Source organism: Microchirus variegatus (genome assembly GCF_963457635.1).
Source record: "Microchirus variegatus genome assembly, chromosome: 3".
In the NCBI taxonomy this organism is placed as follows: Eukaryota; Metazoa; Chordata; class Actinopteri; order Pleuronectiformes; family Soleidae; genus Microchirus; species Microchirus variegatus.
The window spans coordinates 1,886,592-2,147,700 of record NC_139804.1 but is presented as its reverse complement, the minus strand read 5'-3'; the positions used below and the strand labels follow the sequence as shown (position 1 = coordinate 2,147,700).

At 38.5% G+C, this 261,109-nt stretch overlaps 6 protein-coding genes across 6 annotated transcripts; 5 read left to right on the top strand and 1 right to left on the bottom strand.

Annotated features, from left to right (window-relative positions):
* Positions 1-33,964: 33,964 nt before the first annotated feature.
* ncam1b (neural cell adhesion molecule 1b) lies at positions 33,965-154,103 on the top strand (the record flags this gene model as incomplete). The annotated part of the gene is made up of 22 exons (XM_083886394.1): positions 33,965-34,019; positions 95,537-95,611; positions 98,029-98,238; positions 99,530-99,673; positions 102,250-102,387; positions 102,716-102,833; positions 106,530-106,690; positions 110,421-110,563; positions 114,747-114,770; positions 125,243-125,272; positions 133,655-133,805; positions 135,419-135,606; positions 137,466-137,562; positions 138,760-138,930; positions 139,082-139,210; positions 140,871-140,903; positions 143,640-143,764; positions 144,776-144,959; positions 148,034-148,232; positions 149,532-149,648; positions 151,181-152,173; positions 153,992-154,103. 22 exons carry the CDS (start codon positions 33,965-33,967, stop codon positions 154,101-154,103), a joined length of 3,597 nt encoding a protein of 1,198 aa, XP_083742520.1.
* A 6,876-nt stretch (positions 154,104-160,979) lies between these two features.
* On the top strand, positions 160,980-202,022 carry zbtb16b (zinc finger and BTB domain containing 16b). Its single transcript, XM_083886633.1, has 7 exons — positions 160,980-161,090; positions 165,041-166,257; positions 169,797-169,894; positions 176,957-177,043; positions 190,479-190,649; positions 193,889-194,056; positions 198,016-202,022. Exons 2-7 carry the CDS (start codon positions 165,140-165,142, stop codon positions 198,243-198,245), a joined length of 1,872 nt encoding a protein of 623 aa, XP_083742759.1. The 5' UTR covers positions 160,980-161,090; positions 165,041-165,139; the 3' UTR covers positions 198,246-202,022.
* Positions 202,023-208,716: 6,694 nt separating this feature from the next.
* tmprss5 (transmembrane serine protease 5) lies at positions 208,717-220,185 on the top strand (the record flags this gene model as incomplete). Its single annotated transcript, XM_083886393.1, has 14 exons — positions 208,717-208,983; positions 209,713-209,867; positions 210,243-210,306; positions 211,964-212,114; positions 212,197-212,277; positions 213,268-213,381; positions 214,434-214,578; positions 216,044-216,157; positions 216,248-216,291; positions 217,713-217,875; positions 217,988-218,172; positions 219,042-219,140; positions 219,763-219,905; positions 220,006-220,185. 14 exons carry the CDS (start codon positions 208,717-208,719, stop codon positions 220,183-220,185), a joined length of 1,905 nt encoding a protein of 634 aa, XP_083742519.1.
* A 1,794-nt stretch (positions 220,186-221,979) lies between these two features.
* On the top strand, positions 221,980-227,047 carry pih1d2 (PIH1 domain containing 2; the record flags this gene model as incomplete). Its single annotated transcript, XM_083886392.1, has 6 exons — positions 221,980-222,162; positions 224,491-224,614; positions 225,383-225,637; positions 226,367-226,425; positions 226,615-226,734; positions 226,913-227,047. 6 exons carry the CDS (start codon positions 221,980-221,982, stop codon positions 227,045-227,047), a joined length of 876 nt encoding a protein of 291 aa, XP_083742518.1.
* Positions 227,048-227,622: 575 nt separating this feature from the next.
* On the bottom strand, positions 227,623-246,605 carry dixdc1a (DIX domain containing 1a). The gene is made up of 15 exons (XM_083886374.1): positions 246,552-246,605; positions 240,174-240,337; positions 239,906-240,084; positions 238,371-238,460; positions 237,160-237,213; positions 237,020-237,070; positions 235,756-235,860; positions 235,579-235,632; positions 235,411-235,503; positions 233,561-233,632; positions 232,432-232,575; positions 232,252-232,318; positions 231,988-232,096; positions 230,806-230,914; positions 227,623-229,373 (listed from the first exon to the last, which is right to left on the bottom strand). Exons 1-15 carry the CDS (start codon positions 246,572-246,574, stop codon positions 229,290-229,292), a joined length of 1,398 nt encoding a protein of 465 aa, XP_083742500.1. The 5' UTR covers positions 246,575-246,605; the 3' UTR covers positions 227,623-229,289.
* A 4,214-nt stretch (positions 246,606-250,819) lies between these two features.
* nkapd1 (NKAP domain containing 1) lies at positions 250,820-254,596 on the top strand (the record flags this gene model as incomplete). The annotated part of the gene is made up of 5 exons (XM_083886148.1): positions 250,820-250,888; positions 252,041-252,114; positions 252,272-252,403; positions 252,503-252,556; positions 253,768-254,596. The coding sequence occupies 5 exons, from the start codon at positions 250,820-250,822 to the stop codon at positions 254,246-254,248; spliced, it is 810 nt and encodes a 269-aa protein (XP_083742274.1). The 3' UTR covers positions 254,249-254,596.
* Positions 254,597-261,109: the final 6,513 nt, after the last annotated feature.

Below are 261,109 nucleotides of genomic sequence, written 5' to 3'. Positions count from 1 at the left end.
GCGCCCCCTTCTCCTCTAATGGAGTATTACACCTTTGTAAGTGTGTGCTGTGGAAGTTTCCTTCTCCATCCAACAGTCAAATCAAAATTCACCGTTTAAATATCTTCAAAAATACAGATTATTAACACTGACCTTGTAGTCCAGATGGAGACCAAAACCTGGTCCTAATGAGACTGGAGCTCATTTCTGGGGAAAAAATAAATACATAAAGGTTAGAGTGGAAGATAGGTTTAGGTTAGAGTTATGATTTGTTCAAGATAGGTAACATTAGACAATGTTAGTTAAAGATATTAGTTAAAGTTAAGATTCATTAGCGAAACAACAACATAAGATTAGTTAGAGATAAACAAACACAAGATTTATTGAAGATAATATTAATTTAATTAGCGGTAAACTACCGTAATTATGAGAAGGATGGAGATTAGTTTGTTAAAGATAATAGTTGAAGTTGAAAATAATTAGAGATAAACGAAGATAAGATAAGTTAAGATAATATTAATCATCACAAGGTTAGTTAAATATAAGATAAAGTATGTTTGGTTGGAGATAAGATAGAATATGATGAGTTTATTTTGGTTAAAAATAAGATGACAAGTATAGTTAACTGTAAGATAAGTTAATATAAGATAAGCTAGCGGTAAGCTAACATAATTGGTTAAAGATAAGCTAGCATGAGATTATTTTAAGATATGTGAACATAACATTAGTTAAGTTTGGTTAAAAATAAGACAACATAAGTATAGTAAACTGTAAGTTAATATAAGTTTAGCTAACATAAATTGGTTAAAGATAAGCTAGCATGAGATTATTTTAAGATATGTGAACATAACATTAGTTAAGTTTGGTTAAAAATAAGATAACATAAGTATAGTTAACTGTAAGTTAATATAAGATTAGCTAGAGGTCAGCTAACATAATTGGTTAAAGATAAGATAGTATAAGATTACTTTAAGACATGTGAACATAACATTAGTTAAGTTTGGTTAAAAATAAGAAAACATAAGTATAGTTAACTGTAAGTAATATACAATTAGTTAGAGATAAGCTAACATTAATATAAGCTTACATGTGATTAGTTCAAGAAAAGATAGCATGAGATTAGTTAGACACAAATAGAATATCATTTGTTAAAAAAAAAAAATATCCAACAAAATTATTCAAAGATAACTGAACATAACTTGAGTTAAGTCTGGTTAAAAATAAGATAACTTAAGTATAGTTAACTGTAAGTTAAGATAATATAACATTAGTAAGAGATAAGATAACATAAATTGGTTAAAGCTAAAATAGCATGAGATTATTTTAAGATAGTAAACTGTAAGATAAATTAATATAAGATTAGTTAGAGATAAGCTAACATAATTGGTTAAAGATAAGATAGCATAAGATTATTTTAAGATATGTGAACATAACATTAGTTTACCTTGGTTAAAAATGAGAAAACATAAGTATAGTTAACTGTAAGTTAATATACGATTAGTTAGAGATAAGCTAACATAAATACAAGCTAACATGTGATTAGTCCAAGAAAAGATAGCATGAGATTAGTTACACCCAAGATAGCATATAATTTGTTTAAAAATAAGCCAACAAATAAAAATAAGATGAGATAATTAGTTAACTGTAAGATAAGAGAAGATACGAGTAGTTAAAGATAGGCTAGCATAAGTTAGTTAAAGTTAAGCTAACACGATCAGTTAAAGATAAGCTAACATTGTGAGTTCAAACGTTAAAACTCACCTCTTTCTTCTCCTCGTGAAGCTCAGAGTTAATGTGAGAGTTTATTTATCTCCTACAAACGTGAAGAAGAAGTTAAAACCATCAAAGTTAAACAGAGATTCAGTTAAAAACGTCAAAATGTCTCACTCACACACACACAGTCAAAGTGTTTGTTCCTCAAACCTCTGACTTTTAATTTGAATGACTTTATGAGAAACTTGACATTAAAGTGGTCCAAACAGCCTGAATTAACAGCCCAGAGCTCAGCAAAGCACTCACATGTTCATTAATATACATTATATAACAACAAACAACAACAATATTCAGCATATTCGTTCATTTTCACGCTAATTTCAAATCGTTCAGCGTCTCTACTCCGCTCGGAGTGAGTCATCTTACCAAACAAAACGCAACAGACGATCTCTGGCAGCTGAGCTTCTTCCGTCAGTTGTCGTTTTTTAAAAAAAACAGTGAACTCATCTCACATCTGTCTCAGAGAAGATCTATGATCTGCTCTCTGTCGCACTTATACAATCCTTTGTTTTGCCGTGCGAGTGAAACATCTTAACAAACAAATACGATCTGTGGGGGAGTCACCTGTTAGCTGGAGCAACAATCAGTGCTAATGGAGGTCAGAGAATCACCTGTGTTTACCTGTATGTTCACCTGCGGACGGAAGGTAAAGAGGACTCACCTGTTACTGATGATGATGATGATGATGATGATGATGATGATGATGATGATGATGATGGTGACTCGCGCAGCGCCGGCTTTCATTGACAACAATTTAGATGCTGGAATCTTGGCTTTTAGAGAGTGCACGTGCCAGGGAGCGGGACCCGGAAGTGGGGTTTATTTTGGAAATGTATTTATTTTGAAATGAATTAATTATTCATATAATACTTCTTATAATTAAAAATTAAAAAAAAAAAAAAAAAAAAAATAGACACATTGATAATTGGCTAGCTTAGATATAAAGATACATAGCTATTTTGCTAGCTTAGTTAGAAATATACATGTCTATTTGGCTATAGCTTAGGTAGAAAGATACATATCTATTTGGCTAGCTATTTGGCTATAGCTTAAGTAGAAAGTTACAGAGCTATTTGGATCTAGCTTAGATAGAAAGATACATAGCTATTTGGCTATAATTTAGATAGAAAGATACATAGCTATTGGGTAATAGCTTAGATAGAAAGAGTCACAGATATTTGGCTAGCTTAGATAGAAAGATAAATAGCTATTTTGCTAGCTTATATAGAAAGATACTTAGCTATTTGGATATAACTTAGATGGAAAGATACATAGCTATTTGGCTAGCTTAGATAGAAAGATACATAGCTATTTGGCTAGCTTAGATAGACAGATACACAGCTATTTGGTTATAACTTAGATAGAAGTATTTATAGCTATTTTGCTAGCTTAGATAGAAAGATACATTGCTATTTGGATATAGCTTAGATAGAAAGATACATAGCTATTTGGCTATAACTTAGATAGAAAGATACATAGTTATTTAGCTAGCTTGGTCCTGATGAGACAGAACTTAATTTCTGAGTAACTTGTTAAGTTTAATGCTAAGATTTGAATTGTTGTTATGGTTAAATTTAGTTTGTCCAAATGAATGGAGGTGAACACAAACATTTTGTACGGTCCTTGCAAATTTAAAACTAGGTTTTTATAAAGTTTGGGTTATACTGCATTTACTTGGCTGAGATCAGGAAACACAGTATGTCTAAGAGTGTCCACAGTAAGAATGTTGTCGTCCGATTCCCCTCTCACCTCAAACCTGGTGCATTTGGTAAATTTGGGAATATCTGAGCGGGATCGCGGCAGCGTTACCGAGGAGGAGCGCCGCATGACCACGCTGAATCTCATTTCCCTTTTATGTTGCTTTTTTTTCTCCCTCCATTGTGTCAAAGCAGCACAAAGGCTGCTAATTGCACAATCTATTCTCCGAGACTGCGTGTCAGTCCTCATTCCACGGATGAGCAGATCGCATTTAGAACTTCACTCTAATGCCGCAGCCGTCGCCGTCACTACAGATTGAATTCCACACATCACATTTATTTCAGATGTTATTATCTGTGGCAGCTCACCAGTTCTGCCTGCCACTCACACACACACACACAGGTTAGTGCCGCTATGCTTTTAAGGACTCGGCATTGACTCGCGTTCATATCGGAGCGTAATCTCTCACCAGTTAATGATTGACGCTGACCTCAATTCAGATCTTAGTCCTGATCTTAAGCAGTTCCTCCGAAATCAGGTTCTGCCTCATTAGGACCAGGTTTTGGTCTCCGTGAGGTCCTGACAAGGTCAGTGTTTATGCCAGAAAGAGGTCCTAAAGAGGTAACAAATACAAGAACAGCAGAGGTCGCTATCTTCAGGCTAAACCTGGTGGAAATGTGCTCAAATAGTTATATTTACACCTGTTTTTATTCAGATTTTTAGCTTTTTGTTGTTGTTGTTTTACATGTGTAACCATGTGTGCCATTTAGATTTGATCTGATGGTGAGTTTCATGTGCCCTTGCAGTACCTCACATTCCCCACTAGGGCTACACAATTGCAAACAGTAATATATATCGCAAAGACTGCATAAAGTGCAACAAACGTACTGTAGGGGTGGGTCAGAATATTGATTTGGTGATGTATCGTCGTCCTTCCTCGTACAATAGGATAATTGATACTCCAGGGTAAAATATTGATCATTTAATAAATAAATAAAGGTGTTTTATCGTATCTTCACTTAAATATCCCGATATTATTGTATCACTACCTTAATACCATGGTATCGCACTGTGACTTAAATATCTTGGTAATATCGTATCATGACGGAAATATCGTGATATTGCACTGTGACTTAAATATCTTGACAATATCGTATTGTGACTTAAATATCACGATAATATTGTATTGTCACTTAAATATTGTGATAATATTGTATCTGCTCTTAAATATCACAATAATATTGTATTGCCACTTAAATAGCTTGATAATATCGTGTTGTGACTGAAATATCGTGATATCGCACTGTGACTTAAATATCTTGATAATATCGTATAGTGAATCAATATCGTGATATCGCACTCTGAGTTAAATATTTTTGATATATCATATTGTGACTGAAATATCGTGATATTGCACTGTGACTTAATTATCTTGATAATGTCGTATCGTGACTGAAATATCGTGATATCGTATCGTGACTTAAATATCTCGATGATATCATATCATGACTGAAATATCGTGATATTGCACTGACTTAAATATCTTGATAATATTGTATCTTCACTTAAATATCACAATAATACTGTATTGCCACTTAAATATGATAATATCCTATTGTGACCTTAATATCATGATATTGGTGTGACTTAAATAGCTTGATAATATCGTAACATGACTTAAATATCGTGATAATATTGTATTGCCACTTAAATATTGTGATAATATTGTATCATGACATTAATATCGTGATATCGCACCGTGACTTAAATATCTTGATAATATCATATTGTGACTGAAATATCGTGATATTGCACTGATTTAAATATCTTGATAATATTGTTTCTTCACTTAAATATCACAATAATACTGTATTGCCACTTAAATATCATGATAATATCCTATCATGACCTTAATATCATGATATCGCACTGCGACTTAAATATCTTGATAATATTGTATCGTGACTGAAATATCGTGATAATATCATATTGAGACTTAAATATATTATATTGATAATATTGTATATATCGCACCATCAGTCATCGTGATAATATTGTATCATGACCTAAATATCGACTTAAATATCTTGATAATATTGTATCATGACCTTAATATCGTGATATCGCACTGTGACTTAAATATCTTGATAATATCGTATCGTGACTGAAATATCGTGATAATATCATATTGAGACTTAAATATATTATATTGATAATATTGTATGGTGACCTTAATATCGTGATATTGCACTGTGACTTAAATATCTTGATAATATCGTATCGTGACTGAAATATCGAGATAATATCATATTGAGACTTAAATATATTATATTGATAATATTGTATGGTGACCTTAATATCGTGATATCGCACTGTGACTTAAATATCGTGATAATATCGTATCGTGAAATGTCGTATTGTGGTGTCTCTGGTGATTCCCACCCCGGTGAACAGGAATTAATATTTGTGAAACATTAGTAAAATAAAATTTAAAAAAATAATAGTTTGCGGGTCTCTCTCTCTCTCTCTCTCTCTCTCTCTCTCTCTCTCTCTCTCTCTCTCTCTTTCTCTCTTTCTCTTTCTCTTTCTCTTTCTCTTTCTCTTTCTCTCTCACTCTCTCTCTCTCTCTCTCTCTCTCTTTCAGCTCAATGAATAATGGATGGGAATAGATCTGATGACTGAACTGCTTCATCTGGGTCTTCTGTAGTAATGGCCTGCCATACTGTGTGTGTGAGTGTGAGTGTGTGTGTGTGTGTGTGTGTGTGTGTGTGTGCGCGTGTGTGTGTGCGTGTCTCATCTGCACGTTACATGAGGAACCGTCTCGGTCTCACTGCCACTTGCAAACAGTCGAGCGTGCACTAAAAAGAATTGACGACACTTTAGTGTCTTACGCTGTATTTTTGCAGCGGATTGTTTTGTCGAATCGTTGAAAAGTAAACGACCGTAAATTTGCAACAGTTTACTGTAACTTTACTGTTATACCGTATACGGCCAACGAGTGAATTTAGCAGTATTTACCCCCAGATAGTTGCTGTATTTTACCGTCACGCAATCTAAACGACGCCATTTTGGCAGGAAAACGGCTCTGTTTACATCCGTATACGTAAATAACCAGTAGCATGTACTACTTGGAGAACATTTTACTGGATCAATAAAGATCCTGAGGCCGGCAGAGGTGGATCACTGCTATAAAACGCACTCAAGTGTAGAAGGTGCAATGATGCTAACGTCACCAAATGTTGACGTTGGCATCCAGATCCACAGCTCCCCCGTCGGCAGTTAAGGGGAAAAGGCCACAGTTTTACATTTCTTACGGATGTTTAAGCGTGTTGGACTAAAACTTAAGTCTTACTGTATCATATTTGACAAGGCTATGGACACAATCTTTATCATTTTAGCTAAGTTGCATTGGAGTTTATAACAATAGCTAAAGTTAGCGCGCAGATTCACAGCTTCCCGGCGACAGTTAAGGACAAAAGGCTACAGTTTTACACTTCTTACGGATGTTTTATGCGCGAGAATAACAATTAAAGTCTTACTGTATTTATTTGACAAAGCTACAGACACAATCTTTATCATTTACGCAAGTTAAGTAGAGTTAACGCTAAAGTTAGCATCCAGATTTGCTGCTTCCCGGTTACGGGGAAAAGGCCTTAGTTTGACTAAAACTTAAGTCTTACTGTATCTTATTTGACAAAGCTATGGACGCAATCTTTATCATTTTAGTTTAGAGTTAACGCTAAAGTTAGCATCCAGATTTGTAGCTTCCCGCTCTGCAGTTAAAGGAGACTTAACAGATTTTAGTCCAATTCACTTTCCAAACAATAACTCACACTTTTACTTCAGTAAGAAGTGTAAAAACGTTCAATCTTGTATGTTAAGTTTCACTTTAACTGCCGACCGTGAAGCTGGAAGCTAAACCTGGATGCTAACCTCAGCGTCCAGACTCCAACACTAATTTACTTAAATATTTAAAGTGTATTTTAAACATTCTTTTATTTTGATGTGTCATGTATTACAATATGTATCCAGTCTGTGAGGTTCCGTGATATATTCCTCGATCTTTGTGAATTTAAAGTGAATTTATAAATTTATAAAGCTAGTTTATTTACTGTTACTACAATATACTACTGAGATTTAGCAGAAAATACTGTTACTGTAAATCTGCAGAAAATGTCATATTACAGTGATTTAGCAGTATTTTCTTGAAAAATTCTGCATTTCACTATAACTAAACAGTAATAATATTGTATATTTCTTTGATTTCAGCAGTATTTTTCTTTTAGTAAACATAATATTTTACTGCAGATTTGCAGATATGATACGTATAATTATGTGAGTTAGCAACAAATACTATATTTGTTGGAGATTTGCAGATATGCCGTGTATATTACTGCGATTTGGCACATATTCCATTCTGTATTTTACTTAAGCCGTAAAAAATATTGTGCAATCCTATTTATTTCTGTGCTTTTTGCAGAATTTGTCTTTTATAAATTCCGTATTTTACTTTAACGTAACAGTAATTCTGTCATATGTATATATTTGTGTGATTTAGCAGTGTTTACCTGTATAAATATTTCTCGTCATAGCCACTTAGCTAACTATGGATAACTATGTGTTTTATTGTGAAATTTGACAGTTTCATTCTGTAGAATTCCTGGAAATAACTTAATTTTTCACAAGTATAAGCTGTGGTCACACACTGAGGAAAGTCGGTGCCATTTAAGACGGCAGCCGTCAGCATTTTCTATTTAAATTAGTGCGCAGAACAAGTAATGAAAAGATTTTTTTTTTCTCCCTTTCCCAGTTAATGGCTGATTAGAAATGCAATGGTTTTAAATTAAGATTTCTTCTCCCGCCCCCTTCATGGTATGAAATCAATCAAATTAAGGGAAATTGAATTATTTGAGATGGTAATCTATTTACGGCGGCGACGCGTTGGCCATGAGAATGTTTTCCTCTTGTTGTGAAAGAAAGAATAATTGAATCAGAGCCTTAAGTGACCCTCGCAACGGATGAGCAACAACCCGACGGCTGATTGGAAGAGAAAAAAAAATGTAGATTCTTTCATCCTTAGAAGACACGAGTGGACGAGTAAGAACCGTTCGCTTTTATTCACGTCGCATGTGAACGCACATGTATGTGATCGGGTCTGAAGCTCCTGTAAACACGATTTACATACACGGCAGAGAAGAAATCCGGTGGAACCGCAGAGCAAATTATTCCAGGAAATTATATTCCAAATATATCAGCACAGGTCATCAATTCTCTGTGCCCTGCAGCCACGAAACAGGTGTCAACTCGACTGCTTTTACTGTCTCTTCTTCTTCTTCTGTTTCTTTGTTCCACCTGCTATGTGACCACCATTTTGTTACTTATTACTGTGATTGAGTTGTATTTTCCTCTTATAAATATTATATTTCAGTGTAAATCCACATAGGTACCATATATTAATGTGATTAAGCAGCATTTTCCTTTATAAATTACTGTATTTCAGTATGACTTTACAGGAAATAGTAACATATTACTGTGATTTCATCTTAAAAATACTATATTTTTTACTCTACATCCATATATATCTGTGATTTAGCAGTAATTTCATCTTATAAATGCAAATATATTCAACGGATCCTTGTTCAGGGCGATGTCGACTATTATGATGGTAAATTTCAAGTCATTCCGAGATACTTTTTGTTTTTTTGAAAAAAGTCAGTTCACTGTCAAAGTGCATCAGGGCAAATGGATCATTTCCTGAATTTCAAAAATTCGTTAAAATTATTTCTTAAGAGATATGCAAATATTTTCAACAGATCCTTGTTCAGGGCGATGTCGACTATTGTGATGGCAAATTTCAAGTAATTCCGAGATACTTTTTGTTTTCGAAAAGAAAGTCAGCTCACTGTCAAAGTGCATCAGGGCAAATGGATCATTTCCTGAATTTCAAAAAATCATTAAAATTAGTACTTAAGAAGTTTGCAAATATTTTAAATGGATCCTTGTTCAAGGAGATGCCGACTATTGTGATGGTAAATTTCAAGTCATTCTGAGATACTTTTTGTTTTTTTGAAGAAAGATTTCCATCAATCTCCATTATTCTTTTTCTCTTCTCATAAATACAGAATTGTTAAACACATGTTATAACAGGTTTTATCACGCGGCACAAGTGCAGCTCATTCCTTCACAAACACCAGGAGCCGAGCAGACGACTGTAATAAATCAGGAGTCACGTTGAACCTCAGGGAGACTTAATGGTAATAAATTTGTTGCCGTGTGGTTTGGCCGGACGAGCTCGACTCTCTTCATGAGTCTGGGAGAGAAATATCGTTTCCGTCCTCTCGTTTATTTTGGTCTGAACTCTGAAACACTAGCAGACTTCAGCTCTAAGTGTTTTTCACACACTTCAAAACCCCTTCTTTTGGAGCGTGTTGACCTACTTTTTTATCTTCACGACATAATATTCACTCACTGGTCACTTTATTAGGTACAGAGACAGGACAACTAGTAAATGACCGTGTTGTGTTTATGTTTTGGGTATTAGGACGCATCCCTCTACATTGTTTGGTTTTAACAAGCGGTGAATGGTTTTGTACGGTGGCCCGGGAGTGATAAACACTGCCACATCGAGACAACACGACGACATTTAGAAAACACAGCATCACAAACAATAAAAATTAAAATTACCAAAACGCTAAAACATGAAGAAGAAAACACGACGACATTAAGAAGAAAACGCCAGAACATTACGCAGAAAAACTACAACATTAAGAAAACACGAAACATTAAATTACCAAAATGCTAAATCTTAAGAAAACACTTCCATATTAAGAAAACACAACATTAAAAAAACGTTGAAACATTGAGAAGAAAACACGACAACATTAAGATAACGCTAAACCTTAAATTAATGATTTTCAAAAACTTTGAAAAAAAGTTTGCAAATGACTTAATTTAAAAAGAAAAATTATAATTTATTTAAAAATGTATAATTATGTATATCTTCATTTTTATGAACACATTTTGTGCCCAAGGGACATTAACGTAACGTTTTTGAAGGTGCGTCTAAAGATCAAGAACAAGTGTTTTTACACTTTCCTAATTTTGTTGTGTGTTTTTTTTTTTTATGTTGTAGTGTTTGTCTCTCCAGGGCCACCGTAGTTTTGTGTGAAAATCCACTGAAATGAAAAAGTGCTTCATAAATAAAACTGATATGATAAAAGCTAATCGGGAACAGATATGAACAAAACAAAAAATGTTTGAAACAAATGAATAATTCTGAGATTAAAATAATTTTCCTTTTGATCCAGTTTATTTCACATTTGCTGCAGTTTTATATTGACATAGTGTTAGTCTGTAAACTGTTATTTTGTGTGTAAATGTGTATTGTTGTGATAAAACAACACAATAACATGATGTTACTGTCTCTGTTTTGCAGACAATAACAAAAAATAACTTTATTTTTATTAAAAAAAATACAATTTCCTGAGTGGAATGTGACAGCTTTAATGGCTGAATGAATGAATGAGTGAAGTTGCGCTCAGCGCACACAAAAGCGCACTCATCTGCACAATAAATTAACAGCATTCCATTTTCAGTCATTCCTCCTCTGAGGCCACGACTATTATTATTATTCACTTTTTAAAAATCTGCTCCTCGGCGCAGACGTCACAGCCCATTGAGCAACAGTCTGAGCGTTACAGATTACTTTTCCTCCCCTGTGTTTAAAAAAGTTCCCTTATTTAATAAATGGAAAGTGCAGAATGAGAGTCTTTATGAAAACAGACAGGATTTTATCAGGTGTGAAAAGACTGTGTTTTAGCCACACTTCGTTTTTATTTTCTCGCTGCCGTTTAAACAAATCTTCACTGAAATGAGTGAAATTATTGTCAAATGTTTGCAGCCACAAATTCACAAAAACATGTTGTTTTGCAAATAAAACCAAACTCTACCTAAAGTCTTGGAGTAATTGCTAAGAAGCTATAATTGCTAAGACGCTTGCTGTTTACCACCAAGACATTAGTTACTATAGTTGTCAATTATCTAGCCAGTCTTTGTGAACAAGCTAAGAAGCTATGTGCTAATTGCTGAGAAGCCATAGTTGCTAAGATGCTGGCTGTTTGCCGCCAAGATGTTAGCTACTATAGTTGTCAAGAAGCTAGCTGATAGCTGTGTACAAGCTAAAAAGGTAGTTGCTAATTACTCAGAACTATAGTTGCTAAGATGTTAGCTGTTAGATGCCAAGACATTAGCTACTATAGTTGTCAAGAAGTTAGCCGTTAGCTGTGAACGAGCTAAGAAGGTAGCTGCTAATTGCTAAGATGCTGGCTGGTTGACGCCAAAGCCGTTAGCTACTATAGTTGTCAAGAAGCTAGCCGGTAGCTGTGAACAAGCTAAGCAGGTAGCTGCTAATTGCTCAGAAGCTATAGTTGCTAAGATGCTGGCTGTTTGCCGCCAAGACATTAGTTACTATATTTGTCAAGAAGCTAGCCGGTAGCTGTGAAAAATCTAAGAAGGTAGTTGCTTATTGCTAATAAGCTATAGTTGCTAAGATGCTAGCTGTTTGCCACCTAAGCCGTTAGCTACTGTAGTTGTCAAGAAGCTAGTCGGTGGCTGTGAACGAGCTAAGAAGGTAGCTGCTAATTGCTAAGCTATAGTTGCTAAGATGCTGGCTGTTTGCCGCCAATATGTTAGCTACTATAGTTGTCAAGAAGATAGCCAGTAGCTGTGGAAAATATAACAAAGTGGTTGCTTATTGCTAATTAGCTATAGTTGCTAAGATGCTAGCTGTTTGCCACCAAAGCCGTTAGCTACTATATTTGTCAAGAAGCTAGTCGGTAGCTGTGAACGAGCTAAGAAGGTAGCTGCTTATTGCTAAGCTATAGTTGCTAAGATGCTAGCTGTTTGCCGCCAAGATGTTAGCTACTATAGTTGTCAAGGAGCTAGCCGGTAGCTGTGAAAAAGCTTAGAAGGTAGTTGCTAATTGCTCAAAAGCTATAGTTGCTAAGATGCTGGCTGTTTGCCACCAAGACATTAGTTACTATAGTTGTGAAGAAGCTAGCCCGTAGCTGTGAACGAGCTAAGAAGATAGCTGCTAATTGCTGCTAAAGAAGCGAGGTGTGAATTGTTAGTGAGAAAGACTGAGGAAGTAACAGCTTCATCAAACCCGTCATTACATTAAACGACGGCCATTCATCCGCTCACAGTGGAGCAGAGACGTGTAATTAAAAGAAAATGACACCCTTCGTAGATACAATTATGTAGCTCTGTGCTAATGTGATGTTCTGTAAGTCGCTAACGCTCTTCTGAATATGTGCCCGCATTTATAACCGTGCTCTCATTGTGTTTGAAATTCTCTAAATCAATTAATTTGACTTGATAAAAAAAAACAAAAAGGTGCATAAAGAAGAACGGGCTGAATCATCTGCTTCACATGCAGCAACAGCTTTAGCCAAAGCCTGAGGGCAACTCTGGAAACACTGGCTTCACTGCTGTTTCACACACTTTAAACACAGAGACTAACAATGACAGAGTGTGGAGAGGACACACACACACGCACACACACACTCACACACACTCCAGCAGAGTGCTGATCCTGCAATAAAGCTCCACACAGGCCAACTACCACTTCACATAAAGTCATAGTGCTGTACTGTTGTCTCTCCACAGCCTCAGTGGCCTGATGTGTCGTCGCGCCTGTCGAAACTCTGCAAAGACAGAAATAAAGCAGTCGATCCCAAAACTGAGAACTGAACTCACTCGTACCAGGACATGAGTTTGGACTTAAAGGGACACTGTGTAGTATTTATGGGTTTATATAACCCAAAATCCACTTTTTTATACGTATTATGTGCTCCTGCATTGTCTAGTCGCTGTATAATAGTTTTTGTTTCATTTTCGTAGTGTTTCAAAAAGCAGTTCTTTGTTGTAAATTTCAGCCTCTCCTCTAGATGGCACTATAAACTACTTACTTCACCTTTAAAGGCGCCATATGTAAGAATGTGGCCAAAAACGGTGACTACATTCAACTTCAAAACACCGAGGTCTTTTAGGGTTTGGTTTTCCGATGTTTGCTCGGCAGCTGAGACTCTACCGACTGCAATGATTGGTAGACGGCGGTAGGTGGCGCCACATGACGCCAAAACATGATTTCAAAACTTAAACATGATTTGCAGTCTGCAAAAAAACATTTTACGCAAATATTTTGTCTGTACTGTTGTTGTTGGTGAGTTCAGTTTGTTATATGAACATTATTCCTGAGTCTATTACATAATGCACCTTTAACTGTGCCACAAAAACCTGTAGGAAACAACACCGTGTGATTATATCTAGTCATTTTCTTTGCGCAGAAATAATATCATAACATTATATCCGCTAATTCAATCAATTCTACATTCAAATCACACACATACGTGTTGCTAGGAACCGCACAGGAAATCATCCTACCAGTAAAATGTCTGCATTCTGCTGCAAAAACATGTTGTTTTCCAAATAAAACCAAACTACCTTGGAGTAATTGCTAAGAAGCTATAGTTGCTAAGAGGCTGGCTGTTTGCCGCCAAAAGCTGTTAGCTACAGTAGATGTCAGGAAGCTAGCTTAGCAGCTAGTTACTAAGATACTATTATTATTATTATTATTATTATCATGAACATATTTTAAGACTCGAGGACACGAGTATAAAGGCAAAATTTATGATGCAATTTATCTGAAATCACCTGCATGAACCTGCTCTGCAGAATATTAACACCGTTGTTAAACTGATTTAAAGAGATTACACAAATAGTTATTTGATTTCACTACATAGTAAAATCTATTTTCTTAAGCAGTGCTTCCCAAAGTCTGGGTCAGGGACCCACAGATGCGTCACAGTAGACTTTTTGGGGTCCCCCCAGTATGTTTTCAGAATTTCCCCAACCTTTATTTAAAGATATATGGGTATGCATTTGAAATAACATGCATTGGGTCCCAATATAGAAGGTTTGGGAACACTGTTGTGAAATGTTTAACTTAATCTATGCTAATTTTACAAAAATTACAAAAACATCCCTACAAAGTGGGTTAGGGTTAGGTCTCATCAATATGTCTGTTCAATTTTAATAATAGTTAATAAAAACTGTTTTATCACAATTTATATAAAGTATAGCTATAATAATTATGAGAGGCATTGGATTATTATGTAAAATTTAACTTAAAATAGTGCAAATACATACACAACATGTTAATCCAGCTAGCAAACTGAACTAGCAGGAAATATGACAAGGTAAAAGATGAAGAAGATGAAGTGGAATATAGTTTCAACTTCAATTTCTTTGGATTAAGTTCACCTGAACACGAGTCCATCCATAAACCCTTTGATAAACGTCATGTTCAGAGAAGTAACTTCACGTATTTCTAATAATTTCTAATAATTTCTCAAAAAAACGTCCTTGAAGTAAAATAAAGCCCTGAGCAAACATAAGGAGAGGTCGTCTCATCTGCACTGACATGTCCAGCCCCGCTGGCCTCAGCACCTTTTCTACAGCACCTCCTCTCCCATTAACGGCCTCCGGATTCTGCCTCACTCATCCCCGACCTGACCTTTGGTTTCATGTCTCCCAGCTGGATGCCCACCGGCAGCCTTTAAAAAGCAAGATAAAGTGATGGCTGCTGCTGCTGCTGCTGCTGCTGCTGCTGGACATGGACTGACTTCTGCTGCGTCAGCTGTGTCTTCTCCTTTTTGTCATTGCGTGATGGAGCCTTGTACAGTTTTAGCTTCCTGCCATTCAAATGGATCACGATGGCACAAATGAAACCCAGCAAAAGAAGAAGACGACGAGATCACCTCCTCGTATTAAGACAGCGGTTCAGCCGTGTGTCCATTAGGAATAGTACCAAAAGTTCCATTCTTTGGCACCCTTTTAAAGCGATACGGTCAGGATATCCTTGACAGAAAGACGTCACATTGTCACATCGACTTACACCTCGTGAAACCTCTTATGAACTTGTTTTGGAAAGTTCTTTACATCAGAATTATTGCTGCACAACGCGTCAAAGCATCGTGACTTCATCGCAGCGTCCGAGTACTGATGAATATGAAAATTTCTTTATTTAAAACATGACGGACGACAACGCAGGACAACGCAGGACCTGCTCATTAAAGCGGACCTAGACCGGAAGTTCCAATTAACGCTGTTTTTTAGTGTGTATCTGCGTCATTACCTTGTATATGAAGCCCTGAAGGTTCTAAACAAACAGTTCAGTCACTGCTGAGAACGATGTGTTTTATTGTAATCTCGGGCTCAGCGAGATCTCTGAAAAAACCCGGTCTGGTTACGTAAACACCGGTTCTCCTGAACAGCAGATCCTCCTGCTCCGGGCACTAGCCCGGGCACATCTGGTTGCGTACATTGAACCGCAGAAGAAGAATAACGTCCGTTGTGGAGGTGTTTCACGAGCGACACTGTCTTCAGACTCTGGGTCTGACTCTGGGTCAAAGGTCGTCAAAGGGACTGCGGCGGGAAGTCGTGAAGAAGCTATTTTTAAACACTGTTAAAACAATGTTTTGATAATGAGTAGCACACAAACAAGACTTATTTTAACCATAAAAGGACCAGAAAATGTGCTGTGAGTAAGTGATTTAGTCCGTTTTTCCAGAAAGAATTTTTCTTTCATTATCTGGCAGTTATTTACAATTTACTGCATGCTAAAATAGTGCATTAACAATTTCAAATGAAGAAAAAAACACTGTGGTTGTACACGACACATATTTGTTATGCACGAAAATATATTTATAATAACTTTCGTGTGGGTTAGGGTTTTGTCTTAATGTCCAAAAACAGGCCACAAAATGTAAACAACAGTGTTTTTTCCTCTCCTCTCTGGTGACAAAGACGCTGATTCGACGGCATCCTGCAACACCGCGAGTGAAATTACCGTAATAACCACACTTTTCCTTTGATGTGCAACTTCTCAGCTTTCAGAAACCGTTGGAATTTTTCCGATAGCACAAATCGTTGCGTAATTACAGTGATGCAAATGTGACTGTTTTTTTTACAATTTGAACACTTAAAAAACAACAAAGCAGTGTTTGTGCAGTCATTGTCGACACCAGGTCCACAACAACAACAACAGTGTGGTGTTCCACAAGGTTCCGCTCTGGGACCGATACGTTTTCTTACATTTAACCTGTTCCTGACCGGCCAACTTCCCACTGTATGCTGACGATAATGTGACTTTTCTGGGGTGGAAAATTAATCCTCAACTATTCTGATAATGGTTGTAAAAGTTATGGTTAGTTTTTTTATCGCGTTTTGTTTTTTTTTACAAAAAACGGGAGTGGCGATAATTGTGCAAAAGTCACAAAAAGTAACAAAAAATCACATATTTTTAAACATTTTGAGTAAGATTTTGCTCAGGTGTGTTTTATATAGTTCTAGTATATAAAAATATATATTTATAAATTAATCAGATTGCCTATAGATTATGCTGAAAAAAGGATATAAGACTATATTGCACTTTCTTATCAACACAGAAGTACTGACGTTTGATATCCAGCCCTGGATTTGACCAAAATAAAACTTGTTATTATTATTATTATTATTATTATTATTAATAATAATAATAATAATAATAATAATGTTTTTGAAAAGTTTTTTCCTTCTGTTTTGCTTTTTATTTGCCTATTTTCCCTCTGCTCTATATTTTCCAGTCTGTTGTGCAGTAACTAATATTATTATTATTATTACTGTGATTATAGACTTTATTATTTTTCGTTCTAAATTAAAATAAAATGTCACAGCGCCTCCTGGGGCAGAACTCGCCTGATAAACCTCACTTAGTCAAAGATAGTGTGACTGTGGCTGTTGCTGCAGTCGCTCGTCGAGGCTCCGATCCACGATATTTTAAAAACCCTGATGGCTGAAATTTGTCTGGGGAAAGAAATTGTTTCCTCCTTTTCAGAGTCGTAACTCAGCGTGTGCACAGAGATACGCTCTCCCAGTCGTCTGACTTATTTCTCAAGGTGAATAAAGACCCAGTTATGCACTGAGACGTCAGACGGCAGGAAAAACATATGACTCTCGCAGGAATATCTGAAGAAATACCTGGAAAAATATCATGTTTTTTCTATTTTAGAGTCATGGAAAAGATCAGAATCAGGGAGAAAATTACACGACTCCATCAAGAAATGAGCTATGAAATGAGCTATGGCTTATTTTCATAATCTGTCAATTATTTTAAGTCGTTGTTTAGTCCCTAAAATGTTTCCCAAACCTGGAAATAAAGATGTTCTCAAATGTTTCTTCTGTCCAAATCTAAAATGATTAAGTTTTAATGCTGTTTTGTTATAAAGGAGCAAAAACAAAACAAAAATATTCACATTTAAGAAGCTGAAACTAGTTTTAAGAATGATCCAAAGAGCAAGAAAAGCTCATTTAAATGTAGAAAAATAAGCGGGAATTTCAAAAACGACAACGAATTTCGACAATGTTTTTATCGGGTTTAACACAAATAGTGAGCCATTCTATAAATCCAGCCACAGACTCACTGCCAAATAATTAGCTGCTGGCTGTAAACACAACCAAGAATTCTGACTGCAAAATAATGAGCTGCTCTAAACACCCACCAAGAGACTGCTTGCAAAATAATGAACTATTCACTACATCCGCCAAAAGACTGACTGCCGTATAATGAGCTGTTGTCTATATCCACCAACAGACTGTCTGCAAAATATTGAGCTATTCTCTACATCCACTTACAGGCTGACTGCCAAATAGTGAGCTATTCTCTACATCCACCAACAGGCTGACTGCCAAATAATGAGCTATTCTTTTTAACTTTTACTGGCGCATCAGAAATGTTGAGTTTTGGCTCTGGCAACGATGGTTTTATCGGGCTTAACAAAAATAGTGAGCCATTCTATAAACCCTGCAACCCTCACTGCCAAATAATGAGCTGCTGGCTTTAAACACAATCAAAAATTCTGACTGCCAAATAATGAGTTGCTCTAAACACCCACCAAGAGACAGCTTGCAGAATAATGAGCTGTTATCTCTATCCACCAACAGCCTGCCTGCAAAATAATGAACTATTCTCTACATCCACCAAGAGACTGACTGCCATATAATGAGCTGTTGTCTATATCCACCAACAGACTGCCTGCAAAATATTGATCTATTCTCTACATCCACCAACAGGCTGACTGCCAAATAATGAGCTATTCTCTACATTCACCAACAGGCTTACTGCCAAATAATGAGCTATTCTCTACATTCACCACCAGGCTCACTGCCAAATAATGAGCTATTCTCTTTTACTTTACTTTACTACTAAAAACGTGTTGTTTTTCAGCTTCATAAAAGATTAAGATAAAACTTACCACAGTTTGAGAACACATTGTGTTATACAAATATAGCTACACACACACACACACACACACACACACACACACACACACACACACACACACTCCACCTTTAATGGAGGATTGATTAAAATCTTATCAGTGTAAAACATTTCCTTCATTATCATAAAACAAAAACACTTCAAGACGCTCAACAGGAAGTGACTTTAGCTACGTGGAGTTAATGAAAATCCAATCGTTATTTTGGATCAAATAAAAAAACATTGTTTTGTAATAAATGTGATAATGTTTTCAATATCCTGAGGAAACTGCAGCAATTAATTATGAGCAGAAGTCGACTGACGCTCGTCCTGTAATCCTTTAACTTTAACTTCACCCAAGGAGACGCAGACGTGTCCGAAATGTCACACTGCGACATTTGTCTCTTTAATTCAACGCTAAATCGATTTTTTTACATTTAATTATGATGATGATTCTGCCCACAGGTGTGTTTGTCAGAGGGAGACGCTCTAAACCTACAAAATATAACACTTTTTTAATATATAAGGAATTATTCTCATTGCAAATGGTGGCTCGTGGGCTAAAACTGGTCCGCCAGCATCAGAATCTGGGCCCAACAGATGATTTCGTACAGTATTCAGAACTATAAAGATATAAACTAAAGTACCAGCTGATTATCTGCTGCCCCTGACACTGAATACCTGTTGATTACAGGCAGAGAATCAACAATAGACCATCAAAATAAAGCCGTACGCTGTCTTTGGCTCAGTAATTGAATTAAACAATAAGCGACACGTGTCAAGAATGAGTCGACGTGGATTCATTTTCATAATTTTCCGCCCGTCAAAGGTCTTTGTACGGAGGGGTCATTTAAATCTTTACAATTAAATAAAAACTTGCAATTTAATGACATAACGAGGGCAATCAATCCTGAGGACTGTCAGCGGAGACGTCCCCACGTCTTTAATTGTGGGAAAGAGTGTGAAGTGAAAGTTAATGGGCCAGGTGGACACACACACACACACACACACACACACACACACATTCTTGTACTTGCTGCATACTGAGGACTGGGTTGCTGACAAAGTGAGGACCAGCATTTCCACTTTATAACTCAACACAATTACAAATATCTTCTTCATGAATGACATCTATATAGAACTACTGGTTGCAGTACCATAAAATGCCTGCAGGTGGAGCCCCAGAGCAAAAAGGGCTGGAAAACTTTTCTGATTTTTTTTAAACGTTTGGTCCAAAATTTTACAAAAACATCATGCTTATACTGTCGACCAAAATTAAAAAAAAAAAAATTTGACCCAAAATTTTTGGTCCAAAATTTGACCCAAATTTTTTGGTCCAAAATTTGACCCAAATTTTTTGGTCCAAAATTTGACCCAAAATTTGTGGTCCAAAATTTGACAAAAACGTCATACTATACTATGTCGTCCAAAATTTGAAAAAAAATTTGACCCAAAATTGTTGGTCCAAAATTTGACAAAAAATTTGACCAACAATTTTTGGTCCAAAATTTGACAAAAACGTCATACTATATGCTGTTGTCCAAAATTTGATTTTTTTTTTTGACAAATTGAGTATAGCATGTTATAGCAACTTAAGGAACTGATTTCAATGAAAACAAAGTGAGGACCGGCCAAAATGTCCTCACTCCGTAAAAATGACCTCACTTTGTTGGTTAAAAACCCTCACTGGTTCTCAGTATGCCGCAAGTACAAGAACACACACACACACACACACAGAGCGGCCATTAGACAGTGTAATTAATTAGCGCTCAGCGTTTACGTACCCGCTCTCTCCTCTGTCAGGAAACAGGCAAAACAGCGACACGAGGACATTTCAGCTCGGCTAATTGGAAACTCTGAGTCTTTGAGACGCTGCTGCTGTTGTGATACGTTTAACAACACAGACGCTAATTCTGTTTCTGTCCAAAAAACACAGCCGTGACGTCACGCCAGACTCCTGTGATTGGGCGTACAATCGAAGAATTGTTGTTTTCCTGCATAACTTGTGTTCATGAAAGAGTTTTAGAGGGCAAACAAAACTCCAAGGGCAAATTCTGTGTTTTAAGCCAATAAATGATGTATTTCTTTAACTCTCCGGGACAACCACATTCCCCTCTTTGTGCGTTTATTTCGTTTGTATTCATATCTGTTTTTCTAACTTTCATTTGTTAATGTGAACCGAAGCCTCGAGGTCAGACAGGAGGATCTCTGTGGATTATGTTATTTGCAGATGACACTGTAATCTGTCAGGGGAGAGTTGGCGACAGGTGGAGGTATAATCCAGCATGAGATAGACTGCCAAATAATGAGCTGTTCAGAAACAAACTCACTGCCAAATCATAAGCCATTCTATAGATCCATCATAAGACTTACTGCCAAATAATGAGCTGTTATCTATATCCACCAACAGACTGCCTGCCAAATAATGAGCTATTCACAAACAAACTCACTGCCAAATCATAAGTCATTCTATAGATCCATCATCAGACTCACTGCCAAATAACGAGCTGTTATCTATATCCACCAACAGACTGCCTGCAAAATAATGAGCTATTCTTGACATCCACCAATAAGCTCACTGCCAAATAATGAGCTGTTATATACATCCACCAAGAGACTGCCTGCAAAATAATGAGCTGTTATATAAATACAGCAACAGATTGACTGACAAATAATGAGCTATTCTCTACATCCACCAAGAGACTGCCTGCAAAATAATGATCCATTATCTATATCCACCAACAGGCTGACTGCCAAATAATGAGCTGTTATATACATCCACCCGGAGACTACCTGCAAAATTCTCTACATAAAACAACAGGTTGACTGCCTAATAATGAGCTATTCTCTACTACTACTACTCTCTCTCTATTCGGTAGCAGTGATATGCTGCCCCCACCTGTCAGGAAGGCCACATTACATGTAAACCTGTTATTTCATGTCTATAAATAAATAAATAAAATAATACAAGTCTATTCATCAGTTAAGAATTTAGAGTATTTTCTGTTAATTTCTGTTCATGCATTTGTTTTTGTTTCATGTTTTTTATTATTTCTATTGTGTTTTTTATTCTTTCATTATTTAATTACTGTGTTCTTATTTTAAATGTTGTGTTTTTATCTGTATTTATACATATATATTTAACTTTTATATTGTAAGACACTACATTTGATTTGTGCTTTATTAGTATAATTGTTATCCAGATGTGACACAACCTTAAATCAGGCCCCTTTTTTCCCCTGCAATGATGTGTTTACATCTCTAGGTGGCAGCAACTTTTCAGTTTATGTCAAATACCAAATCTCTGAGGTTGGATTTGTTTTATTTCCTCACACAGTTTCATATATGTGTGTCTTCACTGTTGTATAGAATTATAACATACATTTAAAAGAATACACTTCATTATAATCAGTTTTATGTTTTTGGTTTTTTTTTTCATTTGGGACAAATTGCAGTTGGGAAAAAAATGAACATGACTGATGTTTAGTACGTAGTAAATGTTGCCAGAGAGACATTTATATATTCATTTACTTGAAGTAGATTTTGTAATTATAAGATAAGTACAATGTGGTACTTTAAGTAAAATTTGGAACTATACACATTTGGAATTATAAGCAAAATTTGGAATTATAAGTACATTTTGGAATTATGAGTAGATTTTGGAACTATAAGTAAAATTTGGAACTATAAGTAGATTTTGGAACTATAAATAGATTTTGGAATTATAAGCAAAATTTGGAATTGTAAGCAGAATTTGGAATTATAAGTAGAATTTGAAACTATAAGTAGAATTTGGAACTATAAGATAAGTTGATTTTGGAACTATAAGTAGAATTTGGAAGTATAACTAGATGGTACTATAAGTAAAATTTGGAATTATAAGTAGATTTTGGTACTATAAGTAGAATTTAGAACTGTAATTAAAAGAGCAGGTTCTATCACTGATGGAGAAGAAAAGAAAAACGAGTCATTTGTCCTTACAAATGTCCTTCAGGACAAAACTAAAGTCTTCTCTTATCTGGTAAATCTCTTTGACTCGAGTTGTTGTTTGGTGTTGAAACAGAGTCAAAGTCGCTGTCAGTGCACTGTCAACACAACTGAGCCGTCTTTGTGTCTTTGTGTCTTTGTGTCTTTGTGTCTGGACGACGAACGCGTCAGTGGCGACGACAGCCGTTTGCCCGCGCGCTGTAAACCGTTCACGTCCGACTGAATGACATCTCTATGACGCTGGAAAAGCCTCCGACTCTGTGACGATTGCTCGCGTCTGACTCTGTGACTCTGTGTGTGTGTTTCTGTGCAGATTCATATCTTGCTGTGGTCCACAGAGGACGTCTGTGTTGCCTCTGAGGACAACGAGTGCACTGTCTGACCACAGCGTCTACCAGCTCAGGCTGATCCGCCGCCTCTTAGTCCAGGGATTATTCCGGGCGGTCGTGACTCTCTCTGGGCTCTACAGGTGATGATTGATTGACAGAGCTGTGCTCCCGCAGCCCTCTCAAAGCTTTTCCCTCTGACGTTCATCTTCTCCGCAAACCGACTTACACACCAGTCGATTTGCTTTCACATATTCACATACTCCTCTGTTTGTGCCTCGCGGCCTGTGGAGACGACTTTAAAGGCCCCACGGTGTTTATTGGCAAAAAACCTGCATAAGTATGTTTGTGTAAGTGTATAATTGCTTTACGAGTGTGTTGTTTTTGCTCGAGTGAGCACGGTCGGAGAACCGGGTGCCTTGCTCAGGGGCCCCTCGACCCATCGATCCTGCCGTCTGTGTTGCTTCGCTTTTTGTTGGTGGCCAGATTTCGTGTGGAGCAGGTGTCCGAAACAAAACCCAACGCTGTCAATCAAAAACTGGCTCCGCCTTTTCACACAGTTCCTCCAATCGTCATCATGCATCCACCCACTGCTCTTTTGACTCCCAGAGAAGCTGAGCTTCCGTGGAAGCGACGTTTTTGCCTCATTTGTCCAATCAGTGCCGCGCTTCAAGTGGTTTTAATGCGGCGGCTGCTACGGGAATATGATTCTGAACGAACTTGTGACTCATTCTGATCACATTTGGAATTATAAGTTGATTTTGGAACTATAAGTAGAATTTGGAACTTTAAGTAGATTTTGGAATTATAAGTAGATTTTGGAACTATAAGTAGATTTTGGAACTATAAGTAGAATTTGGAACTATAAGTATATTTTGTAACTATAAGTATATTTTGGAACTATAAGTAGAATTTGGAATTATAAGTAGAATTTGGAACTATAAGTATATTTTGGAACTATAAGTAGAATTTGGAACTATAAGTAAATATTGGAACTATAAGTACATTTTGGAACTATAAGTAAATATTGGAACTATAAGTACATTTTGGAACTATAAGTAGAATTTGGAACTATAAGATAAGTGTTGTTTTTGCGCAGTGAGCACGATTGGAGAATTGGGTGCCTTGCTCAGGGGCCCCTCGACCCATCCATCCTGCCATCTGTGTTGCTACGCTTTTTGTTAAGTGCCAAATTTTGTGTAGCGCAGTTGTTCGGAACAGTTAGGTCCAGTACGGTACGTATTTTTTTGCGTTACCCAACCGTTCCTTTTTTGGGCGCCCTTCCCTCGGGGTACCAGAGTAACATGGTACGGTACGGGTGGAGCTAGACCCACGACAGTCAGTCAGGTGATCGGGCGACAGAAAGTCGATTATCTTCGTTGTTGTCGCACCGGTACGATGTCACGCTACGTATCTCGCTGGCTAAACTCAAATGACCTGAGAGCCACTGAGTATCTGAACTGGTCAACAGGGGGCAGTCAAGTGCATTTTTAGAGGCGGATGATATGAGCTTAAAATTATGATGTCATGATTTCGCAGTTGCGATATTTGTGATGACATTTCAAAATAAAAGTGTTTTGTTGGAATGGAGACCTCCACACAGGCAATGACCACGACTGCCTGGTATTGCTAACAATGGCTAGCTCGGGATATGCTTGCGTCCATGGTTTTTCCCCGATCTTCTCTCTAGAACGTGGTGAACTCTCAGTGCTGACATCTCACTTGCGAGGTAAATAGAACGGCATGGAATATAAATGATTTAGTTTTATAGTTGTAGAAATTTTTTTGCTGCATTCCATTTAAATTGGAACTCGGAAGTCGGAGCTAGTAGTGACTTCACCACGTTCCAGAGTCGTAAGTCGGTAAAAAACATGGCCACTAATGTCTCAAAAATCCACACAGGACTGAGGCAGAAAATGATCCACTGTCGTGTTTGTTTCTGCGATGCTGTCAATCAAAAACTGGCTCCGCCTTTATCACACGGTTCCTCCAATCGTCATCATCATGCATCCGCCCACTGCTCCATTGACTCCCAGAGAAGCTGATCTTCCGTGGAAGCGACGTCTTTTGCCTCATTTGTCCGATCAGCGTCGATCTTCGAGCTGGTTTTAACGCGGCGGCTGCTGCGGGAATACGAAAACCACGTAAGACGATCCGTCGTCCGTGATAAAATAGCCGGTTCTGAACGAACTAGTGACTCGTTCTTGTGCATGTTTACTGTTGACATTTTAGAGGAGGCGGAGCTTCACTCGCTGTCTTAGAGCGATCCATACTGGCTGCATTCCATTTAATATTGGAACTCGGAAGTCGTTTAATTGGTTCTCACACACAAACAGAACATGTGTTCCGTCTCCACGTATTAAAGGAAAACAAATGCGACGCGACTCGGGTCAAAGACAGAAAAACTGAGCAGCGTCTGCTTTGATTAAAATCCACTATTCTGTCTGACACGTTGCTTCCTTCCAGGGCTGCTGATCCGTGCAGCTTTGTTTGATTTCCTTTAGCCTGATCGAGGCGCTCATCGATTATGTAACACACACACACACACATACGCACACACACACACACACTGAGACAGAGCACACAACCACTTGTCTTTAGCTTCTTCCCTGTGTCTCATTGGTCACATCTGCTGACTCCTCCCTCCACAGATGACCTCCACTCTCCTCCTCTGACCCAGAAACTAATGTTCATACTCATGTTCTGCACATTCTGATGGTGATGATGATGATGATGATGATGATGGTGATGGTGGTGTTTCTCCTACAGTGGCTGAGAGGAGGAGGAGGAGGAGGAGGAGGGAGATGCTATTTTAAAACCTTCTAGTGGAGGATGTTCACGTGTGTGTGTGTGTGTGTCCTCTCCAGACACACACACACACACACACACACACACACACACACACACACACACACACACACACACACACACACACACACACACACACACACACACACACACACAGTGTTCATATAAAAGATGTAGTACATGTAATAATGTCTGCAGGTGTTTATGTTTGTTTTTGTGTCGTGATTCTAATAAAGAGCGAAAAGAGAAGGTAGAACAGACAGAAGATAGAAACACTAACGCATGTACTATTACTACTAGTACTACTACTGCTGCTGCTATTGCTATTGCTAATACTACAATTAATACCATAGAACCAGTCCTGCTCAAATGTGAACTACTACTACCATTCCAGCTCATACTACTACTAGTAGGACTACTATACTACCACTACTTGCTAATACAACTACTACTGTTACTCATACTACAACTGCTACTAGTATTATGACAAACACTACTGCATCTACTATGATGCTATACTTGCTACTACTACGACTATTCCTGCACATCCTACAACTACTATCACTACTAACTACTGCTACTATTCCTGCTAATAGTACAGTTGTAGTACATCAATTACTACTACTACTACTATTATTCTTGCTAATAGTACATTACTACTGCAATTAGTACTACCAAGCCTGTTCATACAGCAACTACTACTACAAGCACTATACTACTACTTCCACTACCACACTACTACAGAAACAACAACTACTGCTGCATCTACTGTCATGCTATGCATACTAATACTACTACTACTACTAGTTTAATGTTGTCAACTACGTTTATACTACTACAACTATTCCTGCTAATACTATAGCTACCTATATAGCTATAGCTACAACTACTACAACTACTACTTCATCTACATTATACGTATACAACTACTGTTCCTGCTAACAAAGCTATATAGCTATAGCTACAACTACTAATTCACTGACATTATACTTATACAACTACTGTTCCTGCTAATAGCATAGCTATATAGCTATAGCTACAACTACTACTTCATCTACATTATACTTATACAAATACTGTTCATGCTAATAGCATGCTAATAGTATAGTATATATATAGCTATAGCTATAGTTATATAGCTAAAACTACTACTACTAATTCAACTACATATACAACTACTATTCTTGCTAATAGTACGAGTGCTAACTACTACTACAGAAACTACTATTCCTGTTGATACATTTACTACTACTACTATCATTCGTGTGTCAACCACTATACTACCACTACTTCTACTATCATTCTTGCTAATACTGCAACTACTACGACCACCATTCCTGCTCATAGTACAGATAGAATACAACTATCTACAGTACCACTACTATGCCTATATCCATGCTCATACTATAACTATTACTTCAACTACCATTATACTTCTACAACTACTATTCTCGCTAATAGTACAACTATTACTACTATTCCTGTTCATACAACTACTACGACTACTACTTCAATTACCACTACTACTGCTACTGCTACTATTACTCCTATTAATACTACAGCAACAGTAACTAATACTACTGTGACTACTTCATTTCTGAACGTGCTAAAGCTGAATGAATTGTGTAAAGGAGTTTCAAAGAGTATTTGAGATGAAATAACGTGTATTTTCCACAGAGAATAATGTAATAACTCACAGTATTTTTTTAATGATGATAATTGGAGCAGCAACAAGACACAGTTAAAAAGACATCATCATTACTGTGTCGGACAAGATTCTTCTCAGGATATGATTTTTGTCAGTTTTCCTCAGACTAATGACGTCTTTTTTTTACTATCATTAATTAACACAAAGACGTTTGGTCGACTGTGTGATCTCATAAACAACTCATTAGTTTCCTCGTCAAAATCCTCATTTTTATCTTTTTAAAAATAAAAGCCCCTTTGGTGATTTCTTGGAAACTGAACCATTAACAGTGAAGATAAAATAAAAACAGTTAAATCAAGATACATTAGCTTTTAATTTTAAATGAATAAAACACTACTGAATATTCTGAGGGGGGGGGGGGGGGGGGGGCGATGTGTATGAGTCATCTGCTGAGTCATACTTTGTATAATACTGAGGCACAAACATTGTCTATGTTCTCACAGAGTCCACTTTATACGTGACTGTTTGCATCTGTAACACTTTATAATGAGTCTGCATTAATGAACAGTGAGTAAACGCTGTAATTAAAGTGTTTATTAACCGTTAATGCGTGTTTTATTAAGCATCTAATCATGTTATTAAGGTTAACTAAGGTGTTAATTCACAGTTAATTCAATAACGTAGCTGTTAATGAGCATCACTTCACTGTAATAAAGCATTTATTAGCCATTATTAACCTTTTATTAATGCTTAATTACAGTGAAGTAATGCTTATTTATGAAGTAGTTAAAGGTTCACACTGAGCATTAATAAAGGTAATGCCTAATTATATTTAAGTAAGTACTTTAATTAAGCATTTAATCATGTTATTCAGGTTAAACAAGGTATTAATGCATACATTATACTTATTTATACTGTTTGTGATCATTACTTAACTGTAATGAAGCATTTATTTACCAGTATTAACCTTTATGAATGCTCTTTATGAACATGAATAAAAGGTGATAAAAGTTAATAAATGTTTTATTATTGTTATTGAGTGCAGTAAATGTTCAATGTTACAAAGAAACATTTAATAAGTGTTTACAGTAGCCTTGAATACTACATGAATGAATAACTTCAATACCCTGAATAACATTAATAAATATGAATTAACTACTACTTCATCGACATTATACGTATACAACTACTGTTCCTGCTAATAGCATAGCTATATAGCTATAGCTACAACTACAACTTCTACTACATTAAACTTATACAACTACTGTTCCTGCTAATAGTTTATATATATATAGCTATAGCTATAGCTATAGTTATATAGCTAAAACTACTAGTAAACTACATATACAACTACTACTTCATCTACATTATATGTAAACAACTACTGTTCCTGCTAACATAGCTATATAGCTATAGCTACAAGTACTACTTCAACTACATTATACTTATCCAACTACTGTTCCTGCTAATAGCATAGCTATATAGCTATAGCTACAACTACTACTTCAACTACATTATACTTATACAACTACTATTCCTGCTAATAGCATAGCTATATAGCTATAGCTACAACTACAACTTCTACTACATTAAACTTATACAACTACTGTTCCTGCTAATAGTTTATATATATATAGCTATAGCTATAGCTATAGTTATATAGCTAAAACTACTAGTAAACTACATATACAACTACTACTTCATCTACATTATATGTAAACAACTACTGTTCCTGCTAACATAGCTATATAGCTATAGCTACAAGTACTACTTCAACTACATTATACTTATCCAACTACTGTTCCTGCTAATAGCATAGCTATATAGCTATAGCTACAACTACTACTTCAACTACATTATACTTATACAACTACTATTCCTGCTAATAGCATAGCTATATAGCTATAGCTACAACTACTACTTCGACTACATTATACTTATACAACTACTGTTCCTGCTAATAGTATGCTAATAGTTTATATATATAGCTATAGCTATAGTTATATAGCTAAAACTACTATTCTTGCTAATAGTACACCTACTACTACAGCTACTACTACTATTCCTGTTGATACAACATTCCCTAGTACTACTACTACTACTACTACTGCTACTATCATTCCTAACAATACAAGTACGTGTGTCAACCACTATACTACCACTACTTCTTCTATCATTCTTGCTAATACTACAACTGCTACGACGACCATTCCTGCTCATAGTACAGATATAGTACTACAGTACCACTACTATGCCTAGTATCCATGCTCATACTATAACTATTACTTCTTATTCTTTTACTATTATTGCTAATAGTACAACTACTACAATACTACATGAATGAATAACCCTGAATAACATTAATAAATATGAATTAACTGATTAGAAAATGCTTATAATAGCATTAATTAACATGATGTTCACGTTTCCAGGTATTTACCGTGTGTTTTTTTGTACCTCGTTGCAGGATTTGACCACGTCAGGTTCTCAGATTGATTTGGGTTCATTAAATATTGGCCCGTTTCACGTCTGCGCGCCGGGTCTCGCAGCACAAACGAGAGCAAACTGCTCCCTTTATGCTGCACAAATGCACTGATTCCTTCTCCCCGCTGTGCCAGCAAACATCACCTCCTCTTACAGCTCTCTTTTCTCAGGTAACAATCGTTTTAAAGCTGGTTAAGAGCGTTGCATAAGGCTCTCTCTGTGTGTGTGTGTGTGGTGGAGTGAGAGGAGTCAGGAGAATTTAAGCAGCAGCACTGAAGCTTTACACGATGTACTGCATGTACAGATGTAGAGACACCCTGAAGTGTCATGTAGAAAACACTGGGCTGTTTTTGTGCATAGAGTCACGTTGTTAAAGCTGCAGTGCTTCATTTTTAAATATGAACAAATGTCCGTTTGAAGGTCAATATCAGTACATTGTTCTTATAATGGACCTATATTATTATAAACCATTGTTTTATTGTTCAACGACAAATGATCGTCTACACTAAGAACAATAATAAAAAGTTATTATTACAATATACATTTGTGAGAACAACATACTTATACTGTAAAGACAGTATATATATATATATATACATATATACAACAATAAACTATCAAGTTATAACGTGAAACGTTTATATCGTATAACGCGAGACATATATTCCAAAGTTATCGTTATATATAGCGCAAAGCTATACTGTTCTTACGATAAATTCATGTTATAACTCGAAATGTATTTTGTTCTCACGATAAACTTATCACATATAACGTGAAGCGCATATTATTCTCACAATGACTTATTATAACGCGAAATGTATTTTGTTCTAATGATAAACTTATCGTTGGAAATAATGCGAAATGTATGTTGTTCTAACAATAAGTTTATCCCGTTATAACGCCAAACACATATTGATACATTTATCATGTTATAACTTGAAATGTATATCGTTCTAACGCTAAATTTCTATCGTTATATCGCAAAACAATTACGCGGAACCTGTATTGTTTTAACGATAAACTTATCACGTTATAATGCAAAACACATATTGTTCTAACGATAAACTATCATAACGCAAAATGTATTTTGTTTTGACGATAAATTTATAAAGTTATATTGCATAATGGTTACGCGGAACCTATATTGTTTTAACGATAAACTTATCACGTTATAACGCAAAACGCATATTGTTCTAACGACAAATGTATTGCGTTATAATGCACAAAACTGTAAAATGCTAAATTTTGTTCTAACGATAAACTATCATAACGCAAAATGTATTTTGTTTTGACGATAAATTTATAAAGTTATATTGCATAATGGTTACGCGGAACCTATATTGTTTTAACGATAAACTTATCACGTTATAACGCAAAACGCATATTGTTCTAACGACAAATGTATTGCGTTATAATGCACAAAACTGTAAAATGCAAAATTTTGTTTTAACGATAAACTTATCACGTTATAACGCGAAACGCATATTATTCTCACGATGACTTATTATAACGCGAAATGTATTTTGCTCTAACGATAAACTTATCGTTGGAAATAATGCGAAATGTATGTTGTTCTAACAATAAATTTATCACGTTATAACACAAAACATATATTGATACATGTATCATGTTATAACTTACGCATATTATTCTCACGATAAATTAATAACGTTATATCTAAATTTATCGTAAGATAACACAAAACTATTACGTGGAACCTGTATCGCTTTAACGATAAACTTATCACGTTATAACGTGAAACATGGATTGTTCTAACGATGAATTTATTGTTAGCTATAACGCAAAACTATTACTTGGAACCTATATTGTGCTAACAATAAACTTATCGTTAGCTATAGCGCAAAAAACTCACATTGTAGCGCAAAACGATTACGCAAAACCTATATTATATATACTCCCGATAAACGTATTGCGTTATAATGTGAAACGTATGAACTGTGGCAACAATATGTTTCTGTGCTTCCAGATTAAATTAAATAAAAAAAATATATATTTTTTTTTTATGCAAAACACACATTGATATAACGATAAACTACCACAACGCGAAACGTATTTTGTTTTAACGATAAACTTATCACATATAACGCAAAACACATATTGTTCTAACACTAAATTTATCTTAAGATATCACATAAATCTATTACGAGGAACCTATATGGTTTTCACGATAAACTTATCACGTTATCATGCAAAACGTATGTTGTACTAACGATAAACTTATCGCTAGCTATAGCGCAAAAAAACCCGCGCAGAACACACATAAACTACCATAACGCGAAACGTATTTGTTTTAACGACAAACTTATCTCATATAACGCGAAACATATATTGTTTATATATATTGTGTAACGATAAATGTATTGTTAGATATAACGCAATATGATTACGCAAAACACATATTGTTCTAACACTAAATTTATCTTAAGATATCACATAAAACTATTACGAGGAACCTATTTGGTTTTCACGATAAACTTATCACGTTATAATGCAAAACGTTTATGCAAAATCTATATTATATAGACTCACGATCAACGTATTAAATCGAAAAAAAAAATGATTAAAAATCAACCGATTAATCGCCGGGAAGTGATTTGTGCTTCAGTTGACCTTCAGTGTTCTATGAATGGATGAATATATGACGACGTGATCGCGCGTTTTCACGTGTTTCACTGTGTGGAACCAAATTAGCCACGGATCACAAAACACAAAACTATTACGTGGAACCTATATTGTTTTAACAATAAACTTATCACGTTATAACGCGAAACACATATTGTTCTAACACCAAATTTATCGTAAGATATAACGTAAAACTATTACGCAGAACCTATATTGTTAACGATAAACTTATCACGTTTTAACGCGAAACGCATATTGTTTTTTACGATACATTTATCATTAGATATAACGCGAAAGGATTACGAGGAACCTATACTGTTTTCACGATTAAATTATAACGTTATAACGCAAAACGCATATTGTTCTAACACTAAATTTATCGTAGGATATAACGCAAAACTATTACGTGGAACCTATATAGTTTTAACGATAAACTTGTCACATATAACGCGAAACATATATTGTTCTAACGATACGTTTATCATTAGATATAACGCAAAAGGATTACGAGGAACCAATATTGTTTTCACGATAAACTTATCACGTTATCATGCAAAACGTATATTGTTCTAACGATAAACTTATCGTTAGCTTTAGCGCAAAAAAATGTGCACAGAACCTATATTGTAACCTAACCTATATCAATAAACTCACATTATAGCAAAACGATTACGCAAAATCTATATTATATATACTCACGATAAACGTATTAAATCGAAAAAAAACCGATTAAAAATCAACCGATTAATTCGCCGGAAAGTGATTTGTGCTTCAGTTGACCTTCAGTGTTCTATGAATGGATGAATATATGACGACGTGATCCGTGTGTTTTCACGTGTTTCACTGTGTGGAACCAAGTTAGCCACGGATCAATCGTTTTTCTACGTGCATTTATTATCGACGGACGGATTCCTTTTCACGTCAACACCGGTTTCCTGTCGCGCGCCGCCGCACTACTTCGCGGGAGGTCCCGTGTTCCGGTCCCCGCGCGGAGTGATCGTCGCCGTGTGCGCAGGCTCCGCTTGTCAGTCAGACTTTGAACGCGGCTCTGGCGCTCATCATCTCCCCCCATCACCGCCGCCGTAACACCGCCACCACCCGGAGCAGCGTTCACACACGAAACATGACGGTTTGGTGAAGGAGGAGGAGGAGGATAAACGAACAGGAGGAGGAGAAGGAGAAGGAGGAGAAGAAGAAGAAGACGAGGGAGAAGGAGATTAAGCTTCGCCGTTTAGCGCTCACGTTACTCGGGGAGTTACGATGCTCCGGTCAACGGATATTTTCCTCGCCGCCTCGCTTCTCGTCGCCTGTGCAGGTAAGAAAAGCTCACGTTTTTTAACGCTGTGACGGAACCGGTGCGACCGTTAAAATGGTCCTATTTGTAAAAAATGTCCCTCTGTTCATCGCGGGTACGAGTTCTCGGTGCGTTTGTTTTAACGGCGGTGAGGACCGCAGGCTTCACCCCGGTCCTCCCTCTGCCTCCGCCCGCAGGTGCAGCTGCTGCTGCTCATAGCTGTGTGTTTGTGTGCGTGTGTGCGTGTGTGTGTGTGTGTGAAATTAAATTCATATCAAAGTGACTCATTTCCACTCACACTCTTTGCGTGACCACCGTCGTGTGCTGACTTGGCAAAATTGAGTGTTTTTGTTTAAATAAATCATGATGTGTAGATGAAGCTGTGTGTGTGTGTGTGTGTGTGTGTGTGTGTGTGTGTGTGTGTGTGTGTGTGTGTGTGTGTGTGTGTGTGTGTGTGTGTGTGTGTCGTTTTCACTCCATGGGACAACATGTTTGTTGTTGATGGGAGAGTCTATTTTTCCTCTGGACCATTCTATACAACAACTAGTTAACCCTAACTTTAACCTTAACCTTAAGCTAACCACAGTTCAAATATTACCAGTTTCACTCAAAAAAATGAGGGTTCTGCCTCATTTCTAGTCTCCGTGAGGACTCCTGGTCCTGACAAGGTCAGCGTTTATGCCAGAGAAGGTCCCACAAACACACATACATGTATTTGGTAGTGCTGTGCAAAAGATTAACGCACGTCAACGTAACGTTAACGCACGTTAATGCACGACACGTTTCTGTGACGACTGACCGGAAAATAGACGCGCGCGACGCCGGAGTCCGGGCACCGTTTACCAGTTAGCTCCGTTAGCTCCTTTAAGCGCGGTTATGGTTAGCTTACAGTCGAACTGGAGCGGTCTGTTTATTCAAGGAAAAGAGCGACGCTACGAATAACTAGCGTACCTGTGTGTGCGCCTCTGTTTCTCAAAGTTTAGCGTCACGTTAGAGACGAATTTTTCACAAATCGGGAGTTGCGTAAAACATGACGTCGGGGCGCGTCTCTTCCCCGGTCAGTCGTAGTGGAAACGCGCTGTGCGCTAACGTTGACGCGTTTGCCGTTTGACAGCGCCAGTATTTGTACAGCTATCCTAGTGAGGACGCTCGTAGACGTAACGCATGATTCTGTCGTCCTAATCTGAGGTCGTTTTCACGCCGAACCGTCCGCTAGTCTCGGTTACGATTGGGGGAACTATAACGCGTTCCCCTCCTCGCCTGAGGGCGGCGCTGCATACAGGAATTACTGAAGACAAACGACGACGGAGAAGAAGAAGCCATTTCTGCCGGCTATCGTGCTACGCGCGGCGCGTACGTTTTGGTTGTGTTTACCCACAATGCCCTGCGTTGTAGTCCACCTCGGGCATTTATGTTAACATGAAGCGTTTTTAGACGGACCAAACCAACCGGAGTTTCCGAACAATAACGATAACTTTCACTTTCCATGTCTGGCATTTATTTAACCATTATTCTCAGGATTCACGTTACCGAGAAGCTAACGTCACAAACGCTGGTGAATCTCGTCTGTGATTGGACGCTCGTTCTCCCCCTCCAGGGGGCCCAAGCTGCTGCGCTACTGTACGTTATTCATCCCGACATTTAAATGTTAATATTTTATTTTAAATCCTACACCACGCTTCATGTTATTCACCTCATATCTGACAACAACACTGTTTATTATGTGATGTCTTCATAGGGCCCTTGAGGCTCTGTTATCCACCCCTGATGTCTCGATGCTGAATTTGTTTTTCTTTTTGAGAAAATCAGATGTGGTATCGGGACACAGGGGGGCCCCTTTTCTTGTCTGTGCCCGGGGCCCCACTGGCTCATAATACGATATCACAAACGCGAGTATCTACTGATATCATTGTGATACAGTCGTTTTACACCTAAACTGCTAAGGTGTTAACGACACGTTTGTGTCATTTCAAGCTAATTCAAAGACGCCGTTCTCCAACTGTGGAACAGATGTTCTTCTCACATGAAGAAGGAATAAGCCGCTCAAAACATGACTCAGCATTTATATTTCATTACATAATGTATGGGCTTATTTGATTGTATCCGATTTAAAATCTTTGTCTTTCGACATCCGATCCAGTGATTTAACCAGTGACTCATACCAGCCTTTATGTTGATATTAGCATATTCTCCTGCGCATTATTTAATATTAATCTTGCGATTAGTCACATGACGTTGAACTATTGCCATGTCGTTTGGTTGAAGCTAGCTGCTAAGCTAACAGTTGATTCCGCAGATTTGTTTGTTACGTTACCATCTATTGCGTAAAACCCAAAATAATTCAGACACTTCATATACTAGGACAATTCTGTCTCCATTTTCACAGCAAAACATCAAAATATACCCGATTATATTTTTCTGACTTTCAAAACAGAACTAAGAGCACCCTCTGCTGGACTGTGCGGTAATTACTTAAGATGCTCCGTGCCGGTTCCGGTTGCAGAACTTATTTTTGAAGCGGTCTTACTATATCAACTGGTGTTGCTAACAGTGGCTAACCCAAGAAGTTTCTGACTTCTCAACCTGAACGTGGTGATCTTGTGATGTCCATCCCTGTTTTCCGACTTAAGAGTTCCGATGTAAGTGGAACGCAGTATTACTTAACGTTGGCGGAAGCTCGATTGTTTACCTTTCCAGGAGAAAATGATCGACACTAGCGTCCGTCCCCACCCTCCTCTCCACTTTCCAGCCGCTTTTTTTGAGGCATTTTTGAGAGCGATACTGAGGCTTTTTAGGTTTATTTACTAAGGATGAATTTTGAACTTTTTCTATATAAGTGTTTAATAACACTCTCACGATAGCTGTTTTCCGAGTATATCTTAATACATGATTTCGCGAAAATGCTAATATCGTATTGTCACTTAAATATCGTTATAATATTGTATTGTGGTGTGTGGCGAGTCCTATGCCTCCTGCCATGTCATTTGGTTGAAGCTAACTACTTAGCTAACTGTTGAGTCACAGTATTGCTTAGCTTTTGCGGAAGCTTGATTGTTTACCTTAACAAGAGAAAATGGTCGACACTAGCGTCTGTCCCCAACCTCCTCTCCACATTCCCTCGGCTTTTATTGAGACATTTTTGAGAGTGTTACTGAGGCTTTTTAGGTTTGTTTACTAAGGATAGGGGGGGGAAAAATCGATACAGTGAAATATCGCGACATTTGAGACACAAAGTTTAATTTTTCAGCATATGAAACTGATGTTACACGTAAACATTTTGTATATTAATATCACTCTCAAGATAGCAGTTTTGTGAGTATATCTTAATATATTATCTCCCAAAAATGCTAATATCGTATTGCGGTGTCTCTGGCGATTCCTATGCCTATTGCAAACGTTCTGCATCTTTAATCCACGGCTTTCGCTCACTGTTTTTGACTCATTCTTTGCAAAAACCTGTGTGCTGACATGCTACGTGCTACATGCTAAACATATGCTTTCCTCAGTGCAGCCAGGAATCCAGTTTAACATGTTTCCTTCATCTCTGATGACACATCATGGTGATTTTATGACTTAATGCAATACATTACGTATATATTTACATAATGTACCTTTAATGGAATTTAGGCTATACGCTCACACACACACACACACACACACACACACACACACACACACACACACACACACACACACACACACACACACACACACACACACACACACACATAGACACATAGACACACAAACAGCCCGTGAGGTTAGGTACATATATTACCTTATTATTATTGTCTGCACATTTTCTGAAGACGTAAGTAAACAAAACAAATTTCCTGCGTAATAATATTGTGAATTTAATTAATTTTGATCAGGATAATTGTGAAACTTTCATATTGTTTCTTGCCTGTAGCGCAAAATAGAGAATAAATACAATTAGGGCTGCAATGATTAATTGCAAAAAACTGGTTAATAATAGATTACTTTATCAATTGTCGACAAGTACTCACTTTTCCGCTTCTCAAATGTTAATATTTTCCGTTTTCTTTGCTCCATATAACAAAGAAATCATTAAAAGTGAATTAATTTGGTTTGTGCACAACATTTTTTGAACATTTTCCGGACCAAACGGCTAATTGATTAATGGAGAAAATAATAAAAAGTGATATTTTACAAACGTGGGTAAAGGTTTTTCAGGGACAGTTGTTGTTTTTTGGGGTGGTTTTTCTTTTTTTCCCTCCGTCTGCCACACTGATGCATCGCAAGCACAACTTCTACCCTGAATCATCCGTTACATAATCTGATGCCACGATAGAGGCTTTGAAGCGAGATCATCCAAGTTGGCAAAATGTGTCGTTATGTAAGTCTAATTTAGGGAGTTATTAAAAGAAAATTGCTTCTTTTTTTTTTTTTTTTTTCTTTTTTTAAATAAGCCATACACTCGCTGTTGGGCACCGATGTATCTTGTGCGTCTGATGAAATACAACAATTTAATAACAATAACAGATGAAGCACAAAATTGCTGCATGTGAATTTACATTTATTTAACACTGTTCGTTTGAGAAATAAATACAGACACTGTATATTAAAACGTCAAAAGGCTTTGAAAGGCTGCGACAGCGTATCGGCGCGTTAATCTCAGAATGCCAGATGTGGCCCGATTACTCAGTGTATCACTACTTTGCACGGCCGTTCACTGATTGAAGGCAGTAATTTGACATGTCAGGCGCTCGTGGCTGGAGTCGCTCGCTGCCTCTGCTTCACTCGGGCTTTTTTAATCCAGTATCTACTGCGCCGGCTCCTCCTCGGGCAAACGCGGCGAGAGCGGGGGCATTGTGATGGTAATGTAATTTAATTTTTCCCGAGTTAAATGGAGGATTTAAAAAAGAAATTTTTTTGCGTGGAAATGTAAATATGACGCCTTCATTTAGTGTGGCGCTGGTGCAACGTTTGCCTCACTGTTGCAATACATCAAATGGTAATGTAAGAGCTGCCTGTGAACAACCGGAAGCCGGTAAATAATATAAAATAATGTGAATAAGTAGCTACGTGCTGGAACCTCTTTGAGTGGGAATCGTTTTCCCGTCTTTGCGTGGTGAGCTTGCTGTTGAAATTTATCGGAAATTAAGTCTAGAGTTTGCAGCCGTATTTCTTAAAAACAAAACAAAATGGCTGACCAATTCCAACAAGAAAAGAAAGATTTTATTGTTTCATTTTAGTTTTATTTTAGTGCTGTGCAATAGGTTAACGCACGACACGTTTCCATGATGACTGACCGGAAAAAGACGCGCATGACGTCATGTTTACGTGCCGCGACACCAGAGTCCAGGCCCCGTTTACCAGTTAGCGCCGTTATTTCAAAGTCCCATTTATGGTAAACTTGAATTTACCAATTGAAAACTACTACAACTTCGGCTAAAATGCAAGTTAGCTTCCCGTTATTGTCGTTAAGGGGGAAACTTGGACTTTTTAAGGTAACGTTGGGGATTAAAACATAAATAAAAACACTGTTTACATTGTCCTTCAGTTGTTGATTTAGTTAGTCCTCTGGGATTCAACGTGGCTTAAAATGGAAAAGCTAAATTCAAGAATAATTCTAAATACTTCTGCAGACACCGATTTTCGCATTTTTCTCTGCATCGTTGGGTGACCGCACACAGGAAATTGTCGGACTGGATTATTGAAAACCAGGAAGAGATGGATCAGATTTGATGGGTCACAGTGCGATGTATTACTGTCCCGTGAAACGGCTACTGGTTGAAGTCGGTTAGTTCTCTCTGCTTTGGTTTGGATGACGTCCGTGCTCGTAATGTCTATTTAATCTCTGATTCGGACATATCAACACTAGAGGTAGACGGATTAATTGGCCCAGCCAAACTATTGTGATGCTATAAAGTTGTAGAATCTTAATCAGATTAGGTAAAATAAAGGAAATTGGTCAAAAGTATTGGCCAAATTAATAGCATTCTGCTCTGATTTCTAAATAAAAAATTGGTATTGGCCAAAGAATTGGTCATATTGGTGCTTGAAATCCTTGAAAATGCTTTACTTGTCACAAAAGATGTCGATCTAAATTGTCTTCATTGTCCGAACTAAATTAAAAATAGGAGCTGTAGAGGGCGCCAGCATAAGTCTAGGAACTAGCAGCTTATTCAGTGTGCTGTTTTAGCCATTAGTCATATATCGTGGGACCTTGGTGTGTTGACATCCAGTAATACGATATTGTGTCGATAATATCGTAAATCCCTAACGCTAACAATCAAATTATTTTGCTCAGGCTTGCTCTTGTATGGAGGATGTTCTGTTTAGCTTAGCATACTGCTAGGCCAATCAAGGATGGATCTAAAGAGCGGTTCTTTAGTTTTTTTGTTGAACTCAAACTGGTTTTTAAGGGTTTCAAAGTTTCGGACATATATGTGAATAGGAAGTGACAGCCCTGCTGTGTTACATCATCACTCAGACCAAGTGGGAATGACGACGTTAGCTTCACGCTGCGCCGCTCGCTAAGAAACAACAAAGCGTTTGTGATGGAGGACTGTCAAAGCTCTGGAACGTTTTCTCTTCTTCAACGTCTGACTCAAACCCCTCTCTCTGCTAAAAGCACATTTTTCTGAGTCTCTTCCCCCTTGAATCAAAAATCCAGCCCTAAAATAAAAGTGTCACTTTTTCTAGTCGGCTGCACGACTGCAGCCAAACACTTTTCACGATTATATAACTCGGTTGAGTGCAGAAGACCTTTCCAGTTTGTCCCTGGCCTAACGAGACTTATAATATCCCGGCTCAGCGTGGTCATATACCTTTCAGAGAGGCCGTATATTGTTCAAGCTCCAGACAGTATTTACGGTGCTGTGTGTTGATGCTGGTGAATTGACTTCTTATTTGTTTATTTGTTTTCCTCTTGTGATTCTGTTTAATACTTGGTGTGTAAAACAGAACTGAAAAGTCTGACTATTTCCTGCAAACTGCTTTATTTCGCAACTGGCAGCACAAACTCAAAAAAGGTTGTGTCGTACAAATACTATATTAGGATGACATTTTTAAACCGTTTCACTGTAGATGCCACTGTGTTAGAGTAAATGTACTTGGAACACAGCATGACTGAAGTATTTTTTTCTCTTGCCTTAAAAAATATTGCATTTTAAAGCAAATATCACCTTTAAAATATGCAGTGGGAGCTTAAAAACACATGGAGGTCATGTAACATCATGTGGACATGAGCTGTGCAAAGTCTGATGCTGTTGAAATGAAGCAGAGTTAAATTACAGAGGTTTTAGTAAAGAGATGTCTAGGCGTTCTCTCTGTTGGCACAGTTTCGCTTCTGCTGGTTTGATCCGTTGGTGTTTTAACTGTGTTACGTGAACATAAGAACGGTTTATATGAGCTTTTAGCTGAGTTTCTGACCTTTCTGTGGGTATGCAGCATGTATGTGTTTTTTTAAGTTAGATATGGTTTTATGACGCTTTTGTCGCTGCGTCTGACGTTGCCCCTGGTACCGGGGGCAACGTTTATTTTACCGACCTCTGACTGTGAATAACTCGTAATCTCTATTTAATCCCCAATTTTGACACTTCTCCAGTAGAGGTAGACGGATTAATTGGCCCAACCAAGCACTTTTTGTTGCAGATATGGGCGGAAATAAAAGAAATTGGCCAAAATAAGAGCACACAATTCTGCACTGATTTCTAACGACTGGCGTCGACCATCGTGCACTAAGTTTTTATTTATGTGGGTGCTCGGAATCTTTTGAAAATGCTTCACTTTTAATATTGTGTTTTCAAGTGCTTGAATATTTGGATAAAGTGCTTAAAGATGCTTGAAATGCTGACCAGAAACAGGTCCTCACACAATTATTAAACAGGATGTTTGGTTGTTTAACGCTGTTAACCGCCATTAACGTGCCCAGCACTATTTAATTTACCATGGAAAAGCATTAAAAATAACCTCAAATGTCCTCGCAGATGGTTCGATGGCTTTTAATAACACTTACAGAGGAAAACCACCCCCTCCCCCCAAAAAAATGCATGGATTCCAATATGACCGTGTTCATTATTGGATTTCTGAGTGGACACACACATACAGTATCAGTCACTTAAACCCAGTCTTTGTAGATCAGATCACAGCACTGAACGTTGACAGTGACTTGGAAGTTAAAATAAAATCCAGGCGTAGACGTTGACGGGCTTGTTGTTGACCCACTAACCAACGCTCAGGGCGAGACTCGGGTTTAAGGAGGAGGAGGAGGAGGAGGAACATCACTGAAGGCTGACATGATGTTATTTTTCTTTTTGTCTTATCAAATAACAAAATCTGCCCCAAAGACAGAAAAGTATTCTTCTTACAGTAAAATCATTGGAGCGTAAAAGATCATGGGAAATAGGGCTGTCACTTTTTCCCCTAAAATCAAGTTTGAACGGTTTTGTCGTCCGCTCCCCAATGCATCTCAAACGCTACAGTTTTCATGACTTTATTATCAATTCTTATGATTATTCCTGTATTAACAGCGCTGATAGCATCACAGGATACAGTAGTCAGTCGGGTGTGGGTGGAATAAACGCTCAGGAACAGGAAATGACGATGTTTTCAAACGTCTTGAATGATTTCTTTGTTCCGTGGAGCAAAGGAACTGGAAAATATTCACATTTAAGAAGCTGAAAAACCAGAGAAACTCATTTTCAATATTGGAAAAACCACAATAGTTGATGATCGATTTAGTAATCAATTATTAACATCCCAATTTTGAATAAAAACTGGTTGTTTAAGGACACAATAACCCCGAAAATGGTTAAATGATGTTGTTCGACGATGTTTTTATACGTCGCACTTATTTCTAAAGCTGAAACAATTAATCGATTAATAAATGTGAATTAATTGTTAAAAAAACAACTCTAAAACCGATTAATCATTGATCAAAATAGTTGCCGATTAATTTAGTTATCGATTAATCGTTACAATTCTCAAATTTAGTCCGATTTTCGTCACTTATCAACATTTTTCCAATTAATAGAATGTTAATTTAATATTAAATGCTAATTAGTTTGATTTTGATCTTTTAAACAAGCGCTCGGATCTTTTAGCCTCTTATATGTGAACGTTTTAGAGCTGAAATCGATTATTAATCGAATACTAAATTAATCGTCAACTATTTTGATAATCGATTAATCTGTTCGAAGCTTTTTTTCCACGATTAAAACAAGATTTCTCATTGTTTTAGCTTCTTAAATGTGAATATTTTTCTTTGCTCCACATAACAAAGAAATCATTATAAACTGAACTTTATGGAACATTTTATGGACCATATGATCAATCTAGAAAATAATCGCCCGATTAATCGATTACGAAAATAATTAGTTAGTTGTAGCTTGAGTAAAAAACACCCAAACGGATTACTCGATGATCAAAATAGTTGACGATTAATATAGAAATCGATTAACGTCCAATTTGGAATAAAAACTAAAGTTGTTTAAGGACACAATATATCTGAAAATTGGTAGTTAAAGTTAAGGTTGGTATTGGCCAAAGAAAACCCCATATTCAGGGTGTATGTGGGTGCTTGAAATCCTTGAAAATGATTGATTTGTCGCAACAGACGTCGATTTAAATTATCCTCATTGTCCGAAATAAAAAAAAAAATAGTAACTGCAGAGGGCGCTAGCATCAAAGTCAAGGAAGTAGCAGCTTATTCAGTCTGCTGTTTTAGTCATTCTTCAAATATCCTGGGAACTTGGGTGCGTTTGCCGATATCCAGTAGTGCGACGTCGTGGCGATAATATCGTACATCCCTAACGCTAACGATCAAAATTGTCTTGCTCGGGCTCGCTCTTGTACAGGGGGATGTTCTGTTTAGCTTAGCATACTGCTAGGCCAATCCAGGAAGGATCTGGAGAGCGGTGCTATCAATGCTAAAATGTCATCACCGCAGACAGTCTGTTGCACTTTTAGGCTGTATTTCTTTAGTTTTGCTTTGTTTTGCACTCAAACTTTGTTGTTTAAGGACACAATATCCCTGAAAATGGTTCAGGATAATGATGTTGTTTGTTAGAAAAACCTCAACCACAAGTCATGAAATGTTACCCGTGAAATAATGAGGTAAAGGTGCGTAAATGTCACACATGTAAAGATGTAAAGGTTGTTATTAGACTATTTTTGGGCAGAAAAGGCAGCTGAGCTGTGCTTTCACTGACTGTGAGTTGATCAGACAGATCCAGGTCTGAGAGGGAGTTGCGAGTTTGACGCTTCGTGAGCATCGTGACATCACACGCGCTCATGACCCCGTGAAAGTAAACATACTGTACTTTCCTCAGGGTTTTAACTCATGGACGAGACTCAGACTCTTTCTTCTTTAACGCTCATTAGTCTGTGTGCTGTTCACTCCCGTGAGATTTGACTCATTACTTTATATAAAGTTATTAATATTAATCAGATTATTTAAAACTGGGTTAAAAAAACAGGTTAAACACAAACACCCTAAAGGGAAATTGTTATTTAACTACAAAAGATCATCACAGGGATGTAAAAAATGTACTGTTGTGAATTAGTAATTTTGACATTTGGATTTTCATGGAATAAAATAAAATAAGTAAATAAAAATGAAAACCTAAGATATAAAAAAGAAAATTAATATTTTTTTTGGGATCAAAAAAATAGTCGATTAATCAAGAACATACTCATTAGTTTCAGCCTGAATTAAAAGTCATCATCCATGATGTAGATGTGTGTCCTTTAAAGTAGAGACGCTCAGTCCATCACTGATGTGTGAGCCGTCATCATCATCATCATCATCATCATCCATCAAACAGACCATCATCATCATAAAAGCAGCACAACAACAACAACAACAGAAACAGAGGGAGGCTCTGCTGTGAACACTGGATCCCTGTGGACCAGGACGTCCACACCAGAAAACCTGGAGGCAATGCATGATGGGAAACGGAGAAACAGCCCATAATATTCACACCTTTCACTTTCATCTGTGAGGAGAAGGTGAGGACATTTTTCAGAAAGTGAGGACATTTTTTAGAAAGTGAGGACATATTTTAGAAAGTGAGGACATTTTTTAGCAAGTGAGGACATTTTAAGAAGGTGAGGACATTTTCAGAAAGTGAGGACATTTTCAGAAAGTGAGGACATTTTTCAGAAGGTGAGAACATTTTCAGAAGGTGAGGACGTTTTCAGAAAGTGAGGACATTTCCAGAAAGTGAGGACATTTCCAGAAAGGGACAACTTTCAGAAGGCGAGGACATTTTCAGAAAGTGATGACATTTTTCAGAAGGTGAGGACATTTTTCAGAAAGTGAGGACATTTTCAGAAAGTGAGGACATTTTTTAGAAAGTGAGGACATTCTTCAGAAGGCGAGGATGTTTTCAGAAGGTGAGGACATTTTCAGAAAGTGAGGACATTTGCAAAAAGTGAGGACATTTTCAGAAGGTGAGGACATTTTCAGAAGCTGAGGACATTTTCAGAAAGGGACAACCTTCAGAAGGCGAGGACAGTTTCAAAAAGCGAGGACATTTTCAGAAAGGGATAACTTTCAGGAGGCGAGGACGTTTTCAAAAAGTGAGGACATTTTCAGAAAGGGACAACTTTCAGAAAATAAAGATTTTTTTTTAAAGTGGGGACTTACAGAAAGCGAGGCCATTTTCAAAAAGCGAGGACATTTTCAGAAAGCGAAGACATTTTCAAAAAGCGAGGACCTTTTTTAAAAAGCGAAGACATTTCCAAAAGTCAGGACATTTTCAGAAGGGTAGGACATTTCCACAAAGTGACACGCTGATTGCATGTTTTATTAAGAGGAAACAGGAAGTGTCACAGTCATGTGTTGTCAAACAGCCAGTGTTTATATTGAATTAAAAGGTTTTGTCCTGAGCTTCGAGCTGCTCCATTTCCAGCTCCAGCTCCAGCTCCGTGAATCTGACGATGACGACGATGACGACGTCGTCGCTGCTGCTGAAAACAACTTTTGTGCCGTTTGAATGCGGCTGTTTTCTTTCTCACACTAATTTCCCTCTAACCAGTTACCTTCAGCTGTGCCGATGCTCGGCTGAACTTGGCAAAAACGCAGCACCGTCTCTCACTCGGCTGATCACCGACAAAAGACGCATTTCCTCTCCGTGTCGTATTTGGCAGCGAGAGACAAACTGGAAAAGGCTGAAACTCTGGTGACCCTGACGTGGTAATCATCATCGTCACAGCTCTGTGCTGTGTTAGGAGACATGTATTTACACACAAATACACAGAATCACTTCATTCTGATGATTTTTCACCACTTTTGGGACTTTAAGCGATTTAGATTTTAAGCTCACGATTGTGCCGTTAAGTCTAAGATCATTGGTTTTATGTCATAACAACTCCAGCAATCTGTTGTTAAGTTGACTAAATCTGACCTCTGACCTCCAATAACATGATCACACCGTTGTAGTAACAAATGTTACCTGCTTGGCATTCCGTAGATAGTTCTGTAGGCAACTTTGAGAGGTTGAGGACAGGTTTTTTTTAGGAAGTGGGGACATTTTCAGAAAGTGAGGACCGTTCGAAAAAGTGAAGACATTTTCAGAAGGTGAGGACCTTTCGGAAAAAGTGAGGAGATTTTCAGAAGGTGAGGACATTTCCAGAAAGTGAGGACATTTTCAGAAAGTGGGGACCTTTCGAAAAATTGAGGACATTTCGAAATTTTCAAAAAAGTGAGGACATTTCCAGAAAGTGAGGACATTTTCAGAAGTCGAGGACATTTCCAGAAAGTGAGGACCTTTCAAAAAATGAGGACATTTCCAGAAAGTGAGGACCTTTCCAAAAAGTGAGGACATTTTCATAAAGGGACAACTTTCAGAAAGTGAGGACATTTTCAGAAAGAGGACATTTCCCAAAGGTGAGGAATTTTTTTAGGAAGTGAGGACATTTTCAGAAAGGGACAACTTTCAGAGGGTGAGGACATTTTCAGAAAGTGGATAAAAGAGGACATTTCCAAAAAGTGAGGACCTTTACAGAAAGTTAGGACATTTTCAGAAAGTGAGGACCTTTACAGAAAGTTAGGACATTTTCAGAAAGCAAGGAGCTTTCCAAAAAGTGAGGACATTTTCTGTCATGTCTATAGCTCTAGTTAGCGCTTTAGCACGGGTCTATTTTTAAGGAACTCAGGGAAACTATTTTGGAAAATATTTCCAAACCGGTGATTTCAAAGAAGTGGGAGGGGCTTCAAGTTTGCTCGGTGTGTCGCCCCAATTCAGCGGTTGCCATGGTTACTATTAGTCGGCAGCAGCTTCATGTTAGCGGGAGGAGCCAACGTGTCACATGTGCTACAACCACAACACTGTTTTTTTTCCCCTACACTGGGGGTGTGGTCAAGGGTCGAGATTGTGACGTTGTTTTGATCAATATTCAATTAACATTTATTTATGAAGTCTGGCTTCAGTCGTTTGTTGCCAATGCCAATTTTTATGAATTGGGGCAGTTTATTAGCCGATTTTAAATGGAATTTAATGTAAAAACTAAATATTAAATACATGAAACAGGCCATCAGAACAACAAGTTGATTTATGAGAGCAAATATATGTAATAATTTTAACACGTTGCACTGTTGCTGCACCTCAATACATCTCGGGTGTCACCGTTTTCACAACTTTATCAACAATGTGTACAATTATTTCCTTATTAACCGTGCTGATAGCATTACAGGCCAATTAATAAATAATGATCCTGTGGCAATAATCAAAAACTGGCAAATACAGGCCTGACTAATTGCCCAAAAATGATTAATTCTAGCAGCAGCAGCAGCAGCAGCAGCAGCAGCACTACAGATGAGTCCTCTGCTCTACAGAGTCTGTGTCATTTAAAGAAATGTGCTCTTGGCGAGGAATCTACCGTCTTTTATGTAGCGTGAAGCGAAGTGAAGCGGCGTGTGTGCTTGTCTTCTCGTGCATCCATGCACATCTCGGTGCATGCATTATTGAAAACGCTATACGATGCATTTCCATTGCACGTAGCAGCAGGATATAAATAAAAAGACAAAAAAATGAAACAGCACACGGTGGCTTTGCGACGCCTCAGGCTTTGTCTCCCCGTGCAGTGACCGCGGCCTACGTCACCCTCTCGGACATTATACTCCCTCTGTGGCCTCGTCAGGGCCGCCGTACCTCTCTATCACACAAGATCGCCGCATGAATTAATAATGGGAAACAATTCTGTCTGTAAGAAAGTGAAGTGCTGCTCATTTAGGAATGAAATCTGAAAAAAAATCTGCTCCCGTTCCCACAGTATGCAATTAGAGTAAAGTATTTCAGCAAGATTTTAAACAAATGAGTTATTTCACATATGAAAAGTTGTGTTAGAGCTAATGCTCGGCAGAGTGTTTTTATATATATATATATATGTATAATCTCCCACTCATAATTCTATCAATTCTACTCAAAGGCTCTTTATTCATGGAGAATGTACCCACTCATGCAGAGATGATGTGTAGTAATTGCATTTTCCTACACGTATTAGTGTGCGGCTACAGGGAATCATGTAGGTGTCCCATTATTCTCTCCAGCTGATCGTATTTTATCGGGATCTTTAGACGACTCGAAGGGAGGAGAGAGAATTTAGAGAGTCTGATATCACTGGGGATGGGGATTGGGGGGTTGGGGATGGGGGTGGAATTAACCTCATTCAAGCAGAGTAATCTCAAATTATGTAATAGACATGTCCAAAGATAGGAAGAAACGGCAAATAACCAGGGCTGGTGAGCTCCAGAGGTTTCATGATACAATATTATCCCGAAACTTATGCCATGGTAAGATATTAAATATATTGATATATTGCAATTTAATACCCTCTTTTATTTTAGACTCTGTTTTCCGAAATTGAAACCCTGTTCGCTCCAAATAAGCTTATATTTATGATTTAATGTTTAATTAGGGCCTGAGCACCCAATTGGACCTTATTGAAACTGAAGTGTTTATTATTACGCTTCTTCTTCAATTGCTTATTTTTAGGGTCAAAACAGCCTCCAAATAACCTCACCAAACTCTCCAAATACATAAGTTCTCAAAAACATGGCTGTGGCTAATTGGTTCAGTTTTGGCCTCTACAACGATTGTAAAAAATCAGCCCCTGATCTATGTTTTATGTACATGTCTGTAATTTGGCACACTTATGTAACTGGCCAAGAACTACAAAAAAGTCTCTTGGAGCCATAACCTAAACTCAACAGGAAGTCAACCATTTTTGATTGATGGTGTACATTTTGCCAATTTAGCCATCTGATATATATATATATATATATATATATATATATATATATATATATATATATATATATATATAATATAGGTGTATTACTTTAATGAGCTTCTCCTAGAGATTTAACTCGATCACGTTCAAATTTGGTGTGTGCTATGTAAAGGCCTTTGAGATGAAAAGTTGTGAAAAACGTGAGTTTTCGTCACACGGTGCGGCCGTAGTGAGGTGGTGAATTTTCATGATTTGTCAGGAAACCTGAAATTGATGCAACTCGGCTGCACTTGAGTCAACGTTCACCAAACTTTTTTTAATTTGTGGACATAGTCTGGCCCTGTAGAGATGTAAATGATAATATTAAGTTATGGTTAAAGCGCCACCTAGCGGTGACCTAGTGGTAATCTGAACCACCTCAAATTAGCTTGATGAAGCTAAATTTCAATGCCAATTTCAAACAACCGTTTTTAAGATTAGACATTATGATAATCAGTAGTATGTGGTTATTTTATCTTCTTGTGATTCTGAAGTGAAATAAATCATACTGGCAGGTTGTATTTTATATAACAACAACAATTTAATCATGAATCTGTAAAGATTGTTTCCACTGAGAAATGGACGAGCAACGTTGCAGGTGCACGGTGGTAGCATCCTTGACTGACATCTGTTGTTGTATGCTAACTGCCCTGTGGAATATCTGTGATGCTAGTGCCCAGGTAACAGCTGGCATCGTGACCAATGTTTTCTATCTCCACGTATTTTCTCCCTTCTTTTCCCCACTTCCCTTTAAAAAGTAGCTGCTAAATGCTTCGGGCCACAGTTCTCTTTCCATACAGTCACGACAAACAAACACACACACACACACACACAGGAGGGAGTAACCCACACAGTGGGATTCACACATCTTTCACAAACACACAACCGGCCCAATCAATCACGTGTAGCCATAGAAACCTGGACCGTTTCTAAGGGAGTGCTTTGAAGTTTAATTTTGAAGATGTTTAATGCGAGAGCGCTGAACTGCCGACATTAACCGGCATTAACGGCGTATTATAGATCTGAGGCGAGCACTTGTAGCTGGAGGATCTGAGGGGTTTTGTAGTCCATCTGTGAGTCAGAGGTCACTTGAAAACCACGGTTAACTCCGCAGTGGCTGGGATGGCGGAGGCGGCGGAGATTTGTGTTCTGTTCCGCTGAAGGCTGTTTGAATAACAGTGACCTTGGACTGATACACCGCCACCGCCATATCTGGAATGTTTTCCAGTTGTCCTATAATTGTCCTCACGACGCCGCCATCGTGTTTTTTTGGTACGTAAGTCACGTATGAGTTGCCTTAAATGTCACCGACGCTCCTGTATACAACCTCATAATACGAGAGGAGACGTTTTAACAATATTCTTCCATTAGGGGTGAACATTTCTCGCACAAATGCTCGATTTTGGACTCCCGTTCAAAAGTTTGGGGTACCCTATACAATTTTTGTTGTTTTCCATTAAAAGTCAGACTTATTCATCAAAAAATGAATAGAAAATATAGTCAAGACATCGACAAGATTTAAAATATTCAAAAGCGTCATTTTGCCCTTCCGTCAAAGAACCAGCAAAACTGTTTTCATCATTGCACAAGGGTTTTCAAGGGTTTTCTAATCATCCAATAGCCTTCTAACACCATTAGCAAACACAACGTACCATTAGAACACTGGAAATGGGCTTCTACACACCTATGTACATATTCCATTCAAAAGCTAGCTAGCTAGAATAGTCGTTTACCACATTAACAATGTATAGAGTGTTTTTATGATTCATTTAATGTTAGATTCATTGAAATAAAAGCGCTTTTCCTTCAAAAATAAGGACATTTCTAAGTGAGCCCAAACTTTTGAACGGTAGTGTAAATGCGTAAATATTATAGAAGTTACCAGTCCTTCGAGAGCTATGTTATAAAGACTTTTCCACTTTCTTGAAAAAGCTATGGCCCGTTTTTCTGCCTTTTCTGTAGCCTTTGGTGTGCACTTTAATCATATTCCTTATAACCTGTCATTGCTTGCTTTCACACTCGCAGTGGACTTTCACTGCATGGTATTTGTCGCCTTTACTTTTCAGACCAAGGTTGATGTGTAGTACTTGTGTAGTATAAAAAGTGGCATCCATCAACTAAAAACCAAACGGACAGTGTGTGCTGTGGACACATAGGCTCAATACATCCTCCAGAAAAATTCACCAAACTTTCAAATGCACCAGGCCCTGTAAAAATACACATATTGGTCAAAGACGTATGTTTACATATATACATTTTATAATAGGGTAAGACCTACAAAAAAGTCTCCTGGAGCCATAACCTAAACTCAACAGGAAGTCAACCATTTTGTATTGATGGTGTACATTTTAGTAATTTATAACTGTATTCATTTAATCAACTACTCCTAGAGATTTGACACGATCACCTTCAGATTTGGTGTGTGCCACGTTAAGACCTTTGAGATGGAAAGTTGTGAAAAGCGTGAGTTTTCGTTACACGGTGCGGTAGTAGTGAGGTGGCGAATTTTCATGATTCGCCATGAAACCCAAATTGCTAGATTTTGGATATTTCCATACTGTGGTATATTAAATATTATGGAATCTACCTGTTCTTTGTCATGAAGACTTTCTTGTTTTCTGCCTTTTCTGAAGCCTTTATTGTACAGTTTAATCATATTGCTTGCTTTTATACTGGCAGTGGACTTTCACTGTGTGGTATTTGTCGCCTTTACTTTTCAGACCAAGGTTGATTTTTTTCTTTTTTTTGTGTGTGTGTGTTGTTAGATGTGTCGTACTTGTGGTGTAAAAAGTGAGATACATCAAATAAAAATCCAACAAAGACCCAAACAAGGACAGTCTGTGCTGTGAACACAGGATCCCTGTGGACATGTAGGCTCAAAACATCTTCCAACAAAATCTCACCAAACTTTCCAAATGCATCAGGCCCTGTGAAAATGCACATATTCTAGTGGTCAAAGACACAGCTGTGGCAAATGGACATGTTTGAAATTTAGCATACAACAGGCTAAGACCTAAAAAAAAGTCTCTTGGAGTCGTGACCTAAACTCAACAGGAAGTCAACCATTTTGGATTGATGGTGTACATTTTAGCCATTTATATGTGTATTATTTTCATGAAATACTTCAGATTTGGTGTGTGGCATGTAAAGACCTTTGAGGTGAAAAGTTGTGAAAAGCGTGAGTTTTCGTTACACGGTGCGGCCGTGGTGAGGTGGTGAATTTACATGATTTGCCAGGAAACCCAAATTCTGTGGCAAATAGGCTCAGTTTTGCTCTCTGCAACAATTGCAAAAATTCATCCCCTGAGCTATGTTTTATGTGCATGTCTGAAATTTGGCATACTTATGTAACAGGCTAAGACCTACAAAAAAGTCTCTTGGAGTCGTGACCTAAACTCACCAGGAAGTCAACCATATTGTATTGATGGTGTACATTTTAGCCTTTTATGTGTATTATTTTCATGAAATACTTCAGATTTTGTGTGTGCCATGTAAAGACCTTTGAGATGAAAAGTTGTGAAAAGCGCGAGTTTTCGTTACACGGTGCAGCCGTAGTGAGGTGGCGAATTTTCATGATTCACCATCAAACCCAAATTCTGTGGAAAATAGGCTCAGTTTTGCTCTCTGCTACAATTGCAAAAATTCAGCCCCTGAGCTATGTTTTATGTACATTTCTGAAATTTGGCGTACTTATGTAACACGCTAAGACTTACAAAAAAGTATCTTGGAGTTGTGACCTAAACTGAACAGGAAGTCAACCATTTTGGATTGATGGTGTACATTTTACATTACATTTTGCCATTTTGTTTAGCCATTTATATGTGTATTATTTTCATGAACTACTTCAGATTTGGTATGTGCCATGTAAAGACCTTTGAGATGAAAAGTTGTGAAAAGTGTGAGTTTTCGTTACACGGTGCGGCCGTAGTGAGGTGATGAATTTACATGATTCGCCAGGAAACCCAAATTCTGTGGAAAATAGGCTCAGTTTTGCTCTCTGCAACAATTGTAAAAATTCAGCCCCTGAGCTATGTTTTATGTACATGTCTGAAATTTGGCATACTTATGTAACAGGCTAAGACTTACAAAAAAGTCTCTTGGATCCATGACCTAAACTGAACAGGAAGTCCACCATTTTGGATTGATGGTTTACATTTTAGCCATTAATAGATGTATTACTTTAATGAATTTGTCCAAGAGATTTGACACGACCTTCAGATTTGCTGTGTGCCATGTGAAGACCTTTGAGATGAACAGTTGTGAAAAGTGTGAGTTTTCGTTACACAGTGTGGCTGTAGTGAGGTGGTGAATTTTAATAATTCGCCAGGAAACCCAAATGCTAGTTTTTGAACATTGCCATGTTGTGATAAGGTAAATTGAATATTATGGAAGCTACTGGTTCTTTGTCATTTGAGGACTTTCTTGTTTTCTGTATCCTTTGGTGTGCAATTTAATCATATTCCTTAGAAACTGTCATTGCTTGCTTTCACACTGGCAGTGGACTTTCACTGTGTGGTATTTATCGCCTTTACTTTTCAGACCAAGGTTGATTTCATTTTTGTGTGCGTGTGTGTTGTTGGATGTGTCCTACTTGTGTGGTATAAAAAGTGACATCCATCAAATAAAAAGCCAACAAAGACCCAAACACGGACACGGTGTGTGCTGTGAACACAGGTTCCCCGTGGACGTGTAGCTCTGGACTAACAAACCTGACGCCAATGCTTTGGTTTCCCTCTGTGGAACAGAATGAACCCGTGATAATCACAGCGTTCAGGTGACCGCTGGTGTACGTGTCACACTGATTGTATGTTCTCATGCCTCAAAAACATGAAATGATGTTTTGGAGACCACCTTTTGTTTATCTGTCAGCTCCAAAATGTCTCTAAAGTGTGACTGGTTTTCTTTCACGCTCTAATTTTCACCGTCCGGTTACCTCTGCTGAACCTTTAGCTATCGTAAAAAGGGACAAAGAAAAGCCTTCTCGGTGGTTTTCACGGACGAATGTTGTCTTGTTTTTCAGGGATTGAACTCGCTAAATGTTGCATCTTTGCAAGAGGAATGTTTTTCTTGCTGTATAGAAGTAATTTTTTTGAATGCAGGAGTAACTTCACTGCTGCTGCTCCACACCATCACATGCTGGGTTCTGCACCTTTCTTTGATAACAGTCTTTCATCTTTTTTTCATCTTTGGCTCATAGAGTTTCCCCCCAAAAAAACAAGCCGAACCATGGACTTTTTCACCCACAATATCGTGATATTATCGGTATCGTGAGGCTCCCTGTGGTTCCCAGTCCTAGTTTCCTCTGCCTCTTTCTTTGTCAGAGTTTTTCTGACATGTAATGATGATGATTTTCCAAAAAAAATACTCCTGAGTCCATGTGGCTATGTTCTTCACGGTAGCATGACGGTTTCTCATAACGAGGGCTCAATGGCTTTTATTTACCAACATTTTCAATGATTCCTTCCATATTTTAATGATACTATGTACTTTAGAAGGTGAAAGACCGAGATACGTTCCAATCTTGTGCTGAGAAGCATCGTCTCGGAGCTCTGATTCAGTTTGGCACAAAATGGTGGACTGTGGACCCATCCTTACTCGTAGAGACTAATCCTTTTCTCGATACCTTCACCTTTACCAGTTAACCCTCTAATCGCAGAACAGTGTTAACTTGTGTGACCTTTTCAGTTTTGCAAACTTACTACAAGCAAACTTAATTCTACAAAATGTTATTAGGTTTGTAATAGAAAAGGTTAACAGACGGTTCCCCCCTGAGAAAGGCCACATCAGTGTAGTCTTAGTGCTGGTCCTAAGCTCGGTTAATGGGAGGGTTGAGACGTACACTACCGTTCAAAAGTCTGGGGTCACTTTGAAATGTCCTTATTTTTTAAGTAAAAGAGCTTTTTTCAATGAATCAAACATTAAATACATCAGAAATACACGCTATACTACGGTGGCCCTGAGGTGCAAAACACAAACGCAAATCACAATAGACAAACGCAAGGGCCGCCGTTTAGTCCCATGTTGAGCCCACAGTCCTCACTGCAGGTTTGAATCCTGCATCGGGCCGAAAACGCAAAAACATTAACTCACAGCGCAAACACAAAAGCATAAAATGGAAATTCAAAAGCAGAATACATACCTCTTCCAAGTTAATGTTTTCTGCTTTTGTATTTCCTTTTTTGATTTACATTTCCGTTTTCTGCTTTTGTGTTTGAGTTGTGAATGAATGTTTTTGTGTTTTCTGCATTTGTGTTTGCGCTTCCGTTGCGAGATAATGTTTCGGTGTTTTTTTGCTCGATGCGGGATCCGAACCTGCAGTGAGGACTGTAGCCTCAACGTGGGACGGCAGCTCTGCAAAGTGGTTTTGTGATTTGTGTTTTGATTTTGCGTTTGTGTTTTTTGATTTGCATTTGTGTTTTGCCCCTCTGGGCCGCCGTACTCCACATTGATAATGTGGTAAACGACTATTCTAGCTGCAAACGTCTGGTTTTTAATGGAATATTAAAGGTGTATAGAGGCCCATTTCCAGTGTTCTAATGGTACGTTGTGTTTGATAATGGCGATAAAAGGCTATTGGATGATTAGAAAACCCTTGAGAACCAAAAAATGATTATTTTGAATAAAAGTCATTATTTCTAATCTTGTTTTGCAGCTTTGCAACTCTCTTAATGAATAAAAGTCTGACTTTTAATGGAAACCACAAACAAAGTGCATAGGTGAGCCCAAACTTTTGAACGGCCGTGTCGGCCTGTGTTGTTTTCCACCTTGCACAGTTGTGGTGTCATCGCAGTGTAAACACTTTTGTTGACAGACGTGTAAACACTGGATAAAGCTCTCCAAATGGCTCCACTTGTACTTCCTGTGGTTCCCGCTGCGTCTCCAACACCACACCACACAAACACAAAGGCAGGTTTCCATGACTTCTGAGGACATTACGCACGACTTCCTGGAGACTTTTGTTTGAGTTAGGCCAATGTGGCAACATGTCTTCACTTTTAAATGTAAGAAAATGATCATTATGGGGACTTAAAGTCTGTGGAAACGACGGATTTATGTCCCCACAACATGGCTGAACACCCGGAACACACAAACACACACTCTCTCTCACTGTGTCTGTGTGTGTGTCTGTGTGTGTGAAGGCATAAATATCAAGGCCTTTGTAGGAAGTCATTCCCGCTGCGTGTCCATCGAGCTCCGTTTGATTCTCGGTGGAAAAAGTCAAGCGCAGTCGGTGTTTGTGTTGGACGAGGACGGCGTTTGACTCGTCACCTTTTACTCTTTGGGCCGCGTTTGATACTCGCTGACAAAGCCAAGCTGTCAAAGTCTGAACGCTTTGCAGGTCGGGTTCGTCGTCTGGTGCTTTCAAGCTGTGACTTCTGTGTGTGTGTGTGTGTGTGTGAAACTCTGTGTGATATCACGACTTATTAGAACGTCTTAGTTTTGACTGACTCATCGCTCAGTCTGTCACGCTGCAGGCTCGTCGCCCACCCCCTGGTTCCACTTCACCTCCCGGTGTCTTTCTCAAAATCTGGTTTCAGTAACTGACAAAGATGTCCGTCAACTGTAAGTGAAAGTAGAAGAAGAAGACCGTGAAGAAGGAATAGTCTTTGAGGTGTAATGTGAAAATGTAAAAATATGAAAGACACCGTCACTGCCAACACAAAACTAAACTCACCTCACGCTAGGTGTGGGCGCTCTTGTCTAATGGAAGTGACACAGTGAGATAACGAATGATCCCATTTCAGTGATGCACATCAGACCCTGACGGGGAAAAGTATTGCCTTGGAAATGAAAATAAAGTGAGGAAAATCCCATCGAAGTCAACACATACATTCACATTAACAAATCATTTCTATTCTTGACAGTATTAGCTGATCGATTTTCTGTCGATTACCGGCCGTAAAATGTTGAAAAAACGATGATGTTCTCAAATGTCCACAAACCACAGTTCATCAGTTTGTTATTTAGAGCAAAGAAACCTGAACATATTCACATTTAAAAGCTCGGAAATGGATCTGGTTTCAATCATTAAACAATTAATTATTAGCGATTATGTTTTGAGGAAAGCAGTAAATGTAAACACTCACTAACTTTAAGTACCTGTTATAAAGGTTGTTTAGATTTAAACTCTTCCGTATTGATCAGTAGAAATTAGTTCCTTAATAGAATCTGATAAGATTCAACCATCTTAATAAACATCACATAAAGAGAAACCTGTTTTCTGTAAGTTTTGAACTGTATTTTTTTAAAAACCGTCTCAGACCAACGTTAGCATCGCTAGACATTTGTGTTGTCTATAAAAAATAGGTTTAGCATCATCCGTGTTGATAATAAAATAGCGTAGTTATACCAATTTTGACTATTTAGGTCATTTATTGAGTTCATTTATTCTGTTTTAACACTAGTGTTATTTATCGCTATCAGTTATTGGCCCAAGCACTCCAGATTTATCGGAATCTCTTATTTGAAGCGATTTCGTTATTTAATACACGAGCAAGAAAGTAACATCACATAAAGAGAAACCTGTATTCTGTAACCACAATCTGAGTGATTATATTAAAAAATATTTGAAAAACAGTCTCAGACCAACGTTAGCATTGCTAGACGCTTGTTATCTGTGAAAAATAGGTTAAGCATTATCCGCGTTTATAATAAACTAGCGTAGTTAACGCAATTTTAACTATTTAGGTCATTTATTGAGTTAATTTCTTCTGTTTTAACACTAGGGTTATTTATCGGTATCAGATATTGGCCTAACATTCCCGATTTATCATTTGAAGCCATTTAGTGATTTAATAGACGAGCAAGAAAGTAAACTATACATGTACATTTTACATAAACCCACTCCTCTTCAGACACTTTTGTCATTTTTATTTTATTATAGAAGCTATTACGGAAATGCTAAATACCTTGAGTGCAGGCCTTTTAACTTTTTAACAGCAAAAAACTTCCCCAAAAACATTGATTTTGACGCAGCAGAATAGAGAATTGATGGTAAAACCCCACCTTTAATAGAATGTCCAGACTTTAAACAAATGAAACGGACGCTCTTTATGGTTTTAGAATTGTAGCTAATGATAGCCGTAATGCTTCTATAATATTTGTCCACTTAAAATCTCAATGAAACCGAAAGAACATAAACGTGACAAAAGTTTAAAAATGTGAGTCTAAAACACAGAAGTCCGTGAAGTGAATACACAATGGCTGGAGCTCTACCGTGCTTGTTTGTGTGTTTGCCACCATCATCATCATCGTCGTCTTCGTGTTCATCCTGGGAGAATCTCCTCTCAGCGTGACTCACTGACTTCCACCGCTCCCTGAAAGACGTCTCGCTGTCTTTGCAGACAGAAGCCGGATGTGTCACGAAAACCCCCCGTTGTGCATCTTTCTTTTGCGCGGATGCCACAGAGTGCAAAAAGGCAGATGACGGCGTCCTCTGAAGCAATTTAACCACTTCACGTCTCCACTTACGGAGTGTTGGACGTCACGTGACTCAGATCGTCGCCAAAAAAAACCAGAAGAGGATCGATGCTATATTTAATCTGTCAGAGTTCACCGCGCACTTTAAATCCACACAGATCGAGCGATAAATTGCAAAACTTGACAGCCTGAATATATCTGGTCTTTATCGTGCCCCCGGCGTCTTTGTAAACAGGTGTAGAGGACATTATTCCAGTTTCCTGACATCTTTAACTTTCTCTGATTAACTTCCCTTCATCTTTGCTCCAGAGAGTCACTGAAAGTTTAAGAGCCCGGAGGGAAACAAACGGAGGCGATCAATGAACTCTGGAGTTGAACGGGCTGAAGATGAAGTTGTTGTCACTGAAAGGGTAAAGGCGCGTTTTCCACCCATGGTACAATATGCTACAGAGCTGCAGCTAACGATTATTGTTAAAAAAAAATGTTGATCAGTGTTTGTCAAACCTGGAAATGACGATGCTCTTGAATGTCTTTGTTTTGTCCACAAACCAAAATGATTCAGTTTTAATGATTTATTTGTTTATGTGAAGCAAAGAATCGAAGAATATATTCACATTTAAGGAGCTGAAACAATCAGAAATCTGGTTTTAAAGGTGCATTATGTAATAAATCTAAATCAACTGGCCATAAAATCCTCCTAATATGTCACAGAGACTCAGGAATAATGTTCATATAACAAACTGAACTCACCAACAACAACAGCACAGACAAAATATTTGCATTAAAAAATATATTTTGCAGACTGCAAATCATGTTTATGTTTTGAAATCATGTTTTGGCGTCACGTGGCGCCACCTACCGCCGTCTACCAATCGTTGCAGTCAGTAGAGTCTCAGCTGCCGAGCAACCACGGGGTTGCCAGTTACGTCAGAAAACAAAACACTAAAAGACCACGGTATTTGAAATTTGAGTGTAGTAACCGTTTTTGGCCACATTCTTACATATGGCGCCTTTAATCATGAAAAACGCTTCAAACCAATCGATTATCAAAATAGATGTCAGTTATCATTGTTTCAGCTCTAGTTTGCTACATATTTATCTGTGTTTCCATTAGGAATAGTACTAAAAATAACTAGCCCCAAATGTTCCATTCTTTGGCACCCAAAGAAAACACCAAAAACATCACTCCCTTGGGATTGGTCTAAATATTCCACGGCAAGTCCAGGCTAACGCCCGCAATCTGTTCTCCTACAAAGCTTGAAAACAGTTGCTGTTGTTGTCTGTTGTGTTGCGTTCAATGTCGTTGTCCGTTGTCGCCGCACTGCTACAACGTTGCACTACAGAGCCATCGAAAAGCATGCCCGACCGATGGCGTTACCGTTCCAAACTGAACCGCACCGTGACGGAAACAAGAGCCCTTGGTAAATCTGGTCTGAGTCCATGATTTACCAAGCGATAACCACGTTGAATCTTTATTGCTAGTGTTCCAATTGCTCCGTCTTAATAACTTCATGGCGGTGATTCACCTCCACCGTCTCTCTCTGGATCTGAGGGGATCTGGTCGTATGTTCTCCCTTTGACCGCCATCTTTATTTTTATGACGCTAACAGCTAAGCCGTCTGACATATTACTTGATTTATGTGTTTTTAGTGTGTTTCTCAGTCCTGGTGCTTGGTATCCACTGCCCTTCATAGATATTTCCACGCCTGATTCAGATAAATGGGTAGTTAGCAGGCTTTTGCAGGTCTTGTTGACGAGGTGACTGTTTGATCTAAAACATGGAGGACCAAGATTGAGTGAGAAACAGAGGCCAGGATTACAGACAGGGAAGCTGTTTGAAACCAAACCAAGCACAGTGACTGTTCTCTAAAGATAATTACCCCCAATGATTATGTTAATAACTTAAATATGAACAACTGTTAACTCATAATGGGGGAAGCAGCAATTTGAATCAGCTCAGGCTCCAACAGCACGAAAGCCTTTCGCGGTGTGTTGACGCGATAATGTCCTCGACGTTTAAATGTCCAGGGGGTAAGAATTGGCGACATCTACTGGTGAGATTGGAGATGGAAAACATACCTTTTTCAAGCGAACGAGGGAATTACGGTGGCCAGAAAGTGAGGATGATATTTGGATGTTTGGAGTGCTTTGCGTGATAATCATTAACCTGATATATACGCACTTTTTCCTGTATCCAACTGCCGAGGTCTCTTCTGTAGTGAAGATAGCAGATATATATAGATATAAAACACATTTTAAAGCCGATACCGATATCGTGTCCATAATATCGTGCCTCTCTACCAGAAAGGATATCATTCTTTTTAGTTTACAGACTAAACTTCTGCTTCAAAATACATATTATGTACATGTTCAGGCTCCTGTAGAAACATGGAATTCACAAAATTAGAGGCGAGGCCTTTGCTTTGGGCTTAAAAATTCATATTTTTTTAATTTGAAATGACAAATTGTTAAATGGCAGAGGCTACAATTAAATTTTTCTATAATAATAAAATATTATAACGGTCATTCTGTTTGAATGTTCATGGGTGTTGTTTTGACAGGTGTCTTGTGGTCACGCTGAATAACGTTTAAAAAGAGAATATTGGACTGAACCATGACTCATTAAATTAAATTAAATCGTCAAATCAAATTGCAATGTGCACTATGAAGCAGTAATTGGATTTTTGCCTTTTAAAAAGAATCCGTCAGCCGTAGTTAGCTTCTACCTAAAGTACATTTAGGATTGACCAATCGAGGTTTTTGTTTTTAATTGGCGGTTTTTAATTAAAATAACAATAATGCACTCGTACACATGCGCTTGTGTGTAGTATTTTTTAATTTTTGCCAATAAATCCACGTAAATGTGACACATGCGGGCTCTTTAAGAGAATACAGCACTAGCATACGTGTGTGCTGTTATCAAGCACTCAGCATCTCCTGTATCCTCGATGGCCGACGCGTAACGACTCCCGGTGGACGAGGCTCCTTCACAACAGGCAGCGCTCGTGGGGGGAAGGGTACAGTTCTGTGAATGTGATCGCTTCAGTGGCTGCCACGACGACACACACACACTCTCTCTCTCTCTCACACACACGCACACACACACATCAGGGCGGTGTGAATGAAAGACAGGACGTTCGACATCAGCTGTGCCAGCGATCGTCTTCATCTTATTACTACATTTGTTCAATTCAATAGATTTATTTAAATGTATATATTTGCACTAGTGCAGGTGATCCCCCATCTTCGATTTGGTACCTTCCCAAAGCCACCCTCCGGCCCCTCGGAGGACACTGGATGTGGCCCCCCCTGGTGGCTGGGGTCAATTAAGAGCAAGGGTGTCAAACCTAAATAACCTGGGGGCATCTATGAGCGTCTATTCTGGACCAAAGTGAAGGGGAAAAAAACACAGTTGAGTAGCAGGTTGGCAATATTTCATCATAATATCACAATAAGGGACATTTCTGGTGATATTTCACAGAATTTCAAAGTAAAAGCGCTTGTTTTCACAATATAATGGATTTGATATGTATATATAAAAAAAAAAAAGCGAAATAAATATACGTGTGTATATATATGTATATATGTATATGTGTATATATGTATATGTATATATATATATATACATACATATATATGTATATGCAAATATATGTATGATGCAAAATAAAATTAAAAACAGCAAAATAGACGTGTATATATATATATGCATATGTATGTGTATGTGTATATATGTATGTGTATATATATATATATATATATATATACATACAAACATGCATATGCAAATATATGTATGAAACAAAATAAATATACATTTGTATATATGTATGTATGTATGTATGTATATATGTATGTATCTATGTTTATAGATACATACATATGTATGATGCAAAATGAAATTTAAACAGCAAAATACATATATATGTGTGTGTATTTATTTGTATATGTATGTATATACATACATATACATATTTATTTTGCTGTTTTTAATTTTATTTTGCATCATACATTTTAAATTCATTTTACTGTGAAAACAAGCACTTTTACTTTGAAACTCTGTCAAATATCACCGTGAATGTCCCTTATTGTGATATTATGATGAAATATATAAACACATTATATATACTCTCTGGCAGCTGTATACACACACACACACACACACACAGTGTTGTGAACCATGTTTTCATTGTAACGCAGTATAAAGTACTCGGCCTCATGTAATCGATCGTCGTCCACCACTGTGACACCTCTGAGTGTTTAGTGTTTCCAGTTAACAGCGAGCAGTGTGTGTGTGTGGGGTGCCTTGCTCAGGGGTTCCTCAACCCTTTGACCTGGCGTCAACCCTCCGCTAACGACTTGTTATCCTGTTTGAGCGCTAAATGGAACCTGAAACAGACCCAGCGAGAGTTTGCTCACAGCGGTGAAGAACTCAAATATTGTGCCGAGGTCGCTTTAAAAGAACCAGTGGGAGTTTTTCACCGGCAGCGTTAATGAAGTCACACGACTGCAATCAGTGGAACGACTCTCGCACCGTTTTCAACGAGAAAAGCACACTGTGATTAAAAAAATGACTTTTTGATAGAAAAAAGCTTTTTTCGTTTGAAAACCATGTTGTGATGTAGACGACACGCAGAACAAACGCAGCGTTTATATCGCAATATAAATCAAATAGATATTTCTGTGAGGCTTATAAATAATAATAATGACGTGTTTATTTTGAGTCTCTGTCCTGATACGGGAGATATATGTGGATATAAAGCTGCAGAAAAGTCGTGTCTGCACTCGGGTGTGACACTGTAAATACACTGTAAAGTTAAATATAATCTACTATATTACATGATCTTAAAATACACTTATTATTACCTTTTCATTACAGATAATACCTGCTTTATTGCATATTTATGTGTGTTGGAAACAATGACTTTGACTGTAAATATGGTCAAATTCTGCTATAAAGCAAATACTTAGGCTTAAAATTGAAAAACGTGTTATTAATTAACTTTATTTAATGGAATTGCCTCAATTCCATATTGTATACATGTATTAAATATCATAACGATGATGATTATCAATGCCTTTAAAACACAGGTACTTTGACGTTAGCCAAAATCTAAGACCATATCTCTTCTCATGTCATCATATGCTAGATAAAATATTGGGTCACACATATAAGTAGCATACTAGCCCTTTATTGGTAAATATTAAGCACGTATTAACACCTTATGTAGGAAAAAAATCTTAATTCATGTCATAATAAAGGTAGAATAAGGTGTTAATATGTTCTTAATGATTACTAATAAAGGGCTAGTATGCTACTTATGTTATAAATTAAATTGACTTTACTTGTTTTTTTTTGAAAAGCTCTCTCTCACACACACACTCACCCAAGAGTTCAACGTCCCACAATCCACTGCATGCTCGGACAAAATGAAATTTTGTGATGAATGACAGAACTTTGGGCACAACACTTCCTCTGGGACCTTTGGGCAGAACAAAATGGACTGAGCTCATCACCTGGTTAATAACTGTTCCCTCAGTGAGGCATCGGTGGTGATGGTGGTGGTGGTGGCGGCGGCAGCATCGCATTATTGCTCTTCTTCTCCTTCTTGTGATGAAGAAAAGGAGGAAGGAGCTCGCGAAGGCTATCTTTCACCTTTAGTCAGCGCAATGATCCAAAACAATACAACACGGAGCAAACAGTGGAGTGGATTCAGAGCCGTTCTCTACGGTGGCCCTGAGGTGCAAAACACAAATGCAAATCACAAAACACAAATGCAAAACCAAAAACACAAACGCAAATCACAAAACACAAATGCAAAACCAAAAACACAAACGCAAATCACAAAACACAAATGCAAAACCAAAAACGCAAAAAAACACAAATGCAAATCACAAAACACAAACGCAAAGCACAAAATCAAAACACAAATGCAAATCAAAAAACACAAATGCAAACCACAAAACACGAAAACGTCAACTCACAACGGAAAGGCTAATCAAAAAACACAAAAGCAGGTAACACAAATGCAAATCAAAAAGCAGAAAACACCAACTCGGAAAACTATGTATTGTGATTTCCGTGTGTTTTCACAATCTAAGAAACACACATATGATGCAAAATAAATAAAAAACAGAAAAATAAATCTAAAATTAACTCAAAGAAAATCTGTGGATTCAGTGAAAGAACAATTGAAAAAATGCTTTCTTTCTACAAAGAAAGGAGCTAATGGTGCTAAAGAAGCTAACGCAGCTGAGGGGGTAAACTGGTAAACGGTGCCTGGACTCTGTTGCCACGGCACGAAAAACTTTGTTACTTTAGAGGCTTGGAAACGCATAGTGCGCTACTTCCAGTAACTTGAATGTTACTAAAACTAAAAAGATAAAAGAAAAGGACCATGGGGTTCAAACTCAGGGTTAGCATTAAGTAGCATTCATAGCTAAATGGTTGGAAAGTGAATATGCAATTGTCGATGAAGGAAACAAGATTGCCGTATTATTACCTCTGGGCTTTTGTTCCCAGCATGCATTGCAGAGTAATAGCGAATGCTGATTTAAATCGATAAACGTGGACGTCGTGGATGAAGACGCTCTCGCAATCTTAAGCTGCGTCAGCAACATTCTGTCCTTGAGTTTGATGTCGACCAAAGTGTGGGAAACCTTTAGGTCTCAATCCCGTCTCAACCCCTGCACGTCTCCGTCTCACGGAGGTCGAGGTACAGGAAGTAGGATTTTCTCATGTTCGTGTGCACTCTACTGTGCATATCCCATAATACTGTTCCACCAGTATTCCCAGGCGTTGGTAGGGAGTTTCCTGACTCCTCGCCTTTAATAATGTATCGTCCACATGAGCTTTGTAACGGCTGACCGCAGCGTTTCTTCACCTTCTTCTTTTCTGTTGAATCTGCAGATTTAAAAAAAAAAAAAAAAGCCCGTTGTCGTGTCTGCGACGTTAAAGCCGTCGCAGGAGTCCGATCATGTGTCGTGTTCTTGTTCGAGTCGATTTTAATCACAGAAGCTTGTAAGTGTGTTCCAGAGGAAAAGATTGGACCTGATTTTATCACGGTGAATACACCGAGGGAGAACGCCGACGTTTAGATTGATTAAGGCTGCAATTTATCAATTATTGTGTGGTTCCTTCTTCATTAACGTGGATTAACAGGTATATTTGTTAGCTGCCGTCATTCTGTCTGCTGCTGTGATTGATGATCATCATCATCACCGGCTGATTTTAAAACATTCTGACGCTGTAATTTTGTATTTTCTTGGAGGGTTTTATATTCTCTTTTCAAAGAAATCATTGAAACTGAATAATTTTTGGTTTGTGGATAAAAACAAGATGTTCGCGAACGACAGTTTTCCAGCATTTTCCGACAATTTAAGGACCCAAATTTACTAATCGAGAAAGTATTTGACAGATTAAGAAATTATGAAAACAGTCTTTTGCTGCAACCTTCAGCAAAGGACAAAAGACCGTTAAATAAGGGATAAGCTGATACAATTCTCAGTATCGGTATTAGTATGAAATTTTTATTTATTTAAATCAGATCGCCAGTTTTCTAGATATCGCAAAACGGTCTAGGAGTTACGGTAATGAGAAGTACGCATGCCAAGGATTAAATGTCTAAAATAACAAAATTGGACTAATATTGGTATTGGTAGATACTGGAGTTTGTGATATTGGGTGATTTTAAACATTCTGACACTGTATTTTTGTTTTTTCTTGGATATTTAGACGTATTTTTATATTCTCTTTTCAAAGAAATTATTGAATCTGAAGCGTTTTTGGTTTGTGGACAAAAACAAGACATTCGCGAACGACATATTTCAGCATTTTCCGACAATTTTAAGGACCCAAATTTACTAATCGAGAAAGTATTTGACAGATTAAGAAATGATGAAAACAGTCTTTTGCTGCAACCTTCAGCAAATGACAAAAGACCATTAAATAAGGGATGAGCTGATACAATTCTCAGTATCGGTATTGGTATGAAATTTTTATTTATTCAGATCAGATCGCCAGTTTTCTAGATATCGCAAATGGTCTAGGAGTTACGGTAATGAGAAGTACGCATGCCAAGGATTAAATGTCTAAAATAACAAAATTGGACTAATATCGCTATTGGTAGATACTGGAGTTTGTGATATTGGGTGATTTTAAACATTTTGACGCTGTATTTTGTTTTTTTCTTTGATATTTAGACGTATTTTTGTATTCTCTTTTCAAAAAAATCATTGAAACTGAATAATTTTTGGTTTGTGGAAAAAAACAAGGCGTTCGCGAACGACAGCTTTCAGCATTTTCAGAAAATTTAAACACCCAAACTTACTAATTGAGAAAGTATTTGACAGATTACAGGATTATGAAAACAATCCTTGGTTGCAACCTTCAGCAAGGATATAAGACCATTAAATAAGGGATGAGCTGATATGATTCTCAGTATCTGTATCCTTATTGGTGCGAAATTGGTCAGAATCACTTGATCGGCGATATCGGACAGATAAACATGTAAAATTTCATGCAATGTTTCACGATACACAGACTTTAAAAATGTCAAGAAAGATCAGTAAAAAGCATTTTAGCTGAGTCATGTTGTGGGCTGCTAAGTTCTCCTATAATGTAGAAGAATATTGGAGAATTGTGTCTTTGAAATAGCGTGAAATAAATCGGCAAAAATGTGTTGTCAACAGCATAATTTAACTCTCTTATCATGATAATCAGGATATATTCAGATTTTATGGCTGTAGAATTGTCAAAAAAAACATTCAATGAGTGAGTTCTTCTGAGGATAACAGTTATATTCAGTTATTATTGCTAACGGCGCTAAAGGAGCTAACGCCGCTAATGGAGCTAACTGGTATATGGTGCCTGGACTCTATGGTAAATCTGCGTTACTTTAGAGACTTATTATAACAATCGGGAATCACGTAAACATGGCGTCAAATGCGTCTTTTTCCGGTCGGTCGTCACGAAAACACGGCATGCGTTAATGCGCGTTGACGCCGTTAATGCTAACGCGCACAGCACTAGTTATAACCAAATCAGGACATAATCTCAGAGCTCGGGTTCTTCACAGTGTGTTTTCCTGCTCATTTTCATTTGTTTTTTTTTATTCAGAGCTAAAAAAAAAAGAGACTTGTGACGTTTTTTTTTTTAAAGATGGATGTGCGGTGGACTCGTGGAGCTGCTGCAGCTTCATGCCTCAGGTCCTGGAAATATTTATTCAATGATGTTTTCCCACAGCGCTGTCGTCTCTGAGAGAATGAGCTTGTGAAATAGCCGGAGGAAATGCACAAAAACCTGCGTCTCTAAACAACATGCAAGCTCGGGTCGCTCTGTTAATGTTTCTGTCATCAGTTTACAAATATGCACAAATATGTAACCCCCCCCACATACACACACACACACTCTGAGAAGCATTCACATGGTTTCAGTGGCTGCGTCTTTGTTTTGATTGGGTTAAAATTAGGGATTGGCCTTCGAAGGAATTCACATTTGAATATTCTATGGGATTATTTGTGGAACATTCTAAACCAAACGATGATTTATTTGTTATTTGGAGCAAAGAAAACAGTAAAATCAAAAAAACAAACAGATAAATCAATTATCGAAACAGTTAACCATTAACAGCCTCATTATAATAATAATATGTATAATAATAAACTATATTAATAGCAGAGCTCGGACTACTGGGGTTATTTGTCTGTTATGGTAACGAGATGCATTCACAGAACCTGGTAAATGTCATCGCTTCTGCCTGATCTTCACGGTGTTGGTCTTAGAGGAACTGCTTTAAGATGCATTCAAGGAACATCTTAAATGCGAAAACACATGAAGTCCACTGACTAAATATACATATATATATATATATATGTATATATACATATGTATGTATGTATATATATATATATATGTATATATATATATATATATATATGTATATATACATATGTATGTATATATATATATGTATATATATACATATATATATATATGTATATATATATGTATATATATACATATATATATATATGTATATATATATATGTATGTATGTATGTATATATATGTATATATATATATGTATGTATATGTATATATATACGTATGTATATATATACGTATGTATATATATGTATATATATATATATAATTCTAAATATATATATATATATATATATAATTCTAAATAATTAAATAATGAAACCGTAAAAAAAATGTTAATTAGGAAATTGTTGTTCCATAAATTTTAATACGTTATATAAAAATGATTGAACCAAGCATTTCATGAATCACTTGACTAATGAGTGAGTCATAAAAAATAATGGTGTCACATTTGTGTGTGTGTGTGGAAAAGTGCGTCACAAAATATTCATTTGAACACAATTTGGTAAAAACGTGACGGCTCCTCATCACGCCTTGTTCTATATATTCAAATTCCACCTCCTAAATGTCACCTTTGAAATGAGATTTTCCGCTGAATACTTAAAGCAATAAAAATGGAAGTTGGAACGTTTCGCGGCGACAGACGCTGTAAACAGAGGAGGAAACGTTGGCTTTTATTCACGTTTTAAGACGCTTTTTGTTGGCAAAATACATGAAGAAATATGAACTTTTGAAAAATTGAAAAGGGAGAAAAAGGAATTTAAGAAACAAGCAGAATGGAATATTGCACAAATAAATGCTCTAAACACCGGAGAGAGCCCTTTAATCCATGTTTAGTCCACTTCACGTGCAGATAACCTGAATTATTATGAGCAGCCATGAATTCTCTGCACTACATCACTAACGCAGGTTTTTAGTGTAGATTAATGACGCTGTAGTCGTCTGCTGACGTCCTCTGGAGACTCTGAGCTCTGAGAAATAGAGTAGTGGACTCTCTGGAGGCTGAGCTCTGTCCCAGAGTCTATTTTTACAGGCTGGCCCGTGATTGGCCGACAAGGTGTGGCTGCCTACGTATGAGAGTGTGTGTGTGTGTGTGTGTGTGTGTGTGTGTGTGTAAGCTCATGTTGTGTCATTAGGTGTCTCTGCACCATCTGTCGCCCTCAGTGAACACTGTGTTGTGTTGTTGTGTTGTTGTGTTGTGAAGACAGACCACGCCCAGTCACTCTGTCTCACAGAATGCACAAACACAACCTTGGGCTTTTCCTTGATAGAGAACTGACGGCTCTATCAGTAACACCACAGGGGAAACACTGTCTCATACACTTCCTCCTCCTCACCTTCCTCCCCCACTTACTCCTCCTCTTGCTACTCCACTTCCTCGTCTTCCTCCACTTTCTCCTCCACATCCCCCTATAGTTTATCCTCCACTTTCTTACCACCTTTCTCCTCCACTTTCTCTTGCCCTTCCTCCTCTTTCTCCTCCGCTTCCTCCTCCTATCTTCTTCACTTCCTCCTCTTCCCTCCTCCACTTCCTCTTCCACTTTCTCCTTCACTTCCTCCTCACATCCTCCTCCACTCCCTCCACTTCCTCCTCCTCTTCCTCCTCCACTTTTGTCCTTCACTTCCTCCACTTTTGTCCTCCTCCACTTCCTCCTCCTCTTCTTCCTCCACTTTCTTCTCCTCTTTCTCCTCCGCTTTCTCCTCCACTTCCTCCTCCTCTTCTTCCTCCACTTTCTTCTCCTCTTTCTCCTCCGCTTTCTCCTCCACTTCCTCCTCCACTTTTGTCCTTCACTTCCTCCACTTCCTCCTCCTCTTCTTCCTCCACTTTCTCCTCCGCTTCCTCCTCCCCTTTCTCCTCCTCTTCCTCCTCCACTTTTGTCCTTCACTTCCTCCACTTTTGTCTTCCTCCACTTCCTCCTCCTCTTCTTCCTCCACTTTCTTCTCCTCTTTCTCCTCCTCTTCTTCCTCCACTTTCTTCTCCTCTTTCTCCTCCGCTTTCTCCTCCACTTCCTCCTCCACTTTTGTCCTTCACTTCCTCCACTTCCTCCTCCTCTTCTTCCTCCACTTTCTCCTCTGCTTCCTCCTCCCCTTTCTCCTCCTCTTCCTCCTCCACTTTTGTCCTTCACTTCCTCCACTTTTGTCTTCCTCCACTTCCTCCTCCTCTTCTTCCTCCACTTTCTTCTCCTCTTTCTCCTCCTCTTCTTCCTCCACTTTCTTCTCCTCTTTCTCCTCCGCTTTCTCCTCCACTTCCTCCTCCACTTTTGTCCTTCACTTCCTCCACTTCCTCCTCCTCTTCTTCCTCCACTTTCTCCTCCGCTTCCTCCTCCCCTTTCTCCTCCTCTTCCTCCTCCACTTTTGTCCTTCACTTCCTCCACTTTTGTCCTCCTCCACTTCCTCCTCCTCTTCTTCCTCCACTTTCTTCTCCTCTTTCTCCTCCTCTTTTTCCTCCACTTTCTTCTCCTCTTTCTCCTCCGCTTCCTCCTCCTCTTCCTCCTCCACTTTTGTCCTTCACTTCCTCCGCTTCCTCCTCCCCTTTCTCCTCCACTTCCTCCTCCACTTTTGTCCTTCACTTCCTCCTCACGTCCTCCTCCACTTCCTCTTCCTCGTCTTCCTCCACTTTCTCCTCCGCTTCCTCCTCCTCTTCCTCCTCCACTCCCTCGCCTTTCTCCTCCACTTCCTTTTTCTTTCTCCTCCACTCCCTCCTCTTCTTCCTCCACTCCCTCCTCCACTTTTGTCCTTCACTTCCTCCTCATGTCCTCCTCCACTTCCTCCTCCTCTACTTTCTCCTCCTCTTCCTTCTCCACTTCCTCCTCTTTCTCCTCCTAGTAGTAGTAATGGCACAATATCCGATATTATCACACAAGTGAATCGTGGCAAATTTCTCGATCGATAACTTGTTCAATCTGACCTGAAATGACAGAAAATGTTGATAAATGTCGATAGGTGTTTGTAGAAATTTGGAAATGACGATAATGATGTTCTACCCAGACAAATAGAGCCATATAGCGATAAAGTTCAATCTATTTATTAGATTTTTCATCTAATTAAATGTGAATATTTTCTGCTTTCTTTGCTCCAAATAACAAAGAAAACATTAAAACTGAATCATTTTGGGAGGTTTTGGAAACACCGATCTGAGTTTTCTGACCTTTTTTTGGACCAAACAACTAAACGATAAACAAATAAAATAATGGACATGTCCTTCAGTTTCCTCTGTGTGCAGAGTCTGAAGAGGTATTTTGCAGAAACTAACACCTGACGATCGGTAAACACGTCCAGATTTCCTGAGCAGATGTACGAGCAGGTTGTTCATGAGTCATCGGACGTCTCGGGCAGATACAGTTTGTTGTCTCACGACGTCTGAAAAGTGCTAAATGATTGAACGTCGTCGGTCTGGAGGCTGAAAGCGAGCATCGACTCAAAGAACCACAGAGGATTTTTTTTTACCTTTTAATGGTCAGTGACAGTGAAGAGATTTACCTTCGCTGGCTTCAGTGTAACCTTTAACCACACTGCACACACTGATGTTTGAAACAGGGTTAGAGAAGCTCACTCTGCTTTGTGTCTCCGAGTTGCACCGGTTAATCTGATTAACTGGGCTTATTTTTCATGATCTGCATTCACTGATTATTGTTCAGTGAATCAGAAATGTACTTGAAAGTGCAATAACATTGTATTTAATATTTAATCTTAGATTTGATTTTGAGGACACAAATTGCAGATTAAAGTGCAGAATATAAAAAAATGGCACGTTTTGCCCGATGTTAACATTTGCAGAAGCAAGTAGTTATTTTCTTGTTTTTAACTTCTACACGCAGTTCCTGCCTATGTCAACATTGACAAAAAGTTATAATCTTACCAACTATGTTCTTCTCTAATCCTGTCTGGATTAGTCAAACAAAAAATCAGATTATGAACAGGAAAGTGACTAGAATTCAATGATTTCGACTGATTCATCGGATTAACTGCACCAATTTCTGACCTTGGCTAAAAATACAGTTTAACGACTTAAAATGTAAATTAATCTCTCATGAATTTTTTTAATGTTAATCCAAAAGATTATTTCACAAAATAAACCAAACCTCTGTTGTTACGACATACGCATTCTGAACCAAAACCACGTTAGCTAACGGTGGCGGTGCGTAAAAAAACGATTAGCCCCTCCCCCTTTCTGTTAGATTTACTGATTTCTTATCCCCTTCTAATTGGCCTTTCTGTGGTAAAATGACATTACTGTACTTATGTAAAACTAATCCCACATCACCTGGGGATTAGTTCACCTGGAAGATGGTAATGTCCTCGCGCCACCGTCGGATCTGGGGCTGCAACGATTACTCGAATATTCATTTAATTCTGCGCAAGATAGGAAGTAAGCGCAGGGATCGTTGTTCCACACGGAACACAGAGAGTGAAACAGTCCGTAAAAGGCCGAAAATGTGCCAAGTGTGGGACCATTTCACGCCTAAAGGCGCCATATGTAAGAATGTGGCCAAAAACGGTTACTACACTCAAATTCAAAATACTTTTAGGACTTTTAGGTTTCGTTTTCTCCGCCATTGTAGCTCAGACGTAACTGGCAACCCGTGGTTGCTCGGTCAGCTGAGACTCTACTGACTGCAATGATTGGTAGACGGCGGTAGGTGGCGCCACATCACGCCAAAACATGATTTGCGGTCTGTAAAAGATTTTATTTAATGCTAATATTTTGTCTGTACTGTTGTTGTTGGTGAGTTCAGTTTGTTATATGAACATTATTCCTGAGTCTCTGTGACATATTAGGAGGATTTTATGGCCAGTTGCTTTAGATTTATTACATAATGCACCTTTAAACGAGAAGCTAATAAGGTGCAGTGGAACCACTTTAAACAAGACTTCTGGCACACGCTAATGTTGCTAACATTGACGTTAGCTGATTTAATGTAGCTTACTAGGGCTGCAGCTATCGAATCTTTTTGTAATCGAGTATTCTACAGATTATTCCTCGATTAATTGAGTAATCAAAAAAATTCAAATAATAATTTTGCGTATATAGGAGGATTTTATGGCCAGTTGATTTAGATTTATTACATAATGCACCTTTAAACGAGAAGCTAACATTGTTTGCAGTGGAACCACTTTAAACAAGACTTCTGGCACACGCTAACGTTGCTTACATTGACGTTAGCTGATTTAATGTTGCTTACTAGGGCTGCAGCTATGGAATCTTTTTGTAATCGAGTATTCTACAGATTATTCCTGGATTAGTTGAGTACAAAATAAATTAATAATAATAATTTTGCAGTTTGCGTCCTCGATTATTCAAAAAATAATTGGTTGCATACTTGATTACAAAAAATTTCATTTTCATTGTTCCCGCACGAGTTAATCTGAAGCCTCGTCTGATGTGCCGCGTCCACGGCTGAGCTCACAGAGAGAGTACGGTGGTCAGCAGGGACATAATCTGTGGACAGGAGAAGAGCAGCTGATGCTTCATCATCATCATCATCATCATCATCATGAGTTTGGCTGTTGTGCTGCGTGACCCTTGTTTGTTTTCTGACTGACACGTTCTCTGTGGCGTGAGTGATTCTTGGCCGGTTGCTAGCGAGTTTGCACATTAGCGCGGGATTGACGTCCAACTGTTCGTCTGCAGCCAACTGTTCCCGGGCCACTGAGTCAGGGAAAATAACACTTCCTCCTCCTCCTTCTTCTTCATCAGAAGATGCTCTTTTTGTTAACACAGTTATCTCCGTCAGCTCTGTAACCTTGACGCTCTCGTAGCACTTTCTTGTTTTCATTACAGTTTACTAATCCAATTACTCTGTGTGTGTGTGTGTGTGTGTTCTGCCCTAATCTATGATATGCGTCTGCATCGTCTCCGTCCGTTCATAGATGACTTCCACACACACACACCGTCATCCTACACAACATAATGAGTGCTCAAGTGCTGCTCTGCCCCTGGCTCTGTCTGAAATGGTGCATTCCCTCCCATTGATCGTCTTCCTGCTGGAGTCACAGTCGGGGATTAACCGGGGCTGCTCGTCCCAGCTTGTCTGTCCTCTGAATGGACGCACAGAGAGCGCTGTGTGCCGGTGCCAGGCTTGGCGGTTCTGTGTAGTCCCAGGCAGCTTGTCGCTGAGTGGTCATTGTGGCTCGTCCTTCCCTTCCCCTCCCCTCAACGTCCCTCGTCTCCCTCATTCGCCTCTTTGTTCTTACACTAATAATTACAGATGCATGAAATTCTGCCCAGTTTTCACAGCACTGCTGTTTATTATATTCTGCTCCGCCACAGTGTCTCTCTCTGTCTCTACCAGAGAAAAGATCACTAATTAATTATCAGCAAATAAACAGTCAATATTTATGTTGCGCTTATTCTGACTTAGCTTCAGACCGGATGTCTCAAACTCGCACGTTGTCTTTTTCATACCTTTCGTTTAGACGGCTACGGCGTTTTTTGGGAGCTTTAAAAACGCCCCTTTAAAACGAGAAGCTAACAAGGTGCAGTGGAACCACCGTAAACAAGACTTCTGGCACATGCTAACGTCGCTAACATTGATGTTACCCGATTTAATGTAGTTTACTAGGGCTGCAGCTATCGAATCGTTTTGTAATTGACTATTCTAGAGATTCGGATTTAAAGGCACCATATGTAAGAATGTGGCCAAAAACAGTTACTACATTCAAATTCAAAACACCGAGGTCTTTTAGGTTAAGTTTTCTGACGTAACTGGCAACCCGTGGTTGCTCGGCAGCTGAGACTCTACTGACTGCAATGATTGGTAGACGGTGGTAGGTGGCGCCACATGACGCCAAAACATGATTTCAAAACATAAACACGATTTGCAGTCTGCAAAAGATTTTTTTTAAATGAAAATTGAGTCTCTGTGACATATTAGGAGGATTTTATGGCCAGTTGATTTAGATTTATTACATAATGCACCTGTAAAGAAATAAAAAAATTAAATAAATAAAATAATTAAAATTTTGCATTGTGTGTCCTCGATTAATCAAAAAATAATTGGTCGAATACTCGATTACAAAAATATTCGATAGCTGAAGCAAAGCCTCTTTGGGGATGTCGATATTTTAGCAAATGTAAACATTCCAGCTATTTCAAACGCTTTTATTTTGGAAAAACTAGTTTTTGGGGCTTTAAAAATGCAAAAAAATTGAACCCACCCTCCAGAGTGGAAATCTTAAAAATGCTCTCTATGAGTCTCTAAAGTAACGCTAAACTTTAAAAACAGAGGCACGCTGGTTATTTGTAGCGATGCTCTTTTCCTTTAATAAACAGACCGCTCCAGTTCCACTGTAGGCGTGCCAACGGTGCTAAAGGTGCTAAAGCAGCTAACTGGTAAACGGTGCCGCGGCATGTAAACATGACGTCTTTTTGTCGTCAGTCGTCTTGGAAACGCATCGTGCATTATCGTGCCCTAACGTTGACGCCGTTAACCACCGTTAACCACCAGCACTGATGAATGTATGTCAAATATTGTCACAAATGTTGTTATTGCGATATTGCAACGTCATATAAAACGAATACTTTCCGCCACTGCTACTTTCTTTTGGCGGATAATAGCACCGAAGCACAAACAGAGAAGAACCGCAGTAAGTGATTAATCAAGAATGTGAGCGACGGTGGTGATTCATTGTGTTTTCAGAGATGTTCACTCACTGTTCATGGACACACACACACACACACACACACACACTGAATAATTCTCCGTTTCGCTGATTTATGCGAGTCCTTTTTTCAGACATGAGGACAGACTGGTCTCTGTCTCCGTCCTCACTCACGCTCACTTTATTGTTTGATGTTTTGAGGACCCGTGGAAACTCTGGCCCATGACGAAGCAAACATCTTTATGTTTGTATATCACACAGTTTCCAGTGAAGTCTCATCAATTACCATGTTTCCAATGGAAAGTTTTTAGAGATTTTCTGGAAATTTTCCGCCCCTTTCCGACCCAATAATACAATAAAGGATGAAAAAAGCCCCCCCCCCACCCCAAAAAAAAGAATTACCCTTGAGATTATTTGACCTACATTTTGTAGCCTTAGCTTACAGTGGCATAATTGTTATTTTTCAGCGTTACCCACCTATTTCCTTGTTGTCTTTTCGCTCCCGAACTTGTTGTCTTTTCGCTCCCAAACTATTTTTTTTCGCTCTCAATCTTGTTGTCGTTACACTCCCAAACTTGTTGTCTTTTCGCTCCCAAACTTTTTGTTTTTTACACTCCCAAACTTGTTGTCTTTTCACTCCCAAACTTGTTTTTTTCGCTCTCAATCTTGTCTTTTTGCTCCCAAGCTTGTTGACTTTACACTGCCAAACTTGTTGTTTCCATTCCCAAATTTGTTGTCTTTTCGCTCCCAAACTTGTTCTTTTTGCTCCCAAATTTGTTGTCTTTTCGCTCCCAAATTTGTTGACTTTACGCACCCAAATTTGTTGTTTTTCGCTCCCAAATTTGTTGCTTTTGTGCTCTCAATCTTGTTGTCTTTTCGCTCCCAAATTTGTTGACTTTGCGCACCCAAATTTGTTGTTTTTCGCTCCCAAATTTGTTGCTTTTGTGCTCTCAATCTTGTTGTCTTTTCGCTCCCAAACTTGTTCTTTTCGCTCCCAAATTTGTTGTCTTTTTGCTCCCAAGCTTGTTGACTTTACACTGCCAAACTTGTTGTTTCCATTCCCAAATTTGTTGTCTTTTCGCTCCCAAACTTGTTCTTTTTGCTCCCAAATTTGTTGTCTTTTCGCTTCCAAACTTGTTGTCTTTTTGCTCCCAAATTTGTTGTCTTTTCGCTCCCAAATTTGTTGTCTTTACGCACCCAAATTTGTTGTTTTTGCTCCCAAATTTGTTGTTTTTACGCTCCCAAACTTGTTGTCTTTCGGTCCTATATTTGTTCTCTTTTTGCTCCCAATCTTGTTGTCTTTTAGCTCCCAAACTTGTTCTCTTCGCTCCCAAATTTGTTGTCTTTTTGCTCCCAAGCTTGTTGACTTTACACTGCCAAACTTGTTATTTAAACTCCCAAACTTGTTGTCTCTACGCTCCCAAATTTGTTGTCTTTTCGCTCCCAAACTTGTTGACTTTACACTCCCAATTACCATGTTTCCAATGGAAAGTTTTTAGAAGTTTACTTTTCCGCCCCTTTGCGACCCTAGATTCCACTTGTGGTCTTTTGTCCAATAAAGGACGAAATAAGCCCCAAAAAATTACCTATAATATTATTTGACCTACATTTTGTAGCCCTAGCTTCCTTTTGTGGCATAATTATTATTTTTCAGAGTTACCCACTTATTTCCTTTCCCGGATTATTCCGCGTTTGTGTCCACGTTAATTGCGTGAATCATTTAATGTCCAACAATTAAATCTCCGTCCTGTTATCTTTTGCTGCACAAGCCTGTGTTTTAGTCGTCTGCATCTTTCTTCTTCTTCTTCTTTGGCCTCGTTTTCCCGCCGACTAAATAGCGACTCATTATAGGGTCACGCAGCAGGGCATGATGGGCCGCAGACGCTCGTCTCTCCGCCCTCCCTTGGCTTTTTTTGTCGCAGCCGAGGCAGATGCTGAAGTGCACTTGCGTTAAATTGCCTGAACGAGGGTGAATTTGGTCGCGCTGAAGTGGAGTGCAGCGACGCTCATTGAGACGCAGCTTATCTTCCACTAATAGAGTAAGAGTGATGCTGCTCACACACACACACACACACACACACACACACATTTCTACCTCCATTTTGTGTTGTGATGTTATTTAAGGAATAATTTACAGTCGAACCCAAAACGTCTGCGAACACAACGCCGACTCGGTGTTCGCCCTCGGGGAGAAGAACCACAATTAAAGTCTCTGAATGTGACAAATCTCCCAAGATAAGATGACAGTTATTCTACACAGAGCGACTGTGTTTCCTCCTGAACTCGACACAGTTGCCGTGCGTAGCCGCCGCCGACGTTCTTTGTGCTGTCATTTCTTTTAATTGCTGATTTCAGCAGTTAAACAGCCGCTGATTAATTTGTAAGTTGTCGCTGAAGTGTGAGAAATATTGGGCCTGACGGAAAATAGAATAGTAATCATTAGTTTGATGATGGAGTTTAAGATAAAAGAAACACATTTGTTCTACTCGGCTTCTTAAAGTGGAACGATGCAGGATTTTTTCCCTAATTTAACAGCTTCAGCGTCATTGTCATGGTTAAGTGTCTTGTTTTGGGAAGATAGGGGCGCTGTCTCCACTGCCCCCTACTGTCTGTTAGTGGAAAACCAGCCTTGAAAGATCAGAGCCATGAGGACGTCTCACATTGTTTCACAAAACTACACAATCACACACACGCTACCGTCTATAAGATTGAGGAAGTGATAGACTTGATAAACTTGTTCTTTATGCTCCCAAATTTGTTGTCTTTTCGCTCCCAAACTTTTTGTCTTTTCGCTCCCAAACTTGTGGTCTTTTCGCTCCCAAACTTGTGGTCTTTTTCGCTCCCAAACTTGTTGTCTTTTCGCTCCCAAACTTGTTGTCTTTTCGCTCCCAAACTTGTGGTCTTTTCGCTCCCAAACTTGTTGTCTTTTCGCTCCCAAACTTGTCTTTTCGCTCCCAAACTTGTCTTTTCGCTCCCAAACTTGTTATTTATGCTCCCAAACTTGTTGTCTTTACGCTCCCAAACTTGTTGTCTTTTCGCTCCCAAACTTGTGGTCTTTTCGCTCCCAAACTTGTCTTTTCGCTCCCAAACTTGTTATTTATGCTCCCAAACTTGTTGTCTTTACGCTCCCAAACTTGTTGTCTTTATGCTCCCAAAGTTGTTATTTATGCTCCCAAACTTGTTGTCTTTACGCTCCCAAACTTGTTGTCTTTTCGCTCCCAAACTTGTTGTCTTTATGCTCCCAAACTTGTTGTCTTTACGCTCCCAAACTTGTTATTTATGCTCCCAAACTTGTTGTCTTTATGCTCCCAAACTTGTTGTCTTTTCGCTCCCAAACTTTTTGTCTTTACGCTGGCAAACTTGTCTTTTCGCTCGCAAACTTGTCTTTTCGCTCCCAAACTTGTCTTTTCGCTCCCAAACTCGTCTTTTCGCACCAAAACTTGTCTTTACGCTCCCAAACTTGTCGTCTTTACGCTCCCAAACTTGTCTTTTCGCTTCCAAACCTGTCTTTTTGCTTCCGAACTTGTTGTCTTTACGCTCGCAAAATTGTCTTTTCGCTCGCAAACTTGTTGTCTTTTTGCTCTCCCAAAGTTGTTCTTTACGCTCCCAAAGTTGTTCTTTACGCTCCCAAAGTTGTTCTTTACGCTCCCAAAGTTGTTCTTTACGCTCCCAAACTTGTTGTCTTTACGCTCTCAAACTTGTTTGTAATTATCTCAAAGAGAATCTGACAAACCTTAGATATTTACAGTTATTGCGGTGAGTTTTCACAACAGTGAAAATAAAGAGGTAGACAATGAGTGGATGAATGTTTACGGTGGTGTTGTAAAAAATATCTACTCCGTATGAACTGCAGTGGGAGCTCCGTCGAGACACACGGAGGCGAAAAAACGCGAGCAGACTTTCGAAGTTCCTCTTTAAACTGGAGAATGTGACGTCTGCCGTGTTTTTACTGTTACACGTTGACCTTTCGGATCGAGTCAGATTGAATTATGAAGTCGAGTGAAAAGTCACCCTCAGCTTCCCGACAGTAACAGACCAAAGAGAATTTGAAGATACACAGATATTCCGGTTATTCTTATGTAAGATAAAACAAAAACAAGGGCAACTATTATTATTATCTTCAAGTCACTGAATTATTTATTATTCGGCCAGTTGCTGCAAGTTCCACAAGGGGCAATGGTGGTTGAGTGGTGGAGCGAGTCGTCTGTCAACTGGAAGGTCAAAGGTTCAATTCCCAGCCCCATTAGTCTACACATGTTCTGGGCAAAACACTTAACCTCAGGTTGTCCCTGACAGCTGTGCCGATGGCAGCGGGTGAGTGGGTTTAAACAACGTGTGACAGGAAATACAGACTGTTAGCCGTTTATATTTTTGTTCTGCAGTGTTGATATAACGTAGATTAGAGACAGATCATTAGTGTTCGATAATCGTTAAAATAATTTCTCTTGTCGGAGGTAAAAAAGAGAACCGACTCGATATACGGGGCCAAAAAAAGCCTAAAAAAATCAATATCGGCCAAAGAAAAACTCACGTACTAATCCTGCTCTCATTGATCGAGATGAATATTAATCACAACCTCTTGTTCTGTGAGCGCTAAGCTCTTGGCAGGTGACCACGACCACCTGGTCCCAGCAGGAAAACCACCTTCAGCAGCCGAGGAAACATCTATATTTAGCACGTTTAAAGGTGGCAAAAGATGAAGACGACAGATTTATTCGTCGACTGATGAACGGTGAAACAAGTGAGGCGGAAACGCTGCGTGTTACGCGTGACTCCGGGCGTAGCCGGGGTTTCTGAGGTTGTTTCTGAATTTCCGAGCTAGAAATACAACCTCAACTGGGAAAATCCGACTTTCCGACTACAAATAGAACACGTGATAATGACTTTAGGCTTGAATTTGCTCATTAAACCTAGGATTGTATTGATATTTTAAACAAGTAATTAAATACTGGACTATTTTTAAAATCTTAACTTCTAGCTCGCCAACATACAGTCCTTTTTTTCCCTTATATGCCACAAGGGGGAGCCACATCTTTCCTTGTGACCTTTCATTATTTTTCACAAAAACGCGATGTTTCCGGCCTGTTTAAGTTCAATAATACTTGTTTTTTCACTCATCGCAATAATATCGTGAATTACCGCGAACAAATTTGCTAAATTAGTCGTCAACTCTTTTATGATTTTGATGATATTTTAAACGAGTAACTGGACTACTTTGAAAATCTTAACTTCAAGCTCGCCAACAAACAGTCCGTTTTTTTCCCCTTATATGCCACAAGAGGGAGCCAGATCTGTCCTTGTGACTTTTTATGCTCATTATTTTTCACATAAACGTCATGTTTCCGGCCTGTTTAGGTTCAATAATACTTGTTTTTTCACTCAGCGGAATAATATCGTGAATTTACGCGAACAATTTTGCTAAATTAATCGTCAAGTCTTCTGAAAATCCAACATTTTTTTCCAAGAATTAAACAAGTTTCTCAAATTTTTCATCTTCTTAAATCTGAATATTTTCTGGTTGAAACTAAATTAATAATCAAGCAAAAAGAATCAACAGATTAAACAAGGATTAAAAATATATTGTTAGTTGTAGCCTGATACACAAGGACTGGATATATTTAAATATTTATCACAATTATCTATTGAATTTTAGTTTTTTCCCTGTAAAATAAACGTTAAAAAGGTGCAAAGACACAAGACGTGTGGAGTTATTTCAGGCGTTTGTTTCTGCCGAGTGAATTCCAAAACATCCGGATAATAAGAGACGACAACTTTTTGAAAAATAAAAAACCTCATCAATGTTAACGGTCTGTCCTCTAAGGCTGCACCCTGAGAGCCAATCACAGAGCAGCATGAGACACACAGAGAGGGGAGGGGGGGGGGGAGAGGGAGCAGTGATGTCAGAATGTGGGGAGATGGGAAACAGGTTTCCATGGCAACTAGTCGAAGTGAGTCTAACTGTGGATGAGAGACATGAGCGGCAAGCAAATACTCACTTGTTCCTTAAAACTAATAAGAAGTGAATAGTCTCTCTCTCTCTGTGTGTGTGTGTGTGTGTGTCTCTGTGGGTGTGTAATGTCACTTTTAAACACTCTCTTTGAATGGCTGCGTTTGTTCTGAGTTAAACAGTGAAGAAAAACCACTGTGAAAGAATGAGTGAGTATTAAAAACGCTAAATGGTCTTGGCTGTGAGCTGCAGAATCGCGACGAGAGCTTTAACCAATACGACCTCCTATAATCTGATATCCTATGTCCCTTTAATCTGTCCAGTTTCTCCATTCTCATTATTTACCTTGTGTTCTTTACACTCCCAAACTTGTTCTTTACACTCCTAAACTTGTTCTTTACACTTCCAAACTTGTCTTTATGCTCCCAAACTTGTTGTCTTTACGTTCCCAAACTTGTTGTCTTTATGCTCCCAAACTTGTTGTCTTTACGTTCCCAAATTTGTTGTCTTTATGCTCCCAAACTTGTTGTCTCTACGCTCCTAACTTGCTGTCTTTATGCTCCCAAACTTGTTGTCTTTATGCTCCCAAACTTGCTGTCTTTACGCTCCCAAACTTGCTGTCTTTACGCTCCCAAACTTGCTGTCTTTACGCTCCCAAACTTGCTGTCTTTACGCTCCCAAACTTGCTGTCTTTACGCTCCCAAACTTGTTGTCTTTACGCTCCCAAATGTGTTGTATTTACGCTCCCAAACCTCCTATAATCTGATATCCTACCTCCCTTTAATCTGTCTAGTTTCTCCATTCATTATTCACGTCACCGGTGTTGGTTTTATTTTGAAACTTTGTCCTTCTGTTACAGTTAGCAACAACCTGTCTATAGTTTTTTTCACGGATCAATCAGATTTTTCCGACATGTGTTGGCGATCGTCTACAAATGTTCCCATTAAATTTTGGTAATAATCTGATCACTGATGACATCACTATCATGATCACGTTCAAATAATCCCTATTTTTTATCAATGGGTAAAGCTAAACAATACTTTTTTTTACACATCTCTGTCAAAACTTATCGGATTTGAACAGAATTTGGTTTGTGTAGGAAGGATCAGACACTCTACCACCAGATTAAGTTTCATCCTGATCTAATCCAGATTATGGACTTTGGCGGCAGTTCAAATAGCATGGTTTATTCCCATTGAACAAGTTCACGTGTGTATCTCAAAGGTTATAACGTTTTTTTGTTTTTTTAACTCCAAGTGATAAAATATAACTGTTTAATGACATAAAAAAGTAAATTATAAACTAAATATTGACATGAAATGGGTCACGAAAACATAAAAATAAATGTACTTTTCGATGAAGAAAATAAAGTTTTTGAAGTTTCTGATAACAAAAATGTGTCATTTTTAATATTTGTGAATTCATTAATAATAATTGGCCAATACTGAAAATTAGACTTAATATTGAGTAATTTCTCCATATATATTTTTAGTAATAGTTTAATTTTTATCGTTATTGTGAGGTGATACATTCCACATCAGCACAGGCACTTTTATTTTGAAATTCTGTGGAATATCTATCATGATGGAATTTTGTGATATAATATTAAGCTCATATTATCACCCTCACACAGACTCAATAGTTGTTTTGTTAGTTTTTGAGTTTGAGTACCTGTGGAATCTTTGTTTTATTCTTATTAAAGAACATTATAATGTGATATATTGTGATATAGAACCAAATATTCACTTTACTGAAGCAACAAAACCACCGAGGAAATATTAACGTTTAAGCAGCAGAACAAGCTGAAATGAGACAAATAGTTTTTATTTAAAAACAACAACAGCACAAATCTTCCTCCCAAATCATTCGTCTAATTTACATTTCACATTCAGTGGTTTAGCAGAAGCTTTCATCCAGCGGGGAATCTCATAAAGTGTCGCCTCGGATCACGTAGAGCAGTCAAAGTGCTCGCTAAGTGGTAGTTAAGCGTGTTTGGGTGTTAGCGAAGGAACGAGCTCCGCGGACACGGATGCAGAGTCTTTAAGAGACACTCGGAGATGAAGACGGACGACTCTGAGCTAAAACCACGTCTCTATAATCCACTGTAATCAACCAGTGTCTGAGGACGCCTGTGTGTGTGCGTGTGTGTGTCTGACATCGTGTTTATATATGAAAATGACACTTTAAGAACTCTGCTCTTTAAAGACTGCACTGGTTATTGGACAATATTTGTTAATATCGCTCATAGTGATGATAAACCACCGACACAAAGTTAAAACAGTGAAGAATTTCGATTATTGTGATTATCGTCAACGGAGAAGAACGTTAATGTTTGACTTTTCACCAACATACAGTCCTTGTAACTTTTTTTTTAGTACTGGGCACGTTAACTGCGTCAACATTAACGCATGCCGTGACCTCATGTTTACGTGTCTCGGTACAAGAGTCCAGGCACCGTTTACCAGTTAGCTCCGTTAGCTCCTTTAGCGCCATTAGCGCGCCTACAGTGGAACTGGAGCGCTCTGTTTATTAAACGAAAAGAGCAGCGATACTTTAGAGACGCATTTTAACATTGACCCCGATAAGCGACGTTAATGCGTTAAAGTGCCCAGCACTACTTTTTTGGATATTTGCCACTAGGGGGAGCTTCATCTTTTATCGTGACTTATTATAATCTTATTTAATTATACATTTTTCACCAAAAAATGTGTCTATCTGCAATGTTTCTGGTCTGTTTTTGTTGTTTTTCAGTCATCGCGATAATATCGTTAATCGCAAATATTTTGGTTAAGGAGAATTGTGGCGGGAAAAATGTTCGTATAATCTCAAGTCTACTGCACACATGTTTTTTTCAATAAATTCAATACATATACATATATATATATGTATATATTATAAAGTTACTGAAATCTATAGCTTAGTAATTCATAAAAATTGTAAATAAAAGCGGCCTGAAACTGGATCCTTGAGGAACTCCTTTACTAACTCGCAGCTTGTGTTCGACTATTAATAAATCCACTGACATTCAAACATGTTTAGATCATTTAAACATAAATAAAAATGAAACATGAGTCATATCATGTCTTAAGACTCAGTTTTGGGAATTTTCAGCTTCTTAGATGTGAGTATTTTTGTTTTGATCAACATTTTCTGCTTTGTTGGAAACGAGAAAAGAGTGCATTTGTAGATGTTTTTAGGGCTTTTACTCTGAAATAAGAACAGGAGGTGTTGTTTATAACCATATAGACATCAAAACTGTGACGAAAGATGGTTTTTCTCTGTCCATTTTTCAGTCAAACTCATTCGATGTGTCCTCACTCTGTGGTGTGACTGCTGTTACTAATTATGAATTATGAAAAGAGATAGATGTTCTGCTCCTGTGATAGAGACAGTTTCCTCACTGTGCTCTGGAAACTTCAAACCTTCACTCTTAGAAATGAAAGCGCTAAGTTGAACCATATTAAGTTCTTCGGCTTGTCCTCGTACACTCTTAGAAATAAGGGTTCCAAAAGAGTTCTTCTACAAGGGCTGAGGTTCTACCTGGAACCATTTGTTCGCACCATTTTGATTCAGAGAACCCTTTTTACCTTTTTGATAAAGGTTCCACCAGGAACCCTTTGGGATGCTGTCATGTTTACGTGCCGCGACACCGCAGTCCATGCACCGTTTACCAGTTAGCTCCGTTAGCGCCGTTAGCTCCTTTGAGCGCCGTTAGCGTTAGCCTACAGTGGAACTGGAGCGGTCTGTTTATTAAAGGAAAAGAGCAGCGCTACAAATAACCAGCGTACCTGTGTTACTGCGTATGTGTGCGTATCTGTTTTTAAAGGTTAGCGTTACTTTAGAGACTCATTTTAACAATCGTGTGTCACGTAAACATGACGTCACGCGCGTCTTTTCCCCGTCAGTCGTCATGGAAACGCGTTAACGTTGACGTTGTTAAACACCGTTGACAATATATATTTATATGTATATGTGTATATATGTATATACATATATGTATGTGTATGTATGTATATATGTATATATATATATATGTATATGTGTATCTGTGTATATGTGTATCTGTGTATATATATATGTGTATGTGTATATATATATGTGTGTGTATATATATATATGTATATATGTGTGTGTATATATATACAATGTATGTATATGTGTGTATATATATGTATGTATGTATATGTATGTATGTATGTATATGTATGTATATATATGTATGTATATGTGTGTGTATATATATATATATGTATGTATATGTGTATGTATATATATATATATATATATATGTATGTATATATATGTATGTATATATATATATATGTATGTATGTATATGTGTGTGTATATATATATATGTTTGTATGTATATGTATGTATATATATATATGTATGTATGTATATGTGTGTGTATATATATATATGTTTGTATATGTATGTATGTATATATATATATATATATATATATATATACAATACAGTGACAGTGAGATGATTTTCATGATAAAATCACAGACAGTATCTGGTGATAAACAGTGCGTCGTCTCCTCGTCTATAGATTATTTTACTACGAGTCGTAACACAGCGTAACTGAGGCTGAGTGTTTTTACTCCTGCAGACATTTGACCTCGAAATAATCCTCTGTGGTTGGAAACAACACACACCACGAGTCTCAGCCTGTGTGTGTGTGTGTGTGTGTCAGAGTGTGTGTGTGTGTGTTCAAAGGAAGTATTTCTCTATTTCATCTCCTCAGTCTCTTTATAAAAGTGTGAAATTGAATGCTCTTAATGCTCTGCTTTAAAAGTCTGGTTTTTCTCTCGTTATCATAATTATCACAAAGTCCTCTGTGTGTCGTCATAATCCAGTCATTTGGAGATTATTCTCTTCGCTTAATCCATTTCCTTTGGTCCATACGCTGTTGGTCACACAGATTTAAGGACGTCTTTGATTTTTCAGCATGTTAAATGTAAATATTTTCCGGTTTCTTTGCCTCATATAACAAAAAAATCCCAACTAGAGTGAATCATTGGAGGGTCTATGTAAAAATGTCACATTTATCCTCATTAAAGTGATTTAAATTCACAATATTACTGCGATTGTTTCATAAGTGGGCGGAGCCTCCTGTCTGAATACCTGTGAATGAGTTTGTGTTTGTGAGATTTCAGAAAACACAGATGGTTTTTGGGCAAAAAGATCATAACAACTGCTATAATTTGATAATTTAAAAAGCAAACACACACACACTGATTTATTCAAACAAACTGATTCACTTTCATGAAGATCTGTTGCTTCAAACTATCATGAAATCACATTTAGGTCTGAAATTAAGGATTATTTTTTATAATTGATGAGTTATTTAGTCCATAAAATGTCAGAAAATGTCCCAAAAACCTGTAAATGATGACCTGTTTTTGTCAAAAAATGATTCAGTTTAATGATTGCTTTGTTTTTATGCAGCGAAGAAACCAGGAAATATTCACATTTAAGAAGCTGCAAAATCACAGAAACTTGATTTTAATTCACAAACAGTAGTGAATTCATCTATAATCTGTAATAATTCATGTACGAATTGATTGTTGCATCTCTAAAATCATTTTTATGAACTTGTCTTGGCGTTGATTCTCGGCTCCAGCTTGTCGTGAAGCTTTTATTGTGAAGGACAGATCACATTTGATTTAGTTTATGTTGAATCACAGACTCTTAGGCTGAGATTTAACTCTGACTGTCAGTTTGACAGAGTTCACGCCTGTGTGTGTGTGTGTGTGTGTGTGTGTGTGTGTGTGTGTGTGTGTGTGTGTGTGTGTGTGTGTGTGTGTGTGTGTGTGTGTGTGTGTGTGTGTGTGTGTGTGTGTGTGTGTGTGTGTGTGTGTGTGTGTGTGTGTGTGTGTGTGTGTGTGTGTGTGTGTGTGTGTGTGTGCGTGTGTGTGTGCGCGTGCGCGTGCGCGTGCGTGTGTGTGTTATGCCGGCAGAATAGATAATGAGCGTAATCCCACACAGCAAGTGAAGCGAGTCACGGCTCGGGTTAAAGCTTTACTACAACATCCAGAGACTCAGCAGCAGCAGCCGGAGGTGTCGTTCTCAGATAACCACAGAGGCTTCAGCGGTGAGGCCACGGCCTGCACACACACACACACACACACACACACACACACACACACACACACACACACACACACACACTGTCCTTACTCACATTTTTTATCAGTTATTTCTGGACGTCGCCGTGTGTAAGTCGGTGTTTTCCTCTGGGGGAAAACATGAAGTCATGAAGAGATACGGTCCAGGTTTGAGGCGACGTGACATTGTTTAAAGCTGCTGCTGAAGAAGAAGAAGCTGCTGAAGCTGCTGCTGCTGAATTTCGCAAATAATCGATTACAATGTCAAATTGTGTTGGAATACGTGGGTTTGATATACATCCAAAGGACCGCTGAGCTTTGAACAATAACGTCACAAAATAAGTGACGATTTATGCAAGCAGCTAGCTAACTAGCTAGCGAGCGGCTACCTGCCGAGCGCCCCGAGAGAGCGCACCCGCCGCGCAGAGCTGCACGACAGGCAAACGCTCTCGAAGCACCCGGCAAACGGCCCCTAGCTAGCGTGATATAGCGTTTACAAGGACGGAGAAAAACCGGCGTTGACGGAGAAAAACAAACTGCTGTTCCGCCTGCATTTTTCCTCCGGTAGAATTGTCAACATGTGACGTAGGTTAGCACGTTCGTTACGTTCACTGCGCTAATTTGCATGTAGTGGTGTCTCCCAATACCACTTCCTTCAACGAGGGGAATTTACGGTTGAGGGAACTCAAAACCAAGCGGAAATTCTAAGAGGGAGGTATTGGGACGGAGCCTTAAATTGTCGTAAAATAAACAGAATTGCGACTCATAGAGTGTTTTTGTGTGAATTAACTGCGATATCTGTGTCGTTGAGTCATGATGAATTATTGACAGTCCAGTCTGTCTCTCGTCGTCATCGTCAGCCTGAGTCCAAACGTCGTGACTTTGCCCAGAGCTGCAGTAAAATGAACAAAACCAGAGTCAGAGTTTTTTCCGCGTTGCGTTCACATGTCGTCGTGCAGTCGCTGCTGCTGTTTTCTCTGTTTTTTTCCCTCCCATTGTTTAGTGGTGAAATCTTCTTCGCCCGGAGTTTATTTCAGCCTGAACACATGGCGCGTTTGACAAAAATCAGGCCTTTCATTCTTTATGCATTTGCTCGGCAGATGGTGTGGACGGACGGCGCCGAGCCGCGTCCAAGAATGGAAACGTATTGAAAGCAGAGATTTATAAAATTCAGATATGTCTTTGTTGACTCGTGAAGCTGCTGAGACGTTTTCCTCGTCCAAGTCCAGTCTCTGGTAGAAATGAACGTTCTCTCGTTCCATCTGCTCTGTCCCCAAATCTGATGAATTCAGCCGTCATCCGTTCATCACTGTGTTCAAATCGTTGAGTCATCGATGCAGACGGTGTTCATTTACTTTTAGTTCTTGTCTTGTGACAAAAATACCAATTTTAGTATTAAAAAAACAGTTTAATATGGAATGTCAAGTTTAACTGCAGTTTAACTAGGTCACTCTCATATGAACTTGTGTTGTTTATTTCTCTGTGTTGAGAAACTTCAACCACTTTATTGTATTTAGGCTGATTAGCTCCTGATAATTTAGTCAGATTATCTTACTTCTGCTAGTCTTTACATGGCTCTACTTTAAAATAAGGTGTACACTTGGTTTATAGTGAGATTAAGAGTTTATTAGCAGTTCAGAATATTAACTACAGTTTAATTTATGTGTTTTCATACATGCCATGCCAATACATACATACATGCTCAAAAGTCACTGTAACACACTCCGGATATTAGCTGCTATAAAGAAAACCAATTACAGACAAAATTAAAGCCGCATGCAGCATTGTGCCAACAGGTGGCGCTATGCCCTTTACTCAGTTTTCATGTGCTGATGTTATCTGGTCGCGTCTCTTGTCTCACATGTGAAGTTTTGAGCAAATCGGTCAACGTACGGCAAAGTTACAGGTCACTTCCTGTTTAGTGGTGAACGGTCAAAGGTCGTTGGTTGCTCTGGCCACGCCCCTTTTGATTCTGCGAGACCTTTTGATAACTTTAAATTTTTGACACATCTAGTACAAGTTGAAGCATTCTTTATGTTGCTACTATTAAGTTTGTTTTTTTGCGAAACGTGCAAATCGCCAAGACGGACGCCAAATTCAAAATGGCTGACTTCCTGTTGAGTTGAGGTCATGGTCGCAATAGTCTTTTTTGTTTGTCTTCGACTGTGGCATGTTTCCACCAAGTTTCGTAGAATTTGGGGCAACTTAGTTTCAGGTTTGTCCTACCGTAATTGAGCCATTTTGCACCACTTTTACATATATTTTTTAACCAGTTATTTTGTCTCGTGTGAAGTTTTGAGCAGATTGGTCAATGTACGGCAAAGTAACAGGTCACTTCCTGTTTTGTGGAGAACGGTCAAAAGCGGTTGGTTGCTCTGGCCACGCCCCTTTTGAATCCGCGCGACCTTCTGGTTACTTTTCATTTTTGACGCGCCGAGTACAAATTGAAACATTCTTTATGTTGCAATGATTACGTTTGTTCTTTTGCAAGTCGTGCACACTGGATGGACGCCAAATTAAAAATGGCTGACTTCCTGTTGAGTTGAGGTCATAGTCGCAATGGATTTTTTGTTTGTCTTTGGCTGTGGCATTTTTCCACCAAGTTTCTTAGAATTTGGCGTGACTTAGTTTCAGGTTTGTCTTACCGTATTTCACCTTTGGGGGCGCTACTGAGCCATTTTGCACCGCTTTTACATATTTCCCTTATTTTATAATCTTTTTCACCAGTTGTGATTTGCGTGCCAATTGTCGTCCATTTTCACCAACGTCCTCACACTCGGTCGCTAAGGTCTAACCAATAGCTCCCATGTGTCGAGCTAAATGCTAACATGAAGTAAATGTTGGAGAAATAAAATAACTGAAAAAAGTCTTGATTTTACAGAATTTCTTGAAAATGGTTTTAAAAAAACGTTTACCTAATAACCACAAAGTCTCAGAGGTCATTTAATCTCCAGATTATAATTCCTAACCTGATGTGTTGTCTTCATTCAGCCCAGTGAACGTGTCCTTACAGATGTAAGTCACCATGGCAGCTGCTGCCTCCTCCCGTCTTAATGATTCTTTGCCATATGGTTCACGCAGAGTGAAAACCCCTCTCGCATCATCCGAGCCCAGGCTTTTGTTTTTTTTTCCGGCGCTTGACTTGATTTTCATGGCCCTCGGCTCAGTAGATCGTCTCAGTGCCGTTGATAAGGATTCTTCAGTTGGTGATAAAAGATGACGCCAGTCGCTGGGACCAGTCTGTGGAATAATTGAGCGTAATTGTCTGCTCGTTATTCGACTTTTCCACAAACAAACCGCGTCCGTGTGACGTGAGTCGTCACTTTTACAGCTCTGTGTTTGTCTTGGCCGATCACCGTCTGTGTCTGATGTGGAACGATTGTGTTCTGTAACGCTGGATTATCAGGATCGTCAGGATTTTATCGATATCAGTGCCATTCATTGATACTCAATACTTTTCTGTAGACTTGATTTTGAATGTGGAAGTAACTAAGGGTACAACTTCCTTTTTGTGGCAGCTTCAGATTTTACGACTTTAATCTAAAAAGATTACGACTTTATTCTCATCAGATTACGACTTTATTCTTGAAAGACTGCGGCTTTATTGTTATAGTGTTAGGACTTTATTCCCGAAAGATTAAGACTTTATTCTCAAAATATTGCGACTTTTTTCTTGAATGATTAAGACTTTATTTTCATAATATTATGACTTCATTCTCGAAAGATTACAACTTTATTCTTGAATGATTACGACTTAATTCTCATAAGATTACGACTTTATTCTTAAAATATTACGACTTTATTCTCGAAAGATTACGACTTTATTGTCAAATGATTACGACTTTATTCTCGAAAGATTACGACTTCATTCTCATAAGTTTACGACTTTATTCTCACAATATTACGACTTTATTCGCATAAGATTACGACTTTATTCTTGAAAGATTACAACTTTATTCTCATAAGATTATGACTTTATTCTTGAAAGATTACAACTTTATTCTCATAAGATTATGACTTTATTCTCAAAATATTAAGACTTTATTCCCAAAAGATTACAACTTAATTCTCGAACGATTACGACGTTATTCTTGAAAGATTACGACTTTGTTCTCATAATTTTTTACGACTTTATTCTCATATTACGACTTTATTTCTAAAGAGTATGACTTTATTCTCATGAGATTACGACTTCATTCTCAAAGTATTAGGAATTTATTCTTATACAACATCGACTTTACCAAAAGATTACGACTTTATTCCCGAAAGATTGTGACTTTATTCTCAAAATATTGCAACGTTATTTACGACTTTATTGTCATAATATGATTTACTGTCTTAACATGAACATAATATTCAGGAGTATATTATGTTCAGTATTTTAATTGTATTCATTTTTGTAACAGACTGCTGTTATTTCAGCATCATCATCATCATCATGTACGTGGTGCATATTATTATTATTATTATAATGAAACGCATGAATAAGTTCCTCAGATAAACTGGGATTGTGTGCAGATTCTCCATGTTTTCCATGACTCTGCAAACTCCGAGTTCACAGTAAATCCTGCTCCGGTCGTCGTTCACGTCTGACTCCGCACTTTCTTTTTTTTTCTCTCCGTCTCCAAGTGCTGTGAAGAAAAGCCGGTCTTTACTGCGGCTTTTGTTGTTTCACCTTCATCAGGTGCGGCGTTAGTTATGCTAACGAGAGAACGACGTTAGCGCTGAACCTTTTTCATCTTCTGGGCTCTTTGTTGTCTTTTTTGCCACTTCTTCTTTCTTTCTTTCCTTTCGTCTCTTTGAAGTTCCTCCTGCTTTGTGAAGCAGTGAATGTGATAATGGGCCGAACAAATGAACTCCACTTCGCTTAAAAACAATCCTCGTCGCGTCTCTGCTGCAAATGAGTTGTGCGCTTTCGCCTAAGTGGAAACAAACCTTCCTCATTTCCTCGGCACAATTAGAACAGAATTGTTATCCGCGGAATTAACATAAGATTAACATAATACTGTGATAGGATTAGGGCTAGTTCTGACACGGGGAAGTGGCGCTAAATTACTAAAGAGAAGTTTATAATGTACTTCCTTTATATTCTTCTGATTAAATCTTTTCACTACCAGGAAGTTACGTCTCGTTATTACTATTATTAGAGCTGCAGCTAGCGCTTATTTAGGTCATCGAAAAATCAACCAATTAGTTTCCAATCAGACGCAAACTGTTTATTCAGAGTAAACACTTGCAACTTTATTGACACGAACATCGACTGCTGTCATTTACTGAACGGCTAACATGACATGATTTAAGTCACGATACGATATTATCACGATATGTTAGTCGCGATACGATATTATCGCGATATTTAAGTCACAATACCATATTATCACGATATGTTTGTCTCGATACTATATTATCACAACATTTAAGTAACCATATAATCACATTACCATATAATCGCTATACCATATTATCACGATACGTTATAATCACAATATTTGTTATAAAATATTATCGCTATATTTAAGTCTCATTACGATATTATCACAATATTCACATAAGTCACAATACCATATATCACGATATTTATGTTGTGATACGATATTATCATGATATGTTAGTCGCAATATCATATTATCACGATACGATGTATCACAATATTTATGTTGAGATACGATATTATCATGATATGTTAGTTGTAATATGATATTAGCATTATATTTAGGTGGTGATACAATATTATCACTGTATTTAAGACACTATACCATATTATCACGATATGTCAGTCGTGATATGATATTATGATGTTTAAGTCACAATACGATATTATCACGATACGATATAATCACGATATTTATGTCATACAATATTATCACTATTTTTAAGTCGCATTGCAATATTATCGCGATATTTGTCACATATTATCACTATAGTTCAGTCGTGATACGATATTGTCACGATATTTAAGTCACAATACGATATCACCATACTATATATCACAATATTTATGTTGAGATACGATTTTATCATGATATGTTAGTCGTAATATGATATTATCTTTATATTTAGGTGGTGATACGATATTATCACTATTTAAGTCGGAATACCATATTATCACAATATGTTAGTCACAATACGATATTATCACGATACGATACATCGCGATATTTATTTTGAGATACGATATCACAATATTTACGTGACAATACGATATTGTCACTATACAATATATCATGATATTTATGTTGAGATACGATATTATCACGATGTGTTAGTCGCACTACGATATTATCACGACATTTAAGTCACAATACGATATAATCACGATATTTAAGTCACAATACTATGTCATCACGATATTTAAATCACGACACAATATTTGCACAGTTTTTAAGTTACAGATATTTAAGTCGGGTTACAATATTATTATCACAATATTTAAGTTACAATGGGATATTGTCACAATATTGCAAAACCATATGTTGCGATAAACAGCTCTAGTAGGAGTAAGCGCCATCTAGTGGACTAAAATCATATGTCCACAGTTGTAGGGTTCAGACGTTCTGTGTCTCTATGAGAATGAATCGACCACAGTGAAGGAAAACTCTCTCGTCAAAGTACGGAATATCAATAAAAGGAGTTTGAGGAAGGTTTTTCAAATGTGACGAGAACAAAATCAATCATTGGCTCTTTTTTTTTCTCCACTTCATGAGCTGATGCTGCTGCTGATATTAGAGAAAACATGCTGCATGTTCTCACACACACACACACACTCACACACTTCTTCATTTTCATTCAGTCTCACGTATTCGTCGTCCACAGGAGCTCATTGACTTCCTCTCAGGGAGATTCTGCAGGAAACACTGAAGCGTTGTTTTTATTCAACCGTCGAGTGCAAACTTTACCCCTTTTGTTCTGTTGATTAAGTGCACGTCGTCACGGTGAGATGCTCTAAATTTAGACCACACGATTTCTCAAACTCTTTAAATATAGACTCACTTTTTCTTTTTTTAAAGATGGAAAACTACCGTGACCCAAATGACGCTTTAAATCACGACTCATTTAGAGCCTTATCTGTAACCTCACATCATTTTTAAATGAGTAAATTAATGATTTCTAGGATATTTTTGATAAAATACTGTTTATAACTTCATTGATGACCTTAAAAAAAAACAAAAAAAACTGCAGTTTTAGTTATCGCCTGCAGGTGGCTTCCTTTGTTTTCGTACCTGTTTTAAACTTCACAGTACGTCATAATTCTGAAGCAGTTTTTAATCGTATGTATGCATCACTGTGTCTAAATGTTGTATTCTGTTGTTGTTTTTCTGTCGCAGTTTCACTGGAAGTGCAGATTACGCCAAGTTATGGTGAGATTAGCATCGGAGAGTCCAAGTTCTTCATGTGTGATGGTAAGTTATATGACAATGTTCTGATGGTTGTGTTGTGTTGTGTTGTGTTGTGTTGTCTTAACCCTGGTTTAAAATATTTACACATCATTTAAAGTCGCATAAATACTGAATATGAAGAATTTCAGAATGTGGATTGAAATGATTTCTTAATTTTTTACTCTATGTAGTTCAGGTCTATTTTACGACTCCAAATTCTACTTAAAGTTCAAAAAAATATGCTTATATTTCCAAATTCTACTTATATTACCAAATTCTACTTAAAAATCCAAAATATACTTTTATTTCCAAATTCTACTTATATTACCAAATTCTACTTATAGTTCCAAAATATACTTATATTTCCAAATTCTACTTATATTACCAAAATCTACTTATAGTTCCGAAATATACTTAATGTTCCAAATTCTACTTATATTTCCAAATTCTACTTAAAGTTCCAAAAAATCTACTTATATTTTCAAATTCTACTCAAAGTTCGAAAATATACTTATAGTTCAGAAATATACTTAACCTTCCAAATTCTACTTAAAGTTCCAAAAAATATGCTTATATTTCCAAATTCTACTTCAATATCCAAATTCTGCTTATAGTCCCAAAATCTACTTATTTCCAAAATCTACTTAAAGTTCCAAGTTCTACTTATAGTTCCAAATTCTACTTGTATTTTAAATTTCTACTTATAGTTCCAAAATCTACTTAATGTTCCAAATTCTACTTAGATTTCCAAATTCTACTTAAAGTTCTCTTTAATTTCCCCTTAACTCCATCTCCCACAGGAACGTAAGAAATCGCTTCTCAGATCTCATTGAATTTGTCAGATTTGACTGAAATTTGGTTTCCACGGGCAACAAAAGTCCACGTTTACATTGTCCAAAAATAAAAACCTTAACTTAATATATCCACCGTTATAATACCAGTCAGTCTGAGGTGTCTAAAGTGCAGCAGACTTTTTAAAGGTAACGTGAGACAACGACGCGTGATTAATTACAAACACTAAGTGCAAACCTTTTGAACCTGGCAGAGCAGCGCTAACACAGACCTGTGTCCTGAAAGCATCTGCTGCTGCTGATGATGCTACTGCTGCTGATGCTGATGCTACTGCTGCGAGCACTTATACACGATCCATCATTAAAAAATAGCTCAATAGTCTCACAGATAACTGGCACTCAAAAGGCTAAGGCAGAGTTATTTATAGAGCATGTTTCAAAGGTAGATGAGGCTCAAACGCAAACACACACATGCTCGACACGGTAAGCGACAAACGCACAACAATGGCGATTTCATAGAAATACAGGGATTATAATGTCACAAAAACATAGAAATGTGGAATTAAGTTTGTGCTTTTTAAGAATTAAACAACAAAAATAAAAAAATATACAAAATAAATCATTCAAAAATAGTGTTTTCTTTGTTTTGCAATGATAATCCATATGACAAAAAATAAAACTAAGCAAAGCTGCTCTAAAAACTAATTAAAACTAACTCATTTTAAAACATAAAGTCCTATTATTATAACCTTGGTGTGGAGTTGCCGTCCACTTGAAGTTCCAATTATGTGCAGTGAAAGTAGCTTTATCTTGTTTAATTGTGAGTTTGAGGGGTTTTTCATTATCGGCCGGCTGCTTCTTAAAGATCTAAGAAATCCTAGAGGGCTTTTCTACTTCACAGATTTCTCCTGGTCTGAGATGATTTAATGAGCAGCACTTTGACTTCACATTCAGATGAAGGAAAAAGATAAACCCTCATGTAAAATATACATCACTTCAAAAAGAGGGTGTTTTAGATGTAGATTAAAAATGAACCCAAATGTGTAGATCGACCAATTAGGGCTGCGACAAACAAACAAACCTGAGATCCAGACACTTGTTGTCACTAAGCTACAATATCATTAAGAACATGTTGACGTCTTTATCTCACTGTTAGACTGACTTTCCCAGACTCACTCTCCCATACCAAACCCCATAGAGAAAATCAGTGATTTTAGCTCACAGGGTGCAAAGTGCATAATGGATCAATAATGGTGCAAATGGATCATTTTCAATTTTTATTTATTTTCAATAATTAATTAATTATTCCTTAAGAGGTTTGCAAATATTTTCAACAGATCCTTGTTCAGGGCGATGCAGACTATTATGATGGTAAAATTCAATTCATTCCGAGATACTTTTTGTTTTCGAGAAGAAAGTCAGATCACTGTCAAAGTGCATCAGGGCAAATGGATCATTTCCTGAATTTCAAAAATTCATTAAAATTATTCCATAATAGGTTTACAAATATTTTCAATAGATCCTTGTTCAGGGCGATGACGACTATTATGATGGTAAATTTCAAGAAATTTGGAGATACTTTTTGTTTGTGTGTGTGTGTGTGTGTGTTCCTCTACATATCATTCACTGCTCTCCACCCTCTGCTCTCAGTCGTAGGCGTCGCCAAGCACATCGACTGGTTCGGGCCGAGCGGCGACAGGATAGAACCGAGCGGCGCCGACATCACCGTCGCCCGCAGCGACGAGTCGTCGTCCACGCTCACGCTGTACAAAGCCCGGACGGAGAACGCCGGCACGTACAAATGCGTCGCCACCAACGGAGACCGGCAAGCCGAGTCGACCGTCAAAGTGAAAATCTTCCGTAAGTTTTTTTTTTTTTTTTCCTCTTCTTCTTCTTCACACACTCGGCTGACATTAATGAGAGTTACATGCACACACAGATACACAGAGATAGAGAAAAAAAATCTTGTTTATTGAACTCGTATCCTATTTTATTGACTGCTCAAGGGCAACACATTACTCTTTTTCTTTTCAAGTGAGGATGGATTTTTCATCAGTTCAATAAACGGTCGGAGGACCATTAGAGGGGTGCTTAATGATCCTGTCTGTTGTGCACTTCTTGTGAGTAATGGCTTTTATTTTCCATGAATGCCAAACATCGCAAAATGCCCATCAGGAAGAAGAAGAAGAAAAAAAAAATTCCTGCTTGATTTTTAGTCTCCAAACACAACTTTTGTGTTATTTCAGCATTTAGACAAGAATGTTATTAGAGCTGGTCCCACATGTGTGGACAATAATACATATTTAAACACACACACACACACAGCGGTTGTTCGGTCCATAAAATGTTCTCAAATGTCTCGTTTTTGTCCACAAACCAAAACGTGTTAGTTTGAATGATTTCTTTGTTATGTGGAGCAAATAAATCGGTAAATATTCACATTTAAGAAGCTGCAAAACTTGTTTTGGTTACTTAAAAAAACGTCTTTGCAGCCCTTTACAAATACATCAAGAACATGTTGACGTCTTTATTTCACCGTTAGACAGACTTTTGTGACAGGAAACGCTCCCACACCAAACCCCATAGAGAAAATCAGTGATTTTAACATCACAGCACACAGGAGTTGTTGATCCACCTCCATCCAACCCTGCCTCCATCAGTAAGTTCAGATGTGTTATTTAGTAAATTCGGCATTTGAAATGATTCGTTCAGATTTACTTCAGTGACACAAAGTGACCACACGAGGCAGCAGTAGACCAGCAGCTCCTGTGTCCCTGTGAGCTAAAATCGCTGTTTTTCTCTATGGGGTTTGGTGCAGGGAGACAAACTTCAGTCCTCAGCTACAAAAGGCAGAAAAAGATTAGAAATATTTTCTTGGTATTGTTCAGGGTTGCAAAGATTAATCTATTATTAATCAATAACTAAATTAATCACATCACTTGGAGTGTTTCTTTTAAATAATTAAAACAAAGTCTGCTTTCTTTGCTCCACAAAACAAAGAAAAGGTTTAAACGGAATCATTTTGGTTTGTAGATAAAAACCAAACCGAGACATTTGAGAACATTTTTGGACATTTTCTGGACCAAACGAGTTTATACAGTTTGAATGGGTGAAACAAAAAGAGTGTTTTTTTTGTCTTGTTTTCTAACAGAGAAAATCACCTTCACAAACGTACCTTCACCTCAAGAGTTCACCGAAGGAGACAACGCCAACATCGTGTGTGACGTGGTCAGTTCACCTCCTCCCACCGTCATCTGGAAATATAAACGGGCAAAGATTCAGCTGGACAAAGACGGTGAGATTTTCACTTTCATCTCCTCTCGTCGGTTTGGTTTAGCTCGTAAAAACACAGAAGCAGCAGCAGCAGCATCTCGTGTTGTCCTGATACCAAAAATGTTCAATACTTTTCAATATTAAGGCTTGACATTATCACTAAGAAATGGTAAACTACTAACTAGCATAGTTTTCAAATAATGAGTGAACTAGCTTGTTTGCAGCTAGTATTTTACATAACAAATGTAGACTACAAGCTAGCTTGCAGCTAGTAATGTGCTAAAAAATGTAAACTACTAGCTAGCATAGTTTTTTTTAAATGAGTGAACTACTAGCTTGCATGCAGCTAGTATTTTACATAAAAAATGTAGACCGCAAGCTAGCTTGCAGCTAGTAATTTGCTAAATAAAATTGTAAACTACTAGCTAGTATAGTTTTCTATAGTACTAGCTTCCTTGCAGCTAGTAATTTGCTTTAAAAAATTGGATACTACTAGCTAGCATGGTGTTCTAAAAATTAGTGAAATACTAGCTTGCTTGCAGCTAGTAATGTGCCAAAAAATGTAAACTACTAGCTAGCATAGTTTTTTTAAATGAGTGAACTACTAGCTTGCTTGCAGCTAGTATTTTATATAAAAAATGTAGACTACAAGCTAACTTGCAGCTAGTAATTTGCTAAATAAAATTGTAAACTACTAGCTAGCATAGTTTTCTAAAAATGAGTGAACTACTAGCTTGCTTGCCGCCAGTATTTTACATAAAAAATGTAGACCACAAGCTAGCCTGCAGCTAGTAATTTTCCAAAAATAATTGTAAAATACTAGCTAGTGTAGATAAGCTAGTATAGCTTATCTACATCTGTATAGCTGTGTGTTTTATACTAACCCTGCATTACTTTCACTAACTCTCATGAGCTTTAGTTTAGAATATTCGACCAATAATACCATTGAATATTCAAATAGAATATTTTCCAGAAATGTCCAGCCTTAATATTTCAGCATATTTCCCCACGAAAGTAGAAAAGAGAGTGAAAAAACAACCACAGACACAGAATAATAACCAGCGTTAGATTTTTTCTCCCACTCTCGTTGCTTCTTTTTCTGTTTTTTTATCTCCAGAGCTGATTCTGTGCTGGTGTAAAGAAAATTAATTTGATTTTGGATTTAAAAATATACAGTTGAGTCACTGTTGTTCACCCCTGATGCTTGGGATAAAAAAATAATAAAATATGTGACATGTGAGGCATTGTTAGTGTTCCTCACTGGAAAATGAAAAACACCAGGACATTTATGGATTGTAATAACATTTTTATTTACAACATGATTACATTTATTCAGTCTGTTTCACACTGAGTGGATTATTGTGGGATTCTCGTCATATTTCTTTATTCTTCTGTGGCTGATGAAAGTCAGACATTTTGATAAACAGTATGAAAGATAAGTTTTATTTTATTTAAAAAGTTATCTTAAAAACATATCTGCTAATCATTAAGACCCGCAGATGAGGAACTGACGTATTTATTTACTTACTGTCAGCTTGCAGTTAGTAGTTTACTGATGATGAGTTGTTGTTAGCTAATAACCACTTGCACTTCCTTGCTTGCAGCTAATATTTTACAATAAGATGTAATCTATAAGCTAACATAGTTTACTAAAAATTAGTGAACTACGAGCTCGCGTGCAGCTAGTAGTTTACAAAAAATTGTTAACCACTAGCTAACATAGTTTACTAAACAAAATGTACTAGCTAATGTAGTTTACTAAAAAAGGGTACATTACTAGCTAGCGTAGTTTGCTAAAAATGTTTTAAATTACTAGTGAACATGGTTTACTAAAGAATTTTAAACCACGAGCTAACATAGTTGACTAATAATTTGCAAACTACTAGCTTACATACTAAGTATGTAAGCTAGTAAATAAATATGAACTAGGAGCTAGCATACAGCTAGTAGTTTACAAAAATGGTAAACCACTAGCTAACATAGTTTATTAAAACAAACATTAAACCACTAGCTAACATAGTTTACTAAAACAAAATGTAAACTACTAGCTTATGTAGTTTACTAAACATTTGTACATTACTAGCTAGTGTAGTTTGCTAAAAATGTGTAATTTACTAGCTAACATGGTTTACTAAAAATTGTAAATCACTAGCTAACATAATTTACTAAAACAAAAATTAAACCACTAGCTTACATAGTTTACTAAAACAAAAATTAAACCACTAGCGAACATAGTTTACTAAAACAAAATTTAAACCACTAGCTGACATAGTTTATTAAAAAAGGGTAAACTAATAGCTAACATAGTTTTCCAAAACTGTTTAAATTACTAGCTAACATGGTTTACTAAAAAAATGTAAACCACTAGCTAGCATAGTTTACTAAAAAAGGTAAATAGCTGTCACAGTTTTCCAAAAGTGTTTAAATTACTAGCTAGCATAGTTTACAAAAAATGTCTCAACTACCAGCTAGTTTTGCATGTGGTCGGGAACACAAGAGGTGGTGACCCCTGACCCCTGGTGGCGTTACAGTAACATCTGTTTACTGTTAGCAGTGAAGCGATGGACTCCTGAAATCCTCCGTCTTCTTCCCCGACAGTTCGCTTTAAGATCCTGAGCAACAACCACCTTCAGATCCACGGCATAAAGAAGACGGACGAGGGCTCGTACACCTGCGAGGGTCGCCTCATGCCCCGCGGCGAGATCGACCTGCGGATCATCAAGGTCGTAGTGAACGGTGAGCAGACCCCGCACACACTCACACACTTCCTGTTTTTGTGACACGTGTCCCAAAACGTTCAAACGAAAAGCCTCTGAACATCTACGTGGAGACGGTTGCCCGGAGCAACCGTGCATCAAAGACGTTAGCTCGCCTGCTAATGACGCCTTGTTTCCTGCAACTTCTGAGCTCTGTGCCTAAAATAAGTGTTTCTGAATTTGTCGCTGCCTGTTTCTGCTTCCCCTGCTGCTGCTGCTGCTGCTGCTGCTGCTCTCTGAGTGTGTTTATGTGACTGCAGATAAATATGTTCTGTATCTGCTGCTTTTTCTTTATCTCCATGTCTCAGTGCTCCCCACCATCAGGGTGTGGCAGTCGGAGGTAAATGCCACAGCGGACATCGGGCAGCCGGCCATGCTGACCTGTGCCGCCGATGGTTATCCTGAACCCATGGTGACGTGGACGAGGTAAAAACCCAAAAGCACTTATCACGAGCCGCCACATTTTCCCTGGTATTTTTTATTTTTTTTATTATTATTATATAAAAAAAAAAAAAGATAAATTGTGTTAATCTGTATTAGGCCCAGGACACAGTGTGACTGCAGTACCTGGGTGTAATTTGATTCTGGCTTCCAGGTCAGAACAGCCACACACAGCTGTTCCTCACTGCTCTGACACTTTCAATAACCTGGTTTTGCTTTTGCAGAATTTCAACAGAATATGTAAAAGAGAAAAAAAAAAGAAAAAGTGCATTAATGTGTTTTTCTATCTGCGGCTGTTGAGTGAATACTTGAGTCAGGAAAAAAGAAACCTCTTACATGACTGGAATTCTCTTCTGATTCACTGCAGCAAGAAAAGATTCAACACCTGACTCTAATATTCTGACTGAAGAATTTGAATTATCTACAATATAATAGGCAGGAAATTCATTAACAATGTTAATATCTTTATCGCAACTTCCTGTCTACACTTTTTAACGGATTAATCTGAATTTTCTAAAAATGTGCAAACTAAAAATTGTAAACTACTGGCTAGCGTAGGTTACTAAAGTTTGTAATCTACTAGCTTGTTTGCATCTAGTAGATTATTAAAAATGTGCAAACTATTGGCTAGCTTGCAGCTAGTAGTTTACTAAAAATTGTAAACGACTAGCTAGCATAGTTTAATAAATATTAGTAGCTAGTAGATTCACATAAAATTAGGAAACTGCCAGCTTTCTTACTGCTAGTAGATTTGCTAAAAATTAGTAAACTACTAGCTAGCTTGCTGCTAGTGGATTTACTAAAAAAATATAAATTACTAGCTAGCATAGGTTACTAAAGTTTGTAATCTACTAGGTAGCTTGCATCTAGTAGATTACAAAAAAATTGTGAACTACTAGAGTAGTTTACTAAAAATGTGCAAACTACTAGCTAGCTTGCATCTAGTAGTTACTCGCTAGCATAGTTTACTAAAGATTTACTAAAGAAGTACTAGATTCCTGGCAGCTAGTTTTTTGCTAAAACAATTTAATGTTTAAAAGAAAAAAGGGTCACTAACTACCATAGTTGACTAAACAATAGTAAACTACTAGCTAGCGTGCTGCTACTAGTAGATTTCCAAAAAAGCTAGTATGTATGTTTATTGTTTCTGTGACTGAAATTCTCTTATGATTCAACGCCTAACTCTAACATTCTTTACTGGAAAATATGAATGTATTTAATATATTATATAATATTTAATATTATCCGGTGGCGGGAATATATCAATATCTTTATCGCAACTTCCTGTCTAGAGTTTTTAACAGATCAATCTCCTTACGAAGCTCATCAGAAGTAAACGGTGAAACTCTGACGGATTGTGTCCGATGGACGTCCGTTATCTCGTCCGGCCGACGCGAAAATCACGTTACAAATTGGCATCGTTTCTGGTGCGAACGCAGTGTGAGGATTCTGGGTCGGTGGCCCTGATCCTGAAAGGCTGGTTTTCCACTAACGGACTAAGAAATCCTGCCCAGTTAGACAAGTTTTCAGCAGAAGTGGTCCTTAAATACAGCCATTGACCCATCATTTGTTTTGTCGCGTCACTTTGCCGACAGCAGCCATGGCTGAGCGGTGATCGGCGGCAGGTTTGAAAAATGTCTCATTGAAGCCAATTAATCGGCTAATATTGACCTCCGAGTCGCAGTTTAACACAAACTGTGTCGTTTACGAGGGACGTTCTGCTCGCTGGTTTATTCAGTGCAACAGGACACTTCCACTCCTCAATAAAAGGTGAGTATAAAAGAGGGAAACCTGAGCAGCCACATTATCCTGCACGTCTGAATACAGCCATTGATGGACTCCTGCTTTGTTCTGCTGTTCCTGTTCGTCTCCTTTTCCAAGACACTGAGAGGCTTTGTTGACGCTTTAGTGGGTCACAAAGTGCAGCGAGGACACGAGCATCTGTTGCTCATGGACTTTGTTTGTTTGTTTTGTTTTTTTAAAGCAGGATTGCATGAATTTGTGAAAAACATAGAAATTAAAAAATGAGTTCACACAATGATGATTGAATGTATCAGGTTTTCTCAGTATAACAGTGTTTACATGAGTCATAGTAGTTTGTGTATTAATCGTTCAATTATTTAGTGGTTTGGTTCATAAACTGTCTGTAATTGTGGAAAAATGTGTTCAGTGTTTTCACAAACCTAAAATATGACGATGTTCTCAAATGTCTCGTTTGGTCCCAAAAGTAAAATGATTCAGTTTTTAAGGATTTCTTTGTTTTATGTTAGTAGTAGTTTATTGGTGTTGGTAGTTGTTTTATTAGTAGTAGTGTTTGTAGTAATTGTAGTTGTAGTTTTTGCAGCTGTTTCAGTTGTAGTTTTTGTAGTAATCATTCGATCATTTACTGGTTTGTTGGTAAAATGTCCATCAGTTTTTTCCCAAACCTAAAATATGACGATGTTCTCAAATGTCTCGTTGTTTTGTCCCAAAAGTAAAATGATTCAGTTTTTAACGATTTCTTTGTTTTTATGGAGCAAAGAAATTTGAAATGATTCACATTTAAGAAGCTGACAAAATCACAACATTGGCTTTAATTATCATCAAGAAACACTCACAGTGATTTTATGATCATCAAAGTCGTTTTTATGTCTAGACGAAACAGAATCATCAGCGACATCCAGATAAAAAAAGTGAGACAAAAACAAACAGGTCAGAGTTTGACTGACGACGACTTGGTTTGGTATCGGTCACGTTGTTGTCCGTGACTTCATAGCTCCTCCTCAATGTGGGCGGAGTCATCATAGCACGGCAGTTTCATACTCAACTAGAGCTGCAACTGCCGATTCTTATCGTAATCGATTAATCTGTCGATTATTTTCTCGAATAATTGTTTGGTCCATAAAATGTCAGAAAACGTTAAAAAAAACGTTGATCAGTGTTTGTCGAACCTGGAAACGACGATGTTCTCGAATGTCTCGTTTTGTCCATGAACCAAAACGATTCAGTTTGAATTATTTCTTTGTTTATGTGGAGCAAAGAAACAAAGAAAATATAAGCGCTAACGCACGTTAACGCATGATGCGTTTCCATGACGACTGACTGGAAAAAGATACGCTTGACGTCATGGTTACGTGCCCAACACCGGAGTTAGCTCCTTTAGCGCCGTTTATTAAAGGAAAAGAGCAGCAGCGCTAACAAATAACTAGCGTACCTGTGTACTGCGTATGTGTGCCTCTGTTTTTAAAGGTTAGCGTTACTTTAGCGAGACTAATTTTAACAATCGGGGAGTCACGTAAACATGACGTCAGGCGCGTCTTTTTCCCGGTCAGTCGTCGTGGAAACACTGAATGCGCTAACGTTGATGCCGCTAACTGCCGCTAACGCGCCCAGCACTAGAAAATATCAACATTTCAGCTCTATACGCAACACAAACACACCAAAATCTAACATGATAGCGTGTCTCATGTCACCATATATTGTTGTTGTTGTCATAACGGTGAAAAACTGCTTAAAAACCTCATTTTCTGCAAACATTTCCATCTCTTTCTTCCTTTTCCTTTTCATTACTGCGTCACTTGATCTTTGTCACATTGTCATTCATCTGTAAACCACTGCGTCTCCTCTCAGGCCCCGAGGGTCACGTCTAACTAACGCTACGAATGTGTGTGTGTGTGGTTGTGATGTTCGTTCCTTCCACAGGAGTCTGGCGTCGCTGGAGGCCGGAGACAAGTACAGCTTTAATGAAGACGGCTCTGAAATGACAATCATGGACGTGACCAAGCTGGACGAAGGAGACTACACCTGCATCGCTAAGAACAAAGCTGGAGAGAGCGAGCAGGAGCTCAGTCTGAGGGTGTTTGGTGAGGAGGACGACACACACACACACACACACACACACACACACACACACACACACACACACACACACACACACACGCGAGTCACGACTGTGCTAAGACAACAGTGAAGCTCAGTTGAATCCAGTGTTAGTGCATCTGTACTGTAAGAAACATCATTTTATAAATGAACAAGCGTCTTCTGCTAAATTAAAAACTACTAAAGAAGTCAGAAAAGAATCAAACACGACATTAAACAACTAAATCTAATCTTTCCGTTTGAGTAAATATCTATAATTCGACGTCTTCATCAAGAAATAATAATGTGCTTCGCTGTTTTTCCTGTTGTTTTTTTCTGTAAAACAGTACATTTGAAAATTCGTGGTTAACAACAATAATAACGCTGTGCTTCTGCAAGATGATTGGAGGAGCTGTGTGAAAGGCGGAGCCTCACTCACAGCTGCTCGTTATTTGTGTAGTTTGTCATTTTCATTAGTAAATTAACACTGTTTTAGTGGTAGTTTTTCTAGTAGTAGTTGTAGTTTTTGGAGTAGTTTATCTAGTAGTTGTTTTATTGGTAGTTCAGTAGTTTTAGTAGTAGTTTTGGTCGTTATTTCTGTAGTAGTTGTTTTGTAGTAGTTTAGTAGTTGTAGCAGTTGTTTCAGTGGTAGTTGTTTTAGTAGTTGGTAATATTGGTAGTTCAGTAATTGTGGTTTGTAGTTTTTGTAGTAATTGTTTTAGTAGTAGTTCAGTAGTTTCAGCAGTAGTTGTTCAGTAGTTGTTAATACTGGTAGTTTGGTTGTTTTAGTGGCAGTTTATTGGTTTTGTCAGTAGTTTTAGTAGTAGTTGTTTCAGTAGTTGTTGATACTGGTAGTTCAGTAGTTTTGGTAGTTGTTTTAGTAATAGTTCAGTAGTTTAGTGGTTTTGGTAGTTTCAGTGGTAGTTGTAGTATTTTTTAAGTAGTTGTTTTAGTGGTAGTTCACTAGATTTGGTAGTTGTTTTGGTAGTAATTCAGTAGTTTTGGTAGTTGTTTTAGTAGTAGGTCAGTAGTTTTAGTAGTAGTTTAGTAGTTTTTTTTATTAGTTGTTTCAGTAGTTAATACTGGTAGTTCAGTAGTTTTAGTAATAGTTTAGTGGTTTTGATAGTAGTTTTAGTAGTAGTTGTTTCAGTAGTTGTTAATACTGGTAGTTTAGTGGTTTTGGTCGTAGCTTAGTCGTTTTGATAGTAGTTGTTAATACTGGTAGTTAAGTGGTTTATGTTGTAGTTTTAGTAGTAGTTTCTGGGAGTCGATGGAGCAGTGGGCGGGGCGTGGACACTGGGATTCTGCATGATGATGATTGGAGGAACTGTGTGAAAGGGCGGAGCCTGTTTTTGATTGACTGCGTTGTAGAAACAAATCCTGTGTGGATTTTGCGATGAAGTCTGAAGACAAACAGCTGCTCGTTGTCTGTTATTTACGAACTGATATAGAACATTTTTATTTGTACACAAACACTGTCAATAAAAACACTACTATAGCACTTTTACATAATTATCACGTTTCCTTACGAATGTAAGAATGTCTGTATAAATAACTAGTGACTGAAATGAGATTCATCTGTTTCAAAGACCAGCACTGACACACACACACACACACATATATATAGTGTACATGTATACATGCATGACGTGAAGTGTTGATATTAATATTAAAAGAAGGCGTGTTGTCGTGTGTGTGGGAGAGCGTATGTAGGTGGAGGAAAAACAATAGTACAGTTATTTTGGTGGTTTTTCATTATGGCGATACAAGAGGAGGTGTTGTTTCAGTGTGGGCTGTGAATGTTTTATGTAAGGATGGTGTTATAGAATGTACAGAGTGAACTCCTGTGAAGTCTTTGAATTCTCTGTGAGGGTCTGAGCACAAACACAGCATCTGTCTGTCTGTGTGGACGTAGATGGACGGACAGATGTCCTTCTTTCTCTCTACATTATACAGTTCCAGCATGACTCCATTCTACTCGCTTTTTTTTAGTGACTGAGCTGATACTAAACTGTGTCGTCACTGAAGAATCTGACACAATAATCAAAGCCAACAATGTCCAACTGTAGATCAGTTGAAAAATGACTTAAAATCCTTTTATAGTTCCAAATTCTACTTATAGTTCCCTTAAAGTTCCAAATTCTACTTATAGTTCCCTTATAGTTCCAAATTCTACTTTTAGTTCCCTTATAGTTCCAAATTCTACTTAAAGTTTCAATTCTACTTATAGTTCCCTTATAGTTCCAAATTCTACTTATATTTCCCTTAAAGTTCCAATTCTACTTATAGTTCCCTTAAAGTTCCAAATTCTACTTATAGTTCCCTTAAAGTTCCAAGTTCTACTTATAGCTCCCTTAAAGTTCCAAATTCTACTTAAAGTTCCTTTAAGTTCCAAATTCTACTTATAGTTCCCTTAAAGTTCCAAATTCTACTTATATATATACTTAAAGTTCCAAATTCTACTTATAGTTCCCTTAAAGTTCCAAATTCTACTTAAAGTTCCTTTAAGTTCCAAATTCTACTTGTAGTTCCCAAATATACGTATAGTTCCCTTAAAGTTCCAAATTCTACTTATATTTCCCTTAAAGTTCCAAATTCTACTTAAAGTTCCTTTAAGTTCCAAATTCTACTTATAGTTCCAAAATCTACTTATAGTTCCCTTAAAGTTCCAAATTCTACTTATATATATACTTAAAGTTCCAAGTTCTACTTATAGTTCCCTTAAAGTTCCAAATTCTACTTAAAGTTCCTATAAGTTCCAAATTCTACGTATAGTTCCCTTAAAGTTCCAAATTCTACTTATAGCTCCCTTAAAGTTCCAATTCTACTTATAGTTCCCAAATATACTTATAGTTCCAAATTCTACTTATAGTTCCAAATTCTACTTAAAGCTCCCTTATAGTTCCAAATTCTACTTATAGTTCCCTTAAATTTCCAAATTCTACTTAAAGTTCCTTTAAATTCCAAATTCTACTTGTAGTTCCAAAATCTACTTATAGCATCCTTAAAGTTCCAAAATCTACTTATAGTTCCCTCAAAGTTCCAAATTCTACTTATAGTTCCCTTAAAGTTCCAAATTCTACTTATAGCTCCCTTAAAGTTCCAATTCTACTTATAGTTCCCATATATACTTATAGTTCCAAATTCTACTTATAGCATCCTTAAAGTTCCAAAATCTACTTATAGTTCCCATAAATTTCCAAATTCTTCTTATAGTTCCTCAATCTACTTATAGTTCCCTTTTAGTTCTAAATCCCAGTGGAGGAGCGTTGAGTAGAACTCAAAGTGTATCATAGATCAGTTCTGTATCATCTGTGTGTCCAGACTTTTCCAGTGAAGCAAACATTCTGTAAACTGTCTCCTCTCGTTGGACGAATCGCGTAAAAACGATTGATCGATCGTCGTCTTCTTCTTCAGGGAGAGTTCTTCACACCACAGTTTGCTGCTGTGCTCTCAGGCTCACTACAGTTTAACGCTCACCCAACACTTAGCCTCAAAAATGTGAAAGAAAAAGTGGAAGAAAACTGGACTCCTTTTTTTAAAAGGTTCAGTCAAATAAATTATTACATGGATTTTGCTGCTGGGAAGCGAAAGAAGCTTAAACACAGTTTTAGTGTGAGGGGAAAAAATCCTCATCCTCTCTGTGAACTCATCACACATCCACACAGTGTTCTTATTGTGTGTGTGTGTGTGTGTGTGTGTGTGTGTGTGTGTGTGTGTGTGTGTGTGTCGCAGTCAAACCCAGGATCACATACATGATGAACCTGAGCATCTCAGAGAAGGACGAGCAGGTGACTCTGACATGTGAGGCTTCAGGTGATCCAACGCCCACCATCAGCTGGAGCAGCGGCGACGAGGTCTTCACTGAAGAAGAGCAGGTAAGACCATAATAATAATATTAATATTAATAATTATCATAATAATAATGATGATAAAGACGCGGTGTGTGACAGCGTTTGCTAAATTACTACTAATTCCTCTGTGTGTCCGTCTAAAGTGCTCCGCCGTCCTGCCGTCGTTCTTTCTCATTTCGGACTTAATGAAGCGTAAAAGCAGAGCGATATCGTCCGTGTCCCAGTTGCACACTTGGGTTCTAACGGCCTGATGAGTGTTCCACAAAGAGAGGGAAATGGAAGATAACGCACAGAAAACAACACGCGGAAACTTTCTTTAACACAAACGCGTATTAGCGCCGGGCGACGAGGCTAATAAATCATTTCTCCTTTTGTTTTCTGTCCCAGTTCAGGAGATATTTTAATATAAAGCTGGACACTGAGCTGTTTTCTCTCAACGCACGAGAAGTTTTTCTGTCAAATCATAATCTACCCTCAGATGAAAAGGAAGTATTTGCTCTTAAATAAAATAATACAGTTGTTTCTGCCGTTTATGGTCTGTATTATACAGAATAGTACAAAATATGGCTGTTACCACCTTGGTAGAGTTTGTGTATTACTTTTCACACATACAAAGGAAAAAATATGTCTAAAAATTACTTATTATTTATTCAAATAAGTTTTCAGAAATTGTGAAAAATTATTGTAAAGTGAAACACAATTTTTTTTATTTCTTCATTAAAGAATTGGCAAGAATTAAGAGACTTTAAATTGAAGGGCAGCGCTTCCATAATTTGGCCTTAAATGCTCGGTTAACTTTTATATTTGGTCTTCAGAATAAATGAATAAACTGATACTCGAGGATCAAAATGTGCATTTCTTTGACGTTTAATGTTAAATAAATTACACCTACATAGATTACAAGTACATTGCCATTAAGTATTTTTCTTGAATACTTAATGTCAATTCCATGCATTTTTAATGGATATATACATACATACATATATACATATAATATACATATATAAATATAAAACTTAAGAATTAAAGAAACACTTAAATTGTACTTAAAAACCTGGTAGTATTTTAAATTGTATGATTATTTGACAACAAAATTCCTCATTGCAAACCAAAATCATACAGAAAATTTAAAGATTGTGACAATACTTCAAGGGTTAAAAAACTCTGCCCCCAATTCCTGAAAATGCCAGGAAGTGGGCTGAGAGCTGATCGGTAATTGGAGAGAAAGAAAACCAATGGGAAAATTTGAATGCAGTAGCTGGTGTTTGACCAGAGAGGGCAGCAGATACACCGATTTTTAATCACAACGTGTATAATTTCAATACTTTACAAAACTGAAGATTTTAACCAGAATCAGCAAATAACATTAATTTGATACACTTCTTAAACACTTGATCAGTGCATAATATTTTTCAGTTTTGCAACAGCGTTTAAAACCAGTAAAAGACATCATAGGTGTCATTATGTTAGAATATTGATGTAATTCAGACATGTTGCCCAGCTCTAATACATACAGTATAAGACATTTTTTACAGTGTATATAGTGAGGCGTTGGTGTATGATGTGGAACTGGGACACGGTGAATAACAATCACACGACACAGCTGTGTCCAGGCGAGGAATCTGACACCTTTAGCCCGAGTTCAGGAGGTGTGTCGATCACGTGCAGGTAGAGAAACTTTGTTCTGAAAGAGGTTTGAAGTCGTGCTGTTAATTCCCTCTAAATGAGCAGCACTGTCGCTCCGGCCCCACTGGGTTTCCTGTAATTAGTTCAGCGATACTCAGCCAGTAAATGTGGAGCGCACTCACATCGGATGAGTTTTCCTCCGAATGTCAAGAAAATCAGCCGCGGGAACCCAATTATAATAATTCCAAATCAAGCACATTGTGGAAAAGCAATAATTAAGGCGCTGTCTGTTTCTTAATGTATTGGATTTCTATGAGCTCTTGAATGTGTTGAAGTGTTTTGTCACACACGGTTTTTAATCGCCGTTGCTCAACAAGGTTTTTTATATCACGTGTTTATACAGTAATTGACCATTTTCATCAGTGTGGAGAGCTAACCTGCTGCCATCTTATATCTTATTTGTTTGTTTTGCACTGCATCAGGTAAAGATGTGTTCTCACCAAACGCAACGCAAAGTTTTTGACGCGATAAATCTGATTTTTGCGTCGGATGACGCGAGTTCTGCAACGTGAAAATGCACTTGCGGGTGTCATTCCAGTCTTATCCACACGGAAACAGAATTTACGCGATACAAATACTGTAGTATTCATGCCAGGCCTGAAGGTGGCGCCACTGAAATACAGCGACCTGGCGTGTGCACGTGAAAGCTTGAGTATGAACTCGTAGAGCTAGTCGGCAATGAAGAACGATTGCCATAGTTGCTCCCTCCGAGTTGGCCACATTGCAATCGAGACTTCGTAAATGAGTGCGCAATTTTCTTTGTTTTGCACTGCATCATCATAAAGATGTGTTCTCACCAAAACGCAACGCAAATTTTTTAATGCGATAAATCAAATTTGGCATCAGATGATGCGAGTTCTGCAACGTGAATCACGTGAAAATGCACTTGCAGGTGTCATTCCCCTCTTATCCACACGGAAACAGAATTTACGCGATACAAACGCTGTAGTGTAAATGCCAGGCCTGGAGGTGGCGCCACAGAAATACTGCGACCTGGCGCGTGCACGTAAAAGCTTGTATATGAACTCCGAACGCAATGAGAAGGCGACGTATCGTGACTAGCAAGTTTTACGGGATACGGCATGATGTGATACCGTGAGCGCTTGTCTGCAACGAAGACCGATTGCCGTATTTGCTCTCTCCGAGTTAGCTACATCGCAATCGAGACTTCGTAAAGGAGTGCACAATTTTGTTTGTTTTGCACTCCATTGGATAAAGATGTGTTCTCACCAAACGCAACGCAAAGTTTTTAATGCGATAAATCGAATTTGGAGTCAGATGGCGCGATTTCAGCAACGCGAATCACGTGAAAATGCACTTGCACGTCATACCCCTCTTATCCACACTGGCGCTAAGAAGGCGAGGTATCATAACTAGCATGTTTTTACGGGATACGAAACAAAATATGAGCAGATTCTCTTAAACTCATTCTCATGTGTACACGTTCAAAACTTTTGCGCGATGCGATACCGTGAGAGCTCGTCGGCAACAAACAGCGATTGATGTATTTGCTCCCTCAGGGTTAGCTACATCGCAATGGGGACTTCGTAAAGAAGGATTGGGCGATTTTAAAACAACGTGTCCTTCATTTTCATCGTCGATTGATCCATCTATTATTTTCTTAATTAGCCCCGACCGAGTAGTTTTTGAGTTACTCGTACAAGTACACGGAAATGATCGCGGAACGTAAACGGTGTCTTTGCGTTTGGTGTGAACGATACTGTAAAGGTTTTTCCCCAAACTTCCATTACATCCCTGATCGCCCTGGATGTTCTCACGGTATAAGGATGCACGATATTAGACGTTTTTTCCCCGATATTTTCGGATTAGCTTGGTCCGATAACTGATACCAATTCAAGGTCATTTAGTCTCTTATGTAGTACGTAATTAGCATTATATTATTCATATTTATGTTGCAGCAGATTTGGATATTAAAGTTCTTCATTGTGCTAAAAATTAAAGATGGGACCCGGTATCGGTCGGTATCGGTCCAATGCTGGTCAAAATCACTGAATTGGATATGGGACGGATAAAAATGTAAATAAAAATGAGTCATTAGCTGTGTCGTTAATAGCTAACGATCTAAAATGACGGTATCGGACTAAATTGAGTTTGTGATATCGCTATCAGACTCAAAAAAGTGGTATCGTCCCACCCCTAAAAAAAATAAGCAAACAAAGTTAACAATAGCTGTAGAGGGCGCCAAAGAGGTAGCAGCCTATTTAGCTACTGTTTCAGTCATTAGTCAAATGAGGCGATTTCTAATATCGCGATATCGTGCCGACAGTATCGTGCATCCTTACCTTGGCAACATCCGCTGCAGCGTTCCATCACAGACAATCAATACTTTGATTGGTGTCCTCACTCATCTGCCGCCCACATGGCCTGGGTTCTTCGAGGTTCTTCGAGGTTCTTCGAGGTTCTCGCTGAGTCGCTGCAGTGTCGACCGCGTCCTCTGTAGTTTTATGGAGAGGATTTGTGGAGCCGCTCCATCACATGCACTACATTTCTCTTCCTACAGGCACCTCTAAACAGGATCTATCAGGTATGAAATCCTCGTGTGGCACAGAAATGTTACGCAGAAAAAGAGTTATGCCTCCACATTTCACCGAACCTCCCACCGAGATGAAAAATAATCCAGTTTTTATTGAAAACCACCCCCCCCCCCCCCCCAAGGAATGATCTTATCACGGCATCATGAAATTGATTCGACTTATCGCATGCTCCCCGAAAATCTGACACCTGATCTCGTGACAGGAAGTGTGTGCAGAGCTTTTATCTCATGAGATCAGAAGAAAAACATCATCGTGAAAAAAACCCCACCATTTCTGTGTCGCTGTCGCCCGATCATCCTAATCTCTCCATCACAGCATGAGCTCACTGGGATTTTTTTTTTAGTGGTAATCTCCATAAAAATGTAGATTATTGTCTAACATCTAATCACCTGGAAACCGAGGCTAGAAGTGATTCCACCTCGAAATCTACATTTTTGATTATCCAACACCAGACTTCCTGCAATTAAAAAAAATCAGCCAAACGGAGTAATCCTCGCGGATTAACGGTCACGGATTGAAACGAGCTGCAGGTGCTCTTTTCAGAAACGGAGCCGAGTGTTTGATATTCAAAATGAGGTTTCGAGTGGAGCCTCGCGAGCGCAGAAACACTCCACCGCCACATGAAGCATGTCACGGCAGAGCCCTGTTGTTTTTGTTTTTCCTCATTACGACGCCCACGTCGGCACACATGGCTGCCCACTAACCGTCCGTACCTCAGTCCTGAAAACAAAGATATAATCCGGCATATATATGAGAGGCAGCGGCTCATCACAGCTGCTCTTCCACCCAAAAAAACCAGCAGCTTTCTTTTGCTGCCACAGCTGTTAGAATAGAAATGAGGACGAACAAAGAGCCGCGCGTCCCACACTTTCATCGTTAAATGTCAGCAAAAACGTTGCGGATGTGCGGAACGAGACGCTTTTATTACGCAACTGTTATTTAAATTGAAATCTCAAGTTGAAACACTACTCTTATCCCCCTCGAGAAATTGTAGGACACAATTCGTCACAATTTAGTTTTTTAGTCGATATCCAGGCCTGTATTGTGTCGCACGATAACGCGCGTAGTAAACAATTAATCGTAATTTTAGTCAAATCGCAACGCGGCCTTTGACAATTTTCAAATAGCAGGAGGCCAAAATGTGTGTGAAATGATTATTTTAGATCAAATATTATTGTCCAGACACACAATTATTTGAATCGTTAGCATAGCTAGCATTCCCTCTCGCATTGCGAATCATATCGCTATCGCAATTTCTGTCGCAAATAGTCGCAATTAGATATTTATTCAAAATCAGTTCGAATTACGTTTGTTTCCGAGTGAAGTTTTTTAAACGCGTGGCTTTCAAACGACAAATATAAGACTCGAGACCCAATTCCTGCGATAACGCTAGTATTTCAAAATAAGAGCCTCGTTACTGGTTCCTATAGTCACTATAAAGGCCCGGCTTTTTGAAAATGAATTGGTGTGAACTCTGTTCAATCACGTAAAAATTTATTACGCAGGGATTTTAACTGAAGCGTCAACTTAAAAATGTAGTACATTGGGTAAATATTAGCATTTACCCAAAAATACCTATGTTTAGCTAGCTCTTGCCTTGACCTTTGGTTCTGTACATACGTTAACCTTAATCTAATTTAATCTCAAACAAGTTTCTATAGGATTTAAGGTCAAATATTGTCTAAATAAAAGAGCAATTCAGAAAACATCAATTTACTAATTTCCTTAATGTCATAAGTGATTCAGCCAAAGGACAGTAAAAATCAAACTTTACGTCTCACCACCGTAACTCACTCTCTGCTGTTTCTAGATGCATTTAGATCACTACTACGTTGGTCCCTGAACCGATTTATTTGACATATAAAACAATTACCAATTCACAAATTTTTCCGTCCATTCAGGCAAACGTTACCGTAAATGTCACGCGACTGAAAATCAACAATAAACAATAAACGCGGCGTCTCGCTTCGTAGCTCACGAGCGAACTCTAAATGACTGTTTATAGACGCGTTCAGATCCATGTAGTGATCCCTGCTCTGTTCTCTACTGTTATATTTAACTCTGTAAACAATTACCAATTTTCACACCACTTCAGGCAAATATTACTGCAAATGTCACACGACCGGTAAATAACAGTCGAATCTAAATTAAACATTGCAACGTAACTGCTGTTTATAGAGCATTTAGATCAATAGAGTAGTCCCTGTACTGATCTATTTGTATATTTTACTTATCTAATATATACCATATATAGTATATATTTATATAATGTATATATGTTTATATATATATATATATATAGGGATGTGAATCTTTGGGTGGCTCATGATTCGACTTGAATCCGATTCTTAGGGTCACGATTCGATTCAAACGATTCTCGATTCAAACGATTCTTGATTCAAAAATTGATACAATGCATAGTGTCAAGTCAAATTATGTCAAAACAATACAGTTTGTATAAGCTAATGTGATATGTGATCACACAAAGGCAAACTTAAGACAAAACTTAACATTTATTCATTAAAAAAATAATAACTTTAGCATAAATAAAAGCTAAGGCTAGCTGCCTTTTTCTCCCAGAAGTTACAAAAATAAACTGTACACAAATAACACAAACTGGTGTATGGTGTGGTTTTTCAAAAAAAAAATATTTTTTTTTAAATGTCTATTAAAAACCACACAATTTTTTTTTTAAATTTAATTTCTATTTTGAAAAAACACACTTTTTTTTCAGAAATCGATTTTTTAAGTTTATGAATCTATTCAGAATCGTGGATGATTAGAATTGCGATTCCCATGTGAATCGCTACAAAGAGACAAATGTACAAATAGATTTTCAAAAAAAAATTGAAATAAAAAAAAAAAGTTTTTTTTTTAAAATTTCTATTTTGAAAAACCACACAAATTATTTTTTTTTTTTTTTCAGAAATCGATTTTTGAAGTTTATGAATCAATTCAAAATCGTGGAAGATTAGAATCGCGATTCCAATGTGAATCGATTTCCCCCCCCACTCCTATATATATATCTATATCTATATAGATATAGATATATATCAGGGACTGCTTCTGAGGGAGTTAAATAACAGATTCTTATATTTTCCTATGGGCAGCCATCGTCTGCATCACCCACCCATTCCCTTCATTTCCGTGCCGCGTCACCTGACGCCCCGTCATGTGACGCGCAGCTGTGCCGTGGCGGCGGAGTGTTTCTTAGCGCCGTAGTCTCTCTGTGGCGTCTCTCTCTCTTTAAAGAGAAAATGATTAGCAGCCCGAGTGATCGAGCCGGTGTTTTCCTTTGGCACGGGGGTTCTAATGGATCCGCGGAGAATCGGCTGCTAATTATTTAACTGTCTGTAGTTGGTTTTGGTTCATTTCCATGTGCGTCTGTCCGTCTGTGATCATCATCATCAGCCATATTTCATCTCGAACTGGTGCGACAAGTCGGACGACATTCGTTTGGGGCGGACGCCGTGACAAATCGAGCGAATGATGCAAAAAAAAACAAAAAACAAATCAAAAACAATCACAGCGGTTAATTTAATTTGTTTGTTCACACTTTAAAGACAGTTGAAGGCAGCGTTTTGTCCCTGATGTTGTGACGCTGTAGAAAACCAGTGCAGATCTGTAAAGGTGTCATTTTAGATGTGTCATGATGACGAATGGTCAGAATAAATTAGCAGTTATTACTTCCTCCAAAGAGACTTTATTATTTATTTCGTTTGTCTGCGAGTGGAATAACTCGTAAATTAAAGGAAGGATCTGATGAAACGTGTGCGTTTAGAAAGAGACGATAATTGATGATGTTTATTTTGGCTAATATATTTTATTTTTGTCTTCCATCTGGAAAAAAAATCAAACTGTTTAATGAGAACAAAACCTAGCTAACAACATATTTAACAATTATATACAGGGTTTTCAATAAAAATATTGTAAAAACTCATCAAAAAGTCATAAAAAATGCTAATTCCAGGTTTTTAACAACCATTCAATGAAAAGTGAGTGCCTTAATAATCATATTACACACCTTTTTATTTATATAAAACGAGTAAAAACTACTGTTACTAAAACTAGCAGAAGTGCAATCACAAATCTGCCGACTCATCCGTTAGCTTAGCTGTTAGCGCCACTCGATTGAGGCGGGAAAGGAGCGTGGCTGATTTTAAGAGTAATAATGAGTAAAATCATTCAGTATTATCATCTTTGCGGGAACGGTGTCGTGTCTGGTTTTATGTTTGTTAGAACAAGTTAGGTTTCCTTGTCAGATTTTTGAGTGAGTTGCTCCGTTTAGCTGATGTTTCCAGCCTCAGCAGTTAATGACACAGGACAACAACAACATGCTGACTCATCAGTTCTCGTCAGGACGTCGCCAAGTGAATTAAACGCTGACTGGGGTTGGTGCATTTATGTGTTTGTGCATTTTATTTTGTATTCCTCTTAGCTTGAAAAAAAAAAAGGCTCTTCATTTACAAGCGGCACAAATGCTAGCTAGATGTTAGCGTTCCTTGACAGTTTTAGTAGTTTGCTTTGTTAACATAGGTTACATGACTTGGCAGTTAATGACAACGACAATATGCTGACTCATCATTTATAGTCAGGACGTCGCCCTAGCTTGCGTTTGGTGCATTTGTGTGTTATTTGGAGTCGTGTTAGCTTGAAAAAAGGCTCTTCATTTACAGCAACCCCATGTGCTAGCTAGATGTTGGCGTTCCTTGACAGTTCTTAGTGGTTTGCTTTGTTGACATAGGTTACATGACTTGGCAGTTAATGACAACGAGAATATGCTGACTCATCATTTATAGTCAGGACATCGCCCAGTGAATAAAACTTAGCTGGGTTTGGTGCATTTATGTGTTATTCGGATTTGTGTTAGCTTGAACAAAGGCTCTTCATTTACAGCGACACAAATGCTAGCTAGATGTTGGCGTTCATTTATAGTTTTTAGTGGTTTGCTTTGTTGACAGAGGTTTCCTGACTCAGCAGTTATGCTGACAATATGCATAATTTATAGTTGGGGCGTCGCCAGGTGAATAAAACTTAGTCTGGGTTTAGTGCTTTTTTGTGTTGTTCGGATTGGTGTTAGCTTGAAAAAAGACTCTTCATTTACAGCGGCACAAATGTGAGCTAGATGTTTGCGGCACTCGTCAGCTCTGTTTAGCAGTTTTCCTGAATCAGCAGTAAACGACACAGGACAACAACAACATACTGACTCATCAGTTTCAGTCAGGGGCGTCGCCCAGTGAATAAAACTTAGCTTGGGTTTGGTGCATTTATGTGTTATTCGGAGTTTGTGGCACAAATGCTAGCTAGATGTTGTTTTTTAGTGGTTTGCTTTGTTAACAGAGTTTTCCTGACTCAGCGGTTAATGACACAGGATAAGGACAATATGCTGACTCATCATTTATTTTCAGGGCTGACTGGGTTTGGTGCATTTATGTGCTATTCGGAGTTTTGTGGCACAAATGCTAGATAGATGTTGGCGTTCCTTGATAGTTTTTAAGCTGTTTTCTTTGTTAACAGAGGTTTTCTGACTCATCATTTATAGCCAGGGCATCGCCAAGTGAATAAAACACTGACTGGCTTTGGTACATTTATGTTTATTCATATTTAAACATATTATTCAAAGCGGCCCTTGTCAGTTTTTATAGTTGTGCTCTGTTTAGCAGAGGTTTCCAGAATAAATCAGCAGTTAACGACGCAGGACAACGACAATATGCTGACTCATGATCAGTTTCAGTCAGGGCGTCGCCAAAGTGAATAAAACTTAGCCTGTGTTTGGTACATTTATGTGTTATTTGGATTGGCGTTAGCTTGAATAAAGGCTCTTCATTTACAGCGGCACAAATGCTAGCTAGATGTTGGCATTCCTTGATAGTTTTTTAGTGGTTTGTTTTGTTGACAGAGGTTTTCTGACTCAGCAGTTATTCGGATTCGTGTTAGCTTAAAAAAAGGCTCTTCATTTACAGTGGCACAAATGCTAGCGGCCCTTGTCAGTTTTTATTGTTACGCTCTGTTTAGCAGAGGTTTCCAGAATGAATCAGCAGTTAATGACGCAGGACAACGACAATATGCTGACTCATTATTTATATTCAGGACTGACTGGGTTTTTGGTGCATTTATGTGTTATTCGGATTCGTGTTAGCTTAAAAAAGGCTCTTCATTTACAGCGGCACAAATGCTAGCTAGATGTTAGCGGCCCTTGTCAGTTTTTATAGTTGCGCTCTGTTTAGCAGAGGTTTCCAGAATGAATCAGCAGTTAACGACGCAGGACAACGACTATATGCTGACTCGTGATCAGTTTCAGGGCGTCGCCAAAGTGAATAAAACTCAGCCTGGCCTGTTTGTGTACGTCGATGCGTTTTACTCGCGTTAGCATGTGTGTGATGGCGTTTTCACGCTGACGCTACAGTTCACGTCTGTGTCTGAAATAAACGGTACGAGTCTCACAGGAGCGGTTGTGTTGTCCGTTCACACCTGCTGCTGCCGCCGCCGCCGCCGCCGCGATGTTCTTTTGTCGTAAACAGACACCTGTCACAGAACTGTCAGACGATGATGTCACACACCGTTAGCTTGCCTGTTTTAATTGCGTCTCTCTCGCCCGGCGCGGCGCTGATGTGCAGTCGACTGCGGCCTGTAATGACGTATGTTGCTCGGTGTGTTTTACTGTGACAGTAAAGGACTCGCTCTGCTCCAGAGGACGTTATGAATTTATATTCCTACGCCGAGCTTTGCATTTCAATTACTTAGCAAAAGACACCAGCGATAATGTCTCCACTTTTTATTTCACTGAGGGGAGTCTGAACGTCCTGCCGCCTGGAGAGGCCTATATGTCTATTTCTATATTTTATCTTTTATTATGATTATCATGAAGATTATGAAATTGATTTTTTTTGTTGGGAACTACAAGGAATTATAACATTAAAAATATCAGAATGTTTCCTTTAAATGTCCTAATAATTATTATAAATGTTAATTTTTCTAAAGGCTGCAGTTAAGTGTTTTTGTCTTTAATTAGGACAAACCTTTTTTATAATTCAACTATTTTTATGATGTAAAAATAATGACTGTGATATTTGTATTTCCTGATTAACTGTCATTATTGTGAAAAAGAAAAAAAAAACTTTATTTATTCACTCAGAGCAGGACATGAAGGCTGCGACAACTGTTCACTTATTAATTAATCAGCAACTCAGTGTTTTTAATTATTATTCTTAAACGTGAATAAATGAATATTTTCCGGTTTCTCATTAAAAATGAAGAATAATTGGTTTGTGGACAAAACGAGACATTTGAGAAACTCTGATCGATGTTTTTTGACATTTATGGACAAAACAACTCATTTATGAATTGAACTAATAATCCACAGATTAAAAGATTATGAAAAATATACATTATTTGCAGCGATTTTAATAATAATGTAAGTGTAAAAGCATGAAAGAAGTTGAGAAATGGAAAAATAAAATAAACATGTAGATCCACTATAGCTAACTAGCCAAACTTCTCCAGCTAGTCCTGATGGTGGCGCTACATCATCTAAATAAAAAAAATTAATGAATTCTCTACATGATGGTTGCAGATTATAGAAATGTCAAACAAAATATTACAATTTATTATTAACCCAACTATTAACCAAATGCGTTGGCCCAACTATAAAGAAAGTTAAGTGCTGTACTTGTGTTAATTTGTAATGATTTTAATGGATTTTAACGTATTTTACTCCTTGATCTTATCACATTTGGAGGAATTTTGATGAATTATAAAAATCTAAGCCTTCAATGCATGACAGTTTTTGACTGTAAACCTTGTAAATTCTTGCTAAATTGCGGATCCCCCAAACGTGACGTGGAAAAAAAGACTTCGATTTGTGGCAAGGAAACACTAAATTGTGGCCACGATATAGGTTATAATTTAGTTATAATTGAATTTCATTCATTTTCTATGGCTTTATCCACCACATGAGCGTTAAACAGAATATTAAGAGCCAGGTTACTTTACAGGTAATAGACGTAACCTCGCCTCTGTCTCGCTGAATACATTCCCGCTAGGTTTTTGATTTTTAATATCCCAGGAACTCATTTCAGACCTAAAATAAAACCCAATCTCACTATAATCTCTGTCCATCCAGAAGCTCCAGCCCAGATTTCCGGGTAATTCATGAGAATGTTATTAATATTATTAATTTCGTGCACACGTTAATCGTGGAAAGTGTCGTCTTTGAACAGTTTAGTTTTTCACTTGTGGAGTAAATGAGTCTTAACATTTGTTGTCGCTGTTGTCACCAAAATCTGCTTTTAGTTCAGTGTGATATTCTGCCCCCTGGTGGGCGGCTTGGTGTCTGAAGTTGTGAGTTCTCTTAAACAGTTTGGACGTCATCGCAGCTTTAACTTGGATCACAATCAGCGACAGACGTTTATTAGCGTCTGAAGTTTGGTTGTAATCCTCCAGCGTTGATCATGAGAGGATAATAATCCACACACTCCACGGTTCACCCTTCAATTATTCCCACAGATTTGCTTTCTTGACATTTCCTCGCTGCCGTTGCACCTGATGAAATAGCTGTTTATCTTAATTCTCTTTTGTCGCCGCTGCTCGTTCCGCTTCAGTGCTATGTGGGCCATCACACCTCATCATCCTCATCGTCATCGTCGTCACGCTTTAACGTTTTTCCCTCAGATCCGTAGAGAGCATGATTTCCCTTTCACAGAGTTCTTCTCTTCTTCTGTCATGTGGTGCAGCCGGGGCGTCGTCGTCGTCGCCGTCGTCTGTTTCACCTCGGCGTCGCATGTCGCCGAGCGCAGCTCAAACTCTGTGTTGTCTGTTGTTCAGGTGTTTGTCATGTGATATAAATGTGTGTTTTGTAGGAAAATGGGAGATTATTTGTTGCGGAAACTGTCAAATAATATTCACGGCAGGAAACAACGGCTGATATTTGACTCAACCGATGCCTAACGTGCGACAGTCTACGCGGAATTGTGCCGTTTATATATGAAAACTTTTGACTTTGCGCCAAGGAAACTTCAATGTTAATGAAACAAAATTGAGGGAGTGCAAAGAACAAATGAGGGAGCGTAAACAACAAGTGAGGGAACGTAAAGAAAAAGTGAGGGAGCGCAAAGAATAAGTGAGGGAGCGTAAAGAACAAATAAGGGAGCGTGAAGAACAAATGAGGGAGTGTAAAGTACAAGTGAGGGAGCGTAAAGAACAAGTGATGAGCGTAAACAACAAATGAGGGAGCGTAAACAAGTGATGGAGCGTAAAGAACAAGTGAGGGAGCAGAAAGAACAAGTGAGGGAGTGTAAAGAACAAGTGAGAGAGTGTTAAGAACAAGTGAGGGAGCGCAAAAACAAGTGAGGGAGTGCAAAGAACAAGTGAGGGAGCGCAAAAAAAAAGTGAGGGAGTGCAAAAAACAAGTGAGGGAGCGTTAAGAAGAAGTGAGGGAGCGCAAAAACAAGTGAGTGAGCGCCAAGAACAAGTGAGGGAGCGTTAAGAAGAAGTGAGGGGGCGTAAAGAACAAGTGAGGGAGTGCAAAGAACCAGTGAGGGAGCGTAAAGAACAAGTGAGGTAGCGCTAAAAACAAGAATTTATATCAATCCAAAAAATATTTGTCTTGCAATTTCAACAAGAAAACTTCAATGTTCATGAAAATAAATTGGAAATTTCAGAATTGTGCTTCGAAAACTGAATCTTTGAGAGACTTGAATTGTGGTCTTTAAACAGCAGTTTTTCTTAAAACAGCACAAATATGGTCTGTTTTTTACAGATTATGTTTTATGTCGTAATATTATTATTATTATCATTATTATTATTGAGCTGTGTTATCTGTTAATATAGAAACACAAGAGCTGCTGCAGCCGCTCATCAATTTTTATGTAATCGTTAAACACTCGACTATATATGTAGAGCTTTAGCTTCTTCAATGTCAATATTTTCTTTATATAACGAAAAGAAAATCATTAAAATTGATTCATTTCGGGGTTTTTTCGGACAAAAACACAATCATTATTTCCACCGATTGACAATTTCCTACATTTTATGGACTGAAAAATACAACAAATTGACGAATGGGAAACAAAAAAAACAGCTAGTTTTAAGAAACCCCAACAGTGTTTTATTCCCCACACACACACAAGTAAATTCTCCTTTATTTGGACTTTATCTTCTTATTATCGCTGCGAGTCTGAGAAATAGTTTGCAGGTCGATAATTGCTGCACATCTGTGGCCCTGTGGTGTGATGGAGTCGGCGCTCGCTGATAAACCAATAACCTTCTTATCTGTGAGCGTTATCCGTGATGTGAGGCCAACACACTCAGGCTCTGAAATGAAGACTGTGTGCGTCGATGAAAACTATCTTTGCACTCACACATTCAGCTCAGGTGATGCACGGAAATACTAAAGCGTGGACGAGGATGACTCTCTAAGAACTGCTCTGCCTTGTGTTTGTTGTCGTGTCTCTGTCCTCTGCAGGCGTCGTGGACTCGGCCCGAGCAGCACAAGGTACTCTTCAACGCATGACTTACTTTTTCTTCTTCTTTTTCTTACACATTTACACTCCGTCTCTCACGGCAGGGAGTCTGATTCAGTCCTGGATGGATGCGGATCAGATTTCCGAGGGTCAGGGAGAGAACAAAAGCTGTGGTTTTGACACTAAATCTCTGCTGTTTGGTTTGTTTTTTCCTGCATAATCTCAACATGTTTCCTCCCTCAGACGCTGTGAACTTCTTAAAGTGTAACTAAACCCGCTTTCCTCAGGCCAATGAGGTGATATCTGGTGAATTTATTTGTTAATTTAACGAGAATGTTAAATATATGGCATTTACCTGTATAAGAACTAATGAAAGGTCTGTTTTGACTAGTGCTAACGCGTTAAAGTTATCGTCAATGTTAGCGCTCATTAACGCATGATGCGTTTCCATGATGGCTGCCTGGAAAATTGTTAAAATTAGTCTCTAAAGTAACGCTAAACACAACGCTTAACGAGATGCATTCAAAGACCCCGGTAAAATGCTGTCATTTTACGCATTAGGCTCAGAGGAGCAGCTTCAGGATGCATTCATGGAACCTCGCAAATGCAAAAGTGATAAAGGAAACAAATAAATGAGCGCTGGGCACGTTAACGCCGTCAACGTTAACGCACAACGCGTTTCCATGATGACTGACTAGAAAAAGACGCGCATGACGTCATGTTTACGCAATTCCCAGATTGTTAAAATGAGTTTCTAAAGTAACGCTAAACGCATAAGGCAGGCGTGTTGAGCTTAACGAGATGCATTCAAAGACCCCAGGTAAAATGTGGGATCGGCAGCGCGTTAGGCTCTGAGGAGCAGCTTCAGGATGCATTCATGGAACCTCGTAAATGTAATTACTTCTGCACACGCACAAGTGATAAACGAAACAGAAAAATAAACATTAAATAAATGAGTGCTGGGCCTGTTAGCGGCGTCAACGTTAGCGCACATTCATGCATGATGCGTTTCCATAGCTGTCTGGAAAAAGATGCACGTGACGTCATGTTTACGCGACTCTCGATTGTTAAAATGAGTCGCTAGAGTAACGCTAAACACATAAGGCAGGCGTGTTGAGCTTAACAAGATGCATTCAATGACCCCAGTAAAATGTCGTCACTTATGTGGGATCGACAGCGCGTTGAGCTCAGAGGAGCAGCTTCAGGATGCATTCATGGAACCTCGTAAATGTAATCACTTCTGTACACGCACGAGTGATAAAGATAACAATAAATACATGAGTGCTGGGCACGTTAGCTTTAGTTAGTTAATTTTTTAATGTTAAAGTTTAAAGTTTTAAATTTGTTCATATCCGACTTTTCTTAAGGTGCTTTTTTAAAACAATATATACATTTAATATCATAAATATACTGCTTAAAAGTCCATTGGACGCCTGACAGAAAATCAAAGACTGATAATTACACATTCCCTTAAACGTTTTTTTAAACAATATATACATTTAATGTCATAATTATCCAACTATACGAAGGAAACTAAAGAACCGCAGTAGCTGGTGTTTGACCAGAGGGGGCAGCAGATACATTTATCTACAGTAATTTGCACTAAATTGTGAAAAAAGTAAGTTTTAGTTGCACTTTGAGATGTAAAAACACGGGTTATTAACAAACTTCTCTACGTTGTTTTCACGACAAAAGTTACGTACTGCAGCTTTAAAACAAAGTTTGTGTTATAACGACTGTTATTTTCTGACTTTATACAAACATATATAAACGTAAACTTATATTTATGTGTGTAGAGGAAATGAAAAGTGTCTTTGTGCAGCAGAGCAGATCATCTTTTTCTGCCTCTTTTTTTCCCTCGAAAGAAAGTGAGAATTGGCCAAAGTCTGAGCTGCTGCCCACGTAAGCCTTTCCTCGTATTCTCCTCGCTGGCTTTTTTAAAAGTCTCATCTCACATATGTGAGGAAATTGGTGAGAAATAGCAGTGGAGTGAAGCTCATTATGGGATGGACAGAGAGAGTGAGGAGGGAGGAGGAGCTGGTGGTTTATATTATACTGACTTTCAAATCAACCTGAAGAAAAAAAAGACCAAACTGACCGATTTTACAGTCATGGAAAATGATGGGGAAGAAAAAATGTCCTGGAAAAGCTTGAATTGTCCTGGAAATGACTGAAACTCTGGAAGATAAAAGTAGAGAAGAAATAAAGATAATAATAAAGAGGGGAAAAAAGGAATAAAAAACAGATTTGATGATTAAAAGTCAGAATTCCCAGAAAAAGGTCTGAGTCCTGAGATCTGGGTCTGAATTCTATATTTAACTCTGATACTTTTATCTAATAATAGTCACTTTTATCAGAGTTTAATTCTGAGAAAAGAGTCCACTTTTGGGATTGAAGTCTGATTCCGAGGAAGAGGTCAGTGTTCTGAGATTGGGGTCAGAATTCTGACTTGAATAATCCTCACTTTAATCTCAGAATTCGGAGAAAAAAGGCCAAATTCTCAGATTAAAGTTGGAATTCCAAGGAAAAGATTGGAGTTGTTAGATTGGGGTCAGAAGATTGATTTCTTTTTTATGTCATATTTAGTTTTAATCCTAATCCTCTGCTGTAGCTTTAGGCTGAAATCATGTTTTGTTAAAGTCCACCTGAGCTCAGTTTGTCTCTCAGGAGACGACTGTTTGTCACAGTCTGTTACAAACCTCGACTCAGTGGTTTTGTGACGAGCTGCAGGACAGAAGCTTCGTCCCGGGGAGAAGTTCCGTCTCTTTGTTTGTCCCGGACATTTCAGATTTGTGGAGACGTGATGTGGACGTGATGTGGACATCAGTCCTCTGAGGATTCTCAGTGTCTGTCTCCTCTGCTGCTGCTGCAAGAGTTAGTCTGCTGTCACTGAAGGGTTAGATTAATGAGAGGTTTCACACAGACAGACAGACAGATAGACAGACAGACAGACAGACAGACAGACAGATAGACAGACAGATAGACAGAGACAGGAGAAGTCTTCTTACTCGTCCACTGAAGCCAAACATCGTCCTCGACGAGACATAAACGCAGAGACAGTAAAGTCACTCTGTTGCATTATGTTTTATTCTGATGTTGAAACTTTAATGAATCACTGTTTTACGCTTTAGTCTCACGTGTCTCTGTGAGGAAAAGACAAACTGTCCTCACGAGCTTCAGCCTTTGTGGGGACATTCAGATTAGGATTGAGCTGACGTCACGCTAACGAGGTCACGCTAATTAAATGTCCAAACTCCAGATTAAAGACAGATTTTATGAGAAAATGTCCAAATTAAAGTCAGATTTTTTAGACTGAAAAGAGATTTTATGAGAAAATGTTCAATTTTCAGTCAGGATTTTGAGATTATAGTCAGATTTTATGAGTATAATGTCCAAATTACAGTCATTCTGAGATTAGTCAGATTTAATGAGGAAAAAAAAATTCTGAGATTAAAGACATGTTATGAGGAAATATCCAAATTACAGTCAGGTCAGGATTCTGAGATTAAAGACAGATTTTATGAGAAAATGTTCAGTCAGGATTTTGGGATTATAGTCAGATTTTATAAGTATAATGTCCAAATTACAGTAATTCTGAGATTAGTCAGATTGAAAAAGATGAGAGAAAAAAAATTGTCCAAACTTAAGTCAGAATTCTAAGATTAAAGACATGTTATGAGGAAATATCCAAATTACAGTCAGGTCAGGATTCTGAGACTAAAGACAGATTATATGAGAAAATGTCCAATTTGATGACAGGATTCTGAGATTAAAGACCGATTTTATGAGAAAATACTAGAGTTAAAATTCAGAATTCTGAATGAGATAATTAGAATAATGAGTTCTGAGATTAGAGTCACAATTTGATTTAGATTAGGATTGAGCCGATGAGCTGTGGTAGCTGACGTCACGCTAACGAGGTAGCGCCCCCTCTGGTGGGAATTATTAAAAATATATATTAGACAAAACATGAGTGGAAGATGATAAAAGTGAAGACGGTGAAGAGATGTCGTACTAAAACAAACGGAGACACAACAGAGACAGAACCAGGCTCAAAGATGTGCGACCATCTGCCTAGACAGGTTGTGGTGAAAGAGGAAGTGAAGAAGAAGACAGATGTAAAGCGTTCACGTTAAATCTCGCTGATTGTCGTTCAGTTAACGTGAAAAAAAGACTCTGTGATTTTTCCACCGTCTTCAAACCTCTAAACGTCACATAGAGACTTCACTGAGTGCAGAGTGTAAACGTAAATAAATCACAACAACAACAACAACGTTGTAAAAGAGTGTGCGTGGGCGGCTCTTTTATACGAGCAGTGTTTTCTTCTACGACTGCTTTATGTTTTTAAAAAAGCTGTAAAAAAAACAAGCAAAACAAGTGTAGGTTCTTCAGTGTCAGACGCTTAAAACAAAGAAAAGTCGTTTTACATAATCAGAATTTACATATTTAAAACAACGTGATTAACAAATCACAGAAACAGTCGCAGTTTAATTGGTTTATTTCATTTAACTTCTCTTCCTTGCATTAAAATACATAAATTAAACACTTTGACGGTAACTAGTGTTTTCAATTCTCCGTCTTGTTTTTTTAATTAAATCAACATTTAAACTGAAGCCTGACTTTTAAAGGTTGTTCTGCAAGTTAAAATGCAATTAAAATGGAAAATAATAATAATACGTTTATTTATATTAGAGTTCATTTGATATGGGCTTTTTTAACTTATCAATATTTAAACAATTGTATAACTTCAATAACCAGTTATTGAACGCCACTAATGTTCTGTCTCTATATATTATATATGTATATATATACATATACACATACACATATATGTATACATACATATATGTGTATATTATATACATAATTTTCAATAAAAGATCAATGAAACTGGTCATCAAATAAAAAAATAAAGATTTAGTGACTTGGCAACATTTATCACACTTTGTTAATAATTGTTATAGTATTGACACTGACAACAGGAGGAAGCTCCTGCAGCTTTTTACTAAAAAATGACATTTTTATGTCAAATACCTAGAATCAATAGTTGAGGCAAACCTATTAAGCGCCCCCTGCTGGATTCTATAGACTATAGACTTTTCTTTGTTGTTTTCCTAAATGATTCGACTATTGACTCTATACTGCCCCCCAAGATTTCCGGTGGTATTGCGCCATTTCATACATTATCGTAAAAAAATAGTGGGATTATGACGTCATCGCTTTCCCAAAGTAGAGTATTAGGTGGCGTTTTGAGATTTTCCCAATCTGGGACCTGGGATTCTGGATTAGAGGTTAGTATCATGGAAAACAGGGCAGAAGAGCTCAGTACAATCCAAACAAAGAGCCTTTTTACAAAGAAAAAATGACAAACTGACAAAGAAAAGTCCTGATCACAGAAACTTAAAGTCCTGTTAACAATCTTAGTCTGTAAGAACTCTATAAAGTATATTACTTTATTAACAATACTAATAATTGTTATAGTATTGACACTGACAACAGGAGGAAGCTCCAGCAGCTTTTTAATAAAAAATTACATTTTAATGTCAAAAATAGTCGAAACAAACCTTGCAAGCGCCCCCTGCTGGATTCTAAGGGGTCAGAAATTGGAAACTTTCCATGGGGATTAATGGGATTTCAATCCAAAGTGAGACTTCTTGTAAATGTACGTTAGATTAAGTCTGAGAACGTGATGACGAGGACCTTTTATTGTCTTCAGAGTTGGACAAGAATCCATTTGTCCCGTGGAGTCGTCCCTGATTACGATTCTTCTAAAAATAAAGAAGGACAAACTGACTCAGTGTTGAGGTTCCTTCAGGTTTCACAGATTGTTAAGGTCAGAGTGTTATGTCAGATTCTCCAGGGTTTCCTGCTTCTTCCTCGCCCTCCATACACAGCGAACGCCGCTGAATTGAATTTGAATGCAAGCTAACACGGGCTTCTCTCACAGGACCGGATCCTTTAATTCAATATGTGTAAAAGCATCCTCGCGAACATTGTTCATTGTTTCGCCCGCAGCTTGGATCGAAGCCACAGACGCTGCGGCCAAAGCAGAGGCTTAAATATTCAGTTGTGCAGAAACAACAGAGCGTTTCAGTACAAACAAACGTCCCAGACTCATGAATTACATTTGAAACGCTAATGAATGTCACTGTTTCTTATGTCGACCGTGCTGCTGCTGCATATTCATATTTAATAAACCAAAAATAATGTGACTTTTAAATAATATCTGGATATTTTTAGGCCATATTTATAAAGAATATCTCCATTTTTAGAGGTTTGTGCTTCTCACAGATCATTAACAGTTCTTAAAGTGCTTCATTTTACTCTCTGAACTCTTCATTTAATAGAAAAATGTTCAATTTTTAACATACAATTTTGCACCATTAATTACACCGTTTTGCCAATCTGATGGATCTGATAATCCCTGTGCGAACAGAACCTTGAGATTATCGACCACATCAGTCTGATACAGTCTTTAAAACAACTTAATAATCTCTTAATAAGATATATTATAGAATGAAGCAGCCATTCTAGTCGTGGAAATCTCTCTGTGTCCCAATCCAGTCTTTTTGGTCAGTATCAGACTGATAATGATAGTTATTGTCTTATGTCTTATTACTCGGTTGATTCTCCAACTCAAAGCGATTGATTTTGAGATTAAATTAATTTAAAATCAGTTTTTTTCAGCCTCGATAATCTGATAAACTGACACTAAAGGCCCAAAAGTTATCTCGAACTCACTAGCCTACATACTTCAGAGCATCTTTTTACTTGGTATGGACATTATGCAGCAATTCCTCTAGAGGGCAGTGCCGAGCTGCAGGCATCAACAAACATGACGACCATTGAAGAGGTAATCTTAGTCTGTAAGAACTCTATAAAGTATATTACTTTATTAACAATTCTAGTAATTGTTATAGTATTACCACTGACAACAGGAGGAAGCTCCTGCAGCCTTTTACTAAAAAATTACATTATGTCAAAAACCTAGAACCAATAGTCGAGGCAAACCCAATAAGCGCCCCCTGCTGGATTCCATAGACTATAGACTTCTTTGTCGTTCTCCTGACTGATTGGACAATTGACTCTATACTGCCCCCCCACGATTTCCGGTAGTATTGCTCCATTTTGTACATTATCGTAAAATAGTGGGATTATGACGTCATCGTTTTCCCAAACAAGCGTATTAGGTGGCGTTTTGAGAGGCAAACCTAATAAGCGCCCCCTGCTGGATTCTAAGGGGTCAGAACTTAAATAGTTGCTTATAAGATGGCAGCAGGTGATTTTATTTGAACATAAACTTTACATTCAATTTGGAAACTTTCCATCAGGATTGATTGTACATAAAATTCAAAGTAATGTCCTAATTATTAAAAAGTAAGAGCTCTGTAAGAGGCCGGAATTCCCTTAGACTTTTCTTTGTCGTTTTCCTGACTGATTGGACTGTTGACTCTATACTGCCCCCCAACATTTCCGGTGGTATTGCGCCATTTCGTACATTATCGTTAAATAGTGGGATTATTACGTCATCGTTTTCCCACACTAGCATATAAGGTGACGTTTTGAGGTTTTCCAAATCTGGGACCTGGGATTCTGGATTAGGGTTAGTATCTTGGTAAAAACTCAAGAAGAAGAAGACAATTCTACAGCCTTAATGTCAACATAAATCCAGATTACAGAGCGTTAAAGATCAAATACGTTAAACAAACTCTAGCGGCTTCACCTACATGTTGACAAACCGGAGCTGGATACTCGACACCGCCACAGTTTAGTGTCACACGACGACGACGACAACAACAACACAGAGCTGTTAACCTTGAAATGTGCGACGCTTATAACCGTCGCTTACGGAGTTAATGAACGCAGGTTTCTCTGGAGCTCAGGGACACTTCCTGGTCTCATCAGCCAGCTGTCCGTCCACATTCAGCAGCTTCTCCAGGTGTCGAATATGAGCTCGGAAACAAAAACAGGATCAACTCTAAGTGTTATTAGCACATTTGTGTCTAGCGCTCTGTAGATATATGTGTGTGTGTGTGTGTGTGTCAGGTGACGCTGTGAGGTGTGTTCATGGCTCAGCATATTTTCACGAGTGGCTGAGCCCTCGTGTGGAAAAGCCCTCAATGGTTTCTGGTGCCTTCCATCATGAATTATTGATCAGCCGCTGCTGCACCGTCAACTGTGTCCTTATGTTTCCACGTCGTCACTCGGTGTTTCTCATTAATGTGACGTCTGCTGCGCTCATTAAAAACCTGTTTCCTGAAGCCTTTTTCTTTCAGGTCACACATCTTTCATCTGAAATGTTCCTCCGATGATGATGATGATGATGATGCAAATGTGCAAATATGGCTGTGGAGAGAAATAACTGTTGTTTTACCCGCTCTTTATAAACAAAGACATTTTCTCTTCTCGTTTAGAGTCTGGACGGAAACGTGGTGGTGAGGAGCGACGCTCGCGTCTCCTCGCTCACGCTGAAGTCGGTGAAATACACGGACGCCGGTCAGTATCTGTGCACGGCACGCAGCGCCATCGGAGAGGACAGTCAGGCTGCGTATCTGGAGGTCCGATGTAAGTATTTTTTAAAGGAAGTTCCAATTAACGCTGTTTTTTAGTGTGTATCTGCGTCATTACCTTTGTACACGAAGCCCTGAAGGTTCTAAACAAACAGTTCAGCCACTGCTGAGAACGCTGTGTTTTATTGTAATCTCAGGCTCAGCGAGATCTTACTTTCACACGTGAATAGACACATTTTTCACTTTATTTTAACAGTCAAAACATTAGCCGTCGTTCTCTCAAAGAAAATCAATATCTTTGCAGAAAAATACGAGAGGTTTTATCTGAACATCCTCAACTCTGACCTGATCTAAATCTGAATCTAAATCTAAATTTAAATCTTTCTTCTCACAGAGTGAATCAGGAGTTTCTCTCCTCAAATCTGACGTGGTTTTAAAAAGACGTGGGAGACGACAGACACAACAAACTCTGTGTGTTTGAGTCCTGAGAAAGCACAGAGTAGAAGATCCAGACCAGTCTAGTCCAGTCCAGTCCAGTCCAGTCCAGTCCAGTCCAGTCCAGACCACACACACTGTGTTTTAATACTGAGAAAGCACAGAGTAGACGATCCAGACCAGTCCAGTCCAGTCCAGTCCAGTCCAGACCAGACCAGACCAGTCCAGTCCAGTCATGTCATCCAGACCAGTCCAGTCCAGTCATCCAGACCAGACCAGTCTAGTCTAGTCTAGTCCAGTCCAGACCAGTCCAGCAGTCCAGTCCAGACCAGACCAGACCAGACCAGACCAGTCTAGTCTAGTCTAGTCTAGTCTAGTCTAGTCCAGTTCAGACTAGACCAGACCAGTCTAGTCAAGTCTAGTCCAGTTCAGACCAGACCAGTCCAGTCCAGACCAGACCAGTCTAGTCTAGTCTAGTCCAGTCCAGTCCAGACCAGACCAGTCTAGTCTAGTCTAGTCTAGTCCAGTCCAGTCCAGTCCATACACACTGTGTTTTACTCCCAAGAAAGCACAGAGTAGACAGTCCAGTCCAGTCCAGTCTAGTCCAGTCCAGTCCAGTCCAGAACACACACTTCAAACCATTTTCAGGGAGGAGATTCCATAGATTTGTGATCTCACAGAAACTCACATGATTTAACACAGATTATCACAGCGTCACGGAAACGAAACCACGCGGATCTTTTTTTGTGAATCGACTTCTCGCCTGTTTTTCACAGTGTGTGTGTGTGTGTGTGTGTAACTGCAAAAATATTCAGTGAAAATGATCAGCGTTCATCACAGTTTCACGTCGATATCTCAACACATAATCTGTCGCACAAACACAACACGGCACGTCCTGTTCCTGTTTTCAAAGTAAAAGCACCACAGTGTTCTATAATTCTCTGATTACAGTCACTTTTAATGTGAAACGTGTGCAGTCACAAGAGTTCACACTGACATTCACATGAGAGCAGTGTGTTGTCACAAACGGACAACAATTCCCATGATTCCACGCTGCTTTGTATGCATTATACATTGTGCACGCATACAAACATAATTACGAGTTGCAGATTGGATTTTATTCTCGTAAACTCTCTCGTTTCTTCACACAGTTTTATTTTCAGCGTCCGTCCAAAACCACAAAATCAACAGAAAGTTGATGTTTTATTTTGGTTGTGTTTTTTTGTTTCGTAGACGCTCCAAAGATCTACGGCGACGTCGCCGTTTACACGTGGGAGGGAAACGCGGTGAACGTCAGCTGTGAGGTCAACGCTCACCCTAACAACGTGTCCATCGTCTGGATCAGAGACGGACTGCAGGTCCCTAACTCCAACACCAGCAACGTCAAGGTCTACAGGACGCCAGAAACCAGCTTCCTGCAGGTACACACACACACACACACACACACACACACACACACACACTCTCACGCAGCAGTCTTAGCGAGGACACAGAAATAATGTATTGTTCCCTGCAGAGGAAATTGCTTTTGTTGCAGAAAATAACAGAGATTCACACCCTGTGCTAAGTTACATAGATCATTTAAAACATAATAAAGATGTTTTTTATTCTTCTTCGATTTTGGCGATTTTACACCAATGGTATTTGAACAAACTTAGAGCTAAAGATATTATTTACTGCTTATGTTAGTCTGTAAAAGCTCATTAAAAACGGACTTACTGCATGTGTTTTATATGGTTTGAATAGAAATGTCTGTGTGTTGCATTCAATGCAGTCCAAAAATAACAATAATAATAATAATAAGGATTATATTAGTGCTGCAACCGTTAATCCTCAACTTTTACTTTATCTTACTTTGCTTCCCTTACTTTACTTTACCTTACTTTACTTACCTTACTTTACTTTACTTACCTTACTTTACCTTACTTTACTTACCTTACTTTACTTTACTTACCTTACTTTACCTTACTTTACCTTACTTTATCTTACCTTACTTTACTTTACTTACCTTACTTTACTTACCTTACTTTACCTTACTTTATCTTACCTTACTTTACTTTACTTACCTTACTTTACTTACCTTACTTTACCTTACTTTACTTACCTTACTTTACCTTACTTTACTTACCTTACTTTACTTTACTTACCTTACTTTACCTTACTTTATCTTACCTTACTTTACTTTACTTACCTTACTTTACTTACCTTACTTTACCTTACTTTACTTACCTTACTTTACCTTACTTTACTTACCTTATCTTACCTTACTTTACCTTACTTTAACTTACTTTACCTTACTTTACTTACCTTACTTTACCTTACTTTACTTACCTTACTTTACTTTACTTACCTTACTTTACCTTACTTTATCTTACCTTACTTTACTTTACTTACCTTACTTTACTTACCTTATCTTACCTTACTTTACTTACCTTACTTTACTTACCTTATCTTACCTTACTTTACCTTACTTTACCTTACTTTACCTTACTTTACCTTACTTTACTTACCTTACTTTACTTACCTTATCTTACCTTACTTTACTTACCTTACTTTACTTACCTTATCTTACCTTACTTTACCTTACTTTACCTTACTTTACTTACCTTACTTTACCATACCCTTAACCTTGATTTTTGTCCCCACAAGGCAAGTCACAAGTCTTGGAACACACACACATGGGTTCACACTGCTGTCCTTTTAAGGACTCTACATTGACTTCCATTCATCTGCAGTGACTTAACAAAGCCTTTACCCCCTTACCTTAACTATAACCACACTTCAAATATTAGTCCGTAACTTAATTAGTTTCTTTAGAAACAAGGTTCTGCCTGATTAGGACCAGGTTTTACGTCTCCATGAGGACTACACCAGTCCTGACAAGGTCTGTGTTGATAGAAAATCCTAAAGAGGCAGCAAATACAAGTAAACACACACACATACTTTAAACATATTATTTACAGTCTATAGAGTGAATGTAGTACATAGAGACCTTACACACACACACACACACACACACACTAACCCCTGGTGTCATCAACATTTCATGACTCCAGGCCTGAAGTGAAGGCTTTTTCTTTCTGAGTAAAAAAAAACAAAAAAAACTGGGATGAATAATTCAGCGGAGAGGGAGCTCACGGCAACGAGAAATAAGCTTCTGCTAATGGACAAACAAAAAGGTCACCTTCAGAGAGTCTGACACACACACACACACACACACACACACACACACACACACACACACACACACACGTCTGTATTTACTCTCTCTCTCTCTCAGATTAACCCTCAGTCTGAGGACGACTTTGGGAGTTACAACTGTTCGGCCTCCAACGAGCTGGGAACAAAGTCCAAGGAGTTCCTGCTCATCCAGGCCGGTGAGTCTTCATCATCATCATCATCATCATCATCATCATCATACGGTCATATCACGGTTCTCAAACAGAGGCTCGTGGACCCACACATGGGTCACGGCAGATTTTTCTTTCTGCTCCCCAAAACAAATTTACATTGATGTGTTATTTATCTGTAATCTGGATTAGACGCAACAGATATTTAGTAGATATTTTGTAGTGCGTTAATCTGCAAACACGCAGAAAATTTAGTTTAAATCAGAAATGACTTTTTCCTCTGAATTCTGAGTTTGTTTTTCAGATGTTTTAACAGATTTCTTGAAATTTTTATTTTTTTTGTATCGTATAGTGATAATATATCGTATCGTGGCTTAAAGACTGTGATAATATCGTATCGTAATAATATCGTCCTGTCGTCGCCGTTTTGATATACTGGATCCAGAAGAACTTTCTGGATCTGTGTAGAACTTTAACCTTTAACTGATATCTGTTACTGTTTTACATAAACATGACAAAATTAATCCTGATCTGATCTTGTTCAATGGCTCCATTCAAACTGTCACCAAATCTGTAATCTGGATTAGATGTGAAAGAAATTTAGTATGATAGTAGAGTGTGTTAATCTGCAAACACGCAGCAAATTTAGTTCAAATCCGATGACTTTTACCTCTGGATTTGTTTTTCAGAAGTTTTAACAGATTTCAGATTTTGAATTGTTTTTTTTTTTTTACAAAAATTTACCAAAAATCTTCTTTCTTCTTTTTTTTTATTTAAATTTTAAATTTGTCTTAATTTGATGACAATAAAAATAAAATAAATGAAGTTAGTCAATAATTTAGATTCCCATAATTATCAGGGACAATTTAAATCAGGTCATATTTTTGCTTTACTTCAATGAAATAATTTCCTTTGACTTAAAATTCATTAGAATTTTGTGCATTTAATTAACAATATAGTTATAGTTACCATTAAAATACTTTAATTTCTTTAATAATAAACCATATTAAACTAATTCAGTTTAATTTGATTTCAGTACAATGTAAATAAATATTTATCTGCATTTTATACAAATAGCTGCATTAAATAATTTAATTATAGGACACAAAATCACAGTGAATCAGTTTTTTCTGCTGTTTGTTTTTGTCATAAATCCCAGATTTCCTCTCTGATGTTATTTCAATGATCTTCATCATCCTCATCCTCTCTTCCTGTCGTCCTCAGATCTTCCCTCAGCTCCCTTCATCACTGAGGTCAGACCTTTCTCCACCTCGGCTCAGATCCAGTTCGAGGCTCCTGAGTCCACAGGAGGCGTCTCCGTCCTCAGGTACAGAGCAGCGTGGAGGACACAGGGTCACGGAGTCTGGACGGAACACGTTTACCCAGTGACAGACGGTGAGAAAATCACTGAGATTAACAGGAAACTGGGTTTTAGTTCAGGGAGAAACTTCTGTTTCCATGATGTGGTTTGTTTAGTCGATGATGAACTTAGTTCTTCTTTCTCTTCCTCCTTCTTCTTCACCTTCTTCCTCCTCCTCTTCCTCAGGTCTCCAGGGTGAGTTGACGATCAAGGGCCTGAATCCAGAGAGCAGTTATGAGTTGACTCTGTCTGCAGTGAACGGTAAAGGAGAAGGAGAAAAGTGTCCTGCTGAATTCTTCAAGACTGAACCTGTCCGTAAGTCTGTCTTTATTTACTTCTTCTTCACCTCCATCTTCTTATTCTTCACCTCCGTCTTCTTCTTCACCTCCGACTTCTTCTTCTTCACCTCCATCTTCTTCTTCTTCACCTCCGACTTCTTCTTCTTCACCTCCATCTTCTTCACCTCATTGTCTTTTTCTTCACCTCCATCTTCTTCACCTCCATCTTCTTCTTCACCTCCATTGTCTTCTTCTTCACCTCCATCTTCTTCGCCTCCATCGTCTTCTTCTTCACCTCCATCTTCTTCTTCACCTCCATCTTCACCTCCATCTTCTTCTTCACCTCCATTGTCTTCTTCACCTCCATCTTCTTCACCTCCATTGTCTTTTTCTTCACCTCCATCTTCTTCACCTCCATCTTCTTCTTCACCTCCATTGTCTTCTTCTTCACCTCCATCTTCTTCGCCTCCATCGTCTTCTTCTTCACCTCCATCTTCTTCGCCTCCATCGTCTTCTTCATCACCTCCATCTTCTTCATCACCTCCATCTTCTTCACCTCCATCATCTTCTTCACCTCCATCTTCTTCTTCTTCTCCTCCACCTTCTTCTCCTCTGTCTCTGCTCGTTTTCCCTCTTTTCTGATTTAAAAAACTCATAAATCATAAAGTTTATTTTCTGTAAACGTTTCACTGATTTGTTTATTCAGGTTTAAACGTTCAGGTTTAATCTTAATTCCAACACTGAGTTATTAATCCCTGACTCTCCTACATTCATGACTGTGGTGTGAGCGCCCTCTGCTGGTCACAGGAAGTTTAATGTTTCAGCTTCACTTTAAATGTTTCCTGTTTTCATGTCTTCACTCTTGTTGTTGTTGTTGTTGTTGTTGTTGTTGTCTCTCTCTTTGCTTCATCATCTTCTTTCTTTTTTATTTAATCAGATTAATCATCTTGTTTTTTATTATTTTATTTCACTTCATTCGTCCTCATGTTTTCATCAGACTTTCACAACAGTAAGTCAAATATTTCCATATTTAATTTAGTTAAACTCAAATATTTAGTTTTAGATGATTTTAGTTCAGGTTAAATCTATTCTATATTTTGCGTTTCCCATTTTAACTTTGATTTTTCATCAGAATATTTCACATTTTCTCTTGAATAATTCTGAACTGTTTGAAAACAACATTTTTGTCACGAAATTTAAACTCAAGACAAAGACGTTTAATTGATGCCATTTAAAATATTTACATTTCTTTTTTTCTTTTGACAACAAAAACACATTAATAAACAAAAAATGATCAAAACAATAACTTAAATCAGGAGGAAATTGAAATAAGACGAATTAAATAGATAAATACATACATAAAAGTATGAATAATATACACAGAGTGAACATAAGATGACAAATATATTTACTTTTATTTTAGAAATTCAGGAAAAATAGAAAATAATCAGTATAATTATTATTATTTTAATAATAATAATAATAATAATTATTATTATTATTATTATTATTATTAATAATAATAACTTTTCACTTGTTTTCACCTTTAAATTCAGCATTTTTCTAACATTAAATGTGTGAATTATTCACTAAAAGCCTTTATTTTCTTCTCCTGGTTCGTTCTGTGTTTTAGTGTTTAGATGTTTGTGTTAATCCTAATCTCCTGAAATCTCTTCTCTTTTTTTTCACGTCCTTAGAAAACGTTTTTCATTTTTTCTCTGAAGACTCAGGTTTGTTGTGTAGAGAAAGTTAGAGACGACGACTAGAGTTTAGAGATGATTAGATTCTGTGTTTTTATATCATCTCTGACCTTGTTTTACGACCTCATAATCTTAATCTGCTCAGATATTTCATTTCTCCCACGTCACAAATGTGATTTCACGTCATTTTCATTTGCCGCTTGTGAAATAATTAGTTTTATTAACCAATTTAACACATCTTTCTTCAATAATCTAATAAAATAATACTATAATAATAAGTGATTTATGAAATATTCTGACAAACGTTTAAAGGTCCAGGTCTCCAAGTTTAAATATTAAAAACATCAAACATGTCATCAGGAAAACTTTTTAAATATAATAGAAATATTCAAATACATTTTTTCAACGTACATTTATCAACAAATATGTATATATCTTTATTTGTAGATGACCTGTTTCCTGTTTTTAATGTTGATATTTTTAAGTTTTTATACATTATTTTTTATCTAAAAAGTAGATTTTAGAGGCAGAACATCAGCGTTCTTCAGTAAAGTTACGCCATTGTTTGGTATTATTTGTTTTCATTAGCTAGCACTTAGCAGTCTTATGTTTTAGCTAACTTTAAGCATCTAATATGCTCATGGCTAGCTAGCGTAGACAGATAGTGATTAGTCTCGTCTTTGACCTGAATTTAAGCATCTTTTTGTATGATAGCTAGATTGCTAGCAGCTACATATATATCTTAGCAGGCGTCTTTTAGCTCTTTAGCAGCTAAATGCTGCTAACAAAAAAAACTAAAAGATACCTATGGCTAGCTAGCGTAGAAAGATACAGTAGGTACTAGTCTTGTCTTTGACCTAAATTTAAGCAATGTTTATTTCAAATTGTTTCGCATTTTTTTAACTGTGTTAGGATATATGCTAGCACTTAGCAGTTGTCTTTAACTTTTTAGCATTATTTAGCTGCTAAAAAGCTAAAAGATGCTTATGGTTAGCTAGCTTAGATAGATAGATAGATAGATAGATAGATAGATAGATAGATAGATAGATAGATAGATAGATAGATAGATAGATAGATAGAAGTGTTTACATTTGGATTTCGGTCAAATTAACATTTACTAAACTGTCTTTTGACAAAATAAGTCGTTTTTTCCTCTAAATGTCTCTGCGTTGTGTCCTCTGTGACGTCTCTGTCTTCTCGTGTTGTCGTCGTTTGGTCGTCACGGCGACGACGACTCGCTCCGCCCTGCAGAAGGTAACTGGACTGAATCATGACTCAGCGTTTTTGAACTTTAACCCCAGAGTCTGAGTCACTAAACGACACAGTCATCACTTCTCTGGAGTCGTCTAACATTAACTGCATTAATCACACGTCGCACATGGAGGCGCTGTTGCCTCGGCAGATAAACGAGCCGTGGTTACAGTCGTATATTTAACCGTCGTATATTTAACCGTCGTTTATAACAGTCCAGTGTGTTTCATCTCAGCGTCACTCACTGATTCACTTGACGTCTTCACACAAACCTTCATCATCATCATCACCATCAATAACCACAACTAGAGCAGTTACTTCCTGTTTACACTCATGTTATTAATTATTACCACACTAAAAGACCATAAAATACATTCATTTTATTATTATAATAATAATTACTAAAACCACAGGTAACAAGTGTATTTTATTTTGTAACAAAAACCAGTAAACTGAGATATCACATAAAACGTGCTTATAGTATTTGATTTCATAATATTAACTGCTAAAATCAGAGGTAACGTAAAAAATGTGTATATTATTATTATTATTTATTTATTTTTAATAATAATAACTACTTAAATCACAGATAACATAAAAATGTATTTTATTTTGTAATAGTAATAATACTGAACATAAAATGACATAAAACTATATATATTATTTTATCATATAAAAAATAAAATTGTATAGTAATTGTTTAAGATAATATAATAGTATGTATATAATATGAAAATAATTACTAAACTGAAAAATCACACATATTTCATAATAAAAGCTACTAAAACTCAAGGTAACATAAAAGTGTATTTTATTTAGTAAGAAAAACTGTTAAAATTAAAAATAACATGAACACATGTATACGTTTCATAAATAAATAAATTAATTAATTAATTAATTAACAGAATCATAAAAATGTACAGTATATATTATTAGATCATATTTATTAGATAAATAAACCTTTTGTCTTCTTTAAAACAGAATTTGCAGCGTAATCCTCAGAGATTACTAGATTAAAGGCTAATTCAGAATGCGATGGGTCCCAGGGTTGAGCCTTGAGGAACTCCACAGGTCAGATCAGCACAATTACACTCATTTATCAAAGTAGTGATTAGTTAAATGAAGATAAATAAACCTTAAAAAGTCTCTTTTAAACACTTGATGTTAGACGTTAGGTGAGTAAATTAAGATCTTCTGCTGTTTGAGGCGAATTCTACAGAAACTCTTTAATCTGTAAGAGTAATGGTTTAGCCCTGAAACCTCGTCTGACTCCAGATAAACGTCAGCCACTAAATCTTCTTCTTCTCAGTGAAGTGATTTAGCAGCTCAGACTGAATCAGATTCACATGTGGTTGTAATTAGTTTGAATGAAGACGACAAAAAAACATCTTCAGGCGAGAGATTAAGAAGTGACGAATAAAAGAGAAAGTTTTAAACTTTAAAGTTTTCATTCTTTTAATGTTAAATGTAATAAAGTGTGTGTTTCCTTGTGTGTGTGTGTGTGTGTTCCTGTAGGTAATCCTAATCCCCCTAAACTTGACCAGGCCGTTCAGCCTAAAGGAAACTCTCTGAAAGTCACTTGGGTGAAGCAGGACGACGGCGGCTCGCCCATCTTACATTATCTGGTCCAGTTTAAACCCGTGAGTGTCCATCTGTCAAATAACATATCTTTGATCCTTTTACAAACAATGAACAAGTTGATTGATTGATTGATTGATTTGGTCGGGCAAAATCAGCCCTATTAGAAACTACGGATTAGTACGAAAACAATAACATTGATCACTTAATTCATAGTTTTATCAACGATACAAAAATTAAAAACCATCACGTTGTGAAAATGTATATTATAAGAAGTCTTATATCATTTTTTTCAGCACGTCCTACAGGCACTCTGATGAAATTACATATTGTTGGCCTAATAGCATAATTGCCTAAGTCATTTTTTTGGTAAATGTGATATCTGCCTAACTTTACCAATCTGCTTGCTAAAAAAAATGAGTTTTTTCTTATTTTCCGAAAACGTTCGGAAAACGTTAGCCAACTATGCTATTAGGCTAACGATACATTATAAGTATAAATACTCAAAATGTTCTAAACTCGGATTGAATTTGTGAAATACGTCACAGGTAAAGCTCACTTGGCTAATTTTTATGAACAAAAGTAAAAGAAAAACTATTCATTGTCTTTTGCACGATTATCACTTCTCACGTTTCTTTTTTAAAAATATACAATATAGAATTAACCATCATTTTGACTCAACGACACATAAGAAGACGTCAATTTACCTGATCTGTGCCGCATGAAAGCTAAAGGTTAACTGTATGTTTGTTTGCATAAGTGATACAGTTTACGAGGTTTTCTTGAACGCATCTTTTAAACACAACTTGTTGTAGAGCCCATAGAATTGGGATTTACCAGGGTCATTGAATGCATCTCTTTAGCTGCATCAGAGATTCTGTTGAGTTGAGCTTTGACAGATATTTATGTGTTGTTTTTTGTGACAGTTTTGTCCTTTTATAAGTGATAGGGATCTCTTGAAAAGTTGCTAACAGAAGGACAAACTTTCTTTTTTAAGACTAGAATTTCAAACCGTGACATTCTTTAGTTTCCAGAATAAACACTAATGTCTGGACCTTTTCTTTGGTCGTCAGATTGAAGCGTCAGACTGGAAACCAGAGCTCCTCCTCCCCAAAGAAAGTGAATACGTGGTTCTGACCGGACTGGACTGGGACACAGAGTACAGTGTGGTGGTTGTGGCCGTGAACCAGAAGGGAAAATCTCCTCCTGCGTCCTTGTCCTTCAGAACGTCCACACAACCTGCCGTCGTCGTCCCAGGTACTTTTTTTCTCTCTCTTTTTTTTATTTTAATCTTTAAAACTCGCTCAACTGGAACTAAACAATCCAGAAATAATAAAACCCCAGGAGGCAGAAACTCAAAGCCCTCACAGTCGCAGACACTCGTTCTATTTTTATCTCTGAAAGGTGAATTATATAAAAAAAAAAAAAACACTGAATAAATCATTTCCTGGACTGAAGTGAAGAAAAAGTGATTTTACGGCTTTTGAGTTTTCTCACTTTTAAATTTTGGACGGTGAGTTTGAGTTTGTGCTCAGAGAAACTGGGATTTTCTTCACATTATAGAAGAAAAGCTTTGCATTAACACTCGATAACTGATGCATGAACTGCAGCTGCAGTGCACTGTGGTCTACACCGCCCCCTGGAGGGAGGTCATGGTAACGCAGCGTAATGTTCTTGTACAGGAAACTCGATTTTCTCTGCGGCGAAGTGTGCGACGACTTCCTGTTAAGGGCTTTAAAACTTACTGAGTTAATACATGTTTTCATGTTATTTTTTAAAAATATTTTAGTAGTTACTCTGAGAAGTTAAAATATACGTTTTTATCTTATCTTTGGTTTTAGTACACAACCATTTCCTTACCTGACTTTCAAAATAAGAGCCTCTGACTTTGGCTTTTTTATGACTTCCTGGATTAAAAAAAAAGTTTGAATTTGTTATTCTTACAAAAATAAAATACACATGTTTTTTTTAGATATTCCGCAACTTTCATAATATGTTAGCGGTAACGCACGATGCGTTTCCGTAACGACTGACCGGAAAAACGTGTGTGACGTCATGTTTACATGACTCCCGATTGTTAAAATGAGTCTTAAAAGTAACGCTAAACTTCAAAAGAGGCACACATACGCAGTAACACAGGTACGCTGGTTATTTGTTAGCGCTGCTCTTTTCCTTTAATAAACAGACCGCTAACACTAACTGCGCTAAAGGAGCTAACCAAGCTAACTGGTAAACGGTGCCTGGAATCCGGTGCCGCGTCACTTGAACATGACGTCATAACGTGGGTACACTTTAACCACCGCTAACGCGTTAACGTACCCAGGGCTACTTTTTTTTTTCTGGCCGTAGACGACACCACTGCAGCAGAATGTTGTTAAGATTTTTTTTTTACTAACGAATTTACGAATAAATCGCCGCCTGTTTTAGATTAACGTTAGATTAACGTTAGATGCTTTGCTGAAACATCTCAGTTTCTCTCACTTCATTCACTCACTCATTCACTTCGTTCATTCACTCACTCACTCACTCACTCACTCACTGTGTAGTTTTCCGTCTCTGCTTCTTTCTTCTACCGTACTTTTATTTACATTTATTTACTTTTATTTACGTTTATTCTCATTGGTTTTTTCCGCCCTGACTCATTTTCACTTGTGTTTTTTCTCCTCTTCATCTCCTCCTCCTCCTCCCTCTCTGCTCGTCTGTCTCTCGCCTGGTCGTGGACTTTGATGCTGGACCACATCAACATTATTGTTGTTTTTTGTTTGTTTGTTTGTTTTGTTTGTTTGTTTCCTGTGGCTCCGCCCCCCCTCTGCCCCTCCCTCAGCCACTCAGAGCTGCTCGTCTGTTTCCTGTTCTCTGGTCTCTCTCTTCCTGTCCTTCATCGCTCTCGTCCTCCTGACCTCGTAGAGGACGTCTGTCTCCTCGTCTCTGTCCTTCTGTGGACACTTTCACAATAAAAGAGACATTTTGTGGTCGGCGCTGAACCAAAGGCAGAGGGAGAAACACGCTCTGCTCAGCGTTAGCGTTAGCGCCGCACGACAACAGTTAGGATTAAACCAGATTAAAGACTCGGAGCTGCTGGGCGTGGACGTTTACATACACTCTGGATTATAATCCTCTAAACCACCGTTTGTTTTCAAACTTTCTACATGAGGACACACTTTTTTTTAACTAAAATATTGTGATATAAATCAAGATAGTAGCTAATTTTGGGATTCATTTATTTAAACTGAGGGAATTATTACGTTTTCCCGGAAATTAATTTCATTTTTGACATTTTAAACATGACAATTAAAGTCTGAAAGTGGTTTGGAGAGTGGGTGTGGTTAATTGGAAATGGGAGGGGCTAAAAACTGACCCAAAAAATTTATTTTCGGTAATTTAGTGTCAGGTTTAATTGTTATTTTTCTCACAGTCTTGTTACAGATAGATTAATACTGTCGAGTTCTTAGGGACATTTTTTGCCACAAGGGATAAATTTGTCAGTTTTTTAAAGAACTCTCTTTTTAGAGGAACTCTTATGGGTTCAGAGACAGGATTACATAAGTGTCATGGATTACTGGACGCTAATTCCAGGAAATAATAGAAATTCAAGAAATGTTGAGTAAATTAATTTAAAAAAGTCACTTTTTAACATAAAAAATTGGATAAATTCTGAGTTGCGGGAGATGTTTTTTGTTTCTATTAAATAACATATGAATACAATGTTATTATAATTCATTTAACCAACAGATCTGAATGGTTTATTTATTTAAATTGATATAAAAATGATGTAAAAGTTACAAAAAAGTGTGTCCTCGCATAAAAAAGTTAGAGAATCAAACATATGTTGTGTAAATATTTGTAAAAATAAATCAATAAATTAACGTTTACATTGTTTGAAAAGACAAACGTCAGCTAACGGGAAAGTTTGTTATGATAGAAGCTTTTTTTTTCGTCCAGATGTTTTTCACGCATGTATAAAATCCTCATTTTTATACGTTTGTGTCTGGACGCTGTTTAACTCACTCTCTAGATTTAAGATTTAAGTTTAAAGTGACGTTTTAGAGACGTCGAAATGTACGCGATAAATTATCTTTCTAATAAATGTGTTAAAGAATTCTTTCTTTTGCCCTTTTTTTAAAACTCATTTTCATGTAAACTGTAAAAAAATGAAGTGAAAAGTGAAGAAGCTGACGACGGGTGAGTATTTTCTGTGTTTTACGTCCGTCGTCATAGTTACGTAGTTTAGCTGCACATTCACTCGTCCGCGCTAGTTTGTCTGAAACTTTCTCCCTCGTTTTTGTTGTTGTTGTTGTTGTTTTAAAAAACATTCACTCGTTCATCACCAGATGTGGGCGAGGAGAACGCTCTCTCCATGAGCGTGGTGCTGTGGGCCGGGATCCTGGTGGTGGTGTTTGTGCTCCTCCTGCTGGCCGTGGACGTCACCTGCTACTTTGTCAACAAGTGCGGCCTCATCATGTGTCTGTGCGGAAAAACCGGCACCGGAACCAAAGGCCACAACCTGGAGGAGGGCAAGGCGGCGTTTGTGTGAGTTTCACCGATGTTTGTGACCCGAAATATATTCAACATATTGTCGCTTATCGGGATTAAAAACACGTAGGATAATCAAATTTCAATGACCGTGGTATCGCGCTGCAAGTAAATCGCCTTTTTGAAGCCATTCCCTGGCCAGACCTGGTTAAATTTGACATCTGAAAGTAGTTCGGGGGATTGTACGTTGAAAATTGGACGTGGGAGATGCTAATAAGTGTGCCGCCCACTGTCCAAATCATCGTACACACTCAAAAATTGGTACACATGTGAAGAAGGTCGGGATGAAGAAATAATGATGTTATGACCATGATCAAAACCCAACAGGAAGGACGCCATCTTGGATTGAAAGTTCACTTTTTGCTGATTTTGGCGATGCTAACTTGTAGCGCGTAGGTTCTAAACGTTTCTGAGTCGCTGTTTTTCTGTTATTATTATATTTTATTATATTTAACACATAAGCCTTAAAATGCTAATCAGAATAACTTCCAATATCTGGCAGATTTACAATTTACTGCACTTTTAACTATTTATTTATTATCCTTTTCCTGTAAGTTTGAAGCCTGTCAATCAAAAACATGGACATTCGCGGGATTGTATCTCATATTAATAAATAATGTTGTTTGTTGTGCCCATGACACTTTAGATAAAGTTAGATGAAGTGCATTAAACCTTAATAAACCTTTAAAAATAAACCCTCACAAAATTAGATATTTAAAAATAGTCACTGGAAAGAAAGAAGGAAAAAATAATTGATTTATGGCATATTTGTAGTTATTGTGATTTTGTCACATTTCTGTTTAACGTTCTAAAGTAAAGTAGAAATTATATATATATATATATATATTTTTTTTTATAAAACAATGATCACAAATGCTGTGAATGTAGTAGATAAAACTAGTAACTATAGACAGTTACCAACTCGTGTTGACGATTTTCTCAATAAATAGTCGTAAAAGTCGTCGTTTGGTCGATCAAATGTCTGAAAAAGTGATGATTTCTTTGTTTTTATGGAGCAAAGAAACCAGAAATATTTTTTTTTTAATCGCAGAAACTTGTTTTAATTGTTGAAACAACTCAAAGCTGGTTTTCAGTCATTTGCTGTAAATAACTGGACTTTCCCGTTTCCCCTGAAGATGAAGCAGAACCTTGAAATAGTTGACTTATGGCACAGTTTACTCTAATTTGAATTTGAAAGATCGTTCCCGCTCCACTTCCTGGTTTAAATTTCAAAAAGACTGACAGTGTCAGTGTCAGAAACACTAACAAACATATAAACGTGTCCGTGTTGAACAGGAAAGACGAGTCCAAAGAGCCCATCGTCGAGGTCAGAACGGAGGACGAGTGCACGGCCAATCACAACGCAGCAGGACCCACGGAACCCAACGAAACCACGCCCCTCACCGAGCCCGAGTAAGTCCACGTTTTTCTCCGTTGTTTTTTCTCGTTGTTTCTTTGGCCGTTTGAACACTGAACTCCACGTCAGAGAAGAATCTTGATTCTGGAGCGGAGTCCACTGAACAACTGCTGCTGCTGCTTCTGTTCGTCTTTGACTTTGTTTCTGTCTCATTACTAACAAACAAACAAACGGTTGAAGCAATACCAGTTTAAAGAGTTTAGTCCTCCTGAGTGTGGTCAACTCATGACGCCATCTCTCATGTCTCAGCTCTGTGGACGATGACACTGGTACTGTTTAACCCTGGCTTTTTACCACAGGATTCTCCATCTTTAATGTCCACTCACAGCATGAACTTGTCCTTTTTTTCTTTATTTTCTCTCACGAGGCTTTAAGAGTTTGCTGTTTTTCAGTTTATGACCTCGTTCAGTCCTGGTATTTCATCTGATCGTGTAGAGACTGAGATAAATTCAGAGGTTTGAGGACACGAATTAGAGACGTGTCCTCAGCTGATGTCGTCTGACCTGCAGCAGTTTGACGGTTTGTTTTTAACACTAAAAATTTTAATTTAGTGTCGTACAAAAAGTCATACATTAGTATCATCCAAAATTGGACAAAAAAAGTCATAGTAAACTATGTCGTCCAAAATTTGAAAAAAAAAAAAAAGTAAAATAAAGAATTTGGTCGAAAATTTGACAAAAAACTATTTTAAAAATTGTCTTCAAAATTTGACAAAAAAGTCATAGTCTATGTCGTCCAAAATTTGAAAAAAAAAGTAAAAAAAAAAATTTGGTCCAAAATTTGAAGAAAAAAAAAAGTCATAGTAAAGTATGTCATCCAAAGTTTTAATTTTTGTTATATATATATATGTTGTTGGAAATTTGACAATTTTTTTTTTTTAAATAAATGTCGTCCAAAGTTTGACAAAAAAGTAAATCTGAAAGTCTGAAATTAAATACAAAATAAATTAAATACAAAATAAACAAACATCACGTATTACGTAACGTTAAGTAAATGCCGTTTAACTCGTCGCGTTTCACTGAAAACCGAACGCCTGTCATACAAATGTATGCTAACATTTAATTTCCTACCAATTCAGTGTTACGTTAGTAGAACATTAGCGTAATTTAACCCATTTACTGTGCGTAAACATAACATAATATTCTTCAGATATCGCAGAATACATTTCTGCAATAAAATAACTGACAAGATACTTTAACAATCAAGAACGACTGTTAACGCGCGGTTGTTGCGTAACGTTGTTCTTGTTCCGTCTGAGTTTCGCCGAACTACCGACATGGTTTCTGACGGTATTGAGGAGACTTTACGATTAACGTACCGTCGCGTTTAATACCTTGTTAGCCGAGGACGGATGTAAATACCAGGTGTGAACGTGGCCGTCTGTGTCTTTACGTTTGTGTGATTTTGACATAAAAAGCTCAAAGTGATCCCTCTGCATGCTCTGGTGTGAGCGCCACCTCCCTGTGTCACAGTCGCCCTGGTGTCTAGTCTGTGTGTCTCTGTTCTCTCCCTGCTCTTCTTCTCTCAGGCTGGCGGCTAACACCGCGGCTAACGCCGCCGCTGCTCTGGCTCTGGAGACGCTCTCCTCCGTAGCCAGCGACTCCGACACGGCCACCGCCGCCATTGACCCAGCTCAGGACAGCCCCTCTAGCGAGACCACCACCCTCACGTGTAGCCTCTCCACCCCGGCCAACGACCCCTCGCCCAGCCCCGTCCTGGCGCCGGCCCCCACGCCGGAGTTGCACGCGGCCCTGCCGGCCCCCGTGCCCCTGTCCTCGTCCGCCGTCGAGGCCAAAATGGCGCCGTTAGTCCAGCAGCGAGGGAGAAACGCTCCGGAAGAAGAAGAAGAAGAGGAGGAGAAAATAACCCCTCCTCCTCCTCTTTCCTCTTCTTCTGCGTCTTCTACGCCCGAACAACCGAGACCTCAAAAATCAGGGACGCCCATTCCGCCCAAACGTAGACACTCGCCCAAACTGATGGCGCTCAACGCTAAAAACAGTCCTCCCGTGTCTCCGCTCGCCGCCTCGTCGCCGCACATTTTTGACGCCAAGAAACCCGACGTCGGTAAAGCGCTAACTGCCTCCGCGACAGAAAACACTGCCCGTCCGAACACGGACGCCCCAGACGCCGGTTGGCGGAGCCTTACTCAGTCACCTGACACTGACCAAACTCTCAATCACATTCCCGCTGCTGCCAAAGAATCCGAAGACACCGCTCCTCTGGTGGCCGAGGTCGCCGTCCCCGACCCCGTTAGCGGCATACAGAACCACGTCGCTGCGCCGCCGCACTTCGACATGTACGACCTCCTGACCCCCGACGCGGCGCCGCGATTTGCCGTGCCGTTCGACTTAGAGCTGACGAACGCTGCCGAGCGAGCGTCGCCGATCCCCGCCGACCTGATTAGCTTAGAGTCCCCGCCCTCTGCCCCATCTCTGCCCAACGGAGACGGAGCAGACCAAGTTCTGGACGCGACCAAGACCAAGACCACTGCTCCTCCTCCTCCTCCTCCTGTCAACGATGAGTACGGCTCCCTCTAGAGGTTTATCTGTGTGTACGAGTGTGTGTGTTTGTGTACGTGTGTGTGTAACTTGTACACCCATTCATTCACCACCGCATCTTGCCATTGACCACACAATAAGAACTACTGTAATGGTAAAAACTGTGGTAATGACACTGGTTAGCTCTTTAGCTATTAACGGTTAGCTGTTGTAGATAAAGGAGCGATACGTTGATTCTGTTTCTTACGTGTGTGTGTGTGTGTGTGTGTGAGACGCTCGTAGCTTCTGCTACGTTCACGATAAGAAAAGACGACTTTAAAGTGACAGTGACCTCTTTACATTTTACAAACGTTTGTGGATATAATAACACCAGGTATAAAATCTACGTCAGCTTAAAGGTGTGTCATTTGTGACCACTAGGGGGTCTCTTAATAAAAAAAAAACAAAAGACTGAAAATGTCAGGAGGATCATGTGTTTTTGCTTGAGATTAAGCAGCAAACGTTAACTTGTTGCTATCAATTGAGTGACTAGTACTAGTACTCAAAATAATGGCATACATTAGTATCATCCAAAATGTGACCAAAGAAAAGTAAAAAAAAAAAAAAAAAAAAAAAGGTCATACATTAGTATGTCGTCCAAAATTTGAAAAGAAAAAGTAAAAAAAAAAAGTCACAAATTTGACAAAAAAACATTTTGGGCCTAATATATACTAATACTGTGAAAATATTATTTTCACAGTATTATTATACAAGTGACACTGTCTTTATATATTATATAAAGACAGTGTCACTGTCAGTTCACTGTCAATTGAGTGACTAATACTAGTACTACTACTACTTAACTAGTAGAAACAGTAAAAAAAAAGAAAGAAAGAAAATGAAACAATGCGTGACTTTGAAAAAAAAAATGATGCGTTCCAATTGCATCGGAAGTCAGAACTGGGAGTAAACGTATCTCTGGCTAGCTAACAATACGTGCTAACGTGGTATTTTGCTCCAACTTTCCAAATTGGAAATTCCAACTTCCGACTACAACTGGAATGAACCAATACAGATTTCATTGAATTTGTTTGAAATATTTTTGGCTAATATAAGTTCATTACTCGACAAATTAGTCGTTTTTTTTACATTATCATGCAGAAATCTTTACGTATTACATCTAAAAGTCTACGATATCTTCAGAACATGTCTTTACGTCTTTATCTCACCTTAGACTGACTTTTCCGACAGGAAACTGAAGTTCGTAAAACCTTTTTTTTTTTTTTGTTTATGGCTAATTGATAAATTCGAGAACATAATGTCACAATATTGCAACTTTAAAACTTTTTTAGTGATGTATGGCTAATCTACGAATCAAGAATAATGAAGTCGCAATATAACGACTTTTTAAAATCTCTATTGTTGTTTATGGCTAATCTATGAACCAAGAATTATAAAGTCGTAATGTTACGAAAACGGCTAACGTGAAGTGCGTTCAAAAGTGAGATAATCTTGTAAATATATATTTTTAAGATGGCTGACGTAGATTTTATGAGCCGAAAAAGAATCTGTTTGTGTCCTTATGTTTTCATTAAGATGTAGCGCCTGTGTGTCCAGCAGGGGGCGCTCACTGACCTGAACTGTCACTTTAACACACACACACACACAGATTTTAATGTCGTTAAGGTGGTGAAGAAATATGTAAGAAGACGTTAAATCTCCGATCTTCTTACATATCGGGTGACGGTGTCGTTGAGAATAAATGGACCAAAATAACGTGTTTATTTCTCGACGTAAGCCACGCCCAATTTGCTAACGTCAAACGTCTTGCCCCTCCTTGTTTTTCTCCGCCCACTTTGCAGGAAGATTTTTCCCGACGAGAAAGTGAAAATGGAGGACGCGGAGCTATCGAACGCGCTGTCGGCGGAACACAACAGTGTCCTACAGACGGGAACCGCTGAGAGCAAAGCATGATGGGAAGAGAAGGAGGAGGACGAGGAGAAAAACCCGGCAAAAAAAAACATCTAAAACATTCTGTTTTTTCCCCCTGAAAACGAGGAGTTTTTATTTCCCGACATTTCAAAACAAACGCGCGCACAAGTTTCTCTTTAGGTCGTAAAAAAAGATTTCTTTTATTTTTTTATTTAAACCCGTCAGGACGTTTTAAGAGAGAAAAACCCTGGTAAATATTTACAGAATCCAACTTTTTATTGTGTTTACAGTCGAGAATGTGACGGCGACGATGAAAAAGTGTAAAAAAGCAAAAAACAAGGAACAAAAAAAAAAGACTATATATAGAAACTATTTTTCTTATGTTAATGTTGTTGGTGTAAAACTTTTTGTTTGTTTGTTTGTTGCATGTGTGAGCTGCAAAGTGGTCGTAAAAGTTCTGTTTACAAGGTTTTTATTTCTCCCGTTCTTGTTGTCGTCGTCTCACGAGAAACTGACGTCATTTAACGCTCAGTTTTGATCAATAATTGGATGTGAATCTCTTTTTTTTAATATATTCACGATGAAGCCACAGCTGCTGCAGGAGAGTCCGGAATTAAGAATTAAGAAGAATAATCCACTGTATTTGATGTGCAAAACTCTTGAGCCACGTTTAGATTTGTTAGCAACGCTGTAATCATTATTTTAGAATTATTTCTCTGTCTATCAGAACACGTGCAGCACTCGTCTTTTTTTGCGTTTCTAACTCAAACGAGGTCAAAGTTAGCATCGCGCGCGCTGATGCTACGTTTACGTTTATGAACATATGGAAAAACAGTTCTCATGGATAAAAATTAAGAGCCAGAAAAAAAAGTCCTAAAATTTGAAAAACGAAAATATTTTGGGGAAAAAATTTGGCAAAAGAATTTTTTAAATTTTGAAAAAAAATTCCAAAAAAAAAGTTTTAATGGGCATAAGAAAAAAAAATAGAGGAAAAGTTTTTCATTCATGAAAAAAATTATAGAAATATCAAGAAAATTTTATCTCATTAACGATTTATTTTTTATTTTTATATTTTATGAATTTAATTTATCTAGAAAACAAATGGGGGAAGAAAAAAAATTCTGGATTTTGTTTTTTTAATTTATCCAGAAAAAAACCTGCCAATTTTCAATCAAATAAAACACTTTTTATAAATATTGACACAAATCTGATTTCATAGTTTCCACGTTAGCCTTGAAGTTATTTGAACATTATTGTCATTATTAAAAATATTTCCTGGTTGAATATCAATAAAGTGACTAAATTAACAGTGGCTGAAGAGTTTACACACACTGTAAAAAACTAACCCGTAAAATCCAAGCAGAGCTGTAAAAATAATCCACGTATTTGTCTGCGATGGTTTTAACGTCTACTAAAAAAAAAAAAAACTGATGAAAAGTTCTGGCTTCGTTTGTCGACGTGTGCTTTTCTTTGAAGCAGAATAACTAATAAATAAATAATAATAATAACAATAACAGTGAGTGAATCATTGAACACGGGTTGTTTTCATTCCTGCCTGCGAGCTCGTGCCTGTGTGTCCGTACGTGAACGCGTCTTCGTCATCAGTTTATATGAAGAATAATTATAAATAATATTAATAATCTGTACAGAACGTCGTCGTGACACAGTTAGACTTCTTTATTTCTCTCTTTGTTTTGTTATTATTTAATAAAGTGTGTTGTTAGAAGGAGCGTTGGATAAATGTGGTCGTTATAAATAAAGATGATGATGATGATGATGAAGGAGGAGGCGGGGCATGAAGTCCGTCGCTGCTTTACGAACAAAAGAAATAAAAAGGAAGGAAAATGTGTCAGGTGTGTTTTTTTTTATTTGATTTATTTATGTTTATTTTAAAGAGTGTTGACGTTTGGGTTTTGCTCTGGATTTAAATAAACTAATAAATAAAGAAACACATCATTTTCACTTTCTCTGACCCTGTTGTTATTTACGATAAAATATTAGGACCCCGAGGAAAAAATATTTAAACTTCTCAAGATTTAAAGTGGGAATTTACGACAAAAATGTCCTCATGTTGTGATTTTATACTCTCGATTCATTGATTTGCTATACATCACTAAAAAAGGATTTAAAAAGTCGTAATATTGCGACTTTATGTTCTCGATTTATAAACTAGCCATACACTGAAAAAGTTTTTAAAAAGTCGCAATATTGCAATTTTATATTCTCAATTCATACTTTAGCCATACTCAATCATTTAAAAAAGTCATAGTCATAGAATACCCATATACAACAAAAAAGTTTTTCAAAAGTTCTAATATTGCGACTATTATTCTTGATTCGTAGATTTGACATACTTTACTAAAAAAAAACTTCTTTAAAAGTTGTAATATTGCGACTTTACAATCTTGATTTATAGATTAGACGTTCATTATCATAATACTTGTATTTATTCTCGTTATATTACGACTATTAAGTTACGAATTTTCTTCAGTAAAGGTCCTTATATTGCGACTTTATGTTCTCAATAGGTAGATTAGCCATAAACAACAAAAAAGTTTAAAACTTTCTGAAAATATTGCAAATTTACATTCTCAATTCAAACTTTCTCCAAAATGTCGTAACATTACGACTTTATTATACTTGATTCGTAGATTAGCCACACATCAGTAAAAAGTTTTTAAAGTCGCAATATTGCGGCCTTATATTCTCGATACATCAATTTGCCATACACAACTAAAAAAAGGTTTTAAAAAGTCATAATACTGGGATTTTAAATTCTCCATTCAAAGGTTAGCCATACTCGATTATAAAAGAAAAACTTCTAAAAAAGTCGTAATATTGCGACTTCATAATCTTGATTTATAGATTACACGTATATCACTAAAAACATGAAAAAAGCGCTAATAGTCTCATAATATTTGTATATATTCTCATTATAGTTTGACTATTACATTACGATTTTTCTTATTATGACCAGAATACTCTGTCGTAGTTTTTTTTTTAGTTATTTATTTAGTTTAGTTTTGGTGTTTTTGTACGACTAAAGAAAACAAAAAGGTTAAATTAAAAATAACTCACCTGACATGTTGTGGATGCCGCAGACAGGAAGTCGCGTGGTGGAGCTGACGTACAACATCGAAACTGTAGAAAAAAACAAACGTGTATTTTAGAATTGATCATAGATTACAGATTAAATATAAATGAGTAAAAATGTATTTATTGAATAAATGGACATCCTGGAGAAAAACTTATTTACACGTGAAAGTTTAGTTTTTAAAAAGTAATTCATGTATTTTTGTACTTTGTTTCTGCTCCTAATTCCACCATCTGGAAATAAAAGTGAAAGTGAAGCAGTGACACGGTTTAGCCACTAGGTGGAGTTAAAGACCAGTGTTTGGATGGACGTGGACAGTTGGACACAGTTACTGTGTTTACAGAGAAGTTACAGTGTAAACACGTTTGTGTTGTTGTTGTTGACGATGAAGACGTAAACACGTGGGACACGTTAATGTTTACAGGACAGGACGGATCCTGAAAGACAGACATGAGACGACATGTCCAGCTGTCCTTGTCTTCACTGTCAGTGTCAACACAGTGTAAACACAGTGTAAACAAGAACCCGGGCCAAATCTGACCCCACAGGGCAGGTCAAATATCACCAAAGATACAGGTCAATCTGACCCAGTCCAGACCACAAACTGTCCCACAGTACAGGGACAAAACTGTCCCACTGTCCAGCTCAATCTGACCCAGAGTCAAGACTAAACTGTCCCAACATAAAGGTCAAATCTGTCCCAACATAAAGGTCAAAACTGTCCCACTGTCCAGGACAAAACTGTCCCACTGTCCAGGTCAATCTGACCCCGATTCCAGACCCTAAACTGTCCCAACACAAAGGACAAAACTGTCCCAACATACAGGATAAAACTGTCCCAACAAAAAGGACAAAACTGTCCCAACATACAGGACAAAACTGTCCCCAGCATAAAGGACAAAACTGTCCCAGCATAAAGGATAAAACTGTCCCAACATAGACAAAACTGTCCCATCATAAAGGACAAAACTGTCCCAACATAAAGGTCAAAACTGTCCCAGCATAAAGGACAAAACTGTCCCAACACAAAGGACAAAACTAGAACAAAACTGTCCCAACAAAGGACAAAACTGTCCCAACATAAAGGACAAAACTAGGACAAACCTGTCCCAACATAAATGACAAACCTGTCCCAGCATTAAGGACAAAACTAGGACAAAACTGTCCCAGCATAAAAGATAAAACTGTCCCATCATAAAGGACACAACTGTCCCAACATAAAGGACAAAACTGTCCCAACATAAAGGACAAAACTGTCCCAGCATAAAGGTCAAAACTGTCCCATCATAAAGGACAAAACTGTCCCAACATAAAGGACAAAACTGTCCCAACATAAAGGACAAAACTAGGACAAAACTGTCCCATCATAAAGGACAAAACTGTCCCAACACTTAGGACAAAACTGTCCCAACATAAAGGACAAAACTGTCCCAGCATAAAGGACAAAACTGTCCCAACACTTAGGACACAACTGTCCCAACATAAAGGACAAAACTGTCCCAACATAAAGGACAAAACTGTCCCAACAGTTAGGACAAAACTGTCCCAACATAAAGGACAAAACTAGGACAAAACTGTCCCAGCATAAAGGACAAAACTGTCCCAACACTTAGGACACAACTGTCCCAGCATAAAGGACAAAACTGTCCCATCATAAAGGACAAAACTGTCCCAACATAAAGGACAAAACTGTCCCAACATAAAGGACAAAACTAGGACAAAACTGTCCCATCATAAAGGACAAAACTGTCCCAACACTTAGGACAAAACTGTCCCAACATAAAGGACAAAACTAGGACAAAACTGTCCCATCATAAAGGACAAAACTGTCCCAACACTTAGGACAAAACTGTCCCAACATAAAGGACAAAACTAGGACAAAACTGTCCCAGCATAAAGGACAAAACTGTCCCAACACTTAAGACAAAACTGTCCCAACATAAAGGACAAAACTGTCCCAACATAAAGGGACAAATGCACACGAGTAAAGCACAAAAATGATCTCAGCGTTTTTTTACGAGATACGTAAATTCATGTTCGTGTGACAGGAAACATCAGGGGACATGTGAGGACAGTGTTTTTTGTGTCTTTTGTCCTCTGTGGACCGATGGTTTCTCCTGGTGGACGTAGTTTACGACAGAAACGTCTTTGTCCAAAGACAAAACCCCAAGACTCAAACATTAATGTGGTTTATGAGGAGAGTCCTGACCTCTGAACCAGGGATAGACGAAGACATGAAGACATGACCCAGACCAGAAGACAAGGACATGAAGACATGACCCAGACCAGAAGACACAGGACATGAAGACATGACCCAGACCAGAAGACAAGGACATGAAGACATGACCCAGACCAGAAGATCAGGACATGAAGACATGACCCATACCAGTAGACCCAGGACTCAGCTGTCCTCTGACACCTGAAGGACAAAGGACACTTTTTAATGATGAAAATGTCCACATTCCGCCCAAAGAAGACGCATGCTTTGAAAGATTGAAGGAACTGGGAGAAACCATCAGTCCAAAGAGGACAGGGGACAAAGACACCTATAATCCTGTCCTCAGTGACGACTGATTTTATTTTAGTAGAAGTTCTTAGTGACACTCTGCTGTTTCTACCTGTTACATGCTCCTCCTCCTCCTCTCAGAAGCTCCTCCCCCTTCTCTCTGTGATTGACTGTAATCTGTCTGTGATGAAGGAGATGAAGATCATCCTCCTCATCATCATCATCATCATCACACAGAGTCGTGACGTCACTCTCCACTGTGATGATGAGTAGCCAGTCAAGTCAGGTCAGAGCAGCAACAGCAGGCAACAGCTGTGCTCACACCGGAAGTGAGGCGATGTGGCCTTCAAAATAAAAGCAGAGACGGCAACATGAGTGATGTGATGTAGTTTTTTTTTTTTTTTTTTTAAGAGCGTGAATGAAAATGATGAGTGTTAATCTGGGAGTTTATTTGACTCTAACGTCACACATATATGTATATGTACATGTACATGTACATATGTATATATATATATATATATATATATATATATATGTAAATATATATATACACACGGATAAATACACACAAGCATATATGTGGGCATATATACACATGTATATACACACACATATATACACACTTATACATATATATGCACACATATATACAAATATACATATATGTGCACACACATGTATGCACACCTATATACGCACATATATGTATATATGCACACACATATATACATATACGTATAAACACACTTATATATATATATGCACATATATACACACATAAACGTATATATACACATACATATATATGCACACATACACACACATACATATATATGCACATATATACACACATATACGTATATATACACCTATACATATATATGCACACATATACACATATATATGCACAAATATACGTATATACACATACACATATATATGCACACATATACACACATACACATATATATGCACACATACACATATATATGCACTAATATACGTATATACACATACACATATATATGCACACATATATACACACATACACATACATGCACACACATGCATATATATGCACACATATACGTAGATGCACACAATTATACATAGACAATATATAAAAACAATTCATATATATCTCTACATATATAAATGTATACATGTATAAAGTTACAATGATGTTCAGGAATATTTATGTGGACTTCAGTGAGAGTCAAAGTATCAACACGTGGTGTTTTATTGTGAAGGCGCGTGAGCGGAAGTGTGTGAGCGTGTGCGTCGCCGCGGCTCTGACTGTCGCGTCTCTCTGATGGTTCGTGGACCTGGAGCAGACGCAGAGTTTGGAGCGGCTCGTGTGAAATGTGTGAGCGGCAGCAGCGCGAGGTCGCGTGGATGAGGAGCGCAGCGCGAGCCGAAGGAGACTGAGGTAAAGAGAGGAGAAGCACGCGCACTTCACCTTTAATCTTCATCATCATCATCATCATCGTCAGTGGAACTTCTTCTGTCTGTCACTCATTTTTATTTTTATTTATTCAGTTCACGTGTGAATTAAACGCCAGCGCTCGTGGCAGATGTCGCTCGTGTCGCCTCACTCACACGCACGTGCACGCGGTAACGGCGTGAACTTTTTCCTGATGAGTGATTTAAAAAAAAAAAAAACTTGACTGAGCTCAGATTCTTCATAATGAGGTCTTTTATTTTTGGACAGTGCGCGCGCGCGCGCTCTCTCTCTCTCTCTGCCTCGCGCACCGGTGCAGACAGTCCGAGAGTGAGGGTGCGCGTGCTCCCCGCGGGTTAATCTGTCGCATTAATGTTTGGACGTAAAGGCGCAGTCCGTGCGTCTTCTTCTGTGTGCGCGTGCACCTGCGGCTCTGTGACACACATACACACACACACACACGCAGGTGTTTGCGCGAGGTGATGGGCGGGGCTTCACATTCACGCTTTCATTCATCACTGAGTTTGTTTTTTTAACTTCTTCATTACAGAGACTTCATTCTGTGCAACACGTGAGCAGACATTCACGCGCCAACACTGTTACCTGTTGACAGCGCGCGCACGCCTGTGTGTGTGTGTGTGTGTTCTTGTCTCCTCTGTAGGACCTTAATTTTCTGCCACGGAGACCAAAACCTGGTCCTAGTGAGAAGCTGGGTTAGGTTTAGGACTAGGATTTGAATTGTGGTGAATTCTGGTTTGTTTAGTGTCCCGATTTTGTGGACTCTTGAGGACCCCGGTATAAACCTTTGGTCGTCACTGAGACCAAAACCTGGTCCAAGTGAAACACCGAGTGGTCTAAATGAAACTGATTGTTGGTCCTGACAAGGACAGCTGCACAAACCTGTGTGTATGTGAATGTGTGTGTGTTGGTTTGTTCTTGTATTTAACTCCTCTGTAGGACCTTTATTTTTCTGTCATGGAGACCAAAACCTGGTCCTAATGAGCCAGAACCTCATTCCCTGAGGAGCTGGGTTAAGTTTAGGACTAGGATTTAAAGTGTGGTTATAGGTTAATGTTAGTGTTAGTCATTAACTGGTTCTGGTTTGTTTAGTGTCCGAATGTTTGTACTCATTTGTGTGGACTCTTGAGGACCCTGGTGTAAACCCTGACCTTTTGAGGACCTTTAGTCCTCACTGAGACCAAAACCTGGTCCAAGTGAAACACTATGTGGTCTAAATGAAATGACCTGATTGTTGGTCTAACTAGGACAGCTACACAAACCTGTGTGTATGTGAATGTGTGCGTCCATTCTTGTATTTGTCTCCTCTGTAGGACCTTAATTTCCAGGCATAAACACGGACCAGTATAGTCCTCAAGAAGACCAAAACCTGGTCCTAATGAGACAGAACCTCATGTCCTGAGGAGCTGGGTTAAGTTTAGGACTAAGATTTAAATTGTGGTTATAGGTTAATGTTAGTGTTAGTCATTAACTGGTTGATTTAGTGTCCAGTTTTTGTGGACTCTTGAGGACCCGGTGTAAACCCTGACCTTTTGAGGACCTTTAGTCCTCACTGAGACCAAAACCTGGTCCAAATGAAACACTGAGTGGTCTAAATGAAATGACCTGATTGTTGGTCCTGACAAGGACAGCTGTGTATGTGAATGTGTGTGTTTGTTCTTGTATTTGTTGCCTCTTTGGGACATGTTTGTCCGTCTGTCATAAACACTGACCTTGTCAGGACCAGTTGAGACCAAAACCTGGTCCTAATGGAGGCAGCATCTCATTTTCATGAGGAACTGGTTTAAGTGTAATGTTTGAATTGTAGTTATTGGTTAAGGTTAGTGTTTATTAACTAGTTTGTTTAGTTATGCGTGTGTGTGTGTGTGTGAGACCATGCACATTTGTGTGGACTCCTGAGGACTCAGATGTAAACCCTGACCTTTTTCAAGGACCTTCATTTGAGACCAAACCCTGGTCCAAATGAAACAGAACCTCTGGTTAAAGTTAGTGTGCATGTGAATGTGTTTTTTCTGTCATAAACACTGACCTTGTCAGGACCAGTAGTCCTCATGGAGACCAAAACCTGGTCCTAATGAGGTACAAATTCATTTAAATGTTGAATTAAGATGTAAATTGAGGTTAGATAATAGTTAATTGGGGTCGATCAATATTGTTTTTTTTATACCACTTACTGATTATTACTAGTTAATGACTAGTTAATAACTGACACTTGGAACTGATCTGCATTTATAGTCAACATCTTTACTAAAATAAACTATAGGGATTAGACATTTTGGGATGTATTTTATATGATGTTTTGGGAAAGTGAGGACGTTTTGTCCGGTCCTCACAACTTTAAAGGTCTTTTTGAGGCTTAAGACCAGGATTTAGGGTTTGTTGTCGAGTTGTGATGGTTAAAGGTGAGAGTTGTGTCTTAGCGTGTCCTCACTAAGACTGCTGCATGTGAATGTGTGTGCAGCCTGATGGATTGAGCGGTCACCTCTCAGTATGCAGACGTTATTACAGCGACGTGATCGCTCTCAACGAGACCCTCAGACTAATCACCTGCAGAGGAGACGCTTGTTTCGCGCTCATCGACCTGTTGTCAGCTCCTGCTTCTTCATTTAAATAAACACATTTAAATAAATATCAGTCGATTCAGTCAAAATAAACCCTTAAACTCTCTCATGACCGTCATGATCATCAGGCCGCCTGGATTTATGTAAAAAAATGTTCAACGAGTGAGTTTTTTCTTCCCCTTTTTCCAAGATAACTTTCACTTTCGATGTCTGTCAGTGATTCAACCGCTTAGGAATCAGTAACGTCGCAGCGAACAAACGTCTGGAACCGCATGACAAATAAACGTCCAGAGCGACACGACAAATGTCCGGAACAAACCAACATGCAGAGTGTTGCGACAAACATACGTCCAGAGTGTTGCGTTAAATGTCCGGTACGTCACGATAATCAAACGTCCGGTACGCCACGATAAATGTCTGGAGCATCACGACAAACAAACGTCTGGAGTTTCGCGACAAACAAACGTCCGGAGCGTCATGACAAACAAACTTCCAGGGTGTTACGTCAAATATCCGGTACGTCACGATAAATGTCCAGAGGGTCACAACAAACAAACGTCCGGTGTTGCGACAAATGTCTGGTACGTCACGAAAAATGACCGGAGCGTCACGACAAACAAACATCCAGAGTGTTGCAACAAATGTCCGGTACGTCACGACAAACAGGTGTCCAGAGCGTCAGGACAAACAAACGTCCAGGGTGTTATGTCAAAAGTCCGGTACGCCACGATAAATGTCCAGAGCGTCACAACATAACAAACGTCCGGTGTTGCGACAAATGTCCGGTGCGCCACGACAAATGACCGGAGCGTCACGACAAACAAGTGTCCAGAGCGTCAGGACAAACAAACGTCCAGAGTGTTGCGACAAATATCCGGTACTTCACGACAAACAAACGTCCAGAGTGTTGCGACAAATGTCCGTTTCGCCACGATAAACGTCCGGAGAATCACAACAAACAAACGTCCAGAGTGTTGCGACAAACAAACGTCCAAAGTTTTGCGACAAATGTCCGGTACGCCACAACAAACGTCCGGAGCGTCACGACAAACAAATGTCCAGAGCGTTGCGACAAATTCACTTCTGTTCCGCTAAAGTCCTAAGGTTCTACCGTAATGACAAGTACGTATACGGGCGCAAAGCTCTATTTCTCTGCTTTCCGGTATCCATCGTCCACAGCTTTGTCCTCCTGATGAAGGTCGCGAGGGTGCTGCGCCAATTTCAGCTGACATAGCGTGGAAGGCGGAGTCACACCCTGGACAGATCGCCAGTCCAAATCTTTGTTTTTTCAACTGGTATTGAGTGTGTACGAAAGTGTGACGGACGCTAACGACGCTCCTCCTCTTCCTCCGCCCACAGCACAGACCTACGACCAGCTGGAGGAAGTGACACGGGCGGGACGGCCACACCTCATGCGTGGCGTCGGCAAAGCTCCGAGTGGAAACGTCTCCGACAAACATGGGTGTCCTCCAGCTCCACAACCCCACTCACCCCGGCTCGCTGCTGCAGCGGGCCAACCAGATGCGCCTGACCGGCACCTTGTGTGACGTCATCATCACGGTGGACGGCCAGGAGTTCCCGGCGCACCGCACCGTCCTGGCCTGCACCAGCAAGATGTTCGAGATCCTGTTCCACCGCAGCAGCCTGCGCTACGCCCTGGACTTCCTGTCCCCCAAGACTTTCCAGCAGATCCTGGAGTACGCCTACACGGCGTCGCTGCAGGCCACGGCCGAGGACCTGGACGACCTGCTGTACGCCGCCGAGATCCTGGAGATCGAGTACCTGGAGGAGCAGTGCCTGAAGGTTCTGGAGACCATCCAGGCCGAGGAGAACGAGGAGGTCGCGGTGAGGAACCACGGCCCCGGAGACCACGGCAGCGACCACGGCCGCACCAGGCACTGGAGACACATGCTGATGTCCAAGAAGCATTCCATACAGGACGGACCCAACCGGGCCACCGCTCTGCACCACCTGGCCCTGTATCACATGACGGAGAGGGGTTCTCCAGGTCCGGAGCCCGAGGTGGTTCCTGAATCCAGCCCGGAACGTTCCCAGCAGCAGATGATGGATCCCGCCGCGAGTATAAAGTCAGAGAGCATGCAGGTGGACGAAGTGGACAGCTGCGAGGGCCGGTCGTCCAGCGCCGGCGAGGGAAGCTGCGCGTCCGATCAGCACAGAGACGAGGCGCCGGGGACGCCGCGCAGAGGCAGCGTCATCACCAGCGCCCGAGAGCTTCACACCAGCCCCGAGGACGCGGGGCAGGTGGCGGGGAACTCGCCGGACTGTTTCCCCGGGATCACAGAGAAACACCTGCCGTCCCTGTACGCCGCCGCCGTGCCCTCCCACCACACCGCCGACGGGCTGGTGTCGGTTCCGGTGGCGTCGGCGCTGGGCGTGCAGCTGGACCCGAGGGCGTACGGCGGCCTCCTGCACCAGGGTCTGCTGCACAGGGAGCTCCTCAGCCGGCTGGGCCAGTTCGCGGCGGGGATGAGGCTGGAGAACCAGACTCAGGTCCAGCAGTGCTGCGGCGAGTGTGGACTTCAGCTGCACAGCAGACAGGCCATGGAGCAGCACAGGTACGACAACATTATGTTATTATCTTCACTCAGACACTAGAGTGTGTTTTAAATCTGTGGCCAAAAGAGTCGTCTTTTATTTTGAAAGGTCATGGGTTCAATCCCTGGATACATGTGTCCATTGGCAAGTTGTGGTGTTCATCAAGACTCGATATATGCCAGATATATCAAGTGATATATAAATACAGGCCATTAGTAAAAATAATTTTTACAAAAAATAAATAAATAAAACCTATGATTAAATATATAAATAGGTAATACATTTGTCAAATGTTCGAACGGTACAATAGATTTTTGTTGGTTACGCAAGCAATGTTTGGGTAAACCTTCTGTGAAATTGCACATTTTGTCAAGAAAAATTTGGCAATGTCGTAATTCTTTACATTAGTTACACGTTTTTTGGTTACGCAATTTTCTGCAACATTTTTAATAGTTTTCCTTAAAAGTTAGTAACATTTTAACAGTTTTCCTTTAAAAGTTCGTAACATTTTAATAGTTTTAGTTAGGTTAGTAACATTTTAATAGTTTTCCTTTAAAAGTTCGTAACATTTTAATAGTTTTAGTTAGGTTAGTAACATTTTAATAGTTTTCCTTAAGTTAGTAACATTTTAACGGTTTTCCTTAAAAATTAGTAACATTTTAATAGTTTTCCTTAAGTTAGTAACATTTTAATAGTTTTCCTTAAAAATTAGTAACATTTTAATAGTTTTCCTTAAAAATTAGTAACATTTTAATCGTTTTCCTTAAAAATTAGTAACATTTTAATAGTTTTTCTTAAAAGTTAGTAACATTTTAATAGTTTTCCTTAAAAGTTAGTAACATTTTAATCGTTTTCCTTAAAAATTAGTAACATTTTAATAGTTTTTCTTAAAAGTTAGTAACATTTTAATAGTTTTCCTTAAAAGTTAGTAACATTTTAATGTATTTTATTTTTTGTTCCCAACGCTGCAAAAAAAAATTGGCACAATTTCTTGTAACAATCTTTTTTATAATGCATAAAAATGTTCTCGTTAAGTTCATGAGATTTGTTTTATATATATAACATAACATTTTAAGACATCGCTAATATCTGAAATTATATTTTTACTGCAGATTTTGGACTAAATCATGAAAACTTTCTCTAATTTTAGTTTTTAATCATTTGGAAAACACTGCTGCTCTTCTTATGCTACATTTAGAGTTTACAGTAAAACAGGTTTATTTTTAATAAAAGTAGTGAAGAATCTTCAACAAGTCAAAAAATCAGAGCGACAGCGTTTTTATTTATTTATTCTCAGAGTCGACTGCAGTCGTGTTGGAAAGTTTGGAACGGAGTCTGAGTGAGAGAGAGGATTTGATTTTTGAAATTCAGACGTCGGCCTCAGCGTCTCAGGGTGTTTTCATATTCACTCGTTCACTCTCAGCAGGACTTTTAGATTGATTTCATTATTTATAAGCTCCTCAGAGTCACACACACACACACACGCACAAAGATCTCCTAAAATCAGCGTCCTCTTTGATTAACGTGATTGCAGATGTTCATAATAATCACTGGCGTTTGACTCGTCTCTAATCACTTGAAACAAGAGAAACATCCCAACACCACGGCGTCGTCGTCCAGCCGTGATTACGACGACGGCGTCTGACATTTCAGCCTCGCGCTGGTGAAACGGAGCTTCCTTACTGTGAAGGATTCAGTGAAGCGTTCGTTTGTCCGCAGGTCGACGGCGTCTCTGCGCGGCCACAGGTTGATGCTGATGCTGTTGATGAAGCAGCTGAAGAAACAGGTCACTGAGCATCATGTGATCTGACATTTGTCTGAGGAGGAGACGAGCGTCCACGTTACACCTCACAATCACTATTATTATTATTATTATCCTGTGATTTCTGATATAATAACATCAAAATATAAGATTCTTAGACGACAGAGGAGGTCACTTTGAGGCTTCATCTGGTTCGTAAATACTGACATTAGTATTTTTGTGCACATTTTTGTATAAGAATATACAGAACTTGTAACAAATGTTACAATGTTTAAAATTTTTAAATTACTTACGTGGAATTTTTATTTTTTTTTTACGAAAAAAAGTCAAAATTCTGACTGTTTTGTCGGTTTTTTTTTTTTTTTTTTGCAATAATGTATCCTTTTCCATAGTAATATATAAAAATGTGACACAAATTTTACAAAAAATGAACAAAAAAATCATCTTGTTGCCAAAAAATATAGCAATTTTTCAAAAAAAAATGGGCAAAATTTCTCTCAAGTTCCCAAAATGGAACAAAATGTTGCAAAAACAAACAAACAAGTTAGTTACAGTAAACGTTTTTCTAATGTTACAAAAAAAAATCACTTATGTTACCCAAAATGTTTTTAAAAAAAAAATGCGTTATTAAAAAAAACATTAAAAAAAACATGTATTGCTACAAATGTTACAAACCTAAGAATGTGAAACGTTTTTCAAAATTCAAAAATTTGAAATTACTAGAATTCAAATGAGTTTCTGTGTATTGTATTTTGAAGAAATTTGATTTAAAACTGTGAATGCTGACATCACATACTGGTGCTTTAACCTCGTGGCAACAATGACGCTCTGTGGTTCAGACTCCGGAGACAAAAACACACGTATTTACAACACGGTTACAGGGTTTTTTCCCTCTCACCTGCCAAACTTCAGTCTCACACGACCGCAAGAGTAAATTAGACATGAAAAGTCGCTCAAACGTACAGCAAAAAAAACGCAATTATTCAAAGATTTTTTTTAAGAGAAATCTTCCAATTGAATCACTTTCTTTAGGATGTAAATGATGTTTGAATGTTTTCTAGATTCTTTACTCCGTAAAAACAAAGAAATCATTTAAACTAAAAAAAATTTTTTTACAAAATTTTCCAACATTTTCTGACAACAAGTAGTCGATTAACCGAGAAATGAATGGTCAGTTACATCCCTGAAACTGTTGATTTCCTGTGCGTTACGTTGGTTTTCGTGTGTGTGTGTCTGTATGTGTGTGTGTGTGTGTTCTCGTGGGTGATGTGAGGATAACAGATGCCTCGTACATGCGCTGATGTGTGTGTGATATGATATGATAGGTTACGCTGGCGGCACAGCTTCAGCCAATCATCGTCTTATTCTGCTTTTTCTGTTTCTGTTGCAGGAGACGTGTGTGTTCTGTGTGTGTACAGTGTGTTGTGTGTGTGTGTGTGTGTTGTGTGTGTGTTGCAGTGCTGGCGGGTGGAGGAACGCATGTGTCTGCACTCTGAAATTAGCCAGATATCCTATTGTCTGTGTTCCTTTAGCATTCATGCGTTGTGTGATTCACGAGTGCGAGGGCCCTCTAATGATGCTGCTGCATCCACTCAGGGAGATTCTGAGGCAGAATTAAAAACATGCTGCTCTTGTTACGAGGACAATGATGCTTGTGAGTTTGGGGAGAGAGAGAGAGCGAGCGCAAACACACACACACACACACACACACACACACACAGACAGGGAGGAAGCAGAGGCAGATTTGTGTGTTTGTCGTCGTTAACATGCTCACATTAGTGTTTGTCTGGTCCACAGGAGGCTGCACATGGACGAGAAAGGACACGGCTGTGATTACTGTGGCAAACATTTCCAGGACAGCATGAGGCTACGGATGCACATGTTGTCTCACACAGGTACAGAGATGAACCCTCACCCTCTCACACTCTCACCCTCTCACCCTCTCACCCTCTCACCCTCTCACCATCACCCTCACATCTCACTGTGTCTGTCGCCCCTGAACATGAATTTAACAACAAAAACATTAAATAAGATTGTTTTGAATTATAACGACAAACACAGACTGGATTTAAAGACGGACATTAGCTTCGCTACAGCCCCAGAAGTTGATAGGAGTAGCGTTCAGCCACCAGGGGGCGACTCCACATCTCTTAAATTACAAGAACATGTTACGAGCGTTAGAATGATGTCGTTACAATTGTTTTTCACCTAAGTAACAAAAAAATATCTCATAAAATATCGCTCTCCACCAGGGGGCGACTCCACTGGTCTTAATTTTACAGAAAAGTATGTTAGAAAAAATACTTCCGTTACCAAGTAATTTACAACATGTCGCAATGTAATTTTTTTTTAACTTAAATTAACAAAAAATATCTCCGAGGCCCAAAACATTCACCGAAGTCGGCCACCAAAATTGAGAGATGTAGCATTCAGTCACCATGGGGCGACTCCACAGCTCTTAAATAAATAAAAAATATATATATTACGAGCGTTAGAAAAATGACTTCAGACCTCATAAAATATCTTTCTCCACCAGGGGGCGACTCCACTGGTCTTACAGTTACAGAAAAGTTTGTTACAATAAATACTTCTGTTACTAAGTGATTTAACAAAATGTCGCAAACTGACATTTTTTTAATACTAAATGAGCAAAAAATATCTGGGTAGCACAAAACGTTCACAAATGCTAGCCTCCAGGGGGCGTCTCCACTGGTGTTAAAGTTACTGAAAAGTCATTTAACAAAATGTCGCAATGTTTTCTTTTCTTTTTTTTTACTTAAATGAACAAAAAGTATCTTGGAAGCCCAAAACTTTCACAGAAGTAAGCCACCAGGGGGCGACTATGCCGGTGTTACATAAAGGTTTCAAAAAGTACCGTTAACGGCATCAACAATAACGCACATTAACGCATGACACGTTTCCATGACGACTGACTGGAAAAAGAGGTGCGCGACGTCATGTTTACGTGCCGCGACACCGGAAGCCCAGGCACCGTTTACCAGTTAGCTCAGTTAGCTGCGTTAGCTCCTTTAGCGCCCGCTAGCGTTAGCCTACAGTGGAACTGGAGCGGTCTGTTTATTAAACAGAAAAGAGCAGCGATACAAATAACTAGCGTACCTGTGTACTGCGCTAGTTAAAATACAGCGGTGTAAATAGAGCGAGCAGATTTATTCTAAGTACCACCAGGGGAAGTCTGCGTACCACTGGTGGTACACGCACCACAGTTTGAGAAGCGTGTCTCTACAGAATGAAAAGGACACACATTCCCATAGAAACACTTTCTTCAGAGTCTTAAGGTTTACGTATATATACACATACTCCGCATTAAACGTACGTTTATACGTGGTCTCTGCAGGTGTCGGGGTCAGAGCGTCCGGAGACTTTTGTGTATGTGTGTGTGTCCACAGAAATCTCTCACACACACACACACAGTAAATAAGTGTCATGTCTGTGTGTATTTGCGGTTCATGAAGCCTCTCGACAGTTTGGCCTTTCAGCTGCACCTGTTCATTCTCCTCAGTCTCTTCTTCTTTCTCCACTTAGATCATGATTTTTGTTCCCCACGTTCACGTCTTTCTCGTTTGAATCATTTCTGTGTGTGTGTGTTTTTGGTGTGTGTGTATATATATGTGTGTGTGTGTGTGTGTGTGTTGTGTTTTTGGGAGACTCTGGCCGCTCGCCCGCTCTGCCCCTCTCTCTCTTCTGAGTGATGACATCATCAGCTGCCGGCAGGCCTGGGTGTTCTGCCAGTGTTCTGAAAGCGTGTGTGATGGCTCGCTCAGCTCGCTCAGCTCGCTCAGCTCGCTCAGCTCTCTCTCTCTCGCAGATGTGTGTCCAGGAACACACTGTACCCAAACGCAGACTTAATCAGACCTGACTGCTCTCCCAGAGACTTTATCCAAAATAGAGAGAGGGAGCAGAGAGGGAGGGAGAGGAGGATCAGGGACTAAAAATGAAACTAAAACAAAATGAGAATATGTGGCACAGACGAGACGACGAGTGATGGCAAAAAATACTTCTGTTATTTGGTCATTTTACAAAATGTCACAATGTAACTTCTTCTTTTTTTTTTTTACTAAACAAATAATATCTCGGAAGCCTAATGAATAGCATTTAGCCACCAGGGGGCGACTCCACGTTTAAGTTCCATAAGGGTTACAAAAACGTGTCACGAGGGTCAGAAAAATGCCATAAAATTAAACAAAATGTTGCAGCATCTCTTCAGCAAAAGTCGTTGACAGGAGTAGCATTCAGCCACCAGGGGGCGACTCCACTGATGCTAGGTTACATAAAGGTTTCAAAAAAACGTTACCGTTACAAAAACATGTCACTAGTGTTACCAAGTAATTTAACAAAATTTTACTTTTTTTTACTATGAACAAAAAATCTCAAAAGGGGTAGCATTTAGCCACCAGGGGGCGACTCCACAGGTCTTAAGTTCCATAAGGGTTACAAAACCGTGTGTCACAAGGGTTAGAAAAATGACATAAAATTAAACAAAATATTGCAGCGTTACCATTTTTTCAACTCGAGTAACAAAAAATATCTGTTTAGCAAAAGTCGTTGACAGGAGTAGCATTTAGCCACCAGGGGGCGACTCCACTGATGCTAGGTTACATTAAGGTTTCAAAAATCGTTACAAAAACATGTCACTAGTGTTACAAGAAATCCCGATTTATCTAAATTTTGCAACGTTACTTAGGAAGCCCAAGACGTTCACAGGAGTAGCGTTTAGCCACTAGGGGGGCGACTCCAGTGGTTGCAAACATAATACGGAATGGAATGACAACATTGTGAAGATACAAAACATGTTACAATTTAAAAATAAGTATTTTTTTTACGAAATGAACAAAAAATATCTTGGAAGCCCAATGAGTTCACAAGAGTAGCATTTAGCCACCAGGGGGCGACTCCACTGGTGCTAGGTTACATAAAGGTTTCAAAAATCGTCACTAGTGTGACAATAAATACCAATGTTACCAAGTATTTGAACAAAATTTTGCAATGTTACGTTTCTTATTTTTATCTCTGAAGCCCAAGACCTTCACAGGAGTAGCGTTTAGCCACCAGGGGGCGACTCCACTGGTTGCAAACATAATATCGAAGGGAATGACAACATTGTGATGATATGAAAACATGTTGCAATTTAAAAATATGTATTTTTTTTTTACGAAATGAACAAAAAATATCTTGGAAGCCAAATGAGTTCACAAGATTAGCATTTAGCCACCAGGGGGCGACTCCACTGGTGCTAGGTTACATAAAGGTTTCAAAAATCGTCACTAGTGTGACAATAAATACCAATGTTACCAAGTATTTTAACAAAATTTTGCAATGTTACTTTCCTTTTTTATCTCGGGGAAGAACCAAGACGTTCACAGGAGTGGCGTTTAGCCACCAGGGGGCGACTCCACTGGTTACAAACATAATACGGAATGGAACGACAGCATTGCGATGATACGAAAAAACATGTTACAATTTAAATATCTATATATTTATATTCATATTTAGCTCACGTTACAGAAAGGTTACAACATTTGCGAAACAAAACCAGAAGGAGAATAATGTGGAACAGACGAGACGACGAGTGACACGAGAGATGAGACGCAGAACCTGTGTCTTTTTAAACTTCGCCCGACTCGTCCTCTCTTTCTTTATTTTCTTCAAACCCCAAACACACACACACACACACACACACACACACACTAACACACGTTGTCTCGCACGCCTCGACGACGCGCTTTGATTCTCAATTCACTCTGACATCCAACAACAGCAGCGGCAGCACCTTCGTCGTCTTCCTTCAAGCTGATTTTATTTATTATTTATTTCCTCACGTAAAACTTGTGTCATCGCCACAACACGACAGGAAAAATATATAAAAAATAAGAGCGTGGGGCGGGGGGGGGACGGGTGTGAGAGGTGGTGGAGGTGGTGGTGGTGGTGAGGGGGAGAAGAGAGATATGGATCTGATTTCTTTGTCGCTGTGTATTTCGGGTGTATAGCACAGCCTCAGATCCCGCTGGTTGCTAAGGAGCGAGTGCTCCGCCGCTCTAATGGGCTGATTTGGTATTCAGCTCGATGCTGGCTCTTATTTTGGTATGCCAGACAAAGTGTTTTGATGGAGGACGATTGCAGCCGCGTCTGGAGACAGTTTGATGGTTTATGGATGAGAGCACACTCCGTGCCTTTGACTGCACAAGACAATGCACTGTGTTCCGTCTTATCACACACACACACACACACACACAGTGGACAACATCAGGATTTTTTTACTCCTGAACAAGTTTTCTAAATTCAGTTTCTGTGTAAAACACTGTTAAAAAAAAGGCTTTTTTTTTGGTAAATGAGCATCATTGTTGTTGTTGTGTGAGCAGAAACAGTGGCTCACTGTGTGTGTGTGTGTGTGTGTGTGTCATCAGGAGAGTTGAAAGAGGAGCACATTTTTAGGCTGCGGCGCTCAGAGTTCCCAAAGCTTGTGGGTGTTTTAATGAGTCATTTTAACTTCATTTAAAGCCAGCTGAGCAGAAAATAGATCAGTGAATGAGCCCGGGGCCCAGTATGGATCTGCAACCGATTTACATCTCTGCGAGAGCCAGGCCACATCCAAACAGCTGTGTGTGTGTGTGTACGTGTGTGTGTGTGTGTGTGTGTGTGTGTGTACACGTGTGCAGGTGTGAAAGTGAAATGTTTTCTCAAACGCTCTCTCGTCTTCATCAGAGCAGACAAGGACATTCCAGAGGTGAACTGTAGTTACAGTTCATGCAGTGGGGATTTGATTTGGTGGTGTTGGCTCTGACGTGTGTGTGTGTGTGTGTGTGTGTGTGTGTGTGTGTGTGTGTGTGTGTGTGTGTGTGTGTGTGTGTGTGTGTGTTTTTGTGTTGTTGATAAAAGGATGTGCCGCAGGCGGGAAGAGTCTGCTGTTCCACAGAACACCCAGTCCTTCTGTGGCCTCTCAGGCAGACAGTCTGCTCACTGTTCACAGACTGATAACAGGCCATGGTAAATACATTTGTCGAGGAGAAGAAGAGGCCGTTGCTCCCCGTCTGCTGCTTTTGTTTGTCCTGCCTTGTGTGTGTGTGTTTGTATAACCTGCACATTCGCTTCCTTGTGTTAACACCTGAAAAGAACAAGTGTGCCACGGACAAAAGAGGCTACGGCGCGTTAACAGCAGTTGTCCTTCTTCTTAAGCCCGCGGTGCATATCGCGGACCTTGGTACCCTAGGTTCTGTAGTACCTACTTGAGGTGGCAGTCTGAGGTGGCGCAGGGAATAGGACGCATTCCTACCAAAGAAGAAGAAGAGAACGATGCTACAGCTCCCTCGGACACGTCTGGGTTAGGGTTACCCTAGCCGGTGCGAGGGTCAGATAGCTATCCTTGGCGACAACTTCTTCTGTTGTAAAAAAAAATTCTACTTGGTTAGGTTTAGCGAATACCTTTTTCAAAATCTTCAGTTCTTGTTTCACGAAAGTGTGAAAATGAATATTGTACCGAGTCCCCAATCGTCCCCAATCCAGTTTGCCACAAACAAAAGATTCTACGGCGCGTTAACGGCAGTCCTTCTTAAGTCAGAGTGCACTTCGCATATCGTGGACCTAGTAGCCTAGGTTCTGCAGTACCTACTTCACCATGAGGTGGCGGTACAAATCTGGACGCAGAGAATAGGACGCATTCCTACCAAAGAAGAAGAAGAGAACGATGCTACAGCTTCCCCGGACAGGTCTGGGTTAGGGTTAGCCGGGTTAGAGTTAGCCGGGTTAGAGTTACCCTAACTGGTTCGAGGGTCAGATGGCCATCCTTGGCAACGACTTCTTCTGTTGTCTTTAAAAGGTTCGATTATTGTTTCACTAAAGTGTGAAAATTAATATTGAACCGAGTCCCCCAATCGTGTTTGGCTCGAACAAAAGAGGCTACGGCGCGTTAACAGCAGTTGTCCTTCTTCTTAAGCCTGTGGTGTACTCGCCAAAGTGCGCGTCGCGTATCGCGAACCTTAGTACCCTAGGTTCAGTAGTACCTACTACACCATGAGGTGGCGGTACAAGTCTGGGCGCAGGGAATAGGACGCATTCCTACCGAAGAAGATGAAGAAGAGAAGAAGGTTTTTTGCTTTTCGTAAACTTGGCATCGTATAATGACGTGGAACCATTCAGTGTTGAGATTCTACGACTGATGTCAAAGCTCATGTCGTGTAGTTCTACAAAACTAGACTTTCTATCTACGGACCATTTTTAAAAAAGAAAAGAAAAACAGTGGCTTAAGTCAGTGAGGACGTCTGAGTACACTATAATATACAGACTCGCAGGATTCGTGCCACTCAGATGCCAAAGCTCTACAAGTGACCAAAAATGATCCCGCGGCACGAAACCGCGACCACAGAACAACATGATATTAAGTGTTGGTCTGTGTGTTATCGATCGAGGGAGGCCACCAGTTTGACATCTCTTAACTAATGAAAAAGGGACAAATATATCTGTAAATTAATGAAATGGCAAAATAGATAAAGAAACAATTAAGAGCTGGAGGAGCAGAAACACTATCATGAATCTGGGCTTTCAGCCAAAGACATTTAATTCCAAAAATCCTCCCGTCTTCGCTCCTTAATGTGTTTTTGTCACTGTGGATCAGCATAGTTTCATATGTTATTCAAACACATCTTCATTGTCTTCCTCTGTTTGAACGTTTTTCCTCATCGTTTCTTTTATTCTCTCTGTGTTTCTGTGATTGTTTACATTGTTTGCACATATTTTAGAGAAACGTCTTCCAAAACGACGATATTTTACGTTTAGTTCTGTTTGTGTGTGGATAGAGACGACCTTTGCTGCTGCTCCTTCCTGTTGTTTCTTCTGAATGTTAAATGAAATGAATGACTCTACAGGTGCATAAAACAAACGCGCACACACACACACACACGCATGTGTTTGTGTCTGATGGAGATAAATGTGATGTTTCTCCACAGCTCCTGCAGAGGCGCTGGTGTGCGATCAGTGCGGAGCGACGTTCTCCTCAGAAGACGCTCTGGAAGCCCACAGGCAAACGCACACAGGTACTGACAGGACTCACACAGACACACAACACACACTCCCTTTACACACACACACACACACACGTATTCTACAAAATGATGGGTTTTGTTTGTTCGTTTGCAGCTGTTCTGCTCAGGACTCTGAGAGTGGTACAATTAACTGAAATTTAATCAAAATCGCATGCGGTCGTTTTCATTTTCAAAATCACAGGAGGCGCCAAAATGAGCCAAAACGTGTCAATTTACAATTTTAAATTAAATATTGTGCTGGAACTATACACATCATACTGGAGAAAATATCGCACAGATTTGATCAAATATCGTATATACAGTATAGTAAATCATTTAAAATATGTTTTTATTCAAATGATGGCAGGAACATTTTGGTGGATTAAACCTTTAAAACTTAAAGTATTTAGACAAGGTAGTATTTTTGTGGATTAAACCTTTAAAACTATTTAGATAAAGTAGTAATTTGTGACAAACGGGTGAGAATTGACAGAGAAATTAGAGTTTTAAAATCACCCTCGTCTTCATTTTTTTTTTTTTTATTTAACATGGGAGTCAATGGGGGGTTTGAGCAGAACTCTCTGCACTTTTAGGTGATTTTAAGAAAAAACTACAAGTCATATGAAAATGAAAACAACACACAGGGTTAGACAACGACCATAGAAACAGTTTCATGTAAAAATTGTCTGTGTAGGCTGGAAATTGTGAGCAGAAGAAGAGTTTGTTTAGAGATGTTTCTGATTATTATCATGGACCTCAGCTAGAGTGTGCCACTATCGGGCGCAATACACACTCATTATAAAATCTCCAAAAAAAGTACAAAACTTAAACTGTGATTTTTTAAAAACCGTAAAGTATCAAAATGTGAATTTACGTGAGAAAAGTTTCAGGACTTGTGACTCGTTTAAAGTTTCAACCACGTCTCTACGTTAAAGTACGACGACACTGAGAGGCTCCAAAGTGGTGCCGGGTTGATATCGTTTCACATCGTTTATGTGTATGTGGAAATTCTTCTAATTTTTCTGTGATTTTTGTCGCCATTGTTACTCAAAACACTTAGAAACTTCATAGGACAACGTTACCGATCAAACCATACGTTTTGATATAGGATATGCAGGGTTTTTTTGTTTTTTTTTTAAACTGCAGGACGAGTTATCGGCGCAAATCGCAATTTCAGTCAAAAATAATCGCAATTAGATATTTATTTCAATATTGTTTCAGCCCTACACCCCTAACATTCTATCAACACAGATATGTACATCAATAGTCTGCCGTTACAATCGATTTGCCTCGGGTGCACTGTGGAGTCGGTATGAGTGTTTTTAATGCCATGCTAACTTGTATCATTGACTAGCGCTAGCCATAGCATCAGCGAACTCTGCAACTAGAAGAACTGAATGAAATTTCTGGAAACGTCTCCAGACGTCTCCATCACACCGGCTGAGTTGGAATATAGGTCTTATGTTCAAAATTCCGAACTATCTCTTTAACTATACCCAGTTAATGTCTAACACTGACTTTAACCACAAGCTTAACCAGTTCCTCAGAAATGAGTTTCTCTAAATGAGCGGATTTTGACTGGTGATCTTGTGAATGGAGATCTGAACTGATTCAGCGACTGAGTGGCGACGCTGGGCCTCCTGCGGTGACCGTGTCCACTTATGATGGGACGCCTCAGCGCGGATGTAAACAGCAGGTGTGAGCGCGTCCCGTCTTTGACCTGGACGACGTGTAACGCGCAGAGACGTTGAGTAACTTGGCTCTGAATTTGCTCGTCATGCTCGCCGGGTTAAACTGTTCCTGTCATGATGCTCCATAATTTATCAACAGAAGGTGGGAGGCGCTCTCACATATCACCCACTTAATATCTGCTGGCACCCACAGCCGCTGCATGCCACTTATCCACCGCGTCACAGCAGCAGCAGTGTTACAGTTTACACACACACACACACACACACACAACAACATCCATCGTCCAGTTTGTGTCCGTCACTAACAGTTGGCGCCGCGATGAGTCAAATATAAGTTATTTTTATTTATGAATTTATGATTTATGATTGAGCAGCTTGTGATTCTCTGAGCTCTTGACTGTTTTGGAAGAAGCTTCTAGAAGTGAGGTGTCAAACCCGCGGCTCGTGGCCCACAATCGGAAGAGATGTTATTGGTAAAAATGCATGTTATTTAAAAGATACACACACTAAAAAAGTATGGAAAAATTCAGCAAATTTGTTTGGAAAATAATCTGCAGCGACACAATTGTGGGTCCCGACCCAGTATTTTGGAACCACTAATTTATATCGATAGGAGTTATTTTATAGGTGTGTGACGAGGTGTGTTACGTCACGATACGATAGCTCTTCTTCTGTAGAAAATGACGTCAGTTTTGTAAAATTATGAGGAAAATAGACGATAAAGTAGTTGGGTCAAATCCCAAATGTCAAAAACTTTATCTAGAAAGACATTGTCAATCTAGTGTTCAAAAGTTTGGGCTCACCTATACAATTGTGTTGTGTTTTCCATATAATTATTACAAAAAAAATATTTTTCTCAAAATATATATTTTTTTTCTCAATGTTATTTTTTTCCCTCAAAATACATTTTTTTTCTAAAAAGTTTAATTTCTTTTTCAAAATATTTTTTTCCTCAAAATTTCAATTTCTTTCTCTAAATTTGAAATTCTTTCTCAAAATGTTAATTTCTTTCTCAATTTTATTTTCTCAAAATGTACATTTTTTTCCTCAATTTTATTTTTTTTCTCAAAATTTCAATTTCTCAAAATTTCAATTTCTTTCTCAGTTTTCTTTTTCTAAAAATTCCAATTTCTCTCTAAATTTGAAATTATTTCTCAAAATATTTTCTTTCTCAAAATTTTAATTTCTTTCTCAAAATCTGTACATTGAATAAGAAAAAAAGTGCTTTTCCTTTAAAAAAAAACGCCATTTCTAAGTGAGCCCAAACTTTTGAACGGTCGTGTAAAAAGTTAGAAACCGAGCAGAGTCGAGCCGTGCCGAGTCATGCTAGAACCATGCTACATGCTAATGCTATTTCCCCCCCCCCCCCACGACAAAGTGTCTGAATCCACACCTTTTCTGCTACTGTCAGAGAAAGGTGATAACCCTCTGAGGAGCCGCTGGCATGTAACTGTAACTGCAGGTGGCGCACGCACGCACACACACACGCGTATGAATAGTTAATGTGTGTGGACATGGAGGGGGTGTCAGCGATGCCCATGAAGTTTCTGCCCTTATCTTTAGCAGAGTTGTAAACACATGGAGCTCAGGTTCAGAGGCTGGCACTGTATCCAGAGCAGGGTACAGGAGGGCATTAGTCTGACGGCCTGCTGTGACGCACGCTGTTCTCTCTCTTTACAGTTAATGACACACGAGTTCAAACCACCACCGCGTCGTGACAACAACTCACGTTATTTCTCTATTTTTTTTTTGCGACTTTTCAGAGCGTTAATTTGCCACGTGCGGCACAAACCAGTGAAGCCAAATTAGTTTCCTCTTAGCAGATTAACACTTGTCAGAGCCCGAGCAGCTGCGCTCGTGCTGCCTCCTCCTCCACCTCCTCCACAGGGGGAAATAACCCCTACACTTTCAGGAGACTTCAACTATATCGTACGCCGAGGCTAATGCTAATGTGGCGGCGCGAGGCCCTGTCGGTTTCACAGTGAACGTTTTGATATGTCAGAGGTGAACGGCCGTGAGGAGGGAGATCAAAGGGAGACGGGGGGAGGGTACGTGAGGACTTCCCGAGGGCAGGAGCTGCTGCTGCTGCTGCTGCTGCTGCTGCTGATGCCAACACTGAGAGGAAAACAACATCATGTGCTGCAGTTTACTCCTCACCACAGCGCCGTCACACTCCTCTCTCCTCTCTGACCTACTTGTCATAGCCCAAAAATAAAGTAAAATTAAATTAAATTAAAAAAAAGAATGGATCTGTCTCTGAATCACTCGAAGAAGAAGAAGAAGAACAACAACAACAACAAAGAGGTTTGTGTCATCAGAGGAAGACCAGACTCTGAGGAGAACTCCACACAACTGTCGATTAGCACCGACAATTATCAGTCAAAAAAATGTGTATTTAAGTGCCTTAATCAAGCAAAAGTGTGATGGAATTTGGGTAAAACTAATATAAAACTATTACAATAAGAGTTTTCAGCTTCTTAAATGCGAATATTATCCAGTTATATAAAAAGCAAAGAAAATAATTTGACTTTCTCTCATTTTTACACTTTTCTTGGATATATATATAGATATATATATCTATATATATCTATATATAATTTGAACATTTTCAGTCTGGGAGAAACCAAAACTGAAGCTCAACACACATTTAAATCACTTTATTTAAAAAGGTCCTCATGACATCAAACCTCTAATTTTGAGCACTTTTAAAAAGGCAAAAATAAGGTAAGGTAAAATGATTCATATTTGGTAATTTTTTTTTTACATAAAATCAGTTAAACTAAAAAAAAAATTCTAAAATGTCTAAAATTCAGAAATAAATTGAACTTTATTTTTAAGGACCCGAACCTTTTGAATAACGTATTCCCCTCCTCGCCTGAGGTGGCGCTGCATCAACAATTACTGAAGGAGACAACAATGAACGAGAAAACTCGCTCGTCTGTTGTTTTAATGCAGGACAACTTCTGTTTGTCCAACTGCGAACTGAGACCTACGTTTTTAGGTGGATCAGAGTTCGGACTTTCCGAGCGAACGAGTTAGCATTCGATTTAGAAGGAGCTGGTGTGAACGCAGTGTAAGTCTGGAGTTAGCCAGTGTTAGCTAACATTTCGGTTATAGGCCACAAGGTGAACCCTGTTATCGTTTCATTCCGCTCCACAAGCGTGGAATTACATAATCTTACATTCATAAAAAAAAGAACGAATCATGCTTATCCACCAAGAAAAAGTTATTCGCGAAATTTCCAGACGATTCTTCTAGCGGCGTTGTTTTTTTTGCTGAACTAGTCCCTTCACGGCGGAATAAGATATTGGGCAAAAGTAGTGCCACGGTTCGCCACGTGGTCGTTCTACACCAATTGGGCGGCCGCCATGTTTACCAATATCGGACCAAATGGATTCTAAACAGTGTTGTACGCTTGTTTCATGTCGTGTTTGTCATAAGTATTTAATACCTCACTACGTCCGATGTATTTGTGTTACATAGACAGCGTTTGTGAGAGGTTTTACTATCCGTGACTGGAGCAACGCTAGCTAGAACGATCACGTGACGTAACCGTGGCACTGGTCGACATTACGCCGAGGTTTTTGAGAACGGACGTTAAAGTAACGTACCATTTTACTCCGGTCGCCTCAGGGTAGGACGGCGCTGGTTTTCTCGGTAATACCGCGGAATTAATAAGTTTTTAAGTGGACAAAAAATGTAAGAAGCAAAGAGTCTTTGCTGCTGCTGCTGCTTCATGAGCTGAAGAACATCACCTTCTGTCCGAGCGTGGCCTAATTAACCAGTCCAGTAGACCATTCACTTACTGCCCCCCCCCTCTTAATGCAGACCTTTTAGCTCCTCTAATTGAGTGTCCGTCATCCTGTTGTTGCCCGTTAATACCCGCTTATAATTCGTGCAGGCCTGAAACTGAACCGTTTGTGTGCATCTTGTTTAAATATATATATAATATACATATAAAGTGACGGTTTCGCAGAGAAAATGTGGTAAAGATCGTCCGAACGAAGGCCAACGAAACTGCGAGTGTGACCTGAATGAAGCGCTCCGTGGAGTGGTGGTTAAACACGAGCAACGTATCTCTTGTTGCATTAATTATTGAGTCGGTTGTTCCTCACTCGGGTAGATTAGCCGTCCACTGATGAGTGCTCGGGGTTGTTTAAGGTACTGTAGTATCTGTGTGTGTGTGTGTGTGTGTGTGTGCACACCGCCACATCTACAGGAGAGAGCTGTCTGCATGAACACGCTGGAGTGAATGCACAGGGTCATGTGAGGTCTAGCACATAATGTAGCCTGCATGACTATGTGTGTGTGTGTGTGTTCACAGTCTGCCAACTCACTGATATCACCCTGTTAAACACACACACACACACACACATACATGAGTCGAGCAGTGGCCTCAGGAAACAGCTGATTGACACGATCAGCCACGATTTGGTGGGAAATTGCGATATTTGCTATTAGACACTGTCACGTGCAACTCAGCGGCCGCTTTATTAGGTACACACTTTTGACTGATTGTACTATTCTGGAGACAGAAATGGTTCGTTTGTATGAGTGTATCATATATTATTGTTTTAATGTCATTTACAGACGCGTATATCAGTGATTTTACACGTCTTTTAAACAACTCTTAACTACATTTACTGCCCACAGTCATCCGAGCAACTTAAAGTAGGCCTGAAACAATTCATCCATTATACATCGATTGCTTAATTAATCATAAAGTACTTTGATAATTGATTAATGGGTTTGTGTTTCTCTGGAGTTTTCAGCTCCTTCAAAGGTGCTTTTTTTTCTAGTTTATTTGTTAAAAATAACAAAGAAAATCATTGAAAGTGAATTACTTTTAGTTTGTGGACATTTGAGAACATCATCATTTTAAACCTTAAAGGTGCATTATGTAATAAATCTAAAGCAACTGGCCATAAAATCCTCCTAATATGTCACAGAGACTCAGGAATAATGTTCATATAACAAACTGAACTCACCAACAACAACAGTACAGACAAAATATTTGCATTAAAGAAAATATATTAGCAGACTGCAAATAATTTTTTGGCGTCATGTGGCGCCACCTACCGCCGTCTACCAATCATTGCAGTCAGTAGTGTCTCAGGTGCCGAGCAACCACGGGTTGCCAGTTACGTCAGAAAACGAAACCTAAAAGACCTCGGTATTTTGAATTTGAATGTAGTAACCGTTTTTGGCCACATTCTTACATATGGCGCCTTTAATTATTTGATTATTATTACTGTAAATATATATTTATACTGTGATTCTGATCAATATCGAGCCAATACTGATACCAAGTATCATATAGGTTAATTCCTAGTAGTATACGTTTTTTATTATTATTTTTATTCAAGTGGCATTTTATATCATTAAAGCCTTATTTCTAGATTAAATTTTTTTCAAATCTGTATCCAATATAGTTATACTTTAGCATTAGCACAGAAAATACTGCCAAAACATTAACTACTACTACTATAAGTGTAACGCATGTGCTGCGTTATATATCGTAATATATCGTAAAATCGTAGGCTTTGTAATTCGCTAAATTCATCCTCAGTCGTCAGCTGTAGTTGAAGATGTTTCACTCTTCAGCGAGTCCGTTCCGTTTACGTCGGAACTCTGCGTCGCATTGGAGAATTCGGTAAAAGACCGTGGACGCAAACGTATCTTGGGCTAGCCATTGTGAGCAATACGGGCTATGCTAGACATTAGGATTTTCTCACAAAAACAGCGTGAGCAACATGCCTACGGTTTAAAATGAAACATGTACTACGTGTACGACCGATTTAACGTGAAATAAACACGACAGAAATGCTAATAGTGTTGAAAGTAGCAAGCGTTTGTACGGTGGCAGTCATTTTGGAGTCGTAACTTGGTGGAAATTCCGAGTTCTGGCTGCAATGATGACTGAGAAATGCTAATTTAATTGTTTCAAATTGCGATTTTTAATTAAAAAACAGTACAATGTGTTGAAATAATCACTTTAAGTGGTCAAATTCTGCAGTTATTGGAGGCATCATTGGCAGAAAAACGCCAACACAGAGGAGAAATTGTACAGATTTTCAGGACAACAATCTCAAAATTTGCAGCGGGGTTTACTCCCAGGTTCTCGGGGTGGGAAAACTTTTGTTTGCGTCTTGAAAGGAAAACAGGCTGCGCTTATTTGTGAATGAAGGGATTAGCTCAAACACTTCACCCCGACAAGGACCCTGATCCCTATCTGGTTGCCTGGACACATGGTTTTTTTGTTTTCTCGGGGCAGCGTGAGAGCGCCGGCCGTCGGCTCTGCGAACGAGCGGCAGATGTACGCTAAATCACGCGAGCGTCCGCGGCACAGACGGCCCAAAAATAAAAAACATCAAACTGTCCACGAGTGCCAAAAAAAAGTCTTTGTGCGCGGAGACGATCGGCAGTAAATGTTTGTGTTTTCTGCGCCGCGGCAGAGTCCCGTGAAAAGTAAATCATTATTCCCGCTGTTAAAGGCTTCCTCCCCGCTGAAGACAATGCTCAGTCAAACCATTGATGACATGGTATTTAGCCCATTCAGGGCCAAGGGTCAGGAGGTCACGCAGTGCCTTAAAAACCTCAACCCCCGAAGGCCATTGTTTGGTGGAGGGTGAGAAAGCAGGGGGCAAGGACAACCAACTTTAGGGCTTACTCTCCCGTAAAGAAGCTCCTCTGCACTTATTAACAAAGATTAGAAAAGTCCTTTATCTTTAAGTACGGAACCTACAGAGAAGGTTTTAAATTTAACTCCAGTTCCAGTGAGGACCAAATTAACTTTGGAATAGTGTGAAATTGAACTCATTTGTTGTTCATTTTGAACTCTGTTAGTGTTACTTTATGACTAAGAAAGTTAAATTTACTACAAATCCAGGGTAGATTTAGTCTTAATTTCTTATGTTAAAACTTCACATTTTATTGTGTCCTAAATAAGAGTTTAAGATAATAACAGTGAGTAAATCAGAACATTTTGTCTTAAATGGTTGTTTAAGTATAAAAGGGCACTAACTACAACATTATTTATCTTTAAAGTAACATTATGTACAGAATCTACACAGAAAATCTTTTAAATTTAACACCAATTCCAATTAGGACCAAATAAACACATATATACACAATATATACAAAAACAAGACAAAATGCCACCACTAACATAAACACGTCCTCTCTTCCACCTACGTTTGTTTTGTTTGTTTACACTCAGATATATATTTGTTGTATTTGTTGTTTGTTATTTTTATTCCCGCTGTCAGTTTTAAAGCACAGAAGAATCTTTAACGTCTGCAGAGTCGTCGTCAAACCTCAGATCAGGAGTGAGAATCTTGTGACAGAAATGTTTGTCACATTTCTTTGCTCAACTTACCGCCCGTGACAGACAGATGACGATTTATTATTTTATTTTATATATTTTTTTATATCTGTGAGCGTCAGCGAGTAACACTTTACCTCCTCAAGGAAACTCTGTTCAACTTTTATATAGAATAATATCAAGGACATAGCTGTGATATTATACTTAGAACTTTAATATTCTAGACTTTATTTGTACAGCTGTTTATATTTAATATTTGATTATACTTTCTATATTGTAAGAGTTGCCTGAAACTCTGCTGTAACACAAAACATTTCACAGTTTAGGGATCAATCAAATACATATATCTATGCTAGCTAATTAGCATCTATCTGTGAATGAATCAAAGATGGCAAACTAACCATCTATCAGTTATTTAAGCTAGCTAACTAGCAGCTATAAATTGTTTACTGTAATTAAGCTGACAAATTAATGATCTACCATCTATCTATCATTTGTTCAGCTAGCTATCTAGCCGACGATAACGATTATTTATTTAAGCTAGCTAACTAACAATCTATCAATCGTTTACTGTATTTAAGATGGCTAATTAGCCTTCTATGTATCATTTAAGCTAGCTAACTTGTCTGATGTATAATTGAAGACAGCTAACTAGTACCTATCAATCGTTTACTGTAAAGCTAGCTAATAGCCATTTCACTATCATTTATTTAAGTTAGCTAACTAGCCAGCTAGAGATAGTTTATTTAATCTAGTTAACTAACAGGTCTATTAATAAATTACTCTGTTTAAACTGGCCATGTATATATCATTATTTTAGCTAGCTGATTATCCATCTATCCATCATTTATTTAAGCTAGATATTTAGCCATCGATTAAAGTAGCATCTTTCCATCCAAGCTAGCATATATCTGATTAAAGCTTGACACCGAGTCATGGATCTAAGCTAGCTTACTCCCATCCATCTCAGTCAGAATAAAAACAACCAAAAACAACCATTATTGTATATATATTATCATATACAGAGTGTGCACAGGTGCTTGAAGTCCTTGAAAGTGCTTGTATTTTAACGGTTTCTTTTGAAAGCGTGTTTGATGTTTGAAAACAGAGTTGTTCTGTTTCTATTTCTGAACAAACAGCTCTGTGACTTTATGAGTTATGAGTGGTTTTTGCTGATGAAAACAGGTTGTAAAATAAACACTCTGAATCTACTTATAGACACAGAACAAACAGGTTTTTTCAGTCCGTTGCTATTACAAAATACAAATATGACAACACCAACAAGAAATATGACATTTAAAAATCATTATTATGACTATGTATCGGTATAAATATGTACTTTATCAAAGCTGTAAAGGTCCTGAAAGTGTTTTTTTTAAAGTGCTGGAGTTTGACCTGTGTGTGACAGTTAACGCAAAGACGATCATTGAAGCCACTTTAACGTCATTACAGCACAGATAATGAGTTATTCGGCTGCTTGGAGCCTCTCTGCTCTGTGCTTCACCCGCAGCCAAACACAACATTGGAACAGAAAGCGCTCCCCCTGCTGGCCGCAGCAAACACCAGCAGAGGAGCGTGTGAATAAAGTGACGCGTCACCACAGGTCACGCAGGGACTTTGTTTTAATGTCATTTATGGACGGCTGCAGCGTGAATGAGTGAACTGCTGATGTTCAGCGATGACTCAGCTCAGAAAGTACAGCTGGTGAAGAAAGGATTTCCTGTTTGGTCAGCGGATGAGTGGACGGGGGTCGGGGGAGGGGGTGGATGGAGGGGTCGGGGGGGCAGCAGAGGCGTGGAGAAAGAGGAGTCGTCTTTTGTTTTGAACTCAAATATTGTGATACGTGGCTAAGAAAAGGAGCCTCGGTCATTAGGCGACAGCATAAAGACGGGGATTGTGGGAGTTTGAGCGAGCGGCCGATGACTAATGGGCTTTTGGTCAATGAGGACCTGGATCCTCATTGTGTGTAAAAAAGAAAAAAGAGAAAAGAAAAGGAAAAAATCCCGAGGATAAAGCCTGTGAAACAGGTGCAGTTCATTCCAGAGGATCAGCTCGCTGCTGCAGGATTGTTAGGATCAGAGAATGTCTTTCATCCTGTTAATGATTACAAATCATCACTTCTTCTTCACATGTGTGTGTGTGTGAGTGTGTTTCTATAGGTCTGAAAAGAAGATAAATCATGAAAAGAGGAGGATTTTGTGCATCTGTGGATTCTCTTTATTGATCATTATTAGAAGTGTCACGATTCTATTTTAGCAAAGATGTGTCGGTCATTTTTACACTTGTTCAGTTTAGTCCATGATCATTGGTTTTATGTCATGATAACTCATTTAATTGTTTTTATTCCGATTTTTCAGGATGAAAAGTGTGTTTAAAAAAAAATTAAAGAACAAATAATACATATATTTTGGTCACACCTCAACGGCATCATGCATAAAAGGAAAAAGGTGCACGATATTAGCATTCGTGTCTCTTTGAAATAAGGTCATAATATAATGGAAATTTATCTTGTAAAGCTGAACCATTTTGAATAAATGGCTAATGGCTTATAAAAAATATAAGTTACGCAGAAGTTACGCGAAAGATTGGCGGAAGTTACGTGGGAGTTACGCGGAAGTTACACACGAAAGTTACGCGGGAGTTACGCTGGAGTTACGCAGAAGTTACATGGGAGTTAAGCAGAAGTTACTTGGGAGTTAAGCAGAAGTTATGTGGGAGTTAAGCAGAAGTTACGTGGGAGTTACACGGAAGTTACATAGAAGTTACGAGGGAGTTAAGCAGAAGTTACGTGGGTGTTACATGGAAGTTACGCGGGAGTTGCGATTGAGTTACGCGGAAGTTACACGGGAGTTATACAGAAGTTATGTGGGAGTTACGCAGAATTTACGTGGGAGTTACGCAGAAATTGCACGGGAGTTATGTGGAAGTTACGCGGGAGTTATGTAGAAGATACGCGGGAGTTACACGGGAGTCATGCGGGAGCTACGCTAGAGTGACACAGTCCATATCACCAAATCTAAATTTTGACCCACCCCTTAATACCCTGGTTAAAACAGTAAATCAGTATTTCTGATGACGTACCACCAGAAGACGCTTTCGTACCACATAGGATGCACGAGCCGCAGCTTGAGAACCAAAAACTTAAAAAGAGAGTCTTGTTTCTTTGAGCTGGACTTTGACTCTTTGATGGATTAGTAAACACCGCGCAGAGGCTTGTTTGTGATTTCCGTCTCTCTGCCTCTGAACGTCTGCTCAAACCTGATTGAACCTAAAAAACCAGAGTGTCTTCCCTCTTTAGTATGAGTGTGCCGTATCCCCCCTTTTTCCCCGCGTTAATTCCAATTTAATTGCCAGTTGCCTCAAGGCACTTCAATAACAGTAACAAATGATTTGATTTAGTGGACCTCATCAGACTGCATTTTAAATGCGACACAGCAGCCCCACTTGAATTCCAATGAAGTGCTGGCACAGTCCTCTGTTTACTAATGATCCTCTGCTGGAGATGTCTGATTGAATCCGAGTCAGGAGCGACGGGGACCTGCTAGCATCGCAAATGATCTGCAAACCTGAGCAGACGGACGAAATAAGGAGCTCATAATCTCACGCTAAAAGCCTCGCGCTCGTCGCCAACGTCGCGTCCAGTCGAGTGAAAACGCGAGTTTGCGGCCTGTCGATCAAACGCAGACTGTAACGACGTCTTCGCGCCGACGTATATTTGTATTTTGTTTAATTCTTTTGAACTCAAACACCCTCCACACACACACACACACACACCGACCAGCAGCAGGCTGCAGATCTGTATTCGTGGCCACACTCTGTGCAACAGGAAAAGCAGCCCCCAAAGAGATGCCAGGTCACACGCAGGATTAAACTGGATTGTGTTTTTTTTTTTTCCTGCAGTCCTGCCTTTAATGGCTTGATATCACTACTTAACATTCAACACAGAGGCAGGCGCGCGGCGCAGGCATCATTTAGGGTGGAGCTAGCATCAGCCGCTCTTTGAGCACAGACACAGAGGCTGCAGCCCGACTGACTCCTGATGGGGAATGAAGAGAATAATTACACATCTAACACACCGGGAAGGAGCCATTGATTGTGTGATTGGCATGCTGTGCATTGTGTGTGTGTGTGTGTGTGTGTGTAGTGTGGGGGGGGGGGGTGATTCTTAGAGAAAACAATGACATTTCATGGTTTTAAAATAGACGGTATATAAAGACTCAGAGTTGAAAAAGTGCCTCTGGGCTTTTCGGGGAGTTAGTTTAGGTGGAGGCTTCTTTTTCAAAGAAGCTTCTTCTTCTTCTTCTTCTGCTTCTTTCCCCTCGGAGGACTCGCAATCGCAAAGTTGAAGTGACCCAGTTTCCCCACTTAAGCCTGCGTCTGTGTCTGTGTACTGAAATAACTGCAATGTCTTGCTTTGTGCACCTTTCTCCAGGGACTGACATGGCAGTGTTCTGTCTGCTGTGTGCAAAGCGCTTCCAGACCCAGAAGGCCCTGCAGCAGCACATGGAGGTCCACGCCGGCATGCACAGCTACATCTGCAGCCACTGCGAGCGGCCTTTCCCCAGCCACACCACGCTCAAGCGACACCTGCGCTCGCACACGGGTAAGACGTGCGTTTATGCGAAAAAACGCTAAAGTGGTTTAATCCAAACCCCCACGAGACGCCTTCACAGGCTAGATTGACAGACCCAGAGTCTGCAACAGTGATGAGAATCTAATAAAATCTAATTTACTGCAAACACAGACCAAACATTTAACTAGAGGGCCGCAGCCAGACCTTTATTTTGAAATAGTCACAGGAAATGAAACATCATAAACTTCTTAATTTACTGTCCTCAAGACAATAGGTCATCTCATGTCACAGTATTATTATAAAATATTGCATATATTTTACTTTTATGAGACGTTTGTGTGTCTCATGAGACAATGATGATACACTGGATTATCATAAAAATTTGCAGTCATTTCTGGATAATAGCAGTTCATGATTCATATCATATTTTTAATATGCAGTTGGTAACTTTAGATTTCAGATTCCTGGTGTATTTTTGAAGGGAAACGTGTAAGAAACCATGCATTTGTCTCAAAATGTGGTCAAATTCAGCTCTAAATGAATAAATAATCAGCCTAAATGTTGAGGAAGAGTCGTCAATGATTTTATAATATATTTAATCAGTATCTAATTTTTTATCACAATATTTTTTGAAACAAACGCCAACATTGGTTCTGCAACAGCCTTTAAAACTCAGAAAGACGTCATTTCACGATGTTATCTTGTCTCATGTCACAGTTTTGACTAATATCGTCAATATTTTACCTTTAAATTTAAATGAAAGACATAAAAATGTTTCTTTTAAGAGGTTTGTACTTCTCGCAGGACAGTCACGTACACTGTAAAAACTGTAATATAGTATTAAATAAAATATATCAACCTTAAGCTTACAGTAAAGTCAATTAAAACAATACATAGTTGTGAGCTGGAATTTTAGATGTCTGGTGTAGTTGTGTAAGAAACCATGTATTTGTGTGTAAATGTAGTCGAATTCTTTGAGTTTCGGTACACATTTTTTATGTTTCTCCCACGTTTTTATCTATTATATCGGACAAAAACATCAACATCAGTTCTGCAAAGTTGGACAAGACGTCTTTGTAGAGGTTTGTGCTTCTTGCAGGATAGTTACGTACACCAAAAAACTGTAATATAGTCTTAAATACAATATATCAAACTTAAGCTTACAGTAAAGTCTGAATTAAAGCCATTTATTGTTTGTATTATATACTTAACATACAGTTGATAAATTGAATTTTAGATATTTGGGTGTAAATGTGGTCGATTTCTGCTAAAACTGTTGAGTTTCGTTACACATTTTTTTACATTTCTTCCACGTTTTTATCGCATTTATCGGACAAAAACGTCAACATCAGCTCCGCAAAGTAGGACAAGACGTCATAAACGCTACATTGCGATACGACAAACCCGGATATCGGCGAGTTCTACGTGAAAAACAGCCGTGTTTAGAGAGCGACTATTGTTATTCCTGTATTTGGGTTAATATCCTGAGGTTATTTGGCGCTGAGGTTTGAGTGGATGTTCATTCGTCCTCTCCTCCCTCCCTTTGTTTCCTCCCCTCTTTCCATCTCTCTGTGATGACTCACCTCAGCGATGACAGCACTGTGCCGTTATGGCCGGTGCATATTTTGGGCAATTTTCGTCCCGTTTTTTTATATTTTTCGGGTTGCGGGCCAAGCCTGTGGGCTCCGGCAAATCCTCGGCTGTCACTTCACAGCGCTTCAGCCAAAATGACGAGAGGAAAAACCCACAAATAAATATTGTAGGGGGGGGAAAAAGTGAAAGTGGAAGTGAGTCTTAGTGCTGCAGGAGGATATTTACTGAAAAGATGTGTGTGTCCCCTCCTCCCTCCTCTTTTTTTTCCCTCCCTTCCTTTACCTTAAATAACACTCCCAGCTGTCAGCTTGGCTCGGTGTCTAGACAGCAGAAATACATAATTGATGTGAAGAGACAGAAAGTGAAGGGAGTTTTGGCCATGGCAGCGGCGGATCTTGTTTGTATGCCACTCTGCTTGGAAGTAGCATTTTGTAAATGTCATCTGCTCTGTGGCAAAGTTGGGGGAAGAGAGAGAGGAGGAGGAGGAGGATGAGGTGAGGAAGAGGAGGTGAGGAGGGGGATTGTGGAGATTGGGTCTGTAATGAGGAGAGCAGTGTATCCTCCGACTTGGCTGTTGCTGTGGACACTGAGATAATGAGGCACATAGGTCAGTGGAGATGAGTCAAACCCTCGGCGCAGGAGAGAAGCGGATTAACTACAGTGTAGAGAACACGGCGGCGCGCGACCGACGGACTTTTATTAGCTATTAAAGAGACCACGGGACCGAGAGGAGAATCCTGGTGTCGCCGCTGCTGACTTAACCCCACCCCACCCCCCGCCCCCGGTTTCATTTGCATGTGCACAAAGACGACTTGACCTACGGCGGATTAACGCCCAGCGTTGTCCTGGAGGGGAGGGGGGAAACATAGATTCTTAGACGCATCCGTGATTCTGGATCGATTCATAAATTATTCTGTTAGTGCTGGGCATGCTAACTAATGGCGTTAACAAACCTTTTATACCAAGAACCACGTGAGAAAATATCGATGGGTTGAGTAAAACGTTAAAATGAGTGCTGGGCACGTTAACGCGCTAACGGCGGTTAACAGCGTCAACGTTAGCGCACGTTAAAGCATGGCGCGTTTTCATGACGACTGACTGGAAAAAGACTCGTGTGACGCCATGTTTACGTGCCGCGACACTGGAGTCCAGGCACCGTTTACCAGTTAGCTCCATTAGCTCCTTTAGCACCGTTAGCGCTCCTACAGTGGAACTGGAGCTACAAAGCTACAAATAACCAGCATACCTGTGTATGTGTGCCTCTGTTTTTAAAGTTCAAAAGTTGGAAGACTTTTAAAAAATCTAGAAGATAGGATCGAAAATTTGTTTGGAAAAAATATTTTCCTCCAATCACTGCCTACTTTGAGGTGCAACTATGACCACTAGGTGGCAGCAGCAGCATGTATTTAGTGAGTGGGACTTCATGTGTATTTGGAGAAGTGATTGAATTTACCAGGGTCTTTGAATGCATCTCTAAAAGCTGCTCCCGTCAGCTCAACATGCCGTAAACCCTGCATTACCTTCACTAGCTCTCATGCACTGGAGTTAAGAATATTTGAATTGTTTATTTGAATTGTTGACAAATAATATTATTGAATGTTCTGTCTGAGCGTTGTTTTTGTTCATTTTAGCCTCTCACGATATCGGGCCGTTGTTGTTGTTGTCGTGGTTTTCAGGCGATCACCCGTTTGAGTGCGAGTTCTGCGGGAGCTGCTTCAGAGACGACGGCACGCTGCGAGGACACAAACGCATCCACACGGGGGAGAAGCCGTACGAGTGCAACGGCTGCGGCAAGAGGTTCAGCCTCAAACACCAGCTGGAGACGCACTACCGCGTACACACAGGTGAGAGGCCGCACTACCACACACACACACACACACACACACACACACACACACACATACGAGAGACGCACTACCGCGTACACACAGGTGAGAGGCCACACTACCACACACACAACAAACACACACACACGAGAGACGCACTACCGCGTACACACAGGTGAGAGGCGGCACTAACACACACACACAACACACACACACACGAGAGACGCACTACCGCGTACACACAGGTGAGAGGCCGCACTACGAAACACACACAACAAAAAACATTTTGGGATTAAACAGTTGAGTTTCAACATAATCTGTAAATTATTCCATTAACAAGGAACAAGCATTAGAGGTCAAATGACTCGACTTTAGAGGTCAAATTACTCAGCATTAGAGGTCAAATGACTCGACTTTAGAGGTCAAATTACTCAGCATTAGAGGTCAAATGACTCGACATTAGAGGTCAAATGACTCAGCATTAGAGGTCAAATGACTCATCGTTAGAGGTCAAATGACTCAGCGTTAGAGGTCAAATGACTTGGCGTTAGAGGTCAAATGACTCAGCATTAGAGGTCAAATGATTTGACATTAGAGTTCAAAAGACTCAGCATTAGAGGTCAAATGACTCAGCGTTAGAGGTCAAATGACTCGGCATTAGAGGTCAAATGACTCTGCATATAGAGGTCAAATGACTCAGCATTAGAGGTCAAATGACTCGACTTTAGAGGTCAAATTACTCAGCATTAGAGGTCAAATGACTCGACTTTAGAGGTCAAATTACTCAGCATTAGAGGTCAAATGACTCGACATTAGAGGTCAAATGACTCAGCGTTAGAGGTCAAATGACTCAGCGTTAGAGGTCAAATGACTCAGCGTTAGAGGTCAAATGACTCAGCGTTAGAGGTCAAATGACTCAGCATTAGAGGTCAAATGATTTGACATTAGAGTTCAAAAGACTCAGCATTAGAGGTCAAATGACTCAGCGTTAGAGGTCAAATGACTCGGCATTAGAGGTCAAATGACTCTGCATTTAGAGGTCAAATGACTCAGCATTAGAGGTCAAATGACTCGGCATTAGAGGTCAAATGACTGCATTTAGAGGTCAAATGACTCGGCATTAGAAGTCAAATGACTCAGCATTAGAGGTCAAATGACTCGGCATTAGAGGTCAAATGACTCGGCATTAGAGGTCAAATGACTCAGCATTAGCGGTTGATCAATCATGGGTTGATGCCAGTTTTGAGAAATCAGGGGAACCCCAGGGGCCAATATAAGCCAATAATAATAATATTTTTTTGGCTCATATTTTTAGCACATTTTCCTCCATCTGATTAAAATATAACTGTTTTAAAAAAATCAATAACCAGTTATTAAACACTAATGGTCCGTGTGCAACTATATATTGTATTTTCAATCACAGTAATTTGTGATTGAAAATAGGTCATCAAAAACATCAACATTTGGATGGAATTTAAACTTTTAGTGACTGGCAACATTTATAATAATCAGCCAATGCCAATTTCTTTTTTAAAAATGGCAAATATCGGCCTGATTTATTGAATGAATTGGTTCTACTGCTTCTCTGCACGCAGAGTTTTCTCAGAATTAGTGGGAATAAAAGACCCAGGTAAATATTAATTTCTTCTTCTTTATGGGAGACATTTTCCTCATTCGGATCAATTTGATTGATTAAGACAGGGACCAAAGTAAAAGTTACCAAGCTATTATCACTGATGATGCTGGAAATGCATTCAGATTGACATAAGAGGCTGAAAATGAATACTTTGAATGTACTGATCACTTCCTTTTAAAGGTAGTAAGTTAAATTACTCATCAAATGACTATATTGTTTTAGTAATTACAATTAAAAAGTGATAAACCTCTCAGAGCAAATATTTAATTACAATAACATCTTTTAGGTAAATTATGATCCCTTACTCTACTCATTAAATAATGTGTTACCGTCGAGCCCTGGTTTCATATTTTACACTTTAAAGATGGAAAGAAAAAAACCTGAATATTACTCATCTTGACTTTATAAAACTTAAAAATTCCAACAATGACTTGATCGTAGCAACTGGTGCGTCTTCACGGCTGTTCGTAAGTTATCAATAAAACATCAAAGAGCCTCCACTGTTGCACTGGATTACATCGACAGGCTAATCCAGGGCTCAGGAAAAAAAAACTCTGTGCTTTTTATTTGGACTGAAAAAGAACCTGCTGCTGTAAATATTCACACGCTGTGCGTTAATGTGGAGATGAAAGCGCTCGAGTCGGGAGTGAAATTTATCAGACACAACAACCGTGTCCAGCATGTTAAGAAACGTGTCTCTTAAAAAACTAACTATAGATGTTCTTTTGACCCGTTTTCACATCTTTGAGTAGAAATAAACTGCTTTTCAAGTACTTTTTTATTTTTTTTATTTTGTAGAACTATGAGAAGTCTTTCTACTATACTGCCTAATTTGAGGTGCATTGATGACCACAAGGTGGCAGCAGTAGCAAGTGTTTAGTGAGAGGACAAAAAAGCTGCTTTTACCCTGCATTACCTTCACTAGCTCTCATGCACTGGAGTCAAGAATATTTAAATGTTTGACAAATAATATCACTGAAAATTAGCAAAGCAATTTGCTAGAAATGCTTTAGCGTTGTTTTTGTTCTTTGAATAGAAATAAACTGCTTTTCAAGTACTTTTTTATTTTTTGGGACTATGAGAACCAAAGTCATTCTAGTCCCAATCTCTGCCTAATTTGAGATGCATCGGTGACCACAAGGTGGCAGCAGTAGCAAATGTTTAGTGAGCTGACTTAATGTGTATGGAGAAGTGATGAAATTTACCAGGGTCTTTGAATGCATCTCTCGAAAAGCTGCTTCCGTTAGCTCAACACGTGAACCCTGCATTACCTTCACTCGCTCTCATGCACTGGAGTTAAGAATATTTGACTCAACAAAATGTTCCGACGAGGATTATTTTCATAATCGATTACTTCGAGTCATCGTTTGGTTCATAAAATGTCAGAAAACGTTGATAATTGTTTCCCAAAATTTCTTGTTTTGTAAAGTCAAAGGTGAATTCACACTTTTGTGGGATATAAAGTTCATTATTTTTTATTTAGAGAAGGGAGGACTAGCAAATTAAGAATCACAATGCATGGTCTAAACTGCTTTTTGTTTTAACTGTGCTGTACTGACACTGAACTCCTGAAATTATGACTCTAATACATAATAATATATAATAATAATAATATAGTTTTAGGGCACAAGCTAACAGTTAATTTAACCAATTTGGTTTTTGGTTCATAAAACGTGGAAATAATGATGTTCTCACATGTTCCGATTTGTCCACATACAAAATTAATTCAGTTTTAATGATTTATTTGTTATATATACACTGAAAAATCAGAGAAATTGGTTTTAATTCTTTTTATTTATCTATTTATTTATTTACATAATCAATTTTGATTATCAAAATAATTAAATTAGTTTTTAAGTAATTGTTTCTGCACTAGTTCTGACCTCTGAAAGAAAACACAATTTCAGAGAAATCATCACAAATTCCTCAAGATTCCCTTTTGCTCAATTCCGCGATCCGGAAAACGCAGACAAAAATCGTGAAATTGAGCTAAAGGTGCTAAAGATGCTAAATTTACAGCTCCAACGTGAACTTTACACCACACATTCGTAATAATATAAAATAAAAAAGTCCCAGTCAGATGAAGAATATTTGTATAAAATCCAGGTCACGTGTCAGGTTCGGTCAACATTCTCAGAGAAGACAGAAGAATGTGTCCTGAGAGCAAACACTGGACAAACAGATGGAGGAAGATGAACTGAAATGATCAATATTTCATGTCAAACTAAAGGCAAACTGACACACTTCTAATCCCACACATACACACACACACAAACGCGAATCCAGTTCCATCCGGTCAACCAGGTTAACGCTTTATTGCTTTTTTTTTTTTTAAATCCAGGTGAGAAGCCATTTGAGTGTAAGCTGTGTCACCAGCGCTCCAGAGATTACTCGGCCATGATCAAACACCTGCGCACGCACAACGGCGCGTCTCCGTACCAGTGCACCATCTGCCAGGACTTCTGCCCGAGCCTGGCCTCCATGCAGAAGCACATGAAGGGCCACAAGCCCGAGGATGTCCCGGCCGACTGGAGGATAGAAAAGACTTACCTGTACGTCTGCTACGTCTGAGCGGGACTTGGACCTCAACGCACGCACACACACACACACACACACAACACACACACACACTGACACACAACACACACAGAGCTAATATTTCTTCAAAAAGATCCAGTGTGTAAGAATTAGTGACCGTCGGGGAACTACGGTGGCCTCCACACTCTTAGAAATAAAAGTGCTTAGTAGAACCATATAAGGTTCTTGGGCTTGTCCTCGTAGGAGAACCCTTTTGGAGGGTTCCACCAAGAACCCTTTTAAATCCCTTTATTCAGGAAATAGGTTTTAAAGGGTTCTCTGGATCAAAATGGTTCTTACTGAAACCATTAGTGTTACCAAGAACCCTTGAAAACCCTTTCTTTGGGAAAGGGTTTTTCCAGAAGCAAATGGTTCCAGGTAGAACCTCAGCCCTTGTAGAAGAACCCTTTTGGAACCCTTATTTCTAAGAGTTGTCTTTTTCATTAGCAAAGTAAAAATTATGGTTCAAAATAAGTCACACTGACCAGAGAAAACGTATATTCAAAAAGAACGTAATTCGTCTTCTTAGGGTTCCTCCTTAAGCCAACCAGGGAATATGAATATGAATATATTAAATGGCCACTAGGGGGGCAACCGTGCCAATTTTGTAAATTATGTTCCAATTTCAAAGGAAAATAATTGATAAATACGGCATATATGACATTGACAGCTAGTATCGTCCAATAGGAGCCCGGTTGCAAATCTCAACATCGCAGAAAACACATTGTGACTTATTTGTCCATTTGGGCTGCCGTACAATCCTGGCATCGCAAGATGGCGGACTTCGTTAAAGAGTGACCTTCGCCCAAATTACGTGTAGGAGTTATTTTAAGGCTTTGAAACATCCTATGGTTTATTTGGTATCATTTAAGAAAAACTCTAATCTTAAACACTAAAGTTTGATTGACGGGTCCATAATAACGAAAACAATTTATCTGCAAACTCAAAATGTGCTATTCCAGAGCTTCTCTAATTGAGGCCCCTTAAAGGTTTTTTTAAAACCTCCAATTTCCTACGTTCAGATTTACACATTAGCACGACTGTAGCATAACATTTATTTTACCCAACGTACTTGTGTGTAAAATAAATAAAACCTGCTAATGTTACACACTGGACCTTTAAGAGTTTAAAAAAATGTCTTGAAAAACTGAACTGATGCAGTGATGAGAGACAGTGATGTAAGTATTTGTGTACACAAAAGATAATGAGAAAAGATAATGCCGATAATGATTCGCCGCATTATCAATTTGGTCAATTTATTTACGAATAAGTGATAAAAAATCGTTCCGTCACATTTTCTGTGACACCTTCAAATGACTCGAAGACTTGAAAGTTTACAAAAGAGCCGTCGCTCATTGGATTCGGATAGACGTTAAGAATTCGGATAGAAGTGATTTCCGTGTGGTCCCAGCAGAGGGCGCTGTGAGCCACCGTAACAGGAAGTAGCCGCGCTGTCGCACACGTGTAGCACAAATCGGGGGTTTCCGCCACGATACGGATCAGGTAGCTACAGTTTTGTTGTCTCGCTGTGAAATCGGAGGACAATCACGACAACATAGCCTCTAAAAAAACAGAATCATTTTGGTTCTACACCGTAGATCGCAAAGTTAGCGAACAAATCTCATTCTTACTGGTTAAGGAGTGTGTTTGAGGGCAGGGTGAAATGTCTTTGCGGGAATCGCACATCACGTGATACTCAAAGTTGATATTTGGAAAACGCGACAACCTAATGCTGCGTTCACGCCAAACGCGACATTTTCGCGCCACTGCATTTTCAGCCAGTTGGCGTCACCGACTTCTTCGCCGACCATTTTCCACGTTCTCTACTTTTTGTTTTTGTTCAGTTTTTTGTTCCGCTGGACAAAATATGTGACGAAAAATTTTGTAAGTCTGGCGTGAGCGCAGGATTAGCTTACAGCCGTAGTAGATATAAAAACTAGTGCTAGTGCTGGGCACGGCGGTCAACGTTAAGGCACATTAACGCACGTGACGTCATGTAAACGTAACTCCCAAGTGTTAAAATGAGTCTATAAAGCTAACGCTAATCTTTAAAAACAGACGTACGCAGGTACGCTAGTTATTTGTAGCGCTGCTATCTTCCTTTTAATAAACAGACCGCTCCAGTTCCACTGTAGGCTAACGCTAACGGCGCTAAAGTAGTCAACGGAGCTAACTGGTAAACAGTGCCGTGGCACGTAAACATGACGCCGCGCGCGTCTTTTTTCCGCTCACTCGCAATGGAAACGCGTTCATGTGCGTTAACGTGCACAGCAGTAATAAAAACACAAGCGTTCAGCGTCTTTAAATAAAAATAAAAAACTATAACCGCAGTTGTTTGAGTTAATTGACAGTGAAGAGTTTGAGTGCTCAAGTACATTTATATATATATATATATACACACACACACAAACACACACATATATATATAATAACTCTAATGGATCCACTGTGGTTGTGAATCAATGCCACAGTGGCTGCGACGTCTCCGTGTGAGCAGAAGCTCTTTGAATCGACCGCTAAAAGCATTAGCGTCGTCATCTCCTCTGATTGTGCAGTAGATGTTTAAAAATATTCCACCAAGGCTCGATTTGACTGAACATTGTGACATTTTTTGCCTTTTCCTGATTTCCTCTCAGATGTTGGTTTTTATTTTATTTGTATTTTTTGTTGTTGTTGTTGTTTTTCGTTTTATTTTGGAGTTCACTTCACTTCCTGCATGTTGTTACTTGAATGGCTGCCACATTTTGACCTCATGAGCTTGATCTCTTTTAATTGCCTTTGTCGTTCTTGCAGTGGGTGTTTTTTTGTTTGTTTGTGTGTGTTTTGTTTGAATCACAACACAAGTTTCTTTTGCTATTACATTTGTTACCAAAAAAATTGACGTGTATAGTATTCTACGACTATACGTCAGCAGTATACTACGTCCCACCTGCTATGCTACTATATAGTAGTATAGTTACCCATTCAACCACGAGTAGTTTTAATTTTTCTAACAAATAAATGAAAAAATCAATCATATTTTAAACGGTCAAACAGTGTGTTTTGAAAAGAGAACGCCTGGACACGGCTTTTATGTGTAGTTTTTTAACCATTACCTAAATATAGATGTCTTATAAAAAACACAAAATCGCGAATTTTCTAAAAAGGAAAATTGAACAAAACACGGGAGATTTTTTTTTTTTTTTACAAAAAGAGAAAATTCGAGCAGGTGATATTGTCAGTCGTTAGTGTAGCTGTAATGTACAAACTGTCACTGTATGTTACTGTATATTCCCTGATGTGAGCCTATAGCACAGGCCTTTATAGATTTAAACATGTTGTATTTTTGTATTACGGTAATTTGCGATTTGTTTACATTTTTTGGTATGATTTGAGAAAAGAAGAAAAAAAAAAACCTCTTTAAAAAAAACAGCGTGTGTTTTATAAGTGTCCGATTTAAGGTCCCTCCTCCTCCCTCGTGCCTCTTTTATAAGTGGAGCGTCAATGTGCTTGAAGTACGCGGGTCTGTGCTGTTGCTCGTCGTTCCTGGGTGTTTGTTTATTGTTACTTAACTACGAAAAAAAAAAAGAGAAAAGGTTAGACTGCCATTGTTGATCCACAAAAACATCGCAAAACCCGGGAAGCAGCGGCGGCGACGGCGGCGGGAAGCGTCGTGGCCTCGACGCTCTTCCCGAAAACAATCCTGGACGTGAAAGTTTGTCTCGGAAATTGTTTTCCCGACAAACCGAAAACGGACTGCGATCTTTGGACGTTAAACAAACAAAAAAACCGCTAGGCGCCGCTAACGCCGCCGCCGCCGTCTTAAGTAGCCACCAACACTCAGTGCCATGAAAACACACACTCGCTGTATCTACTCTACATGAACATGCACTATTCATGGATTTCCTCGGTGGACCAAAAGAAATAGAGCACTTTTGTTTGTTTGGGTTTTTTCTTTTCCTTCCTTTTCTTTGATCTTTCTATGTCGTGATGATGATGATGATGCAGATGTCCTTTTTATTTTTATTTGATGTGTCCTAGACGGATGTGATTAGCATTGTTTAGATTATGTCGATGTGTGTCTACCTCAGGGCCAGATCAAAGCTCGACCTGGTGTCCAATCAGGGTTGTTCTTCTTGCCATGTGTGCAGTAAAAAGACAAAAAAAGAATCCCTCTTCATTACAGCTTTGTAACACAGTGTGTGTGTGCGTGCGTGTGTGTGTGTGTGTGTGCGTGTGTGTGTGTGTGGAAGTGTTTTTCTCAGTGTGTGAATTCAGGCACAAACTCTGTACGCGTCGGTGTTCAGTGGCATGGTTTAAAAAAAATAAAGAAAAATAAAACAGTTTACTATTTTATGCATCAAGTGTGTGGCAGTGTTGTTTTTTACCTCTTACAGATGAACGCGACCAAAAAAAGTAACTAAGTCATTTTTTATGGTGCCATATGTAAGAATGTGGCCAAAAATGGTTACTACATTAATTTCGTTTTCTGACGTAACTGGCAACCCGTGGTTGCTTGGCAGCTGAGACTCTACTGACTGCAATGATTGGTAGACGGCGGTAGGTGGCGCCACATGACAAAACATGATTTCAAAACATGAACATGATTTGCGGTCTGCAAAAGATTTTTTTTAATGCAAATATTTTGTCTGTACTGTTGTTGTTGGTGAGTTCAGTTTGTTATATGAACATTATTCCTGAGTCTCTGTGACATATTAGGAGGATTTTATGGCCAGTTGATTTAGATTTATTACATAATGCACCTTTAAATATTAAATTGTATGATCGATACAACAGGTGTTCGGCATTTAAGGTGGTGACATTGGTTTATAAAACATTAATTAACAGTTAGTAAATGTTTATTATAGAATTATAAGAAATGTTGGTCACACTTTAGGGAACATATACGCACCAGGTGCTTACGATATATGTAGTAGGGGTGGGAGAAAATATCAATTCACACAGGAACGATTCTGAATCGATTCATAAACTTCAAAAATCTATTTTTGAAATTAAAAAAAAATAATAAAAAAATATATAATTTTAAGTTTCTATTTTGAAAAACCACACAAAACACCAGTTTGTGTTATTTGTGTACAGTTTATTTGTGTAACTTCTGGGAGAAAAAGGCAGCTAGCCTTAGCTTTTATTAATGCTAAAGTCATGTAAGTTTCTATTTGTTTTGAATGAATAAATGTTAACTTTTGTCTTAAGTTTGCCTTTGTGTGATCACATTATCACATTATCTTATACAAACTCTTGTTGTTGTTGTTTTGATGCCGTAATTTGCCTCAACACACTATGCATTGTATCAATTTTTGAATCCAGAATCAATTTTGAATCCAATCGTGACCCTGAGAATCGGAATCGAATCGCGAGCCACCCAAAGATTCACATCCCCAATAAGTAACATACTAGCTCTTTATTAGTAATCACTAAAGTGGACCTAGAGTGGTCCTATCGCACATATATGTGAGTTTTGGAGGTTTACTTACATACATATTACTTTTTATGGTCAAAAACCTCCTAATTCCTGGAAACAAGCCGATAAAAACCTCTCCTCACTGAAGCTCTCGTCAGCCCCCCTGTTTCAGACTGAAATCTCGTCCCCAGAACTATATACAGTATCGTGACTTAAATATCTTGTTAATATTGTATTGTGTATCGTGATATCTTATAGTGACTTAAATATAGTGATAATATTGTATTGTGACTTAAATATTGTGATATAGTATCGTGCATTAAATATAAAATCGTATTGTGTATCGCAATTATATCGTATCGTGACTTAAATATCGTGATAGCTTATTGTGTATCGTGATAATATGGTATTGTGACTTAAATATTGTCATAATATCGTATCATCAATTAAATATTATATCGTATTATTGATCGCGATTATATTATATCATGGCTTAAACGTTGTGATATCGTATTGTGAATTAAATATCGTGAGAATATCGTATCAAGGCGATTGAAATGCTCAATACATTATTTTAATCATTTTAAGTGCATTAATAATTCTCACTTAAATGTATATTTAAATCACGTACTCTGAGGCTAACCGGGTAAAAATAAAAAACACCTGCGATTGTGTTTCTGTACATGTTTTGCTTCCTCCTGGGGATCAAAAAATGTACAAAACTAACTTTGTGACTTTGTGGGGACATTAATTTAGTCTGGTCCAAATGAGGTTAACAGGCTTTTTCAGGTTCAAGACCTGGTTTAAGGAGGCGCTTAGGTGTGATAGTTAGGGTAAGGCAAGAGAATGCATTATGTCTGAGACAGAAAAACAAGTCTGTGTGTGTGTGTGTGTGTGTGTGTGTGTGTGTGTGTGTGTGTGTGTGTGTGTGTGTGTGTGTGTGCTGGGCAGCTAAACAAACCACATTAGCAACCATCTGGTGGAGAACAGCTCCACTCTGTTCCACTCTGCTCCTCCACCCTCTCCATCATCAGCCTCCACCAGACAGGACACACACACACACATACATGACAGCTATTTATTCATCCTGTCACTTCCAATCCACACACACACACACACACAAACAAACAACCGCGTACCATTTAGTGAGTGAGACGAGGCCGCGTTCACACTTAAACCCGTCACAAACGAGTTAACGCTGCAGTGATTACAACATACGACTAAATGTCACTTTAATACAGTTGTCAGGAATTATTAAAGCAATAAAACTGTCTGCGACAAAACTCTGAGTGACTGTTTGTCTCGGATTCATGATGTATACATTATATTTTAGGGGACGTTATATACAGTATTTTTAATAAAAATAGATTGGAGAGACAGAACATTAGTGTGGTTCAATTGCTGTTTTTATCATTAAACAGTTGAATTTGGTCAAATAAATGAAAAAAGAGAATGAAAATTAGATAAATATAATTGAATTGTAATCAATTATAGGCCTTCAGCTGTCAGTCGTTAGAAAAACTCAACTCATCGGAAAAATTAATAACCCACTATTGATAAATGTAACATTTTTTATGTAATTGTTAATATTGAGGCTTATTAAATTCTTTTGTTTTCATTTCCAAAAGCAGGATATTGTATTTTCTTCATTTAAAGGAGTGTGATAGTTATATTATTTGCCAGGTTTTTCTTATAAAACAAAATATGATCTCAATGAGACTTTACTTGCTTTATTATACGATATCTATCCATCGTTACCGCATCTATCTCTACATCTATATACATCAATCTTTATATAAACGCATAAATGAGACACAAAACCAAACAATAAATAAGTTAAATAAGTGAGATTCATTGGTTTTTTTTTTTAATCGAGTCTATATTTCAAACTTTTGGATTGTTGAGTATAGAACTAAAACTATACCAGGCAAAAATCCTAAATGAACATATATGAATTGACCAGCAGAGGGCAGTATGCTTCCACAGTTGACAGGAAGATCAGCCTGAAAGTGAATGTGCTAGACACACACACACTCACACTCACACACACACACACACAGTCTTGTACAGCAGTCTGAGTGAGGACATTTCCAGCCCCTTACCCTTATCTTAACAACTAAAAATTTAACCCTTAAGCCTTAATTTAACGCCAATATATGCTAAAGACAAAATGTCCTCAAAAAAAACCTCAATTTGTCCACAACACACATTTCCAAAAGACACGCACACGGACACATTTTACAAACCAAACGACAAACCGATTAATCCAGAAAATAATCGTTAGTTGCAAAACGACTTATTTTTGTGAAGGTCCTGGAATGGCTGGAAAGACGCAGACTTCCCCTTGTGGCCGCTCAAAATAAATCACTACTACTGTACACTGACATTTTCACGCATGTTTTATCAACAAATTCCTTCAGTCACGACTATCGCGATACTTGAAATTCACGATTTTATCATGATGTGCGATAAAATTGTATGTTGTCCTATAGTTTCAACAATGAGCTTATTTATGAGTAAATCCCTTGCATTCACACATGAAGCTCCTCCACTGTGGATCTGTTTTTTCTGCTCTTCCTGGTTCTGTTCTGTCATTAGATAAATCTCTGGACCATTAGCCCGTGGTCCTGTCCTCTCCCCGAGTCCAAACCCTGGACATTAGCCACGGTCTCCTGCTCTAAATGAAGGGAAACATCTGTCTCCACAGGAGCAGGACACGTGAAGCCGATTCAGTGATGTTTTCAGGTCGTCCAGAGACTTTTGTCATTGATGCTGGGATTAAAAATAGATTGAAGCAGAGGAGTGGTGTGTAGATGTGGGTCTATATATAGATTTGGTGATATATCGCTGTCCTCCCTCGTGTAAATGCGATAATTGAGAGGACAAATATCCATATTTAATTAACAAATGAAGACACTCTAAAGTCAACAGTCTCAGACTTCAAATTAGTATATGTATATAATTATGACCAAATGTCACGATAGACACTCAGAGCGTCAAGAAAAGTGTCGAGAAAAGCGTCTAAAGCGTCACAACAAACTTCCAGAGCGTGACAAAAAATGCCCAGAGCATCACAACAAACGTCCAGAGCATTGCGACAAACATCAAACGTCCAGAGCCTTGCGACAAAACGTCCAGTGTTGCGACAAAACGTCCAGAGCGTTGCGACAAACGTCCAGAGCTCTGCGAAAAAACATCCAGAGCATTGCGACAAAATATCTAGAACGTTGTGACAAACGTCAAACGTCCAGAGAAGTGTGACAAAACGTCCAGAGCATCACGTTAGACAAAAGCCCAGAGCGTTGCAACAAACGTCCAGAGCGTTGCGACAAAGGTCCAGAGCGTTGCGACAAACGTCCAGAGCGTTGCGACAAACGTCCAGAGAGTTGCGACAAACGTCCAGAGCATCGTAACAAACTAACGTCCAGAGCATTGTGACAAAACGTCCAGACCGTTGCGACAAACGTCCAGAGCGTTGTGACAAAACGTCCAGAGCGCGGTGACAAACTTCAAACGTCCAGAGCATTGTGACAAAACATCCAAAGTGTTATGACAAAATATCTAGAGCGTTGTGACAAATGTCAAACGTCCAGAGAAATGTGACAAAACGTCCAGCGCATCACGTTAGACAAAAGCCCAGAGCGTTGCAACAAAAGTCCAGAGCATCATAGCAAACTAACGTCCAGAGTGTTGCAACAAAACATCCAGAGCGTTGCGACAAACGTCCAGTGCGTTGCGACAAACGTCCAGAGCATCGTAACAAACAAACGTCCAGAGCGTTGCAACAAAACGTCCAGAGCGTTGCGACAAACGTCCAGAGCATCGTAATAAACTAACGTCCAGAGCGTTGCAACAAAACGTCCAGAGCGTTGCGACAAACGTCCAGAGCATCGCAACAAACAAATGTCCAGAGCATCACAACAAAACATCCAGAGCTTTTCATCCATAACATTCCATATCTTTCAGTTATTATATTATTATATATTTAGGAATTACAGTACTGAGAAGCTGACGTCACAAACTCGTAAGTGACCGTAAAGTATAGTATATGAGGGCAAAGCTCTATTTCTCTGCTTCCTTGTATCCATCTATTTTCTACCAATGTTTCCACCACAAGTTATGGTAATGAGAAGTACGCATGTCAAATCCAGGAACAGGATTGTCATAGAAAGGTGAAAAGACTGTGTGAGAAAACACTTCACCAGTAGAGGGCGACATGAACACGACAGCATCAAATGCCCTTGTTGCTGCTCTGTTTGCCTCTGCGACACTAAATGATCAAACATTATTAACCTCAGAGTCATGGATTTCAGGTGCAGACCACAACACTACTGCTGCTGCTGCTGCTGCTGCTGCTGCTGCTGCTGCTGCTGCTGCTGCTGCTGCTGATTACTCTGTGTTTGATTTTCCAAATAATTCCATGACACCTGTAAGATGAGCCAAACAGATCTGGGCTATTATTCTTGGATTCAGACTCCGACAGTCGCACGATGAGGAATTTCAGTCCTGGCAGTCGCTGCCTTTCACCTGAGCTCCTGCTAATCCCTTCACCACACACACACACACACACACACACACACACACACGTATAAATAACCTTTGTATTACATGTTCATGCAGTTATGAGGATCTCATTAGCATTTTTATTTCTTGGTTCTCTCCATCTTTCCTCACCTAAGTTTTCAATTTTCTTTCCATTAAAAGTGAAATGAGATACAGAGAGAGATAAGATACTGCTGTGACCTTTAACTACAGTAAAATCTGATGTTAAAGGTCATTTTGAAGGCTGCACAGATACTAAATCAAATAATTCACACAAGTTTATGTCATTTTATAAAAACTGATTCATTTTTGGTTTGTGGACAAAAACCAACATGATCATTTCCAAGTTTGACAAACACGAATCAACATTTTTCAATATATTTTTGAAATTTTTTGGACCAAACAAGTTCAGAGCATCGTGTCAAACGTCCAGAGCGCCGTGACAAACACCAGAGCGTCACACCAAACGTCCAGAGCGTCACGACAAAAGTCCAGAGCGTCACAACAAACATTCAGAGCGTCATGTCAAACGTCCAGAGCGCCAAGACAAACGTCCAGAGCGTCACAACATACGTTCAGAGCGCCGCGTCAAATGTCCAGTGTCGTGTCAAACGTCTAGAACTTCACGACAAACGTCCAGAGCGTCACGACAAAAGTCCAGAGCGTCACAACAAAAGTCCAGAGCGTCACAACAAACATTCAGAGCGCCGCGTCAAACGTCCAGAGCGTGAGGCAAACGTCCAGAGCGCCATGACAAACGTTCAGAGCGACACGACAAACGTCCAGAGCGTCACGACAAACGTCCAGACCGTTGCCACAACTTATACTCCTGGTTTTCTAGTTTTGTGAATGTGTTATTTTTCTTCTTCGTTGGAGTTGCTGTAACAAAAACCCAATCCCCCCGCTTGTGGATTGATAAAGTATTTCAGATTCTGGCGTCTTCCCTAATCTCTGATGACACATCACAGTTGGATTTTATACATTTCTTACTTATACTGTAGGAAAAAAAACCAGTGAGAAGAGGAGAAAAATCATGTGTGAGGCAGAAAGAAGTGAGTTTTACTGCAGAGCGTTGAGAGACGGCAGCTCTGGATTCCAGGTGACGGCGGCGCGTGGACGTGAATGATGTGAGACTTTTCAACAATCTGCAATAATGACCTTTTCTCACAAGGTAGCAAATGTCAGCTCATAACACGTCTCAGGTGGAAACGGACAATCTTTTGGCAGAGGTAAAAAACCTAGTTACCTAGCAACCCCCCCCCCCACACACACACACACACATGCATAGACACTGCTGCCACTGCTGTCCTATCAATAGTCAGTTAGGAGGCATCTGTGGAGATGCTGCTCCCCCGTCACCCTCACACTCACCTCACGACCCCCTCGACAAAGACCTGGTTCAGCTGGTGTCCACAGGCCTCTTCACCCCCCCCCCCCCCCACACACACACACACACCTCTGGACAAACAACAGGCTCATTCTCTGCACCTCTGCTGACCTCATTGTCTCTTTGTGAAGGACGGACAAAAACACAGAGTTGCATTCTGTCAAACGCCGTCAAACTGGACTGAGAGCAGAGAGAGACCTGTACCTGCAGCGAGGGTCCGACACAGGACGCCGCCACCGCTAACCCCGGGACCCGGGACTGACCCAACGCTGCCAGGAGGAAAATGGTAAGAATTGACATTCACTGCTCCATGAAAAAAACGAACATTTCTTTTTGTTTGATGTAACTTTTTTTGAACGACAAAAAAAAAAGTATCTCGGAATGACTTGAAATTTACCATCCTAATAGTCGGCATCACCCTGAACAAGGATCCGTTGAAAATATTTGCAAACCTCTTAAGGAATAATTTTTATGAATTTTTGAAATTGAGGAAATTATCCTTTTGCCCTGATGCACTTTGTCACAGAGCTGACTTTCTTCAAAAAAACAAAATGTATCTTGGAATGACTTGAAATTGTATATAATAATAGTCGGCATCGCCCAGAACAAGACTAGACTCATATCCGTCACTTCCTCGTGTTTTATTCCGTCTTTTAAAAAGTCTTCAGCTTCACTCAGGTGCGAACACAGAGAGCTGGAGCTGTCAGAGCCAGACAACAGAAGACGTGAAACATTTATGTTTTCTTTTTAAAGTGCTTTTAAAATGAAAGATTCAATAGTGCTAATGATTGCGATAAATGTCAGGTAATTAAAGATTGATTTTTCCCAGTGTAAAAAAGTGTTATTTGTGGGTTTAAAGAACATTTATATCACTTATGCAATGTCTCCGTCGCTCTGTGTATAAACTGAATATCAATATTTATTGATCCCGCGCTAAAATGATATTGACGAAAGTTAAACTGCGATATATTGCTATTGAGTAACTGCCCCCGTATGATATTTATATTGTTTTTTTGTACTTTAAATTGTATAAAGTGTGGAGCCAAATTGTTTCTCATCTTAATACCTAACTCTGTGACAGTTTTTTGAACATTAAATCAAGTTTTATCAAGTTTAAACTTACATTTACAGACTGTTTTGACTAATTATGGTTAACAGTTATTTAACTAGTCTTAAACTAACTACTAATACTAATGTATAAATACAGACAAGGAAAACTTCTATTTAAAAAACAATTGTCAAATTAACTTGAAATTGCCAGTTAAAACCACCATCTTTAGAGTTCCTCCTGAAGCCCACCAGGAAATGAGAAAATACCGAATGGCCACTAGGGGTATATGTAAAATTGATTCTCCCTTTCACTTTATTTCTATTGTTAGTAAACATTTTCCTGAGGAGTGAATGAACTCAATCACTAGTTTTTATTATGTCGATTTTGTAAATTATGTTCACGATAAGAGGAAAATGACACCAGTTTGATTGACAGCTGGTATCGTCCAATAGGTGCACGGTCACAGGTGCCATATAGTGATCTTTTTAAAATGAGAGTTTGAGATTATTACAGTTGACGTCACATAGCAGTTTTTAAGACCTCCCCCCAGTCAGGTCTGATAGTTTTGCTCGACAGAACGTGTTTTCAAATATGTGTTAGCCTATCATTTTCCTTCAGATTATTATTCTATCCGTGGATTTGTTAACATGAATAAAAACTCTTAAAACTTTAGATGGAGGACAGGTCTGGGGAAAATGCAATATTGGCATAGTTCCTGGATCTGTGCGTTAATCAAGGCCTCTATAGCGCCCCCTAAGGTGAAAACAAAGGCAAAATTGAGTTCCGCCGAATTTCCCCAAACTTGCTGGGAAGATGTCACAGACCAAGACGAACGAGAAAGTCGACCGTAACCATAGCCTCAACTCAACAGGAAGTCGGCCATTTTGAATTTTGGTGTCCATTTTTGGCGATTTGCACCCTACGTAAATGAGTGAACCTCGTCCGAGCGTGTTTGTCGTACCAAAAGTGAATACAAGTGCTTCTTCACGTTTTGTAATAATGGTTTGCACTTCCAGGCCACCGTAGTAAGGGTTCAGATAAAATAACCACAATAACATTGTCAACAAAAAGATTGTTAGAGTGACAAAAACCTGCTCGGGGGAAAAGGAACAGGGACAGAGTTTAAACCTGAAGTTAAAACAAACGTGTGATTCAAAGCTTCAGCTGCTTCATCATCTGTCGCACACACACACACACCTGCTCACAGCTCCATCCATATGGACCACACTCTGCTGTAATGATATCAGACACAGGTGCAGACACAGGTCGCCGTTGTCTCAGTGAGTTTAGTGTGAGCCGAGCTGTAAAAACCAGGTCCGACTTTTCCTCAGAGTCTTGATGGAGACAGTGAGTCAGTGATCGAGAACCCGGCGGCCGTCACTCATCAACACTTTCACTCCGAGCAAACGTCGTCGCAAGCGGGAGTCGCGGAAACCAAGAGGGAGCAGAACTTTCTGAGAGGGATTCAGTCCACGACTCACGGTAAGTTTGAGTCACGTCTGAGACGCTCCACGACGTGGAATCAATCAAGTCATGAAGTTTGAGTGTCTAACTCTTGCTGTAGCTCACAGGCTGCTGAGGCTGCTGGCAGCTGTGTGTGCTCTGGGACTCCTGGGAGGTTTGGCTGTGGGCGTCTGGTTCTTAGGTGAGTCGCTTCCTCTGAGCTACGGCGCTACGTCCAGTGACAAGAGTTTGATTTAACAGATGATTTGATTTACCTTCTTATAGATATTACCATTTTACATAAACACAACAAAGTTCATCCTGATCTGTGAAGATGTCGCAGAGATATTCACTACTCTCTCTCTGAACTAATCTCCGAATTCTGACAATTTCTAATCTCAGAATTCTGACTTTTTTTCAATTTCATAATTCTGACTTTTTCTAATCTCGGGAATTCTAACCTTTTCCAATTTCATAATTCTGACTTTTTCTAATCTCAGAATTCTGACTTTTTCCAATTTCATAATTATAACTTTTTCTAATCTCAGAATTATTACTTTTTCTTTAGTGACTATTTCTAATCTCAAAATTCTGACTCTTTCCAATCTCAGAATTCTGATGTTTTTTCCTAAGAATTGTGACACTTTCTTTAATCCCAGAATTCCTAAACTAAAAAGGTATCAACTATTTAACTCAATATATTGATCTGATAAATGGACCCAACTGATTAAATCAGGATACCTCAATGAAATAAGCCATAAAATTTGACAAAAGATTAAACATACAAAAGCAAAATATAAAATGACTAAGCAATACTATAAAAAAATAGAACATATAAAAACTATAACCATAAACTTGTTTATGAAGCAAACAAGAGAAAAAACAGTGGCACAAAACTATTACGGCTGTTATTAAACACGATTTGTCTCTTGTCGACCTTTGACCTCTTCACTGCAGTAACAAGCAGATTTCCCCAGTGTGGGATCAATAAATCGAAGTTAATCTAATCTCATTTTTATTCATTTAATAAGCAGCTAAATTGTCATTATTTGTGATAATGGAGACATTTGAGCCTCAGAAACTTTCCAGACTCATCTCCTGACTATTTAACCTGGACTTCTGCAAGAAAATAATCTGGGCTACTTTGTTAAAAACCACTAAACCTTTTTATTTTTTTATTTTTTGTGTGCAGTGAAGCTCCTGCTGAGGCCGTCCTCGTCCCAGAGTGCCGTGGGGCTCGGGGACACAAAGGAGACGACGCTGTGCAACGTGACGGAGGACATTTCCATCTCTGACCACAGGAAAGGTCTGGATCTCTGTCTCTTATCTCGTCGCTAAGCTAGCTGTGCGTCGAGCGAGTCGTCACGCCGAGTCATGGTTTCGGTTCATTTTAGACAATAATCCAACTGTTTAATGATAATAAATAAGACAAACAACGTCTTAACATAAAGCTACTTATCAAAAACATGACAAAGTTCTTAAAAAACAAAGTTTTAGTGACTTAGCAACATTTAAACGTTTCAATAAAGGGCTGATTGATGTGAAAAATAATAATAACAAGCCAATGCTAACTAAAGAAATGGCAGATATCATCCAAATTAATCAGTCTAACTAATATTGACACCAATTCCGCCTGGCACGCTACTGTTTCTGATAGCTTGACCCTCGCTAACGCTAACAAAATGGCTGCCAGCATGTGCAACTTAACATACACTCATATTAATAAGTCGACGATGTAGAAAGAACATGTCTGCCACCATATCTCACTGTTAAACACAGTTTTCCCAACTCAAAACTTTCGTTTTCAGCGACCGCACCAAACTCCATAGAGAAAATCGGCGATTTTAAATCACAGCACACAGGAGCTGTTGATCCACTTCTGCCTCCATCACTAAGTTCAAATGACTTATTTTGTGACTTCAGTGGTTGAAATTACAATTCAGATCAACTTCAGTGACACAAAGTGACCACACGAGGCAGCAGTAGACCAGCAGCTCCTGTGTCCCCTGGGAGCTAAAATCACTGGTTTTCTCTATGGGGTTTGGTGCAGGGAGAGCGAGTGTTTCTAGCTGTAGAAAAGCAGCAAAGTCAGAGTTAACGTGTCAATACTTCACAGACACAACTCACAGATCCATGTGAGTGATGTTCACTTCAACAGAAACATAATTAACATCCACCTGCTGCTGCTGCTGCTGCTTATTGCAGTCTTTTGTTTACTCTGGAGAAAACGCACATCGACTGACACCGAAACATCGCGCCTAACCACGCGCTTTGTGTCGAGGATAATAGTTTTCCCCACTCGTTGATCACCGTCGACCCCTGGGAGCTTTTTCTCCGGAGGGATTTTCAATCAATCAGGTTCAGTGTTTTACAGAATCAGCCCGGAGAACTCTCTGCTGGAGATCCAGCTGGAGGCGCCGCAGAGCACCTGGCTGCCCGTGTGCTACGAGAGGTGGAACTCGTCGCTGGGGACGCTGGTGTGCAGACAGCTGGGATATCTCAGGTTAGCACTAAACACACACTAAACACACACGAGGATCACGTGACGCTAACCTTTAAAGCTACACATCCACTCACCGTTGTATCGGAAACCTGACGACGTCCTGTTAGCGCTAATTTATTACAACATATCTGTACAATGACGACTACAAAACTAAAAATAATATAAAAACTGTAAGATATTTTTACGGCCAACCATTATGACAAAACCTTTACAGAGGAAATAGTAAAAAGGCCAAAGTCAGAGGCTCTTATTTTGAAAGGCACGTTGAAAGGAAGTGGTTAAAGATCAGCGGAGTGACTGTTGTTGTGTTAATCTGATTATTAATCTTACTTACACCGCAAATCTTATTTTCTAAGAATAACTGCTAAAAATGTAATAAAACCTTCTTTAAAACACCTGAAGCTGCGGTATTTTTTTATAACAGGAAGTAGAAATCAGGTAGTAACATTTGGACGTTAACTAGTTGCACAAACTTCAAAATAGAAACTTTATTCAAACTCTATTGTCCTCACCTGAATGTGTACTTTATTGTTGCTTATTATGTTTCTGAAATATTGAAGTTTTTGCACAAAATTCATCAAAAACCTCTTTAAAAACACACAGTTTTTTATCTTCTTACTTTCTAGTTCCACAAACTTTAACGAAGAAACTTGTCAAAATGTGACATAATATGACAAATTTTGTACTTCAACGTAGGAACTTCGTGACAAATTTCACCGATTTCTCACCGTGATCGTTAACGGTAAAAGTCGCAGGACATTAGCTCGTCACACACACACATTAGTGTCTTTAAAGAGTCTTTGTAACAAGTTGGTGATTAATAAAAAACGTCCACGTCACCAGGACTCTATTGTTTGAATAAGACGGCGAAATAAAGATGTTTTAAGGCACAATACATTAAATAAATGAAGTCTTCTCTGTGTAGATTAAAGTAGACGGATAACAGAAATTATGTTTTCAACCGACCCCTGACCTGTACCTTTAAGTTAAGTTAAGTTAGACTTAGACAAGTTTGACAGTTTTGACATTTCCAGAAGCCGTCGTAATAAATAAAACTGTCATAACAACGCGTCCATAATTCAGTTTTTCATGAACAAAAATCATATTGTGATTACCGCGACAGCCAGGACGCATTAATTCATATTTATAATATAATATATTATTTCCTACAGGTTTTTCAGCTTCTTTAAAGGACCATTCAGACATGAATGAATTCATCATTTTCACTTTACTTTCATACTCGACTGACTGCAGCACGTCAGACTTCAGACTTCAGCGTTCTCTCTCTCATTTATGTTTTTTGCTGTGCAAACACTGAGAAGACGGGATTATTTATGATCTGCCGACGCCTCATTTGCATCTCACTTCACACCTTATAATTCTGAATTATCTCCACACTCAATCCCACACGGTTTGCATACGCTCTGACTCTGTCTGACTCTCTGTCCATCTCCATCTCCTGCAGACTGACTCAGCACAAAGGCGTGAACCTGACGGACATCGGGCCGAAACACACCGAGGGATTTATCCAAATCAGCTCGGAGGAGCGCGGCAGCCTGGAGACGATGTGGCAGCTCAGGTGAAGTCGGCCTCACACTCGTCCACAGCAGCTTGTGGCCACTCACACATTCATGATGCAGCGTTAGCTCACCAATCAACTCTCATTTAGGGGGAGCTGCGTCACAGGGAAGGTGATCGCTCTGCAGTGTTCCGGTGAGAAAATCTTTTTATATGCACATATATACATACATATATATATATATATATATATATATATATATATATATACACACATACATATATAAATATATATATATATATATATACACATACACATATATATTTATATGTATATACACATATATATACATATATACACGTATATGTGTATATATATGTATATACACATATATATACATATATACACGTATATGTGTATATATCATATTATACACATATACATATATATGCACACATACATATACACATACATATATATGCACACATACATATACACATATATATATATACGCACACATACATATACACATACATATATACGCACACATACATATACACATATATATATATGAAGTCTCTAAAAACACCAGAAAAAGCCGCTAGGTTTCTCGAGTCTGAATACTTGCTAAATATAGCGCACCAATCAGCGCACATTCTTTAGCTCACAGCCCCGCCCCTCTAGAGTTTAAGGTAATCTGAGTCCTTATTTGTAAGTCCCTACACTCTTAGAAATAAGGGTTCCAAAAGTGTTCTTCTGCAAGGGCTGAGGTTCTACCTGGAACCATTTGCTTCTGAAAAACCCTTTTCCCGAAGAAAGGGTTTTTCAAGGGTTCTTGGTAACACTAATGGCTCCAGTAAGAACCATTTTGATCCAGAGAACCCTTTAATACCCTTTTCCTGAATAAAGGGTTTTAAAAGGGTTCTTGGTGGAACCTTTATAAAAAGGTTCTACCTGGAGCCAAAAAGGGTTCTCCTATGAGGACAAGCCGAAGAACCTTATGTGGTTCTACTTAGCACTTTTATTTCTAAGAGTGTTGTCATGAACTAGGAAGTACTTACGTGTTAAGTTTGAGCTTTTTTAAAAAAAAATCCCAGGTAAATAGAGGTGAAACAATTAATCGATTACTAAATTAATTGTCAACTATTTTGATAATCGATTAAAACAAGATTTCTGATCGTTTTTAGCTTCTTAAATGTGAATATTTTCTTGGTTTCTTTGCTCCACGTAAACAAAGAAACCATTCTATAAACTGAATCATTTTAGTTTGTGGACAAAAACATTTGAGAACAACGTCATTTCCAGGTTTTAGCATTTTCAGACATTTTATGGACTAAACGATCAATCGATTAATCAAGAAAATAATCGTTAGATTAATCGATTACGAAAAGAATCCTTAGTTGCAGCTCGAGGTAAATGAGTAAAGTTCTTGGTCGATCGTCTACCCAGCAGAAAAATAATCCGATTAATCCGTCTAGAACTGTTGACAGGAAGTTGCAAACGGAAGATTAAGCCACGAAGAAGCTACTTTGAACCACAGAAAAACTCTTCTGTTCTACACTACACACATGATGATGATGATGATGATGATGATGATGAATGGCTCTCTGTGTAGAGTGTGGCACACGAGCGAAGCTGCCGAGGATCATCGGGGGGGAGGAGGCGGCTCTGGGCCGCTGGCCGTGGCAGGTGAGTCTGTACTACAGCGACCGTCACACCTGTGGAGGCTCCATCATCAGCAGCCGCTGGATCGTCACAGCTGCTCACTGTGTCCACAAGTAAGACTTCAACACCTCGGCGCTGAAAGGTCAGAGGTTTCATCTTCATCGTCGTCGGCGGCGGCGTCGTCTGCGGACACGTGACGTGACGACAGCCGCCCTCTGGTGTCAGTTACAGGCTGCCGCACGTCTCCAGCTGGACGGTCTACGCCGGCATCGTCGGGCGCGGCTCGGCTAAAGCGTCGCGGCGCGCCGGACACGCGGTGGAGAAGATCGTCTACAACAAGAGGTACGACCACAGGAGCCACGACAGCGACATCGCTCTGATGAGGCTGAGGACGCCGCTCAACTTCTCAGGTCAGGAGTCAGACATTCAAACATCGAACTTTTCTCTGCTGGTTCGATGATTTTAAATACTTAAAGGGGCCATATTATGCAAAATCAACTTTTTAATCATTTAAATCCTTATATTTGGGACTCTGGAGGTCCTTTCAGTCGGCAAAGTGTGAAAAAAGATGACTCGGTCATATTTTTGTGGTCCTCCTCAGTCTAAGCACAGTAGATAAAAACGCGCCATGTTGACTACCGCTCTCATTGCTACGTCACAATGCGCTAAATTCCTGGAATTGCTGCCTCGCGTAGCTTCGCTTTGTCCGTAATAGACAACAGAGTGCGATATCCGAAAACCGGAAGTCCTTGAAGTCCGCGAAACATTCTATTGTTGTCTCCACAGTGCAGCACAGAGTTCCACACAAACTTCCAGCCTCAGAGGATTTACATGTTATATATGACGGCAATGTGCCTGCTAGAGCCTGCAAATGATCACTTTAACAAATGCTAACTGCTGTTAGCTCCCAGTAGCCTCTGTGTCCCTTAAGTTTCATTTTACTTTTTTTAAGGTGGATTTTTAAGGTGGACCTAAAGAGCTACTACTAAACAGAGCGTTGTGAACAGGGCTGTTTTGTTCAGGGTGATTGAACTGCTGTGGTGCTTCATCCTTATGGTATTTTGACCAAAGCATGTCACAAACATGTTCATTAGGACACCAGGGAACTAGGTTAGCTTGGTGAACTTTGTGTAGCTGCTTCTATTCTTTGGCTTTTCCCATTTTTAATGCTGGCAAATTTAAAAAACTACAATTATTCATTCCAAAATCATCATGTTCTAATCATTTTCAAATTCACCAAAAGTCAAAACTGTTGATATTCTTTTGTCTCCCTGTGCAGATACAGTCAGACCGGTGTGTTTGCCTCAGTACGACCACGATCTTCCAGGAGGAACTCAGTGCTGGATTTCTGGATGGGGTTACACGCAGCCCGATGGCGGTAAGACGCAACTGCAGCTCCAGAAAAAAACAAAACACTTCTACGACGGTAACTTATAGATATAAACAAATGTCTGTTTAAAATCCATTCACACTCCATCAGCACGACGCTAAAAGGAGCTAATGCAGCAAACGAAGCTAACTGGTAAACGGTGCCTGGACTCCGGTTTCGCGGCACGTAAACGTGACGTAAACGTGACGTAAACGTGGAAACGTGTCTTGCGTTAACCTATTGCACAGCACTAGTTGTCACTGTTTGAAAGACAAAGGAAGGTTCCAGATGTGAATTCTACTCCTCAAAAAAACCCCAGTTTGACAGGATATAAACATGTGCGGCCATCTGCCTAGACAGGTTGGGGTGAAAGGAGTGTTTTCTCACACCAAAATGCCGTTTGCATGTGGATAAAAACGCAGACATGATTAAAAAAAATTAAACCGATTCACCTGAACTCATTAGTCACACAGTCAGGTCTGATAGTTTTGCCTGACAGAGCCTGTTTTCAGATGAAAGGACGCATCATTACTGTTCACAAAGAACCAAACCGTGGCAGAACAAAAGAAAAGAAAAAGCAGAGAAGGTTACGTACTACAGCTTTAAACACCTCTTTTTTCCCCTCCATCAGCTCACTCCCCTGACACACTAAAAGAAGCTCCAGTTCCCATAATAAGCACAAAGAAGTGTAACAGCTCGTGTATGTACAACGGAGAGATCACAGCACGGATGATCTGTGCCGGATACAGCGAGGGGAAAGTGGACGCCTGTCAGGTCTGAGCAGGGTTTGAAAATCACAGATTTATCACGTTTTTAATGATGAAACTCAGCGTAACCGCGCGTGTGTGTGTGTGTGTGTGTGTGACCTGATCAGGGCGACAGTGGCGGTCCTCTGGTCTGTCAGGATGAAAACACCTGGCGGTTGGTGGGCGTGGTCAGCTGGGGAACAGGATGTGCCGAGGCCAATCATCCGGGAGTTTACACCAAAGTCTCCGAATTCTTGAGCTGGGTCTACGAAATTATTGAGGTGAAGAAGAAGAAAGAATATGAGTAAACAGTATACAGTGTAATAGTGATGTACTTTTACTTCACATTGAGATTTACAAACGATCAAATACATAGTCGTTTAAAAATCTAATATTTTGGCTTTTCTGCTTCTTAAATGTTGAATATTTTCTGGTTTCTTTGCTCCATAAAACAAAGAAATTATTCAAACTGATATTATATGGACAAAAAAAACACAAATAGATGATTCACATAATACATGTCAGAAATATCTTCTGATTGTTGTATATATGTCATTTTGATGACACATTTTATTGATGACAGTTTCAACTCTTAAATGACTTAGTTTTCATCACTTTTCATGCATGATTTTTTGTTTACATTCCCACTTTTACACACATGAAAATATGAAAATGCAGAAATATTACGTATTTGAACCATAACCAGTTCCAGCGTCTAATGCTGTAAAAGCAGGACAATAAAATATCTGTATTTAAAAAAAAAAAAAAAAGTCAAAAACTGTTGCGTAAACCTGAATAAAAATGTAACTGCAGTGTTAATAAACTACGAGTAAACTCAAACAGTTTCCTCAGAAATGAGGTTCTGCCTCATTAGGACCAGGTCTTGGTCTCCATGAGGACTACTGGTCCTGACAAGGTCAGAAAAACACAGTAAAAAACAGTTATTTATCCTAGTTTTTCATCACGTTGACACAAATTTAACATTTCAAAGAACACAAAGGACGATAATGAGTGTTTTTACTCTGGTGTTTAATAATGATTTAATAATGTTTTCTCTTTGACAGAATTACTGATGATGATGATGATGATGATGATGATGATGATGACGACGACACCAGAGTTCATGTTCCTACTTTCAGTGTGTGTTTAAGTGTGATGTACACACACAGACACAAAGACACAAAGACATCCAGCTGCATTTTGTCCTTTTGTTTTTCATGTATTAAAACATAAATTATCTCTTATGAAACAACTGTGTTTGGTGAGTTTGTTTTCTTATTGTGCACAAACTGTTTTTATTTTATTTACTTACTATGAGGCGTCCTGACAGGAAGTTACAAATATGTGATTCATTCACAATTATTATTATTATTATTATGAGGGCAGCTGAATGATACTGGACTTGAAGCTCTTTTGTTTCCAAGCAGATTTTTGATTTATTATTATTATTTCATGTATTTATTTCATCTTAAGCTCAAATCGGAAACACACCAACATCTAAAATCACAAAAGAACAATAATATTATATCAACTGTCTCTATTTATAAATATATTCATGAACAAAACACAAATTAAATTAAAATGTAAGTTTTGTAGATAGGTTTCATACTATTCGACAAAAACAACAACACACTCTAATAAATGACCCATCAAGATATTAATTTGATCAGTGTTTGTTTTTCTGCCATTTTCCTGCTTCTTAAATGTGAATATTTTCTGGTTTCTTTGATCCAAATAACAAAGAATTCTTTCATTCTTCCACATTTTCTGATCTAAACAAGTTCTCAATTAATGAATAAAATAAAATAAAACGTTTCCTATCGTTGTGTTCCTTATTCAAGGTGATTGTAAAGACCAAAGGAAAACATCTCATCAAAGGAAAAGCTTTAAAGCCTCAGCTTTGACGTCTCATTGAGCTGCAGTTCTCCTTCTAACCACCAGGTGTCCCTGGAGTCTCGTTTCCATAGCAACCCACAACACAGACACAGTGGTGCTCTCTCACATACAGAGACGCAGCTCCACATTCATCCAGAAGAAAAGTTCAAACTTAAACTTAGTTTAAGCGTTTATTTTTTTTTTTTAAGACTTGTACCTCTTTAAAGATGACGTCGTCCTCTAGTGGCAGAGACGGAGTACTGCAGCAGGTGGAGCGCTTCTGGTCCATGTTAGACGAGCTGAGTGAGAACGATCCAGCGGCTTACAGCGACTTCATCCACAGGAACATGGAGGAGGCAGCAGGAGGGAACGCTCCGGAGCTCGTCTGCTGTCTGAGGACACACCTGCTGGTGAGTTAACCACTGTTAACTAATGCTAACTAATGTTAACTACTGTTGACTAACCAGCAGCAGGTTCATGAGTTAAGAAGTTAAAGCTCACCAGCACAGCTGTGTGTCTTGTTATTTCACAGGTGTTGCATCAAAATCTGTGACTCAGCAGGAAGTTTGACCTGAAAACAGGAAGAAGTAGAACAGGATTTTACAAAAGAAACATAACTATACGACTCAATGTATAAATAAAAGGTTAACTTAAGGCTCAAATTGATTTCCATTTCTTTAATATTATGTGTTTTATTAAACTCTGGTAATAAAGCTGCAATAATTCATCATATAATCATTTATTAATCATTGTTGATGTTTTTTTTAATAATTCAGACAAGTTTGCTGATTTTTCAGCTTCTTGAATGTCAATATTTTCAATCGCTCGTGACAAAGAAATCATTCTTTCAAAGTGGTTTCATTTCGTTCAGAACGTCATTATTTTATCATTTTAACATTTTCTGCAGCAAATAACTCATTAATAAATGGACATATGAATAGATTGTGAAAATAATTAAAGAACAAATAATACATGAATGAAAAAGTATCTCAGGTTAGTCTTTTATTAATCAACATGGTGTTTTACACACACACACACACACACACACACACACAGTAAGGTTAAACTCCTTACTTTATTTAAAATGTGCTTATCATTAAACATAATAATGAATGGAATGGACAAACATTAATATGTGTATAATATATTTATATTAAAAGAAAAACATTACAAATAGTTTGAATACACTAAATAAATGTTAAATATATGCAGGATCACAACAAAATAAACAACTGAATTCACACAATATGAATTAAATTATTATTCAATGAAAAAACAACAACAGAGTGAACCATCTCACCAAACAACAACCCAGAGACGATCTCTGGCGGCGTTTACCCTTCAGTTTGTGTAAAAATAGAACAATAAAAACAACATACATTTAAATAATTTAATTAAATTAATCAACATTTTCTAGTAAAGGTTCGCCGATAATAATGTACGTGGTGCACGAACCGTCTAACCAAAGCAAATAATCAGAAATCGTATTTGCTCAGAAAGCATTTTCAAAATGGCGTCCGCTGCGTCATTGTTTACCTGAAGTTTCGTGGATTCTGAACAAGTTTGGAGTTAAAACACTGACGTGAGCTGCGGTGAAGAGGACTCACCTGTTACTATGGTGATTACGAGGATGACGATGATGATATTATTATTATTTCGGGATGTTTGGCGACTCCCGTCGCCGCCACAGTAGCAGCATCATCTCCGGAGTCACGTCATCTGTCGTCATCATCAGTTTCATTAAAGACACCTGTTCAAACTCGGCAAAATGGCGGCTCTCCGAAATGGAAGAATGTCATTGGCTGAATAAGGTGCGCGTGACTGCGGGGGCGGGACTCTGGGTGGGCGTGGCCTTGACGTTCAGTTGATTGGAAAACGGCTAGCTAGCTAAGTTAGCTAGCAACATACAAAATGTATTTAGACACTTTTCGTAAACAAAGTGCATTATTTAAAAAATTTGGACAACAAAATACATATATAATGAAATATATTATATATAAATCCATATATATATACATATGTATATATTTGTACTGTTTATATCAACATGTTCTGTTTCTTGCTGTTTTGGCACTCAGGAAGGCTAATGTATGATCATTTAAAACAAATTATATGAAAAAGATCTAATAAAACAAAAATGGATAAACATTAATAATAAATACTCATTAACCCCCAATAATAAGTCATAAATACATTAGCTAATAACATAATAATAATAATAATTGATATCTTTCTACTTTTTATGACACCATGTTTGTCTATTTACCTCGTTATTTGTGTCAAATATAACATTTTAATTTTTTTGGGTGACAATAAAGCTTCTAATCTTGTACCGTGTAAATACACTTGACTAAGAACAATAAAGAAAATTAAAATAACAATAAATAATTAAAAACTATTTGGTAAAAATAAATAAACTTAAATTTAAACATATTTATTTAGAATCAAATACCCAGTAGTGCAGTGACGTCTTCATTTTGTGCTTAATGTATATTTTTCTCCTCATTTAATTGATTCTTATTGAATTAATTTTATTGCACGTTTTATTCCTACTGTTTTTTCAGGTTACGTAAAGCAGTTAAAGTACATAGTGGGTGTCGTAAAGAGCTTTATATTAAAAACTGAGCGATGGAAACAGAATAAAAATATTTTATTAAGTTAATAAATGGATAAATTGAGGCTCCAAATGTCTTTGCGTTGTTTAAACGCAGTAAAAAAACGATCTTTTTCTTCAACAGGAACCAAACAGAGGATTATTGTACGTCAACATCTGCAGCTGGACACGTGTTCCTGCTCAGAATCACAGTCACAGTTTACCGACGTACGCCGGGAAACTGGAGAAACACACGGACCAAAGTCAAGGTAAACAAAGACTCTGAGGCTTTTTATTCATGAAGAGTCTTTAAAAAAATCTATAAAATCATGCTGCGGTTCAGTTATTAAACACATTTCTGTGCATAACTGACAGTGAAAGTATTCAGAAATGTTTTTTGACACGGTTCAGACTGAGAATTGGGTCGCAAAAGTTTGTCATATTTAAAAAAAAATGGTCATAAAGAATCCTAAGAACTTTATTTAGTTTTTCACAGGAGACAAAAGTTAATTCTATACTTAAAACACAAACGCAAATCATCTGCAGAAAGAGAAAATAAAGATATTAAAACTAATTTAAAGCGATTGATACTTTTTATCAATACTTATTGAAAGAAAACACATGATTTTGTGGGGTTTCCAAAAGAGTAGCAACATTTATAGATATATAAACGGATATACTGGATACGGTTATTAATAATGACAATATTAACAAATAATTTAATGAATTTAGCTCATTTCTACATGTATTATTTGCAAGGAAAATAAAGCTAATGTTCACAGACTGTGAGTTAGTTTATATATAAACATGAAAAAAGTAATTCACGATATTATACTATATTTGTCTATATTGATATGCTGATATATCAGTGGTGTCTGGGACAATAACAGTTTATAAATGAGGTCGCCGAGTCTCTTCTAAAGTGAAATAAATGTAATAATTTTCATGCTAATGTCATAGCAGATATTAGCAGTAGAGGGCGCCAGTATAGAACTCGATTCAGCTGATAACTCGTGGATTTGTTTTTCCCTCCGCAGACTCGTACGCCATCGTGGACGTAGCCTTCAGCCCTGCAGCGTTGGAGGAAAACAAGGACAACAGGACAGGATTGTACCAACTGGCTGTGAAGTTTGTGCAGCAGCAGCAGCAGCAGCGACAAGAAGACGGGCTGAGATTATCTGAGCGGTTCACCGTCGTCAGCTCGAGTCCCAACGGCAGCAGAGAGGATTTACAGCGACGTCTTATCAGTGACTTTCAACAGAGGTCGAAGAACTGCAAACAACTCAAGACGGGTGAGAAATTATCTTATATATCACACACTGAGACTGTGAGTCACTAAAGGACGGTAAGGAAAACATGGAAGTTAGGGGGAAAACGTGGATGTTAAGGGAAAAAACATGGAAGTTAAGGGGAAAGTGTGGATATTAAGGGAAAAAACATGGAAGTTAAGAGGAAAGTGTGGATATTAAGGGAAAAAACATGGAAGTTAAGGGGAAAGTGTGGATGTTAAGGGAAAACATGGAAGTTAAGGGAAAAACATTGATGCAAAGGAAAAACATGGACGTTAAGGGAAAAGTATGGATATTAAGAGAAAACATGAAAGTTAGAGGGAAAGTGTGGATGTTAAGGGAAAACATGGAAGTTAAGGGGAAAGTGTGGATGTTAAGGGAAAAACATTGATGCAAAGGAAAAACATGGAAGTTAAGGTAAGGGGAAAGTGTGGATGTTAAAGGTAAAACATGGATGTTAAGGGGAAAACATTGATGCAAATGAAAACATGGAAGTTAAGGGAACATTGTGGATAAGGGAAAAACATTGATGCAAATGAAAACGTGGAAGTAAAGGGGAAAACGTGAAGGTTAAGGAAAAACTGGTAACGTTAAGTTTAGAAAATAAAGTCCTGTTAGTGATGATTGTTGACACGGACACACACACACACACACACACACACACACACACACACACACACACACACATACACACACACACACAGCAGCAGAATGAACCATGTGTCCTCACAGAGACTGAAAGTCCAGCTGACCTCCTGCGACAGATCTCCTCTCTGCGCTCAGAGAAACAGGCAAATGAAGAGGAGCTGGCAGCAAAAATGATCAGCAAACCCTCTGAGCAGCAGCAGCAGCAGCAGCAGCATCATCAGCAGCATCATCATCATCAGCAGCAGCAGCAGCATCAGCAGCAGCAGCAGCAGCAGCAGCAGAAGAAGAAAGACTTCATCCAGGTCATCTCCAGCACGTTTGTGCCGCCTCAGAAGCCGCAGCATCATCTGCAGCTGAAGAGCAGCACAGAGGGAGGTCCTGACATCATGGAGCTGACGGTGGAGCTGCCGAAGGTTTGCTCCATGTCAGAGTGTCAGCTGACCATCTCCAAGGTCAGCACACACACACACACACACACACATTATAATGAACCACTCTAGGAAGCAAGTGTGTGTGAGTCAACGCGATGTTGGATATCATAAAAAATACATGAGCGGCCAAAAGTCCCGCTGTTGCTGAAATGCTGATGTGGATTTTTTTCTTCTTCTTCTTCTTCTTCTTCCTCCGCAGGACGACGTCGTGCTGGAGGTGGAGGACGTTTACTTTTTACTCCTGGAGTTTCCGAAAACCGTGAACGAGGACACGGCGTCGGCCATCTTCAACAAGAAGAAGCGACGGCTCGTCCTGAAAGTGGACGCGTTGTGACGCGTCTGAGCTGAGAGAGCCGCGACGTTTGAGGTTTAAGTGTTTAAAACCGCAGTACGTAACATGAAAGTTACGTTTCACGTTCAACCAGACGCATGAAAAAGTGTTTGGTGCAAATGTTGTCAACAAAAATTCCCCAGTTAGGGGATCAGAATCATTTGTCAAAAATTAGGTATTTAAAACCATAGTCTTAGGAAACGTCGAGCACATTTTCGGATGAAGCTACACAGGAAACAAATAACAAAAAAATGAAGCAGAAAAAAACAGTTTCCCACAGTTTCTGCAGTTTTTCTACAAACTAAAACCAAAAAATCATCAGAAACACATGAAGCGGAAAAAGTGAAGCGAACAAACTCAGTAAACAAAATAAAGTGTTTTTTTCAGCGAGTGGGTGGACGAGCAGCAAGATAATGGAATTCTTTACAGAAAACACATTAATGACAGTCTGTGTGTGTGTGTGTGTATGTGTGTGATGGTCAGGGAATAAAATAACAACAAAATAATCTGTGCTGTGATTCATGTTTATTAAAACACCAGAATGGACGCGGAACAACAACAACAACATCATCGTCATCGTCGCTATTTGGCAATCTGGAACATGTGAAAAAAAATGTCAGACGACGTTTTTTTTATTAAAAGGTTTGAATACTTTTGTTTACAGCTTTTTTTTTTTTTTTTTTTTTAAGTTATAACATATTATTTCTTGTAAATCACGTTTCAAGTAACATTCCTGGCCGTTTCCTGTTCGTCCTCATATATTAAAACATTATGTAAATAAAAGAGTGGCACCCATTAAAGTCAAGATCTGAGTATGAAACATTCACCTTTAAAACATGGTTTTTACCCTTAAACTGCATCAAATCAGGCTGCAACAATTGATCTGTCAATAATCGATCTGTGTGAGCGTTAGTTTGAGTTTAGTGCTTTTTCTTTTGGCTTTGCTCCAAACATCAAAGAAATCACTCAAAACTGAGGAATGTTGAGACACTGCTATGAGTCATTAAGGAACACTAAGGAAAACATGGAAGTTAAGGGGAAAATGTGGATGTTAAGGGAAAAACATTTATGCAAAGGAAAAACGTGGAAGATAAGGGAAAAACATGGGAGTTAAGGGAAAAGTGTGGATATTAAGGAAAAAACATTGATGCAAAGGAAAAATATGGAAGTTATGGGGAAAGTGTGGATGATAAGGGAAAAACATGGAAGGGAAATTGGACATTAAGGGACAAACATACATGCAAAGAAAAAACATGGAAGTTAAGGGGAAAGTGTGGGTGTTAAGGGAAAAACATGGAAGGGAAAGTGGACATTAAGGGAAAACATAAGAAAAACATGGAAGTTAAGGGAAAAGTGTGGGTGTTAAAGGAAAAACATGGAAGTTAAGGGAAAAACATTGACGTAAAGCAAAAACATGGAAGTTCACGGAAAAGTGTGGACATTAAGGGAAAAACATTTATGCAAAGGAAAAACATGGAAGTTAAGGGGAAAACATGGAAGATAAGGGAAAAACATTGATGTAAAGGAAAAACGTGGAAGTAAAGGGAAAAGTGTGGACATTAAGGAGAAAACATTTATGCAAAGGAAAAACATGGAAGTTAAGGGGAAAGTGTGGATATTAAAGAATCAACATAGATGTTAAGGAAAAGAGGTCTTAAGGGAAAACTTGACGTAAATGAAAAACATGGAAGTTAAGGGGAAAGTGTGGATGTTAAGGGGAAAAACATGGAAGTTAAGGGGAAAACATGTTTGTTAAAGAAAACAGCTGTTATGGGAAAAACATTGGCGTAAAGGGAAAACATGGAAGTTAAGGGGAAAGTGTGGATGTTAAGGTAAAAACATGGAAGTTAAGGGGGAAAACAGCTGTTAAGGGAAAAACATTGGCGTAAAGGGAAAACATGGATGTTACGGGGAAAGTGTGGATGTTAAGGTAAAAACATGGAGGTTAAGGGGAAAGTGTGAATGTTAAGGTAAAAACATGGAAGTTAAGGGGAAAGTGTGGATGTTAAGGTAAAAACATGGAAGTTAAGGGGTAATTTCAGGGTTTTGTGGAACATAAATAAAGATTTTCAGACATTCTCTGGACCATAGAACCAAATCGATGAAAAGCAGAACGATCAGTTGCAGCCGACTCAGAAACTTTGGTCCCAGTGAATATTGATGTGTTTGGCATCGTTGGTGTTTGTGTGAAAACCGTGATCCAGTGTCAACAACTGAGGTTCTTGGTGGTGAAGCTTTTCCTGTTCTACCTCCTCTCTCCGTGATCTTCTTCCACCCACGCTACGATCTTCCCCTCCCAGCCGGGCACGAAGGAGCCGTCGTGGAACACCTGATCAACCCACATCCAACGTTTACGTTACAACTTCACCACTAAACACAACACCAATACAGGGGTTTTATTTTGAAAAACCTGGGTAAAGTCGCTAAAAACAAATCTGTAGCTGATAAATAAGCAACATATGTGTAATTAAATCACAAACATTTTTATTTTGACCTAAAACTGACGACTCAGCGGGTTTTTAAACTGCTGTGGCTCCGGTCCACGTTTATTAAAGTGTTTTAAATCAGTCAATATTGATAATTACCACAATAAAATACCAGACAATTAAAGCTTAAGCTCGCTAACAGCCATGAGGTGAATGTGCAGCGCTCTAAAATCCAACAGAAACATTTGAATATTATTAGGTTAAAAAGTCGAAATAGAAGCAAAAATATTTACGATTAAAGCACCAAAATGTTGATTTTGACTTCCTGTTTGGAGTTCGTACACAGCGTACTCGCTTGTCACACAACGATCCTCCGTGTGAAGTAGAAACTTATTTGTATTTATTTGATAAATTTGATAGGAATAATGACTTTAAGCTATTTTTTTATTATTATGGCTTTACACGGTTACTGGCTCTTATTTTGAAAGCCAGTTGAAAGGAAGCGGAGACCCTGTGAAGAAAATAAGGAACAAGGAAACTGCGTAACTTAAAAATGTTTTTTAATAAAAAAACTACGTAAAGAAAAGACGTGGTTTTTTTTTATATAACATTATTTTGTTTATTAAAATCCCTGAACCTGCCATAAAGTGTTCCCCACAGGAAGTCGGTAAACTTCGCAAAATGCTCCACGTCTTTCTTCTCCATTTTTGCTGTATTTAGCGTGACAGCACCACCTACAGGCCTGGCATAAGTACTACAGCGTTTTGGAGGGGGTGATGTGTGTGGATGAAGACGTTTCTAGAAACGACGAAGACGCTAAAGAAAAGAAAAAGACAACGATCACGCAAGGATGTGTATTTTTCCAAGGACTGGCTCTTAATTTGAAAGCCAGGTTGGAAGGAAGTGGAGTCCATGTGAAGTAAAAATAAAAGTCTGGTCGGACAAGGAAACTCCGCGTAACGTAAAAAAGTGTATTTATTTACTTATTTGTTAAGTTTAACTACGTAAAGAAAACATGTGAGTTTATTTTTTAATAATACAAATAATAACATACATAGCAAAATGCTCCACGTCTTTTTGTCGTATTTGTTGTGTGGCAGCGTGACAGCACCACCTACAGGCCTGGCATAAGTACTACAGCGTTTTGGAGGGGGTGATGTGTGTGGATGATTTCTGAAGACGTTTAAGAAGGAAAAAGACAAGGATCTTGAAAGTAAAAGTTGTGTGTGTCCGTGAAACGGTGTGTTAGTGTGTTGTGAAGTGCTCAGTGTGGGCTCAGTGTGTGTGGAGTGTTTCACACACACACACACACACCGAGTGTTTCCTCACACCTACCTCCTCTTTCACGGTGCCAAACTCCGGGTCGAGCGCCTTGAAGTGGTACCTGAAGCTGCCCTGTCTGTCTATCGCCGCCTTGAAGTCTCGCAGTGTCACTTCACCCAGCCTGTGAACACACACACACACACACACACACACACGCAGCTCAGGGTTTGTTTGTTTGTTTGTGTTGTTTGATGAGCTACTGACACAAAAAGTCAACACGATCTTCAACAATCTTGACCCTGCTGAGCTCCCGTCGGAGAGAACAAGCATCCGTGTCTCAGACATCACTGAAGAACGTGGACGAGTGCGTCTGAGATATCCTCAGAGTGTGTTTACTGCCGTTTCCCAACGTCTGACTGGAAACACAAGGTTTTTAAACCTCTCACTCACTCTCCCACACCAAAGTCCATAGAGAAAATCAGTGATTTTAACATCACTACACACAGGAGTTTTGAATCGACTGCTGCCTCTTTTAATAAGTGTGTTATTTTGTGACTTTTGTGTTTAAAAACCTTTATTCAGATTAACTTAAGTGACACAAAGTGACCACACGAGGCAGCAGTAGACCAGCAGGTCCTGTGTCCCTGTGAGATAAAATCACTGATTTTCTCTATGGGGTTTGGTGTGGGAGAGTGAGTGGTTTACAAACTTCAGTTTCCTGTAGGAAAAGTCTGTCTAACAGCGAGATAAAGACGTGAACGTGTTCTTAAGCTGTCATAGACTTAAACTGACATAGATTTTGGTTCGTTTTAAGGACTAAATTGTGTTTTTCCTTGACATAATTTTCATACATTTATGGCACACCAAAGTCACTCACTCTCCCACACCAAAGCCCATAGAGTAAACCAGTGATTTTAACATCACAGAGACACAGGAGTTCACAGGAGTTGTTGATCCACTGCTGCCTCCATCACTAACTTACAATGTCTTATTTTGAATAATTCGGCTTTTAAAATCCATCGTTCGGATTGACCTCAGCGACACAAAGTGACCACACGAGGCAGCAGTAGACCGGCAGCTCCTGTGTCCCTGTGAGATAAAATCACTGGTTTTTCTTGAGATAAAGCAGTGATTATGTTGTTATGACATTGAAAACTTAACTAAACATATATTCTATAGATTACTCTTCCACAGCGCTGCATTGGGGGACATTTAAATAAGAATAATCACTTTTAAAAGTGTGTTTCTTTGCACCTTTTGGGGATGTTAATGAGGAACGGCGTGAGCGAGCGGTCGGTGAAGTAGAGCACTTTGGTGGCCACGGTGCTGTCCAGACCCGGCGTGCTGTGTGAATGAGCCATCTCTGCAAAATAATCACACACATTGATTTATTCCAACAGAAACAAGAGAACAACGCTGCGCTCTGTCCTCGGCACTGAGATGTCGCAGAGGAACGACGACAACGACGACAACAAAATAACACAACACAAAAAACAAGGGTGGTGTTGTTTGTCTCACTTGAGCTCTGAGGCCACGAGTCACGGTCTGTGGAGTTAGCTCTGCGTCCCGGAGATTTGAATTCCTCCTGAGGAACGAGAGGACGGATAATCACGTTAAAGTGTCCATGCTGTTGACTCAGCGTGTGTGTGTGTGTGTGTGTGTGTGTGTGTGTGTGTGTGTGTGTGTGTGTGTGTTTACCCGTCTGTCCACAGAGTGTAGTCTGTCCACCAGGCTGGACACGCCCTGCTCCAGAGTGTCCAGAGTGTGATGCTGAGGGTCGTGACCTGAGAAACTGTCCCTCAGACTGCGCAGAGCCTCACGCACCAACTGCAGCTCTTCACCCTGACACAAACATCATCACCATCATCATCATGATCATCATCATCATCACAAAGAGTTTCCTATAAAGGATTTTAATTGACTGTTTTTCCAATATCAGCTCATATAAACACATATCAACACTCGTTGTTCCTCTGTGATAAAACATGGAAAACAAACGGTGAGATAAGAAAACTCCTTATATGGACATCCTGTGTGTGTGTGTGTTTAAAGGTCACGTTCATGTGTTTTTTTTAGTCTTCTTCTGTGTCGTTGAGTCAAAGTTCTGATTATTTTTTATTTTATTTTATTTTATAATTTTTTTATTTTTACTAGTGCTGTCAAATGTTAACGTACGACGCGTTTCCATGACGACTGAGCGGAAAAAGACGCGTGTGACGTCACTCCCCGATTGTTAAAATGAGTCTCTATAGTAACCCTAACCTTTAAAAACAGAGGCACACATACACAGTACACAGGTACGCTGGTTATTTGTTAGCGCTGCTCTTTTCCTTTAATAAACAGACCACTCCAGGTCCACTGTAGGCTAACGCTAACAGCGCTAAAAGGAGCTAATGCAGCTAACTGCTAAATGGTGCCTGGACTCCGGTGTCGCGGTGCGTAAACATGACATCATGTGCGTCTTTTTCCGGTCAGTCGTCATGGAAACGCGTCGTGCGTTAACCCTTTTGCACAGCACTAATTTTTACGTTATTTAAAAATGCGATAAAACTGTTTTTTTTTATTATTTTGCAAAATTTCATCCGATTTGAAATATTTCGAGAGCAAAAAAAGCTCAGGTGTTTATTTAGGTTTGGTGAAAATTAAAAAAGATACGTAGAATTTCATCAAATTAATTAAAAAAAAGAAGGATATAAGACATTTTCATTCCTCCGATTTAACAAAAATGGCCTAAATGCTGTGTGTTCTAAGGGTTAAATAAAGTTTATAAATAAAGTGTATAAATAAAGTTAGAGTTTGTAACGCAGAGATAAAGAGCAGCTCATACCGGTGCACTGTGTTTAAACGACGTCGGAGCCACAGAGTTGTGAGAATATCCACCACCTTCACTCCTGAACGACTGAGGACAAAAGACACAAGGACAGAAATAAATAAAGGTTAACACACAAAAACACACACAAATAACAACAACAAATTCATACAAATTCACAAAATGAAAACCTAATTTTTACTGAACTAAATAATAACAAGTGAAAGATGTTCAGGACAAAATATTTAGAATTCATTTATGAAGAATTTGTGCTGAGGAAAAGCTTTTTATCAACTAATAAGATCTACTTTTTATGTCTGTTTTAAGTCCAGTTTTAGTCAAATTAAGTCCAGTTTAAGTCAAACTAAGGCCAGTTTTAGTCAAACTAAGTCCAGTTTTATTCAAAGTAAGTCAAATTTGTCGCAAACTAAGTCCAGTTTAAGTCAAACTAAGTCCAGTTTAAGTCAGACTAAGTCCAGTTTAAGTCAGACTAAGTCCAGTTTCAGTCAAACTAAGTTCAGTTTAAGTCAAACTAAGTCCAATTTTAGTCAAACTAAGTCCAGTTTAAGTCAAACTAAGTCCAGTTTTAGTCAAACTAAGTCCAGTTTAAGTCAAACTAAGTCCAGTTTAAGACAAACTAAGTCCAGTTTTAGTCAAAGTAAGTCAAATTTGTCGCAAACTTAGTCCAGTTTAAGTCAAACTAAGTCCAGTGTAAGTCAAACTAAGTCCAGTTTAGGTCAAACTAAGTCCAGTTTAAGTCAAACTAAGTCCAGTTTTGGTCAAACTAAGTCCAGTTTTATTCAAAGTAAGTCAAATTTGTCGCAAACTAAGTCCAGTTTAAGTCAAACTAAGTCCAGTTTAAGTCAGACTAAGTCCAGTTTAAGTCAGACTAAGTCCAGTTTCAGTCAAACTAAGTTCAGTTTAAGTCAAACTAAGTCCAATTTTAGTCAAACTAAGTCCAGTTTAAGTCAAACTAAGGCCAGTTTTAGTCAAACTAAGTCCAGTTTAAGTCAAACTAAGTCCAGTTTCAGTCAAACTAAGTTCAGTTTAAGTCAAACTAAGTCCAATTTTAGTCAAACTAAGTCCAGTTTAAGTCAGACTAAGTCCAGTTTCAGTCAAACTAAGTTCAGTTTAAGTCAAACTAAGTCCAATTTTAGTCAAATTAAGTCCAGTTTAAGTCAAACTAAGGCCAGTTTTAGTCAAACTAAGTCCAGTTTTATTCAAAGTAAGTCAAATTTGTCGCAAACTAAGTCCAGTTTAAGTCAAACTAAGTCCAGTTTAAGTCAGACTAAGTCCAGTTTAAGTCAGACTAAGTCCAGTTTCAGTCAAACTAAGTTCAGTTTAAGTCAAACTAAGTCCAATTTTAGTCAAACTAAGTCCAGTTTAAGTCAAACTAAGTCCAGTTTTAGTCAAACTAAGTCCAGTTTAAGTCAAACTAAGTCCAGTTTAAGACAAACTAAGTCCAGTTTTAGTCAAAGTAAGTCAAATTTGTCGCAAACTTAGTCCAGTTTAAGTCAAACTAAGTCCAGTGTAAGTCAAACTAAGTCCAGTTTAGGTCAAACTAAGTCCAGTTTAAGTCAAACTAAGTCCAGTTTTGGTCAAACTAAGTCCAGTTTTGGTCAAACTAAGTCCAGTTTTTGTCAAACTTTTTTATTCAGAAAATGTATCTTGTTATTTGTTTACAAATAACAACAAAAAAACAGCATTTTAGGTAAAATGATGTTCTTAAACAGCATAAATGTTAGGGCAAAAATAGTTATTTAGTTTAAAAAAAGGGTTATTTTTAATGAAAATGTCTCTCATAAATTGAGAATTGAGTTATGAGAAGCTGAAGTGAGGAGTGTGTGAACGTGAAACACGCTTCATACCCGTGTGAGACTGAGCTGGTGTGCTTTGTGCTGAGCCTCCTCGTGTTTGTGCTGCTGCTGCTGCAGAATCCTCTCCTTCCTCTCGAGCTGCTGCTGACACACAGACGGACGGCGTCAGTTCTGTCTCACAGAAACTCAGCCGAGTGTGAGAATCACAAAAGACCATACCTCGTATTCACTGACTAATTTGTTCTGTTCGCTCAGCTTGTGCTTGAGTTCTGCCTGCGGACAAACACACACACACACACACACACAGCAGAGTGATGATGAACACAGGTTCTCACGTACAGCAGCAGCAGCAGCAGCAGCATCAGTGTGTCAAACACAAATCGTGGCTCGTCTCACATTTTCTCCCTCCAGCTGATCTTTGGTCATGTTAGACCTGAGCAGCTCCTGCTTCAGCTGCAGCACAGCGTCCTCCTGCACCGACAGACGCTGCTGCAGAGCGTCCTGATGATCAGAGGGAGACACACACACACACACACACATCAAAGACACGTCCACACAAACAAGAACTGAGGACACGTCTTTGAGGAGTGAACAGTGAAGACGGAGCTGGAGTCTGTGATCAGTTCACTTTGTCTGGATACACGTGAATAAACACAAAGGCAACATCAGCACAGACATGGACATGGACGTGGACTGATGCTACGTCCAGTTCTGAAGATCAGTCCTGAAGACAACACTTGAGCTGTGTTTCCATCATGGTACAGGTCCGTTTGGTACGGTTTGGAATTAGTCCTGGGTCAGGCTTGTGTTTCCACTGAGAAAAGGAGCTTTACTTGGTAGACAGGCTGTCTAAAAGTCCAAACTAATCCAGTTTAAGTCAAAGTAAGTCCAGTTATAGTTAAAGTAAGTCCAGTTATAGTCAAACTAAGTCCAGTTTTATTCAAACTAGGTCCAGTTATAAGTCAAACAGTCCAGTTTTAGTCAGACTAAGTCCAGTTTTAGTCAAACTAGGTCCAGTTATAAGTCAAACAGTCCAGTTTTAGTCAGACTAAGTCCAGTTTTAGTCAAACTAAGTCCAGTTTTAGTACAACTAAGTTCAGTTTTAGTCAAACTAAGTCCAGTTTTATTCAAAGTAAGTCCAATTTTATTCAAACTAAGTCCAGTTTAAGTCAAACTAAGTCTAGTATAAGTCAAACAGTCCAGTTTTATTCAAACTAAGTCCAGTTTAAGCCAAACTAAGTCCAATTTCAGTCAAACAGTCCAGTTTTATTCAAACTAAGTCCAGTTTTATTCAAACTAAGTCCAGTTTTAGTCAAACTAAGTCTAAACTAAGCCCAGTTTTATTCAAACTAAGTCCAGTTTTAGTCAAACTAAGTCTAAACTAAGCCCAGTTTTAGTCAAACTAGGTCCAGCTTTAGTCAGACTAAGTTTGGTGACTATGACTCGACTAAAACAATGCACACAAACACACGGTCTCTAAACTTTATCGTCTCTTATGAGGAAATGAAAAACGGATTCTGCTGCGTGTGTTAAAACAAAAACAAAAAGTGCAGGATCATCGCATTTGTAAGAGCAGACGAGCAGAAAAGACAGAATTACTTCCTTTTAATCTCGTTTTAAAGCCTCACACTGAGGATAAAAAGGAGAGTAACAGCTTCACCTTGATGGCCTGGATGTGACGAGCCTCCTGTTTGTGTCTCAGGAGCTCCCTCTGCAAGACACAACAAATGAACACAGACATGAGACGGGGACTGTTTGCACCTCCGCCATAATAAACCTAATTAGGTTTGCTCACTGTACCTTGAGATCAAGAGCCTCCTCTGTGCTTTGGTCCAGTCGACTGCGGATTAGAACCTACAGAGAGAGAGGCTTTTAGCGTGAGCTGCGTAATTAAAGAAAGGAAAACTGTCAGAGGTGGAGGGTCTCACGCCAACGTGTTAGTCAATTACAGAGATTCATCTTTGCTCTACAGTTCTGAGAAACGACGGCTGTGAACGCCGTGACAACAGAAGGAACTGACACTCGTTTACACGCACGGTTAGCTCGCTAAACTGTTGGTTTGTGGGAAAAACCAGACATTTGACATATGAGCACGTTTTAAAAGTCCAGTTTTAGTCAAACTGAGTCCAGTTTTAGTCAAGATAAGTCGCGTTTTAGCCGACCTAGCATGTGTTTGCATGTTAGCACGTCTTAAAAGTCCAGTTTCAATTGAACCAACATGTTAGCACCTGTTTGACAAGTCCAGTTTTAGTCAAGCTAAGTCCAGTTTTAGCCGACCTAGCATGTGTTTCAAAAGCACAGTTTTAGTCCCACCGACCATTTTTAGTCAAGCTAAGTCCAGTTTTAGCCGACCTAGCAAGTGTTTCAAAAGTCCAGTTTTAGTCAAGCTAAGTGCAGTTTTAGCCGACCTAGCAGGTGTTTCAAAAGTCCAGTTTTAGTCAAGCTAAGTCCAGTTTTAGTCCCACCTACCATTCTTAGTTGAACTAAGTCCAGTTTTAGTCAAGCTAAGTGCAGTTTTAGTCAAGCTAAGTCCAGTTATAGCCGACCTAGCATGTGTTTCAGAAGTCCACTTTTAGTCAAGAGAAGTCCAGTTTTAGCCGACCTAGCATGTGTTTCAAAAGTCCACTTTTAGTCAAGAGAAGTCCAGTTTTAGCCGACCTAGCATGTGTTTCAAAAGTCCACTTTTAGTCAAGAGAAGTCCAGTTTTAGTCCCACCTACCATTCTTAGTCAAGCTAAGTCCAATTTTAGTCCCACCTACCATTCTAAGTTGAACTAAGTGCAGTTTTAGTCAAGCTACGTCCAGTTATAGCCGACCTAGCATGTGTTTCAAAAGTCCAGTTTTAGTCAAGCTAAGGGCAGTTTTAGTCAGGCTAAGTCCAGGTTTAGCTGAACTCAGTCCAGTTTTAGTCAAACTAATAGAGTAATATGATGTTTTTGTTGTTGTTCTGGTCACACTGACGTGTCACACAGTGGTTAGTGAGTGTTAGCGCAGAGAAAGAGGACACTGTACCAGCTGTTGTTCTGTGTTAGCTCGAGTATCTCCAAAGCTCACAGATCCGTCCTGGTCCTCCTCAGGCAGAGAACCATGAAGCAGCAAAGTCTGAGGAGAAACACACCAACAAACACAGATTATGTTGTGTATAAACACAGAGTACAGGCCTATTAACAGTCGTGTAAACAACACAGAAGCCTCAAATTTTGTACATGTTCGCACTCGTCTGTACACCTGTTTTTCCCCCATTTCAGTTCATTTAGACTCTGATTTCAGGGAATTAAACTAAAAAGACAACACACACACACTCAGAATAATAATCTGTAGTCTGAATATCCACGTTTATCAAAGCGATCTCTCTAAGTCTGTTAATTAACAGTGGACATTTGTCTGTTTATCTGTCAGCATTGTTAGCATTATCTGATCACAACATTATCTTCTGTGACCAGGGTTTAATTCACCAGATAACAAGCTTCACCGTGTGTTAATACGTTCTGCTGTTTCTATTTTATCTGCTAATTTAACACCTGAAATCAAATTGACAAGTTTTTCCCCGACGAAAAATTATCATACTAAGAAAAATACAGAGGCAAAAAAAGATCCCATGTATAAATCCCTTTAAAGATATAATATACAACATTTGTGTATTAAAAATAGCTAAAAATGACAACATTAATGTTATATATAGAGGAGGTCAGATAAACTGGGGCAATATAGGCCATATTTTAATAATTGGCACTCGTGGATTATTATTAATGGATTGACTGATTATTACAAATTACCCAGGTCTGCTCTCAGAAACTTAATAATTGTTTTTTAATGTCCTGTTTCATTTACAGTATTCAATATTATACATTGTTTGTATTGAAATATGCTCTACTATAATTATATAGATATATAGAGTTATAGCAAAAAACTAGACAAATTTTAAGAAATCCATGTAACCTTAATAATATTATATTATATTATCTTCTATCTTTTTTATCTTTTTGACTGGGTTACACAAAGGCCCTCCAATCAATATCAGAATGATGATGATCTAGTCCAGGTTTGGTCAAACTAAGTCCAGTTTTAGTCAAACAAACATGTTAACAAGTGTTTTAAAAGTCCAGTTTTAGTCAAGCTAAGTCCAGTTTTAGTCAAGCTAAGTCCAGTTTTAGTAAAGCTAAGTTCAGTTTTAGTCAAACTAAAATGTTAACATGTGTTTGAAAAGTCCAGTTTTAGTCAAGCTAAGTCCAGTTTTAGTCAAATTAACATGTTAACAAGTGTTTTAAAAGTCCAGTTTTAGTCAAATTAACATGTTAACAAGTGTTTTAAAAGTCCAGTTTTAGTCAAGCTAAATCCAGTTTTAGTCAAACTAGTCCAGTTTTAGTTGAACTAAGTCCAGTTTTAGTTGAACAAACACAGTAATAGGATTTTTTTGTTGTCACACAATAGACTAGATGCTCAGTGGCCCCCAGTCTCTGAGTTTATCTAGGTTTGAGAGCCCTGTGGTTAGACGCTGCACAGGCTGCTGTCCTCTGTCGTCTCTGTGTGTTCTGTACTCTTTGTACCTGTAGACGGAACACCATCTTCCTGGCCTCCTGCATCTCTTTCTCCAGCTGCTCCTGGTGGGCGTCCAGCTGCTCCTCCCAGGACTTCTCCACCTCCTCCTCCTCCTCCTGCTGCTGCTGCTGCTGCTGCTGCCCACCGAGCCCCAGGGAGGGACACAAACCACAGAGAGGCATTTCATCTGAGAGGAGGATAAAAAAAAAGAAGAAGAAGCTGTTTTTTACGTTTAGGTTCACCGCGGCCTCGCCGATGTGCAGCCGAGCGACCGACCTGCGACGCGTTTCTTCTCCGTCGGCTCGGGTTTGTCACCCGGAGATTCCCCGCGGGCGTCGGCCTGATCGCGGAGCGTTTGCGTTTCCTCTTCGGGGGCGTCGGAGGACTGGGTGATGGCATACTCGTCTTTGGGGGAGTGAGCGGGGCTGGCCGAGCTCAGGCTGAAACAGATGGCACGGTCACAGAGTGATGAGGCGGTGTTTGCCAAAACCCGTCCGCCATAAATAAGACACGGCTCCGCGAATGGAGACACAGACACAGAGTTTTAACACAGAGTCCCCAAAGAGCGCCGGGAATGTGAGCGAATCATCTGTGTTAAATATGTTTTTAAACCAAATCTGGGCTTTTCAAACACACAAAGCCCAGAGGAATACGACACATCACAGACTAATTAACAGGAAAAAAAGGAACTTTCATCGTCACAGAGGCTTCAGATACTGTCAGGATATTCTTCAGCACAAGAACAAGCAGCTTATTGACCGTTTCTGCTAATCTTTGACGTGAATTATCGTCTTTGTCATTGTACTAAAACAACCGCTGTAAGACAATGTCAACATTGTCAATCTACACTACCGTTCAAAAGTTTGGGCTCACTTAGAAATGTCCTTATTTTTTAAGGAAAGCACTTTTTTTCAATGAATCAACTAACATTAAATGAATCATAAACACACTCTATACATTGTTAATGTGGTAAACGACTATTCTAGCTGCAAACGTCTGGTTTTAATGGAATATGTACATAGGTGTAGATATAGAGGCCCATTTCCAGTGTTCTAATGGTACATTGTGTTTGCTAATGGTGTTAGAAGACTATTGGATGATCAGAAAACCCTTGAAAACCCTTGTGCAATGATGTTAGCACAGCTGAAAACTGTTTTATTTTGAATAAAAATCATTATTTCTAATCTTGTCAATGTCTCGACTATATTTTCTATTCATTTAGCAACTCTTTTGGTGAATAAAAGTCTGACTTTTAATGGAAAACACAACAAAAATTGTGTAGGTGACCACAAACTTTTGAACGTTATATGCGTGTACGTTGTATATCGGAAACTTTAATCGCTAGTCAAAGTCCACTGCTGCGTTCCATTTACGTCAGAATGACGCCATTCCCCGAGTTCGGCGCGTTTCAGTTGACGCAAACATGTCTCAGGCTAGTCATTGTTAGCAATACAAGTCAATAACAACGCTCTACACGGTATTTTGCACACGTCTGCGATCAGTGGGTCAAAATATCGATTTGATGATATATCGTCGTCCTTCCTCGCGTTATCCATACATACATACGTACATATTTTTAATGATGTCATTTATGAGGATTATTTTCCTGTTTTGTTTCCTATCTTTAAGAAAGGTTAATGCACAAACCCATTAAAAAAATACTAACCAGACAATAATACTGCATAAAGTTGTTATTTTAACTGCCCTTTAGTTATTACATAAATTGACTTTTTTCACTTGCCTTTTAGGGGTTTATTGTTGTTTTTGTAATACTGATTTTGGCCTTTAGGGGGTGCCATGCTAACAGTATACCAACTTTTTTTTAAAAGCAGTTGTTTTGTTTTTCCATCATCTATAACAATGGGCTTGGATATTTTTTTTAAAAGTAGAAATGACACATAAACATAGTCTTTTCTGACCTTGCCTGTTTTGTCTGCTGTATTTCTCTTATTTTGTTTTGCTTTATTTATCCATTGCTACGTCACGTCTGTGTCCCGTGTTTTTATGTTAGCATTAGCAAAACCATCGTCGTCATCAGAAAACATAGCGACAGCAGGAATCCATGCACGTCTGTCATTTTTCCAACAGGAAATTCTCCACATACTTTTCTCGAGCCTTCAGCTATAATTTCACAACACACAGTAGTTTCCTCTGAGCGGCTGCTTCTCCTTCTCCCGCAGCTTTTTTTTTTTAAAGAACATATTTAGTGTTTCTGTGAGAGCGTCAGGAGCAGCTCTGACAGTTCAGTTCAGGCCGACTGTCGTCTTCACTCGGCTGTTTGTGGAAATATCATAGCACAGCAACTGTGACCTTTGACCTGCAGCTCACTGTGTGCTCCTTTAACAGCACACAGTGAGGATTCTGTCTGCTTCGCTGTGTGTGTTCTGTGGAAACTGATCTAATAAAGTCATGATGCTCAAGAAAAGCACCAGGGTTTATCACCATCATCCACCTCCTGAGGCTCAAACATGAGATGGAAAAAAAAAACAAGATATACTATATAATAAATAGGATTTCTGCATTAAATGTGTAAAAACAACAAGCGTAATGTTGAATATGTTGTCGAGTCGTGAACTTACATGAGCCAAAATGTTCCCAGCACTATTTAAATCCATTGAAATCTGTATTTTTAACCATTCTGAGGAAGGAAATATTCAATATTTGCTACTTCCTTAAGTCATCAAAGTAGGTATTTGGTTATCTTCTAAAAATCTAAAACTAGCTGTCCAACGGTTTGTGTGACAGGCTTCAAACTTGGCAGGTGAGTTAATTAAACCGGTAGAAATGTAACAGATAAATCACTAAACAATCCGTTTATTTTTATTATTATTATGTAATGATTTAAAAATCTATTCATGTTCGATGTGAGATACTTTCAAATATAGTGAAACTGAACTTTTGTTGTGAAACATGGATGTTAAGGGAAAACATGGACAATAAGGAAAACACGTTAAGGGAGAAACATGGAAATGAAGGGAAAAGCATAGATGTTAAGAAAAAACATGGACATTAAGGGGAAAAGCATGGATGTTAAGGAAAAACATGGATGTTAAGAAAAGAACATGGACATTAAGGGGAAAACAAGGACATTAAGGGGGAAACAAGGCTGTTAAGGGGAAACGTTGATGTTAAGGGAAAAATGTGGACATTAGAAAACATGTTAAGACAAAAACATGGACATTAATGTGAAGGAAAAAATGGATGTTAAGGGGAAAACATGGATGTTAAGGAAAAAAATGGATGTTAAGGAAAAACAAGGACGTTAAGGGAAACACGTTAAGGCAAAATCATGGACATTAAGGGGAAAAACAAGGTTGTTCAGGGGAACATGGATGTTAAGGGGAAAAACAGGGGATGTTAAGGAAAACATGGATGTTAAGGAAAAACATGGCCATTAAGGAGAAAACAAGGTTGTTAAGGGAAAACATGGATGTTAAGAAAAAAACATGGACATTAGGGGGAAATATGGATGTTAAGGGAAAACACAGATTATACAGCAGCTCGTCACATTGTTTGACAGTGATATGTTATTTGATTCGACATTTGTTTTGTGTGAATGACGATTGTCGAAGCGTTTGTGTTTGTGTTTATTATTCCACTTGTTTTCTACTCCTCCCTGGATGATTCTTTTAGTTCTAGTGATTTGTGTATTTGTTAGTGTTTGGTTTCAAGGACGGCCTTGAAGAAAAAGACGCTGCAGTTTTTAAATCAAAGTACAGCTGATACAGATGGGAGCGTTTTTCCAGCCACTAAAACAAACCACAGCCACAGGAGAAATGACATGTTTGACATGAAGCTGCCTCAGTGTAAGTGATACATACAGTGTTGTACGGAACTTTTATGAAAATCTGTCCAATAGTTGCAGATGAATCACTACATAAGTCGTGACGATTGATTTTCTGAGCAGCCTTGAACAAAATGACCAAGTTTGCAGCTTCTCGCAGGCTTAAAAGAGAGTATAAGGTATATAATTTAGTAGTCTATCATTTAAGCTCTTTATAGGAGGGTTTAAAATGACAAACTTTGTGTGGTTAAGTGCAGGAGGTCACATAAAAAAAGACGAGGCCTCAGATTAATCTAATCTGATTACAGATGCTGACAGTGAAACGCCCGCTATCTCTGTGTGAAGGTTTAATGCAGATTAATGGAAATCTAACACTGTTTATATTTGATGCTCACATTCATACACGTGGATTTAGAACACGTGGGACTAAACCAAGGATTGAGCACTGGGATTAACGGGACAGATTAACATCATTTGATCAGCTGTGATGGAAATTTACTACATACATTTTGAGGTTCTACTCCCACAGTCTGTTTATTTACTTTTTCCGGAGGTAAATATTGTACTTTTTTTTCATTTGTTTTGGCAGATTTCACATCAAAAATTATACAATATGATGACCTAATAAAATACCACGAGTTAAATCAGTGTTTGACAACCTTTTTTTTTTTTTTTTTAGCTCGTGGCGTCTTATAAAACACAGTCAAGTTCACTTGTGACCTTTCGGATATCTGGGAGCTGTTTTTAAGAAGTTGTCTCGAATACTTTTATTGAAGAAACTGCAGTGGCCCAAAGACGTTAAATTAGCCCATATTTCATTTTTTAAAGCAGATCCAGTGAGGTCAAATTTGACTTTTTCCACTTCATTAATCATCTCATGACATTTCAGGTTTATGTGGAAATAAAGACTTCAATATATACTGATGTTATTTGTCTATTTGTACTGTGTGAACCTGATGTCGTACGAAACAGACAATATTTGCTTAAGTACAGTTAGTTGGTTAGTGCTAGTTAGTGTTCGTTAATACATGACAGCAGCTTTTCTTCCTGGTGTCCTCACTAGGAATTACACAATGATTTCAAATCTAAGCTAAGCCAAACTATGGAGTAACTGAATTTAATGGGATCAAATCTAGTTAGTTAGTTATTTAGTTAGTTTGTCTGTTAGTTAGTTATGTGGTATCAATCATTAGCTACTGCATTACAGCAGCTATTCTTCGTAATGACCTAACTGAGCTAAGGGAAGCTAAATTAAGCTAAGCTAAACTATGGAGTAACTGAATTTAAAAGAACTGAATTGAATGGGATCAAATGTAGTTAGTTAGTTTGTCTGTTAGTTAGTTAGGCGGTATCGATCATTAGCTACCGCATTACAGCAGCTATTCGTAATGACCTAGCTAAGCAAAGATAAATTAAGCTAAGCTAAACGATGGAGTAACTGAATTTAAAAGAACTGATTTAAATGGGATGCAATCTATTAAGTTACTTAGTTAGTTTGTCTATTAGTTAGTTAGTTAGGTGGTATCGATCATTAGCTACTGAAATTACAGCAACTATTCTTTGTAATGACCTAAAATCTAAAGTAAGCTAAACTAAGATAAGCTAAACCACGGAGACTGAATTTAAAATAACTGAAGTGAATGACATGAAATCTAGTTATTTAGTTAATTAGTTAGGTGGTATCAAATCTTAAATCTAAGCTAAGCTAAATTAAGATAAGTGAACTACTACTAGGTACTGCATTACAGCAGCTACTCTTCCTGGTCTCCACAAGAAAAACAACCAGGTCCTTGTATCACATTATGATCTAAGAGCTAAACCAAATAAACATTAAATTAACTGGATAGAATGGAGACAACTCTAGTAAGCTAGCTAGCTGGGTTAGGGTTAGTTAATTAGCTGGTACCCATCATTAGCTACTGAATTACACCATAGTGACCTGAACATCTAAATGAAGAGAGTGAACTCTAGTTAGTTGGTTATTATCTATCATTAGCTACTGTAAAACAGCAGCTATTCTCCCTGAGGACCACAAAAAACTAATAACCTTGTAAGAAGCTATAATAAGATAAGCTAAGACAAACTTAACACATTTATTGAGAGTGACTTGAATTGAGTTAAATCCAGTTTCACAGGAACCATCAAAAATAGTAAACTTTCACTTATACATTGAGCTGTTGGTAATAGACTAATCTACTAATATTATATTAAATCATTCCAGATAGGGGAGCATTAAAGTACTAGGGTTAGGGTTAGGCTAACCCTACAGTGAGCTAAAGTACTTAAAATTGTAATTCTTTATGTATATTTTGATTGTAATACTTGTGTACTTTAACTTCAGTGGGGGGGGTTCTTCTTGTAGTTTTTTTCCTGGCGTCATTAGCATGAAAACGCATGACATTAGCACACATTAGCATGAACATTTCAGTGTTTTTGAAGTTACACTGTGTGGTAACACAGAATATATGTAAAAAAAAAAAGCCTAAACCTCGGCCTCATTTAACACCATGTGTGTGTGTGGATGTTTTTTTTCCCTAATATAATTTAAATTGGATAATAATCTGGAGTGAGTAGACGGTGGTTGCTAGGCGATGGCTGCTGCTCAGCTCTCACACAGAGGGACACACCCACACCTACCGCCGCACTGTAAACACGCTCAACAATGAGCGGACACACAGTGTGACCTGCTGTTTGTGTATTTATCACATTTAATCTGATCATAATGATGATAATGATGATGTTAAATGTTTTGAATTTTAGGCCACTGATGAATCCAAGCATCACAGACAAAAACAACCGCCGGTATGAACATACAGCACTGTTAAAATAATAATAATAATAATAATAATAATAATAAAATCTGCTCTTACCATTTCATCTGTTTGGCTCCCATGCTGCTGCGGTTTACAGCCTCTTAACCTGCAAAAAGCCTGAGCGCAGCATCTGGGTGATGCCCTGCTTCTCTGTGAGGACCATGACCAAACACACAGGAGCAGGAGGGTAGGAGGGAGGAGGAGGAGGAGGAGGAGGAGAAGGAGGAGGAGGAGGGAGAGCAGCGGCAGCCGGAGGAGTCTCCACGTCGCACACTGTGTTCAATCAGAAATAACAGCACAGTCAAATCCTCTCCGGCAGCATATTCCTAAAACATGAGCGAGCTCCAAATCCTGATCATAAGAAGCCTGAAGCCTTCGCATGGATCTCACCACAGACACAGAGACAAAGCTCTGAGTCACAAACACAATGTGTTTTGTTGCTTGTTGTGTGTGTGTGTGTGTGAGAGAGCTGCTGCAGCTCTTGTGCATCATCATCATCATCACCTCCTCTCTTTCACAGCCTCTGCCGTCCTCCCTCCATCCCTCTGTCGTATCACTCCTTCTTTCTGTAAGAGAGGATGTCAGACATGGCTCTGTGTCTGAGTGTATGTGTGTGTGAGTGTGTGTTTTCTTCTTCTTCTTCCCTCCCCCCTCCTCCTCCTCCTCTCTTCCTCATTCCTCCTCCTTCCTTCTGCTCTCTCCTTTCACAAAGAGGAGGAGGAGGAGGAGGAGGGACAGGGTTTTTTCCTCCCCTTCTCCACCTTTTCCTTCTGTTTCTGTTCACCACTGCAGCTAAAATGAGAACAAGCACAACCGTCTATATATAGAACCTATACATTATCGCACCACGCGGTGTTTTTACTGCCTTTAACCAGAGTTCAGTCTAATCTGACCCAGTTTACAACTTTACATTCAATTCACTTGAGTTACATTAAATTTAGGGGCTGTAACTAATGATTATTTTTGGTTTGGTTCAGAAAATGATGAAAAATGTTGATCAGTGGTTCCTTAACTTATTCCGTTTTAAGGATTTCTTTGTTTATATGGAGCAAAGAAAGCAGAAAATATTCACATTTAAAAGGCTGAAAATCTGACTTGTTTTCACTCTTTTAAAAAACACTCAAACCAAGAGTAGTTGTCGATTAATAATCGAGTAATCAAGTAATTGTTTAAGTCCTAATTAAATTCAGTTCAATTCATTCATCTTCTACTGCTTTATTCTTCACAGGAATTGAACAGCACAGTTCAATTCACTACAGTCGAGCTGAAACACTTATTAAATTAATCGTCAATATATTTTTGATAACTGATTAATTGGTTTAAAGCTTTTTCATAATTAAAACAAGATTTCTCAAAGACTGATTAATACTTTTCTACATTTTCTGACATTTTATGGACCGAACGATTACTTGATTAATCGATTAATCGATTATCAATATAATCGTTAACTGCAGCTCTACACGACAGAGTTTTCTCGTTTATGGTCGCGATCAGGGGTTCTTCATTATAATCTGAGATAAGAAGGATATTTTTTTTTTTACATTCATTACATTTTTTGACACCTCTGATAACGACGACATAATGTAGAAACAAACAAACATGACTTTAATTTACAGTCTCTTCATAGTGAAGGTTGTACGACTTTTGGATTGTATCTGATCTTTGTTTGTTCACCGTTAATCTAAGTTTCCACAGCTCTGTGTATTAAAACTCTCATTGAAGCTAATGTGAGACAGTGTCTCTCAGTTCTGGGCCAGGACGACTGTGTACATGTACATGCAGAGACCTATTTCACATTCTTTCTGATTCCACCAGCAGCTTCAAGACAGCGTGTTCAGACTCTTTGACTTTTTGGCTCTGATTCCACATTTGGTTTAAAGCTTATTTCACTGCTCGTGGTCAATAATCATCACTACATTTTAATGTTTTTTTTAGTATATAAGTTTTTCAAACCTGTAAATGATGTCATTTTCAAATGTTTTGTTTTGGCAATAGTTGGCCATTATTTTAGTAACGGATTAATAATTGAATTTAAATTTTAGAGCAGAGACAGAAACCGACCTTCACTGGTGAGGAAATTACGAATAACATTAAAGTATCAAAATATCTAAAATTCTCTCTTGCAAACTTTATTTTGCAACTAAAAACTACCTTCATCGTTTCATTTTGTTGAAATTTGTATTTACAGGTTTCGGCAGACTATTTTCTCCATGAATAGATGAGTTGTTTGGTCCATAAAACGTCATAAAATATTGATCGGTGTTTGTCAAACGTCCAAAAAGGGTTCAGTTTTAATTATGTCCTTCTTATATGGGGCAAAGAAACCAATAAATATTAACATTTAAGAAGCTGAAACAGCACAGAAACTCTCAAACTGATTCATCGATTCCAAAATAAGTTGCAGCCCTGGCTGTTTCCAATGGATATTTTAGGTCATGATATTAAAGGAGCTGCTGGAGGAGCATTGACATCACTTTTTTCTTCTTCTCAAAGTCAGTAACTTCTTGAAAAAAAAAAGTTATTTGGGTGGAAACTTAAACTTCACGCACTGGTGTCTACTTCTTCACTTCCCAAAGACAAGAAGGAACTGTTCAAAGCAGAGAAGACGACGACGACAGTCTCACAGACCCCGACATGTGACCGAGGGGAATTGAGGGGAGAAACAAGATGTTTCTTTTTCCGAAACTGTGAATATTTAAATTCTTTCTTGCATGCGTGATACTGTATATTCGCTCGCAGTGACTTTGCTGTTCAAAAGAGTTGCCGGGGAAAGTCGATTCCACCGCTGGGGACGCGGAGAAGAAAAGCCAGTGTTTGCCACAGGGACAGAAAGCTGTCGGCCAATTTGTGAATCAAATGAGCTGCTGAAATAGGACAGATTGTTTGCGCGGTCACCACGGACTCTGCTTGTAAAAAGTGTTATCGTTCCTGCTGTGAAACAAGAAAAGCTACCTCTTGTTTTTTATTGTTTTTATTTTTCCCCTGACCTTCAAACAGAATAATAATATAATGTGAACACAAAGCTCGGCAGACTTTGTCCTGGGAATAACACCACGTTATTGTTGTCGGAAACAACTTGTTTAGAAAATGTGAATCCATTTACATTTATTTCCAGAATAAAGACGTTCATTTCGAAATGGCAATCAAATATTGCAAAGTTATTCCGTTTTAGTGATTTCTTTGGTATAAGGTTCAAAGAAAACATTACATTTTTACATTTAAGAAGCTGAAAACAGAGAACTTGATTTAATTATCATTTTAAAAACACTTACAGTTGACATTAATTAATCTAAAATATCAGGTAATAATCCAATTATTGTTGCATCCTTAATAAAAACATGTTTCTGTGATGTTTTAGCTTCTTAAATGCTCATATTTTCAGCTTTTTTTGCTCCATATAACAAAGAAACTCTGCTGCTGTTTGTTTACATTCGCGAGGCCATCTATGACCGCCGCGTCCCAGAATGCAACGCGAGGCCCAAGCCCTTTTTAATGTTCACATTATACTTTTTGTTGGATTATTTACATTTCTGTGTTGTATCAAACGTTTTTAGCTAAACTAATATAGCAATGCTCTTCCTTATAAAACAATTTGACAGCAAAAAATATTAAAACTGTTATTTATTTTCGTACCTGCCAAACGTTTGTCTTCATCGGTATCTCCTTTGCAACGACATCAATATTGACGTTAAAACACGGATAAAAACACGGCTAATGTGAAACAAAATACTATTTTTGTTGTATTAAAAGTTAATTTAACAACTACCGGTACCTTTTAATGATTCTAATCGCTCAAACGTACGTGTAGCTTATGCTAAATTATTTTCTTTTTTCAAAAAACAAGCTAAATCTGTTAACGTGTCCTCGAGCGTGATTGACGGACCGAGGAGCCAATCACAGCTCGCAACGTTCCAACGGTCATGTACTATGCGTGATGACGTCACGGTTACGTATACGAGAAAACAGGAAGTAAGCGCCGGTAAAAATAGTTTCACCGCTGGCTGCGAACGTTTTGCTGCTAAAAGACAATCTTTATCGACATTGTACAGTTCGAGGCACACTTACGACAAATGTTGCGCCGTTCCGTTGCGTGGGAGCGCTGTAACGTTGGTTTTTAACAGACTAATTCTTGACTTGGACGCTATTTCGGCATCCGTATTGCTATCAGTGCTAGCGAGCTAGGCTAACAGGTGAGTGCTCGTTCAACAGCTATAATCGTGTATTTACAATATTAGCTCCCTTTTCTGCCTATTTTTTAAATGTAAAATTTCATTTATTTAGTATTTCTGCCACTGACTTACCCGAGTGTCTGTTCAGGTGTCGCCATGTCCAGGCAGACGCTGGGGAAGGTGCTGTTGAAGAATGTAATCCGCCACACAGACGCTCACAACAAGGTGAGCTTGTGTTTTGTTTTGTGTGTTCAGCTTGTGTTCATAACAACAGAGTAACACGAGGTAACAATAACACGCGAGAATGAACCTTTCTACTCAGGCATGGGATGATGCCCAACCACGGTTCTCAAACGGTGGTACGTGTACCACCAGTGTTGTACAGAATTTACCTAGCTGTACTTTCTCTTTGTTATTTTGATGTACTTTCGGTTGGTCTCCATGAGCTGCTTCACACTACAGTTTTCACCCATTCACACACGGCAACATGGGCTTAAGTGTCTTGCTAAGGGACACGTATAAACTAGCAGAGCCATGACTTGAACCCACAACCTTCATCTCAGCTCCTCACTTTTTACAGTGCAGTAAATGTCATATACTTTAAGACTTTTACTTCAGTGATATAATATTATAAAAGCAACTTCTGCCAAAGTTATTTTCTGGTTAGATACTTGTATTTTACTCCAGTATCCCCAGAGGAAAAATCAGAAATACTGTTCTACTGTATGTACCCGGGTATGTGACCAGACTGTGTAGAGAAAATTAAAGAAATAATAATGAATTAAATCACCTTATCTCTTGCTGCATCTTAATCTAATGTCAGTATACCAGTGTGTGAAGTATCCGTGAGGAGGAAGATGAGAAAATAAATCTGCCTAAAAGTCATATTTGTCTGCTGCTAGTAAATTGTTATTATAATAATACTATTAATAATAATAATCCTGGTATGAAAAGTTTGAAAATCACTGACATGAAACATTTGAATAATTGTGAGTATGATTCATGATATAATTGAGAGATAATTGTTTTGTTTTTTAAAAAGAAGCATGCATGGTGGGGTGTCAAATTCGTTCATTATAAATTAAATTTGTTCCAACTTGAGCTTTAGAAAAAGTGACAGCCCTTGTTTGTCTTTCGAAGCGATTGTTACACGGTAGTCAAATCAAATCTCATTGAATCACGGATACAAGCAAATTAACTCGCAACTGAGTTCAGAAGACAACGCTGTCATGTTTTCATGCCACAAAACTCACTTTCTCCTGTGAGTTTTGTCTTCAGACTGAAAGCTTTGTGCCAACATTACTTTAAGAAAAGTAAAGCCGATGTTTGACAACCTTGAAAACAAAATGATTCACGGTTGCGTGTTTTTCGCTGCAGATCCAGGAGGAGATGGAGATGTGGAAAATGCGAGGCTGGCAAACGCAGCACGTATCAGACACGGGGGGAGTGAGGTAAAGAAAGTCGATGTGTCCCGCTTTAATTTGAGCCTCAGGACACAAGTGACACCACAGCTCATTTAGAAGTGTCCTTCGTGTTATAGTTCTTTCTTTGGAGGACCATTACTGTATGTCGGGGCTTGCAGATGTATAAATAGTGGTTGTATTCCAGGGGGCATATGCACTGTGATCGGATCCCAGATCAAACGAGTCGAAGCAGAGGCCGAGTCTCGGAGCACGACGACAGAGAGGCTCGAATCTGGACTCGCAAACTCTACGAATTTGAGGCCAAAGATCCCGACAGGTACAAGCACACGACTTAATTCTCTTCTGTGACCTGAAAGTAGAAAGTAGATCATGGAAATGTGGACATTTACATTTTCTTTTTGTGACGACAACACAGGTGGGGACACAGTGGCTTCAAGGAGCTTTATCCTGACGAGTTTGAAAGTGACGGGTAAGCAAAAAAACAAAATCAGCAAACAAGACATTCTAACTGAGCTAACTGTATGCTTTCATAAAACATTATTATTATTAATAAAAAAAATTAACATTATTAAAAATAAAAAATCATGAACTGCAACCACAGTGGATGGAAAGATATATGCCCAGTCAGATAGACAGATGCTAGTTTGCTAGCAAATATAGATAGACGGACAGGCACTAATTGGCTAGCATAGATAAATAGATGGATGGGAGAAAGCTAGTTAGCTAGCACAAATTAGATAGGCGGAGGTGTAGTTAGATAGCAAAATTGGCTAGCAAAGGTAGATGATGGATAGACACTAGTTAGTTAGCATGGATAAATATATAGATGGCTGGTTAGCTAGCATAGATAGAATACAAGTTAGCTAGCAAAAAGAGATAGGTGCTAGTTAGCTAGCAAGGATGGTTGGATGGATGGACAGGCACTAGTTGGCTAGCACAGATAAATAGATGGATGTGAGAAAGCTTGTTAGCTAGCACAAATTAGATAGATGGACAGGTGGGTAGATAGATAGTAACATTGGCTAGCAAAGGTAGATGATGGATAGACACAAGTTAGTTAGCATGGATAAATATATAGATGGCTGGTTAGCTAGCAAGGATAGATGGATGGACAGAGAGACACTAGTTAGCTAGTATAGATAGATCATTAGTTAGCTAGCAAAATAGATAGATGCTAGTTAGCGAGCAAGAATGGATGGATAGGCGCTAGTTAGCATAGATGGATAGACAGTAATAGTAGATAAGAGATAAATGCAAAATGTACAGTACGTGGTAATACAAATAAAATTAATAAATAAGATGTTAAAATAGTAAGTTAGAAAGTGTAATAAAATATTTCAATAACGTCTTTACTTTAGTTTGAATTCAACCCGTGCAACAATATAAAGTTATGAATGAATACAGTATTAGAACATAATTGCGTAAACCAATCAACATGTGTACAGTTTGTGTAAAGTACCTCAGGAGCACAGGTGCAGATTTATATTTTAGTTACATTATGGGATTTGAATTAGTTCCATAACAGAGAGTCCAGGGGTAGATGGACAGTTTTATTGCCTGTGGTAGGAAGGATTTAGAATGTTGGAGCTGTACTTCACACAATACACGTAGAAATGAGTTTCCATGTTGTAAGAAATGACTGGAAGCTCCTTTTTTTATTATTCCATTTTGGTTTTTCAGTGAAAAACAAGGTGCTGCAAAGAAGCTCGGCCACCACAAAAGGAAAAAGTCGAAGTCTGACACAAAAGCAAGCTTATCAAAACACTCCAGCAAATCTTCGCGCAAGAAGAAAAAGAAAAAGAAGAAGAAAGACGAGGGAGAGAAGCACAAGAAAGCAAAGTGTTTGAGCAGCGACGACAGCAGCGAAGACAGCAGCGATGACAGCGGTGAAGACGGAGGCGCCGCCAAAGACAAGCCGGGGAGGAAAAGGACTAAAAGTCAACATAAAGACAAGAAATGTGCAAAAACCAGAGGCAGAGACAGTGACAGCTGCAGCTCGGGGGACAGTGACGGCGGCGACGGGAAGAGACGTGAGCGCAAGAAGCGAAAACGAGACTCCCTCAACAAAGACTCGGAGACTGGGCGTAACTTAAAGAAGAAGAGGAGGAAAAACTGGAGAGCAGCAGGCGAGGAGAGCTCAGGTGATAGTTGTGCAGAGTGAGACTGAGCTCAGGTAACGAGCAGGAAAACTACTGCCGCTTCCTCGGTTCTCCCTAACTGCACGGTGGGGTTTTTCCTCGGCAGCGCTCGTCCGTGTTCTCCTTTGTTGGACGTAAACAAACCCGAGCTGTCAGCAGCTCTCGGCGTGCGTTCGCCGCAGCGATATCTCATCGCCTCTGCAGCCGCTCCGAGCGCATTACAGCCGCACGGGCAAACGTGAAGAGAGACGGCGGGGCATCCGGCACCTGCCTCGTCAAAGAGTTCTGTTTGCTGCAGGCTCATTGATCCAACATGGAGTCTCACGCTCCAGACTGTCAGTCTCACACAGAGACTGCGTGTCCTGAAATGACCACCGTTTTTATTCTATTAAAAAGAAAAGGGGAAAACTTTCCTCAACCGGTTTGTAATTTTTAAATTTTAATATTTGTATGCAACATTGGGTTAAAAATAAAACTCTATTTTGCCATTTTTTGGGAAATATTTTTTTTTTACAATTAAAACAATGTCTCTGAAAACTGATGCATTGTGGTTTGTGGAGGGTTCGGGAAATCAATATTTTCAGCATTTTCTGAATCAAACAACTACTCAATTAACAGAGAAAATAACTGCTGAATCAATTATGGAAATAATTATGACTCTCACACACAAACCATCAAAGTTAATGGATCTACTCGTATTTGTAAAGTCCAAGCTTCATTTGGCTTCAGGGCTGCGTACAAATGACTGAACACACATTGCACATTCACGTTCTAAACCGAGGCAAGAGTTAAATTCTACATAATAAAACATTTCATCCCCGTTTTTACTGCCATTTCTATAACTCCTAATATTATTTTTGAATCGATAAAACAGGCATTTCTAGGAGACACTGTATGATTTATAAAGTTTTTCACCTTTCATTAATCTGATTTATATTAACTATATAATCATGTTTGCCAGATAAAGAGGACGAACAAAGGGAAACCTAAGCATATAGATGGCTAGTTAGCTAGCAAAGATAGATGTGAAAAAAATTAAGAAAAAGTGGGCTAACAACTTATATAGCTAGGATACATTGTCAGCTAGCATATATATTAATCCATGCTAAATTAAAATTAATTAATTTAAGAATAATTAAGAATTAAAACTCTTGTCTTAGATCGAATCTTGATATATTGTAGTTCGCTAGCAAAGATGGCTAGTTAGCTTGCACAAATAGATGCTATTTAGCTAGCAAAGATGTATGGATGACATAGGGCTAGTTTGCTAACACAAATCAGATAGATAGGACAAAGCAATTTGATCATAAAGGGAAAGAAAGAAAAAGTGGGCCAACTACATACTGTATATATACTCCGATATCTTGTCAGCTAGCATATATATTTATCCATGCTAAATTAAAATTAATTAGTTTAAGAATAATTGAGAATTAAAACTCTTATCTTGGATCTAATCTACATATATTGTAGTTTGCCAGCAAAGATGGCTAGTTAGCTTGCACAATGCTATTTAGCTAGCAAAGATGTATGGATGACATAGGGCTAGTTTGCTAGCACAAATCAGATAGATAGGACAAAGCAATTTGATCATAAATTGAAAGAAAGAAAAAGTGGGCCAACTACATATATATACTCCGATATGTTGTCAGCTAGCATATATATTTATCCATGCTAAATTAAAATTAATTAATTTAAGAATAATTAGGAATTAAAACTCTTATCTTAGATCTAATCTAGATATATTGTAGTTCGCTAGCAAAGATGGCTAGTTAGCTCGCACAAATAGATGCTATTTAGCTAGCAAAGATGTATGGATGAGATAGGGCTTGTTTGCTAGCACAAATCAGATAGATAGATAGATAGATAGATAGATAGATAGATAGATAGATAGATAGATAGATAGATAGATAGATAGATAGATAGATAGATAGATAGATAGATATTATTTCCTCCCGTATAAGTACTGTTTGCTAAATTTGGAAACAGTGGGATTAAGGAAGCTAACGTTTAAAAAACAAATATGTCCATATTTTACTGGACTTGCTTCTCTGACTATGGAAAAGTACATTATTAATTCAGATAGTTTGTAAAGAATTAAACTGTTGTTTTCCTCTGCGTTAAGCGGTCGCTGTGGTGTTATCAACGTACATTACAGACGATACACAGACAGCACTTTTAATAACAAGCTGCTGCACCTGCACCAAAGGGAGCTAACGCTAACATGTGGGAGAGAGCGATTCAGCGGCTAAACTAGTCAAAGGGGACCGAGATGTTCAGTTGAACACAACCGTCGCTGCTTTAGTGCTCTGATTATTTACACCCCGTCCTCTTCCTGCTGTGACCTGCCATTAAACCAGGCCTATAAATTCAGCCAAATTAACGATGGCCGAGTGTCAGGAGTGAGCGCTCGTCCTGAATTAGAGGAACAGACTCTTCAATAATGTCATCACGTCTGTGCTTTTCCTGCTAAAACACGACTCACAAGTCGTATTTAAGTGAACGTATCGCAGTCTTCCCATTGTTTGATACCAGGAGAGTCAGTTTCTTGCAATCGCAGCAGTCAGTCGGACTTCTTCTTCCAGCAGATAACCGTGGTAATGGTGTGCGCTGCTATTCTTTACTGCAGCAGAATGAGGCCGTGTGCACAGCGTGGGTCAATACACATCAATGCGTTAGCGAGCAGCAGAGAATCAACTGCGTTGAACTTCAGAGAAAGTTGAGAAGTGAAAATAAGGACAAATGTCTGCTGCTCAAATCAGGGCCAAATGTTGTTGTTTTTTTAAAAAAGAACTGTCAGAACCAATACACTTTTCGCAGAAGAGAAAATACACAATTTAAAGTTTTATAGAACTTCTTCATGAAATAATTATTTCGAGGGAAGAAAATCAATAAATTGCACTTTTGGCTGTGGGGATGACGGAGTAAAGTTTGTCCAGCACTGTGTTACTTACATGAAATACCTTCTGTACAAACATTCAACAAGTTATTTATATGTACACACAGTAAAACATGTAAATATGTAAACATGTTTGTTTGTGTCAATAACATATCCCTGTGAGGCTGACAAACTATTATTTTGAAAACAACATAAATGATGCGTAAATAGCTACGAAACACTCTAGCGCTCCTGGAATGGTAATAATGCTAATACTCGTGATGTTTAATGCTACTTAGCAAATAGTTAACAAGCATTAAACACAAACGCATGCTAAACATTTTAGTAAATATTACCAGGTAAATGTTAGCTTGTGTCAACATAAAATTCTGAACATGTTAGAATGCTGGTTTTATAGCTACCATTAGCATTTAGTTCACCTACCTACCATGAAGTTGTTTAATGCTAATTAAATGTTAACTGACATTAAGACACGCTAACAAGCTGAAACTTAGTCAACATTACAAGGTTAAATGTTAACCTGGCCAAAATAGCTTTCTGGCTTTAGCATGATAATATTAGCATTTAGCTCAATCTATGAAATATTGTAATAACACTAACTAGCGTGTGTTTAATGCTAATGAGCAAATGTTAGCATGTCTTTGTGTGTAATGCTTACTAACACTAAAGCATAATAAACATTAACATTGGGCAAATGTTACCTGGTTAACATAGCACTATGAGCATGTTAGCAGGCTGGCTTTAGCATGCTAGCATTGACATTTCAAACATGATCACCTTATGCTATCAAGCAAGGGCTAGTAGCGAGATAACAATGCTAGCCTCCTGAATTTGCATTTGAACACTTATTTATTTGCACACGTAAATTAGCGTTGAACAAAAACGCACGTCAACGTGCTAGAATTTAGTGAACGTTGAGAGGTTAAATGGTCAATTATCAGCATTATGAGAATGTTAGCAAGCGGACGTGCATGTGCTTGCATTAGCATTTAGCTCAAACGCAGAAATTACTTGTGGGTGACAGACTTAGGTATGAAAATAAGTGGACATTTTTACAATTTGCTGCACTGAAGTTAAAATCCAAACTTGCATTATAAAAAAAATATTTTGCAGACTGCAAATCATGTTTATGTTTTGAAATCATGTTGCGCCACCTACCGCTGTCTACCAATCATTGCAGTCAGTAGAGTCTCAGCTGCCGAGCAACCCCGGGTCGCCAGTTACGTCAGAAAACGAAACCTAAAAGACCTCGGTATTTTGAATTTGAGTGTAGTAACCGTTTTTGGCCACAGTCTTACATGTGGCGCCTTTAATGCTAATTTTCTTCATTATTCACTGATTTGATTGATTATAAATCAACATAGGTATAAAATCGATATTTGCTTCATTTTAAAATGTCATGTTTTATTTGTTAAATTGTGATAAAATCAACGATACTACCGGAGAAAAAAAAATGCTGCACTATCAGCGTTTAAGTTACAGCTTAAATACAGTGATATCAAACAGCCTTATATTACTGTCTCGGTGGACAATACCAAGTCAAGACAATTTCTGTTTGCAGTCACTAAGAAGTGCTGATTGGACACAACACACTTTGCTCGATCCTCAGTCGGCGTTCACTAGTTTGAGACCGTCTGGGCCAATTTGGTCGCTGAGGCGACGCCTCGGCCTCGTCCTGCCTAAGCAGATTTTCTGTTGAATGATGTTTTAGAGCAGAAATACTCAAATTCTCCCGCTGCGGGGGGGAACGGTCAGCAGCACATTTGCAGACGAGAAAGCATCAGCATTTAACGACGAGACGGATGAAGTGACAGCTGCAACATTTGCACCCTGAGGTTTCAGCGAAAAACAATATTTCAGCTGAAGAAGAGCTGAAGGTGTGTATATAAAAGAGATTGTGTTTTTATTACTGGAAAGCGTGATGGAACCACCAAACCGGGGGGTGGGGGGGTGAGGGGGGAATGGGATGACCCACTTCTGCGACTCAATCCTCTCTGTGTGATTGAAGCTGAGGCGTAAAAAACCTGCAGCGTGTTTTCATCTGTGCAGCTGTGTTTGATGTCAGTCTGTGATCAGCAGAGAGGCGGCCATTTCTGCAGCAGCAACACAAACACACCCTCAGAAAAATAACACACGTTAAAACAAGCGCATGAAAAATACACAGAAAACACACGAGTCATCAAATCCTCACCCTGAAATTTGTAATATGCATTTTTTTTTTTAAATATATCTTTTTTTATTTAACAAGGAAGGAAACCTGGTGGTTCACAAAGACTGGGTTGAGGCCCAAAGATGGGCCGCAGGAAATTTTGGTGGTCCCAAACAAATTCTTCAGAAAATATATATACACACGTATATATGTGTATATAAACATATATACACACATATATACACACGTATATATGTGTGTATATAAACATATATACATACATATATACATAAATGTATACATATACACATACATACATATATATATGTATATACATAAATATATACATATATATGTATACATATATACATAAATACATATATATACATACATACATATATGTATACATATATACATATATACATACATACAAATATACATACATACATATACATACAAATATACATACATACACATATATATACATACATACATTATGTATACATACATACATATACATATATACATACATACATACATATATATGTATACATACATACATACATATATACATACATACAGACATACATATTATGTATATATACAGTACATATACATATACATACATATATACACATATGTATATATACATATATATATATAAAGGTGAATTCAATTTATTTGCCAAATAAATAACAATAAAATCTTTAGTTTTAAACACTAAAATATTTGTAAAATACTTGATCTAAAAGTATATCCTGTTTATCTTTGTCTATCGCAGCATTTTTAATTTAGAAGTCTTACATTAAATTATTCTTATTCTTCTTATCATAATGATATAGAACATAAATTAAATATATTATATTAACATATTATTTTATATTCAATTTGCAACTCTTTTGATGAATAAAAGTCTGACTTTTAATGGAAAACACAACACAATTTGCATAGGTGAGCTCAAACTTTTGAACGATAGTGTATATATTATAAAACGTATCTGTGTCTAGGCCGAGGTTATTATAGTAAACAAAGACTAATGCAATAACGAAAACTATTAAAACCATTTTCGTAAACTGCAATAAAAACAAAAAAACTGAATTGTGTGTTTATAAAACTAATAAAAAATGGAGTGAAAATGTGTCATTATTTCATACATAATCCTTTTGGGTTCATAGGAAGTGTTAACTTTTCCTCTGCCGGCAATTTTGAAATGTTGTATTTCAGACACAACACTCATTATCACCTTTTTGAATCTTGCACCTGACAAATACTGCACATTACAAAAGACTAACACTAAAACCAAACATTTAAACAAAAAAAACCCAAACCATTATAACTGTGGTGTGAACACGAATGACAGTTGTTAAAAACCTTTAAACCTTTAATAAACAGGACATTTTAACAGTGTCATCACTGTAATTCATCCTCACTGCAGTCTGCATGTCATTAAGGCTTTGTGTCCCCCTAGTGGTCGGAAAGCACCGTTACAGCCCAGTGGAAAAAACATCTGGCTGCATTTGAATGCAGCGACACGTCCTCGTGTCCCTCGTGTCCCTCGGCGCCCCCTGGTGCAGCTTTTTCCACAGAAGCTTTTCAAAATAGTACTCACCCGATCAAATATTTATCATCTCCACTCAGGCAGGTGTCCTCATGTCCTCGTGTCCTCGTGTCCTTCCCTGACCTGGACATTTAGACCACTGCTGCTGCTGAGGCACAAGAAGACGACAACACACACACACACACACACACACACACACACACACACACACACACACACACACACACACACACACACACACACACACACACACACACACTCTTGTACTTGCTGCATACCGA

Coding starts and splice junctions, on each gene's coding strand:
- zbtb16b (XM_083886633.1), top strand. CDS start 165,140: ATGGGTGTCCTCCAGCTCCACAACCCCACTCACCCCGGCTCGCTGCTG. Junction 177,044..190,478: donor CCACAGGCAAACGCACACAG/GTACTGACAGGA, acceptor ACCTTTCTCCAG/GGACTGACATGGCAGTGTTC. Junction 194,057..198,015: donor GCACTACCGCGTACACACAG/GTGAGAGGCCGC, acceptor TTTTAAATCCAG/GTGAGAAGCCATTTGAGTGT.
- dixdc1a (XM_083886374.1), bottom strand. CDS start 246,574: ATGGGAGCCAAACAGATGAAATG. Junction 240,085..240,173: donor GGAGAAGAAACGCGTCGCAG/GTCGGTCGCTCG, acceptor TCCTCCTCTCAG/ATGAAATGCCTCTCTGTGGT. Junction 238,461..239,905: donor AGATGGTGTTCCGTCTACAG/GTACAAAGAGTA, acceptor GTTTCTCCTCAG/ACTTTGCTGCTTCATGGTTC.